We start from the raw sequence: 288,358 nt of genomic DNA on the forward strand, positions 1-288,358 counted from the left end.
ATCGTAGGGAGGGACTGGTGAAATCGCTCCAAGTGCGGAAAGTCGGTCGAGAGTGGAAGCGACAGCTTCTTGCTTGTAACTGGATCCGCAAGGAGAGAAAAGGAACCTGTCTCTGGGAGGATGGACAAAATCCAATGCGTAGCCGTGCTTTAGAATATCCAGGACCCACTGGTCCGATGTAATTTGGACCCACTCGCTGTAAAAGAGAGAGATCCGGCCCCCCAGCCGGGGAACCGGGTCGTGGGTCCGACTGGCATCATTGGTTTGTCTTGAAGGAGGAGGAATTAGAGGAACCCCGTCCCTGACCCTCCCTGCCGGGACGGCGCCCTCGAAAGGGCCTGTTCCAGGAACCTGAACGTGAGGATGGGTTCCGAGGAGCTTGTTGACGAGTGTTTCGTGTCCTCCGCTGATTCCTGTATCGAGATCTGGAAGAAGAGTAGGAAAACCTTGAGGATCGTGGACGATCTTCCGGAAGCTTATGCACTGAATTCTCATTCAAAGATTTAATGATCTGATCCAAATCTTCCCCAAAAAGGAATTTACCCTTGAAGGGAAGGGATCCCAGGCGCGTTTTAGAGGATGCGTCCGCGGACCAGTTTCGCAGCCAGAGAAGGCGTCGAGCTGAGACTGCCGCTACCATGGAACGGGCGAGGACTCTGAGTAGGTCATAAAAGGCATCCGCCCCATATGCCATCACGGCTTCCAGCCGATCCGCCTGTAGGGCCTCAGCATCTGGTAACTCCTGCGAGGTAAGCAACTGCTGTACCCAGCGTAAACCTGCTCTCTGAGCAAGAGCACTGCAAATGGACGCTCGCATGCCTAGTGCGGAAACTTCAAAAATCCTTTTGAGAAAGACTTCCAATTTTCTATCCTGAGTGTCTTTCAGAGCCGTACCTCCCGTGACCGGTATGGTAGTGTGTTTGGTCACTGCTGATACAGCCGAGTCCACGGCGGGAACTTTGAGGATGTCCAGAAAATCCTGTGGGAGTGGGTAGAGCTTCTCCATAGCTCTACTAACTCTGAGGGTTGCCTCAGGAGTATCCCACTCACGGGAAATGAGTTGGAGAAAAGAAGGGTGAGTGGGAAAAGACTTGGCCAAAGGCCTTAAACCCGCAAGGAGAGGGTCACCTTTCCTTACGTTTGGTTGTGGTCCAACAGGCTCAGGAGGGGGGTCGATGTCCATTTCCGTCAAAATATGAGGGATCAGGTCCTCCAATTCCTCTGACTGGAAAATACGTAGAATCCTTGGATCATCTCCCTCCAGATGAGAAAGCAAAGTGGGATCATCTCCCGAAGGATCTCCCGGAGGGTCCCCCCCTGAGCACGAAACCGGGGGTGGAGGTACAGCTGAGGGATCCTTGGAAGGCTGAGGTGGAGCGCCAGAAGGAGAGGAAATCCCTTGGGAGGGGGAATCCCCCTGCAATGATGAAAGGCGGGCCAACTTTGGGGGAGGGGGGACAGAGAAGTCTGAAGAAGCATCCTTGAAATGCAAAAAAGCTTTGTGCATCAGAACAACGAACTCCGGTGAAAAAGCAGAAAATCCTCCGGAGGGGGCCCCTGAGGCCTCACCCTCTCGGTGACTGGGGTCTGCTGAGGTCCGCTGAGTTCTCGAAGGGAGTGCTGAAATAATCGGGGAGTCCTCCTCTGATAACCCCGCTTCCGAGTCTGACATTAAAATGGCTGCCGTTTCTGTGCTGAGCGGGAACGGGGCCTGTCTTTTTCTCAAATCGCGGTCCACCATTCCCTCGGCGTCCCCCTCAGCCGGACATGTTTCCCCATCGGGGAGGCAGCCCGAGCAACGCCCCTCCCTGACGATTTTAGCTCCCTGTCGGCCGCATATTACACAGGCCGCCGGGCGCGGCATTGAAAAACAATGAGGGGGGAGGGGCGAATAAGCGCGGCAAGTATAGCCTCGCGCTGAGATGACTGCGGGAAATAAAGAGAAAAACTCCCCCCTGCCGACCCAAGAACCGCCGGGGTATCACCTTCCCGGCAGCCGGCGGTCCCGGGGAATGAACTTCGCGGGACCGCGGGTCGACTAGATAGCGTTGTGGGGGGAGGAGGGGGAAAGTGGGGGAGAGGCTGGACCACCAGCGTGCACCCTCCGTCGAAAAACGTCGGCGAAAAAAGCGCTGAGGTAACCTGAAAATTAAATTCAAAAAAGCACACTTACCCCAGCCAAACAGAAACGGAGAGAGAGTAGTAAAGAGAGAGAAAGAGGCTTGTCAGGAAGCCCCGGTGAGGTAACAAACCGTTACTGCGCTCAATTTCCCTCAATAGAAAATTTTTTTTTTTTTTTTTTTTTAGACTTTTCCCAAATAAAGAAATTAGCTATAATATAAGAGAAAGTTTTTACTTGATCCCTTAAGGCAAAATGAGAGAAAAATTAATAATGAAGATAAAGTTGTGAGGAACCCAAGTTCCACAAACCGCATCTGCTGGAGTCAGAAAGATACTGGGGATGATGACGAGGGTGGTGACGTAGTGTAGCACCTCCCCCAGAAATCTGTTTCTGACTCCATCTGCTGGACAGGGCACATAACCCATCGTCTGGAATGATCCTGGTATGTACAGGGAAAGCTCATTTAAAACAAATGGAAGAAAATTCTTTTTCACTCAGCGCATAGTTAAGCTCTGGAATTCATTGCCAGAGGATGTGGTTACAGCAGTTAGTGTAGATGGGTTTAAAAAAGGTTTGGATAAGTTCCTAGAGGAAAAATCCATAAACTGCTATTAATTATTAAACAATAGTAGCTTAAGATTTATTTGTTTGGGTACTTGCCAGGTTCTTATGGCCTGGATTGGCCACTGTTGGAAACAGGATGCTGGGCTTGATGGACCTTTGGTCTGACCCTGTATGGCATATCTTATGATCCTTATGTTTAGACTAGTGAGAACACCTAACCAGCAACAGGAACAGAGGGGGCTTAATTGTCAGTCAAAATCCATCATCGTGAAAATGATTTTACTGGTATGTCTGCTTTAGTTTTAGTTCACTGTCTGCCTTTTTTGTAGAATTTTTTTTCCAGTGTTTCAGTCCAATTACTTTATTTGGGGGGGGGTTCTTTCCGGGACAGTGGCATGACTGAAACCTCATTAGGTCACCATAAGCATTATCTAAACACAATGCACGTATGTAAGTTATCACGGCTGCGTCAGTCATCATGGAAGCACTGGGTAACTTGCACGGAGCAGAGTTCAGCCCATTGGAAACAGAAATCCCAGTATGGAAAGCTGCCCGCCCGATTTCTGCACATCGTGGGAGGGGCCTACGTCCTGCAGAAGCAGCGATTTGCTGCAGTGACAAATATCCTGTGTCACAAATGCAAAAGCAGATTAAACTTGGGCCGCAGTAATAAGACAAATTCCTAGGCCCCCGATGCGATATTTAAATGTGCATTAAAAAGGACGCGCTAGGGAAGAGTTATGCGTCAATTGCATCATACTTTAAAGCCGCCTACAGAAGACGCGGCCCTCAGTCCTCCCATGTGAATATGGGGCATTCCAGTGCTCACGGGAACAGACTTGTACCTGACGAGTTTTAGTTTGCAGGCGATGTTAGGAACAATGGGCTGTCTTTTAATTAGTTTCTCCTTACCATGTGCCAATGGCAGAACTATTGAAACAGGGCTGGTCAGTGGTGCAGATCTCCCGGTATTTCTTTACGTGATGGTTAGTTTGTATATTTTTATACATTGGAAATCTCTTGCAGCTGGAGTTAAATTTTCTGCGTTAAAAAGTGTGTATTGTGCGCCCAGTAATTTACTGCATCAGGGGGTAATAGCTAATAGCCTCATCTCTACAGATTTACAGGTGATAAGCGCTATTGACTAGAGATTTTTTGGATGCGCTAATCCCCTTACTGCATTGGGTGCTAGTCTAGCAGGTCCAAGCACTCAGTAGGCTGGGACCAATTTATTGCATCTGCTCCCGATCTGGCAACCTCTGCTACCACAGAGTACTCTTGAGCCTACTTAATTTAATAATCTGAAGGCCTCTAATTTGGAAGCATGCCTTACTTAGCCTTTTAACTCAACCTCAATTTTTTTTTTAAGAAAATATCGTTTTTCAATTTCACTTGTTTCTATCTTGCTTTTGAAAACCACAGAACTCCTTCTTGAAAGTAATCGAAGCTTGGATAGAAGGAGAAAACATACTCCCACTCTCTCGTATTATTCTTAGTCATAAAGGAAGCTCATGCTATGCTCTTGACATGCGAGGGTTAACCCTGCAGCTTGTGAGCGACAGGTAAGAAAGCTATGGGGAATGAGAGACACCCATAAGTGAGAAACACACCGACCCTTGGTATACATTAAGTCCTTATTCACAGCAAGCAAATAATTAAGCAATCCAAAATGGAAGGTATTTTTGGGACTACAAACTCCCCACAATGTTGCATACTGCTGCAGACGTGAGCTTGCTAATGTTACAATTAATTATGGTAAGAAAGCTTTTCTCTTAGGTCACACGGAGAGAGGGGTAGTGTAACTGGTTTGTTTTCTAGGCTTTTATTTACCATCTAAAATACATTTTCCCTTCTTTTCTCCTGCAAGCCGCCGCCATGCTTCGTGCATTGCAGCTTGCATGAGGAGTTGACTCTGCCCTCTTCCTTCGTGCTCTGTCCTGCCTGGGCCAGCTGTAAACAGCTGCCTGTTCTGCAGTAGCTTGTTTATTATGGAATAGTGCCTGAGGCCAAGGCCTTGCTGACTTGTCATTTGTTGTCCGTTTTGCCTTGCGTTCCTTGTTTCTTTCCTGCTGCCTGGCACCAGAGTTACCTGGGGTGGAGAGAGTAGGGTAACCTCCTCCAGGGTTTGCAGAGGGTTGGTGAAAACTAGTGTGCTCGGTTTGCCACTTTAATATGGTTCACACACACACACACAAACTCTTCTGTGATTGAATTTGGTATTTCTGTATTAGTTAATTTATTGACACCAGGAAATTACTCCAGAACTAGATGTGAGGACTTTTTTTGTTCTTTTATTACTTTTTTACTATTTTACAAGTATTCACTTGCACATGGAAATAGACAATTGGCAAGGAAAATTTATTTATATTAATATAAAAATAAAGAAAGTCATTAATCAGCTGTCAGTAGAGTTCCACAATTTTCCAGAAATGGATCTGGCAAAGTGGGGAGACAAAAAGGAAATCTTTTCCATCAAGGATGAAATTTCCTATTATAAAAAATAAACAAAAAGCCAGCATGTGCCTCATCATTCAAAAGCCTCCTACCATCTAATAGACCGAGTATTAAAAAGCACAGGATCCAAAAATACCAAACTTTTCATTAGGAAAATGAACTAAACATTTACAGAGAAATTGGAAAAAATAAGCACCCAATACCCAAACTTCCTGATGCACGGACAAAAATTGGTCCCTAAATGACCGGGTAGCTTGACAAAAATTTGGAAACTTTACAGCCCTTAAAAAGAACCTTCCTTTCTGGAGTTTTAACATTCATCCTTAACGCTGGTTCTCTCTCCCGCTCCTCGGCAGCGCGCTTACTGAGGCTCCTGTGCTCCGCAGGGCCAGGGAGCCTGCCAGGAAGTGTTTCTGGTGGCCAGGTTACTCCTGGGGGAATTCTGCGCACACAAACTGCAAATTCTGCAAACTTTATATTGGTCAAAATAACACAATTTACATGACAGCCTTTAAGTAATTACATTTTTAATTAATACAGAAAAAAGTTAAAGACGCTGAATTTTAAATATTTTGAGCAGAATTTCCCTAGAAATTCACTGTAAGAGTGTCCCTTCCACTCGCTCTCCTTTCTCCCCTGGCCAGTTTGCCCTCTCAGGCCCCAACTCTTCCACCTGCCAGTATCTCTCCCCTTCACCTCTAGGCTCAACCCCTTCCACTCTTATCAACAGTCCCAGAGTTTGACCCCATTCTCAGTACTGCCCCTCCCACAGGCTCCCTCCCTCTCTCACACACATCCTCCCTTTCTCTAGTACACATACACACATCCTCATACAGGCTCCCTCACACTCTCCCTCTCTCGCACACCCACATCCCCTCATACAGGGCCCTCTCTTGCATACACACCCACACAAGCTCCCTTTCTCTCTCTCACACACATGCTCCTCTAGTACACATGCACACCCTCATACAGGCTCCCTCACACTCTCTCTCTCACACATACATCCCCTCATACAGGGCCCTCTCTTGCATACACACTCACACAAGCTCCCTTTCTCTTTCACACACACATCCTCACACAGGCTCCCTATGTCTCTCTCTCACTCACCCCTTCCCACAGGCTCTGTCTCACACATACACAATCCCTTCACACAGGCTATCACCGTCACATACACACGAACTCCCAATCTTTCACACACATACACACTCCTTCACAATCTCCTCATATAGACTCGCTCTCTCTGAAACCCACACTCAAGCATCCCTGCCCCGACTCTCTTACCTCCCATGCTCTCACACCCATCCCCTCATACAGGGCCCTCTCTCTGAAACCCACACTCAAGCATCCCCCGCACTCCCCCCCCCCCCTTACCAACCAAGCTGTCTCTCGCACTCCCCCCACACCCCCTCTCCTCTCTCATACACACATTCTCTCTCACCGGCATCCCCCTCACCTCATATAGGCTCCCTCTCTCTGAAACCAACACTCAAGCATTCCCCCCACCCCCTCTCTTACCTCACATGCTCTCTCTCACACCCTCCCCCCCTCTTACCAACCATGCTCTCTCTCATCCTCCCCTCTCTGACACACATTCTCACCAGCATGCCGCGAACAGAGCGAGTCCAGCATGTGACGCAGGACGTGCTCTGTTCGCAGAGAAGATGAAGGCCCGGGTGCCTTCCATTTTTGCCGCGAGCGGAGCACACTCCATAGCACACGGGGGCCTTCCCTTTTCGCCGAGAACGGCGCACCGGCCCTTCATCTTTGCCGCAGAGCTAGTCACGCGGGATGCGCTCCGTTCACGGCATGCCAGGGTCTCCTCTGCTACTTTCTGCGCAGAATTTAGCAGTTCTGCACTGAAAAATGGCAATTCCCCCAGGACTAACAGGTGCATTCATGGCACCAGGCACTTTGGCTGCTTATGGGGTGAGGAGGTGGAACTCGAAATCCAGCACGGGCTGTACCGAAGGGTGAGCACTTTCACTGGTAGGGATTTGAAACACAGCATGCACTGTGGCCCTCACTGGTTTCCAGCAGTGGCTGAAGGCCTTTGAAACACTGCATCTGCAGGTCTGAAGCAACTTTTTCATCATCCTGAAATCGGTGAATATCGGTTTAAACTGAAAACAAGGGTATCCTGCTTCCTTGCTTTTCTTTCTTTCTAAACCACTCTGCTAGTTCTTTTCTCCAGTAAAGGTGTGTCCATTTCCGGCAAACCTTTAACGTTTCTTCAGGTGTGGAAGGCATTGCTGCTTAAATGTTGGTAACACTGGGTTTTAGACTTTGATAATGTACGGCAGTTGGCGTGAACCTTTGTCTTGACGCGCTGAGCGTGGGCCTTATTCAATCAGGTTTGTTTCCATGTGCACGGAAGAGGTAAAACAGGTCCCAGTGTCACACCAACCTGTCCTGCGTGGGGGTACAAACCCTACACACTGCTATAACCAGTAAAGAACGTCAGAAAAAAATACAGTCACGACCAGGATGGCAATCATGGATCAAATCATATTTCAAGATCTACAGGAGGTGGAAGGGAAATCTTTGACACGTTTTACTTTTGCCTCCCTGATACCTCAGAGGAAGTGAGAGGGAAACGCTGGTCTGGGCTTTCTTTCCCACGGGATGCCTGGAAAACATTTTAACATGAATTAATGTGTTCTAATATGGGTAATATACATTTTTATTCATCTCCATTACAGTTGTGTGTACATACCTTTATTTTGTGGGGTAAAAAGTTCCGTCTTTTTCAGCAGCTGAAGCAGAAAGACTGTTTCTATAGCTTCTTTAATACTTGATTAATCGCAGATCTCAAACGTGAATAGCTGAAAGTGCAAGTGAATTTTCAGTTTCAGAGGTTTGGGTTTTTTGGAAAGATTTTGTCTGGATCAGCTGGGCAGGTAGATAAGTCTGAGGGAAGAGATTTGGCGGGGGGAACTGCATAACTCTTGACTTACCTGTACTGTTTTCTTCAGGTTACTTTTTGATTTGGATCTATGCAAGCATGCTCAAAACATTAGGAATGGTATCATAAAACTGTGCCAGAAGGCCCCAGGGAAAGCCCAATTACAAAGGGCACATGCGTTGCAATCATCTACCATGGAAAGACGGGAAATAATTCCTGAGTTGTGCAGTTTTATCACTTTTATTTAAATTCCAATACATGCAAAAAAAATTTTTTCAGAAAAATAAATACAAAATGTGCATAATTTCAACTTTTCCCACAAAAATGCAGTACTTATCTGTAAGCTAATATTGGCCAAATAATAGAGTTAAAGGTCTTGAAAACAAGAAAAAATGCATTGTTTTGTAGCAGAAAAATCTATTCCCCGTTCTCAGCTTTAACTTCCAAGCAGAAGAGGCTCTGTCTCTGTTAATGGGTATTTACTGTCTCTTACTGGGACCCCTTCCCGTATCCAGAATGAAAATGACGGTGCTTGCTGCCTGCTCTCCTCCTCGGCTCTCTGTAACGCCAATCTGGAGGAGAACCCTGTTCCTATGTTTATATAGAAAATAATTTCTATATAAAACTAGCACTAACTGCCAGCGCTCAAACAGCAACAACCCTACCTATGAAAGTTAATACTACAAATATTACACCAGGCCTAAAATAGTAATACACCCCCTGCTATAGATCCCTACATAGAAACTACACTCTAATGGAATAACTCACACATGCAAAGCACAGATAGACCCTCAAATATAGAATAAAGGGACCATACAGCAGAAATAGAAATGTACAGACAAAAACTGAACTGGAAACCTGTTATGAAGCGCGGCGGCAAGCTGCGATGAGAAGCTGTTCCTACCTGCGCGGCAGACCGCCGCGTTTCTGTAGAGGAGCAGGTGCTGGGTCGAGGGATCGGGGCCACGATTCGCCCCGCACAACATGGCCGTGGCGTCATCCCCCTTCCGGGTCGCTGGCTCCGCCCACCCCAGGGACTACGTGGCAGCAGGGGATTCGCTGCAGAAGTCTTTCCTGCCTCAACGATTGGCTCTCCCTTGGTGTGCTGGCTGGAGGGAACTATTTAAAGGCAAGGTCTGCTCCTCAGACTTTGCCTTGACTTCTTCTGGGCTCCTGGTTTGTTCCTGCGTCTGATCCTCCGTTTCGACTCCTGTCTGGCTGCGGTATCTTCTGGTTCTCGATTCCTGACTGGCTCTGGTATATTCTGGCTCTCGACCCCTGGACCGGCTCTGGTATACTCTCTGGCTCTCGACCCCTGGACTGGCTGCAGTGTTCCCTTTGGTTTTCTGACCCCTGGACCGGCTGTGAGGTATTCTTGGTTTTCAACTTCTGGACCGGCTTTGGATCCACTCTGTCTCCGCTCCATTTGGACTACTCTTCTTTGACTTCACGACCTGCTGGAGGCGCCAGCTCAGCTTTATCTTCCATGATTCCTCGGAGACGTTTCGGATCCTACGACCGGCAGGAGGATTTAGCTATCTGGACTCCACCACCTGCAGGAGGCGCCTGCATCCAGATCTCCGGTCCCGCCGTCTGAGGAGAGTTCCAGGCGAGGCCTCGCCTTCCAGCGACCGGACTTACGTGCCTCGCTGGACCAAGGGTTCACATCCCGAAGCAGAACAAAACCGCAACAAGCCAAATTCTGTATGCACTGCAACAAAGTAAGACACAGAAACATTACCATTCCTCATAAAACAAAATTAGTAAAAGAATAATTCAAAACAATTAATGAACAGAACAACATTCAATAATTGAAAACTCGCATAAAAATCTTCCAAATACCAATAAAATATTTCAAAACAGACATTTTACATCAAATAACATTCAACAATTAAAATAAGGATTTTTAAAAATTCCATGTTATCCATACCTTGGAAGTTTTGATTTCCAGATGCCCTGAAGTTCTCATGGTTTAGCAGGCAGAGAGTAACTGGGGTAGTTGTGCACACACATGCTCCTTTTCCATATACACATAGTCTCTCTAACTCCCCCACACACATGCACACATGCTTTCTCTCACTCTCCCATACACATGCTCTCTTTCACTCTCCAATAAACACGCGCACACATGCTCTCATTGTCCCACACATGCTCTAACTCTCCCATACACATGCTTTCTCTCACTCTCCCATACACATGCTCTCTTTCATTCTCCCACATACATGCGCACACATGCTCTCATTTTCCCACACATGCTCTCTCTAACTCCCCCACACACATGCTTTCTCTCACTCTCCCATACACATGCTCTCTTTCATTCTCCCACATACATGCGCACACATGCTCTCATTTTCCCACACATGCTCTCTCTAACTCCCCCACACACATGCTTTCTCTCATTCTCCCATACACATGCTCTCTTTCACTCTCCCACATACACGCGCACACATGCTCTCATTTTCCCACACATGCTCTCTCTAACTCCCCCACACACATGCTTTCTCTCATTCTCCCATACACATGCTCTCTTTCACTCTCCCACATACACGCGCACACATGCTCTCATTGTCCCACACATGCGCTCTCTCTCTCACTCACTTCCTTCTCGACTTAGCAGGTAGTAGCAGTCTCTCTCTTCAGCCCCCGTGGCCAAGGGAATGACTTCCGGTCACGGGGCTCGAGCCAGCTTTAGCATTGGACTACTTCCGGCAGGGCGCGCTCTTCCTTTTCCAAAGCAGCGAGGCCCCACCGAAATTGAGGGCGTGGTAAAGATAGCCTCAGTAAGTGGAAGAGCAGTGCAGCCCCGCCGGATTCAGCAGTGTCGCCAGCAAGGCTGTGCTGTTTTCCCACTTAGTAAGGCCGTGCCAAGCACTCTGTTGGTTTCGAGGGGGCCGCGCCAACCACTCTTGATTTCCAGGGGGCCGCGCTGCTGTTTCTCTTGCCAAGGACCCGCCGGCCGCACTGCTCTCGTTGGCACATGGCAGCGCTATGGCACATTTTGGTAGCGGCACCTGGTCATGGGCCCGCCACGGCTCTGCTTACACTTCCTGCTCCCGGACCTTACCCAAGGGGGTGCGACAGCTGCAACAGTGCCTAGGGGTGGCAAACTCCTAAATCCGTCTCTGCATGCACGCAATGGGGTAAAACCAGGAATGGACCAGCCTGTCCTGAAAATCTGGAGCCAGCTGGCAACCCCAGTCTGGTGCAATCCCATGTGCCTGGCTCGCCGGAGCAGACCGGCCCCCTGATCTGCTGACTCTCGATCAAAGACGATTCAAACACCTGCGGGCCGACCACACCTTTGTTGTACCTTCAGGAAGGCATCTGGCGGGCACCAGGCTGCTACCTGTTGTGGCCATCCTCATAATCAGTTATGCTGCAGGTTGAAAGCAGTGCAATTATTGAAATTGCTCAGCTTGCCTTCATTTTTTGACTCTCGTGTCTGCTTGTGGTTTTTATTCCTACATCATTTTTACCAGCCTCACGTATTTTGCTTCATATATTTTCATGCATTGGTTTTCGGAATATGAAAAGGAAGCTGCCTTTCACTAAGTCTATGTCCGTTCACCCTACAAATCTCCATCCCTGTGTCTGCCCTTCAGCTCCTGGGTCAGACTTGTCAGCCTCCGGCTTTACAGAGAGTTATAAACTGTGAGCGTGACCGACAAGGAGGACTTTTCACAATCTTTAACGATTAATTTCTCCTCAGAAATCCAATAGAAATCATAACTTAAAAAAAAAAGGAAGAAGAATCTTACTGATTGTGTTAGCAATCTGATGATTTAAAAAACAAACAAACAAAAAAAAGACATTCAGAAGCCAGTTCTGTAAAAAGTTCAGTCAAGGTAAACCCACCGAGCCCTATCAACATCTTCAGCAGTGTGACAGATCAGGCCAGTAAAGGCGGCTGAGGTTCCCACGATGCCCTTCGCGGTTGCCTTCTTCAGATGTCCCTGCTTTTATTGACACGGCAGACTCGATTACACTGTGCAACAACAGGCACCAGAGTCCATGGAACATGCACCTGTCTTGATAATTAGTCACCTGTTAGAACAGGGGCTGGCAACCCTTTTGGGCCATCTGTCCAGTGACGTTGCCATGTTCCCCTACTAGCCAGCCCCCCCCCCCCCCCCCCCCCCCCCCCCCCCCACACACACACACACACACACACACACACTAACCAGTCACCAAGGGTGGGAGGAAAGCCTCGATGATAATCAGCCACCTGCCTTTTCCGCCCTCCTATTCTGTGCCCTCCTCTGCCTGGCACCGCCGCTCCCTCCTGAAAGCCAGCACTGCGAGCAGCTTGAAAACTCACGGGCTGGCTGTGCTCAGACCAATGGGATAAAATGGGGGTTTAAAACCTCTGCTCGTTTATAGGGCGGACGTTCGCTTGCTCACGGCACTACAAAAGCGCGTTAACACAGGATGCGGGAAGCAAATGGCGTGCGCATGAAAGAGGAGTTTAAGAAATGGGCTAAACTAATAAAAATACATTAAAAAATGTGAGTAAAGTTGAAAATGTGCCACTCTCCTGTGCGCGCGATTTAGTATCGGCCCGCATGCAAATGAGAGCCCGCGGTAAAAAGAGACGCTAGGGATACTAGCGCGTCCCTAGCGCCTCCTTTTTGACAGGAGCGGCGGCTGTCAGCAGATTTGACAGCCGACGCTCAAATTTTACCAGCGTCGGTTCTCGAGCCCCCGGACAGCCACGGGTTCTGAAAATGGACGCTGGCATAATTGAGCGTCCGTCTTCTGACCTGCCGGCTGTGGGCCAATTTTTAATTTTTTTTTTAATTTTTAATTTTTTTTTTTAACTTTTGGGGCCTCCCACTTAATATCGCTATGATATTAAGTGGGAGGGTGCACAGAAAAGCAGATGTACACCCCGGTGCCGGCTGAAATTAAAATGTGCGGCTTAGCTGCACATTTTACTTTCTGAATTGTACGGGAATAACTAATAGGCCCATTAACATGCATTTGCATGTTGCGGGCGTTTTTAGTTTCGGGGGAGCCGCGTTTTTGACGTGCTATTACCCCTTACTGTATAAGGGGTAAAAATAGCGCGTCGAAAATGTGCGGCCAAACGCAGGCTAACAGTGCGCTCCACCGGAGCACAATATACTGCATTGGCCTGATTGAGTATGGTTATTATGAGTGTAATTTAAAAGTTTGCTATAAAAAGGTTACATTTTTATAATGTACTAGTGATTGATAACCTGTAAATAACATTTCCATACCTAATAAAACCTATTGTTTTAGTAATGGTGCATTTCGTGTCAAGGACAAAATAATTTCTGTTTCAGCTGGAATGATTAAAGATTATGGATCCATTTGTTAACAAAATAAACCTGTGAGATATGCAGGAATTAACTTGTCTAATCTGAAGCTCTTAACCGTAATGAAAAAACATCTGTTTCTGCTGATCACTCTTGCTCCAAGAATGACTTCTATTTCCCCTGTGTCATGTGGTGGGATACGGTGTTGCTTGCTACAAAATGTATGAAATCATTTTATCATCTGACCCCAGATCCAGAAACCAGGCCCTACAGGCCTGAATCCCATCCCTGTTTCGGTCTTTCAGCTCCAAATACGGACATGAACCACAGTAACAATCTGCAGTCATTCCCTACATGAGACACGGCAAACAGCAGAGCTCTTAAATCACAAAAGTACTTGTTGGAACCACAGGATGGGAACCGGTAACCAGCATTTCTCCCAGCGATCCCAAACAGATTAACGAGGTACTGATTGTTTCACCATGCAACAATAATGTCAGATTCTACCATTGTTCCTTACTAACATAACTTATAAGGGCTGGGAACACGTTAGACAGTCCTATGCAAAAAACCTAACAAAATCAGGTGCTTTAAGGAAACGGTGCAGGTTGTGACCTAGGCAGCTTCAGCTTCCAGGAAACAATGGGCTTCAGTGAACCAGCAAGCCATCTTTTGATCTCGCTGTGAAACCATGAACTCTTCTGTTTTTCCCCTACTGAAAGAAGAAGTTGATATCCTATTAGCCGGAGTGTTCTATAAACCAACCCATAGAAATCCTCCCGACAATTGGCGGAGCAGTAGTAGGGTGTTTCCCCTTACTACTCAGCAGACATCATCAGTAAAAAAAAAAAAAAGGCAGTAAAAGAGTTGCCACATAAAGGCTTCCTGGCACAATGTACAAAGTTATTGAATAAATTTAACAAATTCTCTAAAATAATCAACATAGAATTTAAAGAAAATATCTTTTAACAATCTCAAAATGCCTTCAGTTGCATTTAAAGGACCACCAAAACATGATACTTAGGTTTTGCTATCTGAGCTGTGATGTCTTAAGAGCTCGTGAACTAAAGCCTCTTTCTGGTGTGTCCTTCACAACCTATGTAGAGCCCAGATCTGCCTGACAGAACCATTTACGTGCCTATCTGTAAACCATTGTGATGGTATATACTGAACGACGGTATAGAAAAGATTTTAAATAAATAAATAAATAAGTTACCTAAATGAAGTCCACTTTTCTTGCCTTCCACTATGCAAAATCCTTCATGAGCCCACTCACGTTCAGAGATGAAACGGGGTTTCTTCTCTGTGGAGAAAACGGCCAGACTTTTTAGCTGCTCTTGTGACATACAGCAGCTGTCTAAAAAGACGTATCTTCATTCATTGCAGCTTTAAAAGGCTTCTTTCTGTACTTGCTACTGACCCTGGAATTTTAAGCAGACTTTAAAAAAAAAGACAACTGAGGTGTTAGGGAAGGAACTGCCAAGCGGACGAGTCTGAATTTGCAGTTCTCCAAAGAGATCTAGCTGAGGAGGCCCACCAGACTCACCATGATCTGTCCTGATAACGCCGGGCTTCTCTTTGAGCTGGTTTGCATTGTACAAGAAATCCCAGGCCACTGCTGAATTTTTCATACTGTTGGAAGCGTCAGTTCACCGAGGCTAGAGTCGTGTCAACCAATGCATGAAAAGGTCGTCTTTCCTAAAAGCTTCTGCAGAACCTCCTGGTTCATCTTCATGCTCACATTCACAAGTTTCTCTCACTTTTGCGCTCTGCTCCTTGAATGTTGGTTCTATATCCACTTCACAAGCCATTTCTTTAGCAGTAGTGATGATGAATGCAAATGCAAAACTTGTTTCCCCCTGCCCTGGAAGAAACGAAGTAACTCCTTTAATGTGCGAGACACAGCTACGTCCAGTGGCACAGCGCGATTCTGTAAAGTTTTACTTAACTGCTTACAGCGACAAGAAGAACACATCGAATTAACTTATGAGAAAATCTAAACTGCTTGTTTCAAGCTCTGCTAGGGACATTGCCTTACTCTTGTGCTCACATGAATTATAATTATCAGCAGTTTCACAGAGAGTGTCTTTAAAGCTTTCAGCTGGCTATCTAATGGCTTTAAACTTTTGACCTTGCATTCCCATCATGTTTCAGATAGAAGTTTTACTGCAAGCAAAATCTCATCTGTTTACAGAATGAGAGAAAATGGTGTATATCCATTGCACTGCTCCAAAAAAGTTACAGAGCCGTAACTAAGTTTTTAATCAAGAACAAAATTTAAGACGTGACATCCAAAAGGGCTGAAGAAGACTCTTGGCGTTTTTCACTTAAGTATCCTTTCCTGGATCCTGTTAACGTCGGCCTTTCATACTGGCAATGTTGTTGTAGTCCTGGTAATTTCAGTTGCTGCTGATCGAGTTCGATTCTCAGCGAGTCTGCAAGGCCTTGGCTTCTGGTGTCATTCACAGACAAGAGCCTGATGAAGTGTTCTACCGCCTTCACGCTCACACCCTCCCTATCAACGTTCCTCAGAAGGCCTTGCTGGTGGTTTAAATCAGGGGTGTAGTCAGGTATCATGGAGTAATATTTGGTGCTCTCTTTATCAATTATTGTATCCTTCACCCTAGATGACATCTTCTGAATTAATTCACTTTGAATTGAAGGCTCTAAGCAGTTGTCACGTGCATCTTCTTTAGTTACCCATTGAAGATACTTTAACATTGTTGAATCAAAAACTTTAATAATATCTTAATCAGGCCCCGAAATGGTCTATTGCTTATTTCTGGTGCCATGAAATGCGCAGTTGTGTTTGTTTAAATACTGAACTAAGAATATGATGTGTTCAAGTTTAGGTTCTTCAAATGTTGTTTCTCCTTTTCCAAGTTTACCAAGATCTCCTTGTAGATTTTCTTTTCACTAGTTCGCCATGAATCCAGCTTAAGCCACTTTCTTGTCTTTGTATATGATCCGTTTGTTGGTCATCAGAGCCTTCATCAGTCAGTTTAATGTGTGTAGTTCCAAATAACTTATAACAAAAGCAGTAAACGTTGCTTTTGAATTTGTAACACACCCATCTATCAGTAGTCTCATCATTTGGCATTATGCATGTGTAGTTTTGTTTTTTTTTATTTAAGAATTCTTCATAATTATCTCCTATATGCACTGGTCCTCTAATTAACTGCACCATCTTCAAACTGGGGGGCTATCTTCACTAAAATCAACAGCCTATTGATGAGGAAGGGAGGGAATTCCCAGTTACTCCTGCCTTGCAGTTCCGTGTTTTCAAAGTGGCCACCAGTTAAATCTGAGGCCAGCACCAGTGCATTGTCTGGCCGAATCCCTCCTTCTCCCACATTTCTAATCTCTGCTTCATCTTCTTGGGCTGCTGTGGGATGAGGTCTACGGTGGCCCCACCTGACCGTTTCTTGGGCCACCACAGGGCAGAGTCCATGATGGTCCTGCTGGGCCTCCTCTTGGGCTGCTATGGGTTAGGATCTGCAGTGGCCAGGCCTCTTTTTTTTTTTTTTTTTTTGCTTCCCGACAGGTGCTGGATACTCGGGGCCTGGGTTCCTTGTTTCCAGAGCTGACCCGCCTGCCTTCCTCTCCTGTTGAAACAAGGAGATAGGGTGGGAGGCGATGAGATGAGAAGGGATACAACAGATAGTTGGCAGGGGTACATATGGTAGAGACTAGAAAGGTAGATATTACTCCATATACAGGAAAAGTATTTTCAAAGAATTAGTAAAACTGAAAGTTGGCAGGGCAGTGGGGCCAGATAGGATAAATCCTAGGATATTAATGGAGCTCAGAGGTTCAGAAGCTCTACTAACCATTCTGTTCAATCACTTTTTTTTGGACGCAGGAGTAGTTCCAGAGGATTGCAGAAGGACCAATGCCATCTCTCTTCATAAAAATGGGAAACACCCCTTGGAGTACCTTCCATACTTAACCTCTACCTGGGGTCTGGGACTGGCTTCCTGGGAGCCTTCATCCTTATCCACTCCCATTAGCCTTTTCACATAGTTGGTGTCATGATGCCTCACCTGAAGAAGAGGATGTCAATGGAATGGGAATTTTACATCCTTCACTGCAGGAAAAATAGTTTAGCAAACAAATATGATGCAGAGACTGGTGAGTTCACACATGGACTGTCTATATACTATTTCTGCAATTGTGATTAACATTAACAGTGAGTTAGCAGATATCAATGATTAAGTGTTGATAACTTCAATTCTTTATCAAGTTAATTTGTTTACAGTTCCATCATCTGCCAGGTCCCCTCCTTGTATGGCAACTACATCTCTGGCTCCCTCTTCCTTCAGAGTTAAATCTTTTATTTGCAGCTCAGTCCCTCGTTCTGTCAAGGATTGTCTTTCAACAATCTATTCCTTCACTCCTTCAGTAGACAAATGTGTAGCAATTTACTCCAATCTAGGTTCACCCCTCTTGCTCTGGAGAAACTGTATCTTCTATCTCCCCTAGCAACATACCTCAGAAGTATAATCTATGTTCTCATGACACTGACTGGTGCTTCCTTCAGCCCAGTTTATTTTGTCTCTGCTAGGCGTTTCCTATGCACAGCTTAATCAGATAAGCTTAACTCAGTCTTTACTCACCTACAGAGGAAGCTGCTTCTTCAACTCTAAACTTTATGCACAGGCAAAACAATTAATAGAGTCTTACTGTGCCTAACATGGAGATAACAGCAACCAGCGTAGTCTCGGTCACAGAAATAAAGAAAGGTAAAATAAGGATTATTTTGCAGGGATGGGCCAGACTAGCTGTTGCATCACACAGGCCAGAACAGGACGAACCTGACCTAAGCTGACTGAAAAACACGTGGGAAAGAAACATCCAGGATCTTCTGCTTCCAAGTCAGAGATTAACCCTTTTGGGGCCAGCTGCACTGAATATCGCAGAAGCTGTGAACACGCAGGCTAATCAGCAGTTAGTATAACAGAATCAAGGAAAGTGTGCCGAATAAAAGCATGAACACAGCATTAGCAACAGGAAACAGGAAGGCTGCTGTGTGAGTAGGACGCTTTGAAAGCAGGACAACAGTAAACAAACAGAAAAACACCTGTGGAAACAGGGCGATTCCCATCTGGAATCAACAGATTCCACTATTACATTTTCTTTTAATTAGACACTAACGAGGTTGCAGTCAATGTAAGGAGTCCAAAGTTCTCGTGTTTCTCCATGACCCAAGGGAAGCACTATTTCAGTGATAAGTCTAACAGTATAGTGACGGGGGCTACACATCCAAGTGGATCATATAGGCTTGCTCATTGTTGATAGGATCCCACATTTTGTATATTGTTCTTCATGGACTGACACTTGAAGGTTGAATCCAGTTCAGGATTTACCAGTTCAAAGCAGATGAGTTTGGTGCTGTTTCACCTGTTAACCATGTAGCCTGTATTAGATGAACTGCAGAGATGGACCTCCTGGCATGGTCAGCAGGGTTCAGTGGGAATGGTCACTGTTTTGGCCAGGTTGATTTTCTGATGCGTTCAAACCATGTTGCTCACAAACACATAAAATCTCCTGATCTGATGGTATATGTAACCCAAAACCACTTTACGTACAACTGTCAGGTTGTAAGTCCATTTTATTTAGCACCAGTTTAGCAATTTCCACTTCTAACACTTCCCCACACAATTCAAGTCTCGGGATGGGGTGCCTAGTCTATGGAGCTAATTTAGCCTTACCAAGGATAAATCCCACATGGGGCTTACAAGTAGGCCACTGCAGCCATGGCTTTCGCTGAGGCATCTGAAAAGATACAGATTTTCCGGTATTGTGCCGAGTGAAAGAAACAGAGGTATATGTACATAGAAACTGGAACTGATCAAGAGCTTGTAGGGAGATTTAGGGACAGTGGGGCATCCCATTCTTTTTTCTCTTCTGAAAGCTCTCGCAGCAAAGATTTCCCTTGTATAGTGACTGGGGCTACAAATCCAAGTGGATCATAAAAGCTGTTCACCAGTGATAGGATCCCACATCTGGTATATGGCTTCTCCTGGACTAATACTTGAAAGGTGCATGTGTCTTTCTTGAGATCGCAGCTGAGACCAAAGCCTCACTGAATTGATGGTGTGTCAGCTTTTAGGTCTAGGTCCTATGCATGGTCATCTGAAGAGAACACCTTCATTATCTTTCCAATATGGGAATCTATTTTGTGCAGTCTCAGGTGAGATAACATCTGTTGTGTCCTTTTCAGCAGGTCAATGGCCTCTTCTTCTGTAGGCATCCACATTAAAGTCTCTTTCCACAATGTGGAAAGTTCATCATCCACATTAAAGTCTCTTTCCACAAACTCTTTGGCATCTGTACCACACTCTTGTGCTGTTCTTTGGAGTTCAAAGGTAGCCATGGCTGGTGATGGACTGTTGCCAGAGACATGCACTCTTATACGGTACTCAGTGATGTCACTGTTGATGTTATTTATTGACCCCAATTCCTATTTAAAACCTCTTTTAAGACGCTGCTGTTATTGTTTGAACATCATAATAGGCATCATTGTGTGGTGTTATACAGCCATTACCACTCTGCCTTATATTTAATCATTGGTCAGTCCATTATTCAAACTCTATTTTTTCAATTTTTATGTGCATCTCTCACCCGTGCATTTACAGTTTTTCCTGCAATTTCATAATAACTTTGATGTACTTTACTTATCTTATCGTCTTATTCCACACGCTCTTTTCTTTACTTTGTTACTTCTGCTGCTGTAAACCAACCATGATTTTTCTGCCCGAACTTTCAGCAATGAGGACAGTTGACCCACTGCTTTCTTCGTGCCCGACACTGTACTGTGTTTCGGACTCTATGACGTCCTTCATCAAGGGCTCATATCTGCGTTTTCAAAGCGGCATGGCGTTTCTCAGCGTGTTCTTCTATTTTGGGGTCACTAAAAAGTTATTATATATCGTTCGACCTTTCCATTCAAATTTGGTCACTCTGAGCTTAGATATAGTGACTGTTGATGTTATTGTCATGGTACCATAGAAATCTTAAGAAATTCCTGTTATCTTCTCGGACCACAAAACAGAACATTTTCTGGATGTCAGCAGTTACAGCAACAGGCTCTTTTCTGAAGTGGATCGAGACTCCTAGAAGGCTGTTTGTTTTGATCCAGTAAGAAGCATATCATTCGTAGAAACTCTTTGAAAACGAGCCCTTGAAACAAATACAATCCTGATTTGTCCAGGTTTCTGAGGATGGCATACGCCAAAGCTAGGGAGATACCAGCACTCTTCACCTTCCTTCAGTGGCAGAGCTGACTCTGCATGATCATTGTTACATATATTTGTCATGAAGGCCACAGAATTATCCTTTGACTTTGGTTTTCACACCAGAGTATGAAGCAAGGAAGTAAGATGGAACAGGGTCTGTTTTCTGTTAATACAAAGCCAAGGCCTGGGGGTACAGAATGAAAATGGTGCCACCCAGCTTTTTCACTCATCTGTGAAAAATCCCTTAATTCATTATCTTCAGGAATTCTTTACCTTCCATTAAAGGAGCAGGTTTATTATCACCTCTGCTAAAAAAGCGTTTCGGTAGGTCTGTGCGGCATGACCTGATTGTTCTTTGTCGGCAGGCATTTCTTTAATGAAGAACTTATTAGATATAGTTTGCAAAAAATATGAATGTCCATTTTCTAGCATGCAGGTAGTAAAAGCATCAACACTATCTGGTGTGTGTACACTGTCGATGCAAACACTACCTACTATTACCCAACCAAAGACCAGCCTTGTCTTTGGGCTTAAGGAGTATTGTGAGGACCGTTGCATTGCTGATGAACCTTGTGGAGTCGTCTCGGCCTATTCCTACCAAGTAGAAGCAGGACTGTGATCCAAAGGTAGGATGCAATTGGCTATAGCTCTCAGGTGGGGCTGATACCATGCAGCCTCTGATGTAGGGATTTCATTTCTGTTGTTAGGTATCTGATTGCTTTCTATAAGAGTAAGGAGCGCTAGATCAATCCTGCCATCTTCAGCTTTTATCACATATCCAGTCGCCTTCCTTCCAGTGGTCTCCATTATTCCCTGCACATGTTCTTAGTAGGACGCGTTATCTTCATGTAAATTAAACAAGTCGAAACACTCTGACCTGGCCAGTGACTTGTTACTCTGATCATCAGTGATTGCATACATCTTTACTGATCTCTCAGGTTTTCCCTTAGGATGCACTTTAACAAAGCATATTTTTGAATAAGATCTGCCACTATGTCCTTCTCCACAAACTTTAGTGCAATGCTGTCTGTTCTTCATCTCCTTTTGAGACAGCTAGAAGCTTTTGGAAAGTTTTTTTTTTTTCAGTATCTGGTTGCAGGACAGTAACATGTTTGTCACTGACACACTCTGTTCACTTAATGGCTGCTTTGCAGTCTTTAGGGAAGTGATTTATGGAGGGAAGGCATCTGAAGCAGATTCTTAATTCCTTGAGCAAGATTTTATGTTCACTGAGCAGCTTCTCTCTGAAGCTACAGCACTTCTTTAGAGGAGGATTAGGTTTTTTTGTGCAAAGGACTTTCTCTGTCTGAATCTTCTACCTTCCTGTCTGTGCCATTAGGAAGGACGGCAGGTGTAGATGCCTCAGGTGAAATGTCTGCTTTGTGCACAGCACGTGGTTTTATGTGACTGTACCTTTTACTTGTTACTTATACCTTTCATCCCAGGAATGGCTTGCACTGGTCACTTCTGATGCAGCAAGCACAAAACTTGATTTCTCAAACACCTCTAAGTCCCGGATGTACCCGGAGATAACTGTGAAAGGTGGAAAAGCAACATTATTGTCTGTTTTATAGTTTGAACCTTGGAAAACCCATTTTTCCTGCAAACTGTATGGCAGTTTTTTCAAGACTGACTTTACTCCATTTGGGTCGTGTCTTGCTAGTTGAGGCTTGGAAGATATGGATCAGATTTAGATGCCTCAAATTCCAGTAATAGATTTCCAAGCTCTTGCAGCTTGTGGTTATCGTTGAGATTTTTGGAAAGTTCTCCATCCTCTTGAACATAGCACTCGATTGCTTCTGGGCTACCGCATTACAGTCAGACCCACTGAGGGATTATGTACGTGCACTGACCTTAGTCTCTTTACGCATTCTGAAGATTTGTTCCCCAACCATTTCACGTACAGGCTAATGTCCTCGCTTGATGTAATGTTCAGTTCTGAGATGATGCCTTTGAATAGAGATTTCCATGCTCTGTACTTTTCCGGGCAGTCGTCAAACTTGATGAGCCTTGTATTGGCAAGCTTATGATGAATCCTGTACTTAGCAAGATCTGACATGCCCATGGCCTCAGTCGGTGTATGATGAAATACTTGTGGGATAATCTTCGAAGCTACAGGTTTTTGTTTTATCACCTGGCACGTCAGTTTTGAATACTAAAATAGGGTGAGGTTGGTCCTGAAGGGCATGTGTCAAGTATCCTTGGTGGAGGCAAGGCTGCAAACGTATCATGATCTTGTTTCATATAGGATAGCTGACTGTGGGCATGAGATAATATGTATCACACTGCAGAGGTACCTGGATCTGGAGCCAGTGGTAGTGCATCCATGGTACAGTATGCTTTGAGCTGATCTCTATCAGGAATGAAATGTACATCATGAGAGACTGTATTACCTCAATATCTGATACCTCCTCATCGCATTGGGAGAGCAAGCTGGAATACCTGGCAGATTGGCTTAGTACAGGGGTGACCAACTGGTGTCTCATGAGCCACATGTGGATCTTTGGAGCACAGACTGTGGCTCAAAAGTGAAATCCTTCCATCTATGGCTGATCTTGTTGTCTGTGATTCTCCCCCTTCACAGCAGCCAGTTCATTGGTGAAAGTTTACAAATTCTGCCCAAGAATTGACCACTGAGAAGGGAGAGGATCACAATGTGCAGCTGCCTTCATGTCCACTCCCTTCCCTTCTCCAAGCAATCCCTGAAGCTTGAGCCAGACCAGGGGGCCTGACAGGCCAAAGACAGGAGCAATAGCTCACTGCAGAGCCCATCTTGCGGTGGCTGAAGAGAGGGAGATGCCCTAAGTGTGCGTGTTTTATTAGAGAGAGAGAGAGAAAGCTTGTGTGTGAATGTGTGAGAGATTCTGCGTATGTATGAGAAAAGAGAATGTTCAAGTGTGTATGAGAGAGAAAAGAGCCCATGTGTGTGTGTATGAGAGAGAGAGAGAGAGGGCCCATATGTGTGTGTAAGAACCTGCGTGTGTATGATAGAGAGCTTGAATATATTATAACAGAGTCTGCATGTATATGAGAGAGAGAGAGAGAGAGATGGCCTGTGTGTTTGTGTGTGTGAGAGAGAGACTTCATCTGTGTGTGACAGCCTGTGTATGTATGAGAGAGCCTACCTGTGTATGTGTGTGAGAACCTGCATGTGTATGTGTGGTTTATGTCTGTAGACAATTAGATTCTGTTAATATACAGATTTTGGGCCTAAAATTCCACACCAGTTGCAGAGTACCCTATCAATATCTGATTATTAGTTCTGATTGCTGTGGGGGGAGGATGAATCAGTCAGGGTTTGGAATTAAATATGTACTTCTATATTTTTTATAATGATAATGTTTCAAATATGTGAATTTTGTATTTTTTATTTATGCAATTTTGTTTGAAATCAAGAAATACAATCTTCAAATAGCAAAGGGTGGAGGAGAGGAAAAGCACATATCTCCAGTAAATAATCAAAAGAAAAATATAAAATACATTCCTACGCCCAGAAGTCCACTGTAGGGGATCCAATTACAAAATAGAAAGGGAAAGAAAACCCTGAGAAGAAAATATCAAGGAAAAATGCTAAAGAGCAGTTATAATTCAGCAGGGATTATATCCATTAAACAGGGTACTCATCCTTCTATATGAGTGCCAGACTGAGCTAGATCTGAACTCCTAGGCTCCAACACAGGTTTATCAGCAAGAAAAAAAGATAATTGTGAAGGAACAAAGAAAACATAAGACAGTCCCTTGTATCTAATCAACATTTGCATGGGAATTTCAACAGAAATGTAGCACCAATCTGCAGAACCCTTGGTCTCATCAAGACCAATATCAAATAGCAAAGAATTTAAGAAATCATTAAAAAAACCACCTCTCTTCAGAGAAGCTTCTGGAATCACGGACCATTAAACAGTAACCTCAAGGTTAAATTAGAGAATGGCAAAGATGTCTCAATAATAGATTAGGACTATTTTTCCTTTCTTCGTGCTTCCATCTGTTCTTGTTTTCATTGAGAAGTAATATTAGTCAATTTTATTTTAAGGTATACCATACCAGATTAAATATTATCTTTATTGTATTTTTTCTCCAGCTTTATTATTTTAATTATTAGTTAATTACTCACATAATATTTTATAGTTATGGTTATGTTATTTATCTGTATTTTTATTTTTATTATCAATTGTAAACCATTTTGTTCAAGCTATATTGTTAAGACGGTATATACATACTTTTAAATACATAAATAAGAGGAACTGATGTCGCTTCTTCTGTGTATGTCGTGGGAACACCCTCACTGCACACTGAAGAAAAGGCTCGAGATGATTTTTTAAAATAAAGTCTCAAAACCCAATCCTTATCAAATTCAAAGGCAAATGTAGCCACCACAGTGGCTGCTTGTGCAAGGGTAGTGTCTGAAGACTCTAAGAGCAATATCAAATCTATATTAGGAGTTAAACAGTCCACAGCTTGTGTGCCCACTTGGTTCTCCTTCTTAAACGGAGCTTGGATAGAGGAAGAACTGCTTCTTCAGGCACCTTGAGATGTCCCATTAGGTGTCTTTTAAACATATCTTTCGCCGAGACATGGGGAAGTTTAAGGACATTTAGAAAGCGGAGATTCCGCCCAGGAATGGTATTTTCCAAATTCTCAGCGTTATACTGCAGCTGTTGATTCTCCTTTATTAAAAAGTCCTGAGTAAGTTTTAAAGCTTACTCAGGACTTGTTTTGTTTTTCTGTAAATTCTTTTTGAAAAGAAGCATTAGAACTTTCCATTAGCTTATAGTTATTTTCCATAATATTAACTCTGACCACAACAGGATTCAGCTGAGAGGATATAGCAGAGCCAAGGTTTATGATAGCCTCCAAAATAGTGTCAAGAGTAATCTCTTGGGGGTCTTACCAGAATTGGAACGCTGATTTTCTGAAAGGATGCGAGACAGGAGTGGAGTTTAGCTCCTCCGGAGTTGAAACGACTCCTTCAACTGGCGAGCCAACGAGGCCCACACTGGTTTCCTCTCCATTACTCACTGGGAGTCCTGACCCCGCATCAGGTTGCATGGCCTCAGCATTGTTGGAAGAGGCCCCTCCTGACAGAGCTCCCAGGTTCCTGGAGATGGCTGGATTCATCGGCGGGACCCTGAATATCAGGGATAAATAAGTTGATAGGTCCGGAGGTGAGACCGGTAAAGCCAAAACCATCTCCACCTCCAAGGGCAATCCTCCTGATAGTTGTCCCCGCTGAACGTGGGCATCCATAGGGACCAAAACAGAGGGATCAGAGGGGACCGCGGGGAAGGTCCGTTCCATGGCCTAACGCTTTCAGGTAGAATGCATTATCAATGCGGTAAGACTTCCAAAAAAAGAGCAAGGAAAAAAGACGCTATGCTCACGCAGCCTGCTCAGTAGCGGCCATCTTGGATCCCCTGCCAACCGTGAATTTTTTATTGTATTCAGTTTGCTGATTTGTTCATCGCTTTGGGTGATAGTTTCTATTTGTAAAGCAATTCAGAAATACTATTAAATAAAATAAATAAATGTGAGAGAGACACTCCATGTGAATGTGAGAGAGAGAGATAACCTATGTGTGTGAGTGTGTATGAGAGAGAGCAAGCATGCATATGTATGTGAAAGCTTGAATGTGTATGTGTGAGAGAGAGCCGGTGTGTGTGTGTGTGTGAGAAAGCCTGACTGTTTGAGAGAGAGCAAGCGCTTGTGTGTGTGAGCCTATGCATGTATGAGAGAGAGCCTGTGTGTGTGTGTGTCTTCATATGTATGAAAGAACGAAAAAGAGAGCCTGAGTGTATGTTTGTGCCTGCATGTGCACAAGAGAGAGAGTGCCTGGGTATGTATAAGCATGCATGTGTGAAAGAGAAGGAGAGCCTTTGTGTGTGTGTGAGCTTGCATGTGTATGAGGGGGAAAGAGAGCCTCTGTGTGTGAGAGAAAATGTGTGTGTGTGTGAGAGAGAATGAACATGTATAAGAAATTATGAGATAGAGACAGAGAGTAAGGTTTGTGCTGCTCCCGCATTCCAATTCACAGCAATCTTAGGATGACTGGAAATTAAAAGATCCCAGGTATGGAGAGCAAGAGATTTTTAAATCTTTATTAGTTTTAAATTTTGGGTGTTATTTCATTTGTCCCGGGTTGAGCCAGGCAGTTGGGAAGTGGCAAGACCACAGCGGCAGCCAAGGTGAGGAGGGCTGCGGCCCGAGCCCGGCGCTGGGAGGTAGTGGCAGGCACCTTACGACCGAGAATTGTAACACATTGTTTCACTGCATACAGAGTCTGGCTTGTTGCAGTTTCCAGTTTTTGCCTGCACATTTCTGTTTATATTTTATGGTGTCTTTATTCTGTATTTGATGAGGGTCTGTCTGTGTTCGGCCTGTATCAGATCGAAGTGAGGTAAACATATGAGTGAGTCAGATACCCCCATAGGCTGGTTCTGAAAAAATCCCGTGGGCTGATAGTTTCCTGCAATCTTCTCCAGCGTGAATCACCTGGAGAGTGTGGGTGCCAAGGAAGGGGGGTTTCTACAAGGTGGAAGGGCTGGCAGCAAGCAAGAACTTTACATAATGCAACAGTACTGGGGTGGAGGCATTCACTGAGTGAGCAATAAGCAGCAGCACAACAGCAGAATGTGTGTGTGTATATGAAAAAGAGAGGGTTGCATGTGTGTCGTATCTGAGAGTGACTGTGCATTTCTGTGCTTGAGAGTGAGTGACTGTATATGTCTTTGTGTCTGAGTGTGACTGTGTGCTCGAGAGTGAGTGACTGTATATGTCTTTGTGTCTGAGTGTGACTGTGTGCTCGAGAGTGAGTGACTGTATATGTCTTTGTGTCTGAGAGTGACTGTGTGCTCGAGAGTGAGTGACTGTATACGTCTTTGTGTCTGAGAGTGTGTGTTTGTGAGTGTCTTTATGTCTGAGAGAAAGTGACTATGTGTGTGTCTCTTGGAGTGACTGTGTCTGTATGTCTATGAAAGTGTTGGCCTTTTCTTTTATATGGGGGGGAAGTGGGATCTGGCCCTCCTTCACCCCCCCATCTCATGGAAGGCATGGCAGCTCTCTGCCTCTGTCAGTTCTGGTTGTGTGGTTCCGGATGTATGAAAGGTTGGCCACCCCAGGCTTATTACATATTTATTTAAAATCCAGCCAATATACCAGAAACTAAGTACTATGAGGCGAGTCAGCGAGTCCAGTGCTGCCTGCCGTCGTGCCCAGCAATCATTTCATGGAGTTCAGCCTGAGCCTTAGCTGCAGCTTCTTAGGTTAGGCCCTAACTCAGCTTTCTTGCATGCAAGGCCTGCCTCTTTCCTGTGCGGCTCCCGCTCCACCGCGTGCTCTGGCTCCGCTTGTTGAAGGTTAAGGTCTGAGTGCGTTGATTCTGAGGATTTTTTTTTTTTCGTGTGCCTGGGGGGGGGGGGACGGGGACCCGGGGCACTGTGCTGCAGGGGACCTTTTCAATCTTCCTTTTGAGGTTCACCTCCTGCCGCCATCTCTCTGACCAAATCGTCCATGGTTTGCTGAAGATCTTGCTACTGCTGGGACGCTCTCACCCGAACGGATCCGTGTTAGGAAAGTGAGAAACTCTCGTGGCGGGAATGGGTGATGTCTGTAAGCAAACCTAAGCTGGCTCACAGCTTATTTACTTCTTGTGCGTGCCATGTTGTATTATAAAATTTCCACTTCTCCCCACAAACTTGTAAGGTTGAATTCAGCTCCAGTCAGCCACGTTCTAGAATCTTTCGCTGGCTAATTTGGAAGATTGAGCCAAGGTTTCCAATTACATAAAGTAATCTTTTCAGCTGCAAATGCTGTTGCAGAGGATTTCAAAAATTGCAACATGGTACAGGGATTCTTCTCATTATCTACGTCAAAGTGCACTGTTTAGCAAGTGACTTCAGTGAGCTGGACGATGAAATGGCCTAACCTATGGTGCGCTGTTCCAAAAAAACACCTTAAAAACCGAACAAATGTTTTTCCTTGCGTGCAGAAACCTGGCCCATCTTTTGCAATGGTCCTGTGCATGTCCAGCAGCTTTGGTTGTATTTTTACATTGCAAAACAGCAGCTCAGTCCACCAACACTGAAAAACAAACAAATTCCTCTGTCTCTGGGCTCTTTTCAACAACAGCTTTTTTTTTTTTTTTTTGCGTCTAATTCCCCCGCACCCAATAAAAAGTTAAGAAGCGTGTAATTTTGTCTCAAAATACGGAAAACTTTGGCATCTATCCTCGTTCAGAAATGTTTACCAGCCTAAAAATGCAAGCTGTCATATTCCGGGTTTACTTTTGCCTGGTTATGTAAGCACTTACTGGCAACAGAAGGAAAACCTTTGCCCCTCTGAGTGACCCCACCGGATTTGCTGTGAGCCAATGTACAATCCCTGGCTCCTGCTGCAGGGAACGGCCAGGGCAGGGAGCACGGGAGAGGCAGGACTGGAGCCAGTGCCGATTACTGCACAGCTGCTTCCAGCTGCTGACTGGAGAGGGGCCACAGACCCCGGAGCAAGGCTTCTCAGCTCAGTCACTGGCCAAGGGTAGGGACTGGGAGAGGAAGTGAAATGAACCCTCATGCAAAAAGGGTACAAGGGAGCACAAACAGACTCCTGCGGTGTCATTGGAAGCTGTCAGGCAAGGAATCTGCATAAGGCAGGACGGCTGTCAGCACCATCCCTGCTTACATTTAAAAAAAACCCAGCAGGGGAAATCTAAGCATGGGAGCTCTGATCAAGAGAAGGGAAAGAATGGGGATTGTGCAAGATATTTCTATCAGCACGTGGCCAGGTGGGCAGATTCTTGGCTCAGATGTACAACCTGATTTCAGAGTCAAAGGAGATGCAAGCAGGAAGTGAGAACATGTCAGGTTCATCCAAATTCATTCTTAGCCTTTGGGTTGAGATCAGCTGCAGGAATAGCCAGAACTCGTGCTGTCTCCCTGCCAAACATCCTGAACTACTTACAGGCAATCTGCTGCCTGAGACAAAGGATGAGATGGCGCCCCCCCTATAGGCTCCATCTGGCACCCACACAAAAGCACCCTCACACACGCCTCCCCCCCCCCAAGCACCCTCACACATGCTCTCTCTCATTCTGCCCCATACACCCTGACACATGCTCTCTACCCCCAAGCACCCTCACACACATACTCTCTCACCCCCCCCCCCCCCCCCCCCCCCGGCTCATAATCTCTCTCTTTCTCACTCAAGCACGCACACCCACACAAGCTGCCTCTCTCTCACGTGGGGCCTCTTCCTGTTCTTCAGCCATCGCTGGCCTGAGCTGAGGCAGCTGCTGCAGGGTAGGACCCCACAGCGGCACTCTGAGAGGGGCATTTTTTGCTGCCTCAAAATCCTGCCGCCTGAAGCAGCCGCCTCACCCTGCCTCTTTATAGAACCGCCCCTGGGCATGTCACCCTTTCTGATCATCTCCCTTTCCACAGCCTACCGTGTGAGAGGAGGTGTGTCATGTGAAGGAACCCTTCCCGGCCAGGGAGAACTGACCAACAGACCATGGATCTATCGTAGCTGCCTGTTCCACAACCTTTCCAACTCCACCCAGCAGGCAGGGAATTCAGCGCACAAAATTCTGCATACTTTATATTGGTCAAAATAACATAATATATATCACAGTCATTGAGTAATGAATTAAAAATGTAATACAGAAAGATGCAGAGGTTTTAATATCCTGAGCAGAATTCCCCTAGAAGTATGAGTGTCCTTTCCACCCTCTTTCTCTACTCCCTTGGTCAGGCCTTAACTCCTCCACTCTCCACTTTCCTTCCCTCCTCAGGCCCTTCCTCTATCTCCACCCCCACCCTTCCACTCCCAGACTGTGATCCTTCTCTCATCCAGCCCCTCACACATGCTCTCTCTCACACACATATACCCCCTCACCCAGGCTCCCAATCTCTCTCTTGCGCGCACACACACACACACCCCCTCCCTCTCTCTCTTGTACACACACACCCCTCACACAAGCTCCCTCTCTCTCTCACACACACACACACTCCTGCATGTAGGCTCGCTCTCTCTCATACACAAACTTTTATACAGGCTTCCCCTCTCACACACAATACCTCTCTCACACACAAACAGGCACACAATCCCTCACTCATGCACACAGGTTTCCAAACTTTTACTCACATACACACTCCCTCAAACAGACTCCCTCTTTTTCTCTATCACCCACACATCCTCTCTCTTTCACACAAGCTCTCTTGTACTATTATTGAGTACTTCTCCATCTTCTTCAGCTGCAGGCGGGATGGGCTCTGCCTGCAGCTATCTCGGGCCTCTCTCTTCTGTGTCTTTTGCAGCAAGCGGGATGGGCTCCAACCACAGCCTGCTGGTCCTCTCTGATCTTTGGCCGCGAGCAAGATGGGCTCCGCTCATGGCCCACTGGGCATTTCTCCAAATTCTGCACAAAATATGAAAAGTCTGCACTGCGCAGAATTCCCCCAGGAGTGAGACATGGAAAGGGCTCATATGGCCAAAAAAGAAGAACTGGAGAAATACTGAATGCCCGCCAGTCTCTCTTCCGAACTGTAAAACAAAGGAAGAGAGGGGCAGAAACATACGTGAACCAGCTCCCTCTTTAGGCAAGTGCAGGAGAAGGGAGAATTTGGTGTGGTGCAGGTGCCTGGCTCAGTTAGTTACCTTGGCTGCTGCAGCTCCTTCGTTGCTTCAGCCCCCAACACTCAGAATGAGTCGCATCTAGCGTTCCCCTTTTTGGGACTAAGAAAAAGGCTGGAAAGCATCGTAGGAGGAAGATAAGGAGGCTCGGCTATCCGTGCCCTGCGTGCTGCCCATTCCTTACCGCGCTCCGGGGGCTCATGCTGAGCCTGCAGGATTACGCAGTTTCTCGGACGGGAGCTCTGACAAAGTTTAAGAGCCACTGCTGGTGCCTCTGCAAGGTGAGAGAGGGGGGGAAGCAGGGCATAAAGGAAAACCAAACACAACTGAGACAGTTCTTCAGCCAAGTGCCAGCTTGCATGAAGCAATTTACAAACCAGAAAAGAATCCCTGCCAGCAGTGAAAATTTATCTCACTCAGGAATCAAGGTAGGGATTGCTGATTCACTCAGGTGCTCAAGGGTCTATAAACAAACAGAAAGGCCTAGTGTTCTAAACAGAACACATGCAAATACCTGGATTACCAGGTGACCTCCTTTATACAGGATAGTCCTGGTTTGTTTTTTTTTAGGCAAATTGTCCTCTGCCCTGTTTCTGCAAGAACAGGATAGAAACATAGAAACGACGGCAGAAGACCAAACGGCCCATCCAGTCTGCCCAGCAAGCTTTGCAATTTTTTTCTCTCATACTTATGTTTCTCTTGGCTCTTAGTAACCTTTTTGTATTCTATTTCCCTTCCACCCTCGCCATTAATGTAGAGAGCAGTGTTGGAACTGCATTCAAGTGAAATATCTAGCTAACGGGCCGATTCAGTAAAGTCCGCAGGAGAGCGGACAAATGCCCACTCTCCCAGTGCCAGCACAGGCCACTCTCCTGTGCACGCGCGATTCTGTATTTAAATGAGGTCCGGCGGTAGAAATGGGCAAAAGGAGGCGCTGTCAGCGTCAGTTCTCGAGCCTGCTGACAGCCATGGGTTTGGAAACCGGACGCCAGCAAAATTGAACGTCCGGTTTTCGACCTGACACCCGCCGGCCGACTTCAAAGTTTTTTTTCTTTTTTTACCCTTCGGGACCTCCGACTTAATATCGCCATGATATTAAGTCAGAAGGTGCATAGAAAAGCCTTTGGGTCGGCGCTAATTTATGAAAGTAAAATGTGCGGCTTGGCTGCACATTTTACTTTCTGTATCCCGCGCACATACCTAATAGGGCCCTCAACATGCATTTGCATGTTGAGGGCGCTATTAGGTGCCGCGGGTTGGACGCGCGTTTTCCACCCCTTACTGAATAAGGGATAAGGGAAAACGCGCGTCCAATGGCAGGTTAACAGTGCGCTCTGTCGGAGCGCACTGTACCGGCCCGTTAATTAGTTAGCGGTAGTAACCGCCGCAATAAGCAAGCTACACCCATGCTTGTTTACCCAGACTATGTAATTCAGTCCTGGTTGTTTTCTGTATATAGAGCCACTTTTCTTCATTCCCCCTGCCGTTGAAGCAGAGAGCTATGCTGGATATATATTGAAAGTGAAGTAAAAGGCTTATTTGGTTTGGGGTAGTAACTGCTGTAACAAGCAAGCTACTCCCTGCTTTGTGAATGCAAATCCATTTCCTCTTGCCGTTGGAGCTTAGAGCAATGTTGGAGTCGCATTAACCGTGTGTATGTTTATTGAATAAGGGTATTATCTCCAGGCAGTAGCCATCATTCCCGCGAGCCAGTCCTCTAGACTTTATGGATCCACAGTGTTTATCCCACTTCCTTCACAGTTCTGGTCTTCACCACTTCCTCCGGAGGATGCACAATACTCCTGTTTTTCAAACTGATCAAATATAGAGAAATGAATGTGACTAAATTTCATATGTGACGAGCGCCCTAAATCAGGTCCTGTCACTAGAAATTTCCTTTTGGGAGAATTCCAAGGGATGTCACAGCCTTTACTTTTAGGGTTGGGTGACACGTACGCTATGGCAGATGCTAAAGGGATTTTGCAGCTCTGTGAAAAGGTGTTTTTGACAAAGAAGCCTTAGGGGCCTGTGTCCTATTACAATAGAGGTGTCAGGGATATCAGGGCTCGGCTATTAAGGGCTGCCCCCCCCAGACAGAAGGCATGATGGTGGAGCCCAGAGCGTGAACAGGAGGAGCCGGGAAAGGGATGTAAAGCAGGAGCACAGGAATTAGACTGCAGGACAGGAACATTGGAACAGAGTCAGGATCAGAGGCCAGATGGATAGTGCTTCCGCGGGGCAGGGACCAGCAACTGTGTGCCTTATGCTGATCTCAATTTGGGGCACATCCACTGCAATATTGGCTGGCAGAAAAACGGGCACTCACGATAGCGCGCCCGTTCTCCTACCGCTCGCTGATGCACCTCTCCGGGGCGCCTGATGCAATGCTGAAATGGGCTGCCACGATAAAAAGGAGGCGCTAGGGGAACTTGTGCGCCCGCCCCCCCCCCCCCAGACCCTCCTTGGCATTGGGAACCCAGGACAGGTGGCTGTCAGTGGGTTAGGAAAACGGACGCTTGTTAATCGAGCGTCCCTTTCCCTAACCCGACTGCCGGCACATTTTTTTTTTTTTGAATTGAGAGTTTTTATTGACCATCAGGAGGAATAACAAATATTCCACAATACACGAGTATCAGAACATACAAATATGGTAAAAAACCTATCAGTTCGATTTTAACCCTCCCCCTCTTCTCCGTGATAGTTAGCGAACGCTGCATATTTAGCACGGACAAGTACAGATTGATCAGCTTGTAAAACAACATATAAAGACCCAGCCTAGGAGCTTACCCAACCAAGGAATCAGACCTGTAGAGCTGACCACTCTGTTTGGGCGAATCAAGCAATATATCCGCCTATTCTCAAGCAAGAAGAGGCTACTACGAAGCAAGGACTATGGAGAGGTATACACCTCCCGATTCAACCATTTCAGCCATACTGTGAATGGCTTCCATGTCGTCTGAAAGGAGGAGTCGGTCCTCTTTCAGTGCAGTGAGATAAGCTAAACGGTAATGATTAGACAAGCGGCAAATTACCACCGGAAGCGATGGCATAATGCTCTGTTTCCATGCCTTAGCTAATTCACATCGGGCAGCAATACAGTCCTGTAAAGAAAAGCGTTGAGCATATTTATTAAGCCCTCCTACTGGCACATTCATCAGAATGTATCTAGGATCCATTATTTATTTGTAGATTTTTTCTATATTGGTGTAAAACAGTCACATCAATTTCCAGCATTTCAATTTAAACATAACAAAGTGTATAAACATAATAATAATAAAATTAAATACAAATAAGAATTAAACATAAGACAGTATGCTAACATTAACTTCTATCAATATTACAATATTAAGATAATAAACAAATTAAAATGCGTATAAAACCCCAATTAAACAACAATCTAAAATGGAATATCACAGTTTAGGTGTATCTAGAAAGCGTGAAACCTATCATGCCAAGTTTGCTTAGCCTATGCTTTCATTAAAGGCTTGATTAGAAAGCCATGTTTTGAGCATTTTTCTAGCCTTAATTCTGCCGGGAGCGTGTTCCATAGCTTGGGCCCTGCAAGAGATATTGCTCTATCTCTGAAGGAGGTTAGTCTGGCTGAGGAAACAGAGGGTATGGATACTCCCCCTCTATAACTTGGGATATCCAGGGAGTAATTTGCTCCCAAAAAGATATTACCACTGGGCATTGCCACCAAATATGAAAGTGTGTACCCAATTGGCCACAGTTTCTCTGACATGTATCATGTACAGAGGGAAAAATGTCGTGGAGTCTCACTGGGGGTCATTATGCCAGCGATATAAAATCTTATAGCAATGTCCTGGTAAAGCAGCCGAGCTGGAACATTTCGCTGTTCTATCGACACTATGTCCCAGTCGTCATCACTTAACGCCCACTCCCGGATCCTGATCCCCCTCAAGCACGTGGTGATAAAATGTTAAGTCGAGCAAGTACTGAGAATGCCATGCATTTTGGACGTCAGGCCTCGTGGTTTTAGCCGATTGCTTGCAAACGTTTTGAAAAAGCCATTTAGATAAACGCAAAGTTACCCGCTCTCGGGGGTGAAGTCAGGAAATGGCAAAACGGGAGCACGGGCAACAAAGATCAACATTTTTTTTTTTTTTTTTTTTTTTATAAAGGTTTTTCCTTTTTCGGTTCCTCCAGCTTAATATCGCCACGATATCAAGTCGGAGGAACTACAGAAAAGCAGAATTTTCTGCTTGTCTGTAAACATTTTGAGCTCCTCCTATCTAGGTGACGCGAGAGGTCCTCCACTTTCGTAACAGACAAGTTACACTTACAGTGCCCCGGGGCTAGCTTGAGTCAAGTACTGCTTGTACATTGCCACCTAGAGGTCAGCCAAAGAGCAGCTCTGAAAGAGCTGCATCCTAGTGTTTCCTCAACAGGAGGTGATTGAGGGGAAAACTGGGAAAATTATGGGTGTCAGGGACAAATTTAGCCAATGAGATTTTGGACTTCACCTAGGGCGCACCCAAGCTTACAGGGTCGTTTATCATTTCACAAGCGATAGCACCGTAATTCGCATGTTAAATAATGCAATGTGCATTAGTATGCAAATGTGACATTTGCTATGCAAGTGGGAGGAGTTTGGGCAGAATTAATGGTAACAAACAGCTTCTAACATCAAATGCGACAGAGTAACATACGGCAATGGGATTTTAACGCCAGCAATAACGCCACCTTTTTTCTGTGCATTGTGCCTGCAGTAGATGTGCGTTACTGGGAGAAGGTTTTTGAGAGAGGGAGAGAGACAGGTATGTCACTATTATTTATACCACTGTAAAAAGGGGGCACTTTTACATACACAGTAGGAGGTATGAACAGCAAAGTTGACATCGCTGAAGATTTTCTGTCATTTCAATCAAGGAGTTGATTTGTTCAATGCACTTTCTCTTTTCCCCGGTGACTCACCCAGCGCTGTATTAATCAGCAAATGAAGTGAAAGACACTGCAGGTGCGATGCATTCACCACACCTTGCGAAACTTACCTACGTGACGCGGGAGCAGGGAAATTATCCTAACCACGCCCCCTTTTTTTTTTTTTTTTTTTAAATCACAGGTGCTATTTCTGCTATAAAAATAGCATTTTGATAAATCTAGGGGTTAGTGTTTTGAGACACATCAATGATAATGCTAAGATGAACCAAGCAACGGGTAAGCTGATGAGTTAATCTCCGCTTCGTTGGTCTTGGGCTTCCCACAAGCTGTTTCAGGATCTACTAATGAAGCCAGGCGCACACAGGATTTTTTTTTTTGCCTAATTACAGATGATACCTTGAAGACCACTGGCGTCAAGAGTTTGTGGAGTACTGGTGATTTAGGGCTCACAGGCCGACAAGGCTGGAAAAGTACCAGACAATTATTGCCACAGTGCCTATTATTCAGGCCCTGTTGCCTAACAAGAGAGAGAGAGAGACACTAATAAGTCTCCTCTGAGGAGAGGGAGTTGCGAAGGCTGCCACGGACAGACCAGAGAAGAAAGAGTTGCAGCTGTTGGCGAGGCTTGCCCCCCGATGAGAAAGAGAGTTGTGATGGCTGGCAGGGCCCAGATGGGAGAAAGGATGGGGGGTGACTGATGGAGCCCAGGCAGAGAGGAAAGGAGAGGACATGGAAAAGCAGAAAAGTGAACATTAGAAAAAAAACAAGTAAAACAAAAAAAAAAAGTAACAAAAATAGCCAAAACATAAAATTCCAAATAGCCAAAAAAAGCAAATAAATAAAAAACAAACAATTAAACTATAGCTGCCACCTCAGTTTTATAAATATTGGTCTGCAAAGGCATTTAAAATGCATTCAGTTTACTGTGAGTACTTCCTGGCAGTTTCCTCCTGCTCCTTTTTTGCCATCAGCTCCTGGCATCATGAGTCTTCATTCATAACTGTCCAGGGACGTTTCCCGCTATGTTACACTCACTCATCCCATCATTGCAATGGCGGCCCTAGGCAGGAGGCCATGTGCCAGGGGTTCCTTCCAGAACCCTGCCACCGTGTTCCTGAATTTGTCAACTAAGTGTCACTCTTGAGCCGTGTCCAAAGGTCCCTCCCCCCCCCCCCCCCCCACCCACCGGCAGAGCTGCGAAAGCCTGCCTCTGTAGCATCCCCAGCCGACTGGGAGAGCAAGAAGGCCTGAGACCAGAGGCTCCCCTGAGCCAGCCCAAGAATTAACTTCTATACAGGACCAATATGGTCACCAGTGCTCTGCACAGTACAAAGCAAACAATACTTTGGAGAAACGGAGAAAGACAGTTCGGGCTGAATTTCTGTAATGTGAGCCATTCTTCCCTCGGCTGTTTACGATGCAGAACCCAAGTAAATGCCAGCATAGAAGGCAGGCGATTTCTCTTCACCTGTGCTAGCTCGGGGCTGGGATGCAGAGGAAACAAGGCGAGCTCTGTGTCTGGTTCCCTGCAGACTGCATCCCAGGCCACAAGGTGAGCTCTGTAGTGGAGGGAGGATAGCGCATGTGTGTGCGTGTCCATAAGCAGCACCAGCAGACTGTATTAAACCTGGAAGCCGTCCTTTCTCTAGGGGGAGGGAGGGAGGGTCCCAACTCTCGTGACTGCTGGCCTGCCAAAAAGGCAGAAGAAAAACTGCAGGGGAGTTTCCATGACAAGAGAGAAAAACACGGAGAATAAAAAAAAAAAACAAGGCACATCTCTAAGCAGTAAAATGAAATCTGCCTTCCGAACTTTGCTGTTTTATTAAGGCTCATACCGTGAAAAACAACAAAGTTACAGGCTGTATAAAAACAGTGAAGGAAATAAATCCCGATGTCATATTTAGGGACTGCTCTAAAACTTTCCTAGGGGACATCAATGAGCAGAACTTTAATGCTTAGAGTTCAGCTGCAGCTGGAGAAAGGGCGACATGAGGGAATAAGCTCAGAAGAGGTTCAAGCTCATAAGCCAAGAGCACTGCAGACTTGTAGTTCAGAGCTTTATATTACGAGTTCACAGTAAACTGCAACAGAAAAGTTTTATTAGCAGTGCTAATGTGCAGGGTACAATTTTCCTGGTATCCTGCCTGGCAAAGGGTGAATTTCCTTTACCAAATCAGCTCAGTGGTCAAAGCAGGGTTTTATAAACTTTGCGTTCTTCAGGGACTTAAACCTTTAGTCGAACCTTTTAGGCGGTTCAAGCCTCAGTCCTGCCTATTTTAGGTTACTGTCATGTAGGTCTCCCTGGATCAACCTTAAGGGCTATTGCAGCTCCTCCAAAATTCCGCCGGATGGAAAAGACTCGGAGAGAACATATCACGCTGGCCTCAGCGGAACGACACTGGTTAGGCATTCATTATCGCGTTATATTTTTAAATCTCCACGATGGTGCATAAATTACTGAGACTTGACTCTCTGCCTTGGGCTAAGGCCCTCGTAGGAGTCTGCAATCCAACATGTCAGTTCCGATCCTCGTCGACAGGCCTCCCAGCCGCTCCATCCGTTCACCGGGCCCAACTCGTGGAAACCAGAGAGAGAGTCTGCGTTCTCAGTGGCAGCCCCCCAACGCCATGGCACTCACTCCCAAGAGCACTTCAGTTGACGGACTGTTTGAAGACTTTTAAATCCAGGTTAAAAACATTCTGTTTCAGCAAGCATTTGGCTGAACAGCTATGACGACACAGGGATTTTGCAGGATGTTATTTTCTGTTTGTTTTATGTGTGCGCGCTAACATTTTATTCTGGATGTTAACTCGTATAATCACTTTAGGTTCATCAAGGGATCAGGAGCAGTCTGTAAATGGCATCAAAGTATATTGGCATGAAATGAACACCCCCCCCCCAGTCAGAGTGGGACGTCATCTATGGCCAACCCCCTCACTCACTCAATAAATATTGATTTTGTACAGCAACCCTCCCTATGCAACTTTTCTGTGTACTGGCGCCATCTGCTGGTGGGAAGAGTGCAGTGTTCCTCCTGGTGGACTGTGCTGATAAGGAAGACGGGGTGGGGGGAGTATGTGGGGGTGAACGAGTGTCATTTCTCTACATTGAAGACATATGCATAACGCTTCACTAATTAATTCTCCATCACAACAATCTCTTTGCATTTGAATGCTTAATCAGTCATTTTGTATCTGCAACCACAGTTCCCTTTTTACCATTTACAAAAAAAAAAAAAAAAAAAAAAAAAAGTCCTTGCTAAGCTTAACAGTACTTTAAATTAGCAAATATCGTGCCCCACCGTCATGAAGGCGGAATAACAGCTGAGCTTTATTAGAAAGAATCAATTCCTTTTTTGACAGCTTGGCAATCTTGGATGGATGTTTAATGTAATATCTGTGGTTCATGCAATGATTAGACGGGATAGTTTATTGTGTTTATATGATTTCTTATTATTTTCTGATGCTGTGATTTATAGAACGATCCTATTGCTTCCTTTATGCAAATGGAGGGTAACTTCGATTTTTATTCTTGCACCCACAGGTGTGCACAGCGGAGATCCACCTTTGTGAAAATTTGCCGTTTCGTTTCAAACAATTACGCCTTTTTTAGTTGTTGTTCAAAAGAAATGAAAGAGAAATGGAGAAAATTGAATTCATCTTCCTGTGTTTCGTTTGAAACATTTTTCCTCCCCTCCCAGGCTCCCCCCAAACCCTCTCCTAACACCCCCCCCCCCCCCCCACCAAACCCTCTTACCGTATTCAGAGACGGATTTAGGGTTTTTGCCACCCCCTAGGCACTGTTTTTGTCGCGCCTTTCCCCTGCGGGCCCTGCAAATACCTGGGAGCAGGAGGTATTAAATTACAGCCCCACAGTTTTGCTGCTACAGCTCGAGGTAGATTCTTTGACAAAAAAAATCTGAACATTTTTGAAGCACGTTGGTAAAATACTTCCATCTTTTATATGAATGTTATAAAAACGATTTACATTTTCCAACCTTGCTTGTGTCAAATTTTTTTTTTTTTTTTATTGGGGGAAGGGAAAGGGATCTTAAGTATCAGCACAGGGGTGAGATCTCAGGGATGGGCAGAAGAGAAGGAGAGGGTGAGGAGAAGGTGAAAGGACTGGGGATAGGAGTGAGGAGTATCAGAAGGAAAGAGGAACGGGGATGGTGAGAAAAGAGGATGGGAGATGGGGGAAGATCAGGAATCTAGGAAGAGAGAAAATGAGAGAAGAAGGTTCTGAGATTGAGGAGGAGGAGGGTGTAGGATATGTTGGGGTAAGGTTCCAGGATTTGGAGAGAAGGGAGAGGAAGGAAGGAAGGTTCTAGAATCTGGGAGACAGAATCCAAGATCAAGGGAGAGAGAACCTGGATTACAGTGGGGTGGGTGGGAGGAGAGGAATTGGGTGTCCCTACTGTGCTCTGATCCTGCTCCCCCTTGTACCCCCCTCTCTAACCTCTCAGTCTGGCACACACTAGGGTTGCCAACTTTTCCACAGACCACAAATGGACACTTGAGGACCAAGGGCGGTGATTATTCCTCTTTTGTATCAGTTTGTGTATATATTTCATATCATGCAAGTTGGAGCCCATGTGGTATTAGGCCTATTGTAAGATACATTGGGTGTGGGCTTGGCCCTCGGAAATTCACGAGTAAACTGGATTACCATTACAATATAGTACATTCCCATACTAAAGCAGGACTAACTGCCAGCTCTCACACAACGCTACCCATGAAAAAGCAACACTGCACATATTAAATCAGGCCAGGATGTTTGAGGTGTAGGGATCTAACAGCTATCTAGAAAGTAAATAAACCTGTTATGATTTCACCTGCTATGCAGTCTCATCATACTCTATGATGCCTCCCCGCCAGCAGAGGTCTCCTCGGAGCTCTGTTGTGTGCTGTTCCCCCATCAGCTCCTCATGGCTCAAACTCGGCCTATGGTGCCGTTTCCTAGCCACCAGTCCTCAGTGAACCATGTCTCCAGCCATGCCAACTCCTCCTCCTTGCCTGTACCACACTCAAGCCTCAGCCCTACGTAATCCAGTCATGCCAAACACTCCTCGCTTTCACATCAAGTCGCCCTTGTCATCTTGCCCTAGCCACTGTTGCTTGCAGCCTACCCAGGCCTATCCTTATTTTGCCTTGTGTCCTCTGGGCCTTCTCACTCCTTACCCTGCCTTGTGGACTAAGGTCCTTTTTGCACCTTTCCCTGCCTTGTGGCTTATCTAGGCCTTCCTCTGACCTATGGCCTTGTCTTGCTCTGTGGCCTATCTAGGCCTTTCCATTGTCTTGTCCCTCAGGGCCCTCCCTGCCTAACGCTGCCTTCAGGCCTTTGTGTTACATTTTCCGTGTTGTCCTTGTCTTAGTCAAGCTCTAGTTCCATCCCTTACCTGCACTCTGTTCCAGTCCAGGCCTTGCTCCAGCCTTACCAGTCTGTCCAAGCCTTGCTCCAGACTCATCATGATGGACTGCCGCTGCAGAGACCTGCTGGCCCCCAGAATCCAAGGGCTCAACTTGTGGAGGATGGGACTGGTTGGGCAGAAGACCGGCCCTAGCCCTGCGCCACTCCAAAAGTTTTGTTCCCTACATCCAGCCAGGACCTGAGCCATAACAAAATAAAACTACCTGCTAGCAGAACAAATACTTCATCTTAATCACACATGCAGAACACAGACAGACCTTCAAATACAAACAAAGAAACCATGAAGTATAAATAGAAATTGTGCTGACAAAAGCCGAACTGGAAACCACAGTGCAAAATGGAAAAACAGAAACATCACCATTCCTCATAAAACATCAAATCATAAAATAAAAAAAAATAAAGCATCATTCATAATAGTAAAATCATTCTAATCAAAAGAATATTTCAAAACAGCTGACAAATAGAACATCAATAATTAAAAACTCATTTCTTAAAAATTCCTAAACACTAATAACATACTTCAGAACAGCAGACATATCAATTAACACCCAATAATTAAAACTAATAATGATTAAACAAAATCTCCAACGACCCATGCCTGGGAAATTTTTTTCCAGTCATTCTGAGAAGAAGGAGACCACTTTGCTGAAAGGGGCGATATAAAATCAAATAAAATTAATATGTTATAGTGCATTAGTTGAGGGTGGAGGGTATGCACAGATTGTCTGCTCTCTCTCATAAACACACACCCACACTCTCTAACTCACGTGATCATTCTCACACACATGTTCATTCAAGGCCAGATTCATTGACCCTCACGCATGCCGACACACACACTTTCATGCTGACTCATTGACATACCCAGGCTGAGGTGTGTGTGGGGGGGGGGGGGGGTACGACTTGCTCCAGATGGAGAGGATGAAGGATAGGTTGTTTCTAGTGTGCATGTAGATGAGTTGGATGGGAGGCATCAGTCGCTTGAGGGTGTATGCGTGTTCATTCAGATGGGTGGGGGGGGGGGGGAGAGAGCGGTTTCTGGAATAACTGGGGTGCTATAATGTTTCCCTTTGGCGGGAGGAGGGGGGCGGCAGTTGTAGAGGAGTGGGCCAGTGGGATGCTGGGCAGAAAGGCTGCACCTTATTACCAAGTTTCAGAAGAGAAAAGGAGGTGCAAAGTATTTGAAAGGGTTCCCCAAAGGAACCTATATGGGTGAAGGAGGAAGCCATCTTTAAAGTTAGAGGTTGAGAGGATTTGCATTGCTCAGTTTCAGATCGCTTGGGTCAACACATGAATCCTCGGAAAGGCTTGCCTCTCCTGGTCAGCACAAAAGGAAAGAGAGAATGCTTAAAATATCAATCCACATGCAGCAGCTGCCATGTGGTCCTGCCTGGTTGAGCGCGACTGCCTGCATATATATTGTGAGCTAACTACATGCCCGTGGCATGAAAAAAAAAAACCCCAATAGCAAAATCAATAAATACAAAAATGTAAACAAGCATGCATTAGTTTCTTTTCTCTGCTTCCCAGTAAAAAGAAATGCCGATCCTTGCTTACACGGTTTATTGATTGGTCACCAAGGCTGCAGATGGATTCTGAACGGTCACTCAAGAGATCCAGACCCGGTGAAAGAAGAATGGGGGTTTAGAGCAGCGTTTCTCAACCTTTTATATGCCAGGGACCGGCTGGCCTCCTTCTTTAAATGATATGGACTAGCTGCAGAGCCGGGAGGGGTCCACCAGAAAATGAAAGTAGTGGGAGGATACATTATACCCCCCCTTCCCCACCCAGTCATTAATCTCATGGCTCAGCCCTGCGGCCCCGCCCAGGGCCGATCCGTGCCTCCCCGGTTCCCCCAGCATCATGTCCTTCCCATCCCACTCTCGCTCTCCCTCTCCTGCCCAACTCAGCATCAGTCTCATAAACACACCGGCTGCTGGCTGCATCTTCTAGCTTAGACGCGGCCGCACCACGCCGATAAAAACAGAAGAGCACACAAGGCGAAGCAGTGTCTACTTATGGTGATTCTCACGCATGCATAGATTGGGATTTTTTAAAACTTTTTATTTATAATGTTATGATATCCTACAAACAATAACTCGCAAAGCAAAATAAGCCAGAGATACAAATAGAAAACGATAATAGAAAATATTTCTAAAACTAACAAACCAAAAACTCCCCTCTCTGGACTAAATACACCAAAATAAGGGAGCAGGAGACCAGAAACAAGAGACTGATAAGCAGGGTAAAAGGAAACTCTTCCGAAAGACGGATTCCACCCTTTGTAATATTTAACAGATATCCCATGCCCCTAATAAACCCATACTATGGAATAGCAGCATTATTAGGTGTCCTGCTACCAGGTATTCTATAAGAGTCTAAAAAGAAAAGGAGCTGAGAAGGATCAAAGAAAGTATATCAGCCAGAAGCAAAGCATTTGCAAGGAAAATGCAATATAAATCCTTCTCCCAAGCTAATAGCTTCATTACACATTTGTATAAACATCTTAAGAACATAAGAAAATGCCATACTGGGTCAGACCAAGGGTCCAAAACCCAGCATCCTGTTTCCAACAGTGGCTAATCCAGGCCATAAGAACCTGGCAAGTACCCAAAAACTAAGTCTTCCTTCTCTCTTGGGTCACTCTTGAAAAATCAGGAAAAACCTCACACCTTAGAACCCATAAAGGGTAACTGGGGCAGCAAGAAGAAATCATCTAAGAACCAGATCCCGGTCCAGTAATGTTGCAAAGGTGACCATCGTCTACAACAGTGGATTCCAATAAAGCAGAGATCTCCAGACCCGCAGCATTCACAGGAACCAAGGGAACAGAAGAACCAGCAGTAGGGCCACCTCAGACAAATAATAAGCTTTCATGAGTACAGGCAATGCTTCACCAAAAATTCCCCAAACTTCTTGCGTATAAGTCTTAAGTAATTCTAATGGAGAAATCATGGACACAAACAGGAAAGTTAACAATATACAAGTTAAGAGTTCCATCTGAGTTTTGCAAATCCTGCGAGAAACTGAATTCTGTTCTCGGAGTGATAAGGCCTGAATAGAAGAAAGGTTATCCGTTGATTGCTTAACATCTTGGATGCCTTTAGAATGATTTGTCAGAAAGACCTCCTGAGATTGAATCCGACAGAGGATATTATTTTTTTTAGAAAGAGTCAATGAAGCTGGAGACTGTTCCATAGAAGAGAGAAACGTGCACAGATACTCCCCAAGGCAATAGGAGAAGGCTTTATCGCTAGAACTGGCACTGGGAGCAAAGTTGGCACATTTTAGGGAATCGGAAAACCCTCGTCCCAAAGCAAAAAAAGTCTCACCAGCAGCAGAGGAAATACTGCCAGCCGAAGCAGATGTACTCGGCACTCTGCCAGGCCTCACTGCTGGCAAGGTTCTCCCAGGCGACCGCTGCCCTCCCATGTTTCCGTCCAGGTCACAGCACGCAGACGCCATCGCGGCAGAAGGAGGAGGGGGGGGGCAGGAGAGATCTAGCGTCAGAGCTCAGGGTCACCTCTGCGCCCTGTCGCTCCCTCGCACAGCCCTGCAACCGGAATCCGCACCCAACCTCGACAGGGCTGCTTGAAGATAACTCGGGAATTGTCGCTTGTTGCAACGAAGATTGCCGAGAGCAAAGGGAGGGAATTCTCCCACGGCTTTGCCCCTCCGTCTGACCATGTAAACCAGAAGGAAAAAAAGGTAATGGGCAAAAGAAAATCTCAGTGAGCCAGACCGATAACAAGAAAAAAAAAAAAAAAAAAAAAAGGTGGAAGGTCTTCATAAAATGACTCATGAAGAGAGATTGAAGAACCTGAATAAGTACACACTGGAGGAGAAGAGGAGCAGGGGTGATATGATACAGACTTTCAGATACTTGAAAGGTTTTAATGATCCATGGTCAACAAACCTTTTCCGTTGGAAAAAAAATTAGTAGAACTAGGGGGTCATGATTTGAAGCTCCAGTGAGGAAGACTCAGAACCAATGTCAGGAAGTATTTCTTCACGGAGAGGGTGGTGGATGCTTGTAATGACCTTCCGGAGGTGAAGACTAAAACTGTGAAGGATTTCAAAGGGATGTGGGATAAACACTGTGGATCCATAAAGGCTAGAGGATGGGAATGAAGAGAAGAGCCATGGGGGTAGATTGCTGGAATGGTGACTACTACCCTTACTCAATAAGCCTTCACACGGTTAATGCAACTCCAACATTGCTCACTGCGTCAATGGCAAGGGGAAATGTGGAAAAGAGGATTTGCATTCAGACAACAACCAACAAGGCCCTTTCCATTGATGGATTTCGCTTTATTTTATTTTTTTTAAAGTGACAGGGTGTGGGAGGATGGCTCGGGTGTGATTCTTTAGGCCTTTGAGGGGGTCCAGGTGGGAGGGGAGGGACCAACCTGGCCTTTTTTTTTTAATTTTGGGAGCTGGAGGGGTCCTCAGAGGGTATATTGCCAATTTTGTGTTTTACAAGAGGGATGGGGAGGGGGGTCCTTGGGCCCTAATGTAACTGCTTGCTGACTGGGTTTGCCAGGAGATGGCATCACGTGACCACTTGTTAATAACTTTGTGACTTTGGTTGTCGGGGCCACATCAAGGGCCAAAAAAAAACAAACCAACCCATCGTGGCTTGTTGCATCCAGAATTAGAGGTTATTTTGTTACAGAGCTGAATGTAATCCGCTTTGAAGTGCTGGAAAAAAGTGCAAAAAGTGGAATACAAAAAAAATCTCAATTAAATTATATGCATACAGGATTGTGACAGGACCTGCACTGACCTACTTTAACTCTCCTATCTGAGGTAACTCCCGTAACATAATTCTGCAAGTCATGTTCATATAAAGCATTTTCTGTCTGAGTTGAAAAAAAAACATATTCTGGATGGCACTGGCCTGTCTCTAATTTCTGTCTCCTCTCTCTCTCTATATGTTATCTTTGAGACGGCTCTTTGCTTGAACATTTCCAGTGACCGGGAAAGAAATATTTGTCTTACTTTTAAAAAAACCTGATCTCGACAGCCCTAACTAAACATGCAAACCTGTTAAAACAGAGACAGCAGTTTGATTTTTAATTTTAAGCTGAGTATAGTGCAGCCTTTGTTTAAAGCACAGAAGCTGCATTCACTGTTCCAGCTGATTCACTAAGGAGCCTTTTTTTCCCCTCTCTCTCCTGATCCTTAGCAACAAATCCAGCGAATCTGAAAGTGCTGAGCAAAGGCAGCAGAGCAAGAAACATTATGGGAAGGGAATTCTCCTCCTCCTCCCCTTGGTGCTTTATGTATGCAAAAATCTTTTTGACTAGCCATGCTCCTAGGGATGAATACCGATGCCCGCCCCGCCACTAGCCAGGGGATCTCTGCATACATGTCACCCAAACCCTACACAAGCTTAAAGCAGCAGTACTGCGTGTGCTAAATTCTTCAGAGCATCTACTTCCTCTTTCTTGGCTTGTTTGCTTCCTTTCTGGGTCTTATCTCTGGGTCTCCTTTCTTTGTTTTCTTTCCTAAACACGCTTGCTTTCACTCAGCACGACGGCATCATTTTGAAGGAACAGAAAGAAGGCTGTAGAGGCTGCCACGGGATTGCAGCACGCAGAAGAAAAATGTGTTAACCCCAGGTGTGGCACATTTTAAAGTTCTGGAGTGGAAAGTGATCCTCCTCCTCCTACACTGACAGTCATGCTTCTGCTTCTCCTCAGGGTCCCTGCATGCCCAGTGATGAAAACCCTGCCCCCTCTGTGATTAGCTTCACTGGCAACTCCCCCCCCCCCTCCCCATCTTCCCAGTGAAGCTTGAGTGGCCACAGTGACCCCTAATGATGCTCCTCATGATCCCCTATCCTGGTGACATCCCCTCCTCACTCCCTCTTATTCCCCAAACCAACCTTTTCTCTGGCCTTCTCATCCCCATCACCGAAGACCCTCCTTCTGTCCCCTTACCCATTCACTCCCTAATGATCCCCCGTCTCAAGCTTTGCCCTGACAGTGGCATTTGTCCGCCTTCCCCACCGAAGATGCTTTTAGGTGCTCCCACTTTCAAAACGGCATCATACCCATGGCGAACAGCAGCATTGCAGCAGGACTAAAAGGCAAAGATGGAGAAGCAGTGTCTGCAATAGAAAGGTGAAGGAGAAGAAGAAGCATTAAAAGGGGAGATAGGGTACTAGAAAGCGAGGCAGGAGAGGAGAACTAGCCTTGCACAAGAAATGAGGAGTTTCGGCACCAGGAGGCTGCACCGGTCCTATCTCCTTCCGCCAGCCAGTGCTGAGCTGAGCCCTAGAGCCAGACAAGGAGGAATGGTGGTGTTGATGGTGGGGAGCATGAGAGGAGCACCTTCCCCCTACTCCTGCTGTCACCTGGATGCAAAGCGCTGCTCTTATGACCAGAACTTGGAAGTGAGAGAGGGGCTCTTCAGGCCGAGAGGCACCGAGACCCTGTTGTGGCAGCCCGGAAGTGACCTGCCCCCTCCCAGCAGGAGGGTGTGGGAGTCACACGGTGCGCTGCAGGCATGAGAGAGTCTAAGCCTCTCCGTACCTGACGGAGGATGAGAGCGCAGCCAATCCGAGGTGGGGGTGAGGAGAGAGGGGATATAGGAACGCAGCCAATGTGAGGTGGGGGTGAGGAGAGAGGGGATATAGGGATGCAGCCGTGGCTGCTGTTCAGGGAGCAGAGGGCGAGAGAAAGGGATTTGCTAGGGTGAGAGGGTGTTAAAAGAGAGAGGGGGGGGGGGGGAAGCTACTTTATTTTTTTTGTAATTGAAATGTTATGAATCAGCTCACTAAAAGACACAGAGCTACTGAAAAAGTCCAAGTGTAACAAAATCACCCTCAAACTTAATCTCTGCAGCGACCGGAATAAAATGTAAACATGAACCTGTGTAGGAGTTTTATTTTTCAATTTATACCTCCCTGGTTGCCTGAGCATAACCCAGCACCTGGGTATTAATAAAATGATGACACAAGTGAGTTCTGATACCATCAGTTGCAGCCCACAATGCAGGTGGTGACACAAACCCACCTGTTATGTACGGGAGGTAAAGAGTGGCAAAATGAATGATATTAACTAGAAGGAGACAGCAGTGGGTCCCAAGAGTTAAGTAAGAACATAAGAACATGCCATACTGGGTCAGACCAAGGGTCCATCAAGCCCAGCATCCTGTTTCCAACAGAGGCCAAAACCAGGCCACAAAAACCTGGCAATTACCCAAACACTAAGAAGATCCCATGCTACTGATGCAATTAATAGCAGTGGCTATTCCCTTCATTAAAAGCCGTTAATGGACTTCTCCAAGAACTTATCTAAACCTTTTTTTAACCCAGCTACACTAACTGCACTAACCACATCCTCTGGCAACAAATTCCAGAGCTTTATTATGCGTTGAGTAAAAAAAGAATTTTCTCCGATTAGTCTTAAATGTGCCCCATGCTAACTTCATGGAATGCCCCCTAGTCCTTCTATTATCCAAAAGTGCAAATAACCAATTCACATCTACTCGTTCAAGACCTCTCATGATCTTAAAGACCTCTATCATATCCCCCCTCAGCCGTCTCTTCTCCAAGCTGAACAGCAACTAGTGCGCTAAAGGCACCTACTCCTCTGTGAGAACGGCCATCAGGGGCGGACAAATTCAGATTTCCACCTTGGGTACGGTGACCAAGTTTCCCTATGATGTGCTAGGCTGTCGTTACGGATCGCCGTGAGTTTGCTCATAGAGTACACCCTGTCTATTCTAGACTGTACGGCTCCTATGGGTGGGACTCCCCCCGGCTTGCGCCACCAAAGAGCAATCTCACGTTTAACACAGGAAGCTACTTGTTGGGCCCAGCGCTGCACAGGGTTGGTTTCTTGGTCAGGAAAAAAAAATATTAAGCAGACACATTTTTGGGTCCCTAGAGATCCGGAGGCGAGAAACTGAGAAAATAAAATAGAGAAGGGCTTCCCATAGTTGAACAATACTCAGGCATTCCCACCACTGATGGAAGTTAACTTCCTATAGCGCCACAGCCCTTCCAGCAAGTGGATTATGATACAATACAAGAGGACCTTGCAAGACTGGAAGATTGGGCATCCAAATGGCAGATGAAATGTAATGTGGATAAGTGCAAGGTGTTGCATATAGGGAAAAATAACCCATGCTATAGTTACACGATGTTAGGTTCCATGTTAGGTGCTACCACCCAGGAGAGATCTAGGCATGATAGTGGATAATACATTGAAATAGTCGGCTCAGTGTGCTGCGGCAGTCAAAAAAGCAAACAGAATGTTAGGAATTATTAGAAAGGGAATGGTGAATAAAACAGAAAATATCATAATGTCTCTGTATCGCTCCATGGTGAGACCGCACCTTGAATACTGTGTACAATTCTGGTCACCACATCTCAAAAAAGATATAGTTACACTGGAGAAGGTACAGAGGTCAACAAAATGATAAAGGGGATGGAACAGCTCCCCTATGAGGAAAGGCTGAAGAGGTTAGGGCTGTTCAGCTTGGAGAAGAGACAGCTAAGGGGGGATATGATAGAGGTCATGTGACACTTTCACCGGTCCATACACCCTGAAAGAGCCTTCCTGGCCACTTGCAGATTCAATTAGAAGTTCTCTATAATGTCATGCAGTTCAAAAGTCTGGCCCCAGGGGCCTTACTGCCACCTCCCACAGTATCTCTCAGGATCTGTTCCTTGGCCCTTAGATACAACCACCGGCTGGCAGTCTCTCAAATAATACCTTTAAGGAGGCACATCCAGATAGTCAAACAGTTTGTATCTCCCAGCTCACCTTCCTGTCCCAGCTCACCTTCCTGGAAGTCACACCCACCATCCATCTACGCAGGAGCACCAAAGTTCCAGTCTTGCAGAGCACCAGTTAGCATGGCCCTTCTCCTTCAGTCCCCAGCAGGAGACTGACTCTGCTGGGTTAGAGAGTCTCTTTTATACCCTGTAAACTCCTCCTCCTCCTCTGCCAGCTGATTGGCTCTGGGGAAGTCCCACCATTAACCTCCCACACCTGTGTTTATCTCCATGGTTACAGGGGAAGCCACCAGTATATATTCTTGACTCTGGTGTCGCCTGGGTTTTTCTCCCCCTCCTTCTAGGACTTTGGTTCCAGGAAGATTTTGTTCCTAGCTTTATTCTACCTCCCCTGACTGGCATAGTGACCCCGTCACAGATCTTTAAGATCATGAGAGGCCTTGAACGAGTAGATGTAACTCAGTTATTTACACTTTCGAATAATAGAAGGACTAGGGGACACTCCATGAAGTTAGCAAGTAGCACATTTAAGACTAATCAGGGAAATTTTTTTTTCACTCAACACACAATTAAGCTCTGGAATTTGTTACCAGGGGATGTGGTTAGTGCAGTTAGTGTAGCTGGATTCAAAAAGGGTTTGGATAAGTTCTTGGAGGAGAAGTCTATTAACGGCTATTAATCAATTTTACTTAGGGAATAGCCACTGCTATTAATTGCATCAGTAGCATGGGATCTTCTTAGTGTTTGGGTAATTGCCAGGTTCTTGTGGCCTGGTTTGGCCTCTGTTGGAAACAGGATGCTGGGCTTCATGGACCCTTGGTCTGACCCAGCATGGCAATTTCTTATGTTCTTATTTATTTATTCATTCAACCCCACTCATGAGTTTATAAATTTGAATCATGTCTCCTCTCAGCCATCTCTTTTCCAAGCTCTAACCTGTGTAACCTCTTGTCACAGGGGAACCAGTCCATTCTCGTTATCATGTTGCTCGCCCTCTTCTGCACCTTTCAGATTCCACTGTCTTTTTTTTGAGATGGGAGTGACCAGAACTGCACACGATACTCAAGGTGCGATTGCACCATAGCGCAATACAGAGGCAGTTTGATATTTCCCGTGTTATTCTCCATTCCTTTTCAGATCATTCCTACTTGTTTTTTGGCCACTGCCGCGCACTGAGCCAAGGACTGTAACGTATGGTCCACAACGACTCCAAGGTCCTTTTCCCGGGTAGAGACTCCTGATACAGAAATCAGATTTGTGTACCTGTAGGGAGGATTATTTTTCGCCGTGTGCATCACTTTGCACTTTTTCGGATTAAATTTAATCTGCCATTCTGATGCCCTGTCTCCTCGTCTCACAGGGGTCCTTCTGCAATTCTGCCGCTGTTTTAATAACTTCGAGTAAACAGCAGAAAATGAGATCTTACAAACATAATAAAATACTGTCTCACAACTGTGTTTACTAAATACTTCCTTGCATGAGGCTGTACTACAAATGTCTTTATCAAATGACAGCCATTTTGCAAAATAATGTATCTTTTATCCACAGGAATTCACTAACCCTTCAAGGCAGCTCCGGGAGACTTCAGCTAGGATATCAGCCTCTCATCTGAGTGAGCTGCAGAAGGATGATGCATGTTCCCTGGGATATCCTGCTTTCGAGATCTGGCAGCGAGCCTCACCTGCTTTATGGGTTTGTCAGTCTGACCATCTTCATGGGATTCCCGTGGCAGTACGGCTGCACCCCTCCCCCAATCTACTTGCATGTATTGCATTGTAAGTGGTTTAAGGTAGGAGAAGGAGCTCTGAAATGCTTTAAACCACGATATCTCCTCAGAAGCAACAACAAAAACTTGAGTTTAAAAGGATTTCAGCTGGCAACTGATTTATCTGAAAATAACAATTTTCCTCGGCACTGCGGCATTAGCAAGCCGGTTTCTTTCTGTCGTGTCAGAGGAGTGCATGAGAAGTCTGACAGGGGAAGGGTTGGTTTTTTTATTAAGATCTACGCGTGTGCGCGGACGTGTAACCATCCCGGAAAGGCGGCTCCTTTAGTTCTTGGTGGCAGCAGGGGGATCAGGCCGGTTTTCTTGCTGCATTAAGTGCTGCCACCTTCTGGAAATAAAGGGTAACAGACTCGCTGGAGGTGATCGCTTGGTACATTTGTCATCAGTTTTCAAGAGCAGTTTTAGCGCAGAAATGAGCTTCACACCTTGCCCTTAGCATGCAGTTCTGAATGTTATTTTCTCGCCCAGTGATCAGTTAGAGCCAGTTTATTGGTGAGGGCTGTGTTTCATGGGGGGGTGGAGGGCCCCCTCACCTTTGTGCCACTCACCACTATGCATTGCTCTAAGCTACAGATGGAGTTACCCCTTTCCCTCCACACAAGTAACTAGCAGTTTGGGTTATGACAATGTATTAGACAAGTTGGTATAATCAGTACGCCTAATTACAAGTTTGTCTTAGTTTCTAAGTGTATGAGTGTGGGTATGAATGAATGAGGGGAAGGGTGGTGTGTTACACGACACATTTTATGACATTGTGATAGTGAATTGAAAATAAAGTTTGGTTACTCTCTTATAAGTATGTTCAGGATAAGAGGGGTGCCAGAATCGGAAGATTATGACGACTGTATGATGGTGGTAAAACAAATTGGTAAAGCTATTTTGATGGAAATATTGGCAGTCTGGGCCCACAGAACTTTGTAAGCCCCTAGGCTCAATATAGCAAGGGACATAGCGGCCTGCATTCATGACTATCCAATAACAGGAGGCCAACAGGCAAAGGGTTCACTCCTTGGCTCTTTAAACTGGGAAGACCACAAAATTGAGATCTGCAATGATATTTCTCCTCTCGCTTTGCAAAAACAGAGACATCTACGTGAGATTACATCTGTTTGGCACAAAGAAAATATCTGTTACAGATGGCTCTCTTGCCATAAGTGTTGTAACACTGAGAGTCAAAACTGATGAGGAGGCTTATCCTATATTAAAGGCTGCAAGTCTGGTGCCTCATCTTCCTGCTTCATCATCCTCGTCGCCAGTCCAGTGAAATGGCAGCGTGTGCCTAATGGCGGAGAGTGACTAAGGAGCCAGGGAGCTCCACTGCTACAAGAGGCACACTAACCTGCACTGATGGATGTGTACGACGGAGTTTTACATCTGAGCCTTATGCTTCATGGATAGATCAAATGGGGTGGGATTTGTACTAGTTGCTTTTTGGTCTTTGGGGACCTCCAGGTCGCTGGCATTGTTCCTCATACTGTTATTTTTTGGATCTACTCTCCCCTTTGGCGATGCAAGTCTATGAGGGTGGGATTAATGGGGAGGAATCGGGGGTTGGCAGGGGGTTAATTTAGGGTTCTTTATAGGTCTTGGGAGGTTGAATTGGGCGATGTTGAGGGAACCTCTGTTTTGGTTGACATTTCTGTTATGGATGGTGTAGATTTCCTATTTTTCATAAGGCAGTTTTGAGCTGTTCTGATGACAGAAGTTATGAGCTGCTGCCATTTTTGATATGATGGATAAACCTATTAGGATTCTCTCAACGTTAAAGTCCTTAATATGCCATTAAAAAGGCAGTTATTGTTTAAAGAGGTAGTCAGACTAGATGCCTCAATTATATTTTTGCATGAAACCCACCTCTGCATAAAGGATGAGCGATTGCTGTGGAATAATTACTTTCCTCAAATGAGTTTTGCTTCAAGTTCTATTGGCAATAAATATGGTGGGTTGTGCATGATGCTCTCTAAAGATCTGCTGATTCTTGTTCAAGAGGTAATAAGGGATAAAGGGGGCAGATTATCAATAGTTAAATTACAGTTAGATACATCACTTTTTATGTTTGGTCAGTATTGGGAGCATAAATATTAACAGAGTGCTTTTTTTTTTTTAATTCCCTGAGTTACATCTAGGTGGGTTTGTTTATAATAGATAGGGATTTTAATATTACTAGAAACCCTGTGTTAGATATGTAGAGATCCTGTAGGATCTCTACAAGGAATCATACAGAATAGTCCATTTGTGGGGGTAGGTAGTTCCAGATGTGAATGTTCTGTTTCCCTCCCAGGGGCAGCCTGCGCCATGGCTGTTCCCTGATTTTTCTATTGTTTAATGCCTCCATGGTACTTCTTATTTTAGATGGAAGGATTTTTCAATCCTCCCTACCGTTTTCGTTTGCATTTTTGATGCTGACTTCTTTAAGACTAATCGGAGAAAATTCTTTGTCACTCAACGCACAATAAAGCTCTGGAATTTATTGCCAGAGGATGTGGTTAGTGCAGTTAGTGTAGCTGGGTTCAAAAAAGGTTTGGATAAGTTCTTGGAGAAGTCCATTAATGGCTCTTAATCAATTATACTTAGGGAATAGCCACTGCTATTAATTGCCTCAGTAGCATGGGATCTTCTTGGTGTTTGGGTACTTGCCAGGTTCATGTGGCCTGGTTTGGCCTCTGTTGGAAACAGGATGCTGGGCTTGATGGACCCTTGGTCTGACCCAGCAGGGCAATTTCTTATGTTCTTATGTTCTTTACGTTCCGAATAGCCATTAACTAGAGACTCCGTTATCTTCCTTGCTGCTCTAACATGGAATAGAGAAGGTTGTGCAGATCACCCGTATCCAGAGGAGGGATGGCTCACTGCCATCCAGAGAAGAACAAGGAGAAGGAGAGAAAGGAATTGAATGGACCCCTTAGAGGGCCCATGAACATTTACTGGAGATTTTGGAAACGAGGAGTAACAGGAATAGCACTTTGATACCCGAGGTGGAAAAGAGGAGATCAATTGGTGAGACGACTAAAGAATGTGAGAAGGCAGCATGGAGAGATAAAGGAGATAAATATATAAATATTTAGTATTTCACCTACATTGGAAGGGAAGCCACAAACGTGCCTTCTGCCAACGGGATGGGAAAAACATCAGATTAAAGACAATCAGTTGGCTTTATCATCTTAAACTTTAAACAAGACTATGAGAAATCACAAATTTAAGATATTTGTAAAAGTAAGACATGAACCTAACAACTGTAAAGAATATTTTCGTTTCACAGCATCTCAGTAAAAGTAATGCTGAAAACCAAGTTAGCTTCCGGTGTGTTTTATAGTGCAGTGACTTTAACACTCATCCATGCTGTTATCATCAGTGCTGCGTACAAGAACTTTATTTTGGGAAAATACTAAACGCAATGCACAGGGGCTTGAAAGTTATCTCTGCCCCCACCTTGCTCAGGGAAACCTGGAGATTTAAGTAAATTTGAGTATATTTGAGATATTGCCTCTGGATCCACTAAACACGATAAATCGGCCCAGGCGATACAGATGATTCACTGGGAGCTGGCTTGGGGGAGATGCTCACCTAGGCTTAAATTGAGGAACTCGGTTTCAAAATACGACTTAACTACGCGACATATGGAGGTTACTGAATCCATCTAAGAGGGATTTAACAATTCCGAGCGTATTCTGGCCTGGGAGAAGGATTTGGGAGTAGAAATTGAGGATGAGTGGGCTGTCTGCTTTATGGGTATTAAAAAAGAGTTCTTTCCCTTCCCTGATTGTCGAAGATGGGTATAAAATACTCTCACTGGTACGTGACACCGAAGCGTTTGCCCCAGCTTTATCCTGGAGAATGTGTGTGTGTGTGAGACTTTGCGGGAGCTCTTTCTTTCATACGTGGTGGGAGTACCCAAGGATACAAATTTATTGAGATAAAGTGTATTTTGTTAATTTCTGAAATAACAGGGTAAATAACACCTAAAGATCCTAAAGTGTTGCTACGAGGAATAACGGATTTCAATTTGGATATCCCTATGAAAAAAAAATGGCAGTTGATTTTCCAAATAATTATTGTGGCTCGCCGTGACACCTTCAGGGCTGGTGTTTTTCAGTGCCAGATATAGAAAGTATGTTTTATGGGCCACTTAGCAGTCAGAAATATTATTGCTAAATTTCAAGTGATCCGGAGGCCATTTGAACTATGGCGTGCTAATTGTCTAAATGAGATGGACGTATTCTTTGGCTCTTTTTCCCTTATTTATTTTGAGTGAATTTGCTGGGGTGGGTAGGGTTGGCATATCCTGAAAATGATGTATAATTTGGTTTGGTTGACTTTTCCTTGAGCATTTGAAAATTGTACAGACAAGTTGGCTGTATTGCTGATGCTGATTAATAAATATATATATATTTTAAAAAAGCATTGATCGCAGTACAGATCCCTGTACAGATCCACTGAAAAAAACTATTTCATTTCTTTTAACTTGCTCAAAGTCCACAGTAGGACATTGCCTCCTATCCCATGACTTTTTAATTTCCAGATGAGTCTTTCATGCGGGACCTTGTCAAATGCCTTCTGAAAATCCAGATTCACTAAAGCACCAGACTTCACCTTTGTTCCGCGTTTGTTAACCCCTTCAAAAAAAAAAAAAAATCTAACAGATTTGTAAGGCAAGACTTCGCTTTGTTAAATTCATATTGGCTCTGCCCCATTAGCCAAATGATCAGTAATTTTGATTTTCAGAATAGCTTCTACCATTTTGCCAAGCACCAATGTCAGGTTCACTGGTTGTAGTTTCCCAGATCACCCCTGGAGCCCCTTTTAAAAACGGGCACTACTTTGGCCACTCTCCAATCCTCAGGTACTGTAGCTGATTTGAATGAGAGGTTAGAGATTACTAGTATTAAGTCTGCAATTTTATTTTTGCATTCTGTCAGAACCCTGAGGTGTTTATCATCTGTTCCAGGTGATTTGTAACCCTTATTAAGTTTATCAGTTTACCCTGTTATATCTTCCAAGTTCACCGTAATGTATTTCACTTCCTCCGAATCCTCACCATTAAATACCATTTCTGGCATGGGTATTTCCCCAACATCCTCCTCAGTAACATTAAAGAATTAAATTTAGTCTTTCCCTATGGCCTTGTCTTTCCTAAGTGCCCCTTTTAGTTGTTGTTCATCTAAAGGTCCAACCGACTCGCTTACAGGCTTCCTGCTTCAATTGTATTTGAAACATTTTTGCCTTACAGCAAGCTTCTTTTCAAATTCTCTTTTTGTCTGACTTAATATTTTACATCGAACTTGCCAGTTCCTATGTTTTTTCCTATTTTTTTTTTCATTTGAATCTTCTTTCCATTTTCTGAAAGATATTCTTTTACTTAAAATAACCTTTCATCTCACCTTTTAACCATCCCAGCAATTGTTTGGCCTTTCTTCCACTTTTTAATGTGTGGCATACATCTGGTCTGGATTTCCAAGATGGTATTTTTAAACAACGTCCAGGCCTGCTGTAAATTCTTAACCTGTGCAAGTGCAGATGCTAAAACGCCTAGCTACAGCTCTGACTTGCAGCTCTGCAAACCCCCGCATGATCCATCATTAACCACGATTTGGGAAACACCAGTAAAAAGGATAACATATACCTTTTTATAGCAAGAAAGACACAAAAATGAATGCACACATCACGGGGGTTACAACAAGCTCTGTGCTTTCTTCCTCCACAGTAGCTCAAGGGAATTGTTACAGCATTATGGGCCACTGGTTCAAATCCAGCTCAGGTCATTAGGGACTTAAAAACGTGTCTCTGTACAGTTCCAGGGCCAAAATGAGAGGCATTCACATTGCAGTCCATTTCAGATTTGTTTTTATGTAAAATTCAATTGCACACCTCACTAATTTGTTACAAAAATATGAGAAAAGACCAAATCCAGGAGTGCTTATAAGATTTCCTGAGCAGTTGTAAGCCCTTTTTAAAAAAATATTTAATGGACTGCACATGCTCTCCAGTGCAAAGGCATCATTAAAAAATGTCTCCCCAGGACACAGATACAGCAAGATTGAAACATATGCACTGTACGCTCATGGTAATACGGTTGCTTGATAACCACTGTTAAGTTTCAGACTAATAAAAGATTTACTGTGATGGATTAGCAAGTGTGCAAGTAGCACAATAATGGCCTAGCTGCAGAGTTTTGTAGCCTGGTGGAAGTGTGGATAAGCCTTGCCATCTGAGTGATAAATGGCTGAAGAGTGTATTTTTGTACCATCAAATTATGTAATAGCTAATTAATGGCAGAGGAGACCAAACTACAAGAACATAAGATTTGCCATTCTGGGTCCAACCAAAGGCCCATCAAGCCCAGTATCCTGTTTCCGTTTTTTTTCCCCCCAATAGTGGCCAATCCAAGTTACAAGTTCCTGGCAGGATCCCAAAAGGTTGATAGATTCCATACTGCTTATCCCTGGGATTTCCCCAAGTCCACCTTAATAATAGTTTATGGTCTTTTCTTCCAGGAACTTGTCCAAAGAGAGATGATGCCAGCAGATAAGGACCAGGTGGTCCATTCATTCTGCCCATCTCCTGTGCTGCCACCAATCCCACTTGATCTCCGATCTCCCGCCACGCATGCCTGAATTTACAGTGTGAACCAGCTGTGCTGGTTTGTTCACGTGTCAAAAATCTAACACAATATATAATTTAAAAAAAAATGAACCTCAATTGGTTATTAGCCATTTTCCTACCGCAATAGGTCAACATTTATCAGGCAAGTTGCAACGAGTAGATCAGTTACTATCACAGTGGGTTTTTTTTTTTAGAATCCATTAGAAGAAAATATTTCTTCTTGGGACCCAGTGAAAAGAAAAAAAAACAAACTCTCATTCCTTTGCTCAGCTTTAGGTACAAGTGATCTGCGTGTCTGCAGCACCACTGCTTCAAAAGGGTGCCACACAGCGTTCAGCAACTCCCATTCCCACCCCCAGCCCTGTGGGTGCTGCAAGTGGTCCTGCTCAGCCCCAGCACCCATTCCTCTCTCAACCCCTTTTCCCAGCCCCCACAGGTCAATCTCCCTGCCACACAAAGCTCGCTCTCCTCTCCTCTCAATCCCCAGTGCTCACTCTCCCACCGTTCCAGTAACTCTGATGCTACTGCCCACTCCTGGCTGTCTCCACGCAGCTCTCGGTCACTTTGAGCCCTGCTGGGCTGGCAACACTCCTGCACCTTTTTTTTTTTTTTTTTGTTGGAAATCACAACAAAATCAGCAGTACTACTTCCCAAGAGCCTGGCAGAACGATCTTGACAATCCTCCCCTTCCTGAAGCAGCCGGCGGGCTAGGACGGTCACCCGGTCATTAGCGTGCAGTAACTCAGTACTGGGTCATGACCCTCAAAAATCTGAAAAAAACACTGTTCCATCTCTATTCACAGATCTCTTAAGTCTCTCGGAAGTCCATATTCAGAAACATTTAGAAGCTATCCAGCTAAATTAATATTTGGGCACACAGCCAACTACATTTTAGCTGGCAAGAATTTGGCCAGTTAAGAGATATTATGGGTCAGTCCGGCTATGTCTGGTCAGGCCAAAGAGCTGTCTTCAAATTAGCCAGCTCCCTTTTAAGATAGGCAGCTATATTCAATAGTGCAACATCATTTCTCTGCAACTCTATTCAATAGTGCAGCAGCCACTACTGAATATACCTCCAAAGTTAGCCAGATAAATTTAGCATTCAGAGTTTAGCAATGCTTATATGTAATAAAATATAGGAAGGGTATGCCTAGGTTTGGTTTTTTTTTTTTTTTTTTTTTTAAATTAGTTTCTTGGGGGAGGGGGGTCTTGTGGTACAAAAGTACAGAGCGAATGCTGTCAGACTAAACACAATTAGATTATCTTCCAGCAGGTGGATTTTAAATCTGCGGTAGGATTAATTCTCTCTTTAAATACAGGACACAAGTGACAGAAACAGGGGCTGGGCCAATGGCTCAGTGGCACCGAAAGAACACAAGGCACTATTTGTCCCATCTAAGCCTGGCCAATTTCATTCCTGATGCAATGCCACAGACCCCAGCTGATTTCGGTCTTCATTTCTCTGCAACTAGGGATCATCTGTGCTTAAACCTCGCTTTCCAGAATTCTCTCACTGTATCTGCCTCCACCAACCAGGCCATTCCGTGCATTTATCACCCTTTCCATGAAGAAATGTTTTCTGATTCTGCTCCTGAGCATATCCCCCCTTCTAGGCCACAGGTAGCAAACTCCAGTTCTCGAGGGCCACAAACAGGCCAGGTTTCCAGGATATCCGCAATGAATATGTATGAGAGAGATCCGCATACAACTGAGGCGCTGTGCAGGCAAATCTATGCAAACGCTTCATGACAAGCTGACCAGTCAAGGACCAGAACTGCCCACCCTGATCCAGATGCCTTAAAAGCAACAGATGGAAACTGCCAGACCAGAAATATAAGAAAAAGGAATACAGAATAAATAACAGCTTGCCAAAGGTTTCCATTTTTTTTAAAAAATGTATTTCATCATTAGGAACACATACATCAACTTTCCAAAAAGCAAATGGAGCACAAGAAAAGCACAGTTTTCTTTCACTTTATGTTTCCCTGGAATATGCTTGTTCACTTTTATTGCAGCTTTTTTTGTTTTGGAAGTGTCACACTGAGGACTTGGTGCATTAAAGAGTTTTTACTATTTTGTGTCTGTGAGGAAAATGTTTACTACATACTGGATCAGGCTCAAAGTCCTCTGTTCACCCTGGAGGTGAATAATTGAGGGAGGAAATCGCCAACACCATCCGTCCCTCCCCCAAGATATGCAGAGACAGTGGATGGATCTAACCCTCGCTACAAAGAAATTTCAGAACAAGTCTTGTCCAAACAGCAGCAACTGCTGTGAAAATAGTCTGCAACTTCCTACTAGACCTTGCTTTCGGTATCTCACCCTACATCTTAGATTTCTGAAATTCAGAATCGGGAAAGTGTTCAGATAAAGACTTCCTTGATAACAATAATGTATTGGTAAAATACCGTTAAAAAAACACAAAACAAAACAGTCTTCCACCTAAACGTGTTTCTTGAAAATCTTCAAAGCTTAGTTAATGGCCAAATATTTCACAAGTCCAGCATGACATACTAATTAATACAATATAGCCAAATTATTTCACTTAAAATCCGTATCACGGCACAGACTGTTCCTCAGCGTGTTTCTGGAGGTCTAAAAGCTTTTTACTTGCTTCTTCATTGTGACGGTTTAGGCAGTGGGTCTGATGTTTCTTAAAACCTCGGGGATGATTTGTCTGAAAACTACAACGAGTACATTTGAATAGGCCTTTACTGTGAGCAGCAAGGTGGAGTTTAAGGATGTTTTCCAGAACAAAATTCTTCCCACACTCTTTACACTCATACGGGCTGGGGATATTATGTTTGCTAACTAAATGATGCATAACAGCACCTTTCTTCATAGGACGTATGTCGCACATTTTGCAATAAAACTTTCCTTTTCCACGCCGCAAGTACTTCAGCAGCTCTTCTTCCTTGCTTAAAGTTTCTTTATCTTCTGAACTCTCAGGTACATCTTTTGACTGACCAGGAGTTGAATTATCTTCTGAAGCTTCCACTGATTCTTTCACTTGAGCATCAGCTTCATCTTCTAAAAATTCTAGAGCATCCTTTGACCTTGTAGGTGTAGCTTCATCTTCTGAAAACCCTAGAAAATCCTTTGATGTTGCAGTAGTTTCATCTTCTGAAAACTCTAGAATATCCTTTGGACTAGCAGGTGTTATACCATCATTTGATAGCTCCAACATGCTTTTGGAAGGTGGAGTCACAATATCCTCTGAGAGTTGTAGCTTGCCCTTTAATGGAGTAGGATTTGTATCATCTGAAAAATCTGGTATCTCTTTTGACTGAGCAGAAATATCTTCAGTATCAGAAAACTCCATAATATCTTTTGACAGAGCAGGAATTTCATCATCTTCTGAAAAATCCATCGCGTATTTTGACTGAGCGGGAGTCTCTTCATCTTCTGAAAACTCCATGACATCTTTTGATCGAACAGGAGTTTCTTTGTATTCTGAAAATTCCATGACATCTTTTGAAGGTGCATGACTCTCCTCATCTTCTGATGATTCCATGATGTCTTTTGAAGGAGCTCGACTCTCCTCATCTTCTGATGATTCCATGATGTCTTTTGAAGGGGCATGACTCTCCTCATCTTCGGACGATTCCATGCCTTTTGAAGGCTCACGACTTTCCTCATCTTCTGAAGATTCAAGGATGTCTTTTGAAGGAGCATGACTCTCCTCATCTTCTGATGATTCCATGATTTCTTTTGAAGGAGCATGACTCTCATCTTCTGAAGATTCCATGACATCTTTTGAAGGCGCCTGACTCTCCTCATCTTCTGTTGATTCCATGATGTCTTTTGAAGGAGCACGACTCTCTTCATCTTCTGACGATTCCATGTTATCTTTTGAAGGAGCATGACTCTCCTCATCTTCTGACGATTCCATGTTATCTTTTGATTGAACAGGGGTCTCCTTGTATTCTGAAAGTTCCATGACATCTTTAGAAGGAGCAAGATTCTCCTCATCTTCTGAAAACTCCATGTTGTCTTTTGACTGAACAGGATTATTTTCATCTTCTGAAAACTCCATGTTGTCTTTTGATTGAACAGAAGTCTCTTCATCTTCTGAAAATTCCGGCACGTCTTTTGACACAGTAGAAGTTTTTCCAGCATCTGAAAACTCTGGCACATCTTTTGAGACAGAAGGAGTTTCCTCATCTGAATACTCTGGAACATCTTTTGAGACAGCAGGGGTTTCTTCATCTGAAATGTCTGACAAATCTTTTGACACAACAGGAGTTTCTTCCTCATCTGAAAATTCTGGCACATCTTTTGACAGTGCAACTGTTTCATCATCTGAGAATTCTGGTATATCTTTCGAAAGAACTGGAGTGGCTTCATCCGATGGTTCTGGTACATTTTTTGGCTCTAATGTGTGTGCCTTTTCTTCTGAAATCTCTGGTGTATTGTTTAACTGAGCAGAAGGAACATCTTGTGAAAAAACTATGTTTTTTGATTGAGACGTACTGTCATTTTCTTTACCATCTGAATGATAGCTGCCATTGCTAGATTCAAATTCCAGCTGTTCTTGATCACTTGACTCTTTGTCCTTTAACTGTTGTGAATCTCCACCATTCTTTTCGATAATACTGCTACTACCGAAAAGAACAGCAACATTCTCTTGATTTATCATTTCCTTTTTATCTTGCCAAGACTTAGATTCCTCTTCTTTATGTTTCTCAGTTATGCCTGGTTTCTCTTCATCATTTTCATCTTCGCTGCCATCATCACCTACTGATTTTTCGTCTTCGCTTGTCTCTGAAGAATGCCCTACGCCACCAGAGTTTCCGATTTCCTTGGTCAGTGAACCTGCTTCAAAATCGTTTTTCTGATCACTCTCCCATTTGTCTGGTAATGCATGATGGGCTAGAATATGGTAATAGACATTGCAAAACATCTTGCTGGTAAAAAAACATTTGTAACAATGAAAGAGTTTTGCACTTCTTTGATAAAAGATAAGATTCCCTAGGCCAGCCATGTCCATGTCATCACAGTATTCTGGGTGAATGGTGCCCATGTGTATCTGAACATTTTCATAATCACTACCTCTAAAACTACAATGAGCACACTCTAATGGCTTTGATGTTCCATGTAACTTTTGGATAACTTCCATGTTTGCCTAGTCGGGTAAAATGTCAACGGCAGCACTTGAGTCTCTCTCCTAAACTGTAAAGTTCAGAATTCCTGCAACACATAAAAACAAGGGTAAATTAATAAACTAATCTCATAGGACTATTGGAACAGTTTTTATTTTACTTCTTCACAATATAAATGTGATCATTCAGTTCCCTTGGGGGCCAGATCGAGCCTGCCCTGGTTTTACTTCCTCTGCAGTCAGGGATTTGTTATCTCCAGTTTCTTAAGAGGCTGCAGCTTAAGAAACAAGAACTACCAAGTTCACCGATATGATGAAGAAAAAGCCAGGACTAGCTCAGTTTGACCATTTGAAATGGAGCTACAGGGTCACCTTATGTGTACCTCAATTGGAGTTAAATCAAATAGCTCACTAAGATACTGAATTCTATCAACCTTAATCTGGTGACATAAACATCTGAAGTACAACAGTATGACTGAGCAGCTATGAAACATGGCAGTGTGATAAAAATTATAATCAACAGACGCACAGAATCTAACACTGCCCAAAGGCATCTGAGAATGCAGGAAATGATTTAAGGGGAGACCAGAAGTGTCACTAAAGCAACAAAGTAAATATAGTATTAATATGTGAGCACATTTTTGTGCACAAACTACTTCCTCCTGCTGCAAATCCCATCTATATCGAGCTATTAGCCAAGATTTATTCATGTTTTCAACATTCAAAATTTAACTCCTGGTCAGAAGCGGAGTAAAGTTTCCAGGGATAATGTTAGTCTATAAGGAGTTTCCAGTACAGGGGTCCTATACTCAGGATTTGTGCCCACAAATTGTGTTTTCTGAATATAAACATGATTTACGCACACAAAATATATTTTCTGTGCAGAAAGCACCTTTTATGTGCATAAATCATATTATATGCATGCTAAGCACATCTATGCACGGAGGACATCCCAGACAGCAAGACTGATTAATGCTGATCTACGGGAAAACAAACAGACTCATCTCTCTAAGACAGAAGAGCTTTGAACTCTGAGCATGGGTGAGATTTCCCACGTGGGCACTGCCTCATGAGCCTCCTCAGTCAGTACCAGAGCTAAATCCAGCTATGTGGTTGACTTTCCAGGGAGGAGAGCGGATATTCCATAGCTAATTAATCCTACTATCTAAGGAAAATACTGTTTACGGTAAGCAAACTTGCTTTTTCCTTTGATAAGCAGGCTAAATTATCCATGATATGAGGGGAATCCCAAGCTAAGGGTTGCAGCAGAGTATTTAGTAAGCAACCCGGTCCACGCCATGGAGATTAGACTACAATGAAAGGCTATTCAGACACTAGTAGGCTGTAAAGATATGAACTGAAGACCAAGTCACGGCTTTGCAGATATCCTCAATGGGCATTTCATAAAAGGTGAGCAATAGAAGAGGCCATCACGCGTACTTGATAAGCTTTAACTGAGTCTGAAAGATGTAGTTCTGCTATGTGATAGCACTACTCAATGCATACAGCCAACCAATCAGATAGTCTGCTTGGCGACTGCAGATCCCAGATTGTTTGGGTCATAGAAGACAATTGGTTTGACAATGTGGCGGAGTCCTTTTTTAGAATGCTAATGCCTGTTTGCAATCCAAAGTATGAAGGGCCTTTTCGCCATCATGAGCGTGCGGGCCTTGCGAAGAACATGGGCGGAAGAATGAATAGATTGATGTAGAAGGCGGAGACTACCTTCTGAAGAAAGTCGGGGTAAGTTCGTAGAACTACCCTGTTGTGAAAAAACCGCAGACGTGGAGGATTCTGGACAAGGGCTTGGAGTTCACTGACTATTGTTGTGGAAGTGATGGCAACTAGAAAAAGCACTTTTAAAAGTCGAACATTTTAGTGAAGCAGATTCCAGAGGCTCAGATGGGGGTTTCATTAACTGGGAAAGAACCACATTGAGATCCCATGGTATAGGAAGTTTTTGAACTGGGGTTTGACAGGTTACAGTCCTTTCATGAATCTAGAGATTAATGGATGTGCGGATATAAGTTTACTGTCCACTGTATTATAGTCGGCTGCAATGGCACTGAGGTGTACTCGCATCAAAGACGTGACAAGACCTGAGTTTGAAAGATAAAGAAGATATTGCAGTAGATGCCGAGGATGACACAAGAAAGGATGAAATGTGCTTTGCATACACCACTTAGAATATCTATTCCACTTGAAAGCATAGTTTCGCCTAGTTTATAATTTTCAGAAGACAACCTCTACAAGTAGGTCAAGATCCGCAATCACTAAGCATTCAAATTCCAGGCTGTTAGGCTGAGGGTCATGAGGCTGGGATGATAAAGAATTCCACCCTCTTGAATTAACAGTGTCTGATCTTTTCCTTGCAGAACAAGAGGACTGCTGGAAAATTGTACGAGATATGCATTCCATGCTTTTCTAGACCATACTGGAGCTATGCGGATGTCGAGCTTGATTCTGAAGAACTTTCTGCATTGTGCTGGCTATGAGTGGAATCGATGGAAAAGTGTACATGAGATTTGTTCCCCTATTGACGAGGAAACTTCCTGAACTCTAGGGCAGGCTGTTTGAAAGAATTGAATAGAATTGAATTACCTTGCTGAGGTACACAGGTCTACTACTGGTTGACCCCATAACCTGAATATTTTGTCTGCTAGAGATGGCTGCAGAGACCATTCATGTGGATGAAAGATTTTCCTAATCTGATCTGCAAAAGTGTTGGAGATCCCTGGAAGATAGGAGGCCTACAGTAGCGCCTGATTCTTGTCAGCATAAGTCTAGATCTTGAGTGCTTCTTGGCAGAGGGGCCGTGATCCTGTTACCTCTTGCTTGTTCATATAAAACATGGCCATCTGGTTGTCCATCTGCATGAGCATGCTCTTGCCCAAAGGTGGTGGTGTGATACCCTGGGTGAATGTCGATATATAAAAACAAATAAATAAATAAAATAAAATAAATAAATAGGGTCTGGAGTCTCCAGATGGTATCTGTTTGCCAACAGTCAAAGTGGAGAAAGTGCTCTGGTGATTGGAGGAGGCAGGTGTAATCTTACATCCACCCCTGCAAGTCTAGGATATGCAGTCTATAACCATGTCGGTAAAGCAACTGCTATAACTGGCAACATGGACTGCATCGAGGAATCTGAGGTAATGTGTCAATGCTACATCGATGGAAGTGCCAACTGTATCATCACTGCACCCGAATGCATTGATACAGGAGCTTCGAGTAACTGAAAAGTCGAGGCTTCACAATGCATCAAGGTAGTCTGGTGCTTCATTTTGGATGTGTCATACATTGAACGCGCTCAACCAGAATGCATCAGTGATGTCTCCATCAAGCAGACAGTCGGCATCAAATACCTTGATGCTTCATGCTCTGTGCTCTATGATACACTATGTATCGAATGCATCAATGCATTGTGCATTGGATCTGTTGGCGACTTGTGCATCGAGTGAAGTAGGCCTCGACTACTTCAAACGGTTCCTGTGTCGAGTGTGTTGATGGATTGTGCATCGCAAGCTTTGATGTAGATTGCATTGTAAATTTCGATGCAGTTCTCCAATACAGGCAGTATCGATGGCACCAACGCGTTACGCTACAAATGCTTGTGCTTCTTTGATGTGGGCTCTACTGGCTCCAGTGAGCGGTAGCACTTTTTCTTCAATCCAGGATAACTGCCAGAACTTGACCCCACGGCTTCAGCCTGCACCTATGAGGGAGACTTAGAACAGTGGCAGTTATCTGGGGAGGCAGAGACGAAGCTGCACTGCGGGAAGAGGTTCTGCCATGACTCCTTAAGAGATTTACGCAGCTCCTCGATATGGTGCACCTTGTTGCATTCAGAGCGCAGGGATATCTATCCAGAGGGATAACAATTCTGCTGGTCGTGCGCGAGGCCTAGATAGATGTAGCAAAGCTCGTGGCCATCGGTAATGAACATCGCCTTACCAAAATGCACCATCTGAATCTGCTGACGTCGGCTCGGCTCTTTCTTCTGCTACATCTCAAGCAAGCAAAGCCTCTTGGAAGAGAGGGGAATTAACATGGAAGATAATTTTTCTATTTCTCTCTTTTTTTTCTTTTGGTTAGCACTGTAAAGAGCTTTTGTGGGCTGCTGAGGCACAGTGAGGCAACAAATAATGAAGAAAGCTCAGAGAGAGAAAATGAAGAAGTTGAGAATTTAGAGAAGAAATATAAGGAAAGACAGAGTACACATCTATGCTTTAGCAAGAAAAAAAAATTGACCGAGGAGGCTCATGAGGCCATTCCTGCACATGCTCAGCAGAGCTCAAAGCTCTATCATCTTGGCCAGACGAGCCCATTCAGTGCCAATGGATGATATTACCCACATGTAATGGCTAATTCATCCTGCTTATCGACAGAAAAAAACGTATTTCATAATTCAGGAGATAAAATGACTAAACAATGGAAAAATCTGAAACCTGCATAAACTGTCACGTTTAAAAACGTATTTCCACTGGTTAGGAGAAGCAGAGGATAAAGAAACTGGCTAACATTCAGGAGAACAAAATCATTACGTACCTCATTCAAATCTGAGAAATACTTAAGCAGCTACGTGGCACTGCTGCTCTACTCTCCCGGTGGAGTCAAAAAAGATAGCTGAATTTAAGAAATAATGGGATAAATATAGCTAAATTAATTGGTTGGATGGGCAGACTAGTTAGGCCATATGGTCTTTTTCTGTCATGTTTGATCAGCTCGCACAAGGGCCAAGGTAATAAAAAGGGAGTAAAAAAAAAAAAGTGAGCTAAATTTTAGCACCTTTTCCTTACTCATGCACTAAAAAAATGAACAAACCCCGAATGCCTGGGGGATGAGAGAGAGCATATGTAAGGGTGCCAAAGAGAGGGAGTCTATGTGAGGAGATTGTGAAAGAGTGTGTATATCTGAGAGAGACTGGGAGCTGGTGGGTGTGAAAAAGGGATTGTGTATATGTGAGGATGCTTGCTGTGAGAGAGGAAGCCTGTGTGAGGGTGTGTGTATGTGTCAGAAAGTGAGCCCTTGTGTGAAGGGATGTGTGGGTGTGAGAGAGAGAGAGGGAGCCTATATGTAGGGGGGGAGGTGAGCGGGAGAGGGCGCCAGCGTGTAGCAGTATGTGAGAGAAAGACATAGGTAGTCTGTGTGAGGGTGTATGCATGAGAGACAAAGGGAGCCTGTATGAGGGAGTGTGTGTGTCTGTGTGTGTACGAAAGAGAGGAAGCCTGTATGAGGGGGTGTGTATGGGCACTAGAGAGAGGGAGCCTGTGTGTGTGGGAGAGGGACAGAGGGAGTCTGTGTGAGGGGAAGTACTGAGAGAGGGGTCAAACTCTGGAAGTGGAGAGAGTGGAAAGGGTAGAGCCTAGAGGGGGAGGAAAGAGTGGCAGGTGGAGGAGTTGAGGCCTGAAAGGGCAAGAGTGAAAGGAGACTGGTTGGGGGAGTAGGGAGAGAAGGTGGAAGGGACACTCTTACAGCGAACTTCTAGGGAAATTCTGCTCAAAATATTTACAACTCTGCATCTTTAAGTAATAACTTTTTTCTATATTACATTTTAAATTAATTAAAGACTGTGATGTAGATTGTGCTATTTTGACCAATATAAAGTATGCAGAATTTTAAGTTTTTGTGCGCAGAATTTAAAAATTTTTTTTGTGCTGAATTTCCCCAGAAGTAACGGTTGTACATATAACAATTCTGCCGCAAAAAAAAAAAAAAAAAAAAAAAGCCTTCTGCAAAGGACTTATGCTAATAGTTGCCCATAAAATAATTCTGCTTCTCTGACTCGGGATTCCTGGGGTCGAGTCCCCCTGGCTCAGGAGATCTGAGACAGACTATCTTAGCTTGGAGTCCTGGACTTGGGCACCCTTTTTTTTTGGTTTGTTTTCAAATTTAACTCCTGGGTCAGAAGAGGAGTAAAGTTAACTCACATTTCTGGGGCCAGTGTTACGCCTATGGTGCTGTGCCAGTGTGGGGGGGGTTCCCAGGTACAGCGATTCCATGACCACCCTGGAACTCCAGATCTGGGCCCACACTGGCACAGCATCACAAACTAACATTAGCCCCAGAAATGTGAGTTAACTTTACCCCCATTTCTAACCCAGGAGTTACATTTTCAGCATTAAAAAAAAATATACGAGTTAAGTCTTTAGAGTTTTAACACACCTCTCTGTTCTGGGTAGTAATAGCGAAAGCCTTCATTAAAATGGGATGTACATGGAGAAGCCCTAATTCGCGTGCACATTTTTTACTCCCATTTGTGCATGCATTTTTCGTGCACTGAAATACTATATTAAATCATACGTTTTGCACAGAAAAATGTGTGCACAACCAGAAGGAAGCATGCATTCAGCCTGGCGCACGCACCTTATTACGCTGACCTCACTTATTGCATTTTTTGATCTACGTTAGCTATGATGGTAGAAAATATCATACATTACATGAACTAAGGAGATCCCATTCTCTGGGAAGAAGTCTGTGATACTTTTCTATGCATAGTCCTTTCCAATGATTCAAAAGAATTACAAGGGATCAATTAAAAAAAAACCATAAATGTTACTATTTGTCATGTATCTTAGGCTTAGCCACCTTAACTGTGTACACTAAGTAGAAGCAGCCCTCTACCACTTATGTGCTTTTCCACTATCAGGCCGATACAGTAAAAATCGCGTGTGATTCAGTAAATAAAATTATTCAAATTAGGGCCCACGGTAAAAAGAGGCGCTAGGGACACTAGCGCGTCCCTAGCGCCTCTCTTTGGACAGGAGCGGCGGCTGAGAGCGGGTTTGACAGCCGACGCTCAATTTTGCCGGCCTCGGTTCTCAAACCCGCCGACAGCCACAGGCTCGGATACCGGACGCCGTCAAAACTGAGCATCCAGTTTTCAACCCGCAAGCTGCAGGCCGATTTTAATTTTTTTTTTTTTACTTATTTTTAACTTTTGGGACCTCCGACTTAAATATCGCCATGATATTAAGTCGGAGGGTGCACAGAAATTAGCGCCTTTGGGTAGGCGCTAATTTCCGAAAGTAAAACGTGCGGCTTGGCTGCACATTTTACTTAGTGAATCGCGCGGGAATAACTAATAGCGCCCGCAACATTTGCATGCTGCGGGCGCTATTAGTTTCGGGGGGGCGTTGGACGCGCGCTTACCCCTTACTGAATAAGGGGTAAAGCTAGCGCATTGAAAACACGCGTCCAAACATACTGTATGGGCCTGTACATTAGCCCTGTACCCTCCCATATGCCTCTTTATCACATGCACTCTGCTTTAACGCCGCCCCCGCACGGTACTCTCGGCTCCCACCCTCTCTGTCGGTAAGGCCCGTGCACGCACCTCCTCCGAGGGGGGTCCGTCGCGCGCGCTAATTCCTTTCTCCCGGGCCTCTAGTCCCTCTCCTCGGCGGGGCTCCTTCAGTGCCTCACAGGCTCCGGGCCGAAAAGTGGCGGCACGCACGAGCCAACAGGTTCCCTAGTTCCCCCCCGGGCTGCATTCCGAACGCACAAAGCTCACATGTGGCCGGGTAATCTGCTGGGGGCTCCCGAGAGAGGCGGCTGCAGGGTCCAGGGGGGGGGGGCTCGCGCATGCGCGAGCTCAGCTCGCGGCATCCTCAGACCTGAAGACAAAGGAGCCTTCTGGTGCCCTCTTTCGGTTGGGAGGACCGTAGCAAGCAATTTATTTCTTTTTTTTTCTTTTTTTTTTTTTGGTCTGGGGGAATTCTGTGCAAAAAACACATTGAAAAAAAAAAATGGCACATCCCATTTTAGACTTCTGCAAAATTCTGCGCCCTGGATATTTGGCAGATCAACACACCATAAATCCCTGTTATTCAGTTATTAAAATGCAATACAAACAGTACAAAGTTATCGCTCAAAGCTGCAGAATTGTTTTCTATGCAGAATTCCCCTAGAAGGACTCTAAAAGGTAAATTTTAAGACCCACTCACGCGGGTGTCCAAGGGCATGCGCACATGGACGTACCGATTTTATAACATGCCGCGCGTCGATGCACGCATATAAAATCAGCTACCCGCGCACACATGCGCACAATAAAGGAGCGGACTGGGAGGGAGCTTCCTAAACCCCCTAACCATCCTCCTTTTCCCCTACAAACCCTGACCCCTAAAACCCCGCTAACTACCCTACAATTTTTTGTTTTAAAACTTACCTGCTCTCCGGAGCAGCAGCAGGTTGCATGTGCCGGTCGGATCCTGGCGAGCTGTGCCCCTGGTCCTCCCCCGGCCTGCCCCCTTTTGGCTAACGCCCTCTAGCGTGCGTACCAGGAGATACGCGTGTGGCTGCGGGCCATTTAAAATCCGCGCCTATCTCCCGGAATCGCTGTGAGCAGGGCTTTTAAAATTAGCCCTTTTTGAGAACATCATAAAGCTGTCTCTTCCATTCTCTCTCCCCGCTCCCCTGGACAGAAAACATCCATCCACAGGCTTAACCTCGCTCAGCTCTCTCTCACCTCCCCCCCCCGTGCTTCCTCTCTCGTCCTCCTCATGTCTGAACACCCTTGGTGCTCTCACCCTTTCTCCCGACCCCCTTCCCCCTCTCCCTGCCACAGGCCCCTCTCCCCCACTCTCTTTGCCCCCTTGCAAGATCCTTCTGCTCTTTCTCTCTCTCTCTCTCCCCTCCGACCCATCTATTCTTTCTCTATCTCCCTCAACTTGTCCCCTCCACTTTTTTCCAGCTCAACCTGACTTGCCACCTTCAGCATCTGCGTCGGGCACTGCTGAGGCAGATGGCTGCCTCCACGTCCTTATGGCCCATGTGGGCCACATGCAGAAGCCACTGCCACCATCTTCCTCCACCTCCTTCCATTTCACATGAACCCGTGGAGAAGCTGCTATCACCGTCTCGCCCTCCACCTCTGCCCGGTTCGCATGGCCCAATGCAGACGCTGCTGTTAACACCTCCACCTCCTTCTGGCTCATAGAAACATAGAAAGGACGGCAGAAGACGTCCAAACGGCCCATCCAGTCTGCCCAGCAAGCTTCGCACTTTTTTTTTCTCTCATACTTATCTGTTTCTCTTGGCTCTTGGTAACCTTTTGGTTCTATTTCCCTTCCACCCCCACCATTAATGTAGAGAGCAGTGTTGGAACTGCATCTAAATAAATATCTAGCTTAGTTAGGGGTAGTAACCGCCGCAATAAGCAAGCTACACCCATGCTTATTTGTTTACCCAGACTATGTGATTCAGTCCTTCTTGGTTGTTGTCTGGATATAGATCCACTTTTCTTCATTCCCCCTGCCTGCTACTACCTTCTCCATTTCCTTTTGTTTCACCCAGGTTTATACAGATGCTGCATCTTCCTCCTCCTGGCCTGCCTGCGCCGACTGATGTGGTTTTCTGGGCCTGTGCAGACCGCTGATGTGGTTATTGTTCTCCCTTTGTCACACCCTGCCATGTCAAATCCTGTGCAAGAGAGGAATTCTGCGCACAGTTTTTGTTACGTCGAATTTCCCCAGGGGTACTGCCATTTACTACTTTATCATTTACAAAATGCTATTAGACAGACGCAGTGCTGTAAGGATAAAACCCAGAGACACTATTTTCAAAAGGGGATCTGCACAAAAAAATGGCTCTGCGACATGCACGCGCCATTAGATTTTCAAAACGGGTGAGAGTGTGCAGAAACTGCCACCTTTGCTCAGAAAAATGTGTGTAGGGATCCCGTCAGCTCCCTGCTAGGATTTAGTCAGGATGCAGCATTAGTGTGGGGAGGAGACATAATAGTAATCTTGTGAGTGTGTAGCTCCATGTGTTAGCTGGGGGAGCTATACACTTTGCTATATAAGTCCTGATCCACGCCATCTTAGAGTGTGGCTCCTTCAGTTTCTATTGTCGAGGCAGCATGTTTTGGCTGCGCTCTGATTTTTTTTTTCTATTGCTTAAGATTACTGCCTCCATGGAGTTTTTTGTTTGCATGGGAGTTTCTTTCCAATCCACGTTGTATTTTAAACTTGATTTATATATGTTTGGGTACCCGTTAACTAAAGACTCAATTGAGTTAACTTTCTGCCCTTCCATCGAATGGGGAGAGGCTCCCTTCATGTAAGAGGAACCTGAGCTAATCAAGATCCAAGGAGAAGGATGACTTTCAGCCAGAGAAAAAGGGAGAAGGGTAGGAAAGGAGTTGGAATGGACCTACAGTAGGGCCAGGAGCATCTACTGGCGATTTGGAGGAGTTACAGGTATCATCCTTATTTATTTATTTGGAACTTTTATATACCGACCTTCATGTACCAAAGTGACATATCAGATATTAAGTCGGAGGTCCCAAAAGTAAAAAAATAATTAAAAATAAAAAAATTTAAAATCAGCCGGCGGCTCGTGGGTTGAAAACCGGACGCTCAATTTTGCCGGCCTCCGGTTTCCGAGCCCGTGGCTGTCAGCGGGTGCGAGAACCGACGCCGGCAAAATTGAGCATCGGCTGTCAAACCCGCTGACAGCCGCCGCTCCTGTCCAAAAAGGAGCGTCCCTAGCACCTCCTTTTACCGCGGGCCCTAATTAGCATAATTTTATTTACCGTATCGTGCGCGCGCAGGACACTGTATCGGCCTGAAAGTGTTCAAAATCCCCCCCACCTTTCCCTTTCCCTTTCCCATAATATCTCATCGAGTCATTGCAGGAGATCACGTATAACGTGACTGGGTGTCCCACCCGTCATCCGCAACATTAGAACCCATATTATTAACAGTGGGCTACTATTTTTAAGGAAAGAAAATGTCACTTATTTAACGCCTCTAGCATCTTCTTTGTCGCTTCGGGGGGAGTCATAAGTTGCCCATTTCCCATCGTGAAAGACCCTCCAGCTTAGCCGGGAATTGCAGGGTAAAGCGAAGCTGCTTGCTCATTAGTTCTGCACAGAGAGGAGAGAAGGGCCCCGTCGTAGCGCTGATACTCTCGCCGAGTAATCCGGTGCCAGCCAAGCTGGAGATCCCTGGAACGGTAAATAGGAGATTTTCCCCGCCGCTTGTAATACTTGTTGTTTGTGTACATAATTTAGTAATTTGAGAATGAGGGTTCTGGGCCGAGGGTGTAGGAGCAGCTAAGCGGTGCGCCCTTTCAATCTCCAGGGTTATCTTTCAGCCCGGGTAGGCCCCAACGCCTCTGGGATCCAATCGAGCAGAAGCCCACGCAGTTCTCCCTCTTCCACTGTCTCGGGGATTTTCCAATAAGTCGGAGGTTAGATCGATGCGACCTGGTTTTCAAGACCGTCGATCATACCTGCTCGATCTTTTAAGATTCTTCCGTCGTAGTAACCTTTTGAGTGAGAGCAAGCGCATCGGCTTCCAGGACCGAGGTTCTTCCCTCGATCGATTCGCGGGCCGAACTCAAGAGATTGATGCCTGCAGTGCTGCTATTTGCATGGAAATACCCGTAAGTTTGGTGTCCAGGGCTGCTGTGACCGCTTCTTTTTATTTCTGCGGTTGTCGGGTGCACCGAAAGTGATTTTTTTCAGCAGCGTCTCTGCGGGCCGCTCCGAGGGGCGTCGCCATCTTGCCATCTAAGCCTTGGGGGGTTTTTCTTTATCTTTTTTTTTTTTTTTACAGTTTTCGGAGGCATCGAGGATGGAGACTTCCGCATGAAAGAAGTGATCAACATATGCAGTCTTGTTGGTGATTTTCCAGGCCTCCAAAGCAGAGCCATATTGCAGATTGCTGAGGATTTAGGGATGCGGCACCCGGAGCTAGTCCAGGCACAGCCATGCTAGCTCACCACATCACGTGATCTCTCTCTCTCCTTCCATCTATTTTTATCACAAGCCTTACACATGGCTTTTGGAGTCACTCATATTTCCATGTCACTCTGTATTGTTACAATATATTGATGACCTTCTCTTGTGCCCGGTTTCACATAACAGCGTCAATTACAGACACAACCCCCAGCTCAAAGTGTCCAAGAATGAGTTACAACTTTGCGCTCCCACGGTCGTTTATCCGGTTTTTCAGCTATCACGGGGGCTCTTGTTCACCAACATCAGATTGTGTACAGGCTATAGTAAATATTCCTCGGCCTGTTACTGTTAAACGGTTGCAGTCTTTCCTAGGTTCAGTAAAATTTTGCAGACAATGGATCTTGGAGTTTGCTGCACTGACATGCCCCCACTGTATACTTGGTTTCAGAGAGCTCAGATATCTTCCTCACAGCGAATACCGTGGAATGCAGAAGCAGAAAAATCTTGTTCTATGTTACATGCATGCCTAGCATCCGCCCCGGCATCAGGCCTGCTAAGGTGTACCTCGCCTAAGGGGCGGATTGTGGGAAAATAGTGGCCCGGGGGATTTTTCTCCGTGCCAGCAGACCCTCTTCTTGTCTTTGGCCGGGAAGTTAAAAAAAAAAAGAAATCACATGATGGGAGCGACCGGCCCTGAAGTAACATGTACACGTAATATGGAAAATATATGCATACTCAGGAGATTTATAAAATAGCATCTACATATGTACATGCAACATACACGCGGATACGCTATTTTTGCACTTGGAACCCCTTTGAAAATTCACGCCTTAGGTTGGATGTTGTTTCGCAAAGGTAAGAGTTTTAAAATTGTTTGATGCTCTAGAATCAAACGTGACATCTTCCCTTAAATCCCCTTTCTCCCCCACTAATTGTACGAGGATGTGGGGGAGGTAGGATGTGCTGCCCAATTGTTTCATTTCATTTTGATTACTGCACGCTCATTTTTTTTTTTTTTAGCACGCTCTAAATTTTGTGCGCCAGCTAAAATGCTTTTGTGTGCGTTGACTTCTGTTAAACGCGCACTAATGGGTTTCAGCGCACACTAAAAAAAAAACCGAGTGCGCCTAAAACAAAATATAAAACGAAGGGAAAAAAACCAAACAAAACAAAAGAACAATTTGCAGCTGCACGCCACTAGTGGGCAGCAGGGGGTCTCTGTTAAGGGTGGCCTGGGTGCTAGCCCCCTCCAAGCTTTTCTGTTTATTCTCGAAGTTTGGGTGAATCGTCTCTCACCTGCTGCTTTTTCCACGTCCTGGGCCGAGACAGGCAGGTTTGCAAACTCTTGTCTCTGCTTTCCACGGTGGAAGTGCAATCTTCCTCCTCTTTAGCGCTCCACTTTCTCTGCGTATCTCAAGCGACATCAGGAGGCCTGGGTCCACGCAGGCTCTGGGGGTTGCTTCGGGTTCCGAGGGGAGCATTTTCTCTAATTTCTTACAGGATCGCTGAGGCAGATAACAGACCGAGTTTATGGGAAAAGCATTTCATTCCTGGGTGGAAAGGTTAGCCTCAACCTGGTATTGTTTTCTCAGTTTTTTAGGCGATATTTACTTTAAGTCCATATCAGGACAAGTTTACTGTGTGCCTTACATGTGTACATAATGTACTTAAATTCACTTTTAGTGTAGGAGCGCTTGAATGAAAACGGTAAGAATGGAAACTATTGTTTATAAAGCGCTATTCATTCATTTCTTTTCTTTTAGAGGCGTTTATCGACAGCACATTAGGAAATCTTGCCAAGTCTTTCCTCACATAGCATTTGCTTTGCTGAGAGAAGAAAAGGATTAATCCTCCCATGAGAGAGGCCGGCCCACAGACTGTTTTGTTTCACAGCCCACTCGTCCCGCCTAGTACTCAGGACCGTGCTCGGTGCAAAGGGCTGAGCTGTATCAGTTGCTGCTCGGCAAAGGTAGACTTAACCCCTGTGGTGGGCGAGGAAGCCCGTGCTCGCTTTCAGCCATGACCTCCCTCCTGCAGGACAAGCTGTACGAAGTCCAGCGCCAGGCCCCCTCTCCTAGCAAAGACCTTCACCACTTCACCATTACCAGGGGCGAGGTAAGTGCCCTCTCCCAGAACTCCCTTTGCCCTCCCATTGCAGTTTCTATTGGCGGCCGTTCCGCAGAAACTTGCACCCGCTAAGTTATTCACTTTCCAGCGGGTGGGTGGGCTGGGGTGGGTGGGTGCTGCTGTTTTGTATATTTTCTAATGGCTTGCATTTTTGTAGCTGTGGGTGCATGGGCGAGGTCATAGTCAGGGCCATTTACTGATTTCCCGGGATAGAAGGGCAGTTTGAAAATGGCTCATGCACAAGCCCACTAAAAGTATGTCTGGGGGGGTGGTCCCAGAATGCCTGTGCTTTTAGCCATATCAGGAGGTAATGTTCTCGGGGGCGTGTTTATGTCAGGGGAGGGGGAAAATAACGCACATTGAGATTGTATTTCCCAAGATACGTGCGTTGTTTTCCATTCAGATAAAAGCACGGTGCCACCGTCCATCTCCGCAGCAGTTGTGAAAGTGAATATACGCGCTCGCGTTCTCTTTGAAAACTGGCGCAGAGACCGCTGGTGAAGAGCGCTTACAAAGTCTGCGGCAATGTGGGCAAGTTTGAAAATTGCCTCAATATTGCCTAGAAGCAATATTGAGGCAATTGTATTTGCGCAAGGCCAGATTTAAGATTACGGGGCCCATAGGCAGAAGAGTGGGCGTGGTGGGTTTTTGCACTTGGGGGGAATGCTAGATTTTGTGTGCCTTCACAATTTGGCACCCTAGGCACTGTCCTATGCCTAAATCTGGCCCTGGCTTTGCCTATAGTGTATAAGCTGTCCTAGGGATCCACCGCAGAATGGGTAGATCGACATTTGTGGTTTTTCTTTGTAACTGCTACTGCTTTAGGCTTTAGGTCTGTGGCGGGAGCAGCGTCAGTCGGTCACACTAGCATTTAACAGGTTTATGGTGCACTCGGCGCTACGTACAGGTGGCAGTGGGGGAAAATGTACGGTTGGTTGCACCGAGTTATGCTCAAGCAATGGAGGAGGGACGCAGCAAAACCTCAGCGTGTTAGCCACATGAACGCTCTGGCGGTTTGGGACTGGCGCCAGCTCACCCAGCCCCAGTCATTGTAATGGCATGCACCACTGCTCCCTCCGGAAATCCCGGCCACTAAGGGTGCACACAAGGCCTCTGCAGCACTCCCAGCCTCGGCCGACCCGGGCAGCTGAACACCTGACCTGGGTATTGAACCCAAGGCCTCCGCTGCAACCCTGCCCGTGAGCCACCGGACCACAGCCAGCCTTCTGTCTTTTTTTGCCACCAGTGTTATTAATCTATTAAAGAATATAACTGGTGCGCAGCCTTGAAGAGTTTGTAGTTGGACTACACATTGAGATTGTTCGACCCACATTTGGGATTTTTTTTTTTTCATGTTTTTGTACCTGGGAATGATTTCCCTCTAGTTTTTTGTGCTTGGGATATTTTGCTATCTTTTTTGCTTGTTACATGCTGGAGCCCCATTCCAGCCAAGGAGATTCCCCGCACGGATCCTGGTGCAAGAGAGCCTAGAAGAGAAAGTAATACACACACCCTATGGACGCACCTTTCCTTATTTGCATTGCCATCATTTTCCTGACGCTGTTTCTGAGTTTTGGAATTCCGGCTCGGATCATTTTCTTCGAGTTGCGGTAAAGACTTTATTTTAAACTCCATTTTTTGGGACTCCTGTTCTGATTTTTCCTACTAATCCCAGCGCAAGAATTGAATGGATGGACACTGGTTTGAGTCTTTGTCCTTGCCCCCTTGTCTTGGTTTTGGCTTCGTTGCTCTTTTTCTGGACAATTTGGCACCTTCTGGAGATTCTCCGTCTAGAGCGTGACGCAGGGCACTGATTGCGAGTGAAAGCGCCAGGGGCCCCGAAAGACATTCTTTCTCCCCGTTCGGACTTGAACCTGACCCTGTAGCACCCCTAGTTGAGGATAAAGCACCAAAACGGGAGATGGGGCAGCACTGGTGAGAGGCCCTCAATAGGAATCTGGTAGCAGCAAGAACCCTTTGCTTAGAAATTGATAACATGTCGCTGATTTATTCACCCAATAGGCTGCACTCTGGATAAAAGGCGCCAGGTGGGTCAGCGTTGTGTGAAAAATGGATGGAATATTTCTACATATTATCAGAGATGGCTCAGTATTTAAATGTTCCAACTGGAACTAGTCCAGATGCCGTCAGACTTGGTTAAAAAAAAGTGGGCCTGCTTCCTCTTAAAAGCAAAGCTTATCTTTTAGGCCTAGTGGAAGGTAACAAATCAAGCCAGCATAATGAGAAAATGTTGAATTATCTTTCTGAACAGTAAGATACAGGATTGCCTACAAACGGAAGTGTTATCTTCTGCCTCCCTTATGTAAGAGTGGAAAATAGAAATTTGATATCTAATGCTATTGGATGAATGGTCTATAACTTGAGAAGAGAAGAAAGGAAATATAAAAGCAAACATTGGTTACCCTGGTTGCAGTTAGTTCAACGGACAAACGACTCTGATGATACCTATCAGCACGCTTATTAAAAGGCTAGTCTGACAGAGAAAGGAGCAGGAAGAAAGTGCATGATAGTTTGCTGAAACTTGATCCTCTAACGCTGCAATATTTCCAGTCTATTACTTTGTAGGCGCAAACTAAAATCTTAGTAGAAAAATTAATTTAAAGAAATTGCTTGTGAATCGGTTTTAACCTGTTCTGCTAACCGCAGTGGCACTTCTTTTATTCTCCAAGAATAATCTAGGCTGGTTAAGAAAACTTTTTTTTTGTTCTGAGGTAAAACCCCCAAAATATGTTACTTACTGTAACTGGTTAGGCAGGAAAGAGTCAATGTGAAAGAGCATTCTTCTGACGGCATGAAGTCTAGCCCCATATGCTAATCTAGTACAAGGTGAATAGGGCCATTTATAGCCACAGGATATTCTGCAATACAGTGACAAAAGAAAATCCTTCTCACTTCCAAATACAACACCTGAAACCTGGCACCAGTCCCTGGATGCAAGTGATTGCATCTCTTATCTGAAATTATTCAGTATTAATATCCATGGTTACCTTTGCCAGACAGGTCCATAACTTCAGCAGCATGAGCAAAGAAGGCCTTCCCCTGACATTTCAGTCCCTCTAACTTCAGAGGATGCTCTTGTATTTTGTTCGTTATTCTGGGGATAAAAGGTCAAGATCCCTGTAGGGTTCATTGATAGACTTGTACACTATACTTGCCCCATCAATTGTCTCTTTCCTAATAAACATGCCCTTTTTGAGGATCGCTTCCTAAACATGATCCCCATGCTCCAGATACTACTGGCCAAGGACCTGATAAAGTAGGACAACATTTTTTTGCCCCTTGCTTTTCCCACCCATTGAGTGCACGCCTACATGTGCCTTTGTTTGGCTGCTACTTCTTTAGACACCCACTCCACTTTTATCTTGTTTTCCAGGTTATATGGAGATCTTGGGGTGTTTCTGTCCGGGCCGAACACAGGAGTTCTCTTCCAAGACCAAGAGAAGTGAAGAAAACTCACAGTGAATTTTTGATGGATGAACAGTTACACAGCAAGTATTGAAGTGGTGTATCACACTTAAGAGAAACATGACAGTCCACTCTAGCTAATTCTGGTTATGGTTTATATAATTTGGTTGACTTGGGTCCTAGAGCTCTGCCTTTGCAGTTCAAATCTGAACCTAATTGGTAATGGTCTTATGCCTCGGCCATCAGTGGATTGTGCAAACTGGTGAGCAGTCTGAGTCCAACCAGGCCCGGATTTAAGCATAGGCGTTCCAGATTTTGAAGGTCCCAAATACACAGGTTAAAGAGGAGTGCAGCAAATATACCAGGGAAGAGCCTGTACCCACCGTCCACTTCAAAAGCACTGCTTTGGCACCCTGGAACTCTGTGGCAGGCCTTGGGGGGGGGGGTGAAGGGACTTCCGCCATTTTGTAACTGCCGGGGTCTCCCGCTCTCCCTCCCTCTCTTCAACCCTGCCTATGGGTGCTAAAACATTAAGTCCGCCCCTAGGTCCGGCTGTTATCTGACAGGCGCTGACGTCACTGAACCCACTGTCACAGTTGTTACTAGTTGGAGCCCTAGTAGACAACGTCAACATGTAAGGCTGTGAATAGGCCCATAAACTGATCTGCTTTCTCCGTTTTAAAGCTGGCTTCTTCCAGTAATGCCTGCACAGTGCGATGAAAATTGAACTGCTGTTGCCTGTGCTGTGGTAAAAGTGAAGATTTCTTGATTCCAAAGCTGTCGGCACTTCCATTGCTTTCCTGAACACTGCATTGTCACTAAGAGGCCAAAGTATTAAGCTGCTCGCATTTCTGCAGAGTAGTTGCAATTTTGCACCTCTGATTTTGCTACTGGGACTTCTGTGCAAATGATCTTAATAGCAAAGTTATGTGCACGATTTTCTTCTGGGCGACTTTGCAATAAAGATAATGACACCTTATTCAGGTGTCCTCTTTTTTTTTTCTTTTTGTGAAAGCGCAGGCCGGTTTTCCCAGAATTCATCAGTGATGAGCTGCTTTGCATGCTTGTGCGTCGTGGCAGCTGATTAATGGTGAATTGAAATAAAGTTTCATGCATAGCAGGCTATGTACATAATGAAATTAACAAAGTCCATTTTGTGCACAGGGCCTGATTTTAAAAAGCATTTACACATATACATACACTTTACTCGTGTAAGTAGGTTTCTGAAAATTGCAACAATATATGCCATTGAATTATCCCTAGGATACTCAGATGTAAGTATACTTTACGTACATAAATGGCTTTTTAAAACTGCAGCCCTGCCAAGGGGTCTTGAGAACTGGAAAACTCGTGATTACTCCTAAACATAAAGGAGGTAACTTTCAAAAGGTTTTAACATGTGTAAAACTGGATTTTTACATATATAAATGGGCTTTTCAAAATTGTTACTTTTATGCACATAACTCCTTTGAAAATTCACTCCACAGGGCTGAATTTTCAAAAGGTTTTACGTACATAAATGAACTTTTGAAAATTGCTCTGATATATTCTACTTTTATGTGCCTAACTCCTTTGAAAATTCACTCCATTGAGTGCAAATGCATAGGGGCAGTTTCCAAAGAGCCTGCATAGTTGCAAAAAAAGCCAAGATTACTTTTATGCGGCATGTATTTGAGGGAAATTGTCAAAAAGAAATCTAAAAAAAAAAAAAAAAAGTCCAAAATAATTGCAGACGTAAAAAATTATTCTGGAACCAAAAAACGTCGCAAATAACCTCATTAATTTCACCTTGCAAATTTATCCCTTTCACGGAAAAACCTTGAAAGTTATAAAGGATGGACCATCAAAGCACCCCCACGGGTACTGAACTTATAATGCTTTTCAGTGTTTTCACCGCCGACGGGTCGTCAGTAATCATTGGTGGCAATTGTCAAAATGAAACCATCTGGGTAGGGTAGGTGATATTTGCAAATTAGCTATAGTGTCAAAAGCGTCCACGTTCTGTGCGGCTGCTCTTTGTGCGGGTAGTGAGGGAGGCGGAGGTGGAATAGCACAAGCCTGGGAAGCCAGTTAAAAGCACGTGGCGCTGTGGAAGCTCTGGGCATATTTGTAGCCTCGTAGAGGAGGACATTGTGCGACAGACCTTTTTTTTTTTTTTACCTTCCAGGAGGGCAGTTTTCTCAGCCGTTTATCAGGCTGATAGAGTAAAAATCGCGGGAGCGCGCGCACAGGCCACTCTCCTGTGTGCGCGACTCAGTATTTAAATGAGGGCCCGCGGTAAAAAGAGGCGCTAGGGACACTAGCGCGTCCCTAGCGCCTCTTTTTGGACAGAAGCGGCGGCTGTCAGCAGGTTTGACAGCCGATGCTCAATTTTGCCGGCGTCTGTTCTCAATCCCGCTGACAGCCACGGATTTGAAAACCAGAATCCGGCAAAATTGAGCGTCCGGTTTTCAACCTGTGAGCCGTTTAAAAAAATTTTTTTTAATTTTTCATTATTTTTAACTTTTGGGACCTCCGACTTAATATCGCCATGATATTAAGTCGAAGGGTGCACAGAAAAGCAGTTTTACTGCTTTTCTGTGCACTTCCCCAGTGCCGGCAGAAATTAACTTCTCCCTTTGGGTAGGCGCTAATTTCTGAAAGTAAAATGTGCGGCTTGGCTGCACATTTTACTTACTGAATCGCGCGGGAATAACCAATAGGGCCATCAACATACATTTGCATGTTGCGGGCGCTATTAGTTTTGGGGGGGTTGGACGCGCATTTTCAACGCGCTATTACCCTTTTCTGAATAAGGGATAAAGCCAGCGCGTCGAAAATGCGCATCCAAATGTGGGTTAATAGTGCGCTCCATCGGAGCGCACTGTACTGTATCAGCCTGTATGTGGGTAGATAGCGATTTACTCGCATTGGTTGGACCATCTGGAAATTGCCCTCCCTGAATGTGGCTGGACGTACGTGCGCCGTTCCTTCTTTTTAGCTGCTTTTAGAGGGGGGTGTGCCAGGGGGACTGGTTTGGTCAGGAGCGGAAAAATGATCCCTCTGCATTATCTTACAATTAAAAAAAAAAAGCCCACCAAGAAAGGAGGTGCAAATGTCGGCATGTTCGGGTTTGTTTTTTTTTCCCCCGTGGCACATTTCAAAGGAAAAAATATGTGAAAACTTGGGCAAAGCCCTACGGGTAAAAAAAATACCCATTGATTTTGTCCCAAAACACACAGAAGTGGAAAACTGCCTTCCGTATATAAACTTGCTTCTTCCAGTCCCTCTGATTGCCAGTCCTGAGGTGGACAATGTGCTGAGAACTCGCCGCTCGTTTCCTACCAGTCTGGCCCTGAGTTGCCTGCTGAGGCACTGCTAATGCAATACCCAGTGCACTGTTGCTATGGGGAGGTCCCGCTGTGTGTGTCGTCCTTTCAAGTTATTAGCTTCACGGCGACTTTTGAAAAAGCTTTGTAATGTTTGTGTGTGTGTGGTGGTGCCGCAATAGCATTTTTTTTTTTTTAAATAACCTCCTACATCTATCTGGCCTGGTGTTTGTCTAAGGAGCGGAAACCTTTTAACACAGAAGAAAGGAAAGGCCGCTGGGGATCTCGCCGGATGGCGCCATGGTGACATTTGAATAGAAAAATTACCTTTTGCTCGCTCACCGGAGCGTTTTATCAGACATGCCCGGGCACTTCCCCTCCACATTTAGAGCGGGGCCGCACAGATCCAGAGCCTTGTGTCTTTCTCAGTACCGAGTGCAGCCGGGGGGACAGGGGCTAGGCAGGGACCTGCTGTTAATACCTGGCTGTTAATTCTGGCTGCTTTTCTGGCCGTGAGAAAAGCCGCTCGGTGTGGCTTGCTGGAAACAACAGTTCATGATTCTCACTTAACCGCCGGTACCGTCCGCACCCGCTTTTGCCGGGTCACTAACGCCGTAAGCCATGCGGGGGGAAAAAAAACCCAAAAACTGTGCAACGCACGGGGCGAATGCAAATTTTTTGGGAGGGGTGGGATCGGGGAAGAGATTGGGCGGGATTTAGTTAAACGAGGGGGGGGGGCGCTATCGCAGGGTTTTAACGTCGGAAATAACTGTACCTTTTTTTTTCCCCTGGCGTTAGGCTGCGCGATGTGCCCGAAATGGCCATCAAGCTAGGGTGAGAGAACATAGTAGAAGTTTCTTCTTTTTGAGATTTTCCTCACTCTGAATGACGTCAAATCTTCACCAAGGTGTGCTGTGCTGTTTGTACGTCTTACTTTACATGCAAAACTGGCCCCTAACCCCTAACCACCACTAACACCTCACCTCGACCCATTAGGTGGCCCTCCTATAGAGATATAAGTAGATATAAGTACTTCCCTACTAGGAGAGCCTTGGATATAGTCTCTCTCTCTCTCTCAGGATGTGAAAATAGGGATTAGTGTGCTAAGTTGACCACACCATGCAGTAATACCCCTGTGCAGTTATTAAATAATAAACACCCCTTTTTGTCATCCGTGCATTAGTAACACTTTTTGGTGATTCTAGCTATTGGTTTGCAATGCGAATCCGTTATGAGCTTATGTGCATTAAACCAGGTTTTTATGCACACCCGGGATCTGGGTGCCCATTCTTTTACGTGAACCGCAGAGACGCATTCCAGGGGGGCGGGGCAGAGTTGAAACGCGCATAAAGGTGAACTTTAAAAGCCCTCTGCGTGTCGAAGCCGAGAGGTTAGTTCGTGTCTCGGGCCGCCACGCGGATTTTAAGAAGCACCCGAGTACGGGCCTATCCCCCAGCACGTGCACGAATCAAAATGTTAAACAGGGGTGGAGCACGGGCAGGGCATGGGGGTTCCCTTACCACGTAACTTTAATTCTGCAGTGGATGGCGTATCAGTTTTAAAATAAAAATAAAATAAAGGGCCAGTCAGCGGGGTTTGAAGGGTCACGGAGGAAGCGGGGGTTAGGAAGTCGGGAAACTTTACCTGGGAAAACTGGGAATGCACTGGGGAAATTGGTAATTGCGTCGGCGCACGTATCGAATAAAATCCCCCATTTACGCGGTAGAGCTGGCATTTGCGCGCACGAGCGAGCGTCCGTACAAAATTGCACGCGCACGTGTGCACGTACAGCCGGCCTTTTATACCCCGCACGCTCGCATATTCGCGCATGTGCTATGAAATGGCCACGTCCATTTGCACGAGCCGCCCTATGCGCGCACCTATACGCCCGCGTGGCTGTTTAAAAGTCGCCGTCATAATTTTTTTAATTTTAAAAACCGTGAGCTGAACTTCAAAAGGATTTGTGCGTATCGAACTGGGTTGTATCAGCATAAGTTGGCGTCTCAAAATTGCTACTTTTATGCGCGCGATCCCTTTGAAAATGTGTCCTGTACGTGCGAGATAACGCGCTTTAGTTCTACCCTTGGACGAGGAGGCGTAACTTTACACAAATTAATTCATGTGCACACTGGGTCAGTCACCTGAGAATTTTTTTCAGAGCGAACTTACATGCTTAAGCTCTGAAAATGCCGGTGTATAAGTTCCTTGCAGAGTACAGCTCTACCCGCACAGTTATAAAGTTACCCTCCTTACATTTTGGATCTTCCTCAGCCTAATACTGCTCCTCCTTTTCCTAGTTCTTAATCATTCTCCCCTTCTAGTTGGTCTCTTTCATCCCATCCTCACCATTCCTGGTTCCTTGCTTCAGGCTTCCTCCCTTATCTTGTTAATTTCTCTTTTAGTCTTCGCTCACCTGCGGCACTGGTAGAGGCTGTGCTTGCTGGGTCTGTTTTCATGAGCACGGGCAGTGGTCGGCCTCTGCTGCAGTACTGACGGAGCTGGCGGAGGTCAAGCGGCACACGCGCCTTTCTCGGGGGGCCCTGACCCCCTCTTGCTTTGCTCCTTCGGGCCAGGTCATGGCGTCAGGCCTAGGTCCGGTCTCCAGCCTAGGCAGAGGCCCCGGGTCAGGACCTGGGTTTGAGCAGAGTCCCCGGCGTTGGGATCTGGCCTCCGGGCTGGGCCGCAATGTCAGGCCTAGATCCGGGCACCGGCCTAGTCATAGGGTCTAGTGTTAGAGGTCGTAGTCTCGACCTGCACAAGCCCGAGGCTTCGGCCTAGTCCGAGACGACGGATCCCCACCGGTCCGGGTGAGTGGGGCCGAGGGGGTGATCCTGGACCCAGTGTTATTTCGGGAGGGTGAGAGGGAGGGCTCGTCTTCGCTTTTCGGCCATTTTGAGGGTTGTTTTTTTTAATTGCTTGGTTTGGTTTGTTTACATGAATGAAACGAATCAAGCAATCTACAAACTGAAATTTGTGGGGGGAAAAAAAACCTCTTGAAAATGAACCGAAAAACGAAAACACATTTTTTTTTCCCCCTGAACATCCCTATTAGTTAAGAGAAATCTTCAAGTAGTTCATGCCTCAATGAAAGGGAGCGCCCAAGAGCAACAGCCGGGCAAGTCGCTGTGCAGTTTTGATTAGGAAGGTACGACCTGAGGCCCCGTAGCCTAGACGGGCAGAAAAAGTGCCCAGCATACGAAATGTGATTACAGTAAAAAGAATGGATTGCTTCCGAAAGAATGAGATTGTGATTTTATTTTTTTTTTTTGCAACAGAAAACTGTGTCTGTGAAGTTCCAGAGTAAAGAAATAAAAAAAAAAACCACAACCAAGCCTGCAGATGTAATGTTTGGTAACCTAATAAGGAACTGCATGCGGTTTGAACTTTTGAATTCTTCTGAGTCGAGCTATTTCCCTGTTAGGAACACATCCCCCTCAAGTGTGGACTGTTTATTAGGCGGATTGCGATCCTTTTAAGGCCCCGCGGCTTTATCCTGTCCCCCTGTTTGCAGAATCTGCACCCCCCCCCCCCCAACAAGTGGATCAGTGCTCAGCAGGGCCGGGAGCTGTGACCCCTTTCCCAGGAGATTTACGCTTTAAAATGACAGAAATTAGCCTGCCCAACCCCATTTAGCTCAAAAATACAGACCTTGATGTTTCCAAGCAGCTTCCTTTAGTTCATTAGCTAATTAAAAATCATTAAGGCTAAGCAGCAAAAACAAACAAACAAACACAGAATTAAATTGGATCCCTTCAGAAGGATTTCCCCCCCCGTTTTATAATAATGGATTTGTGCCTCTTCATCGCCGTATAATTCTTAATTAGTTTTAAATAATGGCCACATAATCACCATTTAAACACAGCCTGATGATACAAAAACAAACAAACTCCGCATTGTGTAATAACGTTTCCCCATCTATAAAGCTACTCAGTTCCTGCTTTGTAACATGAAATAGTTGCATGGTTCGGCTGTCACATGGGAAGACCGCTTCGTCTCTCCCACGGAGTTTTGCTTTCACCCGACTTATTCTGTCCTTCGCTGCGTTGCAGAGCAAGTGAAAAGGATCTTTGGAAACGATGTTCTGCAGTACACGTTGAACCTGTGCCAGGGGCACTGTGATTTCATTGTCCGCATGCCCGACTACCTGATCGTACGCATTCTGTCATTTCTTGATATGGATGACATCAAGCAACTGTCGAAGACTTGCAGAAAGTTTCAGAAGGTAATTTCTCACTTCCAGTACAAGATGGATTTTTTTTTTCCCCCTCTCGTGATGTGGGAAGGAGGGCTCTTGTTATGCGTTGCTGGTTGTGGTGTCATACCACGATCAGCCGCACTCACCTGTGGCCTCCCCCTCGACGCCACCAGCACTTCCGGACCACTTCCGTAGGTTTGCGCGGGCACTGCCCGACGCCCTTTGAAGGCCCTGCCACAGGAATCCCCCTAGCGGGTGCCTCCTAATGACATTGTGCGGCTGGATATTTAAACCCAGCCGCGATTCTTCTTCCTTGCCTCAACAAACGTGTCTTTTGCCTCATCCAGCTTTGCCCTCCAGCCTCGCCCTGTCTCTGTCATCTTGTCTGTCCGTCTTATCCTTGTCTTTGGAGTCTTGCCATGCCTTGTCTCTTGGTCTTGTCCTGTCTGTTCCCCTCTGTCTTGTCTGTCTTGGCCAGTCTCTCCGATTCTTCTGACCTCAGCCTTGGACTCAGACATACCCCTTGCCTGTCGCCTGGACCTGACCCTAGCCTTGATCTTGGACTGCACCTAGTCTGCCACCAGCCATGATTCTTGGACTCCCTCTGGACTCTGCCTAAGCTCCCTGAATTTCTAAGTCCTACCGGCCACTGGAACCCAAGAGCCCAACCCGTGGGGGAGGCAGCCAGTTCCGGTGAAGCCTTAGCCTGTCCTGTAACAAAGTGCAATCTACAGCTGTTGGCACAGGCCTTGTGAACCCGCCAATGATTCAGAGTCAACTGTGTTGTAGCAAAAAGGACTCATGCTGATGCCGTACCTTACAGCTCTGAAGACCCTCCTATCTATGAAGGGCCAGACTCTCCAGGATGGTAAGCCTTGACTCTAGAGTAGTGGGTTGGGGGTGTCAGAGGGGGCTTGGGGAGTCCATCTGCCTCTAGGGCTGGGGGCTGATGGCTCCTGGGAAAAGAGGATTATTTTGTCTATCTGAAGGATATGACGGTTTCTGGCAGGGGAAGGGGGCTGGGGAGGCAGGCAGATTCTCATCCCCTGTGCTAACCGGTCCCAAGTGACAAGGCCGGTTGGCTTGGAGGATTTCCCAGCAGCTGGTGTGGAAGTTCACACAGAAAAATAAAACATCCATGTTAGTACCAAGACCACCAGGGTTGGTGGAAGCACTAGCCAGACTAGGCAACCACTTAGAGCAAGGCAGGCTCAGGGGCAGCAGCCTGGTACTTCTACTGGCCCAGCTCTGAGGTCACATTTAAGCAACAGAGTAACCTCAGGACCGGGGGCTGCTGGCAGGACTTTTGGTCTGCTCTCCACCCCCACACGCAGGGGCAGGAAGTGCCCATTGGCTCCCGCAGGCCGGGACAAAAGGATTCCCCAAGGGAGAGCAATGTCAGCCAGCCTTCATGGCCACAGAGCAGTGACATCGACAGCCCAGGTGGTCCAAGAGGCACAGTGTTGGCCTGGGCACACCCAGTGGTGAAAGGAAGAGCGAGGAGCATGGCACAGGAGTAGCCTTGGTTGGACCCAGAAGAGAGAGGGAGCAGAGATTCTGGGACCGTAGGCCTGCCCAAGGAGGCTGCTACTACCACTGCTTCTGTGTTCCAGAAGAGGAAGAGAGTAGCAGAGCATGAGCGAGTGTGTGTGTGTGTGTGTGTGTGTGTGTGTAAAGGAGAGCCTGAGTGTATCTGTGTGTGAGAGCAGGTGTATGAGAAAGCTCATGTGTGAGAGTGGGTGTGAAATTGCGCGTGTCACTGAGCATGAAAGCATGCGTGTCTGTATAGGTCTGTACGTGCTTGCTTGCGTGAAAGCATGCGTGTCTGTATAGGTCTGTACGTGCTTGCTTGCGTGAAAGCATGCATGTCTGTATAGGTCTACGTGCTTGCTTGCGTGAAAGCATGCATGTCTGTATAGGTCTGTACGTGCTTGCTTGCGTGAAAGCATGCATGTCTGTATAGGTCTGTACGTGCTTGCTTGCGTGAAAGCATGCATGTCTGTATAGGTCTGTACGTGCTTGCTTGCGTGAAAGCGTGCTTGTCTGTATAGGTCTGTACGTGCTTGCTTGCGTGAAAGCATGCATGTCTGTATAGGTCTGTACGTGCTTGCTTGCGTGAAAGCGTGCTTGTCTGCGTGTGTATGTGAGAGACAGGAGAAAGTTTGTTCCCTACCTCTTCCCCCTCATCAATGAATGGCAATCTCAGTGGAAATCAAAAGGTCCCAGGTAGGGAGAGCAGGGGATTTTTTAAAATCCTAGTTAATTATTGTATGAGCTGCTTTGAAATATTTTATCTCCACTTACCTTTCATTCTGTTCATTAGCTATTTTGACATTTTTTTTTTTATTAGTAAGGTTTTTCTGTTACGATTGTTTTTTGTTGTTTAATGTTGTTTGATGTTTTATGAGGCATGGTGATGTTTTGTTTTTTTTCCAGTGTTGCACTGCCACACAGAGTCTGGCTTCATGCCGTTTCCAGTTCGGTTTTTGTTTGCACACTTTTATTTATACTTTATGGTCTCTTTAGTCTGTATTGGGTGAGGGTCTGACTGTGCTTTGCATGTGTAATCAAGGTGAGGTATTCTGTTACCATGAGGTTTCTTTGTAGGGATCTATAGCAGTCTGGCTTATTCTGTTTTCCTAATAGAAGATGTATTGGTGTTTTAGAGCCTGGTGTAATATTTGCAGTGTTGCCTTTTAATAGGTAGGGTTGCTGCTGTTTGAGTGCTGGCACTTGGTACTCTTTTGGTATATTGTAATTCAGTTTACTCATGGCCTTCTGAGGGCCAAGCTTAGACCAAATACAATACAATACAAGTCCAGATATTGAGAGTAATAATTGACTACTATAAGTCTTTCTATTAACCTCCCTTTCTATTAACCTCCTCTTTGTAACTAGGGAGGTTAACAGCAAGATTTATAATAGGGCTAATAGCCTGTGAGTTCCAAGCGTCTCTTTTCCAGGGTTTCCTGTTGCTACCATAGTAGTGCGCATGAATATAAAATCTATGTTGTGATTATTTTTACCTGAGAATCTCCTTTTTCAAGTAAAGGCATCATTTTTAATTGTGTGGGGAGGAGAATGGGGGGGGGTGCAAGGCTGCACGGTTTGTGAGGACGCCTAATTCTCTTGCACTGGCCCTGAAGGCCAAGCTATCGAGAGAAAGTTTTAGAATGCTCTTGTTAAAATGCATTTCATAGTACGTTAAGCACCATTTTACTATTCACATTTCAGTTTTACTGAGCTGCATACTGAAACTGTTTTATATATATATATATATATATATATATATATATATATATATATATATATATATATATATATATATATATATATCTATCTACACAGGTAGAGCTCCCCCATCCAAATCCTCTACTTAACAAATCTACAGTACCACAAGCCAAAATTAAGGGGCTTGTCACATACACTTTGAGGCAAAAGTCCCACCGTGGATTTGGCTTTTATCAGTTTTTATTCTGTGCATTTTTATTTATTTTTTTTGCTTCATTCCCATAGTTATAGGGCAAAAATATGCTCTATTTGTATCAAAACTGTGCAAGAAGACTGACATGCAGGGGTTTTTGGGGTTTTTTAAAACATTTTTCTGTCCCTTAAGCTATTTAATTTAAGTGCATTGGTTATTTTATGTATTTTGTCATTAAAGTGTATGACGTCTGCCTTTCAGCTGTGTAACAGTGAAGAAGTCTGGGAGAAAGTCAGAATGCAACAAACGAGGCACGCTGTTAGTGTAAAGCAATGGACGCCTTCGGTGCCCGGCAGGCTGAGGAGCTTCCACCAGAAACGAGAGCCCCCGAAATGGATACAGAGAAGAAAGAGCACAATGTTTTGAAAAAGGAGCTCTGAAAATAATCCACGTACATCAAGAAGTCAGCAGATACCGCGGGACGGGTTTATTTTCTCCGCCGTCTTGATTTCTCCATATTCGCTGGTGACCCTGCAGAGACAATGGGGCATTACTTTAGATATTCCTTGCTGTTGCACATAATTCTCCAAGATTATTTTCATATCAGAATAATGCAATCTACTGTCACTATTTTGTTTCAAGATTTATGTTGTTACTACACATATCTCTATTATACTTTTTTTTTTATAAAGAAATGCCATTGGCAGATTAGTTCATGCAGATGTACAGAAATATAGGAGAACAAACAAACTGATGAAGGGACTTGATTGTTATCACTTTTCATTTTCAGAAATGTCGTTAAATAAAAAGACATTTTTCGCTTTTTTTTTTTTTTTTTCATTTGTACTACTACAAATACAAGCAAAAACCACGCGATAACATGGGCGTACGGTCTATGTACACCACTCATCCTATACAGCATTGACGAAGGCTATTCCGTTTGTTAATCTAAAACCAGATCCAGCACTCACAATCCCGTCAGCCTTACAAGAATTAAAAAGAATACGTGGAATAATCTGCCCCACCAAAAAATTTAAAAAAATCAGATACCTCTCATTCCGGTTCAGGACTCCACTTGCTCCTTCCTGGTCAGGGGAGCTCTGTTGGTGGCTCCACATGCCTATCGCTCCTCATTGGTGGCAGGTTTCCAGGCCAGTTGAGCCCTATAATGTGGCGCCACGTGGCTGGACTTCCTTTGTGGCACTGGGGGCTCCAGACCTAGTGAAGCCTTGGGTCCAGCCCTTCTCTCCGGCAATGGGTTTCTCAGTCAGGTGAGGCCTCTGGTGGTAGCATTAAATTTCTCCTTTTGCCGCTATCTACCCAAAGTTTTAGGAAATTTTGGGATTTGTTGCTGCCACAATATAATCAGGTCCCTGAGTATAACTCCTTGAAAACTAATTACAAATATGATCAATCCGATAAAATGGTAGCCCCTTCAATTTGTTTGTTGACCTTTTGTTTCTGAAATATTTTAGAGAGATGCAGAAACCATGATGTGGTATTTAATTATTTGAACTGCATGTTGGAAGTAACAAAAAAAAAAACAGCTTACCTGTAACAGGTGTTCTCCATAGCTAGCAGGACAATTCACCCACATAGATGGGCAACGTAATTGGATGGAGCTGCCTCGGAAAATAGTCCCTCAGAGCTCAGGAAGACCTCGCAGTCTTTCCAAGCCGGTACGGGAGTTCCTGTGCAGCTGATGCTGCGCGAGGTCCCTTGAGTCATTTCACGCGGCATGGGGAGGTGGAACGAGATTGTGTGGCTAAACTGACCTGCTGTCTGTGGAGAAAATCTGTCGCAGGCAAGCAACTCGGCTTACTCCGTGGATAAGCAGAACTGAGCCGAGTCACACAAATGGGGACTCCCAAGCTGAGGTCTGCAAGATAACAAAAAAAAATATTTCTTTCTTGATGTGTGATGGAGTAATTGCAAGCCAGAACAACTGGGGGAGACTTGGAGCATTTAGTTAAATAAGCTCTTGAGTACTGCCTGGCCAAAGTTAATGTCTGTGCCGAGAGTTGCCCTCTAGACAGTAATTTTTAATGAAAATGTGGATAGAGGACCAAGTAACCATTTTACAGATTCCCTAAATTGAAGCTGAGAGTGTGCTCAGAAACTGGAAGTCACTCACACTCAACGAGCCCTTATTTTATTATGTAGCTGTTGGCCAGGAATATGAAATGCAGTCAAATATGCAAGCAGAAAGCATTTTCTTCATAACTGGTAGACCTTGTTTAATCAGATTAAAAGAATCAAATAGTTGGGGCTTGGAAGAGGATCTGGAATTGAACTTTTAAAGCTTTTTTTTAAAGCACATTTGTACTGGGCCTATCGATATCCAGTATATTTTATGAGATTTTTCTCCCATTTTTTTCTGGATTATGCTGGTGAGGTTCTGACCAAGAGGGTACGTACGTTCACATGTGGTGGTCCTGCTTACCTACGTACACTGGCGTTCTGGTAAGAAGTCCAGGGGGAAATTTAAAACATTTTGGCCAGAATGTTCGGCTGACGGTGATTATGTGTCTCCTTGGTGAGCCCACCAGACAGAGTCTTGCAAAGCATATAGCATACAGCATACTCTGCGTTTATATGCAGCACATTTTACTGTAGCAATTATGTGGAATCCATTCCCATCCTTGCGCACTGGTGTAACCAGCTGTGTGCGATAGGTCTTGTGGGCTAGCTTACTTTCTCGTTAAAACAGGTCTTCACTCTGAAAAGATCTGGGACCCCTGTTGGAGATCCACTTTGATATGATATAGTGGAGAGGTTTTGGGTATTTATTGTAAGAAGGGAGGAATATCATTTTGTTTTGCTGTGCGTTGTGAAGTCAGTCCTGGTCGAAGGTATACTCTATATATTGCTTTATGCTCTGTGTATTTTTATTTTAATACTGAATTGTTTGTACACTTTGGCAATCTGTAAGGTTTCACATTGGATATGTCTGCTCATTGGTGAAATAAAAAGATAAAAGAAAAAAAAAAAGAAGCAAATAGTTGTGGAGATTTTCTGTAGGTGTTCAACTTTTCCAAATAGACAACAAAGCTATTCTGCAAGCCAACATATGAAGCACTTACTCATCTTTGTTAGAATAAGGCTTTGGAACAAACATTGATTGAACTATGGCTTGATTTAAGTGGAACTGGGAAAACACCTTAGGTAAAAAACTTTGAATGGGTTTTTAAAACTACCCTATTTTTGAAATTTTGCATATAGTAAAGTTTGATGAATTGCCTTTCTTTGAGGGTAATCAAGGTGATGTAAATTAAAAAATATCAAACATAAAACTACAAGTTATATAAATACAAGGCATAGATTCTAAATAAAAAAACAAACTATATAATAAAATAGGACAAAAACAATAACAAAAATATAAGTGATAAAAGAAAACAACTAGACACAAAAAAACAAAAAAATTATAGACATGACATTATTAAAATAACTAAGGCCTAGATTAATCAAATTGCTATAAATAGAGCAGAAAGTATCTGCGATAAAAAAAATGGCCATGGTTAGGATAATTTCCTATCGCATCGCACAGGCAATTTTCGCAAAGTTCAATACATTATCGTGTTTCGTGCCATTTTACATGGCAGGCGTTGATTTATGCTAAGCGTGTTAGTTTTTGGTTTATATATACCAGCTTCCTGCAGCTGCCCCTTTGAGGGTGTGTCAGGCATTGAAGAGAGGAGAGTTGGTGTGTTAGTGGTTTAGTGGGAGTAGGAGCTCTTTTCATTCTGTTACCTGAGTGCACTGTCAGATCTTCTGTTGTCATCTATTTCCCTTTACCTTAGTCTTTTGTCTTCTTTGTTGGAGTGAAAGTTTTGTTTGTTAGTCCAGTTTGTCTATCTTTTTGTGCAGAAGGAGTGAGAAGGAGGGGTGGGGTGGAGGAGTGGTAGTTTTAGTGAGGAGGAGGAGTGTTGGAGAGGATGCAGTGTAAGAGGCATGGGAGGAGAGGTGGGAGGAGGGAGAGGAGGTGGGAGGAAGAAGGCAGGAGTATTAGGTGGAGGAGTAGGAGTAGGGACAGGGACAAGATTAGAGGTAGGCAGGAGGGAAGGGATAGGAGGAGGCAGGAGAGGGAAGGGGATAGGCAGGCGAGTACGGCAAGAGGAAGATGGCAGGCTAGGGATAGACAGAGAGGGCAGAGGGGCCAGAAGTTGGTAGGGCAGGTGCAGGGAGGGAGGAAGGGAATGGAAAGGGGAGTGGGAGCGAGAGTGAGGAAGGGGAGGACACGTCTCTGGAAGCAGAAGAGGTACCCCATTTTGGCAGCCATTTTGAAATTCAGCAGAGGTCCTGAAGATTTATGTAATGCTCTTCAGCAGCCGGACGTCCAAGACATCAAGGGCATCTAAGGGCCAGATCTGGAGCATCTTTGCCCAGGCTGTATCCAGGCGCAGTGGCACAAAACATAGTGCGAAGCAGGTGGCCCACAGGTACCATAACATTGAGACCCAACTGAAAGCGAAGGTGTCTAACCAGAACAAATATATATGGCAGACTGGAGAAAAAGTCCAATTGTATTGACACTGATTGAAGAGCACTTCATTCAATGGCTGGGACCAGATGTCTTTGAGGGCATGGCTGAACGGCTGGATACCATGCAAGCCGGAACCGGTAAGTTTACCTCATCTGTAAATGACAAGGCTGCTACGGTTGTCCACATCATTTGGCATTAGATGCTCACATTGATGGAGATGCAAAATGCACATTTTATGCCAAATGGTGCTTGTGTACTTCTTGGCATGGGTACTTATTTCTTCTTCTTTTTTTCCATAGCTCTCACCCAAGACTCACTCAAACCCAGGCCCTATGTGATCAGATGGCAGCACACACAAGCTCTAACAATGGTAGCTACATCCTTCAATAACATGACTCAGATTCTACAATGCATGCCAGAGCCTCTATCTGTGCCTTCCCCAGCATCCCAGGACTCGATGCCCCACAGTAGTCCCTAGGGGCTACTGTGGGGCATCTAGGAAGCATAAATGTGCAGCTGCAGGTTCCAGAGCTAGAAAGTACATAGAATAAATGTAAAGTGCAAGGTGATGCATATAGGGAAAAATAACCCTTGCTGAAGTTACACAATGTTGGGTTCCATATTAGATGCTACCGCCCAAGAAAGAGATCTAGGCGTCATAGTGGATAACACATTGAAATCGTCGGCTCAGTGTGCTGCGGCAGTCAAAAAAGCAAACAGAATGTTGGGAATTATTAGGAAGGGAATGGTGAATAAAACGGAAAATGTCATAATGCCTCTGTATCGCTCCATGGTGAGAGCGCACCTTGAATACTGTGTACAATTCTGGTCGCCGCATCTCAAAAAAGATATAATTGCGTTGGAGAAGGTACAAAGAAGGGCAACCAAAATGATAAGGGGAATGGAATAGCTCCCCTATGAGGAAAGGCTGAAGAGGTTAGGACTTTTCAGCTTGGAAAAGAGACGGTTGAGGGGGGATATGATAGAGGTCTTTAAAATCATGAGAGGTCTAGAATGGGTAGATGTGAATCGGTTATTTACACTTTTGAATAATAGAAGGACTAGGGGGCATTCCATGAAGTTAGCAAGTAGCACATTTAAAACTAATCGGAGAAAGTTCTTTTTTACTCAACGAACAATTAAACTCTGGAATTTGTTGCCAGAGGATGCGGTTAGTGCAGTTAGTATAGCAGTGTTTAAAAAAGGATTGGATAAGTTCTTGGAGGAGAAGTCCATTACCTGCTATTAAGTTCACTTAGGGGGTAATTTTCAAAAGGAGTTACGCACATAAATGTAACTACTATTGTAGCAATTTTCAAACGCTATTTACTCACGTAAAGTGCATTTATGTGAGTAAATCCTATGGACAATTCAATGGCATATATTGTAGCAATTTTCAAAAACCCATTTACTCAAATAAAGCCCAGTTTTACTCAAGTAAATGCTTTTAAAAATCAGGCCCTTAGAGAATAGCCACTGCCATTAGCAATGGTAACATGGAATAGACTTAGTTTTTGGGTACTTGCCAGGTTCTTATGGCCTGGATTGGCCACTGTTGGAAACAGGATGCTGGGCTTGATGGACCCTTGGTCTGACCCAGTATGGCATTTTCTTATGTTCTTATAAGGCTTCGTTGTACCTTGTCACCGCTGGTGTGTTGGGAATAGTAACAGGGGTGAGAAGCCAGGTCATGCAACTGTATCCCGAATCTCCTGCAGCAAAGACGGAATGGCTGCATCATTCACACGACCGTGACTTTGAGATATGGCTAGCAACCCTCAGCATGCTATAAAACAGTGGAAGCATAAACCTTAAAAGTCTATTTCCCAAACCAAACTCCATACCACTTTTTTTCTGTGCCGCTAAATGAACACTTTAGCACTAGCTTAATCTGTGTCAGATCTTCCAGACTAGGAAACTGAATCTGGAGATTCCACCAAAGTGTGCCTGTCACTCCCAACCAAGCTAAGGCTACCAATGTGTAGCACTCATCAAACCCTGAAGCAGTACATCAGAGCTGCCACACATGTCAGAACAGAAAAACCTCTACCTTGTGGTATGAATGTGCAATTTCCTGGCTGCTCTGCAGTATGTCCTCCAGAGATACAAATTTGTCTGACCTGACACAGTGAATATACTAGATAAAAAAAATGCACAGGCTGCAGCTTCTGGTTTACCTGTGTGATGGGCAAGACAACTGCGCCTGACATCCTGGCTGACCCATCTCTAACAGGGCACACCTTATCTGGGAATGCTAGCACTGTGGACACTAAAAGGTTGTTATTAACCAGTGAAATTTCAACAGCTCCAAATGGGAGTGTTGGAAAAGGCAAATGTTTAGTGAACCTTTAAAAGTGTGTAGTGAGAGGAGGAGGAAATGACGTCACCTCAGAGCCGTGGTGATCAATATGGAGAGCACCGAAACATCAGCACCAGAAGAGGATAGTGCCAACTTTGTGCATGATGAAGGAGTCTTAGCAGTGCTTGCTTTTTGTATTCCGAATCTAAGGCATTGAAGAAACTCTTACCTTCTCTTTTAAGGTACTGGTCTCCTTGTACAGGTCCTTGGTGAGGCCTCACCTAGAATATTGTGATCAGTTCTGGAGACCGTATCTCAAAAGGGACAGAGACAGGATGGAGGCAGTCCAGAGAAGGGTGAAAAAAATGGTGGTGGTGGTGGGGGGGGGGGGGGGTCGCCATCAAATGACTTATGAGGAGAGGTTGAAGGATCTAAACATGTATACTCTGGAGGAAAGGAGAGGAGGTGCAGGGGAGATATGAAACAGACCTTTAGATTCCTGAAAGGTTTTAATGATGCAAAATTGACAAACCTTTTCCATTGGAAAGAAATCAGTAGAACTAGGGGTCACATAATGAAACTCCAGGGAGGATGATTCAGAACCAACGTCAGGAAATATTTCTTCACAGAGAGGGTGGTGGATGCCTGGAATGCCCTTCTGGAGGAGATGGTGAAGACAAAAACGAAGAAAGATTTCAAAGGGGCATGGGATAAGCACTGTGGATCCTTAAAGGCTAGAGAATGGAAATGAACAAAAGCGTGCATGGGGGTAACTTGCTGGTGTGGTGGTTACTACCCTTAACCAATAAGCCTTCATACTGTTGATGCAACTCCATGATTGCTCTCTGCTTTAGCGGAAGGGGGAAAAGAGGGAAAGGGGAATTAGATTCAGACAGCAACTAAAAAGGACATTGGATTTTATGGTCTGGGAAAACAAATAAGCATGGGGGTAACTTGCTGATGCGACTGTTACTAATCTTAACCAATAAGCCTGATACTTTGGATGCAACTCCAACATTGCTCTCTGCTTCAACAGCAAGAGGTAACAGGGAATTGAACTCAGACAGCAACCAACAAGAGTCCTGACTTTGACGGTGTTATGGTTATTGGTGTTTGGGTGGATCCTTGGACACTGTGGCAGCTGACCATGCCCACGGGGGGGCAGTCCCGTGAGGGACCACAGTGTCAGGCTAAAACTCTGGACAGAAAAACACAGATTTGATTCTTTTATTAAACAGTATATGGAACCACCAGAGGTGGCAGTAGTGAGTAGTGGTTGTAGAGCCCGGCTGGGCGCGTCTCTCACAGAACGCGGGAAACGGATCCTCTGTAAGCAGTGCTGTAGTGGAAAGAGACTGAGAGTTATGAGCACACAGTAGAATTAGCATTCAGAGTCCCAAGAAGAATAGGAGAGCTCCGAGACAGGGAGAGCAGGTCCTCGAGGAGCGAGTACCTGATCTCTTAGAGCAGAGAGACTCGGTAGCATTGTACTCACTAGCAGTAGCAGAGATTCCACTAGACAAGAGGTCTGGCACCGGAGCAAAGGGCAGGCCCTCGAGGAGCGAGTACCTGATTCCGGAGAAACGGTACTGTAAAGAGATGTTTCTGTATTCACAGATGGTGACTGCAGTTAGTTCTTCCAAGAAGAAGGCAGAAGTTGCAGGCAGTGACACAGGGAACATGGGCCCTCAAGGAGCGAGTACCCGGTTTCCTGATAGCACCTGAAAGAAGCAGAGAGGCCCCCGAGGTGCGGGTACCCCGTTAGTGACCCCGAAGGGTAGTAAGAGTTCCAGTTAGAGCTGGAGTGGCAGAGTAGCTTAGGAACGGAGAGCGAATCCCATCCGTATGAGTTCCGGTAGAGTTATGTTGCTAACTCAACGAGCTAGCAAATGAAGTAGGCAGATATACCCTGGATTCCTGACATCAGAACAGGGGGACGCCCCTGAAGTTCACACCAACGTGGAAATAAAGATGAGGGTGGCGTGCGTGCACGCGCCCTAGAGGTACCTTGAAGGAGCAAGGCGGGAGGCAGCACCAAAGCAGTCCGGGGACACCGTAGAGGTCGGCAAACAGACGCCGCGGCGGCCATCAGTCCAAGGTGAGCGGGAGGAGCCACAAGTAGAGAGAGGTAGGCAGGGTGAAGCCGTCAAAGACCGACGGACGCAACAGACGGTTTGGGAAACTAAGTAAGGGGGTGACCTGTATCTTGCAGCAGATGCTACCATAAGCTTGCTGGGCAGACTGGATGGACCGTTTAGTCCTTTTCTGCCGTCATTTTCTATGTTTCTATGGTCCCTCTGAACTTTTCCTGTCCCTTTCCTTCAAAGGGGAAAAGAAATGGAATTTTAGCTTAAGGAACATTTTTCCACATGCTTCACAACTGATCATGAGAAGCATAATTCATGGAAGTCCAAGCTCAACATCTTGTGTTTCATTTTGTGCAGAGCCGAAACAATTTCTTTCCCGACATTGTGAAAATTAGTCAAAGGGATAGCAGAGTTGCTTACCTGTAACAGGTGTTCTCCCAGAACAGCAGGATATAGTCCTCACATATGGGTGACGTCATGGAACGGAGCCCTATCACGGAACACTTTCTGTCAAAGTTTCTAGAAACTTTGACTGGCACACTGAGCATGCCCAGCATACCTTAATCCCTGTAGACACAGGGGTCTCCCTTCAGTCTCGTTTGTAGCAAAAGAAGCGATCGAAAAATAAAGTAATAAAATGTTCCCAGAACCAACTCTACGGGGTGGCGGATGGGTTTCGTGAGGACTACATCCTGCTGTCCTGGGAGAACACCTGTTACAGGTAAGCAACTCTGCTTTCTCCCAGGACAAGCAGGATGGTAGTCCTCACATATGGGTGAATAGCAAGCTACAGGCTGAGTCATACGTATTAGGCCAGGCAGCACTGAACATGTGCAACAGGCACAACAACTGGGGTGCTGCTGGCAAATATGAGGCAGCCTGAAATTCACACCAGGTCGTGGCAAGATGAGTTGGGTTTCATAGATGGAAGAATCTCTGGATACGGACACGTAAAAGCCAGAATGGTGTTGTTCGGCTTTGCCCAGGTACTAGCGGACTGCGAACGAGTGGAGATAACTTCATGTCGCAGTGTCATAGGTGTTGGCAGTCCGCAGCAATGGTGTATGCTATGGACTTTGCCATAGTCTTGTCGAAAAGTCTTTGCTTATCACAGAAGTAGAAGGGCCGCTCACTGATGCTGAATGCAATGCATTTGTTGAAGCAAGCGAAGAAGGTTGTGATAGCCAACGTGACTCCAGGGCAACTTTAGTAAAAAAAAAAAAAATCCAGTCAGGTGGATGACATGTGGACTGCAGATTATGCATAGAAATGCAAGTTGTATGCTACAGTCCAAGTTGTGTAAAGGTTGAGCACTGGAGTGAGTGTAAAACCTTTGAAAGTATGGACTGAGTTTCTGGAAATCAGTAACCATGTGGAAAAAAAGGGTATTTAGGTGAGTGCGAAGAAGTATCAGATCATGGCGAGTACGTCACAAGGGACGTGAGTACCAGAGCAGGGCGAGTAGATGGTTTTAGTTACTAGGAAATTTTTTTTTTTTAGTAAGATATCTAAACTCTCAGGGTCGTAGTGCAAGGACTACAGTGCTGTGTTATGCCATGGCTGATGGTTGTAGAAAGCTTAAGGTGAAAATAAGGTTGTCATGAAACGATTCTCTGGGGATGGAGTCGATCGGGTCATCCCACATACCTGTATGAGGGCCAGTGAATGGCACTGAAGTAAATTTGTGCAAAGGAAGTCTGAATGTGGACAAGAATGGGTTAAAATTTTTCTTGGACACTACCTGTTCGCTGTATTTCTTTTAGTTCATTGTAAACCGATATGATGTACCCACGAATGTCGGTATAAAAAAGCTGTCAAATAAATAAATGAATGAATAAATAAATAAATAAATAAATGTGCTGCAATGGTGTCATCTGATGATGTCATCTTCTTGTATGGCTGAATTCAATCCTGCTTGCCACAGAGAACTACGGTAGCATTCTTTCTAATTTTATATTATAACTTATTGAAACCATATATTAAACAAGTCTACAATTGTGTGGCAATCTATAAGAATGCATTTTATTTAAAAGAAACCCAGCAAATGGGACAGTAAGATTGTGTGCACCTGCAATGATCTAAACCAATTTGTGAACTGTGACAGCTTTTTGACTACAAAAAAAAAAATGCACCATCTTCCTGACTGCTGCTAGCCTCAAATCACTTTCACATGTGCACTCCAGCTATATGGAGTGCACTCTTCTATATGGAGCTGGAGTGCACTTTCACGTGCACTCCAGCTCCATATAGAAGAGAAGCCAGGCTACTGAAGAGAACACAAACATACAATACCATTTTCTGAGCTTGATTTTAACTGTTGTCTAATGATTTGCTTACATGCAGTCATTTTAGTAGAACTAATGAATTAGTGAACAGACACTGGCATATTTGATAGATATCTTTACAAAGAATGTTCAGAAGAAGAATGTATTTGTTTTCTGCAACTTGTTCTTTAAATTACCTTACGCATACTGGAAAAAAATATGAAAGGATCATTTCTCTGGTCCTATGCAAAATCTCTTTATTTGTTATTACGCTCAGTTTTAAGTTATGGGAAAATACAATAGTTCTCTTTCAAGTGGACATTGAGATTTTATATTCAAAAAAAATCTAAACTTCACAGTTCAAAGGAAATGTTAAGAGTGAGATTATGTTAATTAGATTGTTCTCATTTTCAGGCAAGTGAACGCATATCGATAAAAGATAAAACATGTTTGAAGTCCACAGAATGAATGTTCCTTCTAGTTAGTTCAGTCAGAATACTATTTGTTCTATATCATATTCCATATGCATGAATGTAATTTACATGTCAAAATATACATATACATATATCACAAATATCATCCTAAATTTAAAATGTAGTCCCAAAAGAGGATAATACATTTCGAGACTATGTCCTTTATGTGCTGATGTATAATAATTCTTGGCACTGAGAAAATGCCTTTAAATATGGATAAGGTTGTTTTCACATGCATGCCTTTGATGAGTTCTTTTTAGGATTTTGACAGCATATTGACATGCTATGGTTTGTTTGTAGTAGTGGTGCGGAGGTGGCAGTGGGAAAAGAAGAGGTGAACTGGCCAAAAAAGAACACGGACATTCTGATCCCAACAGTACTAATGTGTTTGAAATCAGCTAACATATGGAAAGCTAACTGCCTAATACTTTCCTCATCATGAATCCGCCTTCAGTTTGTCTACTTTAAAATACAAATAACATAACATACAATAGTGTTTTCAATGTAAAAGGCAAACTGGCACCGGAATTAGTTGTATATATAATGATACAAGGAATATTGAGCCATACTCACTTGCTACCATAGTGAACCAACAGACAATGTAAAAACTATGAGGTATTGATATCAGCAAACATGTCACTCACAAATGTGAAAAGCATCCAGCTAATGCTCGTCACAGGACATAGTGAAAGTGCCCTGGATTTCAGAAAGATGTACAGCTAAGGTTTTGTGTACTTCACTTACTTTTCGGGAAAAAAAAAAAGGGCTTGTTTGTGAAAACACGGAATGTTTCTAACTACTGGTTAGGAAGAATTAGAGGTATTCTTTGTCAGAGTAACTCTAACAAGCTATTGAACTACTGTTACCGTGAATCAGATAAGATATTTGCATCTGCTCAGCAGTAACACACACACACATATTGCTTGATAATTCTTGCATGCTCTCTTTACCCTAAATTCACCTTTCCCAGCTCACTATTGCTATTTCTTTCTATAGTTTTGCTTGTCCAGCTGGTATACTCATAGAATGTTACTGTAATGCCAAAAAAGTGTTTATACAAGAATGAAATCTTAGGAAGTGGCTGTGTTTCATGAGCTTGGTTGCCACTTTTTTTTATTCTGCATCTTTGCTCTTTTCAGAGCTGCCCCCAGTTGAATTATCTGCCTCATCCTTCCTGTCACAGGCATCATCAGAGAACCTCCTGCCACAGTCGTAGGTTTTACTTATAGGTGCTGTATGTGTTCGATTGTGAGCTCCTGGCTGGTATAACTGCATGGCTGGACGATCCTATATAAAGAAAAGCACTGAAAGTTAATTTTCTAGGAGAATAATAAGTGATCAACTGCACATATGATGGGACTATTCATAAACATTTTCTCTGTCAGATTGGTTGTGGCAGCAGAAATACATTGACTTGCATTCTGCTAATTTCAGAGGTGCACAAAAATTATGCACATAAGTAACCCTCTGAGTGCCAGAGCTCTTTATCCCTGAGCCAAAAAAAAAAAAATATATAGGAAAATTGGTTCTTACCTGCAAATTTTCTTTCCTGTAGTATCACAGATTAGTCCAGAGTAGGAAAATTAGTTTCTTACCTGATAATTTTCGTTCCTGTAGTACCAAGGATCAGTCCAGACTGCTGGGTTATGCCTCCCCTCCAGCAGATGGAGTCAGAGAAAAGCTGAAAAGCACCCCCTACATATACTGGTGTGCCACCTGCGATCCCTCAGTATAAAGAATATCCAAGCAGACGGAAAACTAATCATACACTTCCGCTGATGAATAAACCGTTTTAACTCAACCACTGACAAGATCAAGTAGTAACATTGCCCTAAAGACATAAACAAACCTGTCTCCCTATTCACAAAAATAGAAACGAAACTCAGAACAACTTACCGGAGAATATGCAGCAATACTTAGCACCATAATCCGCAGATGTAGAAAACTGCAAGAAGAAAGGAAAACAGATAGAAACACGAGCAGACTCTCCCTAAACTGACTTGGGTGGGCATCTGGACTGATCCTTGGTACTACAGGAACGAAAATTATCAGGTAAGAAACAAATTTTCCTTTCCCTGTACGTACCAGGATCAGTCCAGACTGCTGGGATGTACCCGAGCCGCCTTAAATGGGGTGGGACCCAGAGAGTCCCGCTCGAAGCACGCTGCTCCCAAAGGACTCTGTCGACGGACCACGAACATCCAAGCGATAATGCCTAGCAAACGTATGCAAGGATTTCCAAGTGGTCGCCCTGCAAATCTCCTGGCAAGACACAAACTGGCTTTCAGCCCACGAAGCCACCTGAGAACACAGAGAGTGAGCCTTAAGCCCCTCAGGAACAGACTTTCCGCAGCCAATGTATGTGGACGAGATCGCGCCCTTCAACCAGCGGGCGACAGTCGTCTTGGATGCCCGCAGACCCTTCTTGGGCCCATTCCACAACACAAACAAGTGATCCGACCTTTGAAACTCATTAGTAACCTCCAAGTACCGCAGGAGTACTCGACGGACAAATTCTTAGCCCTCGAAGAAAACAAACCACATCCGGATGAGAAGACAGAGAGCAACCTTCTACTCTGCCTCGTAGGCAACCAAGAGCAGCTACATGAACCCTAAGAGAGTTGAAAGCCAAACCCTTGACCAAGCCTTCCTGAAGAAAAGACATGAGAGATCATAGATTGCAAAGTGCATACTCTGCCATACACAAGGACTCAAAAACCTTCCAGACTCTTACAAATGAAAGAGAAGTAGACATTCGCCTAGCTTGAAGAGTAGCAATAACAGCTTCAGGGTACCTCCTGTGTCTCAACTGCTGCCTGTTAAAAGCCATGCTGCTAGACAAACGTGAGCAGCCTGGTCTGAAAATATGGGACCCTGCCAAAGAAGCCCCATTAAATGGCTGAAGCGTAACAGACTGTCCACGGCCAAGTTGACTAGATCTGCGAACCACGGTTGATGAGACCACTCCGGAGCCACCAACACTACGTTTGCAGATGTCTCTCTATCTGTCGCAACCTTGTCTACTAGGGGCCACAGAGGAAAAACGTAAAGCAGAACCTTCTGAGGCCAAGGCAGCACCAGAGCATCAATGCCCTTGGCCTTGCGCTCTCTTCTTCGACTGAAAAAGCAAGCCACCTTTGAATTGAGGTGAGCCACCATTAGATCCACATGGGGATGGCCTCACCTTTCACAGATGAGCAGCATTGTTGCGTTGGACAGTTCCCACTCCCCTGGATCTAATAACCTGTGACTTAGAAAATCCACTTGAACATTCTCCACTCCTGTGATGTGCAACGCCGCTATCCGCTCAGGGTATTGCTCCGCCCAAAGAATCAACTCTTGAGCATCCTGGGCCACTGCCCGACTCTTGGTTCCTCCCTGCTGATTGATGTAGGCTACTGTCGTCGCATTGTCCGATAGGACCCTCAATCGGGAACCGCACCAGTGGCAGAAAAGCAAGTAAAGCTAAATGAACTGCCTTGGTCTGTAAGCGACTGATAGACTAGGAAGCCTCCATTGCAGACTAGCTGCCCTGAGTAGACTGCTGCTGATACACCACCCCCCATCCAGAAAGACTGTCATCGGTAGTAATAATCACCCAATCCAAAGCCTCCAGCTCCATGCCACGAAGCAGATTAGACTGTTGTAGCCACCAAGACAGGCTGTCCCTTGCAACTTCCTTGAGCAGCAAGGGAAGATGAAACTCCTCTGAGAGCGGGTTCCACTGAGATAACCGAGCTCTTTAGAGGCCTTATATGCACAAAAGCCCACGGGATCAACTCCAGGGTCGAAGCCAAGGAGCCCAGAACCTGCAAATAAGACCCTGGGCACCAATAACCCCCAACAAGCACCAAATTTGCCCCTTCCGTTTCAAAACACGCTCCTCCGTGAGAAACACCTTGCCCTCTTAAGTGCCGAACTGAGCTCCTAGATACTCCAGGGACTGTGACGGCACTAGGTGACTCTTAGCCTGAAAAATCCTCTGGCAACCTGTATATCTTATTCTTGCCCAGATCCTTCATCAACTGCTCTAGGTCCTCACCAAACAAAAGTTGGCCTTTGAAGGGCAGAGACTACAACTGAGATTTGGATGACATATCCGCAGACCAGTTCCATAACCATAATAAGCTCCTGGCTGAAACCGCAGATGCCAAAACTCATGACCAAATCCTGAGCAGGTCATACAAAGCATCCGCTACGTATGCCAACGTTGCCTCCAACCGATCAGCCTTGCTAGCCTCCTCGCCAGTCTTTGACTGACCATCCTGAAACTGCTGCACCCAACACAGAAATGCCCTCTGCATTAAACTGAAGCAAATTGCTGCCTATAAACCCAGAGCTGACATTTCAAAAATCCTTTTGAGGTGAATTTCCAACTTTCAATCCTAAACATCCTTCAAAGCCGCAGACCCCGCAACTGGGATAGTTGTCTTCTTGGTAACAGCTGAAACTGCTGCATCCACCTTAGGAAGGGAAAAGAGATCTAGGATCTGTTCGGGCAAAGGATAAAGCTTTGCTATTGCCCTCCTGACTCTCAAGCCAACAGCAGGAGCAGACCATTCTCGATCTGTGAACTTCCTCACCGACTTATGATAAGGGAAGGCTCTTGCAGGATCCCAAAGTCCATCCAGGATCGGATCTGCCCCTCCATATCTGAGTCCTCCTGCAGAACCTTCACTCCCAGTTCCTCAAGAACTTGAGGTATCAACGGCCCTAGTTCCTCTTTCCGAAACAGATGAACCACCTTAGGGTCATCTGTTTCGGAAAGCCTTCCCATAACACTTGTCCTTGCCTCATCCTCCACGGACCTTCTCTTCCTAAGCTCAGATGCCTAAGCACTTTTTCTTCCGCTGACTAAGCTATTTAATATATGTATATTAGTTTCATTAAATCTATGGTAACCCTCCGCTACCCTCCCCCCCCCATCTTCCAACCCCCCTTCCAACCCCTCATTCCTACCCCCTTCCTCGGAATACCTTGTTACCCCAAAAAAGCCAACTCTTATCAGTTCTTACCAGTTTTGACACGTTACTCCCCATGCTTAAGCTGTATCCAAGTTTTTCTCTCCCCCTGTTCTATGTAAGACAACTTTGTCACTGTTTTATGGTTGCAATGTAAACCGGAGTGATAATTAACTCTGTTATTTGAACTTTGGTATAGAAAAGTTATAAATAATTAAATAAATAAATAAATAAATCACCCTCGGAAACCAGGATCTCCTCAGGATCATTCCCCAGATCCCTACAGCCTAGATCGACTGCTGTATCATGCGAGGGAGGAACCCCTGGGAGCCCCCTCTGAGTCCTCCAACTCCTCACCAGCCGGATCAGAGCCCAACAACCGCTTCCGAGGATGACCTGGTCTGGAACTCACATCCAGACCCTCAGAAGATCGGGTCTGGGGCCCCAGCCCTGCAGTATTTGCCTCCTGCTGAGCTAAATAGGCCTCATGCAGAAGCAAAACAAAATCTGCAGAAAAGGGCCTAGCAGCACCAGCCACCGGAAGAGAGGAGCCCGTAATAGGCAAAATGGGCTCACCAGCCCCATCTGCCCCCCTGCTCCTCCTCAGGAACCAAACGAACTGAGGAAAGCCTCGGGGGAAAATCCCCCCTGCCCTCAGTCATCACAGCCCAGGCCACATGTGTACTCAAAATGGCCACCATTCCCACGCTGATTGAGAGATGATCTCTGACGCATGCCAAACTTCGGCGTGGAGAAGGAGCAGCTACGAGCGACAACCTTCTCTTTTTTACCGCCCTCAGATGGCCCTTTGCCCCCTGATGTGCAATCAGAGCAAAGACCGAAGCGATTCAGGCATGCACGAGCACGCTGCAAGCCCCGGCGGGAAAATAAAACCTCTCAATGCATTTGAACCTGCTGACAAAACAAGCAACATGGTGAACTCATCACAAGATTCTCAGCCACTCAAACAGTAAAGGCAGGAAGCTGTCTGTTCAGCATCTCCTATCTCCTGGGTAAGCTCTACTATTTTTTTTTTTTTTTTTTAAATAAACTTTACCAGACCTACGTACAAGGATGGAACACAGAGCAGCTACAATCCAAATTCAAAAAAAGGGCAAAAACCACAAAAAAAGACAAACTACTACCCTGAGCCTGCAGCCACCTCAGCAGCCTCGTGAAGGGGGAGAAATCTAGACCACCAGATTTACACCCTACAGAATGAAGGAGTGAGCGTTCAACTCCCAGCTCATCCACCTCCCAGCTCATCCACTCCCAGCTCATCCACCTCGACCAGACAGGGAAGGATTCACTGGAACCCAAACACCTCCTGGGAGGAAGGCTCAAAAGATAAAACCAGTTGATGAAGGATCTGGGCAAGAATAAGATATACAGGTTGCCAGTACTACAAGTTTTGCACAATCTACCATCTACTGGAGAGTGGAGACAGAGAAATACTGAGAAACTGCAGGTCGCACACGTGATTATGTAGCAGTGTCAGTAAAACTTTCTCTGTCTTCATCTACTGACAGGGATGCATAAACCCAGGAGTCTGGACTTATCTGGGTACGTACAGGAAATTTATTCTTTTGAGCATGAGAAAAATCCATGCACATGGCTCAGGAATTTTCTCTGTCCTCAGGGACCCCCCAGCCAGTTAGCTTTTCAGAATATCCATAATGAATATTTATGAGATACTTGTATGCAAATATGTCTTATCCGCAGTCATTGTGGATATCCTGCTGGGGATCCCCAAGGACAGATTTAGAGAAAATTCATCTTGCAGCTATACCCCACAATTCTTGTAACACTATCTCACAGAGAAAGCATTTTGAACCTAATAGAGAAACTACAAAAATTGATATGATTACCATACTTATAAACAGTAATTGCTTACCTGTACTTTTTAACTGAAAGTAGTATTGTCATGGATTCACACTCATGGTTCACATGACCTGCTGCATGCTGCCCTAAGGAGCATCCCAAACGGATATTTCTAGAACCTAGAACTTTGTCTAGCAATCAAATGTAAATCATTCAAGGAAGCCAGCAGTTCCTTGTTGATGTAGGCTAAAGTAGGGCTAGAGAGAACCAAGTTAGTAGGTTGTATGAATCCATTAAAATACTACCTTTTCACTTTAAGCATTGAACCCAACTAAACTCTAGACCCAAAGAAAAGTTTAGTGCTTGATTTACCTAAGCAGAACTTAAGAGTGTCTCTGAGTTGACGCCACAAGTGTTACAGCTCACATGTACTAGTCCAGACTGAACTGAGAATGTTTATCCACCTTGAAGGAGGAACTCTCCGGCTTGCAGAACTGAAGGGATGTGAAAGATTATGCCATCAAAATGGGGAAAACTTCCAGAGATAGTAGAATTGTAAGCCTATGCCTCGTAGTTCACGCACATATTCATTGAGAAGATGTGTTCAAGCATCTTGCTGTGCAGGAAGTAGGTGCAGAAGCTGATGTAGACATTAGGAACAGGTCACAAGCAGCTTAGGCTACTAAAAGAGGGTGGCATGTTACTTCTGAATGTCTGATTATGGAATCAGGAAAAAATACTGTTCGTGTGCCAAACAGTAGGAGAGAAAGGTTTACAAAAAGTAATAGCAAATATTGATACAAAAGAAAGAGACATCTGAAGTTTGTCAAGACTTTAAGATAAAAAGATCCAAAAAATACTAAACATAAATTAAGAATCCCATGGATTTCAGAAAGGATGACTCTCCTGCTAAAACATCTTTGGGAAGCCACATATGAAGATATTGGAGGTGAAGAAGGAAAACTCACTAAATTCTAGGGTAACCCAGAAGAAAGAGTTATGCCTAACAAAAAACAGAAGGCCATATAATCTCAGAAAAAAAAAAATTATCATTTATGTGATCCAAAATGTATGACCAACACAGTCAGGTGACTAGTAAGAGTGTGCTCAAAACATGTAAATAAATGCACATTCACATCAACAAAAGATTATATATATAAAGAGGAATGCAAGTAATCCCAACAGAAATGCAGATGTGTACTGTAAAAGTGGGAACATTCTATCAAGGTACTGACAGAGCGTTCAAGACACGGACGCACTGAATAAGCACTGCTGCCTAAAGCTGCCTCAAGGCACAGAGCTCTAAGAAATACAAGTAGTCCCATGGTACTAAGGCTTATGGATGCTCTCAAAGTACTTAAGAGACAGCAAATCTGCCTCAACATTGCATAAATCTCATATCTCTGATTGAATAGCTTTACATACAAAAAAAAAATTGTAAATGTCTCCACTCAAAACCTTCACCAATAGGTGAGGGTGAACTTAGCTGTGACAGAAATCAGCACATGAATCAAGTATAATCTTGCAAATCCTCGCTAATGATAAGATATAGATTTTGTAACTTATCCTTCTGTAAAATATTAGAAATCATGTCACCTCTCCCCCAGTCAATATTTTATAAAGGATTAAGCCTAGAGCCCTTTGAAAGCCCTTGGAAATAGTGCAATAGAACTGTGTTCCACAAGTAGAGGGGCCTTATAGTGGCTGCACCACAGAGGCCTAAGGTTGGCCCCTGTACCATCATTTAGCATTGGATGGAGCATCTGACTTGTGTGCCAGCCAGCAGCAGCAGCAGAGACCAGAATCAAGAAGGGCTGATAGCAGGAGGAGGGTCCATAAATATGCAGGCCGCATGGAGAAGAGTTGGTGCATGGCACATTGATGCAGGGCACAAGAAGCTGACTGGTCCCAGTCAAGAACAAAAGAAAGAAGTTTGTGGGGCTACTGGGAGCTGAGCTGGCACATGTTAGTGAGGAGCAGCACAAGGGAAAGAATTGTTAGAAAAGAGTGGTAGAAACAAAAATGTAAAAGGATAAACAAACACTGACATTATTTAAAAAACAAAATCAAACATAAAATATATGCTGCTAGAGACTATATAGTCTGCCACTATTGCAGCAAGTCTCTGTGCTCCTATGTTTATGGTGGAAAGAAAATCAGCTCCTGTAGCCAAATAGTTACTGGTCTTCCTTTTTCCTGCAAAAATCATAAGTAACATACTTAAGAGTTAATTTTGAAAGGAGTTATATCTGTAAAAATGGCTTATACAAGCTTAAGCCGCTTGTATTTATGTACATGCTATTTTATAATCATCAAAACTACGTGCATATTTTCAGGTTTTCAGGAACATTTACCTGTGCAAAAAGGGGCAGTCTAGGGGTGTTCTGGGGTGGGACCAAGAGGTTTGCACAGAAGTTGCTATTTTATAAGAAATTTATGCAAATACATTAGGCATATGCTTGCTAATTAATTAGCGCAATTGATATCAGACTCATCTGTTATTTTTGGGTGGGATGTCTAGACGAACCGAAGGAAGTTTAGGGGGAAGGAGTAAGAGGGTCTTGGCGAACTGGAGATGGACTGGGTGAACTGGTGGAGGTACTGGCAAAACTGGTGATTTCAAGTCCCCATGCATATATTAAAATATACCTACTTCTATGCATAAATCAACATTTTACGCATACAAGTTATTTTTTTCATGTATAAAACATGCATGTATATGTTTATAAAAACAGGTAGAGAAAGTAAGCACTTTCAATGAATTGCAAATATTCATGCAAATGTTGGGGAGTGGATATACTTGTATTTTATAAGGTGCCACATTTTTGCAGATTATAAAATACTATAGTAGATCTCTGCGTGCCCATATACATGCATGCATGGGGCCGTGCGGAAATCTTTGAAAGTTACCCTTTTAAAGTTTACCACAGGTTTCTACTGGTATGTGTTCACAAGCAAGGCCGGTGCAAGAGTAATTGGTGCCCTAGGCAAACATTTGGTTATACACCCTTCATTCCCAATTTATCTATTGGTGGCAGCTCCTGAGCAGTGCTTCCTTGTTTGGTAGCATTGGCTCTCGCCCTCCTTAAAAGTCCGACGCATGTCGAAATTAGGGGATGCACGAACATGTTGGGCTTGCGCGTGCCAAGCGGATTTTAAAATCCACTTGGATTCGTGCATAAAAAAGGGGCGTGGTATGGGCGTGGTCTGGGTGTCCACAATTTTTACCTGAAATCTGCGTGCACATGCTTATGCTCACTGGTGCACGCCAGGGTCACCTGCTGCAGAACTTTACTTCTGCTATAGAAGACGTCCACGTGATAAAACAAAAAAAATCTAGACAGATCAGTGAGGTTTTGAAGGGCGGGGCTAAACAGGGGGGAAGGAAAGCTAGTAAATTAGGGATGTTTGGAAGATCTATCCCTTAACTGGGCAAACCGCGAACAAACTGGTTTTAGTGGTAATGGTGTTGGCATGGAAGAAGCGGAATTTGTGCGCACAGGCGCGTACCCACTTAAAACTGAGCACACGTGTGTTCAGCCAGACTATAACATGCGCGCATGTACACGCGTATGTTATAAAATCGCCGTGACTCTGGGTGCAGGTCGGCAAACGCATGCACATGTACGCCCGCATTCCGGTTTGGAAATTATCGTCAAAGTGCTTGCATCACCAGGGAGGTGACCCCAAGAGCAAATAGTTGGCATTTTCTTAGTATTTACGATTTATGATTTTATGCTTTTATTCTTATTTGATTTCTTTTATGCTTTCTTTACGACTTCATATTTATGCACTTATGTTTTTTAAGTTATTTATTTTATTATCTTACTTAAACTTTTAGTAACCTTTTTGAATTATAATCTTGTTATTCAATATGTTTACTGTGCGATTTGTAAACCGTTGTGACGGTGTCTCCAAACGACGGTATAGAAAAACTGTTCAATAAATAGAATAAATAAATAAATTCCCCATTATTCCAGATATATACCATTTCTCTATTTTTTTGGACTTAGGTTTACTACTTTGTTAAGTTGCATACTATATAGATATGAGCTTTTCAAGGGACATTTTGGTTGTAATAATCAATTTATATTTCTATATTGTTTTTTTTAAATATACCTCATTTTTTAATGTTTATAGGTTTCAAACCCCTGATGATAACTCGCCAAAACATGGCAAATGTCAGGTTTTTAGATCTTTTTTCAATTTTTTACAGCATATATTTTATATTTGATTGCATTTATTAAATAATGTTGTCATTGTTTATTTACCCTTTTTGTAGTCCTTTTACATTTCTGTTGCCACCATTATTCTCTCTGTCACATACTATCTGGGAGCAAGAGGAGAGGGTCAGAACACTGTGGACATGGGGCCCAGAGAGAAGAGCAGGCAGCAGGATGAAGAGCTAAAAGCACCTGGAATGACTATGACAAAATCCAGCAGATGCTGGCTGGCAGCAGAAAGAGAAGCCAGAATTTTAGCAGGCTCCAAGGAGATTAGCTGTCACACATTAGCTGGTAAGTGAAAGAAAAGCCATAGTCCAGGGGCAGGCAACTCCAGTCCTCGTGTGCCACAAACAGGTCTGGTTCTCAGGATATCCACAATGACTTTGCATGAGATATATCTGCATGGACTGCTTCCATTGTTTGCAAATATATCTCATGCATATTCAGTGCCGACAGCCTGAATATCAGACCTGTTTCTGGCACTCCAGAACCTGCAAGGGTTTATGAAGGAAGGTAGGAAAGAGAAAGCCTGGGTGTATAAAAGAAAAGTAAAAGAGGAGGGGAGCATGAAAGAAGAGAAGGGGTGGGGAGCTGAGAGGTATAGAGAGATGGAAGAGAGAGATAAAAAGGGGGAGAGAACAAGGACAGGGAGAGAGGAGGAAAGAAAGAGGTAATGAGGAGTAAAGGAGAAACAGAAAATTCTCACATATCATTATCCTGCCTAAAGATGGTTCTGATTAAGCTAACCAAAATGGTTAGTTTGATAATAAGATATGCCTTTTCTCTCATTCACTTATTTTGACTTTACTGCATATAAATTACATATAGTGTCATTTTAATGCAGTCAGTAACCAACTCATAAACCCTTTCTATGGGATGTATGTGTTTAAATCTGTTTGATTCACATCCTTGCAGCATCTGCATCACTTCTCTTTCACAACTTTGAGACCCTAGCACTATCGTTTGTATCCTTCCATTCCCCAGTGGGTGTGGAAAGGGAGACTCAAAGCTGCTTCCGGATTCCTATTTCCCACCAGGACTGTGTCAAACTCCATTATAATCGTTCTGGCCACTCTCTAAGGCAGTCGGGAAGCTTGGCTCCCTATCAGAAAGGCTGCGGTCAACTGCGCCAGAGATGGTATATGCAAACAGCAAATATAATCTTTGCTGCGCTTTGCTTTTAAAAAAAACGTCCACTGCTGTAGAAAATGCCTCTGTCTGTTTCTCTTTCTGCAAAGAGAAACCCTGTGACCTCCCGGTATATTTTACTAATGAAAAATTATCCTCAAAGAATAAAAGAACCTTATTCCTTATGCGCTCCTTTTTGGATGTCATGTCATCACACTTGTCCTCTTTACCCAGTTTGTCTACTGTCTCCAGAGTGAAGCTGTAGCTGTGGCTCCCTTTCTTCCCTCGATCTTGGTTGTAGCTTTTCCCCCATTTCAATTCGTCTTCATTCCTTCGTACAAACTTCTCAAACTCATAGTGAGTTCTGTGCTTCCTGCCTTCCTCCAACCGAAACCTTTGTCTCTCTGGTTCTTTGTCTCGAAATCTTCTCTCCAGATCCCTTTGCTCTTTATCACTCTCGCTTTGTGACCTGTGTAGAGCAAGGCAATCTGTTAATTCTACTGCTACTAAAGAAAATCTTTGGGTATAATGATGTTTGACCAATGTTAAGGCAGCAATTTTCAAACTGCCCTTTGCGGTGCAAAGTATCTGCAGACCTTGTGCCTAATTTTCAAAGTGCCGGCAGACATTGCACCTGCTTCTTGGGCAGGTAAACGTCCTACAGAAAATAACACCAATCGATTTTGAAAATCTCATCTGCGTTACATTCTAATCCTGTCCAAAACACACCCATGGGAATGCCTCCTGTGAATACAGTTCAAGGAATGCACGTTGCGAAAGAGCATACAGATTTTAGTCACCTAGAAGAAAGGAAGCTTTTAAATTTAGCATTTTGCTTGGGTAAATAGGTTTTTACCCACATGCCTTTAAAAATTGCCCTAAAACTGCTGTAAAACATGAGTCTGAAGTACTTTCGTAGATGGCACCCTAGCAAAGTCCAGCAGGGCTTAATACTTGGCTCTTTACAGTTGTACAGGGGCAAATGAGTCAGAAATATTCCTAGAGCAGGGGTGAGCAAACCGGGGGGATTGAGCCTCTCCAGGGGGGTTAGAACAATCCTGAAGGAGGCCACACTGGCTGCCCAATGAAGGAAGAAAAATATGTCCATGTTACCGAGTGACATACAGTAATTGTAAGCATGCCACACTTTAGCCACGCATCTCTTTTGGTGGGCAAGGGAGAGGACAGGCCCGGGGGAATCGCTTACTCTGTGATCCAGCTGGATACGGGAGCAGCCACTGTGCAGTTCCACCATCAAGGAGGACCTGCCATACTCAGAACCAGAAGGAGATCCTGATACTGCCAGGTCCTGTCTAGGAGGAGAGATTTCAGCTGTTGCCCGCCAGAGGAAAAGAAGTGGTGAGATAGGGGAGGGGAATGGGCAAAGAGGCCAGAGAGTGGGGGGCAGGAAAATAAAGGCAAACAATGTGTAAAAACACATTTAAAGAAATGAAAACATGAGAAAACTAAATCCGTCCTTTGCGCGCGTGGCCGGGCCTTGTGTCTGTGTCTGACTGGTATGCTTTGGTTTGTGTGTGTGCTCTATGTCTCTGTAAGTGATGTGGTCTGTTTCTCTGGGTCCGTATTTAGATGTGATGTGTCTGTCTTCTGTCTGGGGATGGTGTGTCTATCTGTATTTTTCTGTCTGGGTGTGACATGTCTGTGTCTCTGTGCCGGTCTGGGTGTTGAATTTATGTCTCTCTCTGGGGGGGGGGGGGGGGGTCTGGGGCTGGGTTTGGGATGTCTTTGTCTTTCCTTGTCTACTTTGCTATGGAGTTAGTGTGTCTGTCTGTGGGGTCTCTGAGTTTGTTTCACTCTCTGTTGGTCTGGGTATGAAGTGTCTCTGTCTGTCTGGGGATGAGGTATCTGTTTTTCTTTCTCTAGCTGTCTAGGTCCGGGATTATCTGCCTCTCTGTGCCCACGTGTGTGTATATGTGTGAGTTTAATCCTTTCAATAACTTGTTGGCAATGTGGCTAGCTGGTGATAACCTTTATAATATATGTGTGTGTGTGTGTATATACATACATACATACATACATAATTACATATATATATAGATAGATAAAGCGTTCTTGGGGGGCCCCAAACAATTGCATGAATGAAAGGGGGGCCGCAGCTCAACAGGTCCTACAGAAAGCAATGCAACTCTCTCTTAAGTACTGAAGATATGGTTTCATCCAATTCTGCTGCCAAATGAAAATGTTAGAATCACTGTACAGTATAAAACGTTATGGTTGATGCTGCGCTCACCCTAGAGCTGTCCACACATGGGGATGCCTCACTGGCTGTGCATTACTTACTTTTGCTTAAGTTCTTTCACAAAACTTTCAAATGGTTTGGATTTTATATTCCCAGACACAGAAGATTTTGTCCATTTTATTTCTTCAACTTCAGTTTCATCCCCTTTATCTTTTTGCTTCTCTGTCACTTGTTCGTCTCCTTTTTCAGGTTTCTTAAGAAGCTAAAAATGATGAAGATTCAAGTTAAACTATCAGATTAATATGCGTAAAATAATCTTTTTTTTGGGGGTAATTTTCCAAGTCATTTACATGCTTAAAGGTAAATTTAGGTTTCTTACCTGCTAATTTTCTTTCCTGAAGTCCTACCAGACCAGTTTAAATGCCCAGCTTTTTCCCCCCCAACCAGCAGATAGAGACAAAGAATAAAAACGTCGCTGGAAGCAGCCTGTTAAGGCAGCGTGACATCTGCAGCACCTTAATATTAACTTTCCAAAACAAGTTTTCCCCTGCTATCGGGGTAAACTTAATTCAACAAGAAAGCTACTCAACCGTTGGTGTACCTTTGCAACCGCTGTACCCCATAATGAAGGAGTTCTAAATAGTCAAAAAGGCACTTAATTTAGAATACTGACAGAAGAAAAGCATACAAGACAAAGGAGCGGGACACTGGGTAGGACCTTGGACTGGTCTGTAGGATTTCAGGAAAGAAAATTAGCAGGTAAGAAACCTAATTTTACCTTCCTTGTTGTGCCTACCACACCAGTCCAAACCCCTGGTATGAATCCAAGCTACCCTTAACCTGGGAGGGACCCTGAAAGTCCCTCTCTCAAGATGCTCACCTCAAAAGCAGCCATACCCCGGGCCTGCATGTCCAGATGATAATTCTGTGAAAAAAAAATGCAAAGTGGACCAGGTAGCGGCCGTGCAAATTTCTTGCGGTGACACAAAGTGGCACTCTGTCCAAGGCATTACCTGAGTTCTCGCGGAATGAGCCTGAATGCCTTCCAGTACCATTAGACCTTTACAAAAGTATGCTGACACTACAGTTTCCTTAATTCTTCAGACAACTGTAGCGTCTGAAGTCTTCAGACCCTTCTTGTATCTGCTAACCAAAACAAACAAATGATCCGGCAGTCGAAATCCACTGGTGACTTTCAGATATTGCAACAGTGCTCTTTGCACTTCCCGAACATGAGGTTCTGCAGCCTCCCAGTCAGAACCAGATCTCAGTCTCTGTAAAGTTCTGGAGAAAATAGATGTTGGTCCTAATTTTTTGACATAGATATACAAATTATATGCTTCTTTTGAGGCCTGTCTAAAAGTTAGTGGGTATTCTAGGAGCTTCAGGGTAAACAGAGATACTAGACAGGGCTGTCCTCATTCCCATTTACTATTTGCATTAGTTATTGAGCCTTTTGCAGAAAACATCAGAAATGTTTCTGAGATTAAAGGCATTACTGGTATATGGTGGATTATAAAATATTATTTGCAAATGATTTAATGTTCACATTGACTGAACCTGAGACTTCTCTAGTTGTGTTGACTAAGGAACTGGAGAGGTTTTGAAGGGTCTCTGGCTTTACAGTGAACATGGACAAATCTGAAATATTGAATATCACTCTTTCTTATAATTTGGTCTTTTTACTGAAAGCCAGATATTCTTTTAAATGGGTCCCAAATTATTTGAAATATTTTGGATACACATAGGGGTAGATGAGGCTAAAATGTTTCAGTTGAATTATCCCCCATTGATTTAAACTCCTTTTCGAGAGTTGGAAGTTTGGGAGCAGTATATTATATCTTGGCTTGGTAGGATCGCAGCCATTAAGTGTTGCGCTCCTCTCGTGGCACGGAGCCGCACCTGTCTTTCCTCCGTGGCCCCGACGTCCACTCCTCAGTGGCCTGGAGGCCGCGGTCCCTGGACTCTGTTGCAGCGTGGAGCCGCTCCCGGAGGCCTTCCTGCAGCCTGGACGATGCCGCTCCCTCCACGGGGCCTGCTCAGAGGCCTGACTCCTCCTGCAGGGCAGCGGCAGGGACGCAGCTGTCCAAGGTCCTGACTTCCTCTTCCTGCTCCTCCTAGGGGGCAGGCCCGTGGCTCTCTTCCCTATTTAAAGGGTCAGTGAGGGTGCGGTCCCTGTGGCCCCACCTGAAAGCTCCTCCCAGGGAGTTACCTCTCTAGCCCTACAAAAGGGCTCAGTTGCCATTCAGTCTTCGCCTTGGAATTGGGTCGTTCCACTGCACCTGGCTCAGTGTTTACTTCGGAGCCCATGTTCTGGTTGACCACTTCCTGGGACTTCCGTTCCATCCGCTGTCTGCTTCCATGGTGGCTGGGACCCAGGTCCAGAAGAACACTCGCTCTGATTGATCCCTCGCCAGGTTGCCACTCTGGTGGCTACTGATCCAAGTGCCATCTGTTCCAGCGTCCTTCAGTTCCAGCGTCCTTCAGTTCCAGCGTCCTTCAGTTCCAGCGTCCTTCAGTTCCAGCATCCTTCAGTTCCAGCATCCTTCAGTTCCAGCATCCTTCAGTTCCAGCATCCTTGTGTTTTCAGTGTCTTCCATGTCTCCGGTTCCCTTGTCTCGTCTTCCAAGGTAGTACCCCTGGACTGTCTTCTCGGTACTGACCTTTTGCCTGTTCCTTGAGCATCCTTGCCTGCCACCTGCCTGGACCTATGCCTGTGACCCGACTACGCTGATCGCCTTCTGGAACCCAACCTTGCCTTGGCTGACTATTCTGGACTGATCTCTTGGTACTGACCCTTGCTTTCCATATGGACTCCTCTTGCTGGCCTCCCATGACTTCCGGCCTTCTTCCTAGACTACGACCGCGCACCCTTGTGTCTCTGCTGAGATCCTGTGAGGCCCACCTGAGACCATCTCCTCCTGTACTCCACCTCCTAGTGGCAGGCACCCTCCGAGTCCAACCGGAGGGCCAGACCAATCCTGCCCTAGGCCAAGGGTCCACTTCATCGCAACATTAAGATGAACGTGTTGCCTTGACCTTGCTACCTTTTTCAGATCTTACCTATTGAGATCACTAACAGGATCTTGAAGAAGAGGCAAAAGAGGGTTTTCAGTTTTATCTGGTGATGCAAACCTCCATGAGTAGCAATGTCGGTTTTATACCAACCTAAAATTTGCAGGGCATTGTATCAACATACATTATGACATGCCATATGATTGATGGGATATATACCTTTTAGCACCACTTTCTTTGTATAATTTTCTCTGTTTTGTATCAATAAAAAAGTATGAATTATTTAAAAAAAACATTTGCGGGGGTTTGGGCATCCCTAATCTTAAAAAACATTACATTACATCACAATTACGAGTTATTTTAGGTTAGCATAGGGAAAAAGATAAACATTGGGCTCAAACAGAATAAGTGTTCTTTGGATCTACAAAGTTGCAGTCACTTGGATGGCTGCCTCAAAAATCTTGGTTCAATTTTGTTTTCAGCTGATCCTTTACCCAATTCACTTTAGAATTGTGGAATCGATGGAAAGCCATGTTAGTTGGTCAAAGAGATTTTATTTTTAGTTCACCTATTAGATCTAATAAGTTGTTCCTCCTGGGATTCTTTTGGGTGATTTTAGGCAATGGCAAAAATTGAGGATTGTAAATTTTAGGCAGCTATGGAATGTTAATAAATGTTCTTTTGAATTTCTGAATGGTAAATTCCACTTACTAAATAAAGATAAATTTCCCTTTATCCAGCTGCAATATTTTATGGCCTAAGGAAGGATAAAAACAGATCTTCTATAAGGGAAAGTACATGTTTTTGTGACAAAGCTGATAATAATAAGCAGTTGATCTCTATTCCATGCTTAATGCTGCGTTGCCAAATAAGCCCAAGCATATACAAAATTGGGAGCAAGATATGAATGAGGTTCTGGATGAGGCTTCTTGGGATCTATGCTTTTTAGTTTTGGGGAAAAGCTTTATTTCCCCTGCCTTGCTCAAGAATGGTTATAACGTATTCTCCAATGATATCTCATACCAGTTTGCCTTAATTAAATATATCCCAAAGTGCAGAATATATGCTGGCATAGCTGTGGTGGTCTGGGTTCATTTTATTATATCAGGTGGGAGTGCCTGCCAGTTCTGAAACTTTGGAATGAGATATTGGGGCTGATCAAAGAGATTACACATATGTTGAGGTCCCTAATTTTATTTTGTTTATTCATCTATCTACAGTGCCTACTAAATTGAACTCCCTGATTCAACAGATATTTATTGCTACTTGGTGCAAGCTAGCAGCTAGGTGGAGAAAATCAAATATGCCTCATAGAGCTTCAGTATGCCAATGTTTACAGAAAATATATTGCTTGGGAAAGCTCACAGTGGTTAAAAATTATATGCTTTGCAAGTTTGAGGTTGTCTGGAAACTATCAAATCTGGTGCAAGATTTAGGTATAGGTTCATGATTTTATGAAGTTTCGGTTCCCTTTGGAAAATATATTATAATTGCTAATGTTGTAGGAAAGTAGGGGGGGGGGTTAAGAAGGGTGGGGGGAATATTAGTTGGGGTTATGATGGTAAAAACGTTATTGTGTTATATTATGTTGCATACAAACTATGCTTGTACTTTTTCACATTTGTTATTCTCTTTAATGTATTTGTCTATCAAAGTGCCTTATTCAAATATTAAATTGAAAAAAAAAAAAGAACCAGCTCTACAAAAGACTATCTCCCCTGATTGATCCAGGAGAAAGCAGAAACTACTTTACGCAAAAACAAAGGCACTATGCAAATAGAAACCCCTTCTGGGGTAATCCTCAAGAAAGGATTTTGACAAGTCAAGGCCTGAAGCTCCTAAACTCTCCTGGCCAAAGAAATGGCCACTAAAAAGACTGCTTTCAGGGTCAGGTCTTTGAGTGATGCCTTCCAAAGAGGTTTAAAGGGAGCTGTAGTCAAGGCCTTCAAAACCAGTTTGAGATTCCAGCTGTGGACCAACCCCCAAACTGAAGGTCATAACTGCTTGACCACCTTGAGAAAATGAACAACATCCAAATGAGACTCCAAGGAGCTACTGTGAATATTTCCCCTGAAATAGGAGAAAACTGCCACATACACCTTTAGGGGATTCAAGGCAAGGCCCCTTTGTAGACGTCTTTGTCAAATGGAAAGGATACTGAAGACGGAAGCCTGAAACGGCAGAATGCTATTCTCTTTACACCAAACTTTAAAAACTTTGCAAATTCTGACATAAGCCAAGAAGATCAACTACTTATGTGCCTTAAGTAATATAGAGACTACCTCTTCAGAATAACCTGTTTCTTAACTTTCTCCTCTCAAAAACCAAGTCGTGAGACACAAGTGAACCTGTTGGTCATAAATCACTAGTCTCTGAAATAACAAAGCCTACTCTTGATCGAACCTCAGGAGCCTTTGCACTCTGAGCTGTATTACTTCCTCCCCCGAAGTCACTGAACATTCTATATCATCCAATCTATTAGAGGCCAAGGAGGGAAGACATATAGGAGTTGATCCAACGGCCGATGCTGAACTAGGACGTCTACACCTGCCAATCCTGGCTCTCTCCTGCAGCTGAAGAAACATGAAAACTTCACACTGATAGTTGAAGCCAATAAGGCAATCTGAGGAACTCTCCATGTGACACGAATTAAGAAGAATGCTGTGTCTGACAACTCCCACTCCATGGGGTCCAACTTGTGTCTGCTCAGATAGTCCACCTGGCAAAGTGTGCTGCTGAGATCACTAAGAGATGAGACCATGCTCACAGGAACAAACAAAATTGCGAGATACCTGGTCCCTCCATGCCAGTTTATGTAAGCTACAACCATCGCAAGAAAACACTCTCATTTCCTTTCCTTGTACCAGTGGAAGATTCTCCTGATCACACTTGTTTCTAGCTTATTGATGGACCACAATTTCTGTACCACATTCCAGGAGCCCTGTGCTGTTTACTCCTGACAATGTGCTCCCCAACCATTGTAATCACTGTCCAGTTTGGAATTTCCAGCTTCATTCCCCTGGACAGAATGTCTGTCAAGAGCCAAGCCAGGCTGAGTTTGGCTTCCAGAACTGTGGAAATCAAATCTCATAATCTTGAGACTGAGAGTTTCAGCAAGATAAAAGTGTTCTGCAACTGGCGCATATGTGCCGCTGCCCAAGGGTCCAAGTCCAGGATCAAAGTGATTGAACCCAGAACCTGAAGATAATCCCACACCCTGGGCACTGCTAATTGGTGAAACTGCCTCACTTGATTCTGAAGTTTTAATATCCCCTCTGTCTTGAAAAATATTGTCATCTGCAAAGTATCAAAATGGGCTTCCAAAGAATCCAAGACACGAGAAGGCTGCAACTTGCGCTTTTGAAAATTGATCATCCTACCTAATTCTGCAGGATTCAAATCATCCTGGATATGTCTCTATGACCTCATCTTCCGGCTTGAAACATAATCCCTTCCTTTTTGGAGTATAATTTTCACCACCCCCATTACCTTGGAGAAAATCTGAGGGGTGGTCATGAGGCTGAAAGGCAGAACTTGAAACTGAAAATGCTTCCCCAGGACTGCAAACTTCAGAAACCTTTGATGATCCCTCCGGATGAGAAAGTGAAGGTATGTGTGATAACATTGAGTGGTCTTTGGCTTTATAAGGGTGTGGGAGGATGGAATAGTCTGGATTTTATTTATTTATTTATTTATTGTTTTTGTTATACCGAGTTTCATGATAGGCATCACATCAACCCGGTTTACAAATAACAAGGAGTGTAAAGCATAACGTAACGTAAAAAACAATATTTTCAATAAGAACCTTGAACTTTAAATACAGTGAATCAGAAAAAGGGAGAGGGAAAGTTACAAAAAACAAGGAAAATAAACTTGGGATGGAAGGGGAGAAATTGAACAGCACAATATTTACTTTTCAGCCTATTGATACATTAGAATAGCAAGTGAAAAAATAAGACTATGAAACGGTACATAGGTAATCAAATGAATAAATATGACAGTTGTGAATGGTAATAGTATGATAAATATTCAGCAGGAATTGGATGTCAGCCTTTTCTCCATAGAAAGCAGTTGCTTACCTGTAACAGGTGTTCTCCCAGGACAGCAGGATGTAGTCCTCACATATGGGTGATGTCATTAGGCGGAGTCCTATTACGGAACACTTTTGTCATGCCATGATCCCTGTGTCCAGTCTCGTTAGTAGCAAAAAGTGCGAGTGAAAAATAAAATAACAAAACATAAGCGGACCCAACTCCGTGGGGTGGCGGGTGGGTTTCGTGAGGTCTACATCCTGTTGTCCTGGGAGAACACCTGTTACAGGAAAGCAATTCTGCTTTCTCCCAGGACAAGCAGGGTTGTAGTCCTCACATATGGGTGATTAGCAAGCTACAGGCTGACTCATATTAAAACAGGCCAATAGCAGACAACTCATGCAACAGGCACAATAATTGGGGTGCTATTGGGAATGATGAGGCAGCCTGAAATCACAGCAGGTGGTTGTGGAAGGAGTTGGGCATTATTCTGGAAAAAAAGTTTTCAAGACAGATTGTCCATTGGCAGAGTCTTGACGGCCGTCCTAATCTAAGCAGTAGTGGGCTGCGAATGTGTAAAGAGAGCTCCATGTCGCAGCCTAGCAGATGTCGGCAATTGGTACTGAACGATAGTGTGCTACCTACGTTGCCATGGCTGTTACAAAATGTGTCTTCATTCACCCCTGGAGAGGAAGGCCTGCTTTTTCATAGCAGAATTCGATACAGTCTGCTAGCCAGTTGGAGAGAGTTTGTTTGCCCACTGCAACTCCCAGCTTGTTTTTGTCAAAAGAAACAAAGAGTTGGGTGGATTTCCTATGGACTGCAATGTGGTCTAGATAGAATGCAAGTGCACGTGTACAGTCCAAGGTGTGCAAAATCCTCTCGCCCTGGTGAGAGTGAGGCCTTGGGAAAAGAGTGGGCAGTCTATAGACTGAGTAAGGGGAGAGACTGTGTCCACCTTAGGAAGAAATTTAGGGTGAGTACAGAGGACCGCTCGGTCATGGAGGAACCTAGTGTAGGGTGAGTATGCAACAAGGGCTTGTAACTCACTGACCCTTTGAGCAGATGTAATGGCTACAAGGAAAAGAATTTTCCATTTTAGAATTTTTAATGTCATAGAAATGCAAAGGCTCAAATGGGGAACGCTTGAGCCTTGTGAGTACTACATTTAGGTCCCACTCCGTAACCAGTGATCATAGAGGAGGCTTAAGTTGTAGAAAGCCCATCATAAGCCAACTCATGAGGGGTTGAGCAGTTATCAGGGCATCCCCTACTCCCTGGTGGTACGCTGAAATGGCACTGAGGTGTACCTGTGCAGAGAATGTCTGAAGACCAGAATCCGAAAGGTACCCTATATAGCCTAACAGAGATGGAGTGGGGCAGGAAAAGGGGCCAATACCTTTTTGTGTACACCATTTGGTAAATTCTGTCCATTTCGAATGGTAAGATTTATGTGTGGAAGGTTTGCGTGAAGCTACAAGTACCTGAAAAACATTAGTGAAAAGATTTGAGGGTTTGGATGGTATAAATTGCCGTGATTGTGTATTATGAGATTGAGCTGTGGACAGGTGAATTGGTTCCTGGATTGATAGGGCGAGAAGTATGGGGAAGCATACTTGTCGAGGTCAGTATGGGGGTATGAGAATCATTAAACCCCTGTCCTGCTGTAGCTTCACGAGAGTTTTGGCTATGAGCGGTATTGGAGGAGACATATATAGGAGGCTTTTGTTCCAGGGGCGAGCAAAGGCGTCCATGGCTAACGCGTTTCATTGCCTGTGTAGGGAGCAGAATCTGTCCACTTTGTGGTTCAATTCGGACGCAAAGAGGTCGATGGTTGGTTGACCTCAGCGCTAGAAGATTTATGCTCACTACACATGGATTCAGAGACCACTCGAGGGGATGGAGACATCGATTGAGATGGTCTGCTAGTACGTTCGGTATGCCTGTTAGATAAGTGGCCCGGAGATGCATGGAGTGTGCAAGGGCCCAGGCCCAGATCTGCGCGGCTTCCTGGCAGAGCCTGTGCATCCCTGCTTGTTCGAGTGCCACATTGCAACTATGTTGTCTGTCTATATCCACACAGTTTTGTGTGAGAGGCAGTGTTTGAAGACGTAAAGGGCATAACGTATGGCTCGAAGCTCTAGGAAGTTGATGTGAGACTGTTCATTGAGCGGAGTCTACACATCTTGGGTTTGGAGGTTGTTAATACGAGCTCCCAACCCAAGTTGGATGCGACCATGGCCAAGGTCACCTGAGGAATTGGTTACTGGATCGGAGACATGGATCAGGGACGAAAGCGGTTAAACGGTTTAGAGCCACTGAATTTGAAAGTGCACTGAGTTTTTCCCATGGCTAGTCTGGCCATAGGAGTGATGTGGACCATGGAAGCCTTGTCGCCCAGCAATGGGAAGGATTGATGGGTTGAGGCTATGTTGCATGCGCGCAGAGATGTGGACAGTTTGATAGGATGTCTGCGCGGTTGTTGGGCAGGAAGGCCTTTCAGACTGTAGTGCCCAGATCTGCTCCGATGGAGGTAAGGAGGTGAGACGGATCCATATGGGATTTATGGTAGTTGATCAGAAATCCCAGCAAATTTAGTAGATTTATAGTGAGTCTTAGAGAATTTAGAGCTCCTTGTTTGGATTGACTCCTTATTAGGCAGTCGTCCAGGTAAGGAAACACGTGAATGCTGTTTTTTCGTAGATAAGCGGCAATCACTGCTAGGCATTTGGTGTAATACATGAGGTGTCGAAGCTGGTTCGAATGGCAGAATTTGGTATTGAAAATGCTGTTGAATTATCCGGCTAAATGTCTCTGAATATGGACCTCAACATTTTTAATCTTTGGTTTTATTCAGATAAGCCAGCTATTCAGAGCTGTAGTGATTAGATTTTATTTCTAGGTGAAATTATTTCCTCCCTAATCCTAATTTTAGGATATGCACAGGGAGCTGTTACTTGAGATCTCCAATCTGCTGCAGGTCCCTATCAGATTGCTCATGATCTGTGACCCTAGCAGGGCTCAGAGGCAAAAGTTAGCAAATAACACAGATGTTCCTCAGAGGAACAATAACCTCAAATGAATATAATTTCATCCATGGTAGAGCAGAATGACATGCAATTTATTTATTTATATAAAAAAAAGTCTCACATTAAACTGTCAATGTAAGAGTATTAATACTATAGACACTGTAATCTGTTTCAGCATTCCATGAGCAGAAAAAAATACATACTTTGAATTAAATGAGCACAAAATACACAAAGAATTGATTGTATAAATAGACCAAGCAGGGAAGTTCTTAAAAATTAGCCTGAAAATCAGAACAATGGAAATTAACTGTGCCAAATATTTAAGATACTTTTTAAAATTACCTTGATCCTGATTTCTTTCTCGGCTATTTTCTTCTGCTTCTCTGCCTCCTTTCTTTTCCGCCTTTCTTCTTCTCTGCGCTTTCTTTTTTCTTCCTCTCGCAGACGTTTTTTCTCCAGTTCTCGCCGCCTCCTCTCTTCTCTTTTCTCTTCTCTGATTCGCTAAAACATTTTTGGGAGTTATTTTCAAGAAGCCACAGGGAAATACAACAGCTTTGCAATAAAAATACCAGGCCTCCAATAAAAGTTAAGACTTACCTGCTTTTCTAATTTCCTGTTTTTAATGTATTCCAAAAGAGGTGTAGTTCTTCGAGCTAAAGCACCAGAAGAAATACAAAGAAGCATTTAGTTACTAAAATGATATTTAAAGATGCATTAAGGTTATAGTGAAAGTTATATGTAAATTTAAGAATTTTTGGATATTGCTGGAGGATGCATAGATTGGTATTGGCTACAAAACGGAATCATTTCAGTTTAAAGTGCCTCTCTCCCCTATAATAGTCTTCCTTAGACAGATTCTGTTACAACTTGGGCATGTGTGTTTCCAAGTGGCTTTACAGGTGGCTTTGGGTAGTTGATTTGGTTCACAGCACACTGTTTCTGCCACTAGGTCTGGCTTTAGGGGTGTGCAACTTGTGTAGATGCACAGGGTGCCACCGCTTCAATAGCACTGCAGTGGCTTTGCAGGAGCAGCACTGATCACAGTACTCTAGGAGGGGAGGGGGGGGGGGCCCTTTGGCTATTAAAGACACCATTCCCAGTGCTAGCACAAAGTACTACAGCATTAAAACTGGCACTGTCTGCCTCTCTGTTACTGTCATAGAGCTTCATGTGATGAGATGCTTGTAGTAGACAGTTCTTTCAGCTGGGGTGGCCTTGGGCAAATGAGTTGGTGTTGATGTCCATTTCTTCTTCTTGGCCTTCAGAATATCATTAAAGTACTTTCAATGTCCTACTGTGGCTCATATGCATTGGTTAAGCTGAAAGAAAAAAGCCTGCTTTGGGTGTTTGAACTCAGATACCTGGATGGCATGGCTGGCTCAGTGAAGTTGGCGTCCATTGATCATTGCCTTGATGCCCATGGTGTTTGCTTGCTAGAGAATGCTAATATTGGTGCATTTGTCTTCTGATTAGATTCATATTCTCTAATGTTCGAATAGGGCCTCATCTGAGCACCAGTTATCATCATACAGTATGGTTCAGTTTTGCTAATACGAAACAGAGAAGTCAAATGAAGACTGAATTTTGAATTTCAAAAATATGGACTTTGTCAACTTGGGGGCATACTTGGAGGAAGAACTGGAAGACTGGGAGAAAATGTGTGAAGTGGAACAACAGGAGCTATCACAAAGGAAACAAATCTACATGTTAGAAAAGTAAACAAAAGTAAGAGGAAAAAGAAACCAATCTGGTTCTCTAAGGAGGTGGATGAAAAAAATAAAGCTAAAAAGTTCAAGTATAAAAGATCCCAAAAAGAGGAACACAGGGAAAAATATCTGTTAAAACTGAGGGAGATGAAGAAAAAAATAAGGAAAGCAAAAGGTCAAACGGATGAAAGGATGGCCAAATAGGTAAAGTGAGGTGACAAAACATTTTTCAGATATATCAGTGAAAGAAGGGAGGCCAGAACTGGTATAGTGAAATTAAAAGGTGATGAGGAGAAATGTGTGGAGAGTAACGAATAGCAGAAATACTAAACAAATACTTCAGTTTGGTATTCACTAAAGAAGACACTGGAGAAGGACCATTACTGGTTAACAAGACCGTAGGTGGGGATGGAGTAGACGAAACTCCATTTACAGATGAGAATATATGGGAGGAGCTAAGCAAACTGAAAGTGGACAAAACCATGGAGCCGGCTGACATACACTCCAGGATACTGAAGGATCTCAGAGATGTCCTGGCGGGTCCGCTGAAGGATCTGTTCAAGAGATCCTTGGAAATGGGAGTGGTGCCACGGGATTGAAGAAGAGCGGTGATGGTCCCATTTCACAAGAGTGGTAGCTGAGAGGAAGCTGGAAACTATAGGCCGGTTAACCTCACCTCGGTGGTGTGAAAATTAATGGAGACTCTGCTGAAGAAAAGGATAGTGAACTATCTGCAATCCGGTGGGTTGCTGGACCCAAGGCAGCATGGATTCATCAGGGGAAGGTCCTGACAGACAAATTTGATTGATTTTTTGATTGGGTGACTAGAGAATTGGATCGAGGAAGAGCGCTCAATGTGATCTACTTGGATTTCAGCAAAGCTTTTGATTTGGTCCTGCATAGAAGGCTTGTGAATAAAATAAGAAGCTTGGGAGTGAGTGCCAAGATGGTCGCATGGATTACAAACTGGTTGACTGACAGGAGAAAGGAGACAGCATGTAATTGTAAATGGAACCTACTCTGAAGAGAGATCAATGTTATGTGAAGTGCCACAGGGATTGGTGTTGGAACCAATTCTGTTCAATATCTTTAATGACATTGCGGAAGGGATACAAGGTAAAGTTTGTCTGTTTGCAGAAGATACTAAGATCTGCAACAGAGTAGAGATGCCTGAAGGAGTAGAGAGAATGAAAAGTGATTTAAGAAAGCTTGAAGAGTGGTCGAAGATTTGGCACCTGGGATTCAATGCCAAGAGCAGAATCATGCATCTAGGGTGCGGTAATCCAAAGAACTGAATGTGATGGGGGGTGAAAGACTGATGTGCATAGACTGAGAGAGGGATTTTGGGGTAACAGTGTCTGGTGATTTGAAAATGGTGAAACAATGTGACCAGGCGATAGTTAAAGCCAGAAGAATGCTGGGCTGCATAGAGAAAGAAATAACTAGTAAGAAAAAAGAGGTGATAATACTCTTGTATGGGTCTTTGGCAACAAATTCCAGAGCTTTATTGTGCATTGAGTGAAAAAGAATTTTCTCCGATTAGTCTTAAATGTGCTACTTGATAACTTCATGGAATGCCCCTTAGTCCTTCTATTATTCGAAAGTGTAAATAACCGAGTCACATCTACTCATTCAAGACCTCCCATGATCTTAAAGACCTCTATCATATCCCCCCCCTCAGCCGTCTCTTCTCCAAGCTGAACAGCCCTAACCTCTTCAGCCTTTCCTCATAGGGGAGCTGTTCCATCCCCTTTATCATTTTGGTTGCCCTTCTCTGTACCTTCTCCATCGCAACTATATCTTTTTTGAGATGCAGCGACCAGAATTGTACACAGTATTCAAGGTGCGGTCTCACCATGGAGCGATATAGAGGCATTATGACATTTTCCGTTTTATTAACCATTCCCTTCCTAATAATTCCTAACAGTCTGTTTGTTTTTTTGAGATAGGATAGAGGCAGTCCAAAGAAGGGCAACCAAAATGGTACGGGGTCTGTATCAGAAGATCTATGAGGAGAGGCTGAAGGATATGAATATGTATACCCTGGAAGAGAGGAGGTGCAGGGGAGATATGATATAGACCTTCAGAAACCTGAAAGATTTTAATGATGCACAAACTTCAAACCTTTTCCGTTGGAAAGAAAACAATACAAGTAGAGGTCACAAAATGAAATGCTGGGATAACTCAGAACCAATATCAGGAAATATTTCTCATGGAAAGGATGGTAGATGCCTGGAATGCCCTTCCGGAGGATGTGGTGAAGACTAAACAAACAATTCAAGGGGGCATGGGATAAAAACTATGGTTCTCTAAAGGCTAGAGGACGGAAATGAGAAAAGTATGCAGTGGGGTAACTTGCTGGTGCAGTGGCTACTACCCTTAGCAGACGTCATGGAGATTACTTCCCTTAACCAATAAGCCTTGATGCTTTTAATGCAACTGCAAAATTGCTCCCCACTTAGATGGCTAGAGGATGGAAATGAAGAATAGGTGCAAGGGGATAACTTGCTGGTGAAGAAGTTATTAACTTTAACAGATGTTCATTGCCTAGACGGCAGAGGGAAATGAGGAATAGGATTCAGACAACAACCAAGGGCCCTGACTTCTACCGTCTGGGATACTCATACACATACATAAGGGAAAAAGGACAGGACTGCTTCTACATCCAAGTCCTAAAGGAAATGAAGAAATCATGCATGGGGATAACCTGCTGGTGTGGCAGTTACTAACCTTAGAAGAAAGCATGGAGATTACTACCCTTAACCAATAAGCCTTGATGCTTTATATTTAAATCTTTTTATTATTATTATTATTATTAGTGTCACATAACAAGCAACAGGCTAATCACTCCAATAGTGGAAATAATAATACAGAACAAAAAAAAAGATGCAACCTGATGGTTTTGATCCTTAACACAGCAAGTGCTTAGCAAACTTTAACAAGAGAATATCAAGGCAAAACTCTCAAACTACCCACCCCCTTGTTTCTCCATATAAATGAGTCCAACATCAGTCGAAATGTGTTCATTAATAGGTATTCAAAAGCTGACTTCTAGCACGTAGTGACAAAGAATCCAGATAGGGAAGCAATGTATTTAAAATCCTTTGCTTCCTATGCAGGTGGCTCCATTTGCCGATCATCAGTTCCATGATTAGGAGACAGTAAACAGCATTTCTCCAGAAGATAAAAGATGGATCCAAAAATGCAATATAGTGGTTCTAGCAACCATCAGAACTTTAGAAACCTACAGTCTTTGAGCATCAGAAAAGTTCTTGCCAAAGGAAAAGAACAAAAAACTGCCAATTGTACAGAAAAAGGAATTTGGATAGAAAGAACAATATTCATATAATCAAATTCTTGTTTCCAAAACAATTGTATGTTAGCGCAATACCAAAAAGAATGCCCTAAGGTGCCCACTTCAACGTTACATTTAATACACATCTGACTGTTAAGCCCATCATAAAAGCTTGTCTCTGCGATGTATATGCTCTAGACATTTTTCACGTAGATGCACATTTTGTGTGATTTTAGAAAAACAGCCATAGCAAGCCTTAAAATTTGATAAAGAAATAGGGGTACATATTTCTTGTGTCCATTTGGACCATAAAGAATCTAGGGAAAAGGTACCAAAAAAGAACTTCAAAGACTTGTGGAAAAAATATAATGAATGACTGGTTAGATTCTCCAAATCATACCAGTCCTGAAAACTTCCAACACTTTGGCTGCAAGATCAGTCAAACTTAAAGAACCAACTTAGTTTTGCAATTGCAAATAGCTGAAAGCATCCATAGTAATATCAATCAATCTGGGTCGCATAGAATCGAAAGAGAGCATTTTTCCATTTTCCTCAATAACATGGGATAGTAAGAAACCCTCCACCTGTGCCCAGATAGAAAACACCCTTCTCTCCAACCCCGGTTGAAAAGCCATGTTACCATTTATAGGTAAGACCCAATTATAAGTAAGACCCAATTTAGTGGTAATCCAACGCCAAGTCTTCCTAGAAGGTGAAATGAGGATATGATTTTTCTAACATGGGGGTAACTGGGAATCCATAGCATGTAATATACATCTGAGTTGCAACGGGTAGGCAATCGCAGCTTCATAGTCACAATAAAAAGACGTGGCCATAATCCATTCACCTAAATGGTGAAGGTGAGCTCCATAGTTGTATAGTCAAATATCAGGTAAACCCATCCCTCCATATTTGCCAACAGCCATTAATTGTGTTACAGGTATCCTAGGTTTCTTCCCCCTCCATAAATAAATTTGGAGCTCCCTATGGAGATTATAAATGTCTTTCCTGTTGAGGAGTAAAGGTAAAATACTAAGTGTGTAAAGCCATTTAAGGAAAACGATCATTTTATATAGTTGAATCCGACCCCCTAGAGTTAAAGGTGTCCAATACTGCAAACAAGCTTTGGTGTCATTTAGTAATTTAGCAATGTTAATATCATGTAAGGAGGATAGATTTGCCAGGAACAAAATACTCAAGTATTTTAGCTAATGTTCTGTCCATTTCAAGGGGAAGTTTTCCTCCCAGACTTGTACCCCCAGCTGCCTTTAGCCATAGCTTAAGCTTTATCTAAGTTTAATTTCAGACCGGCTAGGTTCCGATAAAAAGAAAGCGCCTGCAATAAGACGGAGAGAGATTACCAATATGAAAAAGCAAGTCATCGGCAAAGGCCGCAACCTTAAAAGTGTGATTCCTTATGGAAACTCCAGGTATGTTCTCATCTAACAATATGGTGCGGTATGACGGTAGCGGAACCGACCGTAAAAAATTTTAAGACTTACTGCGATGGAAAAAAGGGAGACCCCCCTATGGGGTCTAAAATTTTTAAGAGTTTTTTTTCAACTTTTTTATGTAGTGAAAATTCACCACAGGACTCCTATAACCGCGAGGCTAACGGCTTCATGGAAAAAAGAAGATTGAAGGGAGACCCCTGTGGCTCGAGGGATCATGGCATGCTGGGCATGCTATGAAGGCTCAGGATGCCAGTCAAAAGTTTCTAGAAACTTTGACAGAAAGTTTTCTGGGATAGGGCTCCGTCAGTGACATCACCCATATGTGAGGACTAGCATCCTGCTTGTCCTGGGATAATAATAATAATTGGTGGGAGAGGCATACCTCTTTGAGGCTTTCACTCTTGCTCCACTTAGTTTATGAAAATTGGGGCAGAGGGGCACACTTCCTTGAGGCTCTCGCTCTTCCCCCAAAGAGAAGAGAGGCACTCCTCTTTAATGCTCTCACTCTGGCACTATACTTTCAGTTTCTTGGGACAGGGACGGTGATAAACAGGTGTTTGCTAAGTTCTGGTAACTGAACAAGTGGGAAAAGAGGAGGAGGGCCTTTGGAAATTCACTAGTATTTATTGTATTCTTAGTCTGTGTGCTTGTCGTTGATCGCAGACCTTGTTACACTAAGAGGTTTTTCCAAATAATGTTGATACTTGTTAAAATAATTAGGAAGCGTGAAGTAGCTAAGAAGCTTATGCACTACCACAGTTTACACAATGTTCTCATATGGCAGATTGCAAGAAGAAATACATTTTTTTTTCTTTTCTGTTTTCAGAGATACCTCAAATGCTTTTCATGTTTTTTTTAGAAATCTGTACAATTAATTTTATCTGCACCACAGCACGGCCAGAAAAGAGTCATCTAGCATGTTTAGCTATGACTGTGTTGCAAATACAACATTGGTATATGTTCGTCTACTCCATTTGGAGAAACCTGTAGCTTTAATATACTGGAGTATAAATATTTGAACTCTGATGACCATACCGGTTTTATACTCTGATTTAATATCAAATGATTTAACTGTTATGTTTTGCAAGAATCATTTTTTTTACTTATTTTTTTCTTTTGGGAATTCCACTTTTGGTTCATGTCTTATATGTCTGATCAATTGTCTTCCTGAGAATATTGTTGAGTGCTGTTTATGTCTTTTATGGTTGTTTGTTAGATTTCAAGGGTAGTTTTTCAACAAAGGGGAGGAGATGGTTTAAGAGGGTTTCCAGGACATTATGGAAGCAGAAAATAAACATTATTATGCATAACAAATATAAAACAGCTAAATAAAAACAAAGTTCAATTTCAAAAGCCATTTAGACGATTAACTCACAAGTTGTCCGTCTAGATGGCAAATTAGGTATATTCATCCAGCTAAATTATTGCTGGATAGGTCATTATCCAGCTACAATTTAACCAGATAAAAAAGAGGCATTGCTAAGTGGGGTTTATTTACTTAAAAGTTTTATTTAAAATATTTTATATACGATTTTTTATACTAAATGTAATCAAAACGGTTTACAATGTAACATACTTAAAATCACAAAATAAAATAATGCAAAGTAAAAAGACTTTAAAGAAACTTAAAAAACAAACAAACGAGTAATTATCTGGCTAACTTAGCCGAATTTCAATTATAGAACGATAAATTGTATATAGTTTACACTTCCAGCATAGCTTTGACAAAGACTACACTGGAGCGGTCCGGGAGCGGGTAAGAGCTTATCTCGATCCCGGCAGGGATTTCCATGGCTCTTGGGGGGGGGGGGGGGGGGGAGGAGGGTCTTGGGGGGGGGGAAATGCATGTAGCAACACAGAGCTTAAGAGAGAAGGGAGGGGAGAAGGGGGAAGGGACTACCGGCAAAAGAATTTGTGACTGCTTTGAGGAAGGGGCTCGGGGGTGCCACCCGCCAACCACGCACAAGTTTGATTAAGTTTAAAAGGGGGATTGTGGCTGGGAGGTGAATGGTTAAAAATCCACCATAGTCCCTTTACAACTTGTTTAATCTTACATTCACAGCACTACTTACTCAGATATCTATAGAAGATATCCAGATAAGTAGCAAGTTATCCGGCCACACAAGGCCAGATAACTTCAAATCCTAACCGGCTATATTCAAACAAGTTAACCTTAGCCGGATAACTTGTCCATTAACTGCCCTACTGAATATGGACCTCATAGTTAATAAAACATACCGATAAGTTCTCTTGTCTTGGCTTCTATCTCTCCCAACAGAGTCTCAGGATTGGCACAGATTTTCTCTTCATCAGCACAATAGCTTTCTAAAAACTTTCGATATTCTGGATCTATAAAATAAAAAGATTCTAAAAATTTTTATATTTCCAATAGAAAAGACCTCATTTCACACACATAAAAACATTCCCAGGAACATGTACTCATTTGGATATAAATGAAGGATCTTGTGCCTTAACTGAAGGCCTCTTTCTGCCTCTTTTTCCCAATCAACACAGCAGTGAGTGTGGCTGGTGTAGGTTCCAATTGAAAAATCCTTCTGTACCATAAATACTTAATTCTTTATTGTTATCCTTCTATTCTTCCCTAACAAAGTCCAGGGATAAATGTTTCTTTGAAAAAATACATTAATTCATCAACTTCATCCAGAGCTGGTGCAAGGTATTAGGTATTCTAGGCAAATCCCTGGCTTCTCACTCTTCTTTTGCCACCAGCAGATTGGGATGTGGTCTCCGGCCTCTCACGCTTCCATTACTGGTGAGATGGACTCCACAAGCAAGGGTGGGATTTTGCTGCTTCCCTTTCCCCCAGGGTTTGGCGCTCTAGATGACTGCACAGTATGCCCTGGAAGCGCCAGCCCTGACTTCAACCACCTTAAAACTACCTTTCTTTCAGCAATTATTAATTTTATGGTTCAAAGTAGGCAAACTTACCTCAAGAACCTCAGCTAATTATGCTCTATGAGCCTTAAAATTTTTTGTTGAGCTAGATCTGACACTTGTTTTTGACTAACCTTTGACATCTGAATCCAAAAATGACCCCAGTTTTTCTCTATCACATCAACTTTTTAAGGTACAGGATACCCTCCCTTTGTCCCAAAAATCATACAAGGAAATAAAAGAAAAAATTACCTGAATATACTGTTTATTCAGAGTTATTTTATGCATACAAAGGCTATATATTGTTATTGTAAGTCAAATTGTGTACAAGTAGTAAAGTTCTGCTACCAAACATACATATTAAGGTAAACATTTACGCTTATAGCTTTTCCGGCAGTGTTCAATCTGTGGACAATCTCGCCTGATGCTCCAACAATAGTCAGCCATCATATGTACATCCCATCTACCCTGATACTGTGCCTCCATGACCTTCAAATCTTGGTGGAATCGTTCACCTTGCTCATCACTGACTGCACCAAGGTTTTTCGGGAAGTCAGCAAGATGGCTAAGCAGAAAATGCACCTCGATGCTCATGTTGCAACGAAGCATTTTGAAGCTCTCCAAGAGTTTCTGGACAATTTCAGTGTAATTCTGTGCTCATGTATTTCAAAGAAAGTCCTTGACAAGGTTTTTGATTGACAACCAAGCATTCTTTTGGAGTTCTGACATTGTCCCGATGAAATGTTCATCTTTAATGAGCTGCCGAATCTGTGGACCTTCAAACACACTGGCCTTTATCTTTTTAACCCCTACACTAATACCTAAATCTCACATTGAGTAACTAGGTGGGCCTCCTATAGAGATATAAATACCTACCTAGTATGAGGGCCTTATAGCTAGACGCGCTCTCTCTCTCTCCCCCCCCCCCCCCCCCCCCCCCCCCCACCAGTGGTGGTAGGCTATGCTCTGTCTCCCCTAGCAGCTTAAAATACTGAAAATGCTATTTGCGAAAAATCTCTTCCCCCCCAGTGGTCATAGGTAGGAATTACAACAATTCTGGCACTTTCCACAAAGTGCGAAAAAGTTATCACAGTTTGCGGGTAATACCTATGCGAAGTGCTAAGATAGGCTGTTTATCGCAAAGTGCACTATTAGCATAAAACACGCCCCTTTTCCTATCACATGCGATATTTAGTGCATTTTGATAAATCCAGGCCTAAGATAGGCTGTAGAAAAAAACGACGTGTTAGAAGAAAACTAACTGCAGTTTTGAAATCAGCATGCTTATTTAAGACTAAAACAGCTGAAAAATCGAACTCAACAGGAATTATGTTAAAAATTGTTCCCCAGTGTTATCCACTCCATCCCTTCTGATACTTTAATGGCTCTTCTGTCATGTGTCTGATTTTTTTTTTTTTTGACGTTTGAAGCTTAAAACTGCATACCATGCCAAAAGTGTGATATAACAAAGGTAGCCATATAGAGCAGTAAAATTATTTCACTCTCTTTTTATACAGTTTTTCATATAATGATTGCCGCCTGACTTGGCAAACAGCAGCCTATTTAAATTAGGCTTATTTAAATTATGGTCCACTATCACACCATGATCCTTTCCAGTTTTGTTACAGAAAGTACTGACCCATTCAGTAAAGAATCTCTTACTGTGATCTACATGCATCTATATATGCTAAGCTTCATCGCCCACTGATATCTGATATATCTGTCTATTATATAAATTAGGTATTCTTATTTTAAATTACTGTTTTTAGTTTTATGTATGCTTTATCCTGCACGCCGCCTCAAACTTTTTTGTGATGAGTGCGGGCTATAAATTTTAGTAAATTAAAATATGAGCATTGTTTTGCATTACAGGCATATCTTCTATTTTATTCACTACTTCAGTTTTCTATAGTGAACAAAGATTGCATAATTACTCTTTATGTCTACCTCTAAATCATTTATAAAGAAACTAGAGAAAACTGTCCAGCATTGCTCTGGTTGTCTGATCCATAACAGCTATGAATTTTAAAATCAAACAAAAGTAAAAACAATACATAGTGTTTGATTTTGTTAAGTAATTAACAGAAAGCATATTGACATTTAGGGAACCTCTCTGTGCACTATACTGACAGTATATTAGATGTTTCTCATTCCTCAACTGAAGAGAGCGCTAAATAGCAATTGTTATAGAGGAAGATTAAATAGTACCAGTTTCATTAGAGATCCCTAGGGTACTGCATTATTTATCACCCTGCATTGAGAAAATGGATCAGTTAGTCTTACTGTTTCCTATCTTTTAACCAGTTCACAATCCAAAGCAGTGGTGTAGCCAGGGTCACGCAATAAGGGCTTCCTGACACCAGAGGAAGAAGCTTGCAGGATGGCTGCCGCAGTTCCCATCCCACAGTGGCCAAAGAGAAAGAGAGCCGCAGCGGACATTTCCCGCAGTGGCTGAAGAAGGGGTCTGGTGGTGCCTGAAGAAGACACCCTTGTGTGTGTATGCGTGTGTGAGTGGAAGACTTTGTGTATGTAACTATGAGTGGGGGACCTGTGTGCGTGTATGTGTCACATTTCAGGACGGTGAGCTCTAGGGCCGCTGTTGGATTGGCACAGCCTAGTTCATGCAAGCACGGACTAAGCCTCTACAGGTAGTGGCAGATGTGTTGCTAGTTACGTTCGGGACAGCCAGCGTCCAGGCAGAGACAGAAGGTAGGATAAAGTCAGGGCTGGCAGAGTTCACGCAGAGACGAGGAAACAAACTAAGGTCAGGGCAGGCAGCAAGTGAAGCAGTGTCAAAGGTCAGGCCGGGTCAACAACGAGAAGTCCAAGGCAGAGAAAAAGCAGGACGGGCAGGCAGGGAGACAGGAGCGGAGCAAGGAGGGAAGCAGGCAAGGTCTGGAACGGAAACAAGGACATGGTGAACAGGCAGGCAGACAAGCGGTAACAGGAGTCAAGATCAGGAGCAATGACAACACCTAGGCAAGGAATCCACAAGGAGCTATTGCTGAGGTGCTAACTAGGTGCACTGAGCTTCCTTATATCTCAAGGCAGTGATGATGTTATCATCTGGTGCCACAGGAAGTCCCAGATACAGAGCCTATAAAAGCTCAGAGATTGTAGTCTACCCCTTAGTCAGAGCCACTGGATATAGCATAGTGCTGGAAGCTATGTCAGAGGAGCCTGCGGCCAGAAGGCATTGCTGGGGAGGTAAGTGGCGTTATAGTATGTGCGTGTGGAGCCTGTGTATCTGTATGTTTATTTATTTATTTAAAATATGTATATTCTGTGAATCCACAAATCTTGGCGAGAACAATATACATGCATAATGAAATCATTAAGTATGCAATAACAAACAGCACACGACAGAAAACATACCAAACTACATTAAACAACAAATTAAGCCTGCAGGTCTGTAGGCCAGTGCTGAGTGCCTAGAAACAAGGAAAAGCTTGGATGAAAAGATAGATTTTAAGTAGCTCCTAAAACAAAGCAGATCACCCCTGCACCTTATTGTCATGAGCAAATCGTTCCAGAGGATGGGACCAGCTATGTGGAATATCCTTTTGCATAGAGTGGCCAAACGAACTTACTTAGAGGGAATTTCCAGTAGATGCTGAGACAAGGAGCATAAAGGACAGGAAGAGAGGTAGCCATGGAGGAATGATTCAATTCTAGAAGGTACAAGCCCATGAATAGACTTGAAATGGAAGCCAAACCATGGGAAGCCAATGCAGACTTTCCAAAACAGGGGAGATCGCACAGAGAGGGAGCCTATTTGTGTGTATGTGTGGGAGCCTGTGTGTGCATATGTCTGTGTTTTGAAGCCTGTGAGTGTGGGAACCTATGTGGGGGTATGTGCGTTTGGGGAAGCTTGTTTGTATATATATGTGCATTTGAGGAGCCTGTGTATCTTTATATGTGTGGGGGGAGCCTCTGTGTGTGATTGTGGGTGCTTGTATATATGTGTGCCGTTTGTATGTGTATGTGTGTGTACCTGTCTGTGCCTGTGTGTGTGGGAGCCTGAGAGACAGGATTTTGCAGACAGAGCATATTGTCCTTTCACAGTGCACAGGGCTCCACCACAGACAGACATGAAAATGTGACCAACACAAGTCTTTTAGATATATATAGATTAAAAAGCAATGAACAAAAATCTTTTTCACAAATTTTGTATTCATTTACATTTATATTATCTCCAGTGGCATCCATTTTTAGTGTTATCTATAAAATATTTAGCAATATCCAAATAAATTATATTGCCCTTATTTCCTATGTCTAGATTCTTGATTACATCTTTAAAGAAACTGAGTTGCCTAGTCTAACAAGATTTGTTTTTTTGTTCTCATAAAAAACATGATGGCAGAAGAGCATACAGCCTATCTAGTCTGCTGATCCATACAACTGCTCAGCTCTACAAACTTTACCACTCCCTCAATGAACCCCTAAGTTTGTCCTATGCTTTCTTGAATTCAGATACTGTCCTTGTCTCCACCACCTCCACTGGGAGGCTGTTCCATACATTCACTACTCTTTCTGTATAGAAACACTTCCTTAGATTACTCCTCAGTCCACCCCCTTTCACCCTCATCTCATGACCCCTCGAAAGAGACCCACCTCCTTTGCATTGATAGCTCTAAGATATTTAAATGGCTCTATTGTATCTCCCTCTGTCGCATTTCCTCCAGGGTATACATATTTAGGTCTTTAAGACTGTCTTCATGTGCTTTACGACAAAGATCACAGACCTTTTTAGTAGTCACCCTTTGGACAGTCTCCATCAGGTTTATATCCTTTTGGTGCATTTTCCAGAACTGTACACAGTATTCCAAATGAGGTCTCACTAGAGAATATATAGGGGCAATATCGCCTCCTTTTTTCTGCTGACCATTCTTCTTCCTGTTGCAGGCGTGGACTCTTAGACCATGGTGGAGTTGGAGCAACTTGCAGGTAGAGCTCTGCAGATCCCTACCATCAGCTGGCGGAGCTGGCTGAGGCAGAGGCCCAACTAGAGCTTCATGTATACCAGCCCTCATTCCCTTTAAGTTGAGCTCTCGGGTGCCGGGGTCAGCAGGCAGGGGCCTCTGCTGAGCTGGAGATCCGTGGAGAAAGGTTGGTCTCAGGACATGGTACTGGGCAGGTGGTACATCCGTGGTGGGTAAACAGGTGATGGTTGAGGCAGGCAGAGTGCAGATGTGGTCAAATCAGTGTTCAGTGGCAGATGGAGTCAAGCAGTCAGGAGTCATGCCAAGGTCAGAACCAGAGATCCATCCTAGGGCAAGCGGGATGGACAGGTAGGCTGGAAGGCGATGACCAACACAGGCGGGCAGGATGGCACTGAAGAGACTGAAGAACTGAAGATTGACCATAACTGAAGACCAGACGAAGAACTGAAGACAGAACACAGATGAAGACAAAAGGAACAAGAATTGAAGGAGATCAGAAACTGAAGAGACGAAGACCAGGAACGGATAAGACAAAGACCAGGAACGCTGAGGCAACTCACTCTGCTTCTCAGTAATGGACCTACTGCCGAGGCAAGGAGGAGCTGCATAGTGGCCTTTTATAGGCCTACATCTGTGAAGTCATCATTGGGCGCTGCTGACCTTTTCCCACCATGGGCCCTTTAAAAGTAGCGATGTCGGGTGCATATGTGCCTTAGGAGGGCCCAGGGAAGCAGCCGTGTCATGGTGGGAGCAGGAGAATGTGGTGGTCTGCCAAGTGTCCATTCAGGGCCTTCCCCGGCATCGAGGCTTCTTCCACTTGACTCAAGGCTGGAGGTAAGTGCGGCTGTCTGTAGGCCTGTCCCATAGACCGCCAAACACAACACTTCCTATGCACCAAGTATCTTTCCACCTGTTTGACCATTTTGAAATCATCAGATACAAGTACCCCCAGAAGTGTTGTATTATACCTTGCTCTATGACTGATTGGGTCTTCCTTTATAATTAGTACTGGGATCTTTCTTGAAACAGATGCTAAACTTATGACCAACTTCAGAAATATTCCCCTTGTTTATGTAAAAGTATTGCATCTACTCTCAGCCAATCTTTCAGTACTTGTTACTCAAAAATTGAATAAGTGAACAATGACTGTCTCAAATTTGTTAAGCTCCTTTTGGGCATATTCTATAAGTCACTGATTTTCTTATGCTGACTGAATATATGCTGCCTTACTTATGGGGCAGAATTAGCAAAGAGAATGCATTTAACACCAATACTCCATCAAAAAAGAGTTAAAATACAGATACCGAAAGGTTTTACTATTATATAAGTAACTTCTTAGACGTGTAGAGGAGAAGTAGTGCCTGTATTCTCCAGGTGGTAGAAGGAGCAGATGAATATAGTGTGTTTCTCTTGCTACTAACCGTTTCAGGATCCCATTATCCAGAAGCTGCCAGCTCAGATCCCAGAAAGGCTGCTCCCCTATGGCTCCTCTCCATAGATAGCTCCACTCCTCCTTCCTCCCTCAGCTTTGTGGCTCCATACCATCTTTTCCTCACACACCCCCACCTCAGGGTTTTATTCCTTACTCCCCTAGCCTGCAGCTCTACTCCTCCTTTCTTCCTGCCACCCTCCCTCCATGCCTCCTCTCTTTCTGTTCCCTCCCTAGTATCTCTATTTCTTCTCCTTCTCCCTACCCACTCCCTTCATCTCACTGCAGAAGCAGAGCTGTGCAGATAGTAACACTGGATGTTGCTGCTATCACCAAACACCAGCAGCACCAGCATTCTCTCTGTGACTGAACTCAGGGTCTGTGACAAATGCACACTCAGTTCTCGCAGGAATCCCACTCCCTCCTCCTTGCATGGGCCTCTTGTTTGTAAAAGAAACCTGTACAAGTAGAAACAATGTCACTGTGGGGACTATGAAAAAGCACTGCCTCACAGTCCTCATGCTCAGTCACAAACAGAGCACTTGTGCTGCTGGTGTTCATTGATAGCAGCAGAGCCCAGTACTGCTACCTAGGGGGTTCATTATTGAAAATGAGATGTGGTGAGGTGTCACAGGTGTGAGCCCTTAAGTTGTGACACGGATGATGCAGCCAGGTAGGCGAATCCACTAGGCCCACACCGACAACTGGCGGACCCTCCCTTGCTAGGACAGGAGCAGGAATTTCATTTGTATTAACCCCATTCCCCACTGGTTGAGCCTTTGGGTTCCAGGGGCTGGCAGGGCTTAGGAGAATGTCCCTCAAGGAGCAGTTAGAGAAAGTCCAGGTATAGATAGTGTTCAGGGCTGGCAGTGAGCAGAGAATATCCAGGTTCAGTCCAGGGGTTGAGGCAGGCAGTGAGAAGACAGTGTCCTAGTGCAAGCCAAGGATCAGGGCAGGCAGCAAGAAGACAAAGTCCAGATCCAGGCCAAGGGTCAAGGCAGGCATTGAGCAGAGAGAAGTCAGAATCCAAGCAGGGGTCAGAACTGGGAAGTCAAGCCAAGACGGACAGAACAGACAGGGCAGGATAGACAAGACAAGATTACGAGAACCATGGCAAAGTGAGGACAAGGTGAGGAATGGAGGGCACAGCAAGACACAACCCAGAAGAGGCAAATAGCAGGAACACAGACAGGAACTAGACGAGGCACAGGAACAGCAAGAAGAAGTACACAATTAGCAACACGCACTGCAAGGCAGGAGGACCTTTTGCTGAGGCAATTAGCTGGAATCTGAGAAAGCTTTAAATAGGCAGGGCCTGATGATGTCATCTAAGGGTGCCACGGAGCTTTCCCACTGCAGCTCCTTTAAGAATAAGCATGCATTGTGCATGCATGCCTAAGGAGCCTCCAAAAGAAGCAGGAGTAGGGCAGCATGCCGAAGCGGTGTCGGGGTGGGTCAGCGGCTCCCAGTGATGAGTGTGGCCAGTTGCGGGGCCGTCAACACGGCCAGCCAAACATTACAGGAGGTAGTGGGAAGAAGTGATAGGTTACTCATGACAGGCGGGTTGTTGGCAGATAGTTAGCAATTATATTGCTAGTTCAAAGGTTCTGTCAGTCACCAAACTTTCTGAATATAAACCAGCCATACCAATCAAATACCACCCAGCTGGTTGGCAATCCTACATATCCAATAGCTTTTAAAGACATTTTTCAACAATACTTGTGTTTCAGAGCAGTATATGGATTTTAGTGCTTATGCCTATAAGACCCAAGTCATATGGTCAACTGTGCTGCTCAAATTTCTGGGGATGTTTTATTTGTGCTTATATTCATGGAAGTGTAATTCAGGTTTTTTACTATTGGTTAAGTTTTAAATGGTAGTTACCTTCTTCAATGCTCCCCGCTTTTGCATCTTTTTTCTTCAGTTTCTTTTTGGAAAACTTTTGGAATGGGGCAAATTCCACCACAGCAGGATACTCCTGACCTAAAGAAAGATGGAGCAACAGCTGCTTTACTATTTTACATTTGTAGTTAACATTTTTATACAAAATGTTAATTTAAATAAATATATTTTCTTTATTGATTTTTAGATCACAAAAGATTGTATAAGGACAAAAACACTAAATTAAATCTTCAAAACATCTAACAAGTACGTCCCCATAAATGTTTTTCTCCAAAGAGAGCATCTTAATCCTGACGGCAATTTTTTCAAAGCCATTTAAGTGGATAAGGAGAAATTAGTTCTTACCCAATAATTTCCTTTCTTTGAGTTCAGCCAGACCAATCCAAATGCATGGGTTATGTCCACCAAGCAGCAAATGAAGGCTAATGAGATTAACAGGCTTGCTGATGTCACCTTATACAGTCTCCCATGCTGCCCTCAGCCTGCCAGTATCCTGTAATCAGCTAAGAAAACATACTAAAAACAAATTTCCCCCTCCCCTAAACAAAGGGATTTTCAAGGAAGAATAACAAATGAACATAACAATAAAACAACACAATTAGGATAAACCAAACAAATTAATAGCCTCAAGCTTATCCACCGAAGATTTGATTAAAATTATATACACACTTTCTGAAAATAAATTACTTTAGAATACCACAAGTTTGGCAGATATGGGAGGATCTTGGACTGGCATGGCTGGATTCAAGGAAAGGAAATTATTAGGTAAGAAATAATTTCTCCTTCCTCTTCATACAGCCAGACCAGTCCAAACACATGGGATTTACTTAGGCTACATCTTGAGTGGGTGGGACACAGTCAAACCTGCTCTTAAAACCTCCAAACCAAAGGATGCTTCCTCCCTGGTTTGAATGTTGAGGCAATAAAGTATTACAAAAGAATGCACAGAAGATCAGGTCACTACTTTATTACCTTTCAGAGGTGAAACCAACCAAAGCTTGACTCAAGAAACTGCTTCCATCTTGTTTGGAAGTGGTAGAACTTAAGAACATCAGACTTGCCATACTGGGTCAGACCAAAGGTCCATCAAGCCTAGTATCCTGTTTCCAACAATGGTTAATCCAGATCACAAGTAGCTGGCAGGATTCCAAAAGATAGATAGATTCCATGCCTCTTATTCCAAAGATAGGCAGTGGATTTCCCCAAGTCTACATTAGTAACAGTTTACAGACTTTTCCTCCAGGAACTTGTCCAAACCATTTTTTTAAATGAAGCTACTCTAAAAGCTTTTAAAACATCCTCTGTCATCAAATTCCAGAGCTTAATTATCTGTTGATAAAAAAATATTTTTCCCATTTAGGGGACTATTGGATTTGCATCTTAGAAGTAATTACTTTTGGACTTATTTGATGTACTATTGTTTTGTAGATTGCAAATTGTTTCCTGATTTTTTGCATATTTTATAATTTGTAAAAACTCTAATAAACTATAAATTAAAAAAAATATATATATTTTCTCTTAGTTTTAAATGTATTACCTAGTAACTGCAATGGGTGCCCCTAGTCTTTGTATTTTTGTGAAAGAGTAAACAACTGATTCATGTTTACCTGTTCCACTCCACTCATTATTTTATAGACCTTTACCATATCTGCTGTGCGCCCCGTCCGTGCCTGGCCCACGCACGGTCCTACTCACCTCGCTAGCTCCTCTGCAGGTCACGGGTCGGCCTCCCCAGCGGCCGCTTCGAGCTCCTCTAGGCCTCGGCATCCTGCGGCGGCGGTCGCCGGGCCTTCCACTGTGCACCAGGCCTCACACCGGAGTTCGACGTCTCCAGTGGCGTTGGCCATGCTCCTACGTGCGTGCACGTGGACCGCCCAGCCTCTTGTAGAGCCAGGGGTGGGTCCTAGTTCTGCGGCGTGCCCTGATTGATGGAACGATATAAGGAATTCCCTGCCAGCACTTCCTTGCCTTGGCAATCGGTTTGGCACTGTAAGTGTACTAGTTTGCCTCCGCATTCACAGTCTTCTTCCAGACTTGTTCCAGCGTCCTTCTTTTCCAGCGACCTTCTGTTCCTGCTTCTGTCTGTCCGTCCTCCCAGGTAGTACCCTCGGACTGTCTCTCTGGTACTGATCTCGGCCTGTTCCTTGACCTTCCTGTCTGCTGCCTGCATCCTGACCTCTGCCTGCCTTGTGACCTTGTCTGACCTCCGGAACTTGACCTCTGCCTTGTTGACTACTCCTCGGACTGATCCTCGGATTCTGATCTCGGCTACCATTGACCACATCTTCTGATTCTGATTCTGTCTCTGTCCCTTGCCTTATCATCGCCTACGCTGTTGGGCCTTCCTTGCCTCTCCAGGCCAACAGCGTGAAGTCCGACCGCGCTCCCTTGCTGATTGTGGGCACGCCTCTCTACTACCTCTCTGGGAGACCCTGCAAGGCCCACCTAAGTCCAAGCGGCCCGGGTCCCTATGGGCTCCACCCGGGGAGACCTCGGGCTTCCAGTAGTGAAGCTCATCCTAGCCTCTGTCTCCTTCTGTGCTCCACTCCCTGGGGGCAGGTGCTTCCTGATCCCTACCAGGGAATCGTTCTCCACTGCTCCAGGACAAGGGTCCACCTCCAAGCACAACAATATCTCTACAATCTCTTCTCTAAGCTGAAGAACCCTAAACTCTTTAGACGTTCCTAAGGGAATCATTCCATCCCCGTTATCATTTTGGTTGCCCTTCTCTGTACTTTTTCTAATTCCGCTATATCTTTTTTGAGATACTCAAAGGTGCAGTCTCATCATGGAGCATGGTTTTATTCTATGTTTCTTTCCAAATAATTCCTAGCATTCGGTTTGCTTCTTGGCTGTTGCTACACACTAAGCAGAGGATTTTAACATATTATGCACTAGATCCTTTTCCTGTGTGGTGTCTCCCAATGTGGAACCTTGCATTGTGTAGCTATAAATTGGGTGGCTGTTCCCTAGATGCATCACTTTGCACTTGCTCAAATTAAATGTAATCTGCCATTTGGATTCCCAATCTCCTAGTCTTGCAAGTTCCTCCTGCAATTTCTCACATTCCTCTTGTGATGTAACAACTTTTGAAAAACTTAATAAAGAGTTTATGGCTAGAATTTAGCCAGATAAGTTGCCGAATATCATGGTTAACCATTTAGATACATTTTCAGTTATCTGTCTAAATGGCTTTTGAATATCTACCTCTAAGAAAATAATGACACCTAACTATGATTTACATTAAAATATGAAAAGCTATATTTCTCTGTATTACATATGCACAAACAGATGTTTATAAGAATGTATGTGACAATAACAAACAAAACAGGTTATACAAGCACAAATAAGCAGAGTAAATATCTTTCCCCAGCTAACAGGTAAATATATATACAAATGGCCTAGCAATAAGTGGTCACTTTCCTGTAAGAGTGCCCTCTATATTTCAGACCTGTCTCTTCTCCAAGCTGAACAGCCTTAACCTCTTTAGCTTTTCCTCATTTGGGAGCTGTTCTATGCCCTTTATCATTTTTGTCACCCTTCTCTGTACTTTCTCCAGTGCAACTATATCTTTTTTGAGACACTGTGAACAGAATTGAACACAGTATTCAAGGTGTGGTCTAACCATTAGGTGATATAGAGGCATTATTATTACAATAACAAAAACAGGAAAAGCCTGCTTAGCTCAGCAGAGCTACAGCAAAAATCAGATATTCAAATTAAAACTGTGCAGATAAAAACTGAAATGAAAACTCAGAGAGACTAGTCACTGCATGCTAGTAAAATCTGGAGAAACAGAAACAGAAATATATTTCCTTCTGACCTATACTGCTAATATATTCCAGTCACCATTGTTGTCTGGACTGGATTGAACATTTTATTTTTCTAATTTGGTGGTCTCACTCTTTTTCCCACTTTCCTTTTCAGTGTTTTCCTAATTCCTGAGCTTCTCAGCAACAACGGGATTTCATTTTATCATTTAAAGTTACCAACAGTCCTGGGAAGTCGTTCAAGTACCCGCTCGAAATTGAATATAGTTTTGAAGACTATATTTTCCTTCCCCGCAAGTAAGGTAACATCTATTAATACCACGGATGTCATTGAAGATTATTGGGACTTTAATGCTAATATAACAGCAAAAAATATTTTTTAAAAATTCGTTTTTGGAGGTGGTAAGAGGTTGATGATTATAACCAATTGTATATTGGTGCTGGGACACCTACACTATATATGAAACCTTCTACTCCTCCTATAAATATATTTTTTCTTTAGTTTTTTCTAATTATTTGAAAATTAATCAGATCCACAGGGTGTAGGTACATTAAGCATCATTGAAACCACACAAAGAAAATGTTTTTGAGTAATGTATTGTTAAAATTTTTTTTACAGCGACAGAGCAGTTGTCTGCTCTTGATTTGTTTCTGTTTTTAAAACTGAACTAAGGCATCCAGCCTGGACATCTTTCTCTTCTTCTACTAAAGAATCTTTTTATATTTGCATTCCTATGGAATGCCATTAGGTCTAACACTGGCTCCCCTATTGTACACAATGTGATGAAAGGCCCCTTCCAACAGTTCCCATTGCCCGAGATACAGAATGATGCAGCTGAGACAGTCTGCTTGAACCTTCTCTATTCCAGGTATGTGAAATGCTAATATTATTCTTAGGCATTTCTCCTCCCAGGTTACATGTGATTATCACCTACATTGACACCCGAGAGCTCTTGGTGTCTCCTTGATGAATTACATTCACCACTACAATAGCATTGACCGATAACAACTAGACTGCTTGATTTCAAAGAAATGGTGTCAAATGGAGCAATGCTAACCAAACTGCTCTGGTTATCAACCAGATTTTTCACCTGGCCTGTTGCGCCTGTGGAAGGAGTGGAACCTGTGGCTGAGAGAGGAGTTGATTCTGCCTGAGAGGAGAAACTCTCAGGCCCCTCCCATCAGTAGGTGAGGCCAGACAGGAAGGAGAGGCTGGCTGGAGCTTCGCCAAATCCAGCCTGCGTCCCCCGCAAGTTGAGTCGAGTGAACAAGGGAAAGCTATGCTGCCGTCTATGCTTACTGCCACAAGTTTAAAGTATACCGGTACATTCACTACCTTGTGTTGATGAATACATGAAAAAAACAGAGATATCGCTGCCAATAAGTTTTTTCAAGCCACTCCAATAAACATCCATGCATAGTCTTTTTTAAGACTTGGTTTCTTTCATCCAATACACGAATTGAGTTGAGCCCCTGATGTAGCCCTACTGTAAGAGGGCGAAACTCGGCCAGAGTTGTGCACTTTTCATATACTCGTGTCACCTTGCAATAAAGAAATCCTTTTTTTGGACATTGGCTGCTAATCCTGTTTTTTTGCCCTCAAGGCTTTGTTAGACAGCCTTCCTTGCTGTTTTTCCCCTTCAGGAGAACACTCCACGTCCTCCAAATCTCCCCCACTGGTATTCTCCTTTAAGCCACTTTGGGCCAGGGTAAATCACTGACCGAGAATTTTTTTTTTCTCCTACCTTATCCTCTTAACACATGAAATCTCAGGGTTGGTCACATGGGAAAGTTAAATCCTAGGATAAGGAACTGAGGCTATACTCTGCTCCAAAGAGAATGCCAGTTGCAGACATCTTAAAAGGTCCAAGGAAATGCTGACAGGCTGCAGAGGAGATGGACATCTGGGAGAGTAAACTGCCAATTTAAAAAACAGCAGCTAATGTAGCCCAGAAGTACAAGACTTAGGCTCCTGCACCACAGGATCCCAGGGTGGAGTTCAAACCTCATGCCACATATACAAAATGGCAATCAGACCATTTGTGGCAGACCATCCATGACTTTTTAATTTTCTAAAGAGTCTCTCAAGAGGTATTTTGTCAAACGCATTCTGAAAATCCAGATATACAAAATCTACTGGCTCACCTTTATCCACGTTTATTCACACCTTCAAAACAATGTAGCAGATTGGTGAGGCAAAACTTCCCTTAGCTAAATCCATGTTGGCTTTGTCTCATTAAACTATGAATACCTAAATGTTCAGTAATTTTGTTCTTCCTTATGTCTGTCCCTCTGGACCTCCCCTTCTCCTCACGCGTTTCTGCTTTGAAACAAGAAACACGTGAGTAAAAGGGGGAGGTGGGGCCAGAGAGACAGACAGTACTGCGCATGCTTTGAGTCCCAGCGGCCCATCCTATAGGTCGTATACTGTTTCTCCTGCTGAGATAACTGAGAACTCAGCAGCACAAAAGGGCAGTGACTAATGCCTGTCAGGCCGATTGCCCCACATGGGAGTTGGGTGTTTGAGGTGGAGGTGGGGAAAGAGTACAAAATGGAGGTAGGGATCAAGGGAAGGAGTAGAATATGAAGGAAAGAAGCGACATGAGGGAAAGAAGATGGGATGGGAAGAGAGTAAAGATGTGAAAAAGTGGGAGGAAGAATTGGTAAAATGAGGGAAGGAAGAGGAGAGATGGGGAGGACAACAATAGGAAGGAAGGGAGAAGATATGGGAGGGGGAGGAGAGAGATGCAAAGGAGGAACTTGGTGGTAAGGGAGAAGGGGGATGGAAGACGAGAGACCAGAGATGTAAGAGGAAGTGTGACGAGGAGAAAGATGAGAAGACATGAAAGGAGGGAGGAAGGATGAAAAGGGATTGGGTGGGAGAGCCAGTGTCTGTTACTCTTAGTAGTGTGCAGTTAGGGTTTTCCCAGCCTATAGGTGTTGCTATGAGATGGTAAGTGCCATCCCAGTTTTATACATCAGACAGGCGGGAGTAAACCAAACCCCTGCCTGATCTAATTAATGGCAATAACCTTCTCTACCTCCACTCCCCCCCCTAAAGCTGGCAGTAGAAGTTATGTTTAACCGAATGTCATCTCCTGCTGCTGCAGGTAAAACCTCAATCTCTTACAGCGAGATTAGCCCCACATCAGCAGGAGATGACATTCAGTTAAACGCAACTGCTGCTGCCATTCACCCCATAACTCAGCAGGCCACCGTGGAGCTTACCCTGCAGTGGATGATAAGAGAGGAACCCAGTGGCTGCCAGCAGACCCCATCCCGCTGGTGGCTGAAGAAGACGCCCAGGCCCTAAGAGCCTGTCTGTGTATCTGTGTATAAGAGCCTGTGTATGTCTGTGTATGGGAGCCTGAGAGTGAAACTTGTGAGTATGTGTGCGGGGTAGAGCCTCTGTGTGTGTGTTTGTGGGTGAGAGTCTCTGTGTGTACAAGAGAAAGAGCCTGTGGTGCATGTGAAATAGAGAAAGAAATGTGTGTGAGAGAGATTGTGAGTGTGTATGAGTGATAGAGAAAGCCTGTGTGTGTGAGGGAGAGAGATACTTTGGGTGAACATGTGTGTGTTTATGTGAGTGAGTATGTTTGTGTGAGAGAAAGAGAGGATGTGAGCCTGTGTGTGTGAGAAAGAGAGGGTGTATGTATGAGTCTGTACTGGTGTGTCTGTGTGTGTGTTAGACAGAGAGAGAGAGAGAGAAGCCATGTGTATGTGTGTGAGAGAGAGGATTCACAACAATCCACAACAATCTCAGGGTAGCTGGAAATCCCATGTATGGAGAGTGGGAAAAATGTTTTAATCCTTATTATCTTCATTATTGGATGTTACATGATGTGCCTGCTGTTTTGAAATATTATATTGGTGTTTTGGGAAATTTATAAGCACATTTTTATGAGATTTTAATATTGGATGCTCTCTATATAAGTTGTTTTGAAATGTTTAATATTTTTATTATTATGGTTTTACTGTTATGATTGTTTTATATTTCTTGATTTTATTGCTTGTTGATCCCTTATTCTGTCTTTGGTTAGAGTCTGTCTGTGTTCTGAATATGTGACCGAGATAAAGGATCCTACTGGTGCATAGTTTCAATGTAGGGGTCTATAGCAGTCTGTCTTACTCTGCTTTCACTAGGTTGAGTATTGGGATTGTATGGCTGATGTAATATTTGCAGTGCCGCTCTTTCCTGTGCAGGGTTGTTGCTTTTTTTAGTCCTAAGCATTTTTGTTTTGATATAGCAGATTTGTCTCTTGGGTTAAACTATATGCTTGGCAGGTTGTGATTAGCTTTTATTGGATTTATGAAAGTATTATCCAAAAATGAGCTATTGAAATAATATAGGACCTGTCTTTAGATGTGAATGTCTCTGATTTGACATCTGTAGGTTTAAGAGCTTTTATACAATATTTTTAGGTACATATATTTTTAGGCATCCTAGTTTGTTGTTTTCCAAATAAGAGGTTTATTGGTGTTTTAGAGCCTGATGTAATATTTGCACTTTGCAGTATTGCCTTTTCATAGGTATGCATTGTTACTGTTTGAGTGCTGATAGTTAGTGCTGTTTTTGTATGGGAGGTTTACTATAATTGTTTATTCATGGCTTCTGAATAGCACATACCCAATACTTGTTACAACAGGCCTAATGCCATATGGATTCCAAATGTCTTTTGGTCTTGGGGAGACTACTGTGGAGGAAGCAGGTGTAGGAGGGGAGAAGGGACTGAGTGAGCAAGACTACTGTTGACTCAAAGGGGGCGGGATTAGAGTGGAGAGGAAGCTAATTGAGCAAGACTGAATCCCCTGCTATAAATGTCAACACACACCACTGGTTACCCTTTTATCTTCAAGCTAATTATCAATATCTTGGGAGGGGAGAGTGGTATTGGTGGGAAGGACATATGGGGTCTGTGCCCCAGATCTTTTAAGTACCTAGCAACGCCCCTGATTAAATCACCTTGGGTTCTTCAGGAATTCCTTCCCCCTGGAAGAAGTATAGCATTAAGTTGTCACTAAGCGCTAGTATCGAGTGTGCTGCCAGCTTCCAGTTATACCCAGAGAGGGGCTACATAATTCTGTTGGAGTATCTTAAAATTATGTTTTTCAGTTACGTGTCAGCTGCAAATTTTATGATACACCACCAACTTAAGTAGTCACCTTATGGAATCAAACAGCCTATTTAGGCCTCATCTCAGAGTACAGGACATGCTCTTCTACCATCTCCTGGAGACAGAAATTACTAGCAGGTTGAGGGCAGCATGGGTCTATGTAAGATGACATCAGCAAACCTCTTAATCTCTGTCTCTATCTGCTGGTTGGTGAACATAACCCATGTGTTTGGTCTGGTCTAGCTGGATGAAGAGGAAACAATGATTTACCTGTGTAAATTGGTCTGGAGGCTGGGTCCCAGTGCCTGGGCCTCGACTTAGGATCAAGTCCAGGCCCAGAAGTCATCTCTTTTTCTTTTTTCTTCTAATGTCGCCGCCTGCTGGGATTGCACCAGAGTAAATTTAACACCGGCACATCCTCCTCAGTGGAGGGCGCCAGAGGCCCCAAAGTCAGGTCTAGGCCAAGATGTCGACACCAGGCCTCCAAGCCTCAGCCTTGCATAGAGCCTAGGCCTTGCCAGCAGATCCCCACTGGAACAGGTAAGTGAGGACTGCAGGGGATCCTGGCCTGGCATTTTTCCGGGTGAAAGGGATGGGTGGTGAGGTTGGAAACCCTGTTTCCTTTTTTTTTTTTTTTTTTTTATCGTTTTTGGGTTTTTGTTTTTTTAAATGTTTGATTTGGTTTTTTTTTTTTAAACAAAAGGAATGAATCAAACATTTAAACAAACTGAAATTCGTGGGGGAAAAAAATCCTCCCAAAAATGAAATGAAAAACAAAACAAATTTTTTGCTGCTACACTTGCCTAGAAGATATGCAAAGTGCATTTGCTCCAGTAATGGCTTAAAATTAGGAGCAGACATATGCACTCACAATTTAAAATTCCAGTGCATATGTGCTTGTGTGCACATATGTGCTTATATGGGCGCATGCATATTTTAAAATCTGTCTTCATACCGGCTAAGTCTGATTGGCTGCAATACTGAATATACCTCACTAACTAGCCAGATAAGTTTATCTGGCTAACTTTGCTATCTGGACAGTGACTGAATATAGACCTCTTAGGGCATGGCCCCTGACCACGGACTGCCACTGAAATGACAGTGCTAAATATGTAAGGAGGAAATATAAAATAAGGGGAAAAGCATCCCTGGATAGTTGCAAATTAAGAATCTTGCCTCTCAGAATAACTCTGGCATTTTCTGATTGTATATAAAAATACCTATTTACAAAAGATTTGTATGTCTTTTAATTTTGTCTTTTGTTTATTCTGTAGATAATAAAAGACCCCTGAGGAAGGCGGAGGTTGCCGAAACATGGGCCCTTGTTGGATTATGGGACCTGTTTGTGGTTAAAACTGGGTGAATAAGTAAACAGTATTTGATACCATCTCTACAATCCTGTTTGACAGCAAGTCTTATTTAGTTAAGTAAAAAAACGTTTGTGAGCACATAAGAATTTTTCTTTGCCTATCAGCAAATGATTGATGAGTTTGTGTTTACTTCTGACACCATCTGTAGCCCATTGCGAGGCAAGAGACGGGTTATTGAATTCCAACACTTGGGGTCTGATGCTGAAATTCTTCTTAGAATTTTGGTTAAATTTATTGGTTTTTCCTATCCATTGTATGTAAAATATGCCACATTAGTTTTGCTAATATTTTGCCAAACAACTCTCTTTCCTGGGCTTATTAAACCCCAATCAACTTGTGATCCAAACTTATTTGCTGTCATGTTTTTGGGAAAGATTTGCTTATAGGTAATGTGTCGTAGGCCTTCTATCATAGCTCACTGGGAATTCCCTTATTTTTACCTTTGCTCCCACTAAGCAATTTCACAGAAGCCCTTCTCCAACTGAGGGCTCGTTCCAGAACCTTGTATAACTGTGCCCCTGGGTTGACTTATAAATGTTCCCATTGAGGGATAACTTTACTGCCCTTTCCTTAAAGAGTAATTTTCAAAGGAAAATGTAAATGTAACATACTATCATAACAATTTTCAAAAGCCCATTTACCCACATTAAGTGAACTTAACGAGGGTAAAATCTATTGGCAATTCAATAACATAAATTGTATGCAAATTGCTACAATATATGATATTGAATTGCCAATAGGCTTTTTCCACTTAAGTACACTTAACATGGTTAAATGAGCTTTTGAAAATTGCTACAATAGTATGTTACATTTACATTTTCCTTTGAAAATTACCCTATAAGGCATGGGCTTCACAGTGTTGCTCCTTCCAGAATAGCTCAAGCAGCCAGTCAGGGTCAAGAATCCAGTAGCATTGCCTCCATCCTACATTATACAAAATTGTATAAAATATATATATTCCAACCTTTGTTGTCAATGAATACATATCCATCAAAGCGATCTCTAAAAAGAATGATGTCGTCAGGATTCCTAAAATTAATATATGCTCTTGAGAAGAGATGAGGATAAAGGCTGTAACAAGAAGAAGATTATATTCCATGTTATTGCACCACATTCAGGATAGGAAAACATCAAAATGTTGTAAATCAGTTATTCAACAAATAGAAACCAATGCAATGGCTCTAAATCAGTAATATCAGGACTGATTGGGATAATTAAGTATCCAAGGTGCCCCTATTGACCTTTTTCCCTAGTTTCCTGGCAGACTCTTAAAGTATTACCTCACTTATAACCAGTTGAAACGTCATCTGTTCCTTTGCATCTTTATTGCACTGATTGTTAAGACTACTACAGAGCCAAACACAACTCAGCTGAATATTACACAAGATTGGTAATTTAATCATTATTAAATTATTATACATAGCAAAGAGTGATGGAACTGGTGCTGCCAATAAAAGTATGGGTACATTTCTAAATGTTTTACATAATTTAGGGACTTTTTAAGCAGTTTTTTTCAAAATGTAATTTTGTAGTAAATCACTAGTTTAGCACAGCAAACAGATTCTGCACAACTATTTATATGAAAGATTTTGCTATATCTTTGCTACATTAATCAATATTTTTAAGATATCAAATTTTGTGACATGTTCTTTTCTTGAACTTATTTGCAGTAACAGGTTACCAACGTGCTAAATAATAATTATTGCCTATTTCTAACCCTGATACTCATTCCCTTTAAGTATTATACATGTTATTGTATAAGTTAAATTCAAAATAGCACTGAGAAACATGGGTTGAATGTTAGCTACTGTGAAGAAAGAACAAAAAAATGAAGACTTATTTAGGTTGCTTTCTGTTTCTGAAGATTACTGATAGTACAAATTTAAAATATCTGCAATTACAATCTACAACAAGAAAGAAAATATAAATATCCATCATTGGTTACAATTCTCCTTTAAGATGTGAGTTCGTGTAAAATGAAAGAAAATTTAAACAAGCAGACCACAAATTGAAATTAACAGGAGGCATGCTCAAGTGAAGTTTAAGGAAACAGTTCTTCACATAGGAGAACATCAATATTTGAAACAAGCCTCTAAGATAAGACAACATTTTTCTAGTCAATTTCTTAACAAATCAGAATAAGCAAGTTTGCTTACCGTAAACGGTGTTTCCGTAGATAGCAGGATGAATTAGCCATGCTGTCTGGGAGCGTTGAACTAGATAAGCATACCACAGTTGTCTTGGCCACCCTGATAGGATGAGAATCATTGTGGCCTCTTCTCTCATGAGTTTCTAGCTGGTTCATCCTGCGAGTGATATTGGAGGAAAAGCGTACACGAGGCCTGTGTTCCAATGGATTAGGTCGGCATCTGGAGCTTTTTGCACTGTTCAGGGTCGAATGGATCATAATTGATTTAATTTTCGGATCTGTTCTATTGCAGAAAGGTGGATCCATGGGAGACTCCACAGTCTGAACAGATGATTGGCTATGGATTAATTCAAGGACCATTCGTGTGAGTGGAAAATTCTGCCATGGTATTTGGCATGCCTGGTAAATAAAAGACTCGGTGTGGCTTTCCGACTTGCATACATGTGGACTTCTTGGCACAGGATCCAAGATCCAGTTCCTCCCTTTTTGTTGATGTAGAACATTGCTACTTGATTGTCCATTTGGATCATTATGGTTTTTCCTCTGAGGATGTGAATGAATGCAAGAGGTACATTGTACATCACTCTGAGCTGCAGTAAGTTGATTTGTAACCATCATTTTTTAAGTGACTACACTCCTTGTGTTTTGTAGTAGCCCATAGTGGAGGTATCTGTGTCTTGCTTCACCTGATGTGGTTCTTGTTGACGGGGAAATCCTTCCTGCAGTCTGGTTTTAACCATCAACGTATTTCTTCTTTCATCTCCTGAATGAGAGTGATCTTTGTATAAAGTGGCTGAAGGAGCTGGACTTGCTACTGCTAGGTATCCTAAGAATATGAGACTCCAGCAGGCTATTGTAGATGTTGATTTCAGCAGTACATTGGCAATTTTGCAGAGTACTGTTATTCTGTTTGTAGTAAGGAATACTCTCACTTTTATGGCATCTATAATGGCTCCAATGAACTGAATTTGTGGAATTGGCTCCAAAACTGATTTTCCGAAATTGATCATGAATCCAAGTGATTGAAGAAAACTTACTGATGACTGGAGAAGTGATTGGAGGTTATCAACAGCCAGTCTTCCACGTAAGGAAATACTCAAATATTATGCTTGCTAACCGCAGAGCTCCACAGCCGGCTTGACTCACCTGATGCCACACCATAAGATGTTCTTATCTTCTTAGTGTTTGGGTAATTGCCAGGTTCTTGTGGACTGGTTTGGCCTCTGTTAGCAACAGGATGCTGGGCTTGATGGACCCTTGGTCTGACCCAGCATGGCAATTTCTTATGTTCTTACCATTGCGGCTGGGCCAGCAATGGTAAGAACAGGGAGCCACCGCTTCACCACCACTCTTCTTTGCGGCTCTGAGCTGCCAGCCTGATGCCACTGACACCTGCATCTTCGTGTCATCGATGCCTCTAGCCATCTGTGTGGCTGGAAGCCACCGCCAAGGCCCTCTTCGCAGCCAGGCTGCCGCCATTGCCTCCAGATCTTCGTGGTTGGAACACCGCCAACTTCCTCCTGCACCCAGCATCCTCCTAGGCATGCATGCCTCTTTTCTAAATTTAAAGGGCCCATGGTGGGATGATGTCATTCACCCAGGACTATATGCACAGCCAACGCCGCTTGCTGGCATGACAGGGCCCTCCGCCAGCTCCATCCTCGCTACGGGGAATCCCCGTCACCTTCCTCCACAGTATCAAGATTTCACGGATGTCTTCTTGAAAAGCAAAGCAGAGATTTTATCCAAACATCAATGCTTTGACTGTGCCATCAACCTGTTGCCTGGCACCCTTCCCCCCCAGAGTAGAGTGTACCCTCTCTTCCCTTTGGAGTCCACAGCCATGTCCCACTACATCCAGAAAAACCTTGATAAGGGCTTCATTCGACCTTCCACCTCCCCGACAGGAGTGGTGTTCTTCTTCATCACCAAAAAGGTCGGCACCTTGAGACCTTGCATTGACTACCGCAGTCTCAACGCTATGACAAAGAAGGATAGATACCCCTTGCCGCTCATCGTGGAACTTTTAGATCGCCTCAAGGCTGCCAAGATTTTTGCCAAGCTGGACCTGCGCGGAGCATACAACCTCATCCATATCCAGCCAGGAGATGAATGGAAGATGGCCTTCAACACTCACAACACTCACAGCATTACATAGGCCAAACAGCATCACCCTGTGATGCTGTTTGGCCTATATAATGCTCCCGCAGTGTTCCAGCACATGATTAACGAGATCTTTTGAGACATCCTATACGTCTTGTTGCGCTGGAGGTGGACCTCTGGGCTGAGGTGGGATTGACGCTACCCGTAGGAGGGATCCTACGGGTCCCCACCGTCGGCAGGTGGAGTGGGCTGAAGGATGGAGGCCGGCTGGCGCTTCACCAATACCAGCCCTCGTTCCCCGTGGGTTGAGCCTTTGGGTACTAGGGCCGGCTGGGCTTAGGTGGGCCTCCGTATGTCATCGTCGATGGATGGATCAAAGGGTCAGCCCAGAGGCAGCAACAGTGATGAGAAGAAGTCTGTACTGGATGAGGCGGAGTCCCAGAGACCCGGACGCCAATAGGAACAGAGTCAGACAGGAGGCGCCTGAGCAAGAAGCCTGAGTAAGCCAAGTCCAGGACGTAGACTGAGGGAGCGTCGTAGGCAAGCTAATGTCAGGGCTGGCGGCAATCAGAAGGCAGTGGCAAGACAGGCTGAGGTCTGGACAAGGAGATAGTCAAGACGTAGTCGGACAATACAGAAGTCTGGGCTTGAAGAGAGGCAATGGCGTAGTCAGGCAATGCAGAGGTCCGGGCTTGGAGAGAGGCAACGGCGTAGTCAGGCAATGCAGAGGTCCGGGCTTGGAGAGAGGCAATGACAGTCAGACAATACAGAGGTCCGGGCTTGGAGAGAGGCAACAGTGAAGTCAGGCAATGCAGAGGTCCGGGCTTGGAGAGAGGCAACGGCGTAGTCAGGCAATGCAGAGGTCCGGGCTTGCAGATGTCTGGGCTTGGAGAGTGGCAACAGCGTAGTCAGGCAATGCATAGGTCTGGGCTTGGAGAGAAGCAATGGTGTGGTCAGGCAAAGCAGAGGTAGAGTCCGAGGAAGCAGTCCAAAGGTAGAAGGAATCCGCAGACCATGCGGAGAGGACCAACGGGGAGCAGGAGCGCAGGGATCCGTAGCTGAGCCGGAGCACCAGGGGCAGCCCGAGGATGGAGCCGGCGGCCCACTGCCGCCAGGGAATAGGAACCAGGCACTGGATTTAACTGAGAGAGGTGAGGGGGCCAGACTGCGGGTCTGCCATGGCAGCATGCATAACACGTCTCAGTGGTCGTCTATCTTGACGACATCCTCGTGTTCTTCTAGGATATCCAGAGCCACTGGCAGCACGTGCGGGCAGTGCTGCAATGCCTCCGAGCCCATCAGCTCTATGCTAAGCTTGAAAAATGCTCATTCGAGCAAGAAAGCTTACTCTTCCTGGGCTACATCGTATCCAGCCAAGGCTTCCACATGGACCCCGAAAAGGTCCGCTGTATCCAGGAATGGGCCCAACCCTCTACTCTCCGGGGGCTCCAGAGGTCCTTGGGGTTTGCAAATTTTTACCACCACTTCATTCCTCACTTCTCCCAGCTAGTAGCCCTGCTGACTGCGCTCACCTGGAAGGGGTCCGACGCCAGGACTTGGCCGCCTGAAGCAGTCACAGACTTCACCAAACTCAAGCAGGCCTTTTCATAAGAACCTTGCCTTCAGCACCCTGACCCAGAACACCCCTTCAACTTAGAGGTGGACACCTCCTCCCTAGGAGTGAGAGTGGTTTTGAGCCAGGTGGCAGATTCTGGGACCCTACGGCCTTGTTCCTTCTTACGCAAATTCACACTTGCTGAGTGCAACTATAGCATAGGGGACAAGGAGCTTCTCGCCATTAAATTGGCTTTGGAAAAATGGCGACAGTGGCTGGAGGGAGCACGTCATCGAATCACTATCTTCATGGATCACAAGAACCTTGAGTATCTCCACTAGGCGCAACACCTCAATCCCCGATGGTCACTCTTTTTCACCCGCTTTGATTTTGAGCTTCACTATCGCCCAGCCGAAAAGAATGCTCGGGCAGATGCCCTCTCCCGCTCTTTTGAAGCCAATGAAACTCCGTATCCACCAGCATACATCATAGATCTGGTTAGAATCCTCTTAGCCACTGCCCTGCCAGTGCCCCCCGGGAAGACGGTGAATGCTCAGAAGACTCCTTAATGCCTAGAAGCGATCGCAGACGTGAACACTGTGAGTTCTATTACAGATAGGAATCTGTAATCGCTCCACGAGGTCCTATGTTCCTAATCTCTGAAGACTCCCTTCTGTCTAAGACGTTATCGCAGGTACCGAGATCGTGAGTTGTCATTGCAGATTGCAGATAGGAACCGGTACTCGCTCCACAAGGGCCCATGTTCCTAGAACCCTTCACAGACTCTCTTCTATCTCAGAAGCTATTGCATATCTATATCTTGTGAATTACTATTACACATTGCAGATAGGAACCGGCACTCGCTCCACGAGGGCCTATGTTCCTAGAGCCCTCCAAAGACTCTCTTCTATTACAGAAGTCATCTCATACACAGATATTGTGAGTTCTTATTCCAGACTGCAAATAGGAACCAGTACTCGCCTATGGCTCCTGTTCCTGAATATACTGAAGACTCTGTTGTACTGAAGCCATTACAAGATATCTATAATTGTGAGTGTATCATCTACTACTGGTTATGTATCCAGCATACCCTGTCTACTCACTATCTATAGTCTCTCTCTACAGCTCAGCAACCAGAGATCACAGTTCCAGTATCTGAGGGACTTCAGCCCTGCCTGGCACATCAACTCACTACAGCCACCTCTGGTGGTTCTACTTCCTGTCTAATAAAGAACTATCTGTGTTTGTCTCCATACTCCAGCCTAGCCGGTGGTCCCTCTCAGGATATCCTCCTGGGGGCGCTGCCATCTCCCATCGGCCCAAGGATTTACCAATTTCCATTCAGTGTTTATTCCTTACACTACTAGAGCGGTATCATACAGACTGCCACTCTGTGGGAGCCAACCCACAACAGATCATTAACTACATCTACGGAGTACATCACTCTGCTGACTACTCCCCTCTGGAGAAGCAGATCCATATCAGACTGCTAACTCCGCCTCCCTGGTGGGGTGATCTACATTAGATTGCCAGCTCCTCCTCTCTGGGGGAGCTGATCAATAGCAGATTGCTAGCTCCGCCCCCCTTGCAAGGGTGAGCGCTAGCAGATTGCTAACTCTTTAGCAGATATATAACATAAATGAGCCTCTTGAAGGCATTTTGTGAAGACTTGGGAGGCAGTGGAAATTTCAAAAGAAGAACTTTGTATTGGTAGTGATGTGCATCCACTTTGAAACAAAGGAAAAACCAAAAGAAAGGGTGTGTTGGCATATGGGCATAAGCATCTTTGAGATCCAGAGAACACATGAATGAATGGAAGGATCATGATCAGAGAAGTCATTTTGAATTTCTCCCAGTGGAGATATTGATTGAGATTCCAGGATGGGCTGGAGATCTCCAGACTTCTTGGAAATTAATAAGTATTGGGACTAAAACCCCTGATTGTGAAGGGAGGAAGGCTGCTGTACTTCCTGTTGCAAAAGTGGAAGGTATGTGGGGTCGGAGGGCAATCCTGCTGTACTATTTTCAAAGTGGATTTATGTGTCTAAGTTCACTTTGAAAATCAGTGTAACTTATGCATATATTTGCCTGCGAATGTATGCACAATGTAACAATATTACCCCCTCTATGTTCTTTCAAAGGAAAGGCCTCTAGAACTAAACACAGTATTCAAGGTGGGATCTCACTAGATTCAGGAGAATATTATTTCTTAGGACTATTTAAGCTGGCTAAATAATATCTACAGTTTTCATTTTTTATGGGTGAACCAACAGATTGGGTTAATGCACAAACAGCAATTAAAGATGTACAGTATGCTATTAGAAACATAATACATTATTACTACATGGTTAAATATGTGCTGAAAAATTTGTGTCAGTACAAAATGTAAACCCTTATTAAATACTTTTCTTTCAAGTTTTGGTAAATTGCTTCTCTCACCTGGGATCAGCAGTACAAAATTCAAAATAGTCATGAGAAGGCAGAGGTTGTAATTGTTCTTCCAGTTGCTTCTTGGTTATGCTTGGAGGTAATCGGCGAATAACCACCTACAATACAAAACAGAACAGACACGTATATATTTAAATCAAATTTCAAAAAAGAATTATCCAAACTATAGTTTGCCTTTTTTAGGAAACAAAAGGAACAAAATATTATAGCAATATTGCATGTTAGATTTAATTATTCAGACATATAATATCATTCTACAATATTTTAATATATCATATTGAAACTTGTTACATATTTGACTATTTCTACTATATCATTCCTTTCCCTTCTTTCTTCCACAATTCTGTATAAGGAGGATAATTTTAAAAGACATTTCTGCAGATAAAGCAGTTCTATACACATGGACAAGGGGTTTCAGAAAATTATCCTCCCTGTATGTGAGTAAACTAGCACCACTGCACAAGTAAATTTACCTGAAGTGAGCAGAGACATTCTTGGGGGCAAGATAGGGGAGGGGTTTGCACTTAATGCATATGTTTGAATTTTATAAAGTAGCCATGTACGTTTTCGTAGAAAAATTACTTGCACAACATAGCAGGTGGACATATGTACAGATAGTTTTCTGGGATAACCTTCAATATGAAAGAATGCACATATTGTCAATTTGAAAACTGGTTTAAAATCCATGGGCAATTGACTTTGCAGCAATGCAGGCAGTTAAAAAATGACCCCTTAAGTGTGCAGAAGAGGATGGAGATCCAGTAAAATCAGTAAAACAGAAGGAGGTAAAAGCCTGTCTCTCTCCTTGGCCATTCAGCTGTTATGTAATTGGGCGCTCTATGGGGCAGATTTTAATACCTACGCGCGGGCGTAGATTTGTGCGTGCAACCCGGCGAGCACAAATCTACGCCCGATTTTATAACATGCACGCACAGCCGCGTACATGTTATAAATTCTGGGAGTGGCGCGTGCAAGGGGGTGCACACTTGTGCACCTTGAGCGTGCCGAGCCCTAGGGGAGCCCCGATGGCTTTCCCAGCTGGATTTACGCGTGTAGAGGTTTTAAAATCTGCCCCATAGTACCAGTAATACCAATGATGTTTTTCTAATGTTGTCTGAAGTTACTATAGTTATTAGTTATTACTAATGTAAATACCTATACCTAATGTTATTCTCTCCCTTTTCTTCTCTCCTCCCAGTTCTTTTACCTTGTTATTTGTAACTGCTTCCTTCTACACAAATAGGTTATTGAATTGTTCACTGTACACCCCTGTTATATGTAAACCAGCATGATGTGTTTGCAACATGAATGCCGGTATATAAAAATTTTAAATAAATAAATAAAAATAAATAAATGTAACTGAAACCGGAATAGATTTTTCCAAATGTGTTTTTTTTTCCCATTCATGCTACATCCCCCAATTGGCCAAAGTGTCCTTAAAAACAGATTTGAAGAATTTTAGAAACCTCTATTTTGATTATTTTACATTAAAAATATATATAAATAATTCTTGAGTCTTTTGTTCCTGAAAGGCTTTGCAGTGTTTTCAGTCCTACAGTAATCTCAAATTGATTTTCTCACAATGACACTAAAAGAATGAAAATTAATGACAAATATTAAGATGTCATATAAAAAACTTAATAGTCAAACCTAGGCTGCTCACAATAATTTTTGCCTGACCCAGAAATGATTAAATATTTCAATTCAACAAATTCAGTACAAATAGTACTTCCTTAGAGCAAAACCCATGCATCTTTGCCAATTTCATGGTAATTGGTATACAGTACTTACTATACTGTTTGATTTGTTATGGCATTAAGAGATATGCACTGTTTAGAGGAGGCTATCATCTCCCTCAGTGAATTTGAGATGTAACTTCCTGCAGATAGAGTGGTGGAGCAGAGGAGAAGCAGGAGGCGAATGGAAATCTTTGAATGAATCTCTTCCTATATAGACCTCATCTAACATATTAACTGCCCTTTCCATGTGACAGGTGTTATGAAATTGGTGCATCCATATGCGCACGCCAGCAAACACACACACAAACACGCGTCGCTTTGAAAGTTACCACTTATATATGTAGGGTATGATAAATATATACACACATATATACTCCACATGGCCTATCCTACGTATAAAAGTATTTTGATGAACAAACGAAGGTCTTCATGACACCAGTGTTCTGGTTACTGTTTGTTTAAAATGGTTCTCTGTGCTATTTTATGATGTCAAAAGCATAACAGCTCATAATACCCCGGTAATAGCACCGGAAATAGTAGCATACAATATATCTTCAAAAGCAACTGTGATCACGAAAATCAATACAAATCATACCTAGCACATAAATAGACATTTTAAAAGAAGATCCCAAACACCGTGTTCGATTAATTCAAGGCTTTCTCGAATTTTGCAGCTGTGGTAAAATAGTTGATGAGGTTTGGGGGATGTCTACACTCACTGCTCCTGGCTGACTGTACAAAGAGCAGATTCCTCTTTGTCTTCTGTATCTTGGACAAAAATCCCGTAACACCTTCTCAATTCACTGAATATTAATATCAATGCCTTTAACTAACTGATTCACCAATATGGGTTGGTTTTTTTTTTTGGTTTAATTGTAACTGGCCAGGCAGCACATAGACAGAAGAGGTGCATCCTGTGTTAGGAGGTGCAAACCTTCAGTTTGAATGGAGACACAGCAAGCTTCAGTAAATCCTTGCATCTGCATAAGAACAGCTGTTAAAATGAGACTGACTGCAGATCATAGCGTCAGTGCTTTCATGCAGCCCAGGCAGAGAAGGGCGCTGTCAGGGGCCATGCAACCTCCTGCAGCCAGGGCCGAAAAGCGAGCAGGGCGGCAGTGCATCTGCATCACTATTACTGGACGGTTCTAACAGGAGGGGAGGGGAGGAAGGTAAATAATGTAGGGGTGGGGTGGAAAGGGAGGGAGAGAGGGAGGGAGAGAGGTCGCTGGCCTCGGAGGCCGCTGTCCGTGGTGCTGAAGCGCGGCGAAGGCAGGAAGGGGGAGGGGGAGGGAAGCTGGGGAGAGGCCTGCGGCCCCCGAGCAAGGCGGGGGGGGGGGGGGGGGGGAGGGCGGCCTCTCACCTTGGTGAGCGCCGCTTTCTTCTCTTCCTTGGCTTTGCAGGGCAGCGGCGGCGGCTCCGGGGCTCGGAACTGGATCTCCACGAGCCGCTTCTCCTTCCCCCGCGCCAGCGCTTCCTTCTCGGACTTCATGGCGGCAGCCGCCGGCGGGCACGCGCCGGGAAAACGGAAAGCGCGCGAGACGAAACGGCCGCGGCCCGCGCTCGCGCCAGCCACGGCCCCCGTCTCCCCCCCTCCCCCTCCCCGCCCTACTCCATCTCCTCTCCTCTCTCTCTATCCAGCCCCCCTCCTCTCTCTCTCTCTTCCCACATTTCCTTCTCGCTTCTGCTTTGTTGTGTTCTCCTGTCCTATCCCCTGCCTCCTCTGTTTTTCTCCCTCCCTTCTCATTTTCATCTTTCACTACCACTTGTCTCTAGTTTTCTACCACCTTCTTTCTCCCTTATTTTCCTTCTGTCTCCCACCCTTCCCTCTATCACCCTTTTTCTTCTTCCCTAATTTTCCTTCTTTCGCAACCTAACTTCCCCCTTTCCTCTTTTGGTCATCCTTGTTGCTCTTGTTCTCCTGCATCTAATCCTTATTCTCCTCCTCTCTCAATTCCTGTTTTTTGCCTTTCTCCTTCTCTTCCTGCCCTGTCTTCTACTCCATCCTACCCTTCTCCCCCCGTTTTTCTTTCCATCCTCCAGCACCTTCTGCCTTTCTTTTCCTAGCCTGTCTTTTTCTGTTCCTCTCCTTCTCGTCTTTCAATCCTTTCTATCTTCCTCCTTTACCTTCTTTTTCTCCTCTCTTCCCAATCTCCCTCATCTCACCTTTCTTCTCCTCTGTTGCTCTGGTTTCTTTCTTGCTACCCTTCTCCCTTTCCTCTTCTTCTTTCTCTCTCCTCTGCCTCTTCCAACTTTTCTTTTCCATTTTTACCCCTCTTCCTACCTTCCCTACTCTCCCCTTTCTCTTTCTACCTTCTTACCTTTCACAGACTCCTCTCTTTTTTTCTTTCCTATATCTTTTGCTCCCACTCTCTCCCAGCAGAGAAGCACCCATATGAGGCAGAGAATATATATTCTCATTATACTTTCTGGTTCCTAAAATGTGACACCCCTTTTGAGAAACATAAAGCACTTTAGGCTCGTCAAGAACAATGCATGTAATTCATTGTGGGTTTCCCAACTTCGAGGATTCATGGTTGTTAATCTAAGATGATGTATTATAGCAAAGTGTTAAAGGCAACATACTCAGTACTCCAGTGTAAGCCCCATCCTCCTATTTAAGTTAGGTTAATGATATAGCTCATGTCCAAACCAATGGGTTAACTCACTCCTAATTCTATTCCCATTCCATCTATGGTTTTGAAGTGTCATAAGAAACTGGAACTACAAAGCCATAGCTTTGTAGTTCCAGTTTCTTGTAGTCCTGGAACTACAAACCACACATGTAAGAGATCTAGGAGCCATCTTAGACAACCGTCTTAGCCTCAAACCATTCATTAACAAAACTACCAAAGACTGCTTACACAAATTACATATTCTGAAAAGAATAAAGCCACTTTTCCACGCGCATGACTTTAGATCAATCCTACAAGCAATAATCTTCTCCAAACTAGATTATTGCAATTCTTTACTACTAGGCCTCCCAGCTTCCTACACCAAACCTCTACAAATGGTACAGAACACTGCAGCCAGAATCCTCACAAACTCCAGGAAAATTGACCACATCTCCCCCATCCTCAAAGACCTTCATTGGTTACCGATCCACTTCAGAATTATGTACAAAACCATCATGATTATCTACAAAAACATCCATCAACACACTCAACTCGACCTACAAATCCCTTTTAAAAAACACACATCTGCCAGACCCATCAGGGAACACTACAAAGAATCACTACAGGTTCCACATGCCAAAACCTACCAACACAAATCCTACAGTTCAAGAGTTCTCTCATCTGCAGGTCCAATCCTTTGGAACTCCATCCCCCCGGACTTAAGACAAGAATCATGCGCTCTAACTTTTAGGAAAAGACTAAAAACTTGGCTTTTTAAAAAAGCATTCCCAGAACTGGATTAAATTCTCCACCCATCAGCATAAACACAAAAGTTAGTGAACTGTAACAAAAACCCACTAACTTCACACGCAGTAACAACAACATATTATTATACTTCACAACAATTCATATTTGGTCAATCTTTCCTTCCCATCTATATTTTATAATTTTATACATATTTATTAATTGATACAGTTGGCTAAAATGTTAATATTCTTTCTTTAATTTCCTCCCCTTTCAGTTCCTAGTTATTTTTCCTTGTTTTTTGTAACTTTCTCACATCCTAAATATTGTTATAATGTTTTTATTTGTTAAGTTTCTTATTATATTTGATGTCGAATTGGGAAATGTTTCTACCATGTTACTCTCTGCAGTTATTCACATTGTTAATTGTAAACCGGGTTGATGTGATTCATATCATGAAACTCGGTATAATAAAAAAAAAAAAAAAAAAAAATAGCTCCAACAGGAATAAGATGAGGATTGATTCAATCTGTCTCTGTTTTTTAGATTGAGCTAGATGGTGATCTAGATGGTGATCTAGCTCAATCACCATCATTTGTGCACAGCCCTTGTGTCTTAGTCTATTGCCTAACAACTGTATTTAATTACACTACACTACTGTTTAAATAAAATTTTAAGAAACCAGCTTTTATGGATAAATATCCTGCACCATACTGAAATTCCTAAAACAAACCAATCTCTCTATCGCCCTATATCCAACCTTCCATTTCTAACAAAAAATCCTGGAAAAAATAGTCAACCTGCAATTAACAGACCACCTTGAAAACAATCACATACTATTCCCTTCTCAACACGGATTTCGAAAAACACCACAGTACTGAAACTCTCCTCAAGGTCCAGACAAAGGTCAATCATACATCTTAGCTCTCCTAGATATATCCTCAGCCTTTGATACGTCAACCACAACATACTAATCAAAAGACTCAAAGAAATTGGCATCACCGGAGTCCCACTTCTGTGGTTCAAATCATAAACAAAAGACAATACAAAGTTAAAATAGGCAATAATGAATCCAAGGCAATTGATCTTTCACGAGGTGTTCCTCAAGGATCTGCCTTATCCTCAACACTTTTTAATATATACCTACTCCCCCTTACCACCTACTGTCCAAGCTTAGTCTTCCGCATTTCATATAAGCGGACGACGTTCAAATACTCATTCCCGTTACAGACACTGTACCCAAAGCCACCAGTACCTGGGAAATTGCCCTCTCTACAATCAATGACCTCCTCACCAACCTTAACCTTGACCTCAATGCAACCAAAACAGAACTCATGTTAATATCCCTACAACACATCACCAACAATCCCCACACACACTCCACCCTTCTCTATCATTTGCACAACATGTAAGAGAGCTAGGCATTACATTAGACGACCAAATTAACCTTAAAACATTTATCAATACCACCATCAGAGAATGCTTCTTTAAACTTCACACACTAAAAAAGTTAAAAACCCCTTCTTCACCTCAATGATTTCTGGACAGTGCTCCAGCCCACCATATTTTATTAAAAGTTGACTACTGCAACGCCATCCTCCTTGGCCTTCCTAAAAACATGATATACCCCCTACAGATGCTACAAAATGTGGCAGGACGGATCCTCACTGGCACACGCAAAAGGGAACACATCTCCCCTATTCTTGAGGATTTACACTGGCTTCCAGTAGAATATCGAATACAATATAAAGCCCTGACTATAATACACAAAGCCCTACATAATCAAAACATGCAATGGTTCAAAGATTCACTAATTTTTCTCACTTTCACAAGACCCAGCAGAACACAATACCTAGCAACACTATGCATGCCATCCCCTAAAAACCACGAAACAATGTGCACTTTCCATTGCTGGCCCAGCACTTTGGAACACCATGCCAACTGACTTAAGACAAGAACTCTGCCCCCAAAAAATTTAAACAAAAACTCAAGACATGGCTATAACAAGCAAGCCTATAACTAAAACCTATAAATAAATGTACCTCTTCCGCCCCTTAAGCCCCCTTCCCTCTCCCAACCTCCCCCTATTTATACCCACCCTCACCCATCCCCTCCCCCCAAGTCAACTCACTGTTCCCCAACAAACTAAAGTCTAACTCTCGATTACTTATTACCGATGTTACGCTGCTACATTCAGAGATTTTCATTATCTTCCCCTCATATTACAAATATTAAACATTTTAATCAATGTTCCTTGTACAGTTAAACATTCTATCCTAGCCTTCTGTTTCCAAATATTAAGCTTCAAACATTGTTCCATCTACCATATATTTTAATATATGCTCCAAATATCATGTGTTAATCTATGTACCTTGTACAGTTAAACAAACATTATATTCTAGCCTATTGTTTCCAAATATTATATGTTTTTAATCCACACTACAATTACCATATATTTTAATCTATGTTCCAAATACCATACGTATTAATCCATGTTCCCTGTAAAGCAATGTTATGCTGCATTAATGTTCTATGTAAACCGGCATGATGTTACCAACGAATGTCGGTCTATAAAAATGTTAAATAAATAAATAAACCTAGAACATACATGTACTAATCCACTCAGCTAGGCCTTTTATCAATTTAATAAGTAAAAACTTGATGCTAATAAAACATACTTTGCCCTATACACACATAGTCAAATTTAAGCATTATCTATCAGGGGAAATTACTCGTTTTAAAGAAACACACAAATTCCGTATCAAAACTTCAGTGTTATTTTGGCATTTTCTGTTATGAGACAAAATTCTTTAGATAATTAAAGTAAAAGTTTGAGAACCACAATCAGTATTATAAGCAATTTCATATGCAGTAAATAGTCTCGTTACCTTTCTCACAATCACAGTCAAATGGCATATTAAAAATTAAAAAGCATAATAAATGGAATTTATCTGTTTCATCCTAATATGTATCAATAAAAACCAGAAACAGCTTGTTTGGAAAAAAACGTGTGATTAATCTGTCTTTAAAGGCGAGGAACATTCTTGGATGCTGTGTAGTTGGCTGTACAGAAGAATGGCAAAACTTCCCAAAACATACTGGATGCGGGAAAATTGCAGATTTGAAATATTTAGACTTGGATAAGCTGTGACGAGGGTCATGTGCTGTGGTCCGACATGGATGTTTCTAACATCATATCACTTTCATTCATTTCATTCTCAAAGGTTTCTTCCAGGGGAGATCTAGCATCTGCAGATTTTGTGGGCTGATGTGACGTTTCCAGGGCTAGAATTCCACTTTCAAACAGGGTCCGTCTTTCTAAGTACAGTTCCTTCTCCTCCCATGGTGGAGAAATAATATTAGTTAGGGTCTTCATTGTATGCACATCAAAGTCATAACATCTTAATTTGTCCTTAATCTCGGTGCCTAAAAATAAACAAAGGTATCAGTTGCCAGGAGACAATCAAACGTAAATCTGCTACATGCATTTTTGTCAGCACCACCACAGAGCATTCATATAAGTCACCTACATTTAAAACCAATCTCCCTCTATAAATAATTTGCTACACTTGTGTGCTGGTCACTCTGCAGGTGACACTTACAAAAATTATATATTTGTACTGCCTTTTTGGGTTATTTGATGAAAGATTTCATTTCATTAGGGTCTAACTCTCGGTGTCCATTAACAACCTTAAATGAATACAAAGTACAATTAAAATGAATTCCTCACAGGACACATGAGATGGTTATTTTCTACACCTTTCACATAGGTAAAGACATGTTTACCTGTGCAAAATGGGCTTCTGAACATTGCCAGGCCTTTGTACAGGAAAGAGTGCAACAGTGTAACCCATTGCAAAAGGTATGTGTGCTGTGCAACTGCACCTGTGGTTCTGCCTGCCAAGAAAAGTATGTACACTGTGTATCATGTGTATTTCCCATTTTTCCCATTTTCCACCATGGGAGGGCGGAAAGAGTGACTGTATGCACATAAATGCTGCTTCGCAGGTAGATCTATACATATCTTAAACATTATACCATGCCCTTTGTAACTGTCTTGTGAAGGAAAACAGCTGAATGCCCCATTACAATTATGTGCGCACATCATGGAGAAAGACCACAATGCTAAAATTTAATCTTTTTTTCCCAACATATTTTTATAAAAAGGTTTGTTTGTGGAAGTTGACCCTTATATCAACACACAAAAATAGCAGAACTGTATTTTACTACTTCAAGGGGTTTACTATTGATTTTTAATTTTACTATGACAATTCTCTGTGGTATTCAACCATTTGTAATTTTCTTGTCTGTCATTAATGGGTTTTAAGAATCTGAAAGTGAGCTTTGTGAATCTGAAAGTGAGCTTTGTGAATTTCAGCACACCTTAATACACTGGCCTCAAAATCTGGTAAACTGAAGAGTAGTGGGGTAAATTGACTTCTTAAAAGTCACATATTCACTAGAAGAGCCAGATTATAAACCTGGAGTTTTAAATTCCAGTTCTATACTCTAACCACAGAACAACCTCCAACACAACGAGCAAGTAACTCTAAAGAAATTTGTGGCATTCAATATTAAGTTAGACACTACAGATCAACAATGAATTCTTTGCTTCTGTTTACTAATGAGGATGTTGGGGAGATACCAGTTCTGCAGTTGGTTTTCAAGTGTGATGAGTCAGTTGAATTGAACCAAATCACTGTGAACCTGGAAGATGTAGAAGACCAGATTGACAAACTAAGTAGCAAAGAGTAGCAAATCACCTGGACCGGATGGGTATGCATCCTAGGGTTCTGAAGGAACTCAAAAATGAAATTTCAGATTTATTAGTTAAAATCTGTAACCTAATCATTAAAAGCATCCATTGTACCTGAAGACTGGAGGGTAGCCAATACACCCCAATATTTAAAAAGGGCTCCAGGGGTGATCCGGGAAACTATAGACCAGTGATTCTGACTTCAGTGCTGGGAAAATAGTGGAAACTATTCTAAAGATCAAAATCACAGAGTATATAGAAAGACATGGTTTAATGGAACACAGTCAACATGGATTTACCCAAGGGAAGTCTTGCCTCACAAATCTGCTTTTTTTTTTTTAAGGGGTTAATAAACATGTGAACTGGTAGATGTAGAGTATTTGGATTTTCAGAAGTCCCTCATGAGAGGCTTCTAAGAAAACTAAAAAGTCATGGGATAGGAGGCGATGTCCTTTCATGGATTACAAACTGGTTAAAAGACAGGAAAAAGAGAGTAGGATTAAATGGTCGATTTTCTCAGTGGAAAAGGGTAAAAACAGTGGAGGTGCCTCAGGGATCTGTACTTGGACCGGTGCTTTTCAATATATATATAAATGATATGGAAAGGAATATGACGAGTGAGGTTATCAAATTTGCAATGATACAAAATTATTCATAGTAGTTAAATCACAAGCAGATTGTGATACATTGCAGGAGGACCTTGCAAGACTGGAAGATTGGGCATCCAAATGGCAGATGAAATTTAATGTGGACAAGTGCAAGGTGTTGCATACAGGGAAAAATAACTCTTGCTGTAGTTACACGCTTTATTTATTTATTTATTTATAATATTTTATATACCGCCGCTCATCAAAGATATCAGGTCGGTGTACAGTGAACAAGAACTTACGCCGGAGCGTTATACATTTAACAAGGTTATACAAGCGTTATACATTTAACAGGGTTATACAAGCGTTATACATTTAACAAGGTTATACAAGCGTTATATATTTAACAAAGGTAAGTATAAAAATATTTGATACATAAAAACAAGTAGAAGCTTTTAAAAACAGATCTATCATTTAGGTATAGCTTGGCTGAGCTGGGTTAAAAAGAACTGGAGAGTAGAGGGATACTAGTAAAAGGGATGGGGTTAGGGAAGAGTTAGGAGGAGAAGGAGTTCTAATTTAGAGGTGGAGAGAGGGGGGAGATAGCACTTCGAATGCAATTAAGAGCAATTATATGGAAGGGTATATGATAGGTTCCATATTAGGAGCTACCACCCAGAAAAAAGTTCTAGGCATCATAGTGGATAATACTTTGAAATAGCTCAGTGTGCTGCAGCAGTCAAAAAAGAATGTTAGGAATTATTAGGAAGGGAATGGTTAACAAAACGGAAAATGTCATAATGCCTCTATCACTCCATGGTGAGACCACACCTTGAATACTGTGTACAATTCTGGCTGCCACATCTCTAGAAAAGATATAGTTGTGATGGAGAAGGTACAGGGAAGGGCAACCAAAATGATAAAGGGGATGGAACAGCTCCCCTATGAAGAAAGGCTGAAGAGGTTAGGGCTATTCAGCTTGGAGAAGAGATGGTTGAGGGGGGATATGAGAGAGGTATTTAAAATCATGAGAGCTCTTGAATGAGTAGATGTGAATTGGTTATTTATACTTTCGGATAATAGATGGACTAGGGGGCACTCCATGAAGTTAGCAAAAAAGCACATTTAAGACTAATTGGAGAAAATTCTTTTTCACTCAATACACAATTAAGCTCTGGAATTTGTTGCCAGAAGATGTGGTTAGTGCAGTTAGTGTAACTGGGTTTAAAAAAAAGTTTGGATAAGTTCTTGGAGGAGAAGTCCATTAACTGTTATTAATCAAGTTGACTTAGGGAATAGTCTCTACTATTGCTGGTATCAGCAGCATGGGATCTTCTTAGTGTTTGGGTTCTTGCCAGGATCTTGTGGCTGTTGCGTTCGTGCCTATTTCCGCCCTCGCTCCACCCTCTCTACCTTTGTGGAGACTCCCTTCGGCTCAGACGGACAGATGCAGCCGTGACTTCTCCCCGCCTCTTGGCCCCGGTGTCCCCGGGCTGGCTTGGCGCTACGGATCCTCCATGTTCCTGATGACGTAAGGGCGCACGTTCCAGACTTTGTACCAGCAAGGGTGCGAACCTCGGGGGCGTCCCCCCGTAATGACGTCATCCGTTTTCAATTTAAAAGGTCTTTGCTAACTAAAAGTGAGTTAGCAAGAAACTCCAACGGGACTTGCTTCGGCAGTCCACGCTACTTATCCGTAACAGAGTGCTAACTCCGCTTCCTCTGGCGGGGTGATCGCTAACGGATTGTTAACTCCTTCAACGGGAGTATCCAGCAGCCAGATTCATAAGATTGCTAACGCCTCCCCTCTGGGGGAGTAGATCTATAACAGATTGTTAACTCCTCCCCTCTGGGGGAGTAGATCTATAACAGATTGCTAACTCCTCCCCTCTGGAAAGCAGGTCTATAACAGTGGCCTGGTTTGGCCTCTGTTGAAAACAGGATGATGGACCCCTTGGTCTGACCCAGCATGGCAATTTCTTATGTTCTTAACAAGTTTACTTGCTCTGTTGGTCTCATGATGCACATCTTATGGGCTTACATGACAGTCTATTCACTAAAAGGAACCCCTACTGAAATATTTTTTGTTGACTCTAGACACATATTGAAACATTTTAACTATACCACAAAGCTTTAAAAATCATGTTTATCTACTAAATTCAAGGCTTATGTCAAAGCATGCTTGTGTTCTCTAGAGTTTCTTTATCATTTCAAGTGTTTGAGCACAGTTGTTCAAGGAAGTATTTTTTTCTACTGAATTTGTTGGTTAACCTAACACAAATTGTTACGGGTGAACTGTTATGTCAGAATTCTTTAAGTGGCCTTAAGCCCCAATTTAGCTGAATAATATTCAAAGTGTTCATTTTAAAAACAAAGGATATCTACAGTGGAAATTTCTATATGCACGCACACACCATTAATCTGTAAGAACTGGATTTCAGTAGAGCTCTGTAATAGTATCTCTTACGTGAAAATTACTTATCTTTATATTGTGATCGGATTCTATTAAAAAAGTATTAACTAGCCAGTTATTTTTGCTATTTGATAATACACAGTTCAGAACATGGATGGTATCTACTGCATGTATTACCATCTCACCTCTTTCCCTGACTTTACCATAGTTCCTTTTATTTACAGAAGAAAACAAAAAATATTACATCCTATTTTCAGTAGTTACAAAACTAAAAGTGCATTTTCCCCATAAAATAAGAACATATGCATCATCTTACCAATGTAGGCTTCGGAATCACCAATGTACATTTCTATGCAATGTCCAAGCATAGTAACAGAAAATGTGTCATCTCTCCTAAGACCAAGAGCCTGCAACGCACAGAATAAAAGGTGGTGTCAGCAGGAAAACAAGCATCTCTCTGAAGTCTTTTCAGTGTCTAAATCAGGCCTTGTCTTAAGCAGAAAGAATAGCTAGATCAGAACAATTACAACTGCCTAATGCATGCAGGACAATACTCCACGATATTCAACAGTGGGTAAAATGTTTTTCAGCACTATGCCAGCTCATAAGCTTTATTTTCTTGTGCTGGAATGCCTAGTCTGATACCAGAAGGCAAATTTAATCCATAATTGTAACTTGCCACACAAATATGGAAAATGTTACATGTTCTTATGACTATCTTGTCTACCATTTTCGTTGCTTATCACAATATCACAGACCATACTTGATCTATGCTTTTCCATTATTTTGCACCCTCTGGGCTTATCACAGGCCTTTTTAAAATTAATTCTGTTAGTTTTCTCCTACACCTTGTGGCAAAACAGTAGTTTGCCATTTAAATTCCTTCTACAGAACAGCAGGTGGCAGTGGACCATAGTTACCAGCAGCTGGCACTGAAGGAGTTAACCTTAGCAGTGCCAGCTGAAGATGTCGCTGCTGCTATCCGAATAGAGTGCTAGTTAAAAAGTGTCTGGGAAAAATTATGGCTGGCAGCAGCTGGAAACAAAAGAGAAAGATATACAGCTGGGGTCAGACTGCCGGCTACTGGAAGTGTCACTCTTAACTAAGATAAAGCAGTGCTTAGTTCTGCAGTAAAGTTTAATAGAAATATCTTTTTCATTCACTGTTCCTCCTGTTTAATAATAAACTCTTTAATGTATTAGCATTGTGCTTGAAACTAATTATACCCCAGCTAAATAAAAAGAAACTAGGGGATTCCAATGTTTTGTGTGTGTCATCTGTAAGGACTTCTTCTGTGAACTATGGGGACCCCCCAGATCTGTGGCATCTCAGTATCCCCAGAAAAACCCTCAGGGAATAGCTGTGTAGCAGGGTACTTGTCCGAAAGGAAGCAGAACCCCAATTGGTGAGTGAGAGGTTGCCAAGTAGAGGGGGAACATGTGAAAGCAAGGCCTATGAAGTATTTATTAGGACCCCCATGTGGCCATGGGTTCGAGCCCTACTGGGCGTTAAGGGAAGCTGCAGGAGAGACCTCTGCCTAGAAACTGCTCCATGTACCCACTACCCTTTCTGTGAATTAAAGTTTTCATAACCCATTGAAATTCTCCTATTCACAGTCCTCCTCCCCCAGTCTAAATCTACCTCAGCTCTACCCAGCATTTTCTTCCCTTTTCCTCAGCCCTTATCCAGCACTCCGATACCTCTCCCCTGCCCCACCTCAGCACTTTTTTTTTCCCTGTCCCCCCCCCCCCCTTACAGCCAAGTCCCACACACTATAATTTCCCTTCCCAGCCCAACCCCAGCACATTCAGACTTCCTTCATCAATCCAACCCCACCACTCTCCGTTCCCTCCTCACCAGCCCAATCCCAACAATGTCCGTCCCCCCCCCACCCCAGCTCGAACCCAGCATATTCTGGCCCTAGCATACTCTGCACCCTCTTCTCCTAGCCCAACCCCAGCATACCCTGGCCCCCCCCCCCCCTTTCTAGCTTGACTCCAGCATATTCCGGCCCCTCCTTCCCAGCCCAACCCGAGCACAATTTGACCCCTTTTGTTTGCCAGACCCAAGCGCACACTGGCCTGCCCTTCCCAGCTCAATCCCAACTCACTCTGACACCCTCACCAGCCGGCTCCAGAACTACTTTCCTCCCTCAGTAGCCCAGCCCTAGTGCACACTATCCACTCCTCCAACCCGATCCTAGCACACTCTGACCCACCTCACTGGCTGGACCCCAACACTCCCTTTCCCCCCTCACCAAGCCAGCCCTAGCAAACCCTGGACCCCATTGCTCTCCATCCAAACTCTAGCACTCTGTCCCTCCCTCACCAGCTTAACCTCCAAAACACTTTACCCCCCCCCCCCCCCCACTACCAATCTGAATCCCGTACTCTATCTCCCCCTCCTTCCATTAGCTTGCATGAAACCAACCGGAAAATACCCAAACCCCCAAAAAATCCCATATCCACTTAAAAATAGGCCTCATAACCCTCCAGGGCTACCCCTGACCTCCCACCACCACTGTTTCCTGAAAGTTGTGAGCCCTGTGCACACAGCAAAACATAGTGCGCATAAGAAATACAGATATTTGCATTATAGTGGTTTGTAGAGCACAAATTTTACCTCTACTTATAAAAAGTTGCACAAAAAGACATTTTTTGTGTATGCGGTCTTTCAAAAATTTGAGGAACATTGCCCACCACTCTAGCCTGTACTTAATCATGGCTCCTCAGTATTTCCGAGGACAAGAGTGATTCTCAGTCATTCCTACCCAGCTGCTTCGGAATTCCAAAATGGCTGCAGTTTTGTTGTACAGTAGAATACTGCCATTGTGTCGGCCTCAGGTTGACTGGCTGCCATTTTGGAATCCTGGAGCAGCCAGGCAAGAGTAACTGGGGATCAATCCTGTCTCTGAAATATCCAGACCCACAATGGGTTAAGGGTTAGGGTGGGGGAAAGTCAGGAATATCTGGACCCACAATAGGGTAATGGCTGGGGTTGGGGGGATATCCTGGGGGACTGGTGAGGCCATTGTTTAAGTGGTTTTGCTGGATGGGTGGGACGAGGGATGGAAGCAGGACCTAAGTGTATTATATTTGCACACACAAGCACACAGCTTTCAGGAAACAGTGGTGATGGGAGGTCAGGGGTAGCCCTGGAGGGTTATGAGGGGGAATGAAGAAAAGTGGATCTATATACAGACAACAACCAACAAGGACTGAATTACATAGTCTGGGTAAACAAATAAGCATGGGTGTAGTTTGCTTATTGCGGCGGTTACTACCCCTAACTAATTAAGCTAGATATTTCACTTAGATGCAGCTCCAACACGGCTCTCTACATTAATGGTGGGGGTGGAAGGGAAATAGAATCAAAAGGTTACTAAGGGCCAAGAGTAACAGAAGTATGAGAAAAAAAAAGTGCAAAGCTTGCTGGACAGACTGGATGGGCCGTTTGGTCTTTTTCTGCCGTCGTTTCTATGTTTTTGACTTGGTGGTGTCTGGCTGTTGGGGAACACAAATGCACCCTACCAGACACTGACATAGAGCATCCACCTAAGTATTATATTTATTTATTTTTAAAAAATTATATTCCGCTGGCCCACAAATCTCAGCAGATTACAATACACATACACAATAAAATCCAGCCACATACATGAGAGGCCTGCATCATCAACAAAAATACAGAACAGATAAATCATAGCAAAACAATAAATATATAGGGGGGGCTGGATTAGACAGAGTAGAATATCTCCTGCTCTGTCTACTCCAGCCTCAGCCTCAGCCTCATACCCCTCTGCCGTCCTGTACCTTGCAGGCTGCTTGTGAAGGGAGGGGGCTGGAGCAGGAAGCAGGAAAAGAGCAGAGACTGAAGATGGGCATCCTGTAGCTTTCTTCATAAGACTGAATTAGGAAATGGAGGAGTTTCAGGTTCGCTAATTGTGTGATACGTTGCATATCATGTGGCAAGCCAATTATGCAGTTTTTCCCATGGTCTCAGAACTGCAGGAGCCCGGGGGCACTGATTATATCTTACTTTATCATAGACGTACCGTATGAAAATAATCAATTGCACTTTCAAAGTTTCCCATTAGGCTGTGTATGTATCCAATAGCAGAATAGGTGGAAGCATTCTGAGGAATCAGCACAAGAGCCTGACGGTGGTATTCTAATGCATCTTCATGCTTTCTATGAAAACAAAATGCAAAAATTCAAGAGATGAGGAATGAGCACAAGATAAAAAAGCAACTCTCTTTCCCATCTCTCCTGAATTATGCCCCTCCCTCTGTGGTGTATCAGTCCATCATTCTGGTAGTCAGCCTACATCCGATTATCTGCTGCAAGTGTCCTTCCACACATTCTGTCCCATCTGAACTATAACGTATATGCAGCAAAACTCTCCAATTTTGCTTATTTATTAAAGCCCTACTTCAACCTATACAACATAGACAAGGACTTTCATTTTTAGTTTTTATTTTATTTTGCCTTGTAATTTCGATATTATAACAAAAAAAGTCAATGGCTTCAATATAATACAAAGGAGAAAAATTAGTGGAAAAGAATTTTCCATTCACTTTATTTTTTTAACATTGAAATTCCCAGGCAAAATAAAATAAGAACTGAAAACAAAGATCCTGAAGCAGAGTACACCAACAATGCTATATTAAAATTGACAATTTCTTCTTACATTAACTAAAATGATGTACCATATCTCAAACATTTCCTTAGTTTTATAAATCATTTAACTTCAGGATACAAGTTTTCATTGCACCAGAACTATACATGTTGCAAAAGAACAGGTCTAAAGTTCCCTGTCTCCGTAACAGTCAGATCTCTTAGTTTCTATCATAAAACATGTTATAAGTTGGTTTAAGTCCGATCCCATTACTATCCCCAAGCAGGGTTGTCCTCAGGGAAGGGGACCAATTGGGGATTTCAGGGGCCCCCTATGCTGCTGTAGTAGCTTTGTCCTCCCTCCCCCGACCTTTGACATAATTTTTTTGTTCCTTTGGAGGGCCAGTGGGGCAGCTGCTGCAGTGCCCTGTGCACGGAGCACCTGAACCAGGTCAGATACATTAGCAGATGGAAACTGAATGAATAGGCTGTGCAGAAATGTTTGTCCAAAGTTAGTCACCTCAGGACATGCTCTCCATCCAGACAGTAGTGGGATGTGAAAAATGTGAACAGATGACTAAGTAGCAACTTTGCAAATATCTTCAGCAGAAGATGCCCTCACATGAGCCTGCTCCAACCAATCATCTAAGCATGGAAACAAGCAGACCCTCTGCTGATAAAGTTGTGAAGCTACAGCTGCAAGACATTTTATGAACACTCTCTGGGCTGCTGAGAAACCAAACAGACATCCTTTACCATAAACCTGAGGAACATTTGATGGGCAGGGTGAACGTGGACATGCACATAAGTGTCTTTCAGATACAAAGCACACATTCAGTCCCTTGGCTGAATGAAAGGTAAAATCATCTGAAAGGAATTCCTCACACTGATGGATAACGTCTTTGCTAACATCCAGAAAACTAGAGTAGCTGAGATATTCTGGGGAGATGTAGACTGAGCCCAGTCTGATAGGGGATATGAAGAAAACCCTGGAGAATGAAGAAAAGATGATTTATATTCAGCATCAACCAACAAGGAATGAATTACATAGTCTGGGTAAACAAATAAGCATGGGTGTAGCTTGCTTGTTACGGCATTTACTACCCCAAATCAATTAAGCCTGATATTTCACTTGGAATGCTTGTTATGGTGGTTACTACCCCAAACCAAATAAGCCTGATACTTCACTTTCAATGCACATCCAGCATAGCTCTCTGCTTCAACGGCAGGGAGAATGAAGAAAAGATGATTTATATTCCGCATCAACCAACAAGGAATGAATTACATAGTCTGGGTAAACAAATAATTATGGGTTTAGCTTGCTTGTTACGGCGGTTACTACCCCAAATCAATAAAGCCTGATACTTCACTTGGAATACATATCCAGCGCAGCTCATTGCTTCAACAATAGGGGGGAATGAAGTAAAGAGGATTTATATTCAGACAACCAATAAGGACCGAATTGCACATGCAGGGTAAACAAACGTGGGAGTAGCTTGCTTATTACGCGGTTACTACCCCAAACCAATTTCTGGATACTTCACTTAGATGCAGCTCCAGCACTGCTGTCTGCATCGATGGTGGGGGTGGAAGGGAATTGGAACCAAAAAGTTACCAATAAGGGCCCTGACCTCAGCGGTCAGAGTAACAGATAAGTATGAAACCAAATAGGTGTGAAAGCTTGCTGGGCAGACTGGATGGGCCGTTTGGTTTTCTTCTGCCGTCACTTCTATGTTCTATGAATCCTCCTCATCTGTCTATAAAAGGGACACTCATCCAGGACCCCTGACGATGAGGGAGACCAAGGAGATCTCTGCTATTCCAAGAAAAAAAGAGCGCCGTAGATATTCAACATAAGTTGATCCCATGTCTTCCCTTGATCCATGAAGAGACTCCCTTCAGTGATTCAAGAAAAAATGTTTAGACACAGACATGGAACACGTCCGTGCAGTAACCTGCATAAAGAAAGACTGTGAGGCTCATGAGACAACACACGTGCACAGGAATCCCAATGAATGTTCAGTAACACTTTACTCTGACAGCTGGGTCCATGTTGACATTGTTGGTTGACATCACCCCATGCATTATAGCCGATTCATTCTTTCTTGTCAATGGAGAACAAGAACTGACAGTAAGAGAAAATTCCAACTCCGTTAGAAGGGGATGATTTAATGATGCAAAAACTTTTGCGATGAGATTTTGTTTCTCAATTCTGATTCAACTATTTTCCATGATGAAAATTCCAATTTTCTAACGCTATGGGGTATGAATTAACAAAAACAGTCTCAACGTCATCACTTTCTGTGCATTCCTGCAATAGATTTTCAGTAAGTCTATAGGAATTGTATTATAAATTGTCTTTACACAATCAGATAGTTGGATTACCTTCCTTAAAAACCTACTTATCTAAAACAAGTTTGCTTACTATAAGCTGTGCTTTCCATAGACAACAGGATGAATTAGCCATGACACGTGGGTAACATCATCCGATGACCCTACTCTCTCAGCTCATAGAGCTTTTCCTCTGCTGAGCATGTACACAAGCTCCCACGAGGGCATTGCCTTGTGAGCTTTTCAATTGATTTTAGAGCTAAGTCTAGTAAACAAGACCCTCCAGCAAGGCAGGCATGCATTTAGCATGGCTAATTCATCCTGTCATCTACAGAGAACACCATTCACGGTAAGCACATTTGCTTTCTTCATCAAGCTGGGCTGAATTAGTCATGACATATGGGGAGTCCCAAACTAAGGGTTGCAGCGGAGCATTTACCAACCCCATGAGGAGAGTGGACTACTATGTGAACAGGTTACACAAAAACTGATCGTCCAAATTTACTGTCACTTTTTGACAAATTGTCCAGATGGTAATGAGATGTGAAGGTGTAAACAGATGACCAAGTTGCAGCTTTGAAGATGTCTTCAATATGTACTACTTTCAGATGAGTCACTGTAGTAGCTATGGCTCTCACTTGATGACCTTTGATAGAGTCTGTAATGTATATGCCTGCTAGGGCATAATGTGCAATAGTCTGCTAGCTAATTGGACAATTGTTCGTTTGGCAACTGCTATGCCCAGTTGGTTAGGTTCATAAGTCACGGATAGTTGCAATGTGGATGAGTTATTTTTCTGTAATAAGACAATGCTCTTTTATAATCTAAGAAATAAATGGCCTTTTCAGCTTCATGCGCAAATGGAAAGAATGTGGGTCATACAATAGCTTGATCAATATTGAAAACTGAAACTACCTTTAGTAGAAACTTTGGGTAGGTGTGAAGTACCATTCTATTGTGGAGTGTAATGAACCAAAGCCTGAAGTTCACTGACTCTTCTAGCTGAATTGAATGTCATAAGGAATATTTTCTGTGTGAGAAATTTGAGAGAAGCAGATTCCAATGGGTCAAAAAGTGACTTCATAAAGTTATTGCAGAAACATGTCAAGGTCCTATGGAACAGTGGTTACAAATGGACAGATAGTATGCTATAAGCCTTTCATGAACTTCGATAATAAAGGATGAGTGGAGATTGGCCTACCCTTAACCTGAATATGGTAAGCTGCTACTTGCCAGGTTCTTATGGCCTGGATTGGCCACTGTTGGAAACAGGATGCTGGGCTTGATGGACCCTTGGTCTGACCCAGTATGGCATTTTCTTATGTTATAGCATGGAGTCTTATTGATGAAGTACTGAAACCTGAGGAAACAAAAAGGTTTAATTCTTGTGGCTCGCATGCAGCCAAGTCCAACGGGTTTTGTTGCACCAGGAAGAGAATCATTTCCATTTAAAGCCATAAGCTCTACTAGATAAAGATTTTTTTGACAGACACCATTATGTTCTGAATTTCTTTGGGTAAGGAAAATGGGGCAATCAGTAAGCACTCAACATCCAGGATGTCATGTGGCGAGACGGAAGATTCAAATGATATAGATGTCTTCATTCTTGAGTTAACAAGGATGGTAAGGCTACTAGAGGGATCAGAGAACTAATGTATATTGTACGAGGTACGCAAACCACACTTGTCTGGGCCACACTGGTGCAAAAAGCATCAGCAAACCCGGTCTTTCAGCACTTTTTCTATTATATTCGCTATCAGCAGAACCAATGGAAAAGCATACATGTGATATTTTTTAAAAACTATCCTGGACCCCATCACATTTTTCTAGGGGGAGGCCTGTAGCACATGTGCACAGACTTATTCCAATCATAAGGAGGATGTCATGAGATCTTAGATCTTAAACCTGTCCCCTCTATTCAGCAATGAAATAAAGCCCACAAGAGACCTATGCTCAAAGTGACCCCTTTTATTCTCTTTGTGGTTTTGAGCCAGGGGACTCTGATCTATTAAGGAAGGACAGAATAGGAAGAAAGGAAGGAGGAGTGCCGCTATATAGCAAGTTTTTTCCATAGACAGTAGGATGAATTAACCATTACATGTGGTGACATCATCCTACAGCACCAAAATGCCCTCCCCTTTGCTCTATTGAGTATGTACAGGAATTTCCACTCTGGTATTGCCTCATGAACACCTTCAGTCGATTTAAGAGCTAATTCTAGCTAGGGAGTCGACTCTTAAGGAAGGCGGGCAGATATTTAGCATGGCTAATTCATCCTATCATCTACAGAAAATGCCGCTTTGCTTTCTCCATCGATAAGCAGGGCTGTATGAGCAACCCTCACCTTGGGACTCCCCAAGGTGAGGGTTGCTCCACTGCAACCCTCACCTTGGGGAGTCCCAAGGTGAGGGTTGCAGTGGAGCATTTACTGAATAAGCAACCTGAACCCCATCATGAAAGGAAAACTACTGGGTGAACAAGCTATGCAAAACTGCTTGTTCGAATTTATTTTCACTCTTCGAGAGATTATCTAGACAGTAATGGGATGCAAAGGTGTGTACTGATGACCATGTTGTAGCTTTGCAGATGTCCAAGTAATATGGCTCATGGATGAGTCATTGATGCAACCATGGCTTTGATGAGCCTTGATGTCTGTAATTTTCAGGCCTGCTAGCCTGTAACAGTGAGTCTTGCAGTCTACTAGCCAGTTGGACAATGTACATTTGGCAATTGCTATGCTTAGTCTGTTAAGATCGTGAGAGATGATTAGCTGCGAACACTGACAATGAGGCTGAGTTCTTCTCTTGTAGTAAGGCAAAGCCTGTTTACAGTCTAAGGTATGAAGGGCTTTCTCACCTTCATGTGCATGTGGTCTTAGAAAGAACATAGATAGCACGATGGATTGATTAATATGGAAAGCTGACTCAGCCTTTGGTAGCAACTTCAGGTGGGTGCAAAGTACCACTTTATTATGGAAGAATTGCATATAAAGAGGATAATGAACTAAAACCTGAAGTTTGCTGACTATTCTGGCTGAGGTTACTGCTAAAAGGAATATTAACTTTCTATGTCAAAAACTTGAGAGAAGCCAATTCCAAAGATTCAAATGATGGCTTGATCACTCGTGTCAGAAGCACATTCAGATCCCATGGAATGGAAGGTTTAATATGCTGCAAGCTTTTCATAAATTTAGATTCTAATGGATGAATGGAGATAGCTGCTTACCATATGCAATCCAAGGGTAAGCCTATGGCACTAAGATGCACTTTTATTGATAAGGTAGCAAGACCTAAATCAGAAAGAGCACAAATAATTCAGCAACTCCAGGTTCGCATGCAAACAGATTAAAGCTGTTGTGTTGACACCATGTGGAGAAACATTTCCCTTCAAAACAGTAAGCTCTCCTAATTGACGGTCTTCTTGCAAATACTACTATGTCCTCCACTTCTTTAGGTAGGGACAATTCCATTATTGAGCATTCAACATCCAATCCATCAAGTTGAGTGCGGGAAGGTTCGAATGAAACAAGCGTCCTTCCTCTTGAGTTAGTAAGGATGGATCTGATCCAAGAGGTATCAGAGGACAGCTGGAAAGCTGAACTAGATACGCAAATCAGATTTATCTGGGCCACACTGGAGCTATGAGGATAAGACGGACCTGGTCTTTGAGGACTTTTTGCACCGTTCTGGCTACGAGTGGAATCAGTGGAAAAGAGTACGGTACATGAGATCTGCATTCCAGTCTGACCTGATCTCTATTTGGTGGGAAGAATGGAGCAAACAGGTTGATTGCTGTAAATCCCAACAGATCGAAAAGCTGTTGATTGCTGAAGAGAACATTTATGTAATAGAAAAAAATTTGCTGAGGCGATCTAATGTATTGGAGATCCCTGGAAGTTAGATTATTTGCAGGACAGCTTTATGTTTGCATGCCCACTCCCATATTTTTATTGCTTCTTGATCTGGTTAAGAGCCAGTTACCCAGGTAGAGAGTCCATCAAGCTAGGTTGAGAGAACATTGCACAAATCTCATCTTTGGGTGAGTTTCCTCACTCTGAGGGTCATGAAATCTTCACAAAAGAGCACTGTTCTGTTCGGATGTCTCACTTTGAATGTCAAAGTGGCCCCTAACCCCTACTTAAACCTCACCTCGAGTAACTAGGTGAGCCTCATATAGAGGTGTAAATACCTACCTAGTATGAGGGCCTTATAGCTGGACTCTCTATCCCCCTCCCCCCCCAGTGGTTGTAGGTAGGAAATACAACAATTCTGGCACTTATCGCAAAGTGCGAAAAAGTTATTGCAGTTTGCGCTAATAACTATGCGAAGCACTAAGATAGGCTGTTTATCGCAAAGTGCGCTATTACCATAAAGCAAGCCCCTTTTCTGATCGCATGCGATATTTAGTGCATTTTGATAAATCCAGGCCTTAGATTGTAAGTCCACTGGGGGAAGGGAAATAGCTACAGTATCTGAATGTAATCCACTTTGAAGTGCCTGAAAGTAGAATATAAAAAAAATCACAGAGACCCACACACACAATTTAAAGTAGAAACATCATAAATCATGACCAAGGACTACAATCCTGTAGATTTTCTCTTGAGTGGGGCATAATCTGTGTACTAGAGTAGTGGTTCTCAACCAGCAGTACATGTATTCTTGGAGGCACTTGGAAGCCTCTCGTGGATTCACAGCCAGTCCATTTCTGATGCATGAGAGAGGGAAACCTAAACTGCAAGACACACCTAATTGTTAATGCATAGAAAGAGTCAACCTTGTTGCTCTTGTCAGCAGCGATCTGCACTCCTAGCTAGAATACATTATCGTTTTTGGCAATTTTTTTTTTTTATGGGAAGAATAAGGTGGATCAAGAACTATTCACTCATAATATTCATTCCCCTCACTTTTTAAAATGAACAATGTAAACTTGGATCGTCTTCTCCCCACCTGCCATAGCTTCCTCCATTTCTCCCCAAGCATTAAGCTGATGCCAATTAATCAGGAAGAGATGACAAACCATCAGAAATGTTCCCTCCAGCTACCTCAGCACTGCCAGCTGCATTGCACCAAATGTCTACTAGGCACAGTTTGGCTTCACCAACACCAGCATCAGACATATATGCTTGTTATTTAGTTGATAAATGCTAATGAAAAACAGATCTAAATATCACACTAGTATGTAACTAATTTTTTTATGAATTTTCAGTATGTGTGTCCCTGGGGGTACACAAGACATCTCAAACTCTTGAAAGAGATAGAACAGTCATGAAAGATTGAGAACCATTGCACTGGAGAAGAAATGGGTTGGATTTTATTGGATTTCTGTCTGTTTATATTAGTTAATTGTTTGCATGTTATGTTTTGGTGACTGTTTTTCATCCAGATTATGTATTTACTAGGGATGTGCAACAGTTTTTCCAGAATTGTGCGTCCCTAGCGCCTCCTTTTAGCTCGGAGCGGCGACTGTCAGCGGGTTTGACAGCCGACGTTCAATTTTGCCAGTGTCGGTTCTCGAGCCCGCTGACAGCCACGGGTTCGGAAACCGGGCGCTGGCAAAATTGAGCGTTTGGTTTTCAACCCGCGAGCCGCGGGCTGATTTTACATTTTTTTTAAATTTATTTTTAACTTTTTTTTTATTTTTTTTTAACTTTTGGGGCCTATGAGTTAATATCGCTATGATATTAAGTCGGAGGGTGCACAGAAAAGCAGTTTTTACTGCTTTTCTGTGCACTTCCCTGGCGCCGGCACTGTATCAGCCTGTTAGCCGGTTAACCAGATAGCTGGATAAGTGACAATTTATGGCTATTTAGAGGTCTCTAAACATAGTCGGATATCCAGCTGCCATTAGATAACTGGATAAGTCCTTCTTATTCGGCTTTCTGGCGTCTGAATATCGGGCCCTTGGATTTTAAAGATAATGCATGCATGAAATACCTGAAATTCCAGAAAGAGCATCAATATTATTGTCATAATCCTCATTCCTGCATTAAACTAGTTCGATCATAGTATTACTGTAATCAATTACAAGCACCCTATTTAAAAATGTAAAAAATGGATGACATTTTTAAAACAGACATTACCAATCTATCCTCTATCATCTATCCTCTATCATCTATCCTTCTATTATGATTACAAGGTTCAGTTACAGTAACGTTTTCTTTAAAAAAAAAATGCATGATAATCCCTCCCCTTTATTAGAGTTTAATATCTGGTCGCATGATCCTAAGAAACTATATTTTTGTCTCCCAAAAGGAAAATATAACATGGTAAAAATAAGAGTGCCTGATAAAAACTGGGTTCGAAAATAAAAGCAAGTTCATTTTGTTTCACTGTTAAGTAAACCTTAAAAATCGTACTTACTTGAGCTTCCTACACACATGTCCCAGGTTGTTTAACAACGGCTCCCACTTATCAACTGTTACCTGCAAAACAATTCAATATCACACCTGCCAATTGGTATTTTAGCCTCTGTAATATCGTTTTGATATTCAGATTTTTCTTAAAACAATTTGCATCCAAAGATGGCAATCAATGCAACACATTCAAAACAAAAAGGTATGTTTTCATGTCCTTTTATTTATTTTTTTTTAATTACCTTCTGTAAAAGGTTATTTCCAAAATTGAGATTTATTGAGGCACTCAATAAGAAATACATACCTCTCTATAGACTGCAATATTAGAACATAAGAAATTGCCATGCTGGGTCAGACCAAGGGTCCATCAAGCCCAGCATCCTGTTTCCAACAGTGGCCAATCCAAGTCATAAGAACCTGGCAAGTACCCAAACACCAAGAAGATCCCATGCTACTGATGCAATTAATAGCAGTGGCTATTCCCTAAGTAAACTTAATTAATAGCCGTTAATGGACTTCTCCTCCAAGAACTTATATAACTTATATGAATGCATTTGTTTAACTATGACCACCAATGCAACACTGGAGCTTTAGGAGTAGAATATATTGGATAACTGTGGGCTTTTGCGATTATAGGCAGTGCATCACTATTGAGAAGACATATATGTTGATATTTAATCATTATTTTCTGCTACAACAAAGACCTGGCTCTTTTCTCAAGTGCTTTATTATGAGCTGAGGAGTCTGAGTTGTTGGTGCTGCAGTTTTTATACTGTTTTCTCAGAGTTTGAATTATGATGGGCCAGGGGTTAGCTAAATTAAAAAAGAGTGGGGTAGCAAATGGAAGCCTGATAAGGTCTCCAAGTATCTTATAGTTTGGATTTTATTTTGCTATACATTTTTCAGCAGTGAGGTGTGAAACAAAAATAAAAATATTAGCAGCAGGCTATTGGACTATGACACATTGGCAAGCTAAATATTTATTGGGGGACTGGCAGGACCTTAAGAGCTGAAAAGAAGTCACAGAAAAAATAAAAAAGACTGAGCAGAGTGAATGTACCTCATTTCCAATTGCTTTGATTTTTTCAAGAGCATCAAGAAACCATTTCTCTGCTGTTTTCCAACTGAAATAAGCAAACAAATATCATTGGGACTGTCTTGCAATTTATTTATTTTTTGCACAACCAATAAAATATTCATTGGTAAATTTAGAAACAAACAGAGCAGTTCAACACTGGACTGGCTCAACAGGGCCGCAAAGGTGACACACCGGATCCCAGAAAGGAAACATGGCTGCCACTTCAACAAAGAAGTGGTACTGAGAATAAATCTCAGTAGAGACTTTCTTCCATCTCTCCTTACCACCGAGTACACTTTCGTTGACCAAGCATGCATCCATTTCAATATTCTTTTTTTCCAGGTGGGGAAAGAGATAATCAAAAAGGTAAAATGGTGGATTTGAGAATGAAGCAGTTTGACACTGAGCTACTATGCCATCTATGTTGAACTGTACTATCACACAGCAACAGCGGTCAGACTGAAAATATGTGCGTCTTGTTAACAACTTTCAAGAATTCTAGGCACCACCCAGTGTGCGATTAAATAGGGCATGGGGGCGGGAGAGTAGATGGCAGTGGGTACAGGTTTTGAGAGGGTTACTTACTGAGGTGCGCGCCTATGTTGTATGGGAGAGATGCACCAACTTTCGCCAGCTGCTTCGATTTTTTTTTTTTTTAATGCTTTTCAACAGAAAGATCGTTGTAAAGAATTTGTATAAAAGGGTCCGTCTGTCCATCTGTCAGTTCAATAATACTCCAAAAATAAAAAAAGAGGGAACTTCACCAAATTGGGCGTGTAGAAAGAAAACGTGAATATGACACTTTTGAAAACTACAAACAACTGAGCCGTGAACCTCCCAAATTGCTTTCTATAGGAAACAGAAGCTGCAGAACGTTGACTCCATTCCAAAAGCTCTTTCCTTCACCACTCTCGCAGTTCGGCGCACAGCAACACGGGAAGCCAGGGCAAAATAACTGAAGCCGCTGGAGAAGGATGCACCAAAAGGCACCTTTCAAATCTACCTCATCCACATTTCTGAAGTCCCATTCCCCACATCCACATACCCCCAATCTGCACATCCCCATCTTCTCTTTCTTGCTCTGCGTCAAGCTGCTGGAGGAAAAAGGGGGGGTTTGGAATGCACCAGTTGCCAAAAATGTCACAACCTCTAACTGCTTCCTATAGTAAAACATTGGGGATTTTTTTTAATGAGGTAATCTTTTTCCAAAAATACTGAAACAATATTTCCATATTTTTCAGCATTGTAGTCTTGATCACTGTAAGACGGGAATATTGGTACAAATCAATACCTTGTCAGTTTCTGACAATTTCTCATCGGGTGTTAGTTGCTAAGCCATGAGCTTTGGGAGTAGGTGGAACGGTGCTGCAGTGGTTTGAATCGTGTCTTCCTGAAAGGCAGTATCAGGCGAGCTGGACTGGTAGGACATCCCCATTGTCTTCCAAACGAATGCACAGGCTGTGCCTTATCGTCAGTAATATATATCTCCAGCCCCTAACTTTTTGCTTGAATCCATGAATATGGTATTCAAAATGTGTCGAGATGATATTCAGTTCTACGTGCTGTGTGGTAACAGAGAATTTCCCTATGATGCATTCCTGCAGTGTTTTGCAGCATTAAACAGTGGTTAATTGATAATGGTCTGATGCTGAATTCAGAGAAAACTTCCATACTTTGGTTGGGTCATAGTGCTCTGGGTCAGCATGTATTTTATTTATTTAATTAAAAGTTTTTATATACTGCACCCTTCAAACAATCTTGATCAGGGAGGTTTACAATGTTACATTCACAGCATTACATTATAAAAATAAATTAAAATATCAAGAACATGATTAGAAAAGACAATTAACACAAAAATTTCATTTATAAATTGGTTAAGCATGCCTCAACATATGAAGCAATTCAGTTGGTAACAAAGGAAAAAAATGTGTTAAAAGCTTTTTTTTAAAGATATGTTTTTAGGTTTTTCCTGTACTCTTTAATATTGGATGTTAGGTGGAGTGAGTCGGGTAGTGCATTCCGGAGAGTGGGACCAGCAATTGAGAAGGTGCGCTTTCTGGTACGATTGAGTCTTGCTTTCAATGGTAGGAATATCTAGGCGGCTTTTATTTGCTGAATGAAGATGTCTTCCAGGTTTATAAATATGTAAAATCATACATAGCCAAATAGAAGAGTTATTATGACGTAAGCTGCGAATCATTGTGAGAATTTTATACTGAGTACAGAAAGATATAGATAACCAAAGTAAAGAATAAAGAATGGGTGTTATATGTTCTCGGCAGTTGGAGTTAAATAAAATAGGAGCAGCTGCATTCTGAACTAGTTGCAGAGGATGGGTTGCATTTGGTGGTAAGCCTATATATAAATCATTGCAGTAATCTAGGCTGATAAGAATTAATGCTTTTTAAGCAAGGATATTATCTCATGGAGTTGTGACTTTTAATATTATTGATAAAACTTGCAACCTTGGAATTATTTTGGACATCAACTTGTCCATGAAAAATCTGGTTGAACAAGCAGTGTGGATGGCCTTTTATAAACAAGTTAAAATTGACCTAAGAGGACAAACTATCACTACTAGATTTCAGGCTTGTGTTACAAGCCATGGTGCTTAGTACCCACAGACTACTGTAATGCCCTTTATGTTAGTTTGCCTAAGTATTTAATTAAGGTTTTACAGTTGGGTTATTTACAGGTTGCATTGGAATGACAGCATCACTTTATATATGAAATAGCTGCATGGCTACTTATTGCCCAGTGTTCATTATTTAAATATTTTGTCCTATGAGATAAGGCCGTTCCTCAAGAATCATTTTGTCTTCGTGACAAACTTGTTCATTATGAGCCACAAAGAGTATTGCGGTCTGCTTCACAAGAATTGTTGCGTGTTCCCACTATTGCAGCATGTACGTTACAAGCAAATCAATCAAGGGCTTTTTCCAATGCAGGTCCTATGCAATGCAATGCTACCTTATAAACGAATGAGAAAGATTACTTGAAATTGCAAATATTGATGAAAGCATATTTGTTTTCAGATGCCTAGCTGAACTTGCTTATCTTTAATAGCAACGATATTATAGGCAAATGATATATATAATGGTAATTTTATTTTGTGTGTGTTATATTTAAATTTGTTTTAAAATGTTTTATGAATGTTGAATGTACTCCATGTTGAACAATCAGTCTCTGTATCTGCGAATTATAACATACAACAAATAGAATAAGCTAAATTTGGTGACTTTCCATCCTTTCTTTGGAGAATTATTTAGCTGCTAGATTGATGGACACAGACAGACATGGACCCATTTTATATAATTCTAATTAACTGAATACAAATAGCAAGATAGAACATGTTATCAAAAATATTAACCATCTTCCCTGGAATGCACTTGCACTTACAAATACCAAGCAAAAAAAATGATATGCTCATATTTTACAGAATATAAAACAGTTATATTCATAGCAATTAATCTTTATCAGTTACGTAGCTGATTAGGTTAAAAGACAAGACATACATTGAGTCCAACCTTTCTCTAACAACTTTCTCTGCACGGGAATCCAGGGAAAGATCAAAAAGAAAGCTGCATCTGTAGCAAGTCTGCAACCGTGAAACTATTTTGCCAACTCTAAATACAGCAATCAGATCAAAATTGCTGGTTTAGCCCATTTCACTAACATGCAGCTATATCAGACATCTTTGCCTCATCCAGGCTTTTCCATAGATTCACAGCAGATATCTCTTTCCACTACTTGACTACCTGAACTCTCTCCTAATCACAAGCCCATACTTGCCCACCCTTGGGCTAGTTCTGCTTAATTGCTGCTTACTACCTCAGTACCAGATGATCAGCTCTCTATCTATACACACTCTATACTTTTATAACCAAATGCGTGTTTTGCACTGTTCTATCTAGTCCCTTATTTCTACCCAATATAGGGTAAATTTTTAAACTTGCGCAAGTGCGTCCATGTGCACGCACTACCCGGCGCGCACAGATAGACACGCGATTTTATAACATGAACGCGCATGTTTGTATTTTTATATTCAAAGGGGCTCCATAGTTGTGCACCTTGCGCGTGCTGAGCCACGCTGCCTTCTCCCGTTCCCTCCCAGGCCACTCCAAAATCGGAGCGGCCTGGGAGGGAACTTCCATTCCCCCTAACCTAAGCTTCCCCACCCCTTCCCCTAACCTTTCTGCCCCTAGACCTACTCTAACCCCCCCCCCCCCCCCCCCCCCCCCCCAAATTCTTATCATACCTTTGCATCTGCCTGGAGTCAGACGCAGGTTGCACGCGCCGGCAGCCTGCCGGCACGCAATCCTCCGACACAGCGGCAAATGGCCGCTGTCTCGGAAACCTCTGGCCCTGCCCCTGCCCCTTTAGTAAAGCCCCAGGACTTATACACATCCGGGGGGTTTATGCGCGTCGCCGGGATTTTTAAAAATAGGCCTGGCGCACGTAAGGCAATTTACGCGTGTAGAGTTTTTAAACTCCGGCCCATATGAAATGTACCCCCTACTTATCTCTCTATAGATACTTACACCCAAAATACCTACTTACATTCTACCATACCTGCAGACAGTATCTTTATTATGCATTACCTACATATCCAATGCCCTTTAATTTTATTGTAATCCACCTTAAGAATAACTTAGGATAAAGGTAGAATATAAAATGTTTAAGTAGTAATTAAATACAACACTTGTTCAATTTACTTCTGGATTCATTTGATGTTATAGCTGTAACTATTACTGCTGGCAAAATGTTCCATAAATTCTGCCACTCTGAATATAAAAATTCTTTCCCTTGAAGGTGGTTAAACTTACCATCTCTTCATCTTACTAGGATGTCCTCTTGTTTTGTAAATGCTTTGGTAAAAATATCACCTGCAAGTTTCCTGTAGGGTCCTTTGATATATCTGTGTAGTGTAATTAACTCTGCTTCTACACTTTGCTTTAAAATGTGAATAACCCCAGAACTTGGTAAGAGATTCAGATTATTATGACAAGCATTCCTGCACTGCATTGTGCTGGACAACATCGTGTACATTTCGGTCCAATTCAGTATTCAAGACAGCAAAAGATTATTTCTCTGCACTGTATGTAAAAGAACACTGAAGTAACCTCATGATCAAAAGAACTTCTCAATAGTTTGCTTAGCAGGGTAGAATCGCTCAGCTTCATTTCAATCTGCACACTTTAAAAATGCATAAAAGTCTATTTCTTAAAAATGGCTTTCTTCGTTATTTCTAATAGACACAAATAATTCTAGCAGGCCTGAATTACACAAAATAAATCCCCCGGATAAAATCCAGTCAGGCAAAGAGTAATACAGCAGCAAGGTGTAGGTAGTTTTTAACTCTTAAAAACTTACTCTCCATTCTGAAATGCCACCACACCGACTTCATGCATCACAAAAGGGTCCTCAGGTGCGATACTTAAGGCTTGGCTGAAAAATCGCTCAGCTAACTTGGAATTATTGGTCAAACCATATTCTAGTCCAATGTACAGCATCGGCAAGTGACATCTGTAAAGAGATTTTTTAAAAAATTGCCACTCATTTTCTCTCATTTTCATTCATTATAAACACCAATACATTTCCAGAAAATAAAGCAGAAACTGAAAACAAAGGTTTCTATAATTGTGATTCATTAGTATAGCACAGAAAGTGCTGAAAAAGAGAAAAGCAGGAATTTATAATATTTTTAAAGCATGGTGCTGACTATAATACTGCCAGCAGTTTCACAAGCCTACAGAAAAGAAAATACTTCTCATCCTGAGGATGTTTACATCATCAAGGAAGTGTTCCCATACCTCGTCAGTCATTCAGGTACAGGATGTGCCACTACCACTTCCGAGGCATTTTGTAAAGACTCTCGGAGCTGCCGACAGGCTAAACAGGAGTATTTTTTTATACCCCCAGTCCTTTGGGTCATGGTCCATATTCTGTGGGTCCTTTTGGAACCTGATACATATGCAAACGGACTCTGTTGCCACTGTGTGGTGGGGGCTGGGCTCTCTCAGGGGCTGTGATCACTGCCTCAACATTGTTCTCGGCTCCTGCCTGGGGCTATACAAGGCTGGCCATATAAGCTTTTCTAAGAGATCAAAATATCAATTCTTCTCTGCTGGGCGGTATCTAAGGAAAAGGTTTACTTATCATAAATGGTATTTTCCGTAGATAGCAGGATAAATTAGCCATTACGTGTGGGTGACATCATCCGGCAGCACCGAATGGACCCGTCTCTCCAAGCTAGTACAGCTACAATATACACTATTGAATTAATAGGTTTTTACTTGCGTTAAGTGCTATTAATGCAGGTAAACGGATTTTTTTTAAATTGTTAGGACAATGTGTTATATTATCTCATCTCAGCCTCTGGAACACATGGGCCCCATGTGTTCCAGAGGCTGAGTACAAGTACAAGTTATTTGAGATACCGATATAAATTAGACTGGGGTGGTAAAACTAAAAAAAAAATTCTAACAATCCAAAATAATGCAGGTGGATCTGTGCCTCCTATGGTCCGCCAGGATCACAACGTTCCAGCCATTGCAATTCTACAGTGGTCTGCCGATTGCATGCATTCCATCGTGGCCTGCCCGGATTATGATGCCTTAGCCGTTGCATTCCACCAGGGTTTGCTTGGATTACCACACTCCAGCACTGAAACGCATTCCAAAGCTATGTTGTATGCATACAATAGAGACACCTAGCCAGGCATCATTATTTTTATATATAGGATTCAGACCTATTAGTGGGTTTTTTTTTCCCAAATATTTTTTTTTTTGGAATCTCCTGCTACACACCTACCCTTTCATTAGCTGTGCTGCTGTGAAATAGGCAGCCATTGCTTGGTCGTGCTCGCTCTCAACTGCGAATGAATGGCCATAAGCTATCCATGCTGGTCCATAAGTTCTTTCCAATGTCGTAGCTTTGCTAAAGAGAATAAAAATATGCAGATCCTCAGCAAAGCAGCACAACTAAGCTTGTAGAATATATATTTCATTGAGCTAGCTCAGTGATTCAAGCCTCAGGGACCAGGGCACATGGGATTCAAGTTTGGATCCCCTGTCAAGGGTCAGTAGGGACTGGGCACATTGCAGAGATGTTGTGCTCACACCATAAGGAGGCAGAATATGGCTGCTGCTGCTACTGTGGCAGGGCCTTGCCAACCAGTAAGTGGTGCTGAGGCACAGCCTGAGCAAACAAATACGCTTCTACTGTAAGCAAATCTCTCTCATGCATAATTCACTGCGGATATCCTGAAAACCCAACTGGCTGGGACAGGTTTGGGAAGCACCGCTTTAAACAGAGCAGCCTTTACAGACCAAACAAATACAAAATAAATGTTCTTGAACAATAAGTTCACTCAAGGCAGCCCGGTCACCCAGTAACAGTGCTGTCCCTACAGGCAGATCTGGGTTTGACTCCCAGGCCTGGTTTCTGTTCATTGGACCAGCAGAAACGTAGGATGCTGCAGGCGTAGCATTTACGGACTCCAAGAAGGAACAACTCTACCCATCCCACAAGAGCAGGGCCTACTACTGGTGGTGGGGTTGAGAAAGTATGCATACTGGCTTACAGAGGGAGATGCGGTCCAAGGACCACAACCAAGGACTGAAGCTGTAATGACCGGAGGCCTCAACATTATTAAAAAAAAAAAAGCCTTGGGGCAACAAATAAAGGTCCAAAGTACCTTGGCATCGGATCCAGCCATCTGCCTCATGATAACTGGCAGTAAGCTCAGGTATGAAGGCTGCTAGCCAGGCCAAACACAAAAACGGAGGACACAGCACAATTTAAGTTAAAGAATTATTAAACTACTTTCTCCACGTCTACGACATTTTTTCTTAGATCAGCAATTATTTCTCTGTGACATGAGGGCTGCTGCCATATATATCTGGAATGGGGGAAGTCTCACTCGGAAATACCAGTTTTTACCTGAGATACCTTCTGGCATGTTCGTTTTTGTGGCCAACCATAAGATAATAGCATCCGACTGCAAACCAGGACACCTAAAATCAAATTCCAGTTAAAGAGTTCAGTGTATTAATATACGTTAATGAAAGGTGAACCAGCACAAAGATTACAAACTTAGAACGACAAAGGATGCATACTGCTTCTTTTTCTAAAAAAAATAATGTGAGTGAGCTCATGAAACAAGTTGGTAGAAGCGAGAGCACTCATTTTTACAGAAGTCATTTTCAGAGCTTACTATCGTAGTGCCAAACAATAATACAGCTGACAAACCTCCCTCAACTGTTTCAATCCTAAAGTACAAGTTATTTGACATACCGATAGAAATGAGACTGTAATTCCTAACAATCCAAAATAATGCAGGTGATCTGTGCATATAGCTCTCTCTTAATGAGTTTTCAAAATATCAACCTGCCCATATCTTACAACCATTGTTCCCCCTGTCTTATTTCAAGGTTGCCCTTTTTTTTGTCCCAAGATATTTCTTGCTTTTTTATGCTAACAGATTCTGGGTAGAGACCTGGAAAAGCAGCACTGCCAGATGCAGCAAAGTATTACATTTTGACAATGAGCAATTACACTATCCTCAACTATTTTTTTTTTCAGTGTTATAATAAAAGTCATTTTTGAGTGCAGCTGTACGGTGAGCTGAGAATTTCAATGCATTCCCACAATAACTCCCAAGTTGTTCCTCAGTTAGGATTATTTTTTCCCCATATGCAGCACTTTGTACTTGTTCACATTAAACTTCAGCTGTCATTTAGATTCTCAGTTACTCAGTTTTGCAAGGTCTCCCTGTAATCCTTTTGTTTTAACTCCGAGGTTCCCAACCTGCATACCATGGCAGACCAGTGTGCCACAGGGGGGGGGGGGGGGGGGGGGGACGAACAGAGAAGCTGAGGGTGGGTTACAGCTGCTGGCAAGAAACGTTTTCATCCGGCTCGACTCCCACTCCCTCTGCAGTCGTGTCTGGCCTCTCACTCGCAGGGTGTCCCCGGGGAATGAGGGCATGTTGAAAATGAGAACTACTGGAGCAGGGGGTGCCCGAGCAGCTGGATGTCCCTGGGGAATGGGGGTGCATTATGGGGAGAGATGAGTAGGGAGGGACAGGAGACACATGGAGAGAAAAAAAAAAAAAAAAATCAGGAGATTGAAGAATTGGTGGTCAATATGGAGAGGGGAAAACCAACACTACCAAAAGGTAAACGTAACACCCAAAGTTGGAAGCATGACAGGTGATATGAACAGGGCCATAAACTGTATTACGCAGCCATCTATTGGTATCATGGATATAAATCAGATACAGTATTGTGCAGCAAAAATTATTACTGAGAGAATCTTACAAGAAGAAAAGGCGAAAGATAACAGGTCTTACACTTATTTATATTCTGCCTTTCAGGCATATCAAAGCGGATTACATTCAGGTACGTAAGGTATTTCCCTATCCCTCAGAGGACTTACAATCTAAGGGCCAGGTTGATTAAGGCTATTCTTAATAACTACACATTTTTTCCCTTAACAGTTTGCTCTTGCCACATATTTGTTTTCTTATGTTACAGTTCTAACAGTTTGTGCAAAGTTTACCCTTTATTCTGATATGGAAATGAATAAAAGGTCACTGGAAAGAAAAAATGGTTGTTCAGTTAATACTTTATATGTTAATGTTTTTGTATTAATAAAATATAAAATGAAAAATAACCACCACAACTTACAGGATTATTTGGGTACAAATCCACCAGTTTATGAGAGAGATAGAAAAGCTCTGTGTAGAAAGAAAGAAAGAAAACATGCTTTAACATAACACATTGTAGCTTTCGAACCTTTATAAAGCTCCATTAGAGATATTGCACCAAACGTTGAAATCTTAGCCCGCTAAGAAGCCCTTCAAAATTTCTAATGAAGCCTGAGCAATAACATTTCTCATATTTTCTCTAGTTGGATGGCCTCATAACTCAAGCTGCGGCAGAGGGGGGATCTGTCTGAGCTTGGCTCTCCAGTCTGACGGGGGGTGGGGTAGTGGCATGCATAGGCATGCGGGATGAGATGGGGGAGGGAAAGCAGCTGCTAGTACAGAAGCAGTGGCACTGAAGATGAGATCCCTCCAACATGGCATCACCAGCCCCTCCTGAGCGGGATGGAGGTGGAGAACTTTACAACTCTTTAAACTCCAGAAACTTCTGCGGATCCATTCTACAACTGAAGTATTTCAAAAGATTACTATTATTATTGTAAGAAATGTTTCTTTCCCAAGATAAAAGATAAATGCTCAGTTGATCCTGTTCACTCTTGCTGACCAAGAGCTGGACAGTAAAGTTTCCTCTGGGCCTGATGTAAGAAGCCACGCAGAGCCCACTGTATGTTTTTACTTGATTTTTTAGCGTAGGTTTTTCCGGTGCTGAACTTGCCCAGTTATGTAATAAGGGCTTTAGTTAAGAAGCCTGCAGCAAGCTTAGCGTGTGATTCAAATTGCAGGGCACTAAACTTTATTAGCTATCACCCTGCAATGCAAGGATACACGTTAGTGGGGAGACTGCCTAGCGTGCCTCCTTTTACTGCAGGAAAGTTAATGCCCAGTCGAAAGCAGGAGTTAAACTTCTCACGGGGCCGGCCCAGCAAGTCCTCCTTCCCTCCCTCCCACCATCAGGGCAGGGTCTGGTCTCCTCCTCTTTCCAGCCCCCTCCCTTTCAAAAAAAATCCGGCCCAGTAGATCTCCAGCCCCCCCCCCACCAAATTCTCTCCCACCCATGAAACCCTACGGGAGAAGACTTTCTCTCTTCCTGCAAGGGCTGTTCCCACACTGGCAGCCGATTGGTCCCCTCCACTATTATACGTCAGCGAAAGGACCAATGCTGTTTGTGAATTCTGAAAAGCCAGCCTTCCGAAAGGGGATTGGTCCTTTCACGGACCTGTGACAGCGGAGGGACCAATCTATTAAACGACACTTGCCTTACTGAAACCAGAAACAAAATTACTCTCACTTTGTGATAAACAGAAGGATATAAAATTCACCCAGCATTATAAATTTATATTTTGAACAAAAAAAAAGTTTAGTCCAATACAAAACTAGCAGCATGTATATCCTTAACACTGATTTTAATTTCAAGTTTACTGTGAAATTAAGAATATGTGCCTTGAAAAAAAAAAAGCCTTCAGCTAAGGATCAATTCTCTGCACATTCTTTTTTTTTATCTAGCTCCTAACAAACAAACAAAAAAAAAGCAACCATTTAAACGACTCCAGTTAAGCAATCCAATATAGCAAAGCTGTTTATACATTGGGGTTCACCATTTATCCTTATTACCTTACTAGTTACATAAAAAGAAAGAACTAATTGTCCCTTCACTAAGGTCTAATACACTGGCAAACTGCCACCAGGAGCTGGGGGCAAATTCAATAAAATCATCCAAGGCTTGAGCTCCCTCTCTGGACATATTAAAATCCAGTTTAAAACTCACCTTTTAAATCCTAACCACTTCTCTACAATACACACACTTCCCATACACTCATCTATCACTTAATGTTTGAGTTAACTAGAATGGAAGCTCCAGGGAGAAGGGACTGTCTGACATGTATTTGTGCAGCGCTGCATGTGTCTAGCTGCATTTTATGATTGATAAAAATAGCAATAGTAGCTTCTTGTAACTTTATTTATTTATTTATTTAAGAGTTTAACAGACATGTGATTTATACTGTAAGCTTTGTCAAAAAGGCAAGATTGCACCTCAGCTTGACCACTGGAGAAACAGAGCAGCTGAGCTTGCTGTGTTAAAACTGATCACATATTTCTTCTATCTAAAAAGATTTCTTAACTGCCCCTCCATGGGTTCTTGGCATGGTGCATCAACATTGACATATATACGATAAAACATGCAAAAACAAGACAATGGTCTTCAATGCATGACTGCAAAAAAAAAATAAAAGACCTTCGCTTTGATCATTGCCCATGAGGCTGGTTAACCAAAAGGTCTTCATCAATTCAAATTTCTCAAATAACGTGAGCAAAGAAAATCAATTACAAAGCTTAATAATTGCATTATAGTTGACCAATTGCTCCAAATGTCTATTTAAAAAGAAATGTTTCATTTCCCTCTTAAATGACCAAACACACGGTTCCATGCCATAAGAGGTAAGACGGAGGAATGTAATCTGGTATGGCTCGCCTACTGGAATGGCAGCAATTTGCAGAAGGCCAATTCAAGGACTGTTCAGAGCTTCAGCCTTTGAGGTTACCCTTGTTATAGTGTCTTACATATTATAGGTCATTTTTAAAATGGTGCGAAACATGATATGAGAATTTTCTGTCTGTCCCTATAAATAAAGATTTCTCATAAAACGAAACATCCACTTACCGTTAGCTTTATTCAGTTCTACTAGTGTTCCTATATGCACAGGTAAACAGTTTGCATGGAAAGGATCTTTTTCCATTACTCTAAGGACAAGAAAATTAGCAGGGTTTACTGCACGAGAAGTAGCATACTGATCAATGCATATCAAAAGGTGATTAGTGCAATCAAAGGTGAATTTTTACAAGCCCGCCACCTGCCGAAATTAGGGGACGCGGAAACCTGTCAGGCCGGCGTGCATCAAGCATGATTTTAAAAGCCGCCTGGATAGGTGCGAAAATGCCGTTACGCGCACAAATGAAAAGTTTTAGAAAAGGGCTGGGACATAATCCGGGCAAGGCATAGGCGTTTCGGGATTTTACCCTAAAAACTGCGAGTAAATACTTACACTCGGAACGAGTCCCCTGCCACGTAAGTTTACGTCTGCCATGGATGACGTGTAGATTATAAAACAAAAAAACTCTAGGCAGATCGGCGGGGTTTTAAAGGCTGAGGCAGGCTATTAAACTAGGTGGGTATGGAAGTCTTATTCCTTAACTGGGCGAACTGAGAACGAACTGGAAAGACTGGCAATGGCGTCTGCGCGCGTCCCGCTTACGTGATAGAAGCAGCATTCGTGCGCGTGACCAGGCTGGTTTATAACATGAGCGCATATACACGAGTATGTTAAAAAATGGCCAATGAACGCGCAGAAATGTGCGTCTGCACATTTTAATTTATTATGGATAAGATGATCAGAAAAGCAATCCTATTCTTAGCAAATTTAATAAGAGGATTCAGTACAAAATATGAAATGTTAAATTTGAGATTCTGATTGCTCAGGTCTAAGAAAGTTTCCTTATCTGGCAGACAAGCAGGTTTGGAAGTTCAATGTTTGGGTTTTATGTTAACCTAGAGCTTAGAGTTTTAGGTTACCCTAGAGCTAAGAAAACTTAAACTACTGCTAAGACAAAATGAGGCTAAATGGCGTAAAAACCCATGCACCATCACTCTATCTATCTACAAATCAACTCTTCATCAATACAAATCCAACACTCTAAGATCCAAGAGGAACTATTACGCATCCAAGATCCACGACCTAGTATTTGACGCTAAAGCCCTCTTTAGCTACGTTTCCAACCTTACTCAAATAAACCCTCCAGAAATTGCTCACAACCAAGCCGAATCTAAAGCGGAAGAACTAGCACTATTTTTTAGCAACAAAATCAGCAAACTACTAACTCAGCTCCCTCCTAACAGCATCTCTCCATCAATACCACCTCAGACCTCCTTCAACAATACTCGCCTAGAAGAACTGGAACTCACTTCCTCCATCAAGATCCAAGGCATTCTTCAGAAAATGAAACCATCCTCTCACCCATCGGATCACATCCCCACGAAACTGCTTCTATCAATTCCTGACTCCATCTCCAAATCCCTGTCAGACATCATAAATTGCTCAATAACACAAGGATCTTACCCAGATGACCTCAAACTGGCCTCTCTCAAACCACTAACTCAAGAAACCAAATCTGGATCCCAATGACCCAAACAACTACCGACCGATCGCTAACCTCCCCTTCATAGCCAAGATCATGGAGAAACTGGTGAACACCCGACTCTCAAACTATATTGAAGAAAATAATCTCCTATTCCCATCACAATACGGATTCCGCAAAACACGAAGCACGGAGTCCCTCCTCATTTCCATGACAGATTACCTCATCCTGGGCCTTGATAAAGGACAAGCCTTCCTTCTGATCCTACTGGACCTTTCATCAGCCTTTGACACCGTTAATCAGTCCCTTCTCATTAACCAGTTAGCCTCCATAGGGATATCAGGCACAGCACTCTCTTGGTTCATATCCTTTCTCAGCAATAGAGGATACAAGGTCAAGATACAGAACAAAGAATCCTCACAACACCCCTCATCAGTTGGAGTCCCACAGGGGTCTTCCCTGTCGCCTACTTTATTTAACTTATACCTTCTACCATTATGCCAACTTCTCACCGACCTCAACCTCAAACATTTCCTCTATGCGGATGATATCCAGGTCCTGATCCCCATCAAGGATTCCTTCGCTAAAACCCTGGCTTTCTGGGATACATGCCTCCAAAAAATTAAACTCCTTCTCACCAGCCTAAACCTGGTACTAAATTCTTGCAAAACAGAACTACTGCTCATCGCTCCAGAGAACAGCACCATCGCCTCTACTCAGCAAGCCACGCCAACAATCACACAAGTGAGAGACCTAAGAGTCCTAATTGATAATCGCCTGAATTTCAAAGCCACCATCAACAAAACCACCAAAGACTGTTTCTACCAACTACAAGTGCTGAAAAGAACTAGACCTCTTTTCCACGCCCAAGACTTCAGAACCATTCTGCAAGCAATCATATTCTCAAAATTAGACTATTGTAACACCATCCTACTTGGCCTTCCTGCTTCTTACACCAAACCGCTTCAGATGGTGCAAAATGCAGCTGCTCGAATTCTGACAAATACCAGGAGAAGGGATCATATAACCCCCATACTAAAGAGCCTCCACTGGTTACCTATCCACTTTAGAATAATATACAAGGCCATTCTTACCACATACAAAAACATCCATCTACTGGCTCCCATTGACCTACAGATCCCTCTCCAACTACATAAATCGACAAGACCGACAAGAGACGCTTACAAGGGAACACTACAGGTACCGCGGTCCAAATCTACCAGACACAGCACGCTAAGGGATCGGGCATTCTCTACAGCCAGTCCAACATTATGGAACTCCATCCCCCCTAATCTCAGACTGGAACCATGCTTATCAACCTTCAAAAAAAGACTAAAGACCTGGATATTCTTACAAGCATTCCCGGACTCCAATTGATTTAACACCTCAACGTCATCCCTCAACTCCATCCACTATCGTTAGCCTATTTTGAATTAATAATCTGTCCTTTCTCTTCCTTCTTCGCCAAGTTCTAGTCTCCCTGTTAAATGTAACTGCCTTTTTCCGCACCATTGTTATAGTTAATGTTTTACTTTGCACCCCTGTTCTATGTGAACCAGCATGATGTGATTGCTATCTCGAATGCCGGTATATAAAAATCCGAAATAAATAAATAAATGTTAGAAAGGTTACGTTTAAAGAAGAGAAAATCATCATCACGGAACATATTTACTAAGAGTACACTGTAAACAGGCCCCACTGAGATTAATGGGCCTATAGCTTAAACGTGCATTAACTTGTTGCTGCAGTTTAGTAAATATGGCCCTATGAGTTTTAGAGCTTTCTTCTATAAATATAATGAATTAAGAAAAAATATTAACATGTATTTTAGTTTATGCTATCTAGTAATTATCTTGTCTTTAGTCTTACTGTGTAATAAACATACTGAATAAGTAGGTTTTTTTAAGACAGTAACTTGTCCAACTTAAAACAAACATGGGTAAAGCAAAATCATTTGAAAACAGGTTTCAGCTTAAATTTTAAGGATACATGAGTAAAATTGATTTTTTAACCATCCAACAAGATACCCACTGCATACTGTGATGCTCGAAATAGATTCTGTATTCCTTAAATTTTAATGCATCTAATTTATCAGTAGAAAATCTTCAAATCACAGGAAGAACATAAGAACATAAGAAAATGCCATACTGGGTCAGACCAAGGGTCCATCAAGCCCAGCATCCTGTTTCCAACAGTGGCCAATCCACTGCCATCCACTTGGCCAAAATGGTCAAACAGATGATGAAATGCTAAGAGAAATCAGGGAAACTAACCAATTTGGCAGTGCAGTAATAATGGGCGATTTAAATTACTCCACTAATGACTGGGTAAATGTAACATCAGGACTTGCTAGACATATAAAATTCCTAGATGGAATAAACTACTGCTTCATGGAGCAACTGGTTCAGGAACTGAACAAGGGAATTATTTTAGATTTAATTCTTAGTGGAACACAGGATTTCGTGAGAGAGGTAATGGTGGTGGGGCCACTTTGCATTAGTGATCATAATATGATCAAATTTGAACTAATGACTGGAAGGGGGACAATATGTAAATCTACAGCTCTAACACAATTTTCAAAAGGGAAATTTTGATAAAATGAGGAAAATAGTTAGAAAAAAAAAACTGAAATGTGCAGCTGCAAAGGTTGAAAGTGTACAACAGGCATAGACATTGTTTAAAAACACAATCTTAGCAGTCCAGACGTATTCCATGCATTAAGAAAGGTAGGAGGAAGGGAAAACGATTACCAGCACGGTTAAAAGGTGAGATGAAAGAGGCTATTATAGCCAAAAAGCATCCTTCAAAAATCTCAAGAAGGATCGATCTGAAGAAAATAGGAAAAAGCATAAGCATTGTCAAGTTAAGTGTAAACATTGATAAGGCAGGCTAAGAGAGAATTTGAAATGAAGTTGGCTGTAGAGGCAAAAACTCATAAAAACTTTTTTAAATATATCTGAAGCAAGAAATCTGTGAGGGAGTTGGTTGGACCATTAGATGACCGAGGGGTTTAAAGGGGCTCTTAGGGAAGATAAGGCCATTGCAGAAAGACCAAATGAATTCTTTGCTTCCGTGTTTACTAATGAGGATGTTGGGGAGATACCAGTTCTGGAGATGGTTTTTCAAGGGTAATGAATCAGATGAACTGAACCGAATCACTGTGATCCTGGAAGATGTAGTAGGCCAGATTGACAAAGAGTAGCAAATCACCTGGATCGGATGGTATGCATTCCAGGGTTCTGAATGAACTAAAAAATAAAATTTCAGATCTATTTGTTAAAATTTGTAACCTATCATTAAAATCACCCATTTGACCACCCTCCAGTCTTCAGGAGGGTTACATGTGTAACCCCAATATTTAAAAAAGGGCTCCAGGGGCGATCTGGGAAACTATAGACCAGTGAGCCTGACTTCAGTGCCGGGAAAAATAGTAGAAACTATTCTCAAGATCAAAATCACAGAGCATATAGAAAGACATGGTTTAATGGAACAAAGTCAGCATGGATTTACCCAAGAGAAGTCTTGCCTCACAAATCTGCTTCACTTTTTTGAAGGGGTTAATAAACATGTGGATAAAGGTGAATCGGTAGATGTAGTGTATTTGGATTTTCAGAAGGCGTTTGACAAAGTCCCTCATGAGAGGCTTCTAAGAAAACTAAAAAGTCATGGGACAGGAGGCGATGACCTTTCGTGGATTACAAACTGGTTAAAAGACAGGAAACAGAGAGAATAGGATTAAATGGTCAATTTTCTCAGTGGAAAATGGTTAACAGTGGAGTGCCTGAGGGATCTGTACTTGGACCAGTGCTTTTCAATCTACAATATAAATGGGCTCTGACCGACGGCCCGCAAATGCGCAGTAGACAGCAGCTCTACTGTGCATGTGCGGACCTGGTCGACCTGTGGGTAATCACAGAGGGGAGGAAGCAGCTCTACCGTTCATGTGCGGACCAGAGCGCCCTGCGCGACGTGCTGGGTGGGGAGGAGGAAAGGGCAGATGAGTCGCCAAGCCAGTCCGTCCGCCGCCGGGGAAGGGGGGAGGGAGTAGGGACGGCTGGAGCAGAGCAAGTCTCACCCATTTGGGACACCACAGTACACCGGGAGGGAGTTATGGAGGAAGGCAAGTCCCCGTAGCGGAGCCCCTCCCCCTCTGCATCTCCCACATTCAGCAAGGTACAGCCGGCCCTGTAGAAGAGGAAAAGGGAGTGGAGGAGGGCTGAGGGAGAGGGAAGGGGTTGTGGAGGAGGTGAGAGGGGAAGGAAAGGGAAGATGAGAGGGGATGGAAGGACGTGTGTCAGTAAGGGTAAGAAGTTGTGGAGAAGAGAGCGGCTCCGATCGATGTGCCGGTCTGACCGACGGAATCTCGCCCGTTTGAACGGGACTGCAGGAAAAACTGGTGAGTGGAGGAAGGGGAGTGAGTGACCGAGGGGGGAGGAGGATGAATGACCGAGGTGAGTGAGCGAGGGGAAGGGGGAGTGAGAGAGAAGAAGTGTAGAAGACAGCAGTGTCCGAGAACGAACCGAAAAAAAAAATAAATTTTAATGTAGCCGTTTTGACGGGCTTAACGGCTTGTATATTTATAAATGATCTAGAAAGCAATACGACACGCGAGGTAATCAAATTTGCAGATGATACAAAATTATTCAGAGTAGTTAAATCACAAGCAGATTGTGATACATTACAGGAGGACCTTGCAAGACTGGAAGATTGGGCATCCAAATGGCAGATGAAATTTAATGTGGACAAGTGCAAGGTGTTGCATATAGAGAAAAATAACCCATGCTATAGTTACACAATGTTAGGTTCCATATTAGGAGCTACTACCCAGGAAAGAGATCTAGGCATCATAGTGGATTATACTTTAAAATCGTCGGCTTAGTGTGCTGCGGCAGTCAAAAAAGCAAACAGAATGTTAGGAATTATTAGGAAAGGAATGGTTAATAGAACGGAAAATGTCATAATGCCTCTATGTCGCTCCATGGTGAGACCTCACCTTGAATACTGTGTACAATTCTGGTCGCCGCATCTCAAAAAAAAAAAAAAAGATATAGCTGCACTGGAGAAGGTAAGTGACCAAAATGATAAAGGGGATGGAACAGCTCCCCTATGAGAAAAGGCTGAAGAATTTAGGGCTGTTCAGCTTGGAGAAGAGATGTCTGAGGGAGGGGGGGGATATGATAGAGGTCTTTAAAATCATAAGAGGTCTAGAACGGGTAAATGTGAATCTGTTATTTACTCTATTGGATAATAGAAGGACTAAGGGGCACTCCATCGGAGAAAATTATTTTTCACTCAACACACAATTAAGCTCTGGAATTTGTTACCAGAGGATGTGGTTAGTGCAGTTAGTGTAACTGGGTTTAAAAAAGGATTGGATAAGTTCTTGGAGGAGAAGTCCATTACCTGCTATTTATCAAGCTGGCTTAGAAAATAGCCACTGCTATTACTGGCATCAGTAGCATGGGATCTTCTTAGTTTTTGGGTACTTGCCAGGTTCTTATGGCCTGGATTGGCCACTGTTGTAAACAGGATGCTGGGCTTGATGGACCCTTGGTCTGACCCAGTATGGAAAAAAAACAAAACTCCATTCCCATGGTCTGTTATAATCCTCAGGGGTCCAACTTAATGCCAAAGATACTGAGGCAGTGCCATGTAGCATTCACAAATGTATACACAACCTTTACAGCATGTGTCGCTATTAGCACATAGCAATGATGGTCAAATGTACTATGATCTAATTATGAATGAGAATCCTTCAGATTCTTCAAAGTTTAACAGCCATATTCAGCTTTTCTGATGTGTAAAAGTTAAGAAACGAGAAAAAGTATAAAAGTTAATCAATATACTTACAAAGAAGTGAGTTTGTAGCACATTTTGAAGTCACAGTTGTAATAATGTCTTTCTGCTAAGGATACAACAACGTCCAGGTTGTCCTGGAGCCCATCTATAGACGTGGGAATCACCGTTTCACTGGGCTTATTATACTGCAATATACAGCACACTGTGGTGTAAGTTTGAAAATTTGAGAAAACTGGAGAAATGTATTCTTTATAAAATGTAATCACACTAAATAGTTAAGTCTGGAGATATTTTCTTAGGAACATTTCACCACATTTCAAGTCTCTTCCATAAGCATCACTAATTTATTACAAGGTATGCTGGGACCATAGCCTCTCTCTGAGAACAAGAAAAGTTTGTTTGTTTTTTTTTAAAACACACACAGGGGTAGATTTTATAAATTTGCGCACACTCGTACTTTTGTCGCGCACCAGGCGCGAACAAGAACACGCGGGATTTCAATAGATACGCGGGTAGCCGTGCGTGTCCATTAAAATCCAGGGTCGGCGCGCGCAAGGCTGCCCAAAATCGGCAGCCTTGCGCGCGCCGAGCTGCGCAGCCTGCCTCCGTTCCCTGCTCGAGGCAGGTGTAACTTTGCGCGCGCCGGCTGCCGCGTGCCATGTTCTGGTCCGGGGGCTGGTCCGGAGGCTGCGGCCATGCCCCCAGAACACCCCCGGATGACGCGCCGTCGCGTCACGCCCCCGATGATGCGCCGGTCGCGACACGCCCCCGATGACGCGCGTCCCGGGGCTTTGCGCGTGCCGTAAGCCTATGCAAATAGGTTCGGCGCACGCGGGGGGGGGGGGGGGGAGTTTGGGGTAGGTTTTTGGGGGTTACACGTGTAACGTACGCTCGTAACCCTCTGATCTACCCCACAGAGTTTACACGAGTGGTAACACTTGGACACAGGGTACCTGCCCCCAAACATCTTAAAAGCAATGTTCTGCTGCCGAGTACTGATCTTGTGAGTGTACACTAATGGAATATGACAAAAAGCACATTAACCTAAGTACCCACAGAGTTACACTGAAATGCCCTAACTGACATTCTTTAAATATACTCACACATAGAGAATTATATAAACATTCCAATATTGTGCAATAATTTTCTCTATTAAACTTGTAAACAATTACACCATTAAAATTCACCAATAACACTCACTCTTCCATTCACACATTAAAAACACAAACTGATGACACAGTATAATTCTCACAATTCATCATATATAAATGCAAAAATACAAAGTATCACATTTTTAATTGAGAAAAACTTTTCTTCATAGAGTTTCCAATGGCTTCCAACTTAACCCCTTCTTATTACGATTATGTACTCCAGAAGTTATACGTGTGTGCTGACTCTCTGCACCCACTCGCCGCTGTTTGCAATATTCCACAGCTTCTTTAGTTAACTTGTGCCAAGGGACTAGCCCTATTAACACTCCATCCACATTTATACAGTCCAACAACGGATCCTTGTTTCACCCACGTTTGGGCTTCATCAGGGACATACTATTAATAATTACCAGATGTTCACCTGTGATTAATATTCTCAGTACAATTTCAAACGCTGTACCAATGGCAAGATTCTCATATCGATTTTAAATTCAACCTCTTCCGAGGAGTTCACACGCTTTCCCAAGAGTAACGCCACATTCTAACATTTAGTAAAAATGCAAATATCAAACTGTGACAACAATCCATTCTTTACCTTTTTCAGCCTGTTCTCAAACAGAAAATGCAGCAGCTCCTGGTCATCTTCGGAACACTGTTTACTAATAGGTAGAGAGTCGAGAAGCTCTTTTTCTGTGGAAAATTGTTTGCATTTAAAAATTTTTAAACACAGGCATAACAACTTGAAAATATGTACATTAATGGAGTACAGTCCCAAAAAAACAAAGCGGAAGCCGATCTAATATTGCTGTGTAGCGGAAAAAACAAAAGAGATCGGTGCAAAGGACTTTTTTTTTTTTTTTTTTTTTTTAGAACGGGGCAAGTTCTAATAAAAGTCCTTTGATACACCGATCTCTTGTTTTTTTTTTCCGCTACACATTAATGGAGTATATCCACTAAGGATTTTATATAATATCCAATGGCAGAAATCATTAGGAACAACCAACACAAAACATCAGGCCAGAGCAGGCATCTTGCTAATCTGTAAATACCGAAACCAACCAATCCACTTAATCAACTCAAGTGTGCTTGACGTTTCTTAGATTTGCAGCCCTGAGAGATGTAAATATTTGCTCGCATTTAGCTAAAATAGACATTTCTTTTAAAAATCAGCATTAAATGGGTGTTCTCAGGGAAAATTATATAAAAGAATTATATGATCTATTTTCAGTTTAAATAGATAGCACCACACACAGCTAAATAAAAAATAAGAAAAACTACATGAAGAGAACGGGGTGGAAACTGGATCCCTTTTCCATTTATCAGATTTATTTCCAATGAAGTACAATACAGAATAAGAGATTACTTAAGGGCCAGTCTGGAGGCTCAGTTGTCATACTGAGCATTACCATGCAGAAGACCAGCCCTATCTTCCTAAAGGTAGGGAAGTCGACTATTATGTTTTTTGTTTTACTTGTAAACCGTTTTGGCCAACTTCAGTTGTAAACGCACTATCCAAACATTGTTAAATAAATAAATCCCAGCTCAGGTCGCCCACTTCCTGGGCTGGCTAGAGCAGAGCATGTTCCAGAGGTAACGTCCACATCCCCCCTGGGGGATAGAGTCTCAGACACCACACCATAGTGATGCCGAATGGCTGCATTTAGGTCCAAAGATTACAAGGCTCCAGAAGACTGCCACCATGATGACTATTGCTTGAGCCCAAACAAGGTTCAGAGGGAGCAGGGAAACTGCCAGGCCCATAAAAAAATAAATACATACAAACAAATACAAGATCTTGCTTAAAATACTACGAGCAGATGTGTTAAAGAATTTCTTCCATTCTCCATCTATGAAAAAAATCTTAGTATATATATGGTCCTTAGTGTTGGCGATTTCATTACACTTTATGATGTCTACATCAACTTATTACAATATGCTATGGACCCAGGTCCAAAATAAGGTATTCTAATTATTTGCCTATTGCAGAGAGGTTTGGAAATGTACAGGTTAAGCAAAATAGCTGCCACAAACCGGTGTGAAGAAAGAAAATCCAGCCCTAAGATGGCTACAACTATCTTCTTGCTGATGCCCCAACTCTTTTCCATTGCGGGATCAAAATTCAGTCTCCTGGTGTTACTGTAATCAAAATAGTGCTGCATGCAATATAAATTTTAATAAATCATCATTCAAACCTTCTTGAGCTGTGAGCATGTGGTGCGCTGTTAAAAGGTCAAATGCTTCAAAGCAGTAAACGTCAAGCTTCAAGGCCTCCTTGTAGCTATACGTTGCTAGAGTTCTATTATCCAGGGCATCATAGATCTTCCCACGTAGAAGGCAAATAGAGCTCCTGATCTGGAGGAAAAAGCGAACAATTGGAGGGCGAGAAGGAACGCAAAGGATAACTATAATGTGGTTTTAAGTAACAGAAAGGCCAACTTCAAAATCAAAAGAACCAACACCTGAAAATCTAAACAAATACCATAAGGACATTTTCTATATTACCATTTCAAATTAGACACCGACTAGCCAGACCCAAGAAACAAAATTAAGTGCACATGAAAAATATGAAAAACAACAGGACAGAAAAATAGTACTTTGATGGCAGAGTTTTAAATGTGTATCCTTGAATGGGTTATATTCAAACTAAATATTCTTTCTGAAACTTTTTTTTTAAATGAAAAAGAAAAAGTAGTCTTCGTGGAAATAATAGAACAGCCCACATCTACCGTGCCCCACCTCCATTTCTCAAGTTAGCTCTCCAAATCTGCAGTTGGCAGCTATTTTGCTTAACCTCTACACTGAGTGTGACCAATGAAGATTTAGATGGGCAGAGGTTAAAAAAAAAAAAAAAAAAAGGAGCTATTAAAAAAAACTTAGGTGAGGGGGGGCGCTATGCTGTGAGCAACAAAGATGGACGTGTGAAAGTTGAGCTCCTGATCCTGGGAACTTTCCACTTCTCCCCGCATCGCCAAAATCAGCACCGAGACCAGAAAATCACTACTAGTGAATCCTGAACACATTAAGGGGGTTATTTTCTAACCCGATCTAGGTATCGCATGCAGTATGGCGCTAAGGGGCCTTAGCTTTTCTCCATCAGCGAAGTTTCCGCGGCATCTGCCCTGACGCCACCCCAACTCCTCCTGGAGCTGTCGCCACCCCGACTCCGCTCTGATCTAGGTAGCGCGCCCAATAGCACCACCTTTTACGATGGCGCTATTGGCTGCGAAAGCCAGGAGCGATCGCGGTGGTGCGATCACTGCCGGCTTTGAAGCACTTTTGGCTTCAGTAAACAGACATCAGAAACCCTGCTAGCGGAGAGCGTGCAGGCCGCGGAGCCCGATACCGACCCAATCAGCGGGGAGGAGGCCCGAACCTCCGGGCCGGAGTCTCAATCGAAAGATCCCCCCTAGCAGAGACGAAATGAGGGGCTGGTTCCTAGAGCTTCGCGCCCACCTCAAGCAGCATAAATCGGAACTGCTGGCGTCGAGAGCCGATATAGGAGAGGACTTCGCGGCAACGGGGCTTTACGCCTTTTTAAAATAAGCCCGGCGCGCGTAACCTTTTTAAAAATCCGGTCCACGGTATTTGTGCAAAGAGAACCTAATTGGTCTTGTTGCCGGTACATCTCGTTGCCGAAACAAACAAGTCAAATTTCAAATCATTAAACCAGTCCTTAAACACAGAAAACATTTAGAAAATGTCTGCTTACAGAGGACTGTGACATTTGCCAGTCACTGGAAGATTCCTTCATCCCATTATCATCCTTCAGGAACTTTTCAAATAATCTTATATTGATGGGTTCTTCCATGTCCAGGATATCAAGCGCCTGCTGGTGTTCTTTTGCAGCATACTAATCACAGATCAATGGACAAAAAAAAAAATATTGAAGCACTGCTGGATCTAACATATTCTGAGCAGAAAATAAAAAAGGACAGATGCATGATGCTCAGGTAACTATTTAGAGCAGAGCCAAGTATAAACGCATAAATCGACAGAACCTTTACGTGCATAGAATACATCAATGTGGATGAATCTAAGTAATGAACACCTTTCATAATGGCTTGGTACAATACCCCAGTTTTCCCAATTAAGACTCGCATGATTTAGACCAGAAGTTTTTTTGCTCCCAAAATAGACATTTTACCACTAAGCAAAAAAGGAAGGACATTTGCAGCAATGCTAGGAGGAGAACCCCATCCACTATAGACGTGTTGCTCATTTCCCTCCCCTTATTACTTCACACTGACAGACTGTACATAGTTTAAGGGTTGCACTGTATTTTAAGAAAATGCATTCGCAAAACGAACCACTTAAGACATTGTTTTGTTTGAAAAAAAAAAAAAATTACTGAATTTTAACCAAAGGTATTTATGCTTTAAAGGTCTAAATGATGGACAAAAACCTTTTCCAATGGAAAGGAAAGGAAACAGTAGAACTAGAGGTCATTATATGAAACGCCAAGGCGGCAGAGTGAAGAACCATGTCAGGAAATATTTCTTCATAGAAAAAAGGAGTGTTGGATGCCTGGAACAGCCTCCTGAAAGAGGAGGTGAGGACGAGAACGGTAATGGGATAAACACAAAGTGGCTAGAGAATGGAAATGAAAACAACAAACCAGGGTAACCTATGTTAAGTTTAGGTGTAACCTGCATGGAGCAGCAGTTACTACCCTAACCCTAAACAACTTGCTGGGCAGACTGGATAGATCATCTGGGTCTTTATTTGCTGTTATATGCTATGTTACTTTGTGTTTTAAAACTGGGAATCCTCACGGTTCATGTTATTTCCTAACTTTAAAAAAAAAAAAAAAAAAATCACAGTTCTTTTGCAAATTACTCAGAAATAAAACAAAGGTTTTTTTCAAAATGCTGTTCATCTTTTTAGCTATTTTTTGCTTCTTTTTTCATTAATTTCACTTATCTTTGTCACTACTGTAGTTCAATATCTCCAGTCCTTTTCAATTCTGTCATTTTCTTTCACAGCTTTAACATTTTCTCTTTGTTTTTTTTTTCTTTACTCTATCCCATTTTCCTCTTCCTCCCTTTCTCTATCCCATAATCCTCACTCTTCTAGCCATGCCGCTCCTCAACTGCATCCTTATTTGTTCTGGTGTATCCCCTACCCTCATTTTTCAGTCCTCCTGTATCTCCTCCTCCTGCCTTCAATAACTTGGGTGCACATTTTTTGCTCCTGCATGGCAAAAACCAAACAAATCTTGGTTTTTTTGCAATGTGAAAACAGTTTCTGAATCACTTGTAAAAGTAATTCAAAAGTTGCATCTGCCTGCTCATCAGCTGACTGCTCCTGCCCAGTCCACTCATCTTTTAAATGAAAACTTTATTTAAAAATGTAGGAGACCAAATGATTATATCAGAATTACAGTGTTAGAGTGACCAGGTAAAGCTGCAATGCCCTCTTGACTCCACTTGTATCTCATTATACGAAGGCCATCATTATCCATCTACATATATTCTAACCCACAAATGAATCTATGGTTCTGAGCCTGCACAAGTGTACTTACATGACATCGGGCTGCTAGGTATCGGCATGCTTCATATAACTAAAAATCACAAAAAAAGAAAAACCGAGTTCTAATTATTCATAGACCACAGCTGACCTTCTGGTACTGTTGCAAGATCTCTACTTTACTGCACATCTTGTATTTTACATATTCTATCCCTAGAATCATCCTTCAGCAATCCTACGATACAGGCACATGCTCCACAAATGTGGCCTTGTATCTGAAGATCAAATATAACATAAAAACAAAGAAAGAAAGGCCCAGCACCGATGTACTTCACATTAACACTGGGGGTTGGTAATGGCATAAAATAAAGCCAAGTCCAAGAATGATTATGCTGAAACATCATGGAGGAAACTAATTACAAAGTACCCAGTACTGTAGTTTTTAGAAAATGTTTGCAACAATTATAAAAGTAGCTGTAAAATATTTTAGAAATTTAAAACCCATAATTTACCAATTGTGCTTCATATCTTTATTAGTAAAACTTACATGAAGTCAAAGCAATGAATCTTTAGTATTCTTCAAGTGCCTTTCTCACACTGAATATAGTCATTTCTAAAGCTGACAAATGCCAACCTAATCATAAATCAAAAGATTTCTCAGTAGGTGATAAAACTAGGCAAAATATATGCAATTAAAAATCACTAAAGCTATTTAAAGGCAAAGTTTTGCAAAAATTCATAGGTGTGTATAGCAGAGTTGCTTACCTGTAACAGGCGTTCTCCCACGACAGCAGGATGTTAGTCCTCACAGATGGGTGACTTCATCAGACTGAGCCCGTCACGGAACACTTTCGTCAAAGTTTCTAGAAACTTTGATTGACACATTGAGCATGCCCAGCATGCCACTAACCCTGTAGCCACACAGGGTCCCCCCTTCAGTCTCGTATCAAAGCAGAAAAGAACGAGTGAAAAATAAAACAACAAACCGAAGACGAACCCAACTCCGTAGGCTGGCAGGTGGGTTTCCTGAGGACCAACATCCTGCTGTCCTGGGAGAACACCTGTTACAGGTAAGCAACTGCTTTCTCCCAGGACAAGCAGGATGGTAGTCCTTTCAGATGGGTGAATACCAAGCTGCAGGCTGCCCTCACAACACAGTGGGCCAACAGGCACCCAATAAAGTGCAACAGGCGTGCTGCTGGCAACAACGGGGGCAGTCTGAACCTCATACTGAGCCCTAGGTAGGGAGAGTTGGGTTCTCACACTGGAAACAGGTTACAGAGGACAGACTGGCCAAAGACGCTGTCCTGTCAACCATCCTTGTCCAGACTGTAATGGGCAGCTTTACAGATCTCTGCAATAGGGACGGCCTGGAAATGTGCTACCGACTGCCATGGCCCTTACTGCTTTCATTCAGCCTCCGAGTGGAAGGCCTGTTTGTTCATAACAGAAAGCGATGCAGTCTGCCAACCAATTGGACAGGGTCTGCTTGCCCACCACAACTCCAAGTCTATTCTTGTCAAAGGAGACAAAATGTTGGGTGGACCGCCTGTGGGCTGCAGTACGCTCTAGATAAAAGGCGAAAGCACGCTTGCAGTCCAAGGTATGCAGAGCCTGCCCGCTCACCTGGGTGAGTGCGTGGTCTCGGGAAAAAAGTGGGCAACACGATGAATTGATTCAGGTGAAAGTCATTCACCACCTTAGGCAGGAACTTAGGGTGAGGGCGCAACACCAGCTTGTCGTGGAAGAACCTCGTGTAAGGCAGATAGGTCACTAGGGCCTGCAAGCTCACTGATTCTGCAAGCAGAAGTAACTGCCACTAGGAAGATGACCTTCCAGGTGAGGTACTTCAACTCGCAGGAGCGCAGCGGCTCAAACGGAGGCCACATGAGCCATGCCAGCACTATGTTGAGATCCCAGGCCACAACAGAAGGACATAGTGGAGACTTCAGTTGAAGCAAGCCTCTCATGAAGTGCCCTACTAAAGGCTACATAGAGACATCAGTGTCGCCCACTTCACGGTGGTAGGCACTGATGGCACTCAGATGCACCTGGATTGAGGTAGTCTGTAGTCCAGATTCCGAGAGGCGGTCCAAAAGTCTAGGTGTTAGGCAAGGGTCAAGACCCTGTTCCGCACGAGAACCTCCTCCACTTCGCTTGATAGGACTTCCGCGTGGAAGGCTTACGCGAAGCCACCAGGACTTGCAAGACATTGTCCAAAAGATTAAGGGGCTGCATCACTAGCCTTTCAACATCCAGGCCGTGAGAGCCAATGACCGGAGGTTCGGGTGGCTTAGCCTGCCCTGATCCTGTGTGATGAAGTCAGGCGAGGTGCCCAGGCGAATAGGCTGCTGGGCAGACAGGTCGCAGAGGATCGGAAACCAGACCTGTTGTGGCCAACGCGGGGCTATGAGGATCATGGAGCCTTGGTCCTGTTGTAGCTTCATGAGAGTCTTGCCTATGAGCAGAATCGGAGGGTATGCATACAGGAGACCCGCACTCCAGGAGTGGGCGAAGGCATCCACGGCTGATCCCTTTCCTTCCTTGTGCAGGGAGCAGAAGCGGTCCACCTTGTGGTTCTGCGAGGACGCAAAGAAATCCACATCCGGCTGACCCCACAGGCGGAAGGGTTAGCCAGATGTGGATTTAGGAACCACTTGTGGGGGTGAAATGTCCGACTGAGGCGATCTGCCTCCACATTCTCTGTCCCTGCCAGGTAGATGGCACCCAGGAGCATGGAACGTGACAGGGCCCAGGCCCAAATCTGCGCTGCCTCCTGGCAGAGGAGATAGGAGCCTGTGCCCCCCTGTTTGTTCAAGTACCACATGGCCACTTGGTTGTCCGTCTGGATCAATACGACCCTGTTGGGCAGGCAGACCTGGAATGCGTAGAGTTCATACCGCATCACCCGGAGTTCCAGGAAGTTTATCTGGCATCTCGCCTCAGACTCTGACCAAACCCCTTACATGTGGAGGCTGTTGACATAGGCCCCCCAGCCTAGGTTGCAGGCATTAGTGGTCAGGATTACCTGAGCAGTCAGGAGCTGAAAAGGAAGTCCCTTGCTCAGGTTGGATTCCTGCACCCACCAGGTTATCCAGAACAGTGCAGAGAGTTCGAGAGGCTTGGTGCCACTGAGACCGCAGAGTCCACTGCCTGACCCTCATGGCCAGGCAGGCCATTGTGATGACGTTCACCAATGATGCTATGTGACCCAGCAACTTCAGGAGCAGGCGGGCCGAAGTAGTCTGCCAGCGACGGATGGACCTGGCTAGCCCAGCCAGGGTGGCTATGCGTTCGCTGGGAAGGAATGCCTTGGCTACCATGGTGTCCAGATTCGCCCCGATGAACTCAGTCGCTGGGTCGGAATCAGCTGGGATTTCAGGTAGTTTATGAGGAACCCCAATGATTGGAGGAGTCTCATCGTCATGTTCAGGGACTAAAGAGCTCCTTCCCTCAAAGAACTCTTGATGAGCCAATCGTCCAGATATGGGAACACAAGCACCCCGTTACGGCGCAAATATGCTCCCACCACTGCCTGGTACTTTGTGATGTCCTGGGGTGTGGAGGCTAGCCCAAAGGGGAGAACTCTGTACGGGAAGTGCCGCTTGCCTACTAGGAAGTGCAGATATTTCCGATGGGGTGTAAAGACAGCAATGTACACATAGGCGTACTGTAGGTCGAGAGCATAGAGCCAGTCCCCTTGATGCAGAAGCAGGAGTAAGGTACCCAAGGATACCATTTTGAACCACTCTCTCCAGAGGAACTTGTTTAAGGCCCGGAGGTCAAGGATGCAGTGGAGGCCGCCTGTTTTCTTTGGAATAAGAAAATACTGAGAGTAGAACCCCCAACCACTCTGAGCCCGGGGAACTGATTCTATGGCTCTGGACCATGACAGGGCCGAGAGTTCTAGCTCAAGGGTCACTGTGTGTTCCACAAGGCTCCACGCCGGAGAGGGTGGGGAGTCTGGGGGAACATTGAGAAGATTCAGGCGCTAACCCCATGCTACGATGGACAACATCCATCAGTCGGTGGTGATTGAGAACCAGTTGTTTGCGAATAGGCAGAGTCGGCCTCCCACCGGTAGGTTGGATGGTGCGGGCACAGGTTAGCCGGGCACAGGTTAGTGGGCAGCCCGAGCTGGACGAGCACAGGAGGCCAGAGGATAGAATCTCTGTTGCCTGTAAAATTGCTTTCTGGAATTCCTACATGGCAGCCTGCGAGTTGCCGAAGAGGGGTCAGAGGTGGTAGTAGACAACTGATGTAGGGTCTCATGGTAATCCCGGGGTTGGGCCACTGCATCCCGGATTTTGTCCCCAAATAGGTTCTTCTGTACAGGAGAGGTCAGCCAGTTTGTTTTGAACCTCCGGGCGAAGGTCAGAAGCTTTCAGCCAGGCCCAGCGTCTGGCACTAATGCCTGCTGCTGAGACCCTTGATGCAGTCTCAAAGATGTCATAGGCTGCCCTCACTTCATATTTCCCAGCTTCCAACCCTTTTTGGAGGATGGATTCTATACCCTTCTGGAACTGTTGTGGTAGGCCCTTGGCAAACTCCTGGACCTGTTTCCAGAGGTTCCATAGTTTAATTTACAACTCTACATCCACTTGGCTTTGCACCTTACTCCGCATTTACAAACCCACCCGACACTTAAGATCACTTACTCAAAATCTCTTAGACATTCCATCACCACGACAAGCCAGATTAGATATCACCAGGAAAAGAGCTTTTTCTGTTGCAGGACCATCTCTCTGGAACTCTTTACCCAACCCACTCCGTTTAATATCAAATCCTCATCATTTCAAAAAGGCTTTAAAAACATTCTTTTTTCAACAAGCATTTAACATTCCCACTAAACATCTCCCCGATCAAAAATGAAACTCCATCCCCTAAATTTCTCTCATCAGATACATATTACATTATCGTCTCTCTTCTATTATCCCATCCATGTTCTTTCTAGGACATTACAATTCGATAAGTTGCTACCCCCCCCCTCTCCTCCCCCCCTCCATCCCTTTTACCCTCCCTACTCTTTACCCACGGCATGTTACCATTATTATTATTTTGTTATTTAATAATTTGTTTTAGCTAACATTTATCTAGCTATTTAGTTAAATTTATGTATTTTAAGTTTATTTTAGTTATATTTTATTTTTACTTTATTTTAACATATTGTAAACCGTTTTGATAAAATTTTATTTTAAAAAGCGGTATATAAATACTTTTAAATAAATAAATAAATATACAACAAGCATGGATTGTTGAAAAATTCTCCAATCTAGAGTGTCTAAGGCTCTGTGGTCCTTCCCCGGACAAGTGAGGGTGGGTCCTTTTGGCTTCTTTCCAGGCAGATTCCATGCCACTGTGGTGAGGTAACTGGAAGCCCGGGCCAGTTGCACTAGGTAGGTGGCATCCATCTTTCTGTTCACCGGAGCCACAGAACCCGGGTGTTCCCAGAGCCAGTAGAAGAGGTCTAAGAGGACCTCATGTACAGGGATGGCCATCACCTCCTTAGGGACATCCACGAATTGAAGGGCCTTCAACATCTTATGGTGGGCATCCTCTTCAGTTAAAAGCTGGAAAGGGATGGTTTCCGCCATCGCCCGCACATAGCTCGTGAAGGATAAGTCCTCAGTAGGCAAGCGCCGTCTCTCATCCGGGGAAGAAGGTTCTGACAGAAGGTCCTCAGAGGCCTCTGAGTTCAGAAGAGGCTTCTCCCCACGGGTCAAAAAGGGCTTCCTCCTCACCACTGAATTGTCTGGGTCGAGGAGGAAGGCTGGAACCTAGAGTACGGGGTGTGGGTACCGAGGGTTGGTGAAGGGGAACAGACAGCAGTTGCGCCAGCATCGAGGGCACCAGGACCTGTGGTGGGCGTTGGGGCACTGGGAGGCCCGAGGTCCCAGGAACGGGATCTGGAATCCCATGGAAACGGACATGGAGCCACATCCTCCTCAGAGGAGGCGGCCAGAATCGGATTTCAGACAGGGCGAGGCACTGGTGGTGGACAGGGCACCGAGCAGCATGTCCAGCCTTTCCAGCAGGGGCACCAACATGGGCGCCCGTTCTGATGCCAGTGTAGGGGCTGACTTCGGTGGCTGCTGGAGACCCTGAAGGGCATTTAGCACTGCCTATTGAAACACGTGGTCCAATTCCTCTCTAAATGTGGATGTGGAAAATACCGACCCAGGAGGAGGAGGCAGGCTGGGAGCATCCACATGGGGGTCTGCTGAGGCTCGGTGCCTGGCACAGATATAGATGGGGAACGCCTTGGGTTCCTGGGCTTGGAGTAGGACAGGGCCTCCTTCCCTTGGGGCTTCTTCGGAGGGGGTTTGGCAGAGGCCGATGCCGCTCCGGTGCCGATGGTCAATGCTTCCCACGGTGCTCAGCCTGGTCCTTCTCCAGTGCCGAGGAAGTCTATCCCGAAGCTTTGGAATGCTCCGATGCCGGTGAGGGGCCATCTCCTGCTCCTTGATCATCGCAGTGGGGCACAGAGGGTGAAAGTCCCGAGTCAGATCGATCCCCAACAACTCTACGTACCCACCACAGGTGTCGATGGAGCCGATTGCTTGGAACCAAACAAGTGCTCCATCTTGTCCAGGCAGGCGCGCCGGCCTTTGGGGGTGATCTGAGCACAGCTGGGACACCGACGGACATCGTGGGAAGGCCCGAGGACACAGGACACAGATGTCATGCAGGTCAGAGAAAGACATAGTCCGCGGACACTCAGGGCACTTCCTAAAACTGGTCGCCATTGAAAAAAGGCAGTGTGCGGACAGTGGCCATCGGCCACCAGGAAGTAGACACTCGGGAACAGACCACAACAATGCAAAAAAAACACCTATCGAACGCCAGAGCAATCAATTCACGATGGGGGGACCCTGGGGCGGGGGGAAAAAAAAAGAAAGAAAGTTGAATTCTTCCGTGAGGAAAAAGTTTGAAACAGAGCTTCACAAACCACAAGGCAACAGCATCGTGGAAAAAAGGAGACTGAAGGGAGACCCTGTGTGGCTACTGGATTAGTGGCATGCTGGGCATGCTCAGTGTGCCAGTCAAAGTTTCAAGAAACTTTGACAAAAGTATTCTGTGACGGGCTCCATCTGATGATGTCACCCATCTGTGAGGACTAACATCCTGCTGTCCTGGGAGAAGTTTATATGTATACACACACACACACATATATATATATATAGTGGTAGCTAATAAGGCTCTTTATATTTTCCCTGGCATTTCCCATATTTTGCTGATCAGTAATGACAATTCCCTAAATCATACTTGCCCTTATTTCAGTCACAGTTTTTGCTGTCATAACACATAATAATTGGCTGTATTTGATAAAGTCTTTAGGCACAATGGTTTCATAGCTAAGGACCTACATTTTCAGTTTTGATGATTTTTCTCTCCCTGGGATTTATCTACTTTTTTGTTCATTGTAACCCCCCCCCCCCCCCCAAAAAAAAAACAAAAACAGGAGATAAAAGGGGAAAATATAAAGCCATTTGTTTTCCCCACAGATTCTCTCCCATTTTTGTTCACTGTAATAAACCAATAATCTCCTGGGGAAAAATAAATTAAAAACTGAAAATGAAGGTCCTTATCCATAGCAGAGAAAAAGAGCAAGTTTGCTTACCGTAAACGGTGTTTCCCGTAGATAGCAGATGAATTAGCCATGCTGTCTGGGACGTCCTCCGGGCAGCTAGGTGGCGGAGCTCTCTTAGAACACCTGCGTGGATCTTCCCGCGCTGCCCCGGTCTCCCTCAGTCCGTATCCAAGCAAGAGGAAATGGAACAATAATGGTCCGGGGAGGCAGGAGGGTCAGCATGGCTAATTCATCTGCTATCTACGGAAAACACCGCTTACGGTAAGCAAACTTGCTCTTTACCCGTAGATAAGCAGCATGAATTAGCCATCGTGTCTGGGAGTCCCCAGCTGATGTGTTGAGCGCAAAAAGCTCTGATCATGGCCTGATGATGAGGTGAGTTGGTGCGCTCAAGACAGTAGAAAGGTTAGGTGGACAGTTCTTAACGTTTGGCTTCACAGCCCTCAAGAAGTGCCCAATCTGAGAATCGCTCTGCCCATGTCCGCATCAGCTGCGGTCAGCTTGTCTAAGCAGTAGTGAGCTGTGAACGTGTGCAGCGAAGACCAGATGGCAGCTTTGCAAATGTCCAGAATGGGCACCTCATGAAGGTGAGCTATTGAAGCTGCCATAGCACAGACTGGGAGAGCCTTAGGAGAGGTAGACAAGGCTTCCGAATGCTTCTGATAGCAGAACTGGATGCAGTTTGAGATCCAGGACAAAAGGGTTCTTTTGGAAACTGGGGCGTTAGGGTTAAATGAAACAAAAAGCTGGGAGGCTTTGAGCTCAAAGTGCATGCGGTGTTTATAGTAAGCAAGTGCCCGCTTACAATCCAACGTGTGTAGTTTACGTTCGCCCTCATTGCTATGTTGCTTTGGGTAAAAAGTTGGAAGGGCAATGGATTGGTTGAGGTGGAAAACTGACACCACTTTAGGAAGGAAGGCGGGATGCAGACGCAGCGTAACTTTGTCGTGATAGAATTCCAAGTAGGGTGAGTAGGGCACCAGGGCCTGCAACTCACTGACTCGACTCGTGGAGGTGAGGGCGACCAGAAATAGTACTTTCCAGGAAAGGAACCTTGGATGTCAAGTGTCCAGTGGTTCAGAGGGTGGTAGCATTAATTGTTCCAGCACCACATTTAAATCCCATGGAACTGGAAGTTTCCGAATTGGAGGCCGGAGGCGAAAAACCCCTTCATGAATTTGGAGATGAGGGGGTGACGAGATTGGGGCCTCGTTGTGCAGAGAACGGTAGGCTGCTATGGCACTGAGGGACTCTGACAGATGCCGTGGCTAGCCGTTTCCGGTAGAGCATATAGAGGTATTCCAGTAGTTGCTCAGGGGGACAGGTGAATGGGTCCGTCCTGTTTTATGAGCACTAGGAGGAGTAACGGGCCCACTTCCTTTGATAATTTTTGTCTTGTGGAGGGTTTCCTGGCGGAAACTAGAATACCCTGGAGCTGAGGGGAAAGGTTCAGATGGTGATGTACCAGCCTTTCAATTTCCATGCAGTGAGATTCAGGAGATGAGTGAAGCAGGGAGCCTCCCTCCGGGGTTAGGAGGCCCAAACTGCTGCCCAGGGGGAATCGGTCGGTCCACCGATAGTCAAACGAGATACACGTACCACAGTTGTCTGGGTCACACTGGAGTGATGAGAATCAAGTCTGCATTGTCAGTGATGCATTTCTGGATTGTGCAATATATGAGAGGTATAGGAGGGAAAGCGTAGAGTAGACCCTCTGTCCAGTCAATGAGGAATGCGTCCTGCGCTAGTTGTCGGGAACTGGGATACACCGAGCAGAAGGTTTGTATCTTTCAATTTTGTTCTGTAGCACACAGATCGTTGCGTGGAAGACTCCAGGTTTGAAACAGTCTTTCCACCAGTCCTGATCGAGTTCCCACTTGTGGGGGTGAAAGATTCTGCTCAGTCTGTCGGCTCTGGAGTTGATACTGGGCAGGTATGTGGCCTGTAGGGTGATGGATTTGCTCTCTGCCCATTCCAGGATCCCTACAGCCTCCTTGCAAAGGCTCCAGGAACCGGACCCTCCTTCCTTAATGTAGAACATGGCGACTTGGTTGTCCATATGGACCATGACCGTTTTCCCTAGAAGTGCATGCTGGAAGGCTTGGAGAGTGTTCCAGATGGCACAGAGCTCCAGGAGGTTGATCTATTGTGACCGTTCCCAGGCGGAATACAGACATTGAGTCTGTAAGTGGATTAGTTTGAGCACCCCACACTTTGGTGGAAGCGTCTGTGGAGAGAACAGTGTGATGTACTGGGGGCCGTAGAGGTGCTCCCGTCGTGAGTACTGACGGTGTCAGCTACCACTCCACAGGAAAAAAATCAGGGTGACTGGAGTGGAGAGAGGATTGCAGAACTGGCTCCAGTGGGACTTCAGACCCCATTGTAAACTACGCATGTAAAGGCGAGCGTGGGGAACAACATAGATAGATGCTGCCATGTGGCAGAGGATGGGCAGGAAATAAAGGGCAAGGGCAGTGGTGGTGGCTTCTTAGAGGCGGCTGGCGAGTGATGTGAGGGCAAGGGCCCGGGATTCTGGAAGGAAGTCTCTGTCCTGAATGGTGTCGATATGAGCCCCAATGAATTGTAAGACCTGAGTGATCATGTTGTGGTCCGAGGCAAAGGTAACATTTTACCTGGCCGTCGGTCACCGACATAATTTTGCCATACTGGCAAAATTTGAACCCCGGTGGCCGCGGTATCTCTGTGAAAAAGAAGTTTTTCTTCAGGAAGAAAAAAATTCCGTCAGGAGAAAGAAGCTCCGCGTGCAGTTAGGCGCGCGGAAAAAAAAACACGGACTGAGGGAGACAGAGGCAACGTGGGAAGATCCATGCAGGCGCACTACACTGAAAAGAATCAAATGTTCTAAGAGAGCTCCGTCACCTAGCTGCCCAGAGGACGTCCCAGACAGCATGGCTAATTCATGCTGCTTATCTACGGGAAAACATTCATTCCTACCAAAGGCAGCAGCCTCCAGAAATATTTCATATTCCATTTATAAACAACGATTGATTTTTCACCTTTTCCAAACTAGACTCAAGGCAGATTACAATCAACATAGTATGTCCCAATTTTGTAGACTCTTCTTAAAGCCGGCTGTTATAATGAAATATTTCCAAGAGATCTGTCTTTCCTACAATTACTGCACAAACCAATTAGCATCTTAGGGGCTCTTTATTCCTGTGTCTGGTATATGCTTTTTACCTTTATGCAGTGACATGTCAATGCATTACTGGCATTTAAGGCTCCTGGAAATGAAAATGGCCACAATTTTGTCCTTATTCAATTACTCTTTACATTTAGAATTTGTCAAACAAGGAAGAATGAATTAAAATAATACAAAACTCCAAAAATAGAAAATAAGGATTTTGTATTTTCCTGCTTTGTAGTATAAAAGTCCTCATCTTTAGGTGTACTAAAACTGTTTAAAGATTGGGTAAGTGCTGCTTCAGGGTTTAAGGGAAAGGCTGGTGATGTCAGCAAGGGAGCCAATACCAAGTTACAAGCCTTACTCCCATAGGAAGCAAACGTGAGCAATGCTAAAGTTATTCTGGTATAACCTAGAGTATTTTTGAGTAGGCACAGCTGGAACTGCAATAAGCTCTAGAACAACTAGCTTGGGGATTGATAATATGGGGAGGAGAGAGGGTGAAGAACATACCAGGACAGATATGATGATAGTAATGTCGCTTTCGGGGAATACAATCCCAACGCATAAGAATGTATCCCTTCCTTTTAATGCTGCATCAATGCTGAAAACCAATGTGAAATAACTTACCTTATCTAGTTTGCGTGACCGAAGGGCATGTGCTGCCCTGTGATACTGTGCTGTCAGGTAAAGACACTGGGCCAGCCAATAAATATCCTGCGGTTCCTCTAAATAAAATCACAACAGCTTAATAAATATACAAATTTCCCTAACCATCGCCAGAACCTTGACTCATGTTACATTAACAACAATCATCATGGTTCGTATAATTTTGCTGAATGATTGTGATCAGGCAACACTGCTAAAATGTAAGAAGCACACACATCACATCAAAGGAAAGGTCACCTAGAAGGGGTAGTTTTTAATCAAAAATATCTGAGTCATCAGAACATAGAACAAAGAATTTGAAATGTACAAAAAGAGAAAGATGAATACTATTCTGAGCCTAGAAGGTGAAACACAAAGCATAATAATAGGACCAAGTATCTCTTTGAAAGAGATTTGCTATTCATGTTTACATCACCCCATCCCTCAAGCGTCACATGACTTGAAAGCAGCACCGAGGCTCAGGAAGCTAAAGGTTGATCTCCTACTCAACAGGAACAAACACCACAAGGGTACTGCCCAGGGAAAGAAATCACTCGCATGGCATGCACGAATATTCCCTGCTAGCAAGGGTGCTGACTGGCTCGGGAGATGGCTCCCCTTGCCACCTTCAGCTAGCAGGGGATTCTCAGCTTCACCAAGAATGGAGCAGAAGGGGGGAGGAGTTTGTGGAAAGAAGAAAGAGGCATTAAAAAAAATAAATATAGCAATGATGGCAATTTCTGACAAGATATGAAGCTTATTCTTACAGTCGATTTTATTTAACAAGCGGGGAAAGCACGTAGGTGCCTGGTTACAGGAATGCTTTCCAACGTAAATTTGTAGAAGGGGTTCTTTCATTATATACTAATTACCTGCTATACTTCAGAATGGTTTTTCAACTTGTTGCAACCCTGGGGTAAAAGGGTGTAGAAAAAAAAACAGATGTGTGTGTGTGTGTGTGTGTGTGTTTATCCTTCTGTGGCATTAGGTAAGATTGCAGTACTTATGAGGGGCAACTGGAGGCTGTGGAAAGTTGGCGAGCAATTCATTCCAAAATCTCCCCTCTTCCCAGCTGAAGCAGTATCCATTTCCTCCGTCATCACAAACCATTCTTGGGTAAAACCAAACTTTAGAAAGCAGGCAAGGAAGAGTGGGCTCGGGTGTACGTTTCTGTGAGAGGGATGCCGACTGCGGAGGGGAAAACATAGGTGCGCGTGCTACTTCAGGGGTTTTTTTTGGCTGATTCTGTCTGCCTTTCTTGCTCTGGGTGAAGCTGCTGAAGGTGGAGAGAGAGAGAGTGTGAGGTTGGCGCGTCTGGAGTACGGCAATCATCCTCATTCCACAACTCTAACCCTGCAAAGCAACGGGAGCTTTTGGGGAGGGTTCATTTTGGGGAAACAAGGCTTCCCACCACAGGCAGACAGGTTTTCAGTATGTTCGCAATGAATATACATGAAAAATCTGCATAAACCGAGTCTCTAATGTATGCAAATTTATCTCATGCTTATTTATTGTGGATATCTCGAAAACCTGACTGACTGTGGGGGGTCACCAGCACAGGTTTGGGAAGTCACGTTTTACTGGCCCGATGTTTCTGGTTTTCAAACTCATCCAAGGTAAAATTGGCTTGCTGGGAAAAAAAAAAAATTAACATTTTGTGTTCCAGCAATTTCATCCTTTCTTTGGAGAGTCAATTTGCACCCAGACACAAGCCCCATTTACAAAATTCTTTACAACACTGCAGACGTTGGAAAGCATAAAAAAAAAATCTTGAGAACCTCGAAAAGAAAGCATTTTGACAAGGGTGAGAAATAAGAAAAATAAATGCCCTTCTCAGATATAAACCAAGAAAAGACAATAAATGCATCCTTACCATGAGACAGTGATGCTACTTTGTCTGCCCAAAATAAGGCACTTTGATACTGTTGCTGTGAAAGAAAAAGAAAAACACAGAAATTGTAACTTTTTAAAGACAAACTATTTTTAAATAAAATTACTACACTTCCAGGAAAGGGTGCAAATAAACTGCATATTCTCCATTTAAAGAGATACAGACCATTCTGCACCAGCGGCATATACAGCTCTACTAATAAGCTGGATATAAAAAGAAAAAAGTTTAATTGTGTGTCCCTTAACACTAATGTTGTTAAGTGTACAATGAACGATACAAATAAAATCTATAAATTATATAGTAAGAATGGGACATTAAGTCAGAAAACACAAAAACTTCTTGATTTTTAGAGTATGGAAGAGCACGTTAGCTTACCGTAAACTGTGTTTTCCGTAGATAGCAGCATGAATTAGCCATGCTGTCTGGAATGTCCTCCGGGCGGCTAGGTGGCAGAGCTCTCCTAGAAGACTGAGTCTTTTAGTGTAGTGCGCTTGCGTGGATCTTCCCGCGCAGCCCCGGTCTCCCTCAGTCTGTTTCTAAGCAAGTCGAAGTGGAACAATAACTGTCCAGGGAGGCGGGAGAGTTAGCATGGCTAATTCATTCTGCTGTCCACGGAAAACACCTTTTACGGTAAGCAAACTTGCTCTTCCATCTTCTAAAAATCTTTTCCCCAGCTGATTTGTTGAGCACAAAGTCTCTAAGTAGGCTCTGACAGAGAGGTCATATAGGGCGCCCAAAACAGTAGAGAATGTAGGCGGACAGTTCTTGTCTGTTGGCTTTTCAGTGCTCAAGAAGTGCCCGATTTGAGGATAGTTCTGCCCATGTCCACATCTGCTATGGTCTGCTTGTCCAGGCAGTAGTGGGCTGTGAATGGGTGCAACGAAGCCCAGGTGGCAGCCTTACAAGTGTCCAGAATGGGCAGCTCATGAAGGTGTGCGATGGAAACTGCCATAGCACGGGCTTGGTGAGCCTTAGGGGAGGTTGCTAAGGCTTCCGAACATTTCTGATAGCAGAACTGTATGCAGTTTGAGATCCAAGACGAAAGAGTTCTCTTAGAAACTGGAAGTCCCGGGGCACTTGGATTAAATGAGACAAAAGGCTGGGAGGCTGTGTGTGTAGAGTTAGTCCAATGTTTATAGTAAGCGAGTGCCTGCTTACAATCCAATATATGGAGTTTACATTTGCCCTCGTTGCTGTGTGGCTTTGGATAAAAGGTCGGAAGGGCAATGGACTGGTTGAGGTGCAAAACTAAAACCACCTTAGGAAGGAATGCTGGATGCGGTTGCAGCGGTACCTTATGGTAGAATTCCAGGTAAGGCGAGAAGTGTACCAGTGCTTGCAACTCGTTGACGCGTCTCGCTGAGGTGAGGGCGACTAGGAATAGTACCTTCCAGGAGAGGAATCTTGGGTGACAAGTGTCCAGAAGCTCAAAGGGTGACAGCATTAATTGCTCCAGGACTAAGTTTAAGTCCCATGGAACTGGAGATTTCCAGACCGGAGGCCTCAGGCATAGAACGCCTTTCATGAATATGGAGATGAGCAGGTGGCAGGAGATTGGGGCCTCGTTGTGAAGGGAATGGTAGGTTGCTATGGCACTGAGATGGACTCTGACTGATGCCGTGGCTAGCCCTTTTCGGTAGAGCAGATGGAGGTATTCCAGCAGTTGCTCAGGAAAGCAGGTGAATGGGTCTGTACTGTGTTCTGAGCACCAGGTGGAGTAGCACTTCCTTTGATAATTCTGTTTGGTGGAGGGTTTCCTGGAGGAAACTAGGATATCCTGAAGCTGAAGGGAAAGGTTCAGGTGGTGGAGTACCACCCTTTCAATCTTCACGCGATGAGATGCAGGGATGAGTGAAGGGGGTGAAGTAGGGAGCCCTCTTCCTGGATGAGCAGATTCGAACTGTTGCCCAGGGAAATTTGTGTGTCCACAGATAGCCGAATGAGATACGCGTAGCACGGTTGTCTGGGCCACACTGGAGCAATGAGTATCATGTCTGCATCGTCCATGATGCACTTCTGGACTGTGCGAGATATCAGAGGTATGGGAGGTATGGGAGGGAAAGCATAGAGAAGACCCTCCGTCCATTCGATGAGGAATGCATCCTGAGCTAAGTGCCGGGAACTGGGGATCACCGAGCAGAAGGTCTGCAACTTCCAATTTTGTTCTGTAGCAAAGAGATTGACGCACGGAAGACCCCAGGCTTGAAAGAGTCTTTCTGCCACATCCTGATAAAGCTCCCACTCATGGAGGTGAAAGATTCTTCTCAGTCTGTCTGCTCTAGAGTTGTTGATGCCCGGCAGGTAAGTGGCCTGTAGGGTGATGGATTTTCTCTCCGCCCATTCCATGATCCTTATGGCTTCTCTGCATAGGTTCCAGGAACCAGACCCTCCTTTGTTGATGTAGAATATGGTGACCTGGTTGTCCGTGTGGCCCAAGACAGTCTTCCCTTGAGCGAGTGTTCGAAAGCCCAAAGAGCATTCTGAATGGCACGAAGCTCCAGGAGGTTCCCAGTTGGACCACAGGCCTTGAGTTTGGAGGTAGACTAGGTGGAAGCATCAGTGGTGAGGATGGTGTAATGTACTGGGGGCTGTAGCGGTGCTCCTGTCGAGAGCACCAACGGTGTTAGCCACCACTCCAAATCCAGTCTCATACTGGACGTGAGGGTGACTGGAGTGGATAGAGGATTGCAGAACTGGCTCCATTGGTACTTCAGACCCCGATGTAGATGGCGCGTGTGGAGGCGAGTGTGGGGAACAATGAATATGGATGCTGCCATTTGCCAGAGGATGGTTAGGATCTGACAGGCAGGGGCAATGGTGGCTTCGAGTAGGCAGCTGGCTAGCGATGTGAGGGCAAGGGCCTGGGATTCCGGGAGGAAGGCTCTGTCTCTGATGGTGTCGACGTGAGCCCCAATGAATTTTATGGTCTGAGTGGTTTGCAGATTCGATTTCTCGTAGTTGACAAGCAGTCCCAGGCTATCCAGACAGCGTATATTTGCTAGAAGATGGGTGTGTAGGAGTAAAGGATTTGGGGCTACCAGCTGCCAGTCATCCAGGTAGGGGAATAGCTGAATACCCCGCCTTCAAAAGGCGAGCCACCTAGACATTTCATAAATACTCTGGGGGCTGAGGAAAAGCCGAAAGGCAGCACCTTGCATTGGAAGTGGTGGCCATTGCCTGTGAAGCACAGGTACTTTCAGGACGCAGGATGCATCGGGATGGGCGAATATGTATCCTTGAGGTCGCGTGAACACATCCAGTCGTCGGGTCGAAGGAAGGGCAGGATGGACTTGAGTAACGTCATCTTGAACTTCCCCCTCATTAGGTATTTGTTGAGAGAACGCAGATCCAGGATGGGTCGTAAACCTCCCAACTTCTTGGTTATGAGGAAGTATTGGGAGTAGAACCCCTGATGGAACTGAGCAGAGGGTAGTTTGCGAACGCAGCTCTGGTGAAGTAATTTGTTGATCTCTTCCTGTAGGGGTCTGCTCTGTGCATTCAGCTGTCTGTTGTGCACTACGTGCAGAACAGATAGAATGGTTGCAAAATTGAGGGAGTAGCCATCCTTGATGATTCATAAGATCCAATGGTCAGATGTGATCGCCTTCCATGCTGGAAAAAAGTGGGAGAGCCTGCCCCCTACTGGTAGTGGTAGAGATGGTTTCACATCCCCTAAAAACCCTGTGGGGGCTTAGGGGAGTTGGTGTCCTGAGGCGGGCAAGGCTGTCGAGGAAGGCGCTGGCGAGCCCCTTGCTGCTGAGGTGGCTGAGGGCGAGTTGGCGTATACGGTTGCAGACGGTAGGACGGGTAAGGCCTATAGGTACACTGCTGGTAGTAAGGCTTCCTATATGATTGGTATTACCGCTCAGAGGCCGCTGAATCTGAAGGAGTGGTTAGCAACATGACAGCTACCTTTTTCTCCTTGAGTTGTGCTACAGTCTCCCTTAATTCGTCTCCAAAAAGACTGTCCGGGAGACAGGGGATGTCGGACAGCTTTTCATGCACATCTTCGCGAATTGCGCTCACTTAAAGCCATGCTAAACGACATGCCACAATAGCGTTCACAGTAGATCTGGCCGAGGTGTCTAAGGCCTCAAATAGTTCGGAGGAGGTGCCGCAGTCCGTCCTCCAAGTCATGGAACTGGACAGGAGGTTGTTGGTCCGGAGAAGCCTCCTGTAGCAGGGGTTTTAGTGATTGCAGACACTCATACAGGTATTGTATAATATAAAATTGGTGCCGCTGAATCTTGGCATTTAGCATCCCTGGCTGAAAGGCCCACTTCCCGAAATTGTCCAAGTACTTGGATTCTTTCTGGGGGGGGGGGGGGGGGCCGAAATTTGCACGCATAAATCTATGCCCGTGCGTAATTCTTAAAATCCGGCCCACAGTGTTTTCTATTGATTTTGTCTGAGGAATATAGAATTGTAGGTCATCTGCGTAGAGGAAGAAGTTTAGTCCTAGGTCTAAGAGAAGTTGGCATAGCGGTAGCATATAGATGTTGAATAGTGTAGCCGATAAAGTTGATCCCTGTGGCACTACAGTGTTACACTGGAAGTTGTCAGAGATCTGGTTATTGAATTTTACTTGGTATGTTCTCTCTTCTAGAAAGGACGTGAACCATTTTAATACTGTTCCATCTATCCCAATGTTTCTTTATTTGATGACATAGCAGTTTATGGTCTACTGTGTCAAATGCTGCTGTGATATCGATGAGTACTAGGCAGTATGATTTGCTGGAGTCAAATCCTCCTAGTATACGGTCAGTTAATGATAACAGAAGGGTCTCTGTTGAATGTTTTTTTCTGAAATCAAATTGGATTTGGATATAGAATTTCATCATCTTCTAAATGTTCCTCTAGCTGTTTGAGAACTATTTTTTTTAGTATTTTTGCTAAGAATGACAGACTTGATATCGGTCGATAGTTGTCCCAGTCATCAACTCTCCCTTCTTTATTTTTTTTTGTAATGGTTTTATGACTGCTTGTTTCAATCCTTTAGGTATCTGGACTTCTGTTAGTGATAGATTGATTAGGTTTGTGATTGAGGGTGTAATTATTTGGTTTATTTGTTTCAGTGATTTGGCTGGGATTGGGGCTCTTAGATGCAGTGAAGGTTTTAATTTGTTGACGATTCTACTTATCTCCAGTTTTGATACTATTTCAAAGGATGACCATGTATTTTTATTGAGTGTTTCTTCTGTAGTGTTAGTTGTATCAGTTTTCCACTGTGCACATTTTAGTTGATTCTTCAGTTTCTTTGTTTTTTCAATTAAGGTGGCTGCATATACGTTGCATGATTCTTTGGAGAGGTTAGAGTTTTTTTACTTATTTGAAGCTGGATCTCTAGATTTTTCACTGTTTCGAATAGGAGTTTTGAATTGAATGTAACTCCATGGATTTGTTTTGCATAGTATTCTTTTTTAGATTTGTTGGTAAGGGTGCGATATTGCGAGAAGTAAGCTTTGCATTTTTTTTGTAGATTCGTTGGGTGCTTTCTCCATTGTTTTTGTTTTCTTAGATTTTGTTTTGTTTTTCTTAGGTCTTCATACCAGGTGTTGTTCTTGTTATTGTAATAGCAATCGCTGTTGTAATTCCAATGTACACATCTAAGTCTTCATCCAGTAGTGAAGATGAATTACTTCAAGTTCAACTCAGATCAGGAAGATTTCAGTCTGCTTTAAATTAAACAAAATCCCCAGTTTTTACTAATCTTTGCGGGAAAAATCCCACTGGATTTTCATCCCACATCTCAAAAAAAATCTAAAAATAAAATCAGAAAGGGATCTTAGGAGCTGCAAAATGGATTTTGAGTCCATCTGCTGGAGGAGTTCTACAGGTCTGCTTTAGGTCACCTGCTCACAAAATGTTACTCTTTAAAAATAGTAGATGAATTGATTAAATGAAACTGCAGATTTCATGCAGGTTCGTTGAATTGGTTTGTGAATCTCTTTTAAAGATGGCGGCCCATCCCTAGTTATAACCATCTCGCCCAGTCATTTGTCTTCAAGTATTATGTCCAGTAGGGTTGAATTTTGAGGGGGAAAAAAGTGTCTTTTTGCATAACAGTGCATTTTTAAATGTTACAAGTGAGTATTATTTCCTGCTGTTTGTACTATTAAAACACTGCCCAGTACAGAAGGCATGATTTCCTTTAACATGCAACGTAAAGTATGGACTGTATATTTTTAATGTGAATATCATCAAGATGTAATCATCATCAAGATGTAATTCATTTAATCAATTCAGATGGTACAAAATGCGGCAGCCAGAATACTGACAAACACGAGGGGAAGAGACCACATTTCTCCCATCCTTAAAGACCTACACTGGCTGCCAATCCACTACAGAATCATGCATAAGGCCATTACCACTATCTATAAAGCCATCCATCACCAAGCTCCACTAAACCTACAAATCCCGTTCAGAAAACATACCTCTTCCAGACCTACTAGAGAAGCTTACAGAGACTTACTACATGTCCCCCATGCCAAAACCTCTCAACATATATCATTTAGAGACCGGGCTTTCTCTACAGCAGGACCATCTCTATGGAACTCCATTCCACCGGAACTTCATCAAGAACCGTGCCTTCGAACATTCAGAAAAAGGCTTAAGATGTGGTTGTTCAAACAAGCATTTCCAGACCCTATTTGAATTGTATATTAACGACAACCACAATCAGACATTCTTAGAATACTGTAAATAATGGCTCTTACTGTTAAGTTCCTTTAGACTTTCCTCCACCCAGTTTTAGCATCCTGTTTTATTGTAACTTCAGAGTTTTTCATTTCACTTGTTACAGTTTTTCAGTTCTGTTCAGTTATTTATTTTAATTTACACCCCCTGTTAAATGTAAACCAGCATGATATGATTCTAATCATGAATGCCGGTATAGAAAAACACTAAATAAAGTACCTCTCTCTTTAGTTTAGCAGTACTGCTATAGGAGCAAGCATTTACCATTTTTTTATTTGACAAAAGCTTTTGACACTGTCAGTAGTTCTGGATGGTTCAGAGTCCTGGTAAAGATTGGATGCCCCCTCCTATGATACTTTCTTTTCATGAAAACATATAAGCTACAGTTCAGTTTGATGGATCAGCTGCTGACAAAGTGAAGAACAAAGTCAAGCAGGGATATGGTCTGAGCCAACACTCTTTGGATTTTGTTTTCTATGTTGCACTATGCTTTTAAGGCCTTGGAGGAAGGGCATGTATTTATAGGCCAACATCAAATGGTGAAATTTATCATCTGTCTCATTTAAGGACCAAGACAAAAAAGTGTGGCATATATGTATTCAGGAACTCCTTTTTGCAGTTGTTGCTGTACTTTCTGCCTATGAAGAAGGTTGCCTACAAACACTCATGAATCTCATTTCTCACACTTGAAGCATTTTTGTTCTACCAGTATTAAGGTGACTGTGGTCTCAAGGTAGGATGCTCATTAGTCACCGTTTACCCATTACAATACATCTCTGGAGGAAGTAGATACATTCAATAACCTCCAATCCAGAGTGAGTGATAAACATAAAATCACCAAATTTACATGGATTCATTTCTATATTAAATTAATTTTCATGTTTTTAACAGAAACATATAAGAACAAACTGAGCTCTAAAAATAATAGGCCAAATGCTCATCAAATTCTAATAAAATGGAATCAACCAAATCAAATAGAATTTAAAAAGAACAGAACGATTTACAGTAATGCATGAACATGCCTTTAGTCAAATGGATGCAGCCTTATTAGCATAAGTATGCATCACTAATTATCTGGATCTGATTGGCTTACACTGGATATTATGTATAATGAATGCACCAATCACATCCCATTCCATGTGAGGTAATTTTTGACAATTTTCTATCCACGACTGTCCCCAGGCGATCAGGGAAATACAAAGAAACCTAAAGAATTTAATAAAATGACTCAGTAGGAACATGTTTAAGTAATGGAAGGTGGGTATTACCACTTGCTGTGTACACTAATGAATTCTGAAGCAGTACAGAGAGTATAGCTTTCTTTTAAGAACTTGTGCACTGCATACATACTCTGCCTATGGTTTTAGGGACCACTGCAAATTTCGAGGGTGGAACAGACAAACTTAGAAAAATTACAAAATGAAAATTCTTTGGCATTTCTAACAATGTTAATTTTAGAAAGAATTTCTGGAAGTAAATGAAAGTAAAATAAAGAAGCATAGTTAGGTCTTCACGTTATAGGGATGCTACTCATCTTCAAAACTAAAAACAATTAAAAGTAAGCTTGAGCGTGCAGTGAATTCTGTAACCAAAACTGCTGCCTGAAAATACAAAGATAATATTGCTAAGCTTTACAGCTTTTTTTTTTTAATCTGGAAAAGAAGTGTCAGCAATTTTCTTTTATGGATAACTTCAACTTAACCGACTCAAATATTCTTTGTAGGTGTATCATTTAAAAACACTAAGGAAAAAAATAACAACACTGATTTATCATCTCTGCAAATTGAGAGCTTTGTTCTAGTTACTAGATACTCGGCTACCCTACACCCTTTACTGAGTTTATCAGGAAGCTGCTGAAGTAACATAAGATGCCTGTTCAGACAAGTTAAGCAAGAGCTTCAAGTGCAAACGGAGAAAGAATATACACTAGATCTCACACTAGAGAGTAGAAGCTTTGCTATCAAAAATTAAATTTCTCCTTCAAAAGATATATGGTACTTAATTTTATCACATCTTAAAATCCCAATCCCCAGATGGCACGCCCAAGCTACTGAAGATCCCTCTCAGTAAGTCTAGAGCTGGTGAGGGTTATTCTGGTCCTTGAAATCCATCTATCAATCAGGTTTTCAGGATATTCCCAATGAATATGCATGAGATAGATATACATGCATATTGTCTCAACTGTATGCAAATATCTCATGCATATTCACCAGGGTTATTTATTTATTTATTTAACAGTTTTATATACCGACCTTCATAGTAAATAACCATATCGGATCGGTTTACAATTAACAAGAATAAAACAAGTTATCCTGAAAAACCTAACTGATTTGTGGCCTTCAAGGAGCAGAATTATCCACCCCTGGTCTAAACCCCTCAGAACCTCTTTTGCCTGCAGGTGTTGCTGCATTGGCAGTTACCTTCCTTCTCCAGACTTTGAATACATCACCTCCATAACATACGGTAAATTGTAGTCCCTTTAGCCACGAATCTCAAGTCCCAAAGTTAACAGCACGAACAAATATGGCCACACCATAAAGGCTGTTCCTACAATAATCAACTCTAGGGCTGTACTTAGCTAACTAATGAAGCTGATTAAGTTGTCATGCTCTGTATTAACAGGATCTTTTACTCTATTGCTCAAAATTCTGTTATCAGAATACTATACTTTAATATGCCTTAATGCTACATATATGTGTGTACCACAAATATTTTTTCAACAACCAATTTTACCTCATGAATCAGAGTAAAAATGTCTCAGTGCGAATAAAATTTAAGATTAAAAGCTTAATTTTGAACAATTTAGGTGCATATTGAAGAATTATTCAACAAGTGCCTTTTAGTGGGCAATATTCAAAATTTTTTATCTGAGTAAATGCATATTTACACATGTAAAAATCCCCTTTGAAACTGCTCTTTTCCTCTCCTCCACCATGTGGACAAAGGTATACACACTGTGAAACTAAATGCATACTTTAGCCTGCAGAAAAAGGAAATGAGATTAAGTCAGGAGAGGGAAAGTATACTGTCTGGTGCATATGGACCATTTTCAATGCAGGTGCAAAGTATGCAGGTACAAAACTGAAAACAATCTTGCAAAACCATGAGTGCAAAGTACCCATAGGTCAGAAAACTACCCACAGGGTTTGAAAATTGCCTTCAATAGGGATTATTCTGTAATAGCCCACATAGATTTAAAATCATGTACCCATAGATTTTGCATCAATATTAAAAGGAAAAAGTACATATGCACTTTCCATTTGAAAATCATCCAACCAAAATGGTACACAAATATTTACACCTGCTAAATGTATGTGCAGTGCTTTTTCGAGGAAAAATACATGAATACATTTGAATATGCAGTAGTATAAAGGTAAGTTCAAACTCCTCCCCAATCCCACCCCCAGAAACGCCTCTGCTCACTTCAGATAAAACTACACAAATACAGACCCTATGCACATGCAGATCAGGCTGTCAATTTTGCAGGCGACCATTTCCATGTGTAAAAGCCCTGTTTTACCCAGAGAAAGATCTATGAAAATTACTGCCTGAATGATGAAAGGAAGTGCAACACTCAAAGCAAGAATAAAACAGATCCTGAGGAAGGTCTGTGGAACCATCACTGTATGACAGAAGTACTTCTAAGTAGAACAAATATTTTTAACAATGGTTGGAGATCAGGCATATTATGGTATAAACCTTCTTTGTTTTGCAACAGCACAGAAATACAAAATCTAGATATCATTATTTTGAATAATTTGCTCTACGCCCAGTATATAGTAGTGTGGATGACATGTTAATTCACATAAACCCACAGAACAACTGGTAAAAAATTATAGATGGTACCATTTTAAAATTTAGTTGGTTTTTTGTTTTTTGTTTTTTTTTTAATGTTTCATCTCATATGGCTTTTGGCGTACACCTTCTGCCATGTTGCTATCCTCTCTACGGATCATCTCCAACCTGGACACATTTTAGATGAGATCTCACTATGCCCTGTATAGTGACATTATCACATTTTTTCTAATGATTATGCCTCTGCTTATGCATCCTAAATTCCTTCGACTCTGGACACCACCTGTACTAGCTTAAGATCAAATATGTTTTTTGTTCATTGTTCCTTGTATTAAGCCCCGGTCGGTTTCTTAAGACCAGGGCAGTTTGCCGTTCTATGTAAACCGGACTGATTTGTATCCAATACAAGAATTTCGGTATATAAAAATTATAAATAAATAAACAAATATGGTCACCACAAACAGGCCGATGCAATACAGTGCACTCAGCCGAATGCACTGGTTATAACCCGTGGTTGAACATGCATTTTGGATGTATGTCCACAACTCTTATGCTATAAGGAGATTAGCGCGTCCAAAATGCACATCCAACACCGCACAAAACTAACAGCACTCATCACATGCAAATGCATGTTGATGAGGCTATTAGCTATTCTCCCCAATGCAAATAAAAAATGTGCACCCGACGTGCATATTTTTGTCACCTGCCCAGTGCAGGCGTTAATTTTTGAGCAGCCCAAAAAGTGTACAGAAAAGCAGAAAGTACTGCTTTTCTGTACTTCCTCTGACTTAATATTGTGGTGATAGCGGTTAGGAAAAGGGATGTTCAATTAACGCGCATCTATTTTCCTAACCTGTGGCTATGCACTTGAGCATGTTTTCCTAAACCGCTAACAGTCATCTCTCCTGGGTGCCCACTACTGAGGTGGTGCTAGGGGCACACAATTTCCCCTAGCGCCTCCTTTTTCTGTGGCAGGCGATTTAAATATTAAATTGGGCGCCCCAGAGATATCGAGCGGCACGCTTTAGAAGAGCAGGCGCTCAATCATGAGCGCCCGTTTTCCCCACGCCAATATTGCATTGGCCTGAAAGTCTCTTCCAGATCAGTGCGCATCATTATCTCATATCCCCTCCCACACACACTCTTCTCCCATCATTGGGTACTACTTCCTTGGATTTCTGCACATCAGAGCATGATTTTGTCAGGTGTGTGTGTGTGTGGGTCCCCAATAGATCTTACCACTCTTCAAGTTTTCTTAGATCACTTCTCATTTTATCTACTCCATCAGGAGGTGTCTGCTCTGTTGCTGATCTGGGTGTCTGTTACAAAGAGACAAACTTTTCCCCCTCCACAAGATCACCATTTGGAGAGGCACGACTAAGGGCAGCCAAGTGCACACAGCTCCCAAATTGCAGAACAGTTCAAGTTACTTTCTCCTACTTAGCTTCCTTTTCAGCGCCATGCTCATGCACCAGCTTCCGAGGACACTGGACCAGCTACTTTTATATGCGTCACGACCATTGCACATATACCGAGGTAAACATACAAGTCCAGAAAGAATATTTTATATCTATCCGTGTATGTGTGTAAAGGAAGCCAAGTCCGTGCTGCCGGGGGGGGGGGGTCACAGACGCGGAGGTGCTGGGGGGGGAGGGGCAGCGCTCCTCCTCTCACCTGGTCTATGTACTGCCGGACCCGCTTCCTCAGCCGCTCCAGGTTCATCGTCCTCCGGACGCGCGCGGCGGCGGCGGCGGCAACAACGGCCGTCAGAGGCGGACGGGTCCCCTCGGCGGCCTCCAGCTCGCGCTCCACAGCTCAGCCCCGGGCAGGGAACGCGGCGGCGGCGGCGCTGCAGCGAGCGAGCGACCACCCCTGGACTGCTCTCTCTCTCTCTCCACCCGGCGAGCGCTCAAGGAAGGAGCGCAACGGGAAAAGCCATCCTCCCGGGAAACAGCGGCCGCCCGCGCGCGCGCGGGGGGTTCCTTCCTGGGGCGCCGCGCGGCCTCGCTCGCTTTCTATTGGCGGAGGCAAGCCAGAGGACAGGGCTTCGAACGTGCGCGTGGTTCGACGCCGGCCAGCGTCAGATGACCAGCCTGCGGCGTCACTGCTTGTCTGGGGTGCACGTGCTCCGTCAGCTGTCCTTCCCCCCCCCGGGCCGCTGTGTTTCTTAGCGGATGCTGAATCTCGGAAGGTTTGCAGCATCTTCTGCTTCTTATTGCACAGAGAAAGGGTTCGCTCATCTGTTTACCTGTCAGGGGGCTAACGATGTGGGATTGTGGCTTAAAGCGTGCTAAAAAAAAAACCCATTTTAGCTGTCAGCTTGCCTCTCTGGTGCAGTGCACAAACTTTTCAGTCCAGTATACTAAGATTTATTTATTTATTTGTTTAAAGGCTTTTATATACCGGAGTTCATGTACTAGAACATACCACTTTGGTTTACACAGAACCAAGAATGGAAAATTACATCAAACAATTACATCAAACAAGTGGGTATAAATAACAAGGCTAACTTTGTAGGAACTTAGAACTTGAGGTAAAGGAGAGAATAGGACCAAGTGGTAACAGAACCATGTAAATAGCTAAATAATAAATACAAATTCTTATAAATACAAATGCTTACAGATTACAGTCTTCATAATAAGTTTACATCTTCAGAATAAGGATTAAATCTACAAGAACTAGCAGTTACATCTTCAGGATTGTAGACTTCAAAGCTGAGGTTACATCTGGCTTAAGAGGTATTGGTGTAGCATGCTCTAAATTTAACAATTTGGAATGTGAGACCAAGAATACAATTAGGAGTTGTGGCATCAAACTTCCACCACCACCACCATCCTACTTTCCCACCAATCAAAAGTCTCTTCAGCGGCCCTGGATCCTGGGGTGGTGGAGCAAAATGATAGCTGGGATTCAGAGGGCTCCCCCAGGGCAGAGGAAGTGTGGCCGTTGTCTCATAGCTGCTGCCTCTGCCGCCTCCTCCTCTCTCGCTGTATTCTGCATCTGTGGCCAAGGTGGGGATGATGCTAGCAGAGCTCAGTCCCGAGAACAGGTTCCCAACTAACGTCCTCAAGTTTGCTGGCACTGCCGCCGCCGCCACCTCACTGGCAGATGATCAAATAAAAACTAACACATACACAACAATATCCCTAGTCCAAAAATCCAATTTTTTTCTTTTGTGTTCTTTAAAACATTTGTTTTGTTAAATAATATGTACTAGCTAGTATATTTTTGTTTTGTTCCCCTTACTAACCAGAAAGAACATGTTTCAAATTTACAGATTTCTCAAATTTGGACTGCTTCTCTACTGTGAGAAGTTTTACTCCTGCTCTGACCCAGTAAAATAAAAAAAAGGCATGCTAGGCAGTAACCCCTCTCATATACTGCCTCAATTGTATGCAGATCTATCTCATGTATATTCATTATGGATATAAAAAAAAATAAACAGGCCCATTTGTGGTTCTCCAGATTTGGGTATCCCTGCATGATGCATTTCTGTTTCTTTGTGCTGTGTGCTCCTCCCTTCCACTGCCTCCCCCTGCCCCCAGCTAATAATGACTGCTACACAGAGCATGACATCCAGCCACTGGGATGTCATTCCTCTCCCTCCACCCTCCCCGCCCCCACATGGGTTTTCCTTCCTAAGTGCCAGGAACTCTACAACAGAATCACCTACCCAACAGAGACATAGGTTCTCTTGCCTCTAACTCAGGGCTTCCCAAACCTGCACTGGGGACCTCACCACCAGTCAGATTTTCAGGATATCCACAAAGAATATGCATGAGATAAATTTCATTACCATGGAACCTCAGAATATGCAAATTTATCTCATGAATATTCATGGATATCCTTAAAAAAACAACTAGCTGTGGTATCCCCAGGACAGATTTGGGAAACCCTGCTTTAACTAAAATGAAACTAACTGCTGAGCAACCATAAGGTAAAACAAACACGGAACATCTGGAACATCAGGACTCAGGAACATCAGGACATGGAACAGGCGACAAAGGAGCTCCGATGAAGGACAAGACCAGGAGCATCAGGACCAGGAGACCAGGAACATGAAACGAAGAGCCATCTAGACAAGTGAAGACCACGGAGGACCTTGACCCGAAGAGGAACACAGACAACTGTGGATTCTGGATCCGAAGGCACCGAGGAACAGGAACTGGGCCCTTTTATAGGGCTGAAGCAGGAATTGAGCAGATGAGGACTTCCAGTGGGGCCGCGGGCTTTTCCCGCCGCTGGCCCTTTAGTGTGAAGAGGCGCGCGCCAGTGCCTAAGAAGGCCCAGGAAGAGGACGCAGGACCATGGACAGTGGCGTCCCTGCTGCACAGCCAGGGGAACAGGCCCCGACGGCGGGACTAGGCCGCGAAGAGAGGCAGACCCGCATGATGGAACCCCAGCAGTGGCATCCTGCTGCAGAAGGCGGAGTCAACGGCGGCAGCTTGGAGCCGCGAAGATGAAGGCTTCCCGGGGATGGCACTAGGCCGCGAAGATCAAGGCAGTAGCAGCCTGCCGCAAGAGGAACATCGGCGGCAGCATCAGCAGGGCTGTGAAGAAGGAGTCAGCAGCACCCAGCTGCACAGACAAGGCCCCGGGGGCAGCGACTCTGGAGAGAAACAGCGCGGTAGTCCAGAGGCTTCGGCAATAGCGGTAAGTGGAGGCCTGCTCGCGGGGAGAGCTCCGCGAGCAGGATCACAACAACCAATTTGTAATCCATGCCACCAACTTGGTGCTTACTCCCAAGCTTCTCATTTTATTCACAAGCCTCCTATGCAAGACGATATCAAAAGCTTTGCAGAAATCCAAGTAGATCACACTGAGTGCTCTTCCTCGATCCAATTCTCTGGTTACCAATCAAAACAATCAATCAGATTTTTCTGACAGGACCTTCCCCTGGTGACTCCATGCTGCCTCGGGTCCAGCAACCCACCAGATTGTAGATAGTTCACTATCCTTTCCTTCAGCAGAGTCTCCATTAATTTTCCCACCACTGAGGTGAGCCTAACCGATCTATAGTTTCCAGCTTCCTCTCTGCTCCCACTCTTGTGAAGCGGGAACACCACCACTTTTCTCCAATCCCGAGGCACCACTCCTGTTTCCAGGGATCTATTGAACATGTTCTTCAGCGGCCCCGCCAGCACATCTCTGAGCTCTCTCAGTATCCTGGGCTGTATCTCATCTGGCCCCATGGCCTTGTCCACTTTCAATTTGCCTAGCAAATCCCATACATTCTCTTCTATAAATTGAGTTTCATCTACTCCGTCCCCATCTACTGTCTTGTTAATCAGCAACAGTCCTTCTCCAGGGTTTTCTTTAGTGAATACTGAACTGAAGTATTTGTTTAATATTTCTGCCATTTCTTTGTCACTCTCTACACATTGCTCCTTGTCACCTTTCAGTTTCATTATACCACTTCTCACCTCCCTTCTTTCACTGATGTATCTGAAAAATATTTTGTCTCCTCCCTTTACCTCTTTGGCCATCCTTTCTTCCGCATAATCTTTTGCTTTCCTTTTCTTTCTTCATCTCCCTCACTTTTAACAAATACTCCTCCCTGTGTTCCTTTTTGTTGCGCTGCCGCGCAGTCGGTGGACCCTTGGGACAAGACTAGGTCGGTGCTTCCTGTAGGAGGACTTCCCACAGGCCCTCGCCATCGGGAGGCGGATGCTGGAGATGGAGACCCAACTGGACCTTCACCTTTACCAGCCCTCGTTCCCTGCAGCTTGAGCCCTTGGGTGCCGGGGCCGGCAGGACTTAGGCGGAGGTCTCTCAAGGCGTGGAACCAGAGGAACAGGCTGAAGCGGCATCGGGCAGGCAGAAGTCAAGGTGGGCGGCAGACAAACGGAATCAGGAACAGACCAGGAATCAGGACGGGCAGCGAATAAGCCGGGCTGGAGGTCAGGGCAGGCGGAGGTCAAGCGGAGTCAGATTACCAGGCAGAGGTCAGGCAAGTGGAGGTCAAGTTGAGTCAGGCAGGCAGAGTCAAAACCAGCAGGTCAATCTGGAGGGATGAGGAGCAGGAACTCTAGGATCAGGAGTCAAGGAGCAAGGCAGGAACTCTGGATCAGGAATCAGGAGCTGGAATTCAGAACTCACACTTAATACAGAGTAGGACCCGTTGCTGAGGCGAAGTGCTAGAGGCAGGGCAGGGTATATATACCCACCCTGCCTGATGTCATCTTCAGGGGCCACGGGGAATTTTCCCACTGCGGGCCCTTTAAATCTGCAGCGACGGCACACGCGCGTGCCTAGGAAGCCGGATGCGGAGGTCGAAGTGGCAGCGTACAGGCCGCTGTAGCGGTGGTCGGCATCAGCCGTGGCGAGTGGCGACCGGGGAAGGCTGGACCTGGTTACCTGCCGGTGGAGGTAAGGGGACCCAGTTGTAGCTGCCCATGGCCGGGGATCCTAACATTTTCTCCCAGTCTTCCAGTTCTTCCTCCAGGTAAGTGCCCATTTTGACAAAGTCTGTATTTTTGAAATTCAAAACTCTAGCCTTTGTGTGACTTCTCTGTGTCCTATTCGCAAAATCGTTTGATGATCACTGGTGCTCAGGTGAGCTCCTACCTGAACATTAGAGACATTATCCCCATTAGTGAGCATCAGATCGAGTATCACTCCCTCTCTCGTGAGTTTCATTACCATCTGTTTTAGTAGAGCCCCTTGAAGGACATCCACTATCTCTCTGCTTCTCATAGATTTTGCAGATGTGATTCTCCAATCCTCATCCAGCAGATTAAAATCTCCAATAAGCAACACTTTGCCCTTCTTTCCCACCCTTTGGATGTCTTCAAAAAGTTCTCTGTCCAGTTCTTCTGTTTGAGCCGGTGGCCTATAGATCACACCAGTAAAACTGGAAGCATCATGTTCTACAATGCTTCTTCTCTACCCTACGTCCCATGCAATTCAGTTGCTTGGATATTGTTTTTGACATAAAGAGCTACTTCTCCCCCTTTTCTGTCCTCTCTGTCCTTTCTTAGCAAGTTATAGCCCGGTATGACCGTATCCCAATCATGAGACTCAGTGAACCAGGTCTCCATAGCAGCAACAATGCCCAAGTCTGCTTCACCATTAGGACCATATAAAAATATTCCGCTACATAAATAGGCTCGTGCTATATTTATGTAAATGTAGAATGAGTGACCATCATACAGTACCCTTACGACTCGTGGCTTGTTTGTCTGAGCCTTTTCAAGTGCTGGGGCTTTTTAATCATAGGTCACGTTCTTCTTGAATGTTCATATGAAGTCTATAATTTATTTATTTATTTAGGTTTTTTATATACTGGCATTCATGAACAGGTCACATCATGCTGGTTTACATAGAAACAAGGGGTGCATAGAACAGTAGAACTAAACTTGTGCAAGGGGAAGCAGTTACAAAAAACAGGGGTAAAATAACTGGGAGAGAGAAAAAAGAGGAACGGAGGGGTGTAGAGATTTGTAAAGGGATAATTACTTAATAACTTAATAACTTAATGAATATTTACAGTAACATTGTTACAGTAGCAGGTGATGGTTATGAGTTGTCCGGGAAGGCTTGTTGGAAAAGCCAGGTCTTCAATCTTTTGCGGAAAGTTGGTAGGCAGGGTTCTAGGCGCAGATCAGTGGGGATGGAGTTCCAAAGTGAGGGTCCGGCTGTTGAGAAAGCCCGGTCTCTTGCTGTTGTGTGTCATGTGGATTTTGTGTTCGGTATCTGAAGGGATCCTCAGAGTACTTCTCTGATTGGTCTTTGAGAGATATGAAGGCTGAGTGGATATTGAAGGTCCAGGGAGGTGTAGTGAAGGATTGACTTGTAGATGATGGTGATAGTTTTGTAGAGGATTCTGGCTTGGATGGGGAGCCAGTGAAGATTTTTTAAGATGGGTGAGATATATTTATTGTATTCCCCTAGGGGCTGTACAAAGTACACTTATCTTTAAACAAGTTGTCCACACTGCAGCGATGCTCGATTGTTCCGACATTGCAATGTTTCGAAGTTACTCTTTTACCCCTCCTTCAGGGAACTCACAGCTGAAAACTGCAATGGATAGGTCTGTGCAACAAAGAAAAAATGCAAAAGCCTTTCATGACAGCATCTAGCTTGTAATAAGTCATGGCTTAGATTATATATAGCGGGTTATTTATATAGCGGAATATTTTTATATTGTCTTGATTCAAGCATTTCCCGCCATTCATCGGGTATCATTAGTTTGTAGAGATGTGAATCGGAACTGAAATCCGAACCGATTCTGGTTCCGATTCACATCTCTGTTAGTTTGTTTGTCACCATTAGGACCTGCAGGTTTGGATGCGTGCCCAGGCACGTATGTATTTGCACACACATCCCTTGATCTTGCCCCGAAACACCTATGCCCCGCCCAGACTCCACCTGTTTTTCAATGTGAATGAGATGTGCAGCTGCTGGAGATATGCACACATCTCGGTGGCTTTTTAAAATTCAGTGGGTGAACACCAGCCCAACTTGTGTGTGCATCCCCTAATTGAAGCACAAGTAAATCCTATGGACAATTCAGTTGCATACATTGTAATAATTTTCAAAAAATCATTTTCATGGGTAAAGTCCATATACATATGTTAAACACAGTTTTAAGCATGTAAATACTTTTGAAAATCAGGCCATGTGTGTGTGTAGATATGGTTCAGGTATACTGATAAATGGAACCTACTCTGAAAAGAGAATGGTGTTAAGTGGAGTGCCACAGGGATTGGTGTTGGGATCGGTTCTGTTAAATACCTTTGTGAGTGAAATTGCGGAAGAAATAGAAGGTAAAGTTTGTCTATTTGCGGATGATACTAAGCTGCAACAGAATGGACACCCCAGAAGGAGCAGAGAGAATGAGACGGGATTTAAGGAAGCTTAGACAGTGGTCGAAGACATGGCAGCTGGGATTCAATGCCAAAAAGTGCAGAGTCATGCATCCAAAAGAGCAGCATGTGATGGGGGATGAGGGGTGAAAGGCTGCTATGCAAGAAGCAAGAGAGGGAACCTGGGGTGATAGTGTCTAGCGATCTGAAGATGGCGAAACAATGCGACAAGGTGATAGCTAAAGCCAGAAAAATGCTTATACAGGTCCTTGGTGAGGCCTCACCTGGAGTACTGTGTTCAGTTCTGGAAACTGTATCTCAAAAGGGACAGAGACAGGATGAGGGCGGTCCAGAGAAGGGCGACCAAATTGGGAGGGGTTGTCTTCATTAAATGACTAATGAGGAGAGGCTGAAGGTCCTACATATGTATACCCTGGAGGAGAAGAGGTGCAGGGAAGATATGATATAGATTTCCAGATACTTGAAAAGTTTTAATGATGCAAAATCAACAACAAACCTTTTCCATTGGAAAGAAATCAGTAGATCTAGGGGGTCATGAAATGAAACTCCAGGGAGGACGACTCAGAACCAACGTCGGGAAATATTTCTTCATGGAGAGGGTAGCGGATGCCTGGAAAGACCTGCCGGAGGAAGTGGTGAAGACAAAAACAGTGAAAGATTTTAAAGGGGCATGGGATAAACACTGAGGATCCCTAAAGGCTAGAGGATGGGAATGAAGAAAAGAGTGCATGGGGGTATCTTGCTGGTGTGACGGTCACTATCCTTAACCAATAAACCTTCATACTGTTGATGCAACTCCATCACTGCTCTCTGCTTCAACAGTAGGGGAAAAGGGGAAAAAGGGGAAATAGATTCAGGCAGTAAACAACAAGGTCACTGAATTTTGTGGTCAGGGAAAACAAAAAAGCTTAGGGGCAACTTGCTCGTGCAGTAGTTACTACCCTTAACAAATAAGCCTGAAACTCTTGATGCAACTCCAACATTGCTCTGCTTCAATGGCAGGAGGTATCAAGGAATGGGACTCAAATAGCAACCAATAAGGGTCCTGACTTTGACGGTGTAGGAAACTGATAAGAATGGAGGTGACTTGTATGGAGCGGCAGAAACTACTATAAGCTTTCTGGGCAGACGGGATGGACCATTGGTCCTTTTCTGCCATCATTTCTATGTTCCTATATGATTGTGGATATCTTGGGTACCAGATCTGTAGGATGAGGTGAAAGACCAGTTTGGCAACCATTATCAGAGATTTATATATTAACATGTAGAGTATGAATATTTAGGAACCTTTGTTTCCAGTTTTTATTTTATTTTGCCTTGGAATTTCAATATGATAAAAAAAAAATCAGTGAAAAAAATTACTTTGTTCTAACACCCAGGAAAAAAATCAATGGAAAAGTCAATGTTCCACTTATATTTTTTGTTACCACATTGAAATCCCCAGTAAAAAATAAATGAAAAACTGAAAACAAAGATCCCTAGAAACAGTGTAATTATTTTACTAGAGTTTATGAAAATTCATGTATAACTCTCAAATATTTTTGTTTTACTTTTGGAAAGGTTTATTTTATTTTACTTTCTTATAAAGTATTTCTTCCCTCACTTTTTAGCATTTTTTTTACTTTTTTCCTTTTGTGTAATTTTATTCTGTATTTTCTTATTTTTATAATTACTTTATGTTCTTGCCAGAAAAGATGAAGAAGTGGGCATAGTGCCTACTTTCTATTTTTTATTTCTCTTGCTTGAACAATTTTTCAAAAACAGAGCACATCTGTACTTCTGCCACTAGGAGGCGTTGCAGAACTGTATGGGCAGCCAACATCAAATGTAAAAAAACACACACATACCAAAAAGCATTGGACTATGTTTTGGAATCAATAACACAGCTGTCACAGAGAAAAAGGAGCACGTTTCCCACTTTTTCTGATATTTTAAGTTTGATTTTTGAGTGGTCTGAAAAACATATATTTTATTTTAAACTGCACAAACTCTCTATTTCCCCCATATCCTCAACTCACCTCTTGTTGATGTTAGAAATGTTTTTAGCACTGGCTGCTTTGCATAAATTTCACAGGCAATGTGGGCCCAATGGGATCCATTTTCAAGAACCCAGAAAATGGATAAGTTGTCAGGGGTATGGATAAACGCCCCACTGAATACCCCGGAATAAAGTTATCCTACGTTTTCTAACACCTCCAGCACTTCCCCCTGATACCCCCCCCCCCCCCCCCAAATCACCACCACCGCTTAATGCAGACCTCACACTCATAAACTGTACACAAAAGACAAGACTGGTTTCAGTTCCACGACTCAATTAGCAGATGTAAAAGCCTGGGCACAAGATCGGTGATGTATGCACTTACAGCTCTTACAAAATACCAAGATGTGTGAACTTCCGAATCCCACCCTGGAACACCCCTGAACCACTCCATATTTTTTTTTTCAGTTAACATTAAGCATGACACCACAAGTACGCACATACTCCTGGCCTTTTCAAAATAGCAAGTGCATGTGTGACGCATATATGCCTATTTTAAATGCAACACTTGGACAATTTATGCCTCAAAGTCTTAATTCATCATATAGTTTTCCCTGTGAAATCTCCTTCACAAATACTGACAGCTAAACTGGTATCCAAAGAGTTTGTTTTGGTTGTTATTTTGTTTTTAAGATATAAATCTGTTCATTTCATCCTGAGCCTGTGTTAGCAGATTAATTGTTTGAATAAGTAAATAAATAAAGGAGGGTAGTTGCCAAGTTAGTGGACTTTGTTACACAGAAATAAAGGCTAAGAATAAAGAGGGCAGCTTTGGGTAGCCTGCCTAACTGTAAAGTACACCTGGACCTTTGTACACATGTTCTTGGCAGCTAATTTAAAAAAATTAGCTACTTTTAAGCATGCGTGTACAAATGGTGTGCAGACATTCCACCTCCTGTTTGTGTCTGCGATTAATCGGGTGCTGTATTCCTACCCCAGCTTAAGCACATGCCTGGGGACACTTCTTTTTAACTGTGGAAACCTGCGTTTAGCCCGATATGTTTAAATATATTTTATTGAAATTGCAATGACACACCATACAAATTGGCATGGAATTGATGGATTCTGTACACACCCGTATCTAAAAAAAAAAGGGGGTTTATTTTATCAAAATCAAAAGAGAGCTGAATCCCACCCACCTCCCCCTGCTTGCCCCCAAGCCACAATCATGAAATTTAAGTAAAACATAAGAGAAAACATCTCATAAAAGAAACAAATGAAGCAAGATCATTTAAGACCTGACTTCCTGCTCTATGAGACAGAGAGTCCAAATAAGGAAATCAAGTTTGCAAAAACTCTCTCTTGCATCTACGTGAAGACCACTTTGCTTGTAGCTTTTCTGTAACCACCAAAGCAAATAATGCGTTCCTCCAAAATGTAAATATAAATGAGTGAGAAGCTTTCTAAAAATGAAAAATAGTCTTTTTCCCCCAATCAAAAAATCTTTCCTTAACCATAATTTTACATATTTATTGCATAAATGGAAGAAGAATCTTAAAAAAAAACCCCAAGGCAGGGCTACAAGGAATAAAGAAACCCACACTACCAGTCATGTAAGACAAACCTTTGTGCCCAAATCTTTGGGTTATGTCACATGTCCAGAAAGTATGGCCCAAAGTTCCAGGATAATGGGAGTGAGTTTAGCCAAATAAAGCCTTATGTTGTGAAATATAGAATCGAGTGAGAAATTTGTATTGAGTATCACATAGTAATAGGTTTTTAGATAAAGCATTAATAGATGTAAAACAATAAAAAAAATTGTTAGACTGTGAACGTGGAATGAAAATCTTGTTGCCAATTATGTAATCAAGTCGGACAGTTCAATGGGGAGTCTGTCTAGTGCAAGAATTTATTTGGAATTGAAATGTAGGGCGAGTAGGATCATGCATGTCAAAAATCCCTAAAAACTTAAATGCCACCCTTCACCGACCATATGAGCAGATTCCAGACTTTGGACATAGTATCTAGCTTGTAAGAATCCAAAAAAAAAAAAAAAACCCAGTCTGGGGTAAATCATAAATGTTTTGCAGCTCTTGAAAGGAGCTGCAATATCGTTAGCAAACCCTTCCGAACCCAATCGCAATAAACCATTGCAGCATTACACTGTTTATTGCCTAGAAATGGCAAAAAGGGGAAGAATTTGTATTGAAGATAGAGGTGCTTGCAAAACGTTGCTAAGATTTCAGCAGTGGCTGATCTAGGACACTAGATCTACAATAGAGGAAAAGGGAAAGGGTCCCTATTGCTAACTCTGCAGAAAGCGGGCTATAATAACTTGCTGATATTAACCAATCACAGGCACACCGCAAATTGTCTGCCTTATTATAAAATTTAAATGTAGGCAAACCTGAGTCGCTCTGAGTCCAGGGCCTCGTTGGAGTATTCATTGCCATGAGCGGTTTCCCTCCAGACCAAAGATATCTTTCCCAGAGTCTAAAAAGGGTTTGTTTAGTAAAGCAAGAATAATAAATTGGTACCATAGAAAGAAAAAAATATATATCCATTTTGGAAGCAAGATCATCTTAAACAGATGTATCCTGTCTTTCGGGGGCAAAGGGAAAAGAAAGCCAAGTTAGTAATATCCTCTCCCTTAGATCTAATAAATAGGAAAGATTTAAGTCTCGCACTATGACTTCCGGCTGTGATGCACGCCTGATCGGACATCGGAGGTCAGAGCTCCTGTACAACACCCTCCACCCCCTAAAATTCAGTGATTTTGGAACTTAAATACCCATTATTTATCACCAGACAGGTTTTATTTGATCTGTAAACTAGAGTGTGGAAGAGCCACTGCCAGGTATGGAGATTTCTGCGTGGTTATGAGCACAAGAACATCGTGTCCGGGCCGAGATATGAAGCAAGTGGAGGCAAAGATGGCGGCGAATGGAGGCTCAAACAAAATGAGTGATCCAAAATCTCAAGTTGAGCAAGGCAGTTGGGATAGATGGCTTGGGCACCGAGGTTTTCAAGATTCTGTGTTTTCCCATTTTGCCGTCTCTTACTGGCTTTTTCAATGACATTGTACCCCATGGCTCTATCTCAACAGATATGAACCAGTCAGTAATAGCAATATTACCTAAAAAAGGAAAGATCCTTTGGAAATTGGGTCCTATAGGCCTCTATTGCTAATAAATGTGGACATGAAAATCTTAGCTGCGGTCTTAACTGGTAGGTTGAATTCAATGCTTCCCATTTTGATGCACGGGGACCAAACCGGTTTTGTTAAGGGACGCCACGGTGTTAAGAATGTGCATCACCTTATTGCCGCTTTAAGAGCTCCTTCAGAGTCCGATGCTCTGATCTTAAGCCTTGGTGCAGAGAAAGCGTTTTACTCGCTGACCTGCAACTTTATGTTTTGGGCACTAGGTCTGAGGTGAAGCCCATCATTATCATTCTTATCTTTTAAAAAAAAAAATACATATGTCCTTAACCTTGATTAGAGATGCATGAACAACTTGCCATCAAACTCCAACCAGGCAGATTTCGGCCTGTTTCAACTATGGCGGGAAATGAAGATGTTCCCCAGATCCACTGTAAAACTCCATCAGGAGATCTACCGAACCAATTGCATACACAGCAGATTGCCTTGGACCTGCTTCAGAATTTTACGGCAGGGATAGATTTTAAATAGGTCCATCCGCCTGGCGCAGCAAACTTGTGGATTTTTCGTAGGCTCGACGAACATCTCGAAAGGTTTCATCCATTCCTACCCTAGCCCAGGCACCCCACATCCCTAGTGCACCTAAATTCTCAGTTGCTCCAAGGTAAGTTCGAAGGACCCCCCTGTGCCGCAGTTGCCACCCCCTGCTGAGGGAAGTCACTGAAAGGTTTCAACCTTGGAGGCTTCTCTTCCTGATTTCAGTTAGCACAGATGTCAAAGGGGGTGGCAAGTAAGGAGGAAACAAATAGCTACTAATTGCTAAGCCTTCGAGATCTTAATAGGAAATCTCTACCTTCCGTTTTGAAAAAAAAAGTTATGATGGGTAAAATCTCATTCTGACTCATTTTCTGTGCCTTTTCCTGTTAAACTTTGTCTATCTGCAGTCTTAATTGAAAAAAGGATGACATGACCAAGAGAAAAAACTATAATAATTAGAATCTCTTATAATGTCTTGTTCCTGTTTGTGTCCTCTTGATGCTTAAATTTACTAGCAGCTAGCTCATCCTGTTCTGTATAATGCCAAAGGGCTCTAGAAAAATAAAGCAGTCATCATAATACCAAATTCTTTCATACATATGTATTACGAATTATCAATATGAAAAGAAGATGGGGAGGGCCTGCATAATTCCTTACACTGTTCGTAAATACAAACCAAGACTTTTAATGTTGTTTTTTTCTTTTAAATAAATTCATGAATCATGGCCTGCAGCATGAGCCATACGTAACAATAGGTTGTGACCCACAGAGGAAGTGACTCAGGCTGTGTGATGGGAATGCATAGCCCCCATTAAGAGGGACAAAGGAAAACAAGCTGCAAGCCTAAATAAGCACGTCAAGCCACAGAGAAGAGTGTGTGTCAACTCAATCCTCATTCTCTGAAGACTGCAAGCCGATCACGTGTCTGGGGAAGAGATCTGAAGCCTGGCATGGTGGGCCAGAACTGCCTGCTTGGCAAAGCCATGCAGGGGCTAATAGAAGTTAGCTGGCCTTAATAAAAAAGCTCTCTTTTAAAGTAGGCAAGAGCTGATCACTTGATCTCAGGAAGTCAGGCCTTTGACTGCAAAGTTTGATGATAAACAAATCTATTTTCCATGTGCTAGACTTGAGGACAGTTTTAGCATTGTTGTTGTTTTGTCTGTAACTCTGAGTGTTTGCTAACGGAGCATTGTTTTTCTGTTTTGAAGACAGAGGGCTGTAGAATTTGTGTTTTGTTTTGTTGTGGTGGTCATTTACCTCTGTAGTAAAACTTTAAAAAAAACACAAAAATCTAAAACTGCACTAAAGAACTGAAACCTCCATCAAGTCTCCTACACAACACAGCAGAGAAAAACACACGCAGGCCGATACTGCAAGAATCGCGGGGGAGCGGGCGCTCCGCGTCGAGCGCCCCCTCTCCCAACGCGCGCCCAGCCACCTCTCCTTGGCGTGCGCGATTCGATATTCAAATGAGGGGTCGCGCTAATAAGGAGGTGCAAGGGACAATAGGGCGTCCCTAGCACCTCCTTATTAACATAAAGGTGGCTGTCAGCGGGTTCCGACAGCCGACGCTCAATTTTTCCCAGCGTCGGTTTCCGAACCCGCTGACAGCCACAGGTCAGGAAAACGGACGCCGGTAAAATTGAGCATCCATTTTTCTAACCTGCTGACCAGCGGGCAGATTTTTTATTTTTATTTTTTTTAAATTTTTGGTTCCTCTGACTTAATATTGCTAGGATATTATAGGATATTAAGTTGGAGGGTGTACAGAAAAGCAGCATTTTCTGAGCGTAAAATGTGCAGCTTGACCGCACACAGGGGCGGATTGGCCTATCGGGGGATCGAGCATCCCCCCAGAGGGCCGGTCGCGCTAGTCACGTGGTCTGCTGAGCGTGGCCGAGACAGAGCCGCGCTCGGCAGACCACATGGTATCTCCTGGGCCGGCCTGTGCGGCGAATCCCCGGGCCGGTCTTCAACGGGAATCCGCCGCTGACCACACATTTTACTTTCAGTATCCCGGGTGAGTAACTAACAGCCTCATCGACGTGCATTTGCATGTGATGAGCGCTATTAGTTTTCGGGGGGGAGGGGGGGTTTGGCTGCTCATTTTTGATGCCCTAAACCCCCTTACAGTATAAGAGGCAGGCGTTAATTTCTGAGCAACCCGGAAAAGTGTACAGAAAAGCAGAAAGTACTGCTTTTCTGTACACCTTCCGACTTAATATCCTAGCGATATTAATTTGGAGGAACAATACATTGAAAAAAAAAAAATAAATAAAAAATCTGCCCGCCTATCAGCAGGTTAAAAAAACGGGCACTCAATTTTACCGGCGTCCGTTTTGCTAACCCAGGCCGAGCGCACTGTATTGTATCGGCCTGATGGAGAGGGAGAATATCCTCATGCTCTTAGAGCAGTGTTCCCCAACTAGTGTACCGTGGCTGACCTGCAGGGGTGCCGCCAGAAGGGCTGGATATGAAGAGCTGAGCCACCCGCAGTCTTCATTGTTTCTTTCTTTCCCGCCTGCAGAATGTCCTCCCGTCAGCAGAGGCGGCTAGCAAGCAGCGCCTTTCTGCTCCTGCAGCTATTAACTCTCTCTTACAGAACACGCTGGCCTCCTGCTGTTATCATTGCAGAGGCAAGCCGACAGAGTAGGAAGAAACAGCAGCAGCAGGAAAGTGCTACTCAGACTTCTGCCGGCTCCGGGAAGGGACTGGAAGAAGCATTTGCTGACTGCGCAGGGTGGGGGGAATATGAATGTGCCACAGAGTGTTGGGGAAGGGAGAGGGAGAGGGAAAGGAAGGTGATGATGCCAGAGGATGGGAAAGAGGGAAGGTGGTGATGATGACAAGGGCTAGAGAGGCTGTGTAAAGAGGCAAGGAAGGTGATACCAGAGGAGTAGAGGGAAGGGAAGACATTGATGATGCCAGGGGAGAATGAAGATTAAGATCATGATGGTGCCAGAAGGCTGGAGGGAGAGGGGCGGTCAGTGAAAGTAGTGATGATTCCAGGAGGTTGAGGGGGAGAGAAAAGGGAAGGGAAGAAGGTGATGATGCCAGGGAAGAGGGAAGAAAAGGTGGTACTGATGCTAGAAGAAGGGAAGAGTAAATGATGATGCCAGGGGATGGAGGGAGAGGGATAGGTGGTCATGATGCCAGGTGAGAAAAGGTGATGATACCAGAAGGGTGGAGAGAGAGGGACGGGAAGGTGGAGGTGATGCCAGGGAAGAAAGAAGATTAAGGTGATGATGATGCAAGAGGGGTGGAGAGAGAGAGAGAGAAGAGAAGAGAAAGTGGGGGTGATGCTATGGGAGAGGGAAGATAAAATGATGAAGATGCCAGAAGGTGGAGAGAGAAGGAAGAGAAAGTGGTGATAATGCCAGGGGGAGGAGGGATAGAGTTTGGGGAGCAGGGAAAGAAAGAAGGTGATGATATCAGAAGAGAGGGACGAGAAGGTAAATATGATGATGATGATGTCAGAAGGTAGGAGGGAGAGAGAGAAGAGAAGGTGGTGATGATGCCATATGGGTGGAGGGGGAAGGAATGTGGTGGTGATGTCAGAAGGATGGAAGGATAGGAAGTTGGTAATGATGCCAGAAGGGTGGAGGGAGAGTGATGAAGCCAGGGGAAAGGAAAAGAAGGTGATGATACTAGGGAGTGTGGAGGGAGAGGGAAAGGAAGAAGGTGATGATCTTAAGGGAGTGGGGAAAAGGGAAGTGAAGAGAAGGTGGTGGTGGTGATGACGATGCCAGGAGGTGGAAGGAAGAGGGATGGGAAGAGAAGGTGATGGTGCAGGGGGAAAAGGAAAGGGAAAGTGATGATGCCAGAAGTGTGTGTGTGGGGGGGGGGGGGGGGGGAGAGGGAAGAGAAGAAGAAGATGATGATGGTGATGGTGTTCCATGATGAAGTGAACCCTGTGCTGGGTGTGCCATGACACAAAAAAGGTTGGGAATTACTGAAATACAGAGAAGAAGAAAATGCAGCAGAAAGATACAGGAACAGCCCCACTTGTATTGGGCGCCATTGGCTTAATTACAAAGAACCTCCAAGTGCACCTAGATATATTGCATCTTTGCCTCCAATTAAATGGAGTCACTCGTGTGACCTGTAAAGTGAAAAATCCATTTCTCCCAACTGCAGAGATAGGAGCAGAGGATGATGGGCACTGGGATGTTGACATAGTGAGGGCAAAAAGTAGCGCTGGCGCCATTTTGAATATTGGCAATATGGCCCGCGTGCAGGAGGTCGCTCCCGGACCCCCGCTGGACTTTTGGCAAGTCTTGTGAGGGTCAGGAGGCCCCCCCAAGCTGGCCAAAAGTCCCTGGGGGTCCAGCGGGGGTCCGGGAGCGATCTCCTGCACTCGTAACGTCGGGTGACAGGAACCAAAATGGCGCCAGCGCTACCTTTGCCCTGTCATATGGTAAGGGCAAAGGGTCACCGGCGCCATTTCTTTTAAAGCAGCCGTGGCCCGAGAGTGGGAGATCACGCCAGGACCCTCCCACTGGACCCCAGGTAATTTAAAACATTTTGGGAGGCTTCGGGAGGGTGGGGGATTTATTTTAAAGGGCTGGGGTGGGTTTTAGGGTGCCGGTTTTCCCGCCCTCCCCTGATTTACGATTTTTTACGATTTAAAAAAACAAAAACCATGACGATCAGATTTCCCTCCCCCCCCCCAGCCAAAATCGATCGTTAAGATGATCGATCACCCGATTCACATCCCTATGAAGCTCACTACCCCACCACCCTTCTTGGGGTTGGGATGTGTTTATTGCTTTGTGGTCATCCTGTTATGGTTGTGGACCCTTGAGCCAGAGCGAGTGGTGATGACCACTGAGGGATTGCCCCCAATGGAACTCGTCTCCGGGAGGTGGACCTTCACCTATACCAGCCCTCGTTCCCCGCAGGTTGAGCCCTTGGGTGCCAGGGCCAGCAGGACTTAGGTGCGGGTGCCTCGGTGAAACAGGTGAAGAGGAAAGCGGAGACAGGGTCAGCAGTCCAGGTCTGGGCAGGCAGCAAAGAAGCAAAGTGGAGGATCCGGGGCAGGCAGACGAAACCGAAGAACCAGGCCAGAGGTCGAGACGGGCAGCAGGCAAGCAGAGGCGAATAGACAAGCCGAGGTCAAATCTGGAGAGCAAGCCGAGGACTGGATAGCAGGAACTGAGGAGCAAGGATGAGGCTGGAAGCGGGAACACCGGGACCGGGACTGGAGCTGGAGCAGGAACGAAGGCAGGAACTGGATCAAAGCAGGAACGAAGGACGTCTGGATAGCAACCAGCACTCAAGAAGAGAAGACCTGTTGCAAAGGCAACTTCTGAACTCAGCCGTGGGGCTTGAATACCCCTCCCGAGTGACGTCATCTTCCGGGGCGGGGCTAAACTTTCCCGTCGCGGCCCCTTTAAAGGGCGGGGCCTCCCTCGTGCGCGCGCTCTTAGGGAGAGCCTCCCCATTGGACGAGGGAGGACACCGTGGCAGCCATGCGGCAGGCCTGCCGCGGAGCAGACTGCGCCGGTCCGCGGTGCGACGAGAAGGGAGGAGGGGCCGGCCGAGAGTTGTTGCGGCCAGGCACCGCAACAGATCCAGAGCGAGGCAAAACGTGTGCAGCTTTTTGCAAACTTATGTTCTGCAAGCAGAAATATAAATCCTGACTACAAGAAAGCGATCAGAGAAATGCACCCCCCACTCGGGACCGAGTGATAAGAATTGCTATTGTTCTGAGCCTCTGGCGTACATGAACAGCTTAAACCTCCTGGCGCTCTTCCAACTGAAATATTAAAAAAGAATCCGTAGGGGGTGAAATAAAATGTGCCTTCTAAACGAAGGTGGGAGGCACCTTTCTACTGGTTTCCTAAAAAAACGAAAACCTTCTCGGAAAGTGGGGGGGGGCAAAGATAAAATTGCATGACCCGTGCATTGTGCAAGTGGCGCTCGCCTCATATGATACATTGGGAAAAAATCTGCCCGGCCTGCTTGAGGTCTAATCTTGTTCCCGCTGTGAGATTGGTCGGAGGATAAAAGTATTTTGTTCACTTTGTCTGGCTGCCAGCTCCGTTGTGCAGCTGCTCTTGGCTTCTCTTTGCAGAACGGAAATAAGACTTCTCAGGACTTCCAGCTAAGAAAATCAAAGTCTGGGAGAAGCAATCGTGCAACACCTCATAAAGGCTGCAATAAAATGTCATTGCACCGAAGGCGTTCTTTATTCCTGTTTGCCAGGCCCATCATCACTTGTAAAGTATTCCTTGAAATGATCCCGTACTGTAGCTGATCCAGAAGCTATAAAGGCAAGTGGGTTACACTCCATTTCATTTATATTCAGTACCATGGCTAACGAGCAAAGCAAAAGCCTCTGAAGGACAAAAACGTTTTGTCTGGATTCAGGCAAACCTCCATGGTGCGATATTATCCTGATATCACGGAAGATGTTTTAGCACGCGGACAAAAAAAATTCTCAAGGGTCTTCCTTGATTCTGTGTGCTTGTGCTGAACTAGAATGGTTTGCAATGTTCAAAAGGTTTTCGTAAATCAGCAGCGGATCAGTCAGCGGCTCGTGAGCCACCTCACTCGCCCCGATGCAGCAATACTTCTTCCGAGACCCCCGGGGGCCGCTTTGACGGTGCAGCTGAATGCCGCCATCTTCCAGCTCCTCTGGTCCCTCCCCTTAGGCATGCATGGTACGCACCTTTATTTAAAGGGTCTTTGGCAGGAAAGGCACCGCGGTGCCCGGCGCTGATTATCCGCAGGACTCCCCTATTTAAGCACGGCCCCGCGCTCCCTGTCATCACACAGAAACACATTGCATCAGCAATGGGTCTCCTGCTTCTGCGTTCCAGTCCGTTTCTTTGTTCCAGCTTGTTTCTGTCTTCCTGTCTAGCCTTACCTTGCTCGGTCTGCCCCGTCTAGCTCTGTGTTACCACGGCGAATCGGGCTTACCCTGCAAAACGCCGGAGCAGCACGAAGTAGCAGGGAAATCACAGTCGCGTGACGCTGGCCAGCCCACGCGGCACCATGGCTCCGCCCCCCCCCCCCCCGACACGTCGGCGCACCTCCCAATGTTCCCGCGCTAGCACGGTAAACGGGCTACTTAATCCCGGCTTCCAGACACAAACTTAGCCTCGGCCGCAGGCTTGCTTGTGCTGGCGCTGTCTCTCTGCTGGAGTTACCTTTGCCTATGACCCGGATTGCCTTGGATTCCCCTTGCCTGCTGCCTGCCTTTGACCCGGACTGGACTCTGGGTTTCTCTTGCTCGCTGCCTGACTACTACCCAGATTGCCTTGGATTCTTTCTATCATCGGGTTCACAAAACCATAACACTCTGTCTCCTCCGGCCTTGCCTTGTCTAGCTCTGTCTTGCCTGGTCCGTCTTGTCTTGTTCCTTCGTTCCAGTCTGGTCCAGTGTCTCTCATGTTGTCATCATCCACTCTAAGCTGCGCGCATGCCTAGGGCCTGCCACATCTTTATTTGGAACCCAGCCCGCGACCCAACCAAACACAACACCCGTTAGATCCCATTTTTTAAATAACTGCTTCCCATATCAGGAAGAAATCCCACATTCCCCCAAATAGGCAAAAAAAGGAGACATAACGTAGATTCAAATGGGATTTAGATGTTAACCATCTCTGTGTTTTGTGGAGAGGAAATACAATATAATGTAGACTTGACATATTGAGAAACTGAAGAGTAAGTAGCATGGAGTGCATACTTCAAGGATATGGGATAGATCATCTCCACTTCTAGATCCGGATCAGAGTAATAATTAATGTTCAAAAGCCAATCCCCAATATGTCGTAAATTAATTACATGATTGCACATTCTCATATCTGTAAGCCAAATTCTTCTTTTTTAAAAGGTTTCGTCAGAATTTTCAGGGCTAGTCTGGGCTTTTTGCCCCTCCAAATAAAATTGTCATGGTTGTGAGGAGTTGGAGTGGATTCTTGGGCACTGCGGTGATGACCACTCCCATGGGGAGGAGCCCCATGGGGAGCTGCATACCAGGCTAGACTCTTGGCACACAACACAGAGAAGATAGTTTTATTGTACAGCAGGGTGGCACTGCCCGGGAAGCGGACAGCAGTGGTACATAGCTCCAGCAGTGGTAGTCCAGGGATCCTCGGCTGAGAGGACCCGTCTCACCCTGTAGTAGATGGAGACAGTGTGGAGAACAGGAACAAGTCCCAGATGTAGAGGGCTGAAGCTGTAGAGGAGATAGACTGGTATGTTAGTACTCACTGAAGCAGAAGCTGTATCTTTGAGAGTCCTGGCAGGCAGAAGTTGTAGAGTGGCAGGCACCAGATTAGGGAGAGCAGGCCCTTGAGGAGCGAGTACCTGGGATCCCAGGATAGGCATCTGAAAGAAAGTAGAAGGGCCCCCGAGGAGCAGGTACCCAAGTTAGTAGAATTACCCCGAAGGGCGAAGAGAGTTTCCCTCGGCAGCTGGGAAGTGGCAGAGCAGCTTAGAGCAGAAGCAATTCAATCCTTGCTATTTTATTTATTTATTTTATTTATTTATTTTATAGACTTTTCTTTGCCGACATTCGTGAGGCCCATCATACCGGCTTACATTGAACTGAAAGGAGGAAAATATAATGAACGGAATAACATGTCATAGTTAAACGCAAATGGTGTAAGATATAAGCATCGTAAAAACATTCTGAGATTATATATAATAACATAAAAGAACTAAATAGCTATGGAGGAAAAAGGTAGAAAGAAAGAAAGAGAAACTTTGTACAAGCTAAGAAAACTTTATCTTTAACAATGAGAAAGTGGTACAGGGGTTATGAAGTGCAGCAAAGTTCCAGAGGGGGAGGGTAGCCCTTCATTTGCTAACTCAGTTTGTTAGCAAATGAAGGGCAGGCTAAATACCAGGATGTGCTGACGTCACTCGGAGGGGACACACACCCTAGGAGGCCCTCAGGAGAAACATAGCGAACGCCGTCGCCGTGGCCGATCCGGGGACGCCGGGGAGAGCAGCATGAAGACGCGGTGGCAGCCAACTTCCCAAGGCTTGAGGAGAGAGGAGGAAGAAAGGTGAGGCACAAAGGTTGAAGCCGTCTGAGACCAACGGACGCAACAAAAATGACTAATCATCCTATGAAACCTTTTAAGGATGAGCCCAGTAAGAGATAATGGAAGAACACCCAACACATAAAGCCATCTTGGAAGAATTGTCATGTTTAATAGATGATCCTTCCCAACAATGACAAAGGCAAGTCCATCCAAGAAAGCACTGATTTTTCAGTAGTTTCCTTAGGCTTTAAAAGTAATGGTGACAGGGGGCAACCCTGTCCCGTCTGTCTGGTCAAAACAAATTCTTTAGAGAACTCACCACTGACCAAAACTGCTGCTTGTGGGATGGAGTAAAGGGTGGTGAGAAAGGAGATAAACCTTCCCTGAAACTCATAGGCTCTGAGAGTTTCAAAAAGAAATGTCCAATTTACCTTATCGAAAGTTTTTTCAGCATCAAAGCTGACTAATAAAGAATTCAAATTATTCTTTTGAGAACAATCCATGGAGGCTAATACCCTTCTCACATTCACTACTGCTTGTCTACTCTTGACAAACCCCACCTGTACAGGAGATATTAACTTGGGCAGGAACTGAGACAGGCAGTCTGCCATGATCTTCGCCAAAAGTTTTATGTCATAATTTAAAAGCGAAATAGGCCAATATGAGCTAGACAACAGGAACTGGGAACAAGCAGGAATCGGGCCAGGCAAAAAGTGGTATCACGGAGCAAACTCTTTGAGGACTGTTAGACCAGCAAAAGCAGGTCAGGCTGGAGCTCCTTATAGCCAGCCCTCAATTTGGGACACCCCTAATACTGGTCCAGTAGAGATCCCCTGGAGGCAGGTCTCCCTAACTCTGCTTAGCCTGGCAGCTCCTACAGGACTTTTGATGAGCCAGACTCATTGTAGCTCCTCCTGCAGGATCCCCTGGCTTTGAAAACCTGGTGCCACAGGGTTCAGTCCCCACTGCACTCTGACAAGTTGCAAGTGGTCGATTAAGGATGTGACAGGTGGAGGGAATTGATTACAGGAAAGAGATAGAACAGAGGAGTCAGGTGGGAATGGGATCAGAGGAAGAAGTAATAAGTATGGAGGAGAAGATGGGCAGTTTCCTCATCTGTTATTTCAGAAAAGGAAGAAAGCATGAAAAGGGCCAAAAGAATGGGAGGTGAATGAAGTGCAGTGGAGAAGTTAGTCTGATGGAGAATTCACAATTGATCTTCTCATCGGGACATGCTAGAGAGATAAAGTTCCTGGATGGAATAAATGACAGTTTTATGGAGCAATTGGTTCAGGAACCAACAAGAGAAGGAGCAATTTTAGATCTAATTCTCAGTGGAGCTTAGGATTTGGTGAGAGAGGTAATGGTTCTTATGTTCTTATGTTCATTGAAGAAGTCCGCCATAGTGTTGTGATTCTGCTTGTCATAGAGCCTCCCAACCACCAGAGGTCCTCTGAGAGCTGCACCTACCCTCTTTCCAGCTCTAGTCTCAGTGACCTCATGATTCAGCGATTCTCTGCCTATTTAGCCCTGCCTCGGTCTACACTTGGTGCTTTGTCATTTAGTCTGAGTCGAGTCTGCTCGGCTCCTTGCTTGGCCCTTCATGGCTTTTCAAAGCCTTCCTGCCTTGTATTCCTTGTGGCTCTCTGCGGCCTTCTGCTCCCTGGCTTCCCTAAGCCACCTGTCTCAAGCCTTATTCATATCATTAACTCCTGTCTTGTTCCAGTGTCCCATCCCAGACCTTGGTTCCTGCCTGAGCTTCTGGCTCACCAGAGATCAGCCTCCAGCCCTGCAGCCTGCATCCCAAGTCTCCTCTGGCTCCTGTCTACAGCCCTGCAGCCTGCCTGTTCATTCCTGCCTGACATCTGCCTCCACTCCGGATTCCAGTCCAGCATTAGCATTAGGTCTCTCACTTGTTCAAGTCCTGCAGGCCACCAGAACCAGAGGGGGAAGGTGGCTGGTGTAGGCAGAAGATCCCCCTACTCTAGTCTGCCCCTGGAGTCCTGGACTGTTCCCATGGAGGTCCCCCAGCGGAGCTGGGTCCTAACACCTAACACATAGTCTGAGCAGAGAGTGAAGAGAGAATGAGTGGCAGAGGCAGTTAGAGGAGGGAGTTAAGTGTGACAAAAGAGACTGCAGGGGTTGAAGGCAAGGGTGTTTGTCAGATGGACATAATAATCTTGATTGGCAAGCTGGAAAGAGAGGGAGAGTGTATATATCTATGTCTATATCCATGAGGTCCTTCAAGTATTTTGGGTCTGCAGGGAGTTGCTCCATTTTAGCCATAGTATATTGGATCTAGGCTTTAAATGAAATACAAATGGTATGTGGGTACCTAAAACGATATATCCATCAGAGAACCCTAAAATAGGGCAAGTAACATCACTAATGTTTTAAATCATTTGAAAGATGATTAAGTTTTATTACACGATGGTAAAGAATATCAAAACTATTCAAAACATATTTTAAAAAAATTAAATTGACACAATAACATAAAAAAGTTTCATAATATATACAAAGTGCTTGTAATCAAACAACGACACGCTTGCAAAAGAGCTGGACTTCAAGAAAGATACTGTGTGACGTAGATAGAAACATCACTGGAAGAAAAGTCCTGTGAAACCGTTACAAAGTATCCTTTCTTGTGGACTGAGATTCAATTGTATCCCTTGTTTTTAGTGAAGGTATCTTCCATGTGACTCATTTGCAATTCACAAAGTATCTTTCTTGAAGTCCAGCTCTATTGAGTGTGTGTCATTGTTTCATTACAAGCACTTTGTATATATTTTGGCAAATGTTTTATGCTGATACCTATACATGTTATAAATGCATAGCAATACAGAGAGTTTAGAAGCGGTGTGAATGAGGAATGATTGCTTAGGGCAATTGCTATATATATGTATGTGTTATTGTGCCAATTTTATTTTTTGAAGTATTTTTTGAATAGTTTTGATATTTGCTATTGTCTAATAAAACTTGCAGCATTAATCATCTTTCAAATCATTTAAAACATTAGTGATGTTACCCTATTTTAGTTTTTTTCTGATCTTACTACCAATCTTATTACCGATAGTATAGAAGAGTATACACAAATATACTGTTTGTGTGTGTATATATATGAAATTTAAGTTTAATACTTAAAAGTATGTTGTCTAATTATGCGTTTGTACAGGATTTTTCTGGGAGGGATGGTTGATGGTCATCATGAATGTTGAATTTAATAATAAAAATCTCAGTGGCAGAGGGGTGCAATGCTGAAGGTTCATCTAGGGTGCCTGATACCCCTGCATCGGCCCTGACCCTGCCAACCAGTCTCCAGGCCCCCACCCCCCAGTCAATTTTCAGCTGCCCTACCATCCCCCAGCCAGTTCTCACAGCCCCAGCTGGCTCTCACCTTGCTATCACGAGACCCTCACTTTCTTCTCGTCTGGCCCTGTGCAGCTCTCAGTGAGTTTATGCTGGGCAGTGCCGAAAAACTCCCACACTGTTCTCATAATCTCAGGCTCTCAGAACAGTTTGGGAGTTCAGATAGCACCTGGCTCAAACTCCCTATGTGGTGTTAGAAGGGGAAACAGCTGTTCAAAGGGTGGAACAGGCTGGGAGTGAGCAGTCACATTATTTTTAAAATTTATTCTTGGCACTGACAAACAGAAGCGAGGGACAAGCCCCAGGTGCCAGTATCTAGCACTAGCACAGATGCTGCTCTATCCCCAGCTTTACCATTATTTCCTCACAGCTAGGAACTCTCTGTGCTTATCACATGCCTACTCGAATTCCGATACAGGTTTTCTCTCCATCACGTCCACTGGAAGACCAGCCACTTTCTGAATTACGGCTGTGCGGTGGCGCTACCAGAAGGTCCTCCGAGTGTCAACACTGCAGTTCTCATTCAGGACTACAGAAGACCTGTGTTTGAGCCCCCCCCCCCCCCCCACCACACACAAATACACACACACAGAGCAGCATCGTCATTATTGGGAGTCCGAGGCTGGAATGGAAGGCAGGAAATCCTTGAGTGCTCGGGCTATCTGCGGAGTGCACACTCGAGGAGGAACAGAGCAGGAGCAGGAATGGGTGCATAGGAAAAAGGGATTAAGTGGGAGAGTGGGAGTTTGCAGATTGAAGGGAGAGCAGGGACTCAGATTGGGTAGGGGGGGATTGAGGGAGAAAGCAGAAAGGGGGAAGAGAGAGTGGCCTCAGGTGGGAGAGAAGCCTGGGTAGGGGAGAGCAGATATTTGGATTGGGGGTGGGGACAAGAGTGAGGATTGGGGGATTGAGTGGGAGAACAGTAACATAGGAAATGGAGAGGAGGGAAAAGCAAGGACTGGGTGATGAGATGGGGTGAGGATTCCTGTGAAGGAAAGATTGAGTTGGGGGGTGCATGGCTGAAGTTTTGCCTAGGGCACCTTATTACCCTTGCCCCAGCCCTGGTGATGGAGCTCATCCCACCATGGCCTGAAGATATCAGGAGGCCATGTGAATAACTGAGAGCAAATGTGTGTCTGAGAGCCTGTGAGTTTGTGCATGTGTGTGTCTCTGTTTGAGAGCCTATGTGTGTGTCTGTGTGAGAGCCTGTGTGCCTGTGAATTGGGTCTATGTGAGAGCCTGTGTGTATGTGTGTGTGTGAGTGAAAGTCTGTGTGTGAGAGTGTGTGTCTGTGTGAGAGCTTGTGAATGGGTCTATGTGAGAGCCTGTGTGTATGTCTGTGTGTGTCTGAGAGTGTGTGTGTGTCTGTGTGAGAGCTTGTGAATGGGTTTATGTGAGAGCCTGTATGTATGTTTGTGTGCCTGTGAGATCCCACGTGTCACATATAAGATCTCACAGGCACACACACACACACACACACACACACATAATATATCTGTGAGAGAGAGGGAGACTGTGTATGTTAGAGAGAGTGAGTGTGTGAGAGAATGAATGTATTATTGTGCGTGTGTGTGAGAGAGAAGATTTATTTATTTTTATTTATCGAGTTTTATATACCATCATTCGGTTTCGCCATCACAACGGTTTACAAAAAAAAAAGATAAAATTTGTGCAGCCCTACCTCCTCGAATCCACAACAATTTCAGGATGACCTGGAAATCAGAAGATCCCAGGTATGGAGAGCAGGAGATTTTTTAAATCCTTATTAGTTTTAATTATTGGGTGTAATTTGATAGTTCCGCTCTTTCAAAATATTTAATTTGGGGGGGGGGGGGGGGAATAGAACATTTTTTAATTATTGGATATTTTACTCATCAGATGTTTTGAAATATTTTATTGGTGTTTGGGAAATTTTGTATATTCTATTCCTTAACTGATTTGAAATATTTATTCCTTTTATGACTATGATTTTACTATTATGATTGATGATTTCTTGATTTTATTATTTGATATTTTATGAAGAATGGTGATGTTTCTGTTTTTCCATTGTTGCTCTGCTGGCTTGTTGTGGGCTCCAGTTCAGTCCTTGGCACGTTTCTGTTTATACTTTCCGATCTCTTTATTCTGTATTTGGTCAGGGTCTCTCTGTGTTCTGCATATGTGACCGAGGTGAGGTATTTTCCTGGCATGTAATTCCTGTCTAGGGATCTGTTGCAGCCTGGTTTCCTAATGGAGTTTTATTGGTGTTCTAGGGCCTGGTGTGATGTGTGCAGTGTTGTCTTTTCATAGATAAGGTTGTTAGGGTTGTTTTGGTATGGGAGGTTTACTATATGGTAATGGTAATTCTGTTTGTTCATGGCTTTCTGAGGGCCAAGCTCACACCCAATATGCATTCTAAAAAGTCTAATTCCATAGGAGTTCCAAGTGACCTTTTTGCAGAGTTTTCTGGTTGGCACCACAGCAGTGCATATAAATATAATGTGCATGTTGTGAGTGATATTTTTGCCTCTGCAGACTGTACTTTTGAAGGTTCTTTTTCATGTAAAGTTTATTATAAATGCATAACTTAGTTGTGTCTGTGTGTGTCTGTAAAGGGTGTGTGTGTGTGTGTGTGTGTGTGTGCAAGGCTGTAACGTTTGCCTAGGGTGCCCTATACCCTTCCCTATCCATGGGTTCTGGGGTGGGTGCGGGCGGGTCATTTTTTTTTTTAAATATAAGATTGCAGGAGGGAAACTGGGTTTTATTTGATGGGCCGGGGACAGACACAGAATGAATCAGGGATGGGGGCAGCCCAGTAATTCTTTGCACAGGGCAGCAAAAAAAGCTGGCCCCAGCGGCCCTGGTGAGAGGGTAGACTGAGGCAGGAAGTCTGCTTTATAAAAGTCGTTTCCTGTTTTGAGCCTTCTGAGTGCAATTGTCTAAGTCTGTGAAATATCCAGCACTTCTCCATGCCGGTGTCTTCTGTGAACACGCCAGCAATTGTCTGAACATGTTGGGATTTTTAAGGAAAAAAAAAAATGGGGGTGAGGACCAATCTCCTCTGTATAACAATCTTCCCTTTGGAAAAACTGGTTTTGACTTAAGTCGTTTTTTACTTAAGACACAGTTTTTCAAACACCAATTGTGACTTCAGCGTGTGGACTTGCTGTGTCAATGATACAGTCACATCTGTTGGGGAGAAGTCATGAAATGAAACCAAGTCCCTTAATCTTTCCAGCTGCATCTTGCCTCTTAACAGCATTGCCTCCTCGTGTCTTACTGCTGTTATAAATTTAGTGTTGTCATCTCAAGCTGCAGATACACAGACAGTAGCATCGCCATCTGTCTTTTGCTTTCGATGCATGCTAGAGTGCAGCCCCAGTTACATTGCTATGTTATCCAGCAATTGTTAAAATTCCTTTGCCATTGGTTCGTACCTCAGCAGATTTGTAATCGGAGATTGTCGTGGAGCCTTTGGTGCTATTTCGTTATGGATCCGTAAATGTGACCGACCAAAAAGAGCATATTTATTTCCATGACTGATCCCCGAGGCTAAGGTCGAAGTGGTCTGGCAGATCTGACCTGAAAGTCTGATGCCCGTCCTCATTTCCGCATTTTTCAGAATGTTTGATGTTCTCCAGTTCAGTGAGAAATGCCCGCAGGAGTTGGGATTGGTCTTCTAGGTAAGTCAAACATCTCTGTCTTGAGGGAAAGGTGAAAATATCCCCACCCTTCCCCTGTGCGCACACACACACACTGCTTCCCACATGTACATCCCATCCCACCTCCCACACACAATATCCCCTCCCTTCCACCGCATGCACACACACACACACACACACACACACACACACTCCTTCCCACACATACATCTCATCCCACCTCCCACACATACAATATCCCCTCCCTTCCCCTGCATGCGCACACACACACACACACACACTCACACACACACACTCACACACACACATCCCATCCCACCTCCCACACATACAATATCCCCTCCCTTCCCCTGCACGCGCGCACACACACACACACACACTCCTTCCCACACATACATCTCATCCCATCTCCATCACATACAATATGCCCATACCCCCCTGCCTTCCCCCCCCCCCCACACACACATACACACTGGGCTGGATTTAGGATTTTGGTGACCACAGGCAGTAAATTCAATATGTTTTTACTACAACATGTAATAAATGACATCTTTTTTATTCATATGCATGTATGATGTTCTGTCTTTTATTACAGATTTAAAACTCAGCACTAGTTACAAAATCACAGAAGAAAAACTGGTTGTGCCAGATCTATTAATTCCTATCACTACTAAACAATATATAAACTATAATGTTCCGTAGACTTCTCTAACTGAATTAACGTTTCTTTCTCTGAGCTTTCTGAGCAGCAGAATTTCAGCACTATTGACAAGTCTGTCTCAACTGCTAAAGGTTGCAAGTCTGTTGCATCCGTCATGGCCCATGGTTGACCATGAATAGTTCTGGATTCCTTCTAGGGTAGAAATCATTCTGCACTACAATTTCTTGCTGCAATACTTGGAAACATTGGTAGCTCGATAATCAATATTCAGATGGACTGACTGAATGGGCTTTTCCTGAATAAGTAAAGAAGAATTATCATTGCTAATTGTCACACTGGTTAGGTAAACCCGAAAAGGAAGGCATTCTTCAAGAAACACGTCTTCCAGATCCAATGGGTAGTGGATTTAAAAGGTTTCATGCTCGCTCTGAAATTACAAACAGTTCGATTCTGTATATTTTAGGAAGAAATGCAGATGTATGAATGATTATGTGCTTTACTCTATTGAATCAATTCCAATTTCAGCCTATTCAATATGGGGGAAAAGGGTAATTCCACCGAAACTGTGGCCTTGCAATGCAATGATATGTATTTGTTGTATTTCATCAAAGAATGGTTCTCTTTTCTGATTGGCCAGAAACATTCATTATATTTTATTCAAATCGTTTGCATATATTTGATACAAATACTAGCCCAGAGAGAGAGAGAGAGAAATACTGTACAAGGGAGAACATGACTCCATATATAATCTACCGCTGAAAGAGGGGCACTTTCAACTCAGGGTGGGTTGGGCAGGGGCAGTGTTGGCACATTGTTCTGCCTAGGGCACTACAGACCCTTGCTAAGTGAGAAAAATGTAAATACTGAATTGCACTGAAATGCAGAATGATAATTTGCAAAAAAAATATGGTGTTGTTTTGACAAATGTGCAGAATTTTGCAGAATCTAGAAAATGTGTGTGCAGAATTGTTTGGGTTTTTTTGGCGCAGAATTTTCAATTTGTTTGCACAGAATTCCCCCAGGAGTAAAATACAGTCAATGAGTCAAAAAAGTCTACTGTAATGCTGATAGCAGTGCTAACACTTTGACGTGTTTTGGTAATCGCACCAAATCTCTCCAATATCATATTCCAAAAAAAGTTCTCATGAAATCTATTTCAGCCTTGCAACTCCAATGCTTCACACCATGGAGCAGCTTTCTATGAAGAATCGGTTTTGATTGTTTCTAAAACTTTGATGATCTCATTCCACAAGCTGCTTAAACTTTTGCAAGCATCTTCATGGGCTGACCATTGCATTATTGAGAAGCTCTTCACATGCATAAGAACATGCCATACTGGGTCAGACCACATGAGAAATAATTTCCCATCAATGTGTTGGTGCATTAAAAAGGGTATAAATCTGCTGCAAAATATTACAAAATGCAGTAGCGTTTTGGCTGGTTGTGGTGGCACAAACCCTATAAGCTTCGCTGAGTAAGTTGAACATGGCACAAACATAGCATCTTCATCGATTTCTTTTATCCTAGCTGGAATGCTGGCGTCCCTTCCAGCCACAGTGCTGGCATTCTCGTATGATTTTCCTCAGTAATTATCAAGAGCGGTATTAGATTTTTTTTTTTTCACTTTCCTTCGAATATCAAATAATTGTTGAGATTTATGATCTGGATTTTCCATAAAATATTTAAAAAAACACTCTATGAGTGTTCCATTTTCTGCAACATATCTAATGGTAAGCGCAAGCTGATATACACTGGATATGTCTGACATAGAAGCAACACTAACAGAAAAATATTTGGCTATCAATATTTGACTTATTTCCTGTGTCACTCTTCACATAATACAAATAACTGAATCACAAATAATAGATGACTGATATGAAGTAGTTGTCATAATGAGATATAGGTCTACCCAAATTTTACTATTAATTACAAAGCCATCATGTAATTACCATTACGTGAAGAATCATACATTTTTTTGTGATCTCCTCTTAAAGGTTATCCTCTAGCAGTCAATCAATGGACTGCTGGAACCACTCGTTGCAATATATTTTACCATTAATTTGTTTCCCAATCATCAAACAGACAAACCAATTTTCTTAACAAATCCAGCCAATCAGCTTCAAGTCCAACCTCATATGCTGCTGCCCCAAGGCTGGAACCTTGCACCTTGCTCTCTTTCTAAAGTTTTAAATTTACAAGTTTCGGGGTGAATGAGTAAATTGGGGTGAAGCTGCTGCAGGGGAGGAAACGGGGCTTCTGGAAGGGCCCAGGTGCCAACATTATGCAAACCCAGCCTTCCATGACACACACACACACACGGGCATCTTCCAAGCTGCTCTCCTTCCCCTCCTCTCCCTTACCCCAAGGTCGCAAAATAGTGGGAAGATGATAAGGAGTGGCCATGCCGGGTCGGATTAAGGTCGATCGAGCCCAGCATCCTGGCTCCGACCGTGGCCAGTCCAGGTCGTTCGTACCATGCAGATCCTCAATAATCGATCTATTTCTTGGATCTCACTCCTAAGGATAGGGGCTGGCTTTCCCCAAGCCTACCTGGCTAATAGATGATGATGATGGGCTTTCTTTTCAGGAATCTGTGCAACCTTCTTTTGAACTCCACTACGTCAGTTGCCTTGACAACATCCTCTGGCAAAAGATTCCATAGCTTCATCGTGTGCCGAGTGAAAAAAAAATACTTCCTACAATTAGTTTTAAATCTGCGGTTGCTAGTTTCATGGGGTGACCCCTACTTATAGGGTCATTTGAAAGGGTAAACATCTGTTCCCTATTTACCTACACTACCCCACTCATCATTTTATAAATCTCCATCATATCCCCTCTCAGTTCTCTCTCTTTTTCAATCTAGTTACTCTTCATCCATAAGGGAGCCTTTCAACATTTGTCCTTTTTATCGTTTGTGTTGCCCTTCTCTGTCCCTTCTCCTTGTCCGCTGTGTCTTTTTTTGAGATGGGGGGTGACCAGACCTGCATACAAGATTCAAGATGCAGTCACACCATGGATCTACACAAAGGCACTACTATAATTGTTCCTTTCCAAATAATTCCTAACCTTCTATTTGCCTTTCCGACCACTGCCTCACACTGAGCAGAGATTTCAAGGTATTGTCCACAAAGACTCGGACGTTCTTTTCCTGGGTGGTGACCTCCTGATGTGGAACCCAGCGACGTGAATCTGTAGTTGGGATTATTTTACCCTGCGTGCATCGCTTTGCACTTGTCCACATTAAATTGCATCTGCCACTTAGATGCCCGGTCTTCTCGCCTCACAGGGTCCTGCTGCAGTTCTTCACAATCTGCCGCTGTTTTCACAAGGGGAAACAATTTTGTGCCATCTACAAATTTGCTCACCTCACTGGTTGTCCCTTTCACCAGGTCATTTACGAATACGAGTATCATATGTGTAACGTAAGAACCTCTTACCGCTCACGTGAACAAATCTGCCACGGAACGTTTTCCTGAAGCTATGCTTTCCCCCCACTTATTTAATTATTTTTTTTCTTTGTAAATTACCACTGTGTCGTGGCACATTAACTTAGCAAAAAAAAAAATAAATTCTAAGACAAGGGGAAAACAAGAAAATAAAGCAACCAAAGACGCCAGAGCAGAGCATAGAGAGCCTTACAGATTCTAACAACTCTGGAATTTGTTACCAGAGGATGTGGTTAGTGCAGTTAGTGTAGCTGGGTTCAAAAAAGCTTTGGATAAGTTCTTGGAGGAGAAGTCCATTAACGGCTATTAATCAAGTTGACTTAGGGAATAGCCACTGCTATTAATTGCATCAGTAGCATGGGTTCTTCTTAGTGTTTGGGTAATTGCCAGGTTCTTGTGGCTTGGCTTGGCCTCTGTTGGAAACAGGATGCTGGGCTTGATGGACCCTTGGTCTGACCCAGCAGGGCAATTTCTTATGTTCTTATGGTAATAAACTATTTTGATTGCAGGCTGCAGTGCAGAGAATTCCCAAAGAGGCTTTTGGGAACCACAGCACTCGCTAACAATCACCTCATTGCTAAATTATTGCTTACATCTAAACCAAGGGGGTCTAGAAAGGCTTAAAAGCCCCTGGTCAACAACATCGTCAGCTAATTACAGTATCATGCTGCTCCATTGAAAGGCAACAGAACCTGCAAAGGCTCCAGTTTTCTGCAGAACCAGCAGGGCCACTACAATTCCGACCAGCCTATGAAAATACTGCGAAGGTACCACTGCGGTCAGCTGAAGCGTTTTCTGGCCTGATCCTCGTTTGATGGTTAGGTCAGAAAGATATTCTGACAGGCCCCTCTCTTAAGAACCTGGTGCCGCAGCCTGTAATTAATAGGCAGGAGCAGTTTAGGGAACATTTTTAGAATTTGTGAGACTGCAGGTTCCGGGATGTGTTTTTTTGCTTTAATGGATCCCAAACCGTATTTAGCAAAAAACTTTGACTTAAGGTAGGGCCATTAGAAAAAGGTATTGTGAACCGCTCCAGTTACATCGCTTCGGGGAAAAAACAGTCCCACGTTCATTGTTTTGATCCTCGGAGCGGCTCCACCTTCCTTTTCACGTTCATCTGGCTTATTTTTTCCCACAGTCTCGTCTTGCCGTTCCATCTTGGTTTCATATTGTCTTCCTCTACTTGCTGCTCCCGTGAATATTTACCTTTTCCCAATCCCTCCCTCCCTCTGATTTTCACTATTTCGTCTTTGCTTTCTCTTACTGCTTTGCATGTTCAGTTTTTCCTGCCTTTATCAGCCTTGGCGGCTTTCACTTGCTTGCTTTGCTTAAGGTCACTTTTACGTTCCCTGTCACTTTCTGCTGTAGGCTGGGCAGCTTCTCTGGACTCCTTTGTGTCTTCCACTTCCTGGGTCCTTTCTACACTTCCATCTTTGGATCCTGTTCCTTTCTTGGCGTCCTGCTTCTTGGATGCTCTTTTGTGTCCTTTTGGCCCATTCTGAAAATAGGAGAAATCAGTAACTTTTTTTGTTTTTAACTCTAATATTTGTTGCTTAAGCATCACAATTTAGTTTTTTTTTCTTGAGTGCACGATGAATTTCGCATTGGCACTAAATTTAAAATTGGTGCAAAATTTGAATAATGCACTCGGAAGAAATCATTCAGCCTAAGCAGTTTTGGATGGATTGCAAGTCGGGTGGCCACATTTCCCGCTTCATGCAGTCTGTCCTTTGCTTAAGCAGTTCTGCAAATTGGCCTGTTTTCCACATGGAAGAGAAATCCCCTGGAATTCCATACGTGATCCATAGGGGTGGATTGAAGATTTTTTTTTAAAAGGGGATTGCGGATGGTGGGGGTGACTCATAATCCTCCTTCTTCCTTTTTTGCTCCTTTTACCCCTCTGTTCGTTTCCTTTTTTTCTTTCCATCTCCCTTCTTCTCTGGTTTCCTCTCTTTTTTTCTCCCTCTGGTACTGCTTCATCTTCCTCTCTAAGTCAGCTTTCCACTTCCTCCTCCTCCTCCTCCTTCACCTGCAATACCTCCTCTCCCACCACAATCTACTTTATATCCCTCTGCTCTCGAATTCCTCTCTCTCCCCCTCCTCTGATTCCTCTCCCCCCTCCCCCCACTTCCTCCTCAGGTTCTCTCTGTAATTCCAGTCCAAGGTTCTCTTCCATCTCCCCCTCCCCCCCCCCATCTCTTTCAGGTAGCTCTCGGTTTGGTGGGACAGAGTACCGAGGGAAGAGTAACGGCAGGCCAATGGGGTGGAAACACGGGAACCAGGCGTCCCCTTAGCTGCTCTTCCTTTGAGGAGGAGGTGTAGTCGCAGAGACTGGGAGTTTGTGCCTTCTGCGTCCCCACACTGCCAGTCCTGCTGCGACTGTCGCCTTAGAAACACGCTAATATTCGATAAGATTTTTAGCTAGGGGGCGGCCTATATTCCTGGGATGTGTTAGTGGCCACTCTAAATTGCAAGTGTTGCCGTATTTGTCGTTAAGTAAAAAAAAATACAAAAATCGTGCACGCAAACTTTGAGAGTTAAAAGAGGCCACAAGCAGTTCTGCGAAATGTTTGTCCGATCCTGAAATATCGTCCCGAGTGAATAATTGTAAGTGCGCAGGGCATCAGGATTACCTTCTGCTGCTGAGTGCAGTACCACCCCCGTGGATATCTAGCAATGCTGTCCATGTACTGCTCAGCCTTCTCCCAGTCCTCCTGCCACCTCTCAACCCGATACTGAGGCTCACACTTCATGAGCCTGTCCAGGATGGCGTGGTTCTCCCGGGATACCCTCAGCAATTCTTGTTCCCGTTTCTCCTTGTTTAAGCTAGTGCAAAAATAAACGAATGTTAACAAAACATGATTCGTCTGGTCTGTTTTTCTTTATTTTTAATTCTCCCTTGAATCTAAGTCAGATCATACCTACTGATCCCCCTTCATCTATAAGGTCTGCTACTCAGTCATAGAAGGCATTTACATCTGTGTGGATATATCGGCTTTTCACAAATCCATGTCAGTCGCGTCTTAGAATTTTCTCACCATTTGGGTGTCTATAAATTGATTGATTTGTTCTGATATCTTTCCAGATATTGATCTGAAGGTATCTGGTCTTTATTTCCTATGGCCCTTCTTTTTATACTTATTGGCTGAATTTTAAGAAAGATTTACATGCATAAAACTAATTCTTATTGATGTAAATGGACTTTTTACAAATTGCCTGGGAGGAGGTGTGTGCAATAAAAGTACATGTGATAGAGATTTTTTTGCGCACTTTTCTGTATACTAGAAAGAGGTTTTGGGGGAGGGTGCAGAGTTGGGGCGGGGAAACATTTACACACATACCTTTAATCTAAAAACATACATGCGTAAATCTGCATGCACACATTTAAGCTGTAGGAGTAAATGTGCGTGCATGCCACTAGGGTTCCGTGCACACCCACTAATTTTCAGAGTGGACTTAGTCTATGCAAGCTATTGTAAACTTATCCTCCCTAAGGTTAGGTATTGTAGGTGCCCATTTCCTGCCTTCTGAGTTTTCACCCATTTTCCATGAGCTCCTGAAGATAAACCCCAATGGCTCTGCAATAACTTGAGCTGTATCTTTACATAACGTTGGGCTTCCCAATGGGAAGAAATTACTTATCTAAGTAAGCTTTAATTTCTTCCTTCTCTATTCTATCAGGATTTCCTATCCCCTTTTTGTTGATCTGTTTTTATTATATGGTCACTGTTGATTTTTTTTTTTGCCAAGACTGAAGTAAAAGTAGATTTCCTCGGTGCAATCCATTATTTCTTTTCCTACCCTATTCATAAAAGGATCTTCACTTTCTTTGCTCTTCTGTTCTTACAATGTTTCCTGTTCCTCCTTCTGTATCTTATTAGGGGCATCTTATTTTGTACCAATTTTGCTTCTACAAGCTTCTGCCGTTCCCTCCTACTCTTCCTTGACCATTCGGTCCTGTTTCCACTGTTTGTGAGATTCAGGTTTCAGCTCTTTGAAGAATTACCTGATTCAGCCAGCATGAACCCTTGTTATGTTTCTTAGCTTGCTTGGGCACTGAAATGGCTTCTCTTGTGTTTTTAGTCTTATTTCCATAAAATAGTTCCACAAAAGTCACATTTCTTGATGTTTATCTTTCTTTTGCTATTAAGCCGCTGCCCCTTCCTTAGAATCTAAAACGTTATTACTTCACTTGCTGAAACAACCTGGTACCCCCCCCCCCCCAATCTGTACACATCTCCTTTCTTCCCTCCTGCTGCATCCGTCCTCTTCCTTGCTATCTGCCTCTAACGTACAGCTTTTCTTTCCGTCCCACAAGGCATCTTCTTTGATGCCCCTTGGTCCCCTGGCTTGCCCTCCAATCCCACAAGCCTTTGCAGACAGAGGATATTGTCCTTGCATAGTTCCCCTTCCACTGCTCAGAGGGACAATGTTACAAGTTCAGAGGGACAATGTTGCAAGTTCAGAGGGACAATGTTACAAGTCAGAGAGACAATGTTGCAAGTTCAGAGGGACAATGTTACAAGTTCAGAGAGACAATGTTACAAGTCAGAGAGACAATGTTGCAAGTTCAGAGGGACAATGTTACAAGTTCAGAGAGACAATGTTACAAGTCAGAGAGACAATGTTACAAGTCAGAGAGACAATGTTGCAAGTTCAGAGGGACAATGTTACAAGTCAGAGAGACAATGTTGCAAGTTCAGAGGGACAATGTTGCAAGTCAGATTGGTTATCAACTTCTTAGAATATATTGGGACACCTGAGGAATGGATTTTCTAATTTGTGTACCAAATAAATTATCCATTCCTCTGGTGTCCCAATATATTCTAAGAAGTTGATAACCAATCTGACTTGCACCATTGTTTTCCCAGGACATGTATTAGTAGTTGAAGGCCCCCCCCCTAACTATCCATCCATACGGTTTGTATGGGTTTATAAGTTGTAAATATATCACATACATTAAGGGCCAGATTTTAAAAGGTCCGGCGATGCGCGTAAAGCCCCGGGACGCGTGTAAGCTCCGGGCCTTGCAAAAAGGGGCAGGGAGGGGGCGGGACATGGGCAGTCCGGGGCAGTCCGGGGTCGGGGCGGGGGTCAGGCTCCCGGCATGGTGGCCATATTTGCCGCTGTGCCGGGGATCACGCGCAGGCAGTCAGCCGGCGCGCGCAACTTGCGCCTGCCCGGAGGCAGGTGCAAAAGGTAAAACAAAGATCGGGGGGGGGGGGGGGGAGGTCAGGCTAGGGGGGAGGGAATGGGGGAAGGCAGCGCGGCTCTGCGCAAGCAAGGTGCACAATTGTGCACCTTGCTTGCGCGTGCCGACCCCCAATTTTATAACAGGCGTGTGCATGTTATAAAATTGGGCGTACATGTGTGCGCGCCGGGTAGCGCGTGAACATGCACGCCGCGCGCGCTCCTTTTAAAATCTACCCCTAAACCTATTGACGTCTATTGGTGGGGTGCAAAAAAAAAAAAAAAAAAGCATTAAATATCCCTGGAATTGGCTGAAATGTCTTTTTTGCAGCATAAGAAAGAAAGCTAAATATTTCCAGACATCTGGCTATGTAGCAACTCAGGAAATAAATGCATGTGTTCCATGACACATCTTTCTGTTGTCAAATGCTTTCTGCAATTTTCATTGAATGACAAAGCAAAAACCGGTGAAGTAATACATTATATGAAGCCTAGAAAAAGTAAACTGAAGCAAAAGAAAAAAAACATGAGTATGGCAAGGCTGAAGAAAAACATTAAAATGCCACGCTCAGCATTTATAATCAGGTAACATAATACATGATGGTAAAAAGACAAGCTGTGTTCCAGGGACGGCCATCTCTGGTCCTCAAGAGCCACAAACAGGCTCCGTTTTCAGGCCCTCCCCCAGGAATGTGCACAAGATAGATTTACATACAGTGCATTCAAACCTTACCTCATGCATATTCCTGGTGGATATCATTCGCATCTCTTGAGGACTGGAGTGGGCCACCCCTGCTGTATGCTATAAAAATGCATGCACCCTCTTGCCAACATTACCTTTTGAACTCATAATCATTTTTGTTATCAGTTCTGCCTTTGGTTCTCATGATACAAGACATCTTTTCCAGCAATAGGCGGTTATCCCTTTCAATGACTGCCAGCCGTTCCTCTTCTAGCTGTTTACAGGGGAAAAGAGAGACAGGGATTTGTTGAATTTTTTCCAAAAGCTACAGGTTTGACATGTTCAGGTTCACTTTTGTTCATTTTCATAGTTTAAATGCTGGCTTTATAAAGTCATCATGATAATTTTGAAGTTAGATATAGCATAGCAAAGTTTCAGATATAGCTTTCCTTTTGCATTCTTTCTTATGTTTTACGAAAAAAAGGAGAACAAGCATGAAATTTATAATAAAGCATTAAATGACAAGCCACATGTTTTGCTATGTATTATAATTAGAAGTTGTGTAATCCTTCTCCTTCCTCCAGGCAGAATCAACTCTTCTTCAATGTGTAGTTTTAAAGTTAATCATGAAAAGCAAATAGCGCAGAATGTGAGAGAGTTGAGTCATCCGAAAGTAAGAGTCCTGGATTTCAGGAATGCCCTCTCTTTTAGCATAAAGTAAGAGGGAGAGAGAGAGAGCAGAATAAAGAGAGTTGGGTCAAGAAAAACAAGCAAATGAAAAGGAGGCATTAATACGAAAAAAAATAATCCCTACATTTTTTCTGTAAGGCAACAGGACAAAGCAAGATGCCCCAGTATGATTCCCCCCAAAAAACAGCAGAAAGGTTATCAGTTAGTAGGTGCAAAAGTTCAAAGAGGGAAGAGAATAGGAGAGAAAATATATGAAAAAGCAAAGGCAGAATAAAGACACAATAGAGGATGAAACAGAAAAGGCAGTAACGTTTATGCGATACACACAAACAAATGGGAACAACGTAGGGGTTGTTTGTATTTACTGCTCCTGCCCTTAGAAACTAAAGTTTCCTTTAAAAGAAAGGAAACCATTAATATAAACTCAGGGGGGTCATTTTCCTACCGTATCGTACGCGAAAAAAGTCCCTTTTCGCGTGCGAACGCTAAAAAGGGGCGGAGTCGGGGCGGCGTCGGCACCGGAAGAGGAGGAGTCGGGACGGCATCGGGGCGGACGCCGCGACGACTTCGCTGGCGGCGATAAGGTAAGCCACATTATCGCCACCAGTAGCACGCCCAACAGCGCCACCTTTCACGGTGGCGCTGTTGGGAGCGAAAGCCGGCAGCGATGACACCGCGGTGGTGCGATCGCTGCTGGCTTTCGCAGGCCCGCCTCCAGTTACCGCCAAATTCAGGGAAGCCCCGCGAAGTTAGAAAATCCAGCCCTCAGTTTGTAAATATATAAAATCTAGTAATAAAAAATGATTGAAGCTGGGTCCCAAGGCTGAGCCTCCGTAGATCGGCCTCTTACAAAAACAAGCTGCACAGTTAGTTATCGGCACTGGCACAGGCCAATCCTTTTTCCAGCTAGAAAGGCAAAGGATCCCGTTTTATTTACAGCTGCAGCCTTTTTTTTTTTTTTGTGAAAGTAGCCCAGATTGATTGATGTAAGAAAAATAAATTGGGCTAGGTAAACAACTGAAATACATGACATTTATTAAACATACTTCCCACAGTCTCAGCTCTGTGGAGCCTTCATCACCTTAACTGAAGGTCTCAATTGGATTGAAACATTGGGAAACCTGTTCCCAGGCTCTACCTGTCACCCTTAAGACTGAATTTTCCATAGATGGCCTGGAACAACATTTTTCGAAACCAAACTCTAAGTGAAATTGTGATGCATACAATATATATATTTTTTTTCCCTGTAAAGGAATACCTTCAGCTTCTTCATCTTCAGATTTAGGTGGCCATAGGTTAGAGGAGTATTGCTGTCCACCACTGGCTTGGCAGCCTGAACCTGCCGCGGAACAGAATAAGTTATCCGTTTGTTGAATATTAAGCTCTTTAAAATGATTCAAGTTAACCACTGCATGGCTCAAAAATTATCTGCAAAACCAAAAGAGCGCAACAATGATTTCCACTCAAAATGACTAATTCTTCCAAAAAGGAAATCAAAATATCTCTCTCTCAATAGCCACTCACAACTTTTCGGCAGAGAAACTCCTTCGTATAATATTTATATAATTTTTGTGTAGTTTTTATGGCCGCATCATCAAGCCTGACAACGTGCCTACCTGATGTTCAAACGGAGGCCGTCCGGTCTTCTAATCATTTGCGGTCACAAGTGTAAGTAGTAATATTTTTAACAGAGCTGAAAAAGTTGGAGCTGAAAAAAGTTTTGCACAATCCATCGAACAACTTTTCCATCACTCCATTTGCCTCCCGGAGTTGTCCAAGTGGAGTGATGGAAAAGTGAGAGCGTGGATGAGATCCTAAGTGTAACCCCCTGAAGCAGATTTGCGATGGAAACATGGCCATGTCGGGGTTCTGAGCGGACACCGAAGATAAGCTTGTTTTTGGTTTTTTGCTCTCTCGATGAATAAGTTTAAAAAAGACGTTATCTGTACGCCACCCGGGTAGGGACCTTCATGGACTGTTTTTTTGGTTTTTTTTTTGTACAATTTGTTTATTGAGTAGGATTGCAGATGTTCATATACAAAGGTAACTGGAAACAACATTTTGCAATAGGTATACAATAAACTCACAAGAAAACCGGAACATGCATTGTTGTGCAACTGCAAGAAGCGCAACATAGAAATAAAAAGACCAACATATTCTGCCCGCTGTGGCTCTTCCAGCCGGCAAGAACATAAAGAATGCCGAGGCACAGACCAGTAAAACAAGAACATTGCATACCAACCTCACCCTCCCTCCCACCCCAGAGCAGCAAGACCACCACAAATCATCATGAAAAAGCATTAGAGGTATCACAGTACAACCAATTCCCAAGTGAAACCAAAAAGAAGAATAACATAAGAAAGGAGGCTCATTGGAATGTCCAAAAGAGAAAAAAAATAAAAAATAAAAAAAAAAGAATCATATACAAGACAGATTATTGAGAACAAGGCTCCGCGCCCTAGGCGTCAAAGTAGAAAGATATAGCTCCCAGCGATCGTAAAAAATGCGTCTCGGGAGATACCATTCTGTATTGATAATATATTTGCACAATAGACAAGTCTGATGTACCAAATTCCGCAATTGGGTTATGGTAGGCGGTTCTGGAGAAATCCACTTCTGTAATATGCATTTTTTGGCAAGCACAATCACCAATCGAAACCACCATTTGACATGTTTAGACCGAAAAGGGATACCCCGACTATCATCCCATAGGAAAACATTAAGATGAAAAGCAAAGGGGATCCTGCATAGAGACACCAAATACCGGTGGACTGCATGCCAAAACAATTGGACAGCAGGACAAGACCAAAATTGATGCCCCAACGTGCTATGGGGAGCGGCACACTTGGGACAACAGCCTGTGCCTACCTGTCCCGATTTACTGGCCTGCGCAGCCGCCATATAGAACCGGTATAAAAATTTGAGTTGAAGCTCCTGAAGAGGGGTCGGTAGGGACAAGGACCGGGCACGTCCAAAACACTGCCTATAATATGCGGGCGTTAACAAAGTGCCCAGTTCCCTATTCCATCCATCAACCTGCACCTGCCAATCAGGAAGAGAGTGGAATTTCCCCAGAAGACGGTACCAAAAGGACAGATGATGTCGAGTCGGGTCATCCATATCCATGAAATCAGAAAGAAGTTCCCAAGCCTGGTCATGAGGGTCCGGTAGGTGCAACGAGTATATATAATGGCGAATTTGCAAATAAGCGTACAAATGGTGGGAAGGGAGACGATACTGGTCCCGTAAGTGTGTAAAAGAATGTACCCGATTGAAATCATCAACCAGATGCACTAACGCCCTAATTCCACGCATGTCCCAGGATGCAAAAATCCGGTCCCGAACACCAGGCGGGAAATCCCCATTGCCTACTAATGGTAAAAAATGAGTGGTAGTACGTGAAAACTGCAATCGCCGGCAAGCCCAGCGCCATGCTATATAAGTCGGTTTTATCAGCACACTGCGCCGAAGAGGGGCAGAAAGCACACTAGGTGTTTTATGCAAAATGTAGGCTAATCGAAGCGGCTGCGTCTGCAAAGTTTCAACCTGTAATGGAGTATAATAAGAGGTATTCATAAGCCAGTCAGCTGCATGGCGGAGCTGACACGCGACATTATAAGACTTAAAGTCTGGTAGCCCCCACCCTCCCTGCTCCCGAGGGAGACAGAGAAGTTTGAGAGCAATACGGGGTTTCTTGCCCCGCCAAAGATGTTTACGCATCTGGGCTTCTAGAAGCCGCAGTTCCCCCGGAGACCAATAGACAGGGAGCAGCTGCATAGCATACAACCATTGAGGAAAAACCATCATTTTGTACAGCGCTATCCTGCCCATCAGTGTCAAGGGTAGAGACTGCCACCGTCGGATCAGGGTATTCGTTTTGTGTAAAATAGTCTTAAAGTTTAATGGTTGCACTAAAATCGGGGACCGTGGTATGAGGATACCTAAATATGGAAGACAATGAGAAGCCTGCGGAATGGGAAAATCATGAGGCAACCAAGGATGAGCAGTAGGTTTGGTAAGCATTACTAAGGACTTCCCCAAATTCAATTTAAAGCCCGCTAGGGAACCGTATAGAGAGATCTCAGACATAAGCGCGTCCCATGAGGTTTGTGAGGAAGCAATATGTACGAGAAGATCATCCGCAAATGCCACTAGTTTATATGGAGCTTGTTCACTGGGCCGAGGGGGAATACCTTGGACTGTTTTTAAGCAAAATAAAAAATGAAAATAAAACAATGGGAAAAAAAATATGATAAATGAATAAATAAAGCAACATGGACTTGAGGGGAACACAGCTTGTCCACATTTTCAAGCTGTGCTCATGAAGGTCCTACATATATATACACAAGTTTAATCAAAAAGTATGTAAGATTATACTGGGGAATACTCTTGTGCTTTTTGGATACTATAAGTTGGCCTGTAACCTGATGTCGGTGAGGGAATGGCTTGGTGGTCAGCCACAATCTACTTGCCTACACTATGAACAAAGATTTGTCGCCCCCTTTGGACACTGCCTTTATGTTACATGCAAGAGGGGGGCCAACTGCCCAACTATATAAGAGAATCACTACTTGTGGACGCTGATAGATTTGCATGGAAGTACATAAGGAATTTATTAAAACTTTCCTGGGAAGTTTCACAACTTCCTTCTCCTAGTGGGCACTGGAAACTTTGGCCCAGGCACCATGTACCGCAGATTTGTGGAGCTTAAGAGATGAAGGAACACGAGATACATTTTGCTTTGTAGATAATGGCACAGAACAAATATGACCCTTCTCATATCTGTTTATCTAATAATTTTTATAGACCGTCGTTCGGGAACCATCACCACGGTTTACAGAGCTTTAAAAACAACAAATAGTGGAAGATAACAGAGTGCAATAATGACAAATAAAATAAAAAGTAATAAAACACAAGAATAATAAAATAGGATAAAAGATAATAAAAGCTTGGTACTTCAGAAGAATGACTTCCTTTACTTCTTGCAACTTAAAAAGTTATATAGACAAATGCTTGAGAAGCGCTGGGGGTAGATATACCTCTCCAAAGATTATGCCATCTTTATAGGAAACGTCGGGTATCCCTGTCAATGCTATGTCAATTTTTAATGTCAATATCAAATTTTGTATGTTTGAACTCCTTGGCTAATGTGTGGAGTACAGACTTAGCAATTGCTCTGACTGATTCTGATGTCGCTTTTATCTCAGTGGCACTGACCAGAATGGCCTAAAGTGTGTCACTGAGGGAGATGCAATATTTTATCAACCTTCGAATTTATTTTTGGCTACTTAAAGCTTTTAAGGCGGGTATCTTGCCCTCAAACGCATGCATTAAATGTAACGAGGAGGCAGCTTCCTTTGGGCACTGCTTAAGGAGCTGCCCTGTTATTCAGGCATTTTGGTTATCTATTAAGACAATAGCTGGATATTCCTACCGCAGTTAGGTCAGCATCTTTTTTGTACTCTTGGCCATGCTGAAAAAGAGGCTGAGATTCGGAAGCCTTTGAAAGTTTTAGTTTTAAAAAAGCAGCCTGGTGGCCAAAAAAAGGAATTTTAAGAGTTTGGTTGGAAAGTACTGGTCCTCAGCTGGAAGTACGGAAATTGAATTATTTTTGTTGGAATTACATTCAGTGGATTGCTCACGAGCTAACTCACAGGCCGATACAGTAAAAATTGTGGGAGAGAGAGCCCATTCTCCCGGCGCGCGCACAGGCCACTCTCCTGTGCGCGCGATTCAGAAAAATAATTTATTCAAATTAGGGCCTGCGGTAAAAAGAGGCGCTAGGGACACTAGTGCGTCCCTAGCGCCTCTTTTTTGACAGGAGCGGCGGCTGTCAGCGGGTTTGACAGCAGACGCTCAATCTTGCTGGCGTCGGTTCTCTGTGGCCACAGGTTTGGAAACTG

The 288,358-nt window shown here is 43.7% G+C and overlaps 5 protein-coding genes and 1 long non-coding RNA gene across 14 annotated transcripts in view; 1 reads left to right on the forward strand and 5 right to left on the reverse strand.

Moving 5' to 3' along the window:
• Positions 1-6,705: 6,705 nt before the first annotated feature.
• LOC115093016 lies at positions 6,706-9,741 on the reverse strand. The gene is made up of 3 exons (XR_003857145.1): positions 8,947-9,741; positions 7,854-7,962; positions 6,706-7,766 (listed from the first exon to the last, which is right to left on the reverse strand). It is a non-coding gene; the product is annotated as an uncharacterized LOC115093016 (long non-coding RNA).
• Positions 9,742-60,648: 50,907 nt separating this feature from the next.
• Positions 60,649-71,382, reverse strand: CHAMP1 (chromosome alignment maintaining phosphoprotein 1). Of its 5 annotated transcripts, XM_029604605.1 has the most exons (3): positions 71,087-71,346; positions 68,299-68,376; positions 60,649-63,839 (listed from the first exon to the last, which is right to left on the reverse strand). In XM_029604605.1, exon 3 carries the CDS (start codon positions 63,766-63,768, stop codon positions 61,207-61,209), a length of 2,562 nt encoding a protein of 853 aa, XP_029460465.1. In that variant the 5' UTR covers positions 63,769-63,839; positions 68,299-68,376; positions 71,087-71,346; the 3' UTR covers positions 60,649-61,206. The 5 variants fall into 5 exon arrangements, with proteins under 5 accessions (XP_029460465.1, XP_029460466.1, XP_029460464.1 ...); XM_029604606.1 differs by lacking the exon at positions 68,299-68,376 and having other exon boundaries at positions 71,264-71,382; XM_029604604.1 differs by lacking the exon at positions 68,299-68,376.
• A 5,926-nt stretch (positions 71,383-77,308) lies between these two features.
• Positions 77,309-94,887, forward strand: LOC115093018 (F-box only protein 36-like). The gene is made up of 4 exons (XM_029604610.1): positions 77,309-77,551; positions 80,958-81,072; positions 88,347-88,519; positions 92,178-94,887. The coding sequence occupies exons 1-4, from the start codon at positions 77,456-77,458 to the stop codon at positions 92,340-92,342; spliced, it is 549 nt and encodes a 182-aa protein (XP_029460470.1). The 5' UTR covers positions 77,309-77,455; the 3' UTR covers positions 92,343-94,887.
• An 8,402-nt stretch (positions 94,888-103,289) lies between these two features.
• On the reverse strand, positions 103,290-167,335 carry UPF3A (UPF3A regulator of nonsense mediated mRNA decay). 2 transcript variants are annotated; one of them, XM_029604611.1, is made up of 10 exons: positions 167,169-167,335; positions 164,058-164,164; positions 156,776-156,882; positions 145,540-145,638; positions 136,627-136,737; positions 128,531-128,586; positions 128,276-128,434; positions 117,960-118,120; positions 115,833-116,127; positions 103,290-104,809 (listed from the first exon to the last, which is right to left on the reverse strand). In XM_029604611.1, exons 1-10 carry the CDS (start codon positions 167,295-167,297, stop codon positions 104,636-104,638), a joined length of 1,398 nt encoding a protein of 465 aa, XP_029460471.1. In that variant the 5' UTR covers positions 167,298-167,335; the 3' UTR covers positions 103,290-104,635. The 2 variants fall into 2 exon arrangements, with proteins under 2 accessions (XP_029460471.1, XP_029460472.1); XM_029604612.1 differs by having other exon boundaries at positions 115,889-116,127; positions 167,169-167,334.
• Positions 167,336-171,791: 4,456 nt separating this feature from the next.
• On the reverse strand, positions 171,792-243,400 carry CDC16 (cell division cycle 16). Of its 3 annotated transcripts, XM_029604613.1 has the most exons (18): positions 242,952-243,400; positions 230,769-230,823; positions 228,878-228,975; positions 217,567-217,605; positions 215,755-215,895; positions 214,238-214,397; positions 212,641-212,735; positions 210,946-211,079; positions 203,624-203,703; positions 200,987-201,036; positions 199,239-199,312; positions 198,108-198,233; positions 196,668-196,820; positions 191,277-191,340; positions 190,224-190,285; positions 180,972-181,107; positions 177,237-177,327; positions 171,792-172,590 (listed from the first exon to the last, which is right to left on the reverse strand). In XM_029604613.1, exons 1-18 carry the CDS (start codon positions 242,997-242,999, stop codon positions 172,322-172,324), a joined length of 1,875 nt encoding a protein of 624 aa, XP_029460473.1. In that variant the 5' UTR covers positions 243,000-243,400; the 3' UTR covers positions 171,792-172,321. The 3 variants fall into 3 exon arrangements, with proteins under 3 accessions (XP_029460473.1, XP_029460475.1, XP_029460474.1); XM_029604615.1 differs by lacking the exons at positions 230,769-230,823; positions 242,952-243,400 and adding an exon at positions 218,059-218,145; XM_029604614.1 differs by lacking the exons at positions 228,878-228,975; positions 242,952-243,400.
• Positions 243,401-276,259: 32,859 nt separating this feature from the next.
• CFAP97D2 (CFAP97 domain containing 2) overlaps positions 276,260-288,358 on the reverse strand; it is a 21,067-nt gene continuing 8,968 nt past the window's right edge. Inside the window, exons 2-5 of one of the 2 annotated variants that reach the window (XM_029604616.1) lie at positions 283,714-283,794; positions 281,921-282,039; positions 278,527-278,719; positions 276,260-277,391 (exon numbers count right to left, since the gene is read on the reverse strand). In XM_029604616.1, the coding sequence (XP_029460476.1) occupies positions 277,170-277,391; positions 278,527-278,719; positions 281,921-282,039; positions 283,714-283,794 (615 nt within the window). In that variant the 3' untranslated portion in view covers positions 276,260-277,169. The remainder of the gene's footprint in view (positions 277,392-278,526; positions 278,720-281,920; positions 282,040-283,713; positions 283,795-288,358) is intronic. The other variant, XM_029604618.1, reaches the window with a different exon arrangement.

The sequence above is a fragment of the Rhinatrema bivittatum genome, chromosome 5 (assembly GCF_901001135.1).
Source record: "Rhinatrema bivittatum chromosome 5, aRhiBiv1.1, whole genome shotgun sequence".
Taxonomy (NCBI): Eukaryota; Metazoa; Chordata; class Amphibia; order Gymnophiona; family Rhinatrematidae; genus Rhinatrema; species Rhinatrema bivittatum.

Excerpts from the sequence above, each read along its gene's own strand:
- CHAMP1 (XM_029604606.1), bottom strand. The coding sequence starts at position 63,768 with ATGGAAGTTATCCAAAAGTTACATGGAACATCAAAGCCATTAGAGTGT.
- LOC115093018 (XM_029604610.1), top strand. The coding sequence starts at position 77,456 with ATGACCTCCCTCCTGCAGGACAAGCTGTACGAAGTCCAGCGCCAGGCC. Across the intron at positions 81,073-88,346 it reads GATGGATGAACAGTTACACA|AGCAAGTGAAAAGGATCTTT; the intron begins GCAAGTATTGAA and ends GCTGCGTTGCAG. Across the intron at positions 88,520-92,177 it reads CTTGCAGAAAGTTTCAGAAG|CTGTGTAACAGTGAAGAAGT; the intron begins GTAATTTCTCAC and ends TCTGCCTTTCAG.
- UPF3A (XM_029604611.1), bottom strand. The coding sequence starts at position 167,297 with ATGAAGTCCGAGAAGGAAGCGCTGGCGCGGGGGAAGGAGAAGCGGCTC. Across the intron at positions 116,128-117,959 it reads GTGAAAGAACTTAAGCAAAA|GTCACAAAGCGAGAGTGATA; the intron begins GTAAGTAATGCA and ends TGCTCTACACAG. Across the intron at positions 104,810-115,832 it reads AGGAGCGCATAAGGAATAAG|GATCGTCCAGCCATGCAGTT; the intron begins GTTCTTTTATTC and ends TTCTTTATATAG.
- CDC16 (XM_029604613.1), bottom strand. The coding sequence starts at position 242,999 with ATGAACCTGGAGCGGCTGAGGAAGCGGGTCCGGCAGTACATAGACCAG. Across the intron at positions 198,234-199,238 it reads CATGCCAGAAGGTATCTCAG|CAAAGCTACGACATTGGAAA; the intron begins GTAAAAACTGGT and ends TATTCTCTTTAG. Across the intron at positions 190,286-191,276 it reads TCAAAGCAATTGGAAATGAG|GTAACAGTTGATAAGTGGGA; the intron begins GTACATTCACTC and ends ATTGTTTTGCAG.